Source organism: Pelmatolapia mariae, linkage group LG2, assembly GCF_036321145.2.
Source record: "Pelmatolapia mariae isolate MD_Pm_ZW linkage group LG2, Pm_UMD_F_2, whole genome shotgun sequence".
NCBI classification, from domain to species: Eukaryota; Metazoa; Chordata; class Actinopteri; order Cichliformes; family Cichlidae; genus Pelmatolapia; species Pelmatolapia mariae.
The window spans coordinates 15,553,378-15,841,735 of NC_086228.1; the positions used below are offsets into that span (position 1 = coordinate 15,553,378).

Below are 288,358 nucleotides of genomic sequence, written 5' to 3' on the forward strand. Positions count from 1 at the left end.
GTTTGGGTTTCTAGTCTCAAATATCAGAGCAATGTTTGGACTCTGACCTCCAGCCAGACACAAAAGCTTTCAGTCAAAGTGCCGTGACTGCTGCATGCATTATGAATGTAGCTGTGGAGTGTTCCATTAGGAATGACTCAGCAACAACGTCCACTCATTTTCTAAGAATTACTTTGTGCATAAGTGACAAGAGCAAAACAACTGTGTGAAAAGGCTGTTGAAAGCCTCGAGGAGCGCGGGAAAAAAAGTCTGCAGCCCAAAACACTAAACTAAAAGGCAGATGCATTTTCAGATGATGATCTCAACGGTGTTTGAACAGTAGGCTAGTATTACTTTGTACATAAAGTCATCACCTTGTGGACAAATTTTTAAAGCGTTTGTACATGCATTCAGGTAAAAATGCTTATAAAAACAACATATGTAAATCAATCGATTATTTAATGGACATTCAAATCAAGGAGCTGTGCACATAGTGCAGGAATCAGAGAAAAGAAGAAATATGATTGAGGTCCAGTTGGATTAGATCAAGTCTGAAGGGTTCTTAAAAGACAAAAAAACGTTTATAGTACAATGATTTCTCAGATAATGGAAAGATTTGCAGTAAAAGCACACATTCCACTCCACAAAGCAGCGATTGGCTCAAAAAAGTTGAGCCTTTTTTAGTCATCTTTGTCAGTAATCGCGCTGTACTGAAGCAGAGGTCTCCTTGAAATGAATGCTCGGGCTAAACTTCTTTGATGAACAGCTATTGTGAATCCAAACATGGCCTCTGAAATATGTTGTAAAATGGTGAAAAGTGTCCATCATACTTTCTCAAGGTAAAAAGTGACACCTTTTTTTGACAAACACTTCAGAATTCAGTTCAAAGCAGAGAAAATCAACAAATCCACACAGCTGAGAGGCTGAAGCATGCAAACTGGCTTTCAATTTTTTTTTTGCTTCAGAAGCATTTTCCTTCGAGATCTCCACAGAGAATGATTTCCTTTCAACCACATCGTACAAATCACTCCGTAAAGAAATTTACTTATAAACTGTAGCAACTGCACTCTCTCTTTTCAAGTGTTTGAACTCTCACTTTGACTAAAGCATAGATCTATAAGTATTCTTTGTTTTAGCTTTCAGCACAGCAGCTGCAAAGGTTGAATCCAAAGCCTCGGCTCAGAAAGATGGATCCAAGCTAACGTCCCTCGGTTCGAGCAGAGGCCCAGAGAGTGGCGAGTGGGAGCCATATGCTCAGTCCTAATGCAGCGAGCACAGTGAATGTACATCAAGTTGACGTCGCAATCTGGAGTCGTGCACGACAGCGCGCAGTTTAACAGATAATGGGATGCGAAACTGGTCACATATCACATCTGTGTGCGCGTGCTCTTGCTGACGCTGCCCATACAATGTGTCACAATCTATTACAGTCTCCACCACACGCCTACACACACACACGCACACACACACAGACACACTCTCTGATTATTCTCTCGCATCCATTATTTTCAAAAGAAAAGCCTGCTCACACATGAACAGATACAGAAGTGGAGTTTCTAACACTTCAGTGTGTGTGCGTGTGTGTATGTATACAGGCTCTTTCAAAACCAGGCTTACGCACAACATACCCACAACCTCTCAACACAAAAGCCTGAACACACACAATGAATTTGCAGCTTGAGCACAGCAGCATGCTTTATTGCACCCGTGGAGACAAGTCCTTCCTCGACTTTCTTATTTAACATGCAGGGCATTAATTGTCTGCATGATAAATTACAGCCATCTCAGCTGGGCCCATGTGACATATACACACGGGTAGTTTATAAGCACAGATGTGGCAACATAATCTCTGGATTTGTGTGGAGAATGTCAAGGGAGAGCTCCGTCTTATTTGCCTTAATGAATCATGCTGTAACTTCATTTCACACGAGCAGCAACACTTTTGGCATATGTGCTGAGTGAGCGTCAGCACGTACATCATGTTTGATTATGGTGATGTGACTGTTTACACATGTGACGTGAAGCCTGTGACTTGTTTTCGGGATTTACATGAAGGCAAACATTTCAGCGGTTTAATGCTGGCGTGTTTTGGGCATCGGTGGACAAATAAATCCATAATAACCTTTCAGCATGCTTTAATTCAAGTGGTCTGAGAGGGAACTTGACTCCTACACCTTGTGTGGGCTGTTTTATTTTTTTTGTGAAGTATAAGGAGCAAAAAAAAAAAAGTGTGCACATGAATTAAGCAGTGGTAGAGCATTGAGTTAGCCTTTTACCTGATGAGTGGGGAATAAATTTGTGTGAGACCAATTATTCTATACCTATGCCTCATCTGATGGCAGGGGCCAAGATGCCAGAGGAGGGCTGGCTATTTTCACATTTTGGCAGTTTTTAATGGGCTTTTTTTAGTCTCTTAGATTTAGACTTTCGGTTTCAGGCAAAATGTGTCTCTTTCATGTGGAATCTACCAATTAAAACAGCCTCATGAAATTACTGCCAGTATAAATGTACCTTAAATTTGCTACCAGTGAGAGTCAGCAGGTGCTGGCTCCAGAAAACTCTCTGGCTTGTGTGAAAAATTCCAAGAACTCTTTTCACACATTCTTATGATGTCAGGCGCTTATTTATTTTTTGTGATGGTAAGTGCATAAAGAAAATTCAAAACTGAATAATCACTTTGATTAACCTTTTTTTCTGTGCTTTAGGAGCGTCCACACACAAAGTGAGCATTATGCATCATTTTGTGATGGTTGGTCATTAGCAGACGTTCCAGGCTTCACTTCTTGGTAACCCTCTTTTTACCCATACTGCTGTATTTACCAGCCTGTCTTATGTCAATTCCCAATATCCTTCACTGGCAGCCACTTGAATCCCTTGCCCTGAAGCTGAGAAAAGTTTAATCCAGGCCCTGCCAACTTCACATCACTAATGCTTCATCTAAGCAACCTGGTGACCAGAGACCGTAGAAAGTGGATTAAATTCTGTCACTTAAGCAACTACGCCATAACTGCTGCTGACGTGAAGTGGATAAACTTCAAAAGTGAAGGTAATTTATGGGTAAATTCAAATAGTTAATTTCTGTTAAATTTCATAGTAAAGTCATTATCTTACATATACTCTACTACTTTATCTTTTGTATGTGGTTTAGGGAATTTATTTTATATAGCTATTTTTAGTGTTTATCAGATTGTATAATAAAGCAGCAACCTTTGAGACTTCACAAACAACTGTGCTAAATCCATCTTTTATATACAGTCTATGGTTTAACTCAATATTCAGATCACTGCAGTTATAATTTGTTCATCAGTTAATTAGAATAACTTACTTTACGTTGACCAGATTTTTTCAAAAAGTGAGCATTTGTTGATTTTTAAAAGGTTTTCATTTTAATACATGTTATGTGCAGATTTAGTGTTTAATATGCTTCAGTTTACAGCGATGATTCATCACTGGCAATGTCCATCTTTGTTTCACGTGAAGTATTTTATGTGTGCAGAGGAAGCTATCAGGTTGGTTAACTGAGGAAACAGATAAACACGAAGCTAAGAATATTGAGGCTTAGTCTATGTGATCGTCACTCACAAGAACTCTGCCTTCATGACAAAATGTCACCATTGTTTTTTGTTCAAATGCTTCAAATGACCTGTGTTTACATTTTCCTAACAAGTGACCTTTTGTGTCTTGAGTGACTCACCTCTGCCACAAGCAACAGTGGAAGGATGGGAGGTTTGATAATGTCACAACACTTAGGAGGGAGGTAGTTCTGAATACAAAGTGGCAGACTTTGACTTTGCATTGTTTACTCCAAACAGTCAGCATGCTTTTGTTGGGTTTTTTGTTTCTTGCGAGTTTTTTAGCCAGCAAACATACTCATTCCCTAACATTAACACTATTTAATTCCTATACCTTAAACCAGATGGCAGATCTGAAAACACTCGTATCATGCATACAGTCACAAAAAACAGTCACAGCTCTTTCTTATTTTAGGTTTTTTTTTTTTAAATCTAGGTTTCCACAAAATGTGTTCGCTGAAGCTTTCAGTCACATCATTCTCTTTGTTCAGATATCATAGAAACATCTCAGTTGTAATCACAGGACGTTTGGAGCTTTTGTCAGGTAAAATAAACTCTACAAGTGAACTTCTGGGCAAAAGCTGGTAAGTAAATGTTGATTTTGACTGTTTTTGTCAAAGTACCATTTTCAAAGTAAAACTTTTTTTTTCTTTACACATCAGCATGGGTGACCCCCTGCGCAAAGATGTATAAGACCCTCTTTCTGCAGCGATGCAAGACCTACAGACCAAAAATGAGACAAAGACCACAAACTATGCACCTATCATGGTCTGTCTCCAGAATTACACCCCTGAGCTATTTTGAGTTATATTATGTGTGTTTGTGGGGATTTTATTTTGATTTAGTTTTTTGTAGCTGTTTTGCACCTCTGTCTACAATCCATCCATCCTTTTTCTCCCACTTACAAAATTCTGGGTCACGGGGTGAAAGACGTCTTACACCATGGACAGGACGGCAATTTATCATCTATTTCTTATTACTTTCTTATTACTTTGCTTTACTCTGTTGCCTGTGTTTCTTGCAGTTTTTGCTTCTTCTTCTGGTCCTTATGCAACTCATTTCACTTCCTTTGTGTGTCTTTGCTATCGTTTTGTTGTCATTTTTCATTTCATTTTGATTGATTTCTGTCTCCTGCTGCTTTGTAATACAGTACACTTTCTCAGATAAGCCCATTAAACATTTCATTTTAATACACGATAGCTGGTCCTGAGTCACAACCTAGAAGTATCTTTACAAAATAAATTGCTGCTGATTTTTTGTTTTGTTTTATAGCATCAGACTTATTCATTGAAATCTATTATTATTCCTTTCCCTCCTCCCAGAAACAGACCATGTGTCACTTATGTGTGAGGATAGTTTACCGGAGAGACACTGGCCATGTATTTTTTTAGCACCCAAGCAGGAAGTGTGAAAGTTTTTGTGTGCATGCTGGGTGAGCAGATGTCACTAAAATCAATAAACCAGCAAGTGCCGACTTCTTTTCTGTGTTTTACAGTACATCCGTAATTTCAAATCATTCTTCAGTTCAATAGGGAATCACTAGCTTATTATAAGCTTACTTATTCACTGAAGACTGAAGAATTGGTGACTCAAAGGCTCGTGCAGTTCTCATAATAGCATGGATACGTCAGAAATATGTGCTTGCCAAACAGAATAAATAAATACAGTACAGTCAGGTGGCTAGATGGTAAATCAATAGAACTTTACACCCATGATGTTCACTTTGCAAGTTTACTGACAATTTAATAATGGAAATGTTCCAACAAAAAGAACATGCTGGAACAGTAATTTGCTGATTAAGTCCAGCTGTCCTTTCCTACTACAAGAAAAGACAAGCTCAAGTGAAATAGAAGTGTTGCAATTCCAGGCACTGATGACAGAGAGCAATCAGTCCATTTCCTGAGATCATTTTTTCTCCACAGAACTGAACTTTTCTCGCACTGAAACAACCCAGAAAATATCTTATTCCCTGGACAGTTTGTAATGTGCTGAACTGGAGACTGGTCTGAGACACAGCCAAGGTTTCTATTGGTGCTGTTTCTTTCTTTGTCTGTTCAGTCATGAAGACTAATGTTACAGCGCTGCACAGTTCCTTCGCTGACTGTTCCCACTGCTGTATGAAGGAAATGTGCACCAGTCCTTTTGTGTGCGAAGCACCAAACATGCACCAGATGTTTACATTACTAAATGCGGAAACATTTGTTTATTGGTTGCATTTCTGTTGTGCTACTCTGATATGTGAGTATGTAGAAGTGGCATAGATTGCTACTTGCAACATTATTTTGCAGAGATGCTGTCCATTGAAAATCTTTCACAATGAGCTACAGTGCATTTTAAAAGTAGCCACTGATGCACAAAAAGGATAAAAAAAACGGTGGTGTGGTATGCTAGGATCATAATATACCAGCAGCAGCCTGCAGTGTGGCACACACATAAAGTAAGAATGGAATGTCGTCTCACTTTAAGCGTGCATCAAAAAGGGGGAATTTAAAACATCTAGAAAGTAAGCTAAACAAGACTAAACAGAAAAAATATAAGAATAACAAATCAAGGAAAAGCTCAAATCACTGCATTTGTATATCTACTGATGTCCTATAAACATAGCACACATACAGGTATCATAGTTGCAGTACAAGATCGAGTTATTTAAAGCCAGAAAAGCTTTATGGCAGAAGACCCCGAAGGCAAACCCCCTTGACATTGTTGTGTCTTCACTTATAAGCTGATGCAGGACATGACACCACAGACTACTGCTCTAATAATAATAACTGAATGTGGACAGTTGTGAAGGATGTACACTAGTTCTTTAAGTAGGAGGGCAAGATATAAAATTCAAAAATGTACTAAAATATTATGAACATCATTATTATTATTAGTGTTCGTAGTAGTAATAATATATGCTTTTCTTTACTGTACCACCAATTTAAAGCATTGTAGGATAGTTTAGACTTTTACACATATACATACTTGAATGCGTGTTCTTTACATTTTCACTTTAGTTTAAAACCTAAGTATCTAAAAGAAAAAATAATAATAATATTTTTTCTGTCTCCCCGCTTTACATGGTCTGTAGCAAAAAAGGAAAAAAAGAAATAAGAAATAACCAAATCTGCTCATTTGCGGTTTGTCACATTTAATTCAGTGTAAAACAGAATTTTATGGAGCAGCAATAAGGTGATAATGAATGGAGTTTAATTAATGGAATATGTAGCACCGTTAATGCATTACTTTATGGTTGATATATGAGTCTGCGTGTGTATAAATATAAATACACATACGTGTGTGTCTCTGTGTGAGTAAGTGAGAGAGTGGGGCAGCCATAAGACCCGTCTCTCTCTCTCTCTTTCTCTCGCACTCTCTCTGCCCCTCTCTCTCTCTCTCTTTCGCGCGCTTCCCTTTCCCTCCCGTTTTAGTCAAGGACAGTTTCGCTTGGCACGGAGGCACTAAACCGCTCCACATCCACTCTGTCGGTGTGCGCTCGTTCTCTTGCCTATACTGCCTACTACGGGATATTTGTGATTGGTTCATCCCCTCCTCTCCTCCCTCCCTCCCCTGTGATTGTATGTAAATCCGGTCGGGACTGAGCCAGTAGGTGAGGTTGGGGCTGGTGGCTCCTACCTCAGTGGCGCACACGAGACCCGAAAGCGGCCGAGGTGAGATCGCTGCGCCGTCGGAGCTGTCCACTCTGTCGTGGTGCTGAACTCTACACCCTCCTCTCGCCTTCTCCTTCCTCCGTCGGCTCTACTGTACTTGGTGTTATTTTGGGAAAGGATTAACAATCTGCCCTTTGGCTGCTTAGAGGTGCAAACTTCTACGGAGCACAGCTCTCTGCCCACATCGGAAATTACCCCCAGACCGTCCGTGGATTTGACCCGACCTCGAGATTATCATTAATTGGTCCTTACTTTGTTGAGAAGTGTTGCTTCAATCCGTTCACCGCAACTGTTGTTCGGATTATCCTCCTGGATGGTTAACGTCTGGATTCACAGGTAAGAAAATGTGTGTTTGTGTGTTTTATATGCTGTTGTGGACTAATTGTTAAAGCCCATCCGATCTGAGCGCCTTCCCGAGGAAGTCCTCATCTCTGTGTGACTCGCTATCAGACACACAGCTTAACCCCCATCATCGGTGAGGCGCCACAACTCTTTTCTAATAATCCACCGGGTCAGTCTCCCCGACTCAGAAAATATCTCTCAATCTACTGCCTTAGGCTTTTACCATTTTCAATTTACTTTGAGCCAGGTCCCGGAGACTCAAATCAGCTGATATCCGGATATCTGAAGTTGAGATTATAGTTGCTGTTATGCTGTCAGGGTGAGCGCACTGAAGCACAAACATTCCCCATTGTAACACAATCAATGTTTCTGAAACGATTGCAGGCACGCCGCGTTGCCCAGAGCTTTTAATTTATCCGCGTAGTACTTAGCGTGTTATTTTTTCCCCCCTTGGCACGCTAATCCTTGAGTGACACCGTTAGCAGCGAAGGGATTATACTTTTGTTTTTCATCCTCTGCTTTGCGCCTGACTCATTTGGCAGTACTATATTACGGGCTCTTGTGCCGGGGATGGCCGTTAACTGTGTTGTCTGGCGATTTGCGAAAGAAAATATTTGGGGGTCATTGTTTTAATCTCTGCTGTGGTGCATCAGACGGACTTAAAAGTAACCCACCAGAAAACCAGATTAAGTTCTTCAATCGATACGACTTAGATTTTACATGTTAAATCCACTACACGACGTTACTGTTGCAGGACGTGGGAGTGTCATCATTTTTTTTTTTGTTTTTTGTGTGGAAAAGTAGGACTCGTGCACATTAATATAAAACAGAATTTGTCGTGTTTCAAATTAATTTAATAATATATTCTGTGGATAAAAGCACATTCTTTTGAAGTTCATGTTTCAGATGACAATATAATTGGAAATCTTACAGGTTTACTTATGTTTTAAACACATTTATGCATCATCATTCGACACTTTAATAAGAGTTACATGCTTTTATTTACCTGGGCATCTTCAGTGTCACTTTTCTTTTTAGTGTTTTTTTCTTAGTGTTTTCTTGCCTTTAAATGATCCAAATACCTCTATCTGCACAGATTATACAAAAACTAGGCTAACTCTTCAAATTTTACCTTTATTATTCTTTTCTTTTTTGATTTGTGGACAAGACTGAATCCTGATTCACCTAGTGACAACTTTACTTGGTTACAGTAAGTGCAGTAAGCACATCAAAGGGACAAGACAGAGGATGTCTTCATAAATACTTTAAATTCTTGGTGTTTGGTCCTTCCCACACAATGTTGACATACTTTGTAATTCATAAGGTGCACAGATGATGCCAATCCTGGCACATTCCTTGACTAATTGCACCAGCAAGTAAAAATCTTGTGTAGAAAGTACAAATGCTACAGAAGCCATGCAGTTTGAACGTTCAGCCATCTGTAGGCCTCTACGATCAAACTTCAAACACTCCATTCCCGCAATGCATCCACTTTATCTTTCGAAGCTCTTTGAAACCGCAAGATAGAATCTATTTCCAATGGTGCATTAGAAGGATCTGTGAATCTGGTTTTCAAGGCTGCACTCACTAATTGATTCTCCACTTGAATACAAGCCAGGGACCAAGTAATGTATCATTTATGTAAGTTATATATTATATATACTGTGCAGAATGAAGTGAGGATATTTGATAAACCAGTCTTAATAAATAAGAGTCAGCTGTAGAGGGAAGCGGAAAGTGAGATAAGACAATGCTCATTTTTAGAATGACTCTGTAGACTTTGTGCACTGAATGATGCCAATAATATCAGTGCACATTAATGTTCAAGATGACAAAGCTAAATAGCCGTATTCACAACACTCCCAGTGGGAAAACATTCTTTTTCTCCACCACACTAAGACCAGAAAAGTCTTTCTATTTCTTTTTTGGACTCCAATTAAGCCATTTAACAAAAAATATACTGTAGGTGCCAGCTGAGCAGGTATAGTGTTAATGGAGCTGCTCTGCTTTCCATTAAAATGACTTTCTTTTGGGCACAGTAGGGAGGAAAAGACCTTTGAGTCAATATTGCTTTTCACTAGAAGGAAGAATAAAATGCTAGGAAACTGATCAAGGCATTTCAGCTTTGAGAGGAAAAGCACACAATCTGAAGGTGTGAGCACCCACTGATGGTGGCTAGTTGCAGGGGGCAGATTTGGGGTGATATGACAATAAAGCTGTATGTTGGGAAGGAAAATTGCGCTGCCACTGAAAATGGCACCATTTTAGGGTTTTCACCGTGATCTCAGGTGTCCAGGCATCGCAGCAGGTTCAAAAATCTTTAGCAATTATCCTCTGAGATGTCTTTATGGGCTATTTTAGAGAGGTAACTGGTCTTTGAAAGCAGATTTTATTCTGAGAGAAGTACTCTTGTGTCTTTCTGTACACATGTCAGATACAACTGTGCACGCTGCAGCCAGGTCAGTTCCAGTAGGTTTTCCCATTAAACCAATAATGGTCTGCTCTGGCCTCTTTTGAAAACTGTACAAGACACTCATCAAATGTGGGGGATAAAAACTGTAACACTACCAGTTTCCTGTGTTGAGGTTTCTAACATGTGACCTGAGCATGTGTCACAAGACAACATACCTGCTGTGCCGGTAAAGCTGCTTTAATGGGTTTATACAGTGAACGATGTGTTCGAGTCCCTTGCAGATGCAGACACACAACCTTTCAACTCTCAGAATTTATCACCATGCTTGATAAACACTTTTTCAAAGCTCCGTTTGATATCTAAAAGGTCTGTTCACCGAAAAGACATCAAAAGAAATGTTCTTGGTATCCAGTCATGCAGATTGTTTTCTTCCTTTGCTTTTGAAAAGGTTTAAGAGATAAATGTCTCTTAAACTTCTGCCTCTGCCCAAATACAATGAACATAAATAAATATGAATGTATCTGTGCTAGTTTGAACCCATTCTATAACTCTTATATGGACTGTTTCTGGTTTTTGGCAGAAACTGGTTCATCTAAATGCAGAACATTATTCTTAGAAGTACATGTTTATGTTGATTTAAAGGGGAGCTTTTACGCTTTACCAAGTGAAGCCAAAAGCTGCTCTAAACGCTGCCTCTCAGACAGTTTCTTCTGCTCTTGGTCTTGTATGGTGTCAATTAGAGGGGATATATCTAAACGGTCAGCTCTTTCTGTAAGCACAGAAGCCCCGCCCACCTGCTGTTCACATCTCATGTTTACGAGGGGCAGCCAATAAAAATAAAAATGAGCTAGTCTGAGATAAAGAGTGAACTGACAGGGATCTTGAACCGTGAATCTTGCAACACTACCTAAACAGAGTTGAAGAATAAAATTAAGGAGCTTAAAATGAGAATAAAAGATCCCCTTTAAACATTTCAGTTCCATAAGCTTTGCAAAATAAATCTAATTCACCTTGGGCAAATAGAAATGAATCAGTGGAGCTAAAGTAAATGAGAAAATATCTTTCAGAATTAGCTGAACCAGATAAAGAAAGTTCAGCGCTCAAGATATACTCTCGTACGTTTTTGTTTTTACAACCATTTGAAGAAATGTTTTGACTGTGGAACCAAATCAGATTAATTTAGTCAACCATAAAGTCGGGAGGTGAGGGAAAGCATGAAGCAGATGTTTTTCAAAGCTTAAAAATGTACCTGCTAACACAAATCAGCAGATTTCTTACCTAATTTGTTCATCTGATCCTTGGCTTTCCATCTAATATACGAAGCAACATTTTGCCTGTCACCATCAGTGCATCTTCACTCTTGAAATGGCAGCCACATTGTGACAACAAGACTAGGAAGTCACTGCAAACAGCTGTTGTTGGCCAAGAAGTGTCTCTAGCACATCCTGTGCAACACCAAAAATTCATTTAGTTTTTTAGTATTTGCAGAGTTATTTTAGTATAGCCAGATAGTTAGCGAGGTTTAGAGATACTAGCAGATGCAATTTTGAACTTTGAAAAGAACTAGCAGCTTCTTCCTGCCTGCCAAGCTCAATGTTTACAGTGCAGACATAATAGTGGCATCAGTCTTCAAATTTCACTCTTGGCAAGAAAATAAGCAGAATCCCCAAAATATCTCTCTATTCCTTCAGTTTGAATTCTGTTATTTGTTGAAAGATGCCACCTGCACTGACTGAATTTATCAGCAACAGACTGTTCCTAAGTAATGCCTGGTTTCACAGTCATAATGACACTGTGTATATTCTCACCGGAGAGTTACCCTTTACGGGCATGGTGACTCCACTGGAGCAGTTTGGAGAGTAAAAGCACTTTTAAATTGGTTCCAGTCCAATTTATAGGGTGTTTACTTCCAAAATTCACCTTAAGTAGTTTTTCCCTTGTTAGTCTGGGTTTGACCAGCAGTATGGGCGTTGTCTGCCTACCTGTTTTCAACAATCATCATATGGGCTATTTTACATACAAGGGGCGGCAGTTGAGAAAAAACTGAATAAAGACGGTGAAAAAAACTGAGATTAAATCTACATTTCAAGTGTTTTCAGTGTATATTTTCATATAAAAATTGTTTGTTTTTATGTTTCATGACTTAATAGCCCAACCCATCTCAACAATGACACTTGTAACACTGCTCCCCCCTTTTTCCATCTCTTTTCTTCCCACTCTGAGCTAAGCTTTAACCGCTGCCAACTCCCATCTGTGTCTCTGTGTCTGTCTTTGTTGTTCCCCTCTTTAATACGTGGAATCTTTATTGTGCAGAAGACCCACACAGACTGACGTATGTTATTCTGCTAACATGTTTAGGAGACGCAACCTCCTCCTGACATTCTTTTCTCTTGGCAAGCAGCGGTTTGTTTGATGATGTGAAAAATATTTTTTCCCCTCTGTTGTGCACGTTGCCTCTCTCTTTTATAGGACTTCACCATTGCATGAAAAGATACAAACAAACAGAAAACCTATTATTATCGCATGTAGCTTTTACAGATGAAAACGGCTATAATGTAATTTAGATTACTATTTGCATTTAGCTTGCTGTAATGATGTGAGAGGATCCCTGCTCTGTGTGCAGTGAAATCAAGCTGGTAACATTTCCACTGGATCATTTTTCTTTTTCCTTGCTTCGAGGATCAATATAAGCTAACAGTATGAGGCCGTGTCTCCTGACTTTTCAAACAGCTCTAGATTTCTGAAGCATGACCTCCTACATTCCATGTCTTGATTGAACTCCAAGTGGATTGTTAAATTGTTATTGTCATAACCTATTTCATGCAGTATGGCAGAACAAGGGTTTCGTGACTACTTTTAAGGCCAAGGCTTGGGGATATATTGAGAAGGCTCTTTGCAGATGGTCAGACCATAACAGAAGTAGAACAAACCTTCAAGGCAAAGGCCAACAGGCTGTAGGTTTCGGCTCTAATCCCGTCGAGCACAGTGATGACAAGTGTGGTTTGAGGCATTGTAAAATACTGTATGTTTCAGTGGGTCTGTTAGGAACCTGGCGGCTTTGGTCAAAGCCAGAGACATAACAGTCTGTCTCTGAAATAATAATGCTGTTGTTTGCTGGTTGTTGGAAGCATCTGATGCTCTGGGAGTAAGGGTGGTCTGGCCATGCGTTGCATTTTAATGATATCACAAGTCACAGTTCGCTGTTCGCTGCTTCTGTGGCCAAGTGTGACAACATTGTTCAGGGCACAGTACAGTAGATCAGATCGGTCTGATTATGTAATGATTATTAACAATGGGAGAACCATGTGCCTTTGCCAGGCGGTTTTCCTGCAGTCTTGTAGTGGCAGCCTGTACTTCCTGACATTTGAAATGGTCTATAAATTAAAGAGCTATAAAAGAAAAGTCAAGGTCTTTGTTGCCTCTGCCTCATATGGAAAGACTCCCAAGACCATAAATGATCGTGATGTCAGCCATATAAGGTTGAAATCTCTGTCAAATCTTTCTCAGGAGTTGCTGCGTTGGGAGTATTTTTGTTGTGCTTCCTGGTTCTCTTGATTGTTAATAACTGTGATTTTTGGATTAATTGGAAGGTACAACTAAAGCTGATAGTACACACTACACTGTTTGTAATTCTCAGATGTTGTGCCAAACTCAACAGAAAGCCTGCGCATGACAAAACATATATTAGAATCCCCTTCATTTTAGCTTTGGGTGGTTTTTTTCAGTGCTGTGATGAATAATGCACACACACTCTGTGGATGAATTAGTTCAAATTTTCATACAGTATAAACTGGCAGCCTGGGACTGGTCACAGTGTGCTATCTGGCATTTCTTAGAGGACTGGCTGTGTGGATCAAAGACACACGATATACTCTGAGAAATTCTCAAGATTCTTTAGCAGGAACCAAGAATAGAGTCTTTCGATTCCCCTTCAAGTGTCACCAAGTCCTGTTTTTTTACATAAAATTATTTTTGTAGGGTTTTATTATCTTTTTTAATTACTATAATTTCTTAATTCATACATCTTGAGAGAGCCAAACTCCAAAAACTTCAAGTGCATTTCTTATCACTTGGAGTTTATGTTTGAGCTTCAGTTTTTTTTTTAAATTTGATGATAGAAATTGAAATTTAAAAAGTTTTGTTTTTTAGTTTCTTCCCTACAAAGTATAAAGTAGAGGGGGCGTTGATTCATCTTCTTCATCAACAGATAAAGTTTGCCTACTTCAGATGAAGTCATAAACATTAAAATATTTACTATTACAAGAAATATAAATGAGGATTATTTGATATTTAGGGAATTACATTTATTTACTTTTTGCCAAACTCCCAGGTCTGTATCATAAATGCCTACCTAGTATCTGGTTAGATCAGGTTAGACAGCTATAAACTGCCTGCATAGGCAGACAGCAATGTAAATGCAAATTGCACTGAGGTTGTTCTTCTTGCCTTTAATTCTGTTTAATTTAATATGTTTCATTAATCATAAATTAATCATAAACTATATATAAATGATGGACGTAGTCTTTGATGTCCACCACCGATTTGTGAAGCTATGTATTCAGTTATATATATATATATATATATATATATATATATATATATATATATATATATATATATATATATATATATGTATATATATATACGTATATATATATATATATACATATATGTATATGTGTGTGTGTGTGTTCCTGTCTAGCTATCTTTGTGAGGACCAAAATCTGCATTCTACTATACTTGTGAGAACCAACAGTCACTTGTGAGGACACACAACCCGGTCCTCACAAATTTGAAGGCATTTAAAGGCATTTTTGAGGCTCAAAATGTGGTTTTAGTGTCAGGGTTATGGTTAGGTATAAGAGAAAGTTTGATTTAGTTGACTTTCATTAAAGTTTTTATTGCACGGTCCTAGGGGCCGCTGGATCATCCAGATTTCTCCCCTGAGACTCCTGTTCAACTTCTCTGCTCCTCTTCTCATTTTCCTCGATGGTCCTCTTCGCATATTATGTAGTCGATCCCTTATGACTGACTAGTTCTTGTATTAATGATTGTGAAATATTCAGCTTCTGAGCTTTGCGGGAAGAGTGGTAGATATAATATAATAATATAAGAAGATAAAAATCCAAATAAATTAACTAAAAGATTAACTAAGAACATTATATTAAAACCAGAATGGTAGACAGATTCCTGCATTAAATTGTGGAGGGGATTTAGCCTCCACAAGACACTGAGTGTTTTTGTGCTTTATTTTGTGCTCTTAAGAATAAATTGTGAGGTCATTCATTGTTAGGGTTACGCATTCATTTTTAATGGTTAGGGTTAGGGTAAGGGGCTAGGGAAAGCATTATGCCAATGAAGGTCCTCACTAAGATAGCTGAACGGGGTTGTGTGTGTGTGTGTAAAGTTTGACATTTTTGAGAGACTGCCTCAAGTGGCCATTAGAAGAACTGCAGTATTTAACACTCTCTCAATTACTTCACTTTTTATCCCTGAGTGCCTGTTGGCAATATGAACGTGGAGAGAGCAAGGACTCATGGGATTGTTAATATTTAAGTTGAAGAAATTATATAAGTTACTCTGCAATTACTCAACTACTTTTTATACTGAGTATGTTAGTGGAACTACTTGCACACTCACACCAACTTTTCTGATTACACTGTTTTATAATAATACATCTTTCTGAGGAAATTAGTTGCATTTTTTGTTTGCTTGTTTTTGTTTTTTGTTTTAATGTGAAGACACCCAACAATACATTTTAGAAAATATTGAGTGAGCTTAGTTCATTCGTGTCCAGTGTTTTCTGCTTTTGGAATAAGCGAGAGGAAAATTGAAGTGTTTCCCATGCAAAATTTGTACTGTATTTTATATCTATGAAAAATCTTTGTGTCTCTATCTGGACAGCAAAATTGCACACCTTGTTTGAGGAAAGAAAAAAAACCCAGTTTGAGCGCCTGCAGGATCACTCAGTCAGTCTCAGCGATCACTGGAAGCCCACAGCCCACACAAAACATTTACAGTCCTGCAGAGAACAAAGCAGGCAGCCAAGTAAGAAGCACATCAGAGGCTCATTAGCGTTCCAGTGATTGACCAGCTGAACTCTACTTACCCTCACAACTTCCTTAATGTTTTAACTGCTGTAAATCTGTTCTCCTATGTACCAATATCACACATTTGGCTTCTCTGTGATTCCAACAGGACTCTTTTCATACGCCAAATGCAAAGTAAGACTCATAAGCAGAGTCAAATGAGATGCCAGTGTTCTCAAGGAGGGAATCTACCTGCTATGTTTCTCTTGAATTTTCTCTTGAAGTACCTACTTTCTGAGTGTGAGGATCATTGAAATTCCACATTTGATTTCAAAAGTTTCTCTGCCCAGATTTGGACTGCCTGCCAGGATTTATAGCAGATTAACTTTGAAAGTGATTTAGCTCTCAGGCTCTGCAGTCACTACCAGGGCAGAAAAATAACTTTTTCTCATCCTCTATTTCCATCCTCTCTGGCTCACATGTTCTCACATTCGCTAAATACTCCAAACATGCAAAATATGAATTGCTTGTATGCCAGTGACAGTGAAATGATGACTATAAGTTTAATATTAATAAGAGATTTGGGCGTGGAAATACATTCACACGCAGGTCTGCAGAGGAATCAACTCATCTCATCGCTTGCACACAGCTCAATGTAAGCATAGCCCGCAAGCATTTCTGACGTTCCTCCATCCGTGGTAAACGTGTGGTGCTTGGAGGATTTAGCGAGAAGACACAATATGCCAGCATAAGTTCAAAGCACAGTGTTATCACAGTTTATGTGTTTGGATAATATCTGAATGAAACGGATAACAGCCTCATAAAATGGATGGCGGGTGATGAATTATGTCATCACAACATGCAGCCAACAAATTTACACAAGGATCCATCTCCGTCTTTATCTGTCATCCGGTGGCACAGAAACACACTCCTGTTATCCGCTTGGCATTTGGAGCCATTGCCCTGTCTAATGAGTCGGGGATATCGGACCAGTGGCTTCCTACGGAGTTGAGAAGGAAGGCTGTAGACGGGAAGTTGCTTCTTTGAAGCTGCTTTGAACTTAGTTTGGCAGCGAACTCAGAGGCTTGTAAATGTAGCGACTGAGATTTGATTGATGGAGGGGTTTTGAATGATGATACAAGTCTCTTTGAAGTCTTTTTGTGCTGCAGTTTAATGCATTTAATCTTGCATTTATTCATTTTTGTTCACCCAAGGGCACTGTAACAAATTGAAATGTTATTATCATATACTTGAGCTGCTATACCTAATGTGTTAGTGAATAATTCATATGTATACAAGAAGCAACAAGGGGTAGTTATTCTCACACATGTGCTTTTCTAAACCTGACAGACGCACATGTGAAAATGCAAATAGTCAGATTGAAATGGCCTTTAACCGGCCGGCTCCCTTGTGTGATTTTTTGATTGCGCGTATGTAAGAACAGAACAAGTGTAAAATAAATTCACAGTTAGTGGGCGGATGTCACGGCCTCCTGCATGCTTCATACAGGCAGAGCCATCACCTAAACCAAAGTATTTTCAGTAGAGAAAACATGTGAAGAGCATTCTCCCCTGCTGCGTGCTACTGTACATGTGAAAAAAGGGCAACTTTAGATGTCATGATCTGATTCACTCAATATTACCGTGTGAAAACAGAAACCATGTTCACCGCCTAAATTTGTCAGCCTCTTGTTTGGCCCTAAGCAGTGAGTGCAGCTGCTGCTTGAAATTACCAAATCATATAACAGAAAAGTTGTTTTTAGATGAAATTGCTAAAATTCTCTGTAGCAACTAAGAGTAGCATCTTTTTTCTGGATTGTTAGTCAGTTAATTTTGGGGGAAAACTGCTGATTAGCAAAAGCTACAAGAGTATAGCGCAGAGCTTTTGATCATGTGACCAAATCTTCATCAGGTGTCATGACAGATGTTTAATTTCCTTTTTTTTTTTAAATTCTGTAGGGAATTCTTTTCCACATTGACTCAAGAGTTTAGATTCAAAATCACTTGTTGACCTTGAAAGCAGCACTTGACAAAACAATCTCAGCTGCACTCAGCTAGCTGTTCGGGAGATTTCAACTGTCAGTTTTAATTGTAGGTTGGGAGTTTAATTTCTATTTGGCACCATTGTGACTGCCGTAGTGGTGGCTGAGTGCTTTTTCAACCCAGCGTTCCATTCACAAGTCATGCTATCTGGAATTATTAGCAGTTAAGTGCTCAAAACGTAAACATTGTTTGCCAGTTTGATAATTAGTCTATCAAGTATATATAGTCAGAGGCTGGTAGTAGACTTCTTGAAGCTAGGTTGAGCTGAGCATGAAATCAGCAGCATGCTTCATAACACACAGTCACACCTGAGAGGTGCCCTGAGCAAGCACAGTTTTTATCTACTACTCACCATCAGCCCAGCGAGCACAAAATGGGAGTTAAGTTCACTTTAGTGGTGGGTAATGAGGTAAGAATATGTCACTCAGTCAGTCATACTCTATAGTGTTTTTGCTTTATCTCGTTTTTTTCTGTTTTTCTTTCCTTTTTCGTGGTTGAACATATTTAACTGGAAGATTTTTATTAGTAAAAAAAGATAGACAGCCTTTACAATAACAGAAAAAAGGAGGAATGAGAGTGGAATATAAAACAGACAAACAATATGATATCTACAAAACAAACAAAAAACCCCCAAACAAGATTTAATAAAGTTCCACGGTCCAATAAACTCTTCCTACTCCTCTTCATCTTGCAGAATTGCAATTGCCTGTTCCTTTGATAACAAGTCCATAAAGTCATTTTGCCAGTTATTCATACTGAAAGAATGTGTTTATGTTATTTGCAGTTCATTAAAATTATCCTTTTAGTTGATTAAAAAAAAATCTCAGTGATAAATCCATGTTTGGATCAGTGACATTTTCATACCTACTATATGTCTCTGGACAAGGTTTGATATCTCTATTGAGAAAACATGACAGTTTTCAGTAATATCCATTTAAAGGTGCTTAACTCAAGGATAGTACCACAGCAAATGCCTAAAGGTGTAATCACCTTTGCAACCATTGCACGCAGTGTTGATGATGTATGATCAATTTTCTACAGTGTACAGGATATGTTGTGGTTCCTATCTATTAAAAACAATAATGCTACACCACATTCAGTGGCTTACACGCTACAACTTGCCTTAAAATTATTGATTTGTTTTCCCTATTATCCATCCATTTACTTAACAAGTTATCCAGTTCAGGGTTGGTGGGGAGTCGGAGCCTTTCCCAGCTGTCACAGGGTAAGATGCAGGATACACCCTGGACAGGTTGCCAGTCCTGTGAGGGTGCACAGAAAGATAAGCAGCAATTCACATTTATATTCATGTCAGTTAAGAATCACTAATTAACCTAATATCCATGTCCTTGGACTGTGGAGGGAAGCCAAAGTAGGCTACCTAAAGAACACCCATGCATGCACTGGAAGACCACTCCACCTCTCTACAGCAATATTCGAACCCAGGACCATCTTGCTGTGAGGTGACAATGCTAACTACATTTAAAGTGCATTCAACATATTGTTTTAAGCACATCTTGTTGGTTGTTTGCACCATGCTGTTTGGTAGTGGTTGTATTAGACCGCTCCCAGGTGGGAGGCTGCGTGACAATGCAGTAGAGGCCACTGGATGTCTTAAGCATGAGAGCATTTTTGGACAGTCAAAATGGAAGACTTCTTTTACTTTAGTTGTGGGTAAGAGCTGAGTGTTTTGCAAATCAAGAGAGAAGGCTGTGCTAATGATATTCTATCCATGACACTTAACTCCAAAATCAAGAAAAAGATTTGTATCGTATATTGTATATGGAAATTTAGCGAATAAATATCTGTCTTCTGCTTCATATTTTAATGTTACAGTTGTTTGAAATGAGCTTGGATGTCCTGTTATAAAAGATTTTCCTGTCTTGCAAAAAAAGGTTATAACAGACTGATGCACACAACCGAGCCAAATGTGTGAAGATGAAAGCTTTTTGTAAAGATCCTCTAGGTGTTGTTAATTAATTGTTGAGTAAGCTGACCCATCTCACTTCAAGGAGTTCCTCTACTCCATCCTGCACTTCTTCACTGTCAGGGTATTTTGACCTCCTGCCAACACATGGTGCGTAATCATGCACATGGTTTCTGTTTGTCATACCTTATACTCAAACTGCAGATCAGTGAGTGATGTGATTAATTTTTTGAGTGCATAACTGCATACATTTGCATATTAATATAGAAAACTGCATTTTTGTCAGATTTGTTCAATTCTTCACTGCCTACAGAGCTGATATTAACACCTACAAATTATAAAATGACAATAACACTAACATGAAACGTACACAAATTAGTGCATTAATTAGCTTAATGAATTAGTCCATTAGCATAACTGGTCATATTTAATATATCATGGTGATTACGGCAGCTAAATTGCCTCCTATTTGGACATGATCCAGAATATCTGGGGAGGGATGATTATTAAGGCTGTGCCAGGTTTGGGCCTCAGCCTTTTTTAGATTTGGCTCAACTAGTAGGACTCAATTTAAGCTCCACAAAGAAATCCCCCCTTTCTGAAAATTGCTCCTTAGATGAAATGAAAGAAATAAAGCAGAGACATGCTTTTCTTTTTTTTCCTTTTTCTTTTTTTTTTAAAAAAAGAGCCCTTTTCAACTATTTTCTCACATTGTGGCTAGTATGTCTTCTCATTATCATGCTGTGAATAGCAAAAACCACCATACAGTTAATGAAGTCCAATGGCATTTTACCCGTTTAAACAGTAGGCTGCTGTCAAAGAGGTGGCTTAAAGGTGAGCTTGGGTTAGTTAATCTGTCATAAAAATGCTCTTTCTTCCTGAATTTAAACGCAAAGAGAGTCCAGAGGACCTTATTACAACTCCTCAGGTGCCACCGACACATTTTTTCCACTCTTTAAGTCGCAGTCAGTCAAAAAAGTGTTAGTGACATCAGCATAACGAAAGGTCACGCATGACCGGCTCTGTGTAGAAACATGAGCTAAATATATTGAATACAAAATTGTCTTCCAAACATGGAGATCACAGGGAAATTAGAGGCTGCACACAAAGCAGAATCCATGTTAGCTGTCAGCAGATACAGCTGCCAGCACAGCTGGGAATCTGCAGAGGAAGTGCTCTCATAGCAAAAAGACGCTGTATATCCTCTCACCAACACATCTGTCACCATGTCATTTGAGATGAATGGCCGGTGATTACACAATGATGGTTTTGTCAGGAGGTGGCATCTAACCACCTATTTCTGGATGGATGACAAGAGGGTTCTTGTTGCCACATCCTTCTGAGACAAGACAGCATGGATGGGTTGTCAAATCAATAATATATATATTTAAGGAATCTTTTCCAGATATTATTATTCAGATATTTTATATTATTTTTTATATATATACACACTTGTAAATAGTCCCCGTAGAGCATGAGACAGCACAATGGAATAATAATTTGCCTCACCTGTGCTCAGTGGTTTTTGAGCATTGAGTATGATACACAGCTTGTAGCAAACCCTAGACTTGCATGTGGCCAGTTCTACCTTCTAAGTACTACCTTAGAGGCATCAACATTTCTGCAGGAAGGACCAACTGCAAGAAACTTTCCTTACTCTTGGACAGGATCCTCCTTAACACAGTGCTGCTTATTAATATCACAGAAGGCTGATTCGAAAAGATATTCCATTCATATTCATATTTGATTTTCTAAACATCTGTTTGTTTTAGTACTTTTCTTCAAGTATAAAAAAATGCTCACAGGAAGTATGCTTTATGTTTCCAGGTGCTATAACAGCTTGCAGTAAAAAGAGAAGCGGGGCAGTTATCATGAACAGCAAATCTCACCATGACTTTATAGATAAAAGAGCACAAAAGTACAAAAACTAAAACTTCATCAAGAGAAAGTCAAAGATAAAAACAAAAAAGGCAACAGCATGGGCCAGAAATTTTAAAAGACAAGTGATCTCCGGCATTGCAGTGCCAAATTTCTACAACTGTGATTATGTAGCTCTCCAGGTTCCTGCCAAAAGACTGTGCAGGCAGATCAGCACTGCAGTTATGTTTAACTGCACAGCGATAAAAGACTGTGAGCAACTACAAGGACTAAAGATGTAAAATAACCAAAAAAAGTGGAATTTTAGGTCTTTAATGCTGGAAAAAGTAGTTTGGAAAAACGATTCCAGCTTAATATAGATCCAATAAAGAGCATGGGCTTTCATGCTGCATTATGCTGTGGGTTCTGGGGGGGTCCTCCCCAAGGAAATTTTGACCTTCAGACACATAATTTCCCACACTATAGTGGATTTTTTTCTACCCTTTCAACCTTAGTTTGTAGTGAAAATGTCTTCAAAGGAAAAAACAACGAATAGCTTACTAACAATTCAACATATACCAGAATACGTTACAATAAGGTTCTCTAGCATTCTGTATTGCTCTCAAACAATTATGCTCAATTATGCTCGTTTTTTCTGATATTATTATCCTCTCTATGTCAACACACGTACAGACATAATTTGTTCTTCTGTCCTCCTTTGTGTTTGTCTGATTTCAAACATCAGTGTTCTGTTTGATTTCAGGCTTCTATTTGCTTTAATGTGCATGTGTCACCTGTAGTCCAGCAACATTTACACTGATGTTCGAAACTCCAATTATGTCACACATGTCTGTGTTTTGGGATGATTATTGAGGAATCACGTACATGTCAGCTATGCTATTAAGGCTGATTTGCAACAACAAGAACCATCAATTTTGGCAAACTACACTACAAACTTACACAGTGCTCTCAGCTTCCTCCTTTAACTTTTTCCTCACTGATAAATGTCATTATGTTTTTTATTTCCTAATGTTGCTGCTTTTTGCCATATGTGCTGTAGCCATTGAGGAAGATATTCCCCCTGTGTACCCAGTGAAATCTACACCTGTAGGCTCAGTTGCCTTCTTTAGTTTTCCATAGCACTTTTCCAAAAAAGAATAGTAAATATTAATGATAATAATGAAAAAAATAATAATAAAAGAAGCTCTGCTTCTAAATCAAAACTGACAAGATGTCCTAAAACTAGCGTTGAGGAAATCTTAACATCTGTTGATGTTAAAATTGAGTGAAAATGAATCAAACTCGATGTACATGGTGATGTTCACGGTGATGACCATGCATGAATTGGCTTTATTCTGTCAACATTTAATTAGCAATATTTGACAACAAATGAAAAAAAAACAAAAAAAACACTAAGCACTGTCTTACTGTCTTTTTATGCATGATGACAGCACCCTTGAAGACTGAATCCTGTGCATGAAATGATAATAAATAGAAGTTAGCGCGTGACTGTGGACTTCTAATTCATAGGGGGCTGATAACACTTATGTTTTGTAAAGAAAGTTGAGATTTTTCTAGTGTGGACTCGGTGGAAATTTTGGGAAATACACTGAAAAGGTTGGCAACTGTTCTGGAAATTAATTATAAACAATCCCACATTTATCCGCTCCATAAATGAAACTCCAGCGCAAGCCTCTTATCAGTGTGGTAATTAAAGGCTTTGATTTGCATTGAGTGGAAGTGAACAGAGTTCTGGGATCACTGCTGGAAGTGACCTGAGGATTGCTTAAAGCTTTCGACAATGTTATCATTTTTGAAAGATTCATATAAAATCAAATCCCGACGCTTTGCCACTGACACATATCTTAGTTTCAATTTATGTTTTGGAGCCAGTATACTATACATGCTCAGGTTATAGCATGCAAGCCTATGCTGGGAAATATGAGACTTGTGAAATAAAAACCTTAATATGAAGGCACAAATCTCAACCTTTCCCAATAAAATATAGGTCAAATATAATATTTTCATCTTTTTACAGAGGGAAATTACTCTCTTGTTGATTCTGCTGACCAGTTTGTAGTTTCACAGTAGATACCTGGCTGGGACTGAGTACATTGCCCGGGGTGGATCTCAACAATATTTTCTGAAGGAGGGGAGATTTTTGTCCTGTTTCTTCAAAATCCCATTTCTTTTAGTTCGTCTCAGGATATAAACTTATATTCACCAGCCAGCTCCTCTAACCTCTAGGCAAGTGCTGCCCCTTTTTATGAACCCACTTTGCCATTTATTAACTGACTCACTGACTGCAAGTCCTGCAGAAGGAAATATAGTCTGTTTGAGTTGTTAGAATTCGTACTCCCGTAGAACCATTAGAAAACCTAAGTGAAAAGCTTTTTTTGCCCTATGCAAAACATTTTCAGCATGTCCCTTTCAAACCCCAACTGTTTCATTTTCATGCACATCATAAATGCACGGACTACAGAGGCGGCTAACATTTTCTTGATGCACCAAAACAATAACAAAGCAGTCAAAAGATGTAAGAAATTTTAAAAAAAAAGATTCATACAGACACCATGCAGGGGCATAGCATGAATACCATATGAGATACCCATTTAGGCATGTATGACATTCAGAATGAGTCCTCTGTTCCTTTGTTGTAGGAAGTGCTCTATCTGAGAGATTGGCAGAGCATTTTCAGTATTTGTAAGGGAAGAACAAGGAATAAACAGAAGCACTACCCTTGGGCAAAGAGTGTCGCCTGTGGTTTTGGACGTGCTTTGAACTTGAAGGAGTCCTTTATCAGTATACAGTGGTGTTGGGAATGTATGAGTATGAGCATAGAGTATATGAGAAGTGGCACGATAATTCTGCCACATAAGAGATGCTTCGGCAATGTGCTTGGGCAGCAAACACACAACAGATGCTCCAGCGTTCTCCAGATATCTCAGAGACAAACTGTAGTACTCCACTTAAACTGAACTGTACATAGCAATACTGCTGAGCGTGCTTAAAGAGATCTGCTCACAGGGGGTCAAGGATGTGTCAGCTGAAGCATATGGTGGAAGAGGGGAGCTGGTGGTCTAGTAGGGTGGGGGATAGAAAAGCCGTTTATCTGCTGACTAAAGTTCCCCTCCAGTGACCTCACTGACAATCTGAATAATTTCAAACAAGTCTCTCAAGGAAATCATTGGTTTGCCAAGCAAACTGGGAGCATCCAAGTCCCAGTATACAGTATGCAATCAGCTGCAAGCTGAATCGGGCGCAAGTACCTCTGCTGCCATCCAATTTCTCCTCTGTATAGGTGGGTTTTATTTTGACTAGAAATTGCCCTGCTGAAGATAATGATTTTCCTGTGAACATGCACCTCAGGAGCTTAAAATATCAATAAGTTTTGGCAAGTCTACTCACCTAGTCTAAAACGTTTTTTGGTGTTTTTTGTCTATAATATGCAGCATTTTATGTCCTGAAAGCCAAAATATGAAACCCCAATGAGAAAATTCTATTACATCAACAATAATTCTTAGCCAAATTAAAATAAGCCAATATAAGCAGTGGTGATGTATGTGCTTATTCCAATGCAAGCATATTGAGAACATTTGTTTGCATTTGTTTGTCACAACATTTACAGAATCATTTAGGGAGTGTAATATATGAGCAGGACCCTGCAGACAATACACACATAAAATTAAAAAAAAAGATCTGCTTTGGATTTTTACACAGAGAAAAGTTAAAGATATTGAATACTATGTACAGTTTGTAATGAAACTCAATGACATGAGACCTTAATTTGACCTGAAATTACTAAATAAGCCAAACTTCTCCTCTTGAGGTGTTTTTACTGTGAATTGTTCTTGTTATATAACATGTTATCTGTGTGGAGAAGAAAGGAGACGCTACAAAATAACTATAAAAAAAGAATGGGGGCTGAGAAATGTCCAGTTTTCCGCTCAATATGCTGCCCCGGTTAAAAAGATGTTTGTTGACCTTGGCAAATAACTTTGGGCTATCCTGTCAATTTAAAATAACAGAGTCTTAGAAGTCTATAGAAAGGGGATCCAGTAACTGTGCTTTGCTGTGGGGGGCATTTTGCTGCCATTTGGTCAGCTTGTTCACTTAGAGCCAGTCCTCTGAAAGTGTGGCCCGCCAGCCAATGCAGCCTTCACATGTAACAAGAAAAGAATCGAGTGTTGTGAATTTCAGTCATCCATATTTCACGTTTCACTACATACTGTAGCAGTACTTAACAAGGAAGGAAGCATTTCTCATCAATCTCTTCTTTTCTAGCCAGTACAGCAGATTTGAATGCTGTACAATTGAAAACAGCCTCAAAACAAAACAAAAAAAGACAAAATAAATTAGCATAACATAAACTATCAACCTGTGGACACATTATAAACTCTAAAAGTGTTTGGTGTGAATCCAACCCCGAAAGGGAAACACTATTTCAGGAAATCTTTAAGGCAAATGTTTGAGATCTGCTTAAATATGGGGAAAAAAAACTTGTTCCATTATTAACTACAGCATGTTACAGCATTTGGCTGATGGCTAAACATCTGTCCTTTGTTCTGAATATTTTAACATCAGATGACTGAAATCATGCAGAGAGGTGACCGTCTCAGTAGTCATGTATAATGATGGTTTTTACAACTTATTTACAAATACTAAATATTATTTTAATCCTAATCCGTCTCTTAGTCAGTCTTAATTCAGTAACGCAGGTCTGTACTGCAGTGGTATTAAAATTTCAGATAACTACACAGATAAAAATAGAACAAAAAATAATTAGAGTTAATCCATATTCATGAATAAGACCATACATTTATTTGTAATTGGTGTCTGTGAATATTTATATTTCCCTAATTTTTCTTCAGGCATATTCTAGTAGTATAGTCTACATATATATGGGGCCACATACACATATTGTAAAACAGTACCTGCCTTCTAATTTCTAATTAAAACAGTTTAAATTAATTCAGCTCTATGTGTGTCATATTTGAATATAAATGTGGAATGTTTGCCCCTTCGGCTCAGTCAGTATGGGGCTCTGAGAAGAAGCGATGCCCACCACGCCCGCCGTTAATCTGCTTCCCACCAGCAGAGGCAGCATTGAGCTGTGACAGCACAATAACATTAAAACCATGTCGGTGTAACTGCGTCAACGTGACGGTGAATTGTCTTCACGTGTCCCCAGAAGTTCACCTACTTGTCCTTACTGTCTGTAAGTGCAAGACTAATGCTCTCGGAGTTCTTATCATTGACAATAAACAGCCCGAGGACACTTAAGTTGACCTGAGCTTATATACTTCGCATTACTTGGCAAGGCATTAAGTTTTACATTACATTTCCCATGTACAAGGTGTTTGTAGATTTGGCGAGCTGGCCTCGAAATGCTGAATGGTGAGAGCGGTGCAGCAAACACAGCTGACTTGTGGTCTGCCTGTAGAGGTCCACATGTGTGGAAATTGTGCAATGCCTTAACACGTAACTAACTCAAACGTATTAAACTTAAATGCATTTGGTGTTTCTTAAAAGATGTTACTGTTGATTGTAATTTAACGAAAAAAAATTACTTAATGTTTAGGATAGTTCTGTGCGAGCATATAGTACAGTTTTGATTTTTGAACCACACCTCAATTTCGTATATTTTACTTCCAAGGAGCGTGCCTGTCTTGTAATTTCAGAGATATTAGCCAAAAAACAGGCATATCTTGGCATGATGTGGAGTCTGTGCTTAGAAAATTTGGAATAACTGGAGGATGAAAGTTATTTTAGGCTTTCCAGTCGTTCTGTGTACAGCAGATGAACAGTATCTGAACGTCATGTTCTTAAGAAATAGGAAAACATCCAGCAAAGACCTGAAACAGGAGCTGAGAGATGTATCTGGCACTTAAGTTGATCAATTTACTGTTCACCAAAGCCTCATCAGAAATGGCCTCAATGACCCACTATCCAGTACCTTCTGGAAAGCATCTGATTGGCAGGATTTTAATTTTTCAGCATGACAATGTTACTAAACACACTGCCAATACAGCAAAAACGTACCTGGATAAAAAAACTCACAGGGGAGCACTGTCAGTCATGGATTGATTGAAAGAAATTACACGAAAGTTTGCCTAAGAAAGTTCAGGCTGTGTTGAAGAATAAAGGTAGTCATACCAAATATTGGCTTTCCAGTTAGTTACAAGAAACCATGTTTTTGCTTTATACTCTATTTGCCTGAATGTTTGCACATGTTTCAATAAATTGCTACACCTGTTTTCCATTTTCCTAGCAAATTATAAAGAAATGAGGGGTGGCTCAAGACTTCTGCTTGCTATTGGATACATGTGGAGCAGGATCAAATGTTTCACTTTTTAGTGTGCTTCCTGTTTCTAGCATCTTTGAGCCTTTAGATATTCAGTACAGGCAATAGCTGGAATTTTCAGAGTTGAAAAATAAGTTGATATGAACCTTGAATAGTTCACCCAAAATTCACTTTCTGAAATTTTCTAGTGAATGATGAGAAAAGAGATAAAACATCCAGGGTACCGATGTTTTTTTCTCCTTTTTTTAATGTTGAAGGCAGTTACAGTAAAAGTTGTGCTGAACAAAAATGTTGTTTTGGCTTGAAATTATGACACTTGGAGTATAAAATTCATTTGGTTGCAGTTTTTAACTGATGTGGTTTTCACGTGTTCTGTTTACTTGAAGTTACAAGGCCTCAAAATTACCTGAATTAAAAACTGGCAAATATCAACTCAATGCTTTGTACTTCAAAGGCCTGGTAAATATTCATAGTATTAAAGAAATGTTGCATGGCTACATCAAATATGCTCATTACTATACAAAAACAAAAAGTTGATTCTGAGTGGATTCAGGTGGCAACTGTTTCAGATTTGATTGATTTTATGATATGGCCCATTAGTGTCTTTCTGTCTGCTGGCACACTTGTAGTCTGTGTTTTAACATATTAGTGTGGATTTTGTGGTGGAGTGTTTTTTCCTGTTATCAGTGGATGTGACACATTTCATTCAAGTCATTTAAATAAATCAAAATGTGATCATGAAAATTCAAAAGCACTTTTGACTTTTTTAAGCAGTTGAGCTTTAGCTTGGATTTTATTGAATCCTGTGGTTAAAATTTTCATGATTTAATGACTTTGATATAAAGCAAAAAAAAACAAAAAAAACCAAAAAAAAACCACGCATGCCCAGCGAAGTAGAAAAATAAAGAGTCCAAAAAAGTGTTTTGTTTCCTTCTTGGATAGAAGAAAAGACATAGCTGTCAAAATGTATCTGCCACAGAAAAAAAGATGAAAAACTTCAATCATCATTTTAAAACTTGGCAGGTTTCAAACACGTTTTGCAAAAATGGCATTTAAATATTGATATAACAGCAACAGATTTAGATTTTTTTTTATTATCTGCCAGGCATGCTCACACCCTTTTCTGTTGTTTCTTCCACTTGTGTCTGTCATCATTTTGTTCTGTGGCAGCAAAATGGTAAAAATAAACCAAGAGTGCGACTTAAGCTGTATTTTGTAAATTGGATATCTAGCACTTCAAAGATGTTGCCGCCATGAAGCTTAACAACTTCTTAAACATTTTCTTTCTTTAACGTCTTCCTGATTGATTAGCGCCCATGAAAAAATGTTGAATTGTCAAGTCTCCTTCTGTTAAAAATATCTTTATATTTAGTGTTGAAATGTCAGGAAGACTTGCCCCCCTGTCTTTATATGCAATGTGAGAAAAGCAGCCATCACATTGACCTTGAAGCAGTCTCATGGAGTGTTTCAGTGGTTGTTTGGCCATGGTCCATTGACTTAGCATGCATGTTTCTTTCAGCATCACCCTGTTCCTTATTCATAGATGTTTGCTCCACTCACAATTGGGAGCTGTGCAGTGCAACAGGGGGTTACTGTTTCCCACTTGGAGAGCTCACGGGTAACTGAGGGGAGTTGAAAGGTTCAGAACATGGAAACCTTGCATGCTGTAAGTTTCAAATGGCAAAGGGAAACCAAAGAATTGAAAATTCACAGCCTTAAAGCATGTCATGTCAAAAATGCTCACGGCATGTGCACATTCTTAACAGAAACCAAAAGTTATTAAACATCCTGGAGTTCAGGTTTGTGTGCTATTCACTGAATCCAGCTGCTGTTTTAAGACTGTGGTTCCCTCCGTGAAGGTCAGGTTTCCAACAAGGAGCGAGCAGATAAATCTGCAGGCTTGGAAACTAAGCCGGAGGAGAAGAGAGCAGAATAGGATTTTTCAACAAAACAAATGTGTATTTATTACCGACATTTCTGTAATCTTTGTTTTTTTGTTGCTTTATTGCTTATTACTTTGAATTGCATCTGTGACTATTATTCAAATAAAATGCAACCCACACCCCCCGATTTCACTTAAACTAATGTTTATGATGCTATTACCTTGTCACACCCACCCCTAAACAAAGCATTAACCAAAAAAAAGAAAAGAATTACTGTCAGTAGTAAACAGGAGCTATGGGGGAATAATAAACAGCTGTACAATAGTATTTAAAAATTAAAATTGGTGAGTCCTCCTTATCAACCAAGTTCAGTTTGTTTTCTGAACATGGAGGGCTTTCTAGCATCTGACATCTGGTGAAGCGGCCCTTTGCATTGACTTTTATTTGTGGGCGTTAATAGAAAAGGCTTGCGTGCTTTAATGATAAAAACAAGCATTTTTTAAATGTGTATCGCTACATGATATCCTTTCTTTCTCTGTGTGCAACAGTCTGTTTTAACTTCGGTCTCCTCTGCCTAGAAAGTTGGCAGTTTGAATACAAAGTTAAAGTTACCATCAGTATGTCTGCTAACAAGGAGCTTTAGTCTCATGTTACTTGCAACTTTCTCTCTGAGTGGTCTTTTTACATGTGAATAAAGGTAACGTCATAGAACAGCCAAGACTTTAAGCCGAGTAAACGGGGTTTTTATCAGAGTTATTTTTTATAAAATCAGGACTTTGGCCTTGAGGAGAATAAGACTGGAAAATGTCTTTAAAGTAAAGGCTGGTTAAAGTCTTGGTTATTCTCCCTGTTGTTGCCCTAGTGAACAGTTGTGTGAGCCAAAAGTGACTTCAGAACTGGCATGCACCACACTTCGGTGTAGTTTCAACTTGTCATCCACCTCTTGAATTTTGTAACCAGGCAGTTGGGTTAAAGATGTATCGGGTCAATCTTTATAGCCATTTCACTGATATATCAATACAAGAGCTCAGCAAATCCCAGCTCATACAGAGGGAGATGCTACAACAGCTTGAAAAGATAAAGTGGAGATCTACATTGAGGGATGAAAGATGAAATTGTCCTTGGTTGTTGGTTCAGAGATTTGAACCTAAAACTTCTCCAAGTGTACAGTATTTCATTATGTTGTTATTCTGGTCCAGACCTTATTTTATGTGGGTTTAGAGAAATCTTAGCAGCTTTGAGAAACATTGAAAAAGAAATTGTAATTAGCAGGGCAAAACAGATGTTAGAAGGAAGCGTTGGCTGTGACTTTTGGTGCTAAAGTATTTTAAACAATCTGCTACAGGGTTTGGTGCCCTTTTGCAAAATACTGAAAGACTCTTAACTTTTGCATTATGTTGTTCTTTGTGTTCTTTGTTTTTTTTGTAACATGAGCTATACTGCAGCTTATATTTTGCTGTCTGACTAAAAACAGTGAGAGAAGAAAGTCGGGGATGGTAACAGTAGATGTTCAGCTATATTGAGAGTTTTGCATTTCTCAAGGGCTTTGTTTAATTATACTGGAGACAAGCTGACAGTAATTAGAAAGCTGTAAATTGAAGACTTATCAGCAATAAGTCAGAATTGGTCCAAGATTACTCATAATAATGGGGAGAGTTTTTGAGTAAAGGTCTTTTGGGGGAAACCATGCATAATGTCAGGAAAATGTATGGCACGCTTTAATAATATATTCCTATTTTCCAGAGTTACGGGTTACCACACGTGCATGACAGTTGACAGTAAATTACAAAATTTGCATTATTCAAATCTAGCCAGTGCCCAGTGTGGTGCAGTCAGTGTGATGCATACATAGAGCCAAGTATCTGTAAGGTGAGCTGTATGGGCATTTATGGTAACTTGCCCAGTGCATGAATGGCAGAAATCTGCTGAATGAGATGGAAAGTGTCTGTGAGCTTGGCAGGGCATGATTCATTGTGTACATAGTGGGAGATAGGTAGTCTTCATTTCAAAGTCAATGCCAAAGCTTAGGTGTGCTCTAGGGGATTTAAAACCACATGCCGAAGTTATGATGGCAGCCTCTCGGGCATCCTGGGAAAAAGAATTGAGACTGTTTTTGTCTCTTGTGCTTTCAAGAGAAATAAATAAGACATGCAGCATTTACTCAAGATTGCATGTTTTCCCTCACATACTAAGACTTACAGTTGTAGATCACCCCTGCTGTGCCTGGGATATTTGGGGGATTTTGCTAAAAATATTTTGAGATTTGTTTATTTTTTTATTTTTGAAAATGAGCTAAAATTCTTAATTTATTCTTAATTGGGTATTTTTTTTTCTCACATAAAACATATTGGTATGTACCGAAGATGTTTTAGCCCTCCATCAAAAGAAAATAATTATGCCTACCATTTAGAAAAATTTGGATTTAATTTACTCTAACTTAAATCAGATTTTTGTTTTGTTTTTAAGAGGAAAATGCAGAAACTGTTAGGTGAGGTAATAAAGATGCTTTACCTCGAGCTACATCCAGACAATCATTTTTACATGCAGCGTTACACCCAGAGGCCCATTTTGAACCAAGACCAACCCACATTAATGTATTGTTCAATAAGCTGAAAATTTTTGGCACATATAAATTACACAGGGAAAATTAATGAAATTGATCAGTTTATTACAAAGAATACAATAGGTTTTTAGTCATTTCTGCTTTAAATTTATACTTCAGAATAGTGCTGGGCGATATGACGATATATATCGTGTGGACGATAGAAAAGTGTCTATCGTGCCATTTGTCTTCTATCGTTTCTATCGTTTTTAACCCAAATTTTACAAATTATTACATAAAATATATCATTAACCCTTTACTAGCGGTCGGAGCAGGCACACTCCGTTTTCCCTAACTATTTTTAAATCCCTGTAGAACTGTAACCACGTAAGATAGCGCAATAATGTTTTTTTTTTTTTTTGCATATGAAACCGGAGGAGTTGTACTTACATCTTATTCCATTAGCTTGCCGTAGGTCACAGTTTTCTTCCACATATAGCTTTGCAAAAATTGCATGAAAAGCACTTGCAGCAACAAAAACATAATATTCCAGACTTGCAGCAACAAAAACATAATATTCCAGAATATTCCATTTGCCGATCTGATCAGCTGTTCATAACACTTCCTAGTTGGAATATAAGTCAGCTCAACTATCGCATGTCCGCCATTACCTGTCCGAAACCGGAAGTGACGTCATTTTCGCGGAAAATGTAGTTTTTTAAGCTTCAAAGCCTATGTTGGTGTTTTTAAAAGTCATGTTTGACTTTATGCTCTTCTGTATCGTTTCTGGGATGCTTAGAAGTCAAATTACACTGTTGTAAATAGTTTATTTTGATGCACATGCTGTGTTTTTGCAAAGTTGCATTTATTTATTTTCATTTTTCCTGTAGTATATAAAAATTTGTGTATCTCAAAAATAAAACTATGAAGACACTCAAAATAAATAAATGTTAAGATGAGCTCTGGCGGACTTGGTTCTATGGTAGGTCTTAAAGGGTTAAATAGCCTGTGCAAATATATTAGTGCTGTCTTCTCACTATACATACTCTTAACTTTATGCAAGAGAAAATAAAGTATAAAAAAAAATGATATTTTTCGCAACATGGTTTGCAACATGGTGCTGCTTTACGTGCACCCGGATTTGCGACATGCTTTACAGTAACTCAAAACAAAGACTGCACCCTCTCCACTCGCTGTTTAAAGACTGCATACTTTCCAGATGACCACAGGTCAGGTGGTATATCGTGATATATATCGTTATCGTGATATAAAATAATTCATATCGTGATAAATATTTTTTCCATATCGCCCAGCACTACTTCAGAATTGCTTTGAACTTTCCTTTCTTCAAGGCTCATTTGTTGAGCACTGTTGCTTATAGGCATTTAGGCAGGGAGTAGCCATCCTTTTTTCATTTCTCTTAGGGGTTAGTTTGTTCAACCTTATGGCTGTTTTGGAAGTTCTGCTTTTGAATTTTAGCACACTGAACGTCTTTGAGTTATATTATTTTCTGCTCTGGTTCCTCATGTCCATTCGTGGGCAAGATACTGAATACTTAGTTACTCTTTCCCTTAGGCCAGGTATATTAAAGGCTGCATAATTTATTTTCTTTTTCCCCAAAGAATCACACAGTCTGCGATCTATTTGTATGTGGACAATCCCCTTTTTCTCTCAAGCTCAAGGTTTTCTTACCACCTGGCTCATTGGCCAGGTCGGTCAGTATTATTCAGATGCCTCCTTTGAGCAAGCTCCAACTACTGTTTGGACTGGAACTGATGGTGGTAGTCCTTATTCTGTTCTGGAGAGCTGCTGCAATTTGAAGGGCCAATCTAAGCAGAACCCGCAGCAGGTGGAGAACCACTTCGTGTGCCACTATGTCGAGCTCACCAAAGCTGAACGGATTAGAAGGACATTACCAACTGCAGGTTGGATGGATGAATGCATGGATGTGTACCCCATTCGTCTGGTACTCACTGGAGGCTGAACTGAACTGGAAGCTGAATATATTGTTCTTATAATTGCATTATTTTGAAATTAATTTAAAAAAGGGCACATGTGCTCCCCCACTTGTGTAATAGCTCAGCTGCTGTTGTTGTTTGTGTGTGAATGGTTAAATAGGCGATAAATATTGTAAAGTGCTTTGCCCATTAAGGTGGGATAGAGCAATACAAGTCTTATTTATTTGCGTTTAGTGCCATTGCTACAAATGGGATGGGGAAAATATTATAGAGACCTCTTGGCACAGCAGGACTGCAACCTTTTTCCAACTTTTTCCTTCAAATCCATGCACTCATTGTAGTGATAGCGGCTTTAAAAGAAAATCAGGTTATTTTAATGAATTATAGGACAACGCAGTTTTAAAACTGTCTGGAGCTCCAAGAAAGATTACTGATTATTCACTAGAAGGAGTACTGGAAAAGTGCTTGCTTATGCCGCAGTTGTGACTGATCATAATGAGTTTAATGTCTCTGAGGAACTGTGCTGTATGGTGCAGTTAAACTTCTTAAAACTGTGCATATGTTTTTGTCTCTGACACAGCACTGTGCAAAAGTTGGTCCATTAATAACCCATTTAACACTGGGATACCGGAAAGAAGTTGATTGATTGTGCTAGCAAATATGGTAATCCACCTAGTGTGGCATAAAGACTGTGTTAGCGGAGAAGTGGAGCAGCAGCTGCTGCAGGCAGGGTTCCTACCTGGATCTGGAGAGTTACGACGCACAGAGAATGAATATGAATATGATCGCATTAAAAAAGTGAGTGCGACTATTAATGCCCTATAGCATAAAGGGACCATAATATGTCCGCAGGGGGTTAGTAAGGCTGTTGATCATTAGCAACATTTTAATAATTATTTTTCAGGTTCATAGATCTTTTGAATTTCTAGACTCATTGTTCAGAACAAAACCTCCCACTGGATTATCGAGGCACTTTGAATGTCCCTCACTACTGCGCTGACACAGACTGGGGTAGAGGACCTGGCACGACATTTCATTTACAGAGGCTTAAAGCTTTGTTTACAAGGTAGCCACACTAAAGACCAAGGCTTTAACATACGGGATTATACGAGTATGTTGTCTAGAAGTTTTTTGTTTGTAGTTAGACAAGTCTCTGTTTTGGGTGGGAGTGGGGTGGGGGGTGGGTGTATATCAAACCTTGAAAAGAACTGGATTGGTTAGTAGGGGCGCTGGCGATGGGTGTAATTTGTGTAGGAGGTGATTCAAGGCTGTTTCAGAGTTTGATAAAGAACATTGATTTTTTTTTCTTCTAAAGGCCAATGAAACAAAAAGTCTGAAAAATCTGCCAGAGAATTACAGTATACAACACAGCTGTTGATGATATTTTTAATTAAATGTGTTTTCCACCAAAAGACCAAGTTCTTTATATCTCCTCCACATGACAAAAAAAAGTAGGTTTGAAATAAAAGGAAGTAATTTCAAAGCAGAAATCCTGCAGGCATCGGGCAACAGAGGAAGGCTCTAGAAGACATGTAAAGTCACAAAAATAAAGTTTCAGTATCTCCTCTCTGTCCGGCACATCACAGTGACACACTGCTCTGCTGGTGCAACCTGCTGACCTCCAGTGAAAAGCGCGTGGACCCACAGAGCTGCCACAACAGCACCATTGTTGTCTGACTCAGTGTCAGCCCCAAAGAACAAGGAAGCGGGGTCACCATCCTGCTGTCAGTCATCTGCCTTCACTGGAGAATGGTTTTGGATGTCTTAGAAAGTGCAGCTCAGTGTTTGACTGTGAAAATAAACAAGTCAAGTCTTGTCAGATTTATTTATAAAGTGCTTCTGATGGAGGAGATCTTTGCAGTGAGGTGCATAAAAAAACTTGAGGGTGTTAATGCAGATAAAGATGAGGGATAAAAATATGAAGGAACAAATGCACTGCAGGTTTCAACATAACAGTTGTTTAGCTTGTAAGGCGTGTAAGGCGGTATAAGAGGAGTGGTTAACGTATCTTCTTCTCTGGGTATGTCCTGTGCCTTGCTACTTGCTCGAACCTATCCGTTTCACTGACACAGACATTTCCACAGGGCTTGTTTTTTCTTTTTTTCCCCTCCTTTCCTCCACAAGTGTGATTTTGTTTAATTCATGTCATGCAAAGGTCAAACTTGTTTTTACACAGTCCAATGAATAATTGAAAATGCAGTCGAATTGGAAGTGAAAAGTGAATATTCTCACTTTAAAAAAAAAAAAAAAATTTCCAGGCTGCATCTGTGCAAAGCTGTGAGGAATCTGTTTTAAGATGTAATCTCTCCACTTCATCACAGTTGCTTGACTTAGACACTCAGCCTAATTAATCCAAAGCCCTCACTTTAATTGCCTTAATATATTGGCTCTTTGTCTTCTTTATCTTGATTTTCTCATGACGTCTATTTCCCCGTAATTGATTTGAAAGGAGATCTAATCTCCCTGCCGAGTGTGGGCCACGTATTGATAGCTTTAGTTTAAATCAGCGACAGTTTTGTGGTTCTCATTGTCTTCACTAATTATTGTGGGCTTGATGTATTGTCTTGGCCAACCAGTATTGAACCTGCAGAGTGTTGGAGGAGAGTACGCATTCACCATTCTTGTTTGGTTTTTGACAGGAAAAGACCAATGAAGACGACCAGATGGTGGTCTGCTGCGATTTTGCTGTTGGGGCTCGCTGCGCTTGGCACCAACGGGAGACCCAGCAAGGAGGGATTCGGGTCACCGCCCTATCGACCAGTCGTGAGATTTCGACACAAGGTATTGATTGCCTTTCTGTTTTCGCATGCTGTCCGTAACAGGTCTGTGTGCTTTCACCAAGTATGAAGCTCATTACACCGGCACCGTCTTCCTGCATCATATGACTCTCCTGCGGTTGTTGTTTTTCTGCCCACTTGATGAATCATTATCCCTCCCTCTGAGCCAGAAGAGTGTCATTTCAAAAACAACATCAGATTAATGCGAGGCACAGATGAGCAAAGATGAAGACGAGCTTTGAAAGAAGATGTTGGCGTGGCATTTTAGCTGAGTGTTTTAAGTAAAAGATGTAATTGAATGCTTATTGACTTAGTAATAGAGGGCAGGCCTCAAAAGCAAATTCCGCCACTTTTATTAATTTCTCGCTACATCTTAAGGAACAAGATAATTTTTAAAAAAAATTTCTAAAATAAGTAGCATGCTCATTTTTTCTCGTCTGATCCAGTTCCAAAACACCAGCACAGCAGGCATGGATCAATTAGAACCAGACTAGGAAAGAAATTGACTGTTTTGGCAGACAGAGAGTTGAGGAAAACAAACTGTTTTGTCAAGAGGCATTAGTCAGATTGTGGTCCTTCAGTACTCATTTCCCCTAAGCCCCCTTTTTGCAATTATGTTTGCTAGTAAACACTTCTTTCAATCCAGTCCATGATAAGAATTAGCAGTGACAACAATAGGAGAAAAAAATTGTTTTCCTTTGTGGTTTTTTTTTTGTTTTACTTTAAGAAAATCTCTTGTCTCCCGGCTACATATTACGTTTCATGTTTGTTTATGTCGGTCTGTTACAATCACGTCTGTGTGGAATGAAAGGCAAAGACAGTGGTACTAAAGGGCGGGTAGGGTGAGAGGTAGTTAGAAAGAGAGGGAGTCGGAGGGAACAGATGGTAGGAACGTCATTGCGCTGTATCATAGTTGAGTGGGGAGCTGGAAGCGATGCAAAGCTGTTGAATCGACACAATGGTCAAATTCACTTTGACCTTTGAACAACATTTATTCACAGCGATGCTTTCTAAACATGTAGACTACACATATCAGCTATTTGGGACTTGTGATTCTTTCTAGCAACATCTAATCTGAAAATTGAGTATTTTAAGAAAGTGAAGCGATTTAAACTTCAGTATCCAAACATCTTGTAATATGGTGCCAATAAACTGCAGAGATAGCACTTCTGCCAGACTGCAGTGCTTTATACCAAAGGGAGGTGCAGCAAATGATCCATCATCCACCTCTGCATGGACAGGGATGGATTCCATCTAAAACGACCAGGCAACTTTAAAAAAAATAAATAAAATAAAAAAATGTACCTCTCTAGCGAGGTATATGATTTGTATCTTTCAATAGCCTACATATCCGAGGATGAGGCGGCGCAAGAAGAACTAGTTTCCAGGAGAGCAGTGTTTCACAGTTTCATGTTGTAAAGAGGAAGTCGGAAGATGTCTTTTTCTTTAGTTTGTATTTACACTTGAATTTCAGGGATAGGTGGTGATTTTTGAACTGAATTTCCAGACTCATTGTTAAGAACACAAATATCAACAAGTAGGCAGAGTGGCTTCCAGGCACCTAAATCTATAAGATTTACTTTTGAGGGCTTGATAAGATGCTTATTTTATGCACTAGTTAGATTTGGAATAAAATGAAAAAATAAAAATATTGTCTAATTCATTCCTCTTTTTCCAGCGAATCCCCCCATTAAATCAAATGTAAAATCCAAAAGCGGCGCTTAATTCTTTCTGGGCCTGTGAATAATCCCGAGTTACCTCATCTTACCTTTGGAATGGCTTGATGCTGTTTCATTTTAAAAACATCATTTTTCAGTTTGAGTGAAGGAAACAAAAATACACTCTGTTAAGGTGCACTTAATCTGCTGGAGTTCAATCCAACAGTGCTACTGGGCAGTTTGGGTTTTTTTGACAACACTGGATAATAAAGGAGGGAGACAGGAAGGAAAGGGGAGAAGGAATGATGCCAGCAAAGGGCTCAGGGTGGAGAGCGACCCAGAGCACTGCAGTAAGAATTAATCTTTGTACATAGTGATCTAGCTCTACCTCAGCACTGCCATTAATTCTGATAAAACAATATGCAAACAACAAATTTCTTTGCCTTGTTGGAGATTTTCTTTCCTAGTTTTGGCTAAAAAAAAAAAAGAAAAAAAGAGAGAGTTACACATGTCATAAGCAGATAATAAATCAGTGGTAAACACTTCCTTTAAATATTAAGAAATGTTAATGTAAGTAATAAAATGCAAGTGTTTTAGTGATATCTAGTTGTAATGAATATGACCCTTTTTACTTGTAGTGTCTCTTTAATCTCTCCACTGCAACACAGTCCAGTATTTCTACTGTCCCATTACTCTCTCTTGTACTGAAGAGAGTGTACTTTCCAATGTAATGCAGCACCATGTGAATAAGGCAGACATATTTTCTTTAAGTACTTTTAATCTAACCAGCAGTACATTTTGAAGCTGAATGGTGCTCTTTTCTTTATTATATCCAGCAGTACATTATCTCTTATTGAAACTAACTGGTTTAGACTTTGTCTCTTTTCGCTGGTGTGGTTTGGAACTGCAGTGACTTTAATAATTAAGGTAATGTATACCCACATGCAGCGGAAATCTGACGAGAAGCCACAAAAATGATATATGTGCTTTTAAACTCCAGTGAAATTAATGTGCCAGGCGCTGTGATTACATCGCAGAGGAATGTCATTACAGCATCTGCATACCATTACAATTCGTCTTGCGAGAGGACAGAGGTAAACTGCGCTCATCTATCTGCCTGTCAAATGAGACTGTGGAAATTTACAGCCCTTTGGTGGGAAAAAAAAAGCCAAAAGTAAGCCCTTTTTCAAATTATGTCATTGGCCTTTTTGTTGCTTAGAGAATTTCTCAGCTCTTGTCTGGACTGCAGAGAGACTCGGGTCATGCTCTTGTCAATAAAGCTGAGCGAGCTGTGTTAACAGTTGTTTCAAAGTGAATTATTGTGGAGAAGTAATATCAAGTTCAAGAACATATTAGTCGGCTCAAAATAAAAATTAGTACAGTTTAAAAGTAGATGATAAAGTCAATGAGATAAAATAACAATTTCATATTCTCTAATGTGCCTCATTTTTTAAAAAAACTAAAGCTCTAGCAGTGAAATATAGGGATGGAAAATAGTGAACTCTGCTTTGCTTCAAGCTGGGAAGGTTAATGCGATGTCTTTTCCTGTGCTTCGAAGGACAGCATTTGGTTAGGGTAACGTGATTGGACACAACCTTATAAGCTTTCCTCACAAAGAGTTCAGTTCAGTCACCACGTGGTCATAAACAGCTGGTCACGTGTTCTACTCCCATGTGTAATTCCCATGGCATTGTTTCAGAAATTCACTGTGAAATCCTTTAAATGGGGTCAGGTATAGGACACGGATCCCTGCCTGTAGTTATTATGGGTTTTATTGCATATGCCATTTAAAGTGGTGGTTGTTGCTACTCTTAAGCTCCTGATACTTTGAGATCTTTCAGCCAAGGTCTTACATGAAGAGTTTAATTGTAAGAATGATGGAGGGCTCAGTGTGCAATTTGTGAAAATCACGTAGAAGTGCCAGGCTTGCTCAGCATGAGGGACTACAGCAATTTCTGTGAGTTTTTGTCGCTTTGACATCAAGCTGTTATGTCAGGACAAACAAAATGGAAGCAAGGACAACTGTGTGTGCAAAGCCCCATCCATCCGGCACTGGCTTGGCCACATGGCAAATCTAGATTAACAGGGGATAAGCAGAGCGAGAGAGAGAGAGAGGGAGTGGGGGTGGTGGGCAAATTAGATTGAGATAAAGAGACGGGGAATGGGAGGAACAACAAGATTGAACAGCAAAATTCACAAGAAACAGCTTGTTGTACAGTAGCGTCAGTTAAAGCTGCAACAGGCAACATTTGGCCTAAACGTGACTTCTGTCAGTATTATTTCCCCCTTCCTCTTCCTCCTCCTCCCTCTCCTCCTCAGCTGGTCAGTTTGAGCCCCAACCCTTGTCACTCATCTTGATGAGCTGTCTGCTTTCAAATGGCAGCCAGCCCGAAACTGAGGTAACCAGCTTTTGTATCGTCTCCGCAGGGGCCGAAAAGGCAGAGATGCTGTACGGAGCCAGTCTACTAGAACAATAACAAGGTGTTGACCTGTGGTTTTCAAAGTCTTTCTGCTACATGGTTATTTTCCCTGTTCTTTTGGTTTATTTATTATAGTTGTTACTTGTCAACATGATGAGTCTTAGCAATACAACTACTGGCCTCGCCATCCTTTGTCAGAAACGGTTTGAACACAGCTACCCACAGACAATTATAAACGGATAAACCATGAAAAGACAGCAACGGTGTTATGATGCAAAAAGGCTAAATTACACATTTGTTTTCTTGAACTTCTTGACCGTATGAAGCATTTGTTAGAAATTCAAGTATTTATTTGTCTGGGCATGCTGTTGCAGATACAGATACTGTGCATAATTCTAGCAAGGTACAGGTGCTGGATCGGTGCATTACATTACATTACAGCATATTAAGGAAAAAGAATGACTCTCAATTCATGGAATTTAAAATAATCTACTGGAATATGCACATGTCTGTTTTTGTTTACCTGTGTACATTGTTGTTGGATGACCTTACATCAGCCCTGGCAAAAATTGGATTCAGCTCTGTTGTTTTGTCACTCTTCTCTATTGGTCAAACAAATAAACCAGTCTTGCTCATAAGGAATAGTACTGCGTACCGTATTCTGGTCACTTGTCATACTGGTATGTTGCAATTTGTTGTCATATGTTTCCAGATGGAGTGTACTTGGAAGTTGGTGGTCTGGAGAAGTGAGGTTTGTGAGATCTGAAGCGGGAGAAAGAAAAGACAAGGGGGAGGTGTTGCTGGTGGAGTGAGGAGGGTTGAGAGACAGTGAGAAACACAAAAAGGGGAGAAAGAGAGATAGATGTAGGCGGTCAGCCAGCTAGCTGTGACAGGAGCAGATGAAGCACGAGTTGTACAGCTGGGTGCTTCACTGTCCCCGGAGTCTCGGGGCAGAAGAGACAGGCCTGCCAGTGGCTCAGGAGAAATCACTCTCTTCAAACAAATGAAGTGTGAACATTGTCTGCTATATGCAAATAAGCCCTATTTGATATCTTCCCTACCTGTAGTGCAAATCTAAATGTCAGCTCCTCTAGTGTGTGTGTATGTGTGTGTGTCTGTTTGGTGGGAGGGGTATACAAAGAATGTCAGAGAGCCACAGGTGTTTTCTCTGATTTGTATCTAATGGTCAGCAGTGTTTCCTGAAACATCCGGAAAGATGATGAGCAGAGAGCTGTTACCACATCGCAATGTTTAACTTGAGCTTTAGTGATTGCTGGGTGATGTGCCTGCGCATCGAAGAAACCACGTGATGAATTTTCCATAAAATGTCATAGCCACATTGGGGACTGTCAGAGTTATGTATTCATCCTCAACTTTCACAAAGAGAAGGCTGACATTTGTGGTATATCTTGAAAACCATTGTCATTAGGAATGCATGGATTGCAAATTCTGGAAACATACCAGGGTGTAAAATCAAACTTGGACCCACTGCTAGCGCTTTGTAAGAAACATGGTAAATAAACTGCGCAGTTAATAGTAACCACTAAACACTAAGTTAATAATTTTTGGTAATTACTGGTACAGTTACATGTGTTATGTGTTCCTATTGATATTTATACATGAATATTTTGTCATTATAATTAAGAACTAAGAAAATGTAATTGTTTTTCACACTTTTTTGTATTATGTGTTTATTTTTTTTTATAAAAATCTGTTAACCTTTTTAGATATTGTTTACAATAAATCACTATATCAATATTTATTAGATTATCAATCATGTGGATGTTCTTTTCTGTGGGGTAGGGATTTCATTAACAGCAGGGCTCAGTATGTACAGACCCAGTATAGTCTAAATAAAAATATGACAATGTCAAATGTATACACATGGTACACAGGAAGCAAGATAAGCTGTGCTATTCCTTCAGTCAGAATTGATATTTAAAGTCACATCTCTTGGATATGCTTACCCATATATCTTTAAAACACATTAAGTGCATAATATCCTTTTTTTTAAATGACAGGTAATTAATAGCGCATTAGGAAGAAAACAGTAGGTCGATTTCTGTGCAAACTGAGAAAATGGGTAAACTGCTGTTTTCTTCAAGCATTCAGGGACCACAGTTCATTATTGACTGTAGACCCGTTGCATAATGCATCTTCCTCATAACGCCACCCAGCTCGAGCTGCTAGAAAGAGAATCTGATTTTTCTGTACAAGAACGAGAAGGATGAGCTATGCAGATTTCACTGTAGAGAAATCAAATATTTATGCCTCTTTCTTTCGCATTCATGGTTTCTGGAGAGCAGTTACTTAGAATAGTAGTCCTGATAGCAGCATTTTCTACAACTATGCTCAATAAGCATGCAAATCTGTTAAAGCGCGGCTACTCAGAAGGTCCTAGTTGTTTGCTCTTTGGTGTATCTGTAATATGTTTTTTCTTTTTCTTTTTCTTTTTTTACTGCATATTTTTTTCTGTTACACTACATTTATACATTTATTTGTCAATGTGAAGAAGCATCTGGACTACTAATTTGGTTAACGTGTTCAAAACACAACAGGCATATGTACTTTATCCTTGGAAAAAAAATTAAATAGAAGAGAAAGTTAAAACACTTGGATACGATGATCTAAATAGATGTAAATAGATATCAGAATCTAAAGAAACATATCTAACGACTAAAAGCAAGAAGAAGTCAATAATATGTATTAAATAATATGTAAGTAAATAAAATCTCAGAGTTTAAGGTTTGTCCGTTGTCCGTGTAAGTGAGTCAAATTGCTGTGTAAAGGTACACTGTTGTTTGGGTTGTTCATGCAATATTATTTGACATTCAGACATTCAGAGTTCTTGCATTCAGAATGAAGTCCTTAGGCTTTGTGTGATGATTGCATTGAGATGTGAAACACCATTTTTCAGAAGAATGTTAATATGCTGAATAGACTACAGAATGTCATTCATCTAATACAAGGACATGTAACTGCACTCATTTACCTTAATGTTGGTAGGTTTTGATCTCATAGATCTTATCTCTGTTTTCTTTTTTGCTGTTCCAACAGGATGGCGTTCCAGACAACCTGAGAATAAAAGGTGAGTTTCTGCCTTTGATTCCTCCTTCTTCCTCCTTCCTTCCTGTATGTCAACATGTTGTGTACAAGGGGAGGGGTTGTTGAAGCTACAGCGTAAGTGAAGCACTTTTGCTTTTTTCTTTCTGACTAACTGTAGTATAAAATATTTATGTAGCCTTTTTTTTTTTTTTTTAACTAAAAGACAAAAAAAGAGCACATTTGATCAAAAACACCACAATAAGAAACCTACTGGGAGCATAACACTCTCTCATCTCCTCTTTCTAAAATTTTATCTCCTCCACCAAAAAGATTTCATGCAATGGTCACATTCTTGTACAAAGCTTGACTTTTCACTTATCAAGATATATTTAAACCCTAAACGAATATTTTATGTTACTAAACTTGTTTTAAAATATACAGTAGCCAGCAACCATTAAATAACAAAACTATCCATCAGACACCAAACTGATAAAACCCGTCGTTCTGTACGCAAACAGGAAAGACAAAAATCCAAAGACAAAAGCAATTAAAAAGTTCTGTTTGGATTCCTTCAAAAACTAAAGTTATCAGGTCCGTGTGCAAGAAATCTGGTTGGTATTTTTTTGCTTGAAATGCCTGTGTCTAATTGTAATACTGTGAATTGTGACTAAGCTTGTACAAATGTTGAAAAAAAAAACAGTAATCACCCTAAACTTCGTCAGCTGCATGAAAACATGTTTTCACGTTTTTGTTTGGAGCTTTAAAGGACATTTTGCAGACCCTCCGCCAACATGTTTTGTATCTGCTCATATTGTCTGTAGTTTTACAAAAAGAAAGTGTTTTTTTCACTAGTATATAGAGGGTTTTTTCACATTATACTATAGATATTTTTCACTCATTTAACCTACTGCAATGCCAGGAGAATTAGGTCTGAGGTTACCTTTTCACACATGTAGCACATGAAAGGGATAGTCCACAAATGTATATAGTCAGGGAAGGGTTTAGGGAAGCGGTGGTGCGGTGTGGTGAGTAGTAAGTACAAGGAAGGGAATGCAGATAAATGGGTAGCTAAGATGACTGTTTGAATGAGACATGTTACATACAGCTCAGCTGAGTAATATCTATAAAAGTTCAGTGCTGCATTGCATGCTTGAAAGCAGCTTAAGTGAGCACTAAATGGTTATACCCTTCAGCGTCTATAATGGGAGGTAGTTATTGTCCTAATGTTTTCTCATACTAAACTTTCAGCTGGGTGTTTTTGTGCAATGAGATATGTTACCCTTGATATGCTCAGTCCATGAAAGTGATTGAATTATATTTCCATAACAACAAGGAGCCGTGTGAACAAGTTAAAAATGCAGCGCAGTTTTCAATAAGCCATTTATCTTTAACACCAAATGCAGTCGTTCTCAGCTTTAACAAAAAACTTTGTGCTGTGAAGGTCCAGCAACCTAAAAAAAGTTGGATAACCTCAACTTTAAATGTAATTTTTTTAAATGTACTCAGGACAAACACACAGTATATTAACCATTGCATCGATAATGTTCATTTGAGTTTAATGTGTGGCTCTGTTCATTTCCTCCTCCAAAAACCCCCCCAAAACACTTACTATTGTGCAGTCTTTACATAGTCTACACTATAATATCTTTATTTATACTAGTGCTCAAGATCAATTAAAATAGCCATTCTTTATAAATTCAAAAGTATAACATGTTGTGTGTGCAAAATTAAGCACATCTATGTTTTCAATTTTATTATTATTGACTAAACATTAATTAATAGTTAAATAAAATCTTGAACTTTAATAAAATCTATGATTCAGAAACAACCACTGTCATATTTGGGCCAAAGCTTGTTTATGGTGGACTGTGACAAAGTTGAAAACTTTTCTCTTGGTCAGACAAATCGAAATTTGAAATTCTCCTTGGGAAAACATGCATGTTGCATTCTCAAGACCAATGAGGAGAGGAACCATCCAGGTTGTTATCAGCGCTAACTTAAAAAGCCTGCATCTCTGATGGGATGGAGGTGCAACCTGTACATATTACATTCTGTTTTTACTTACATTTTCCACCGTGTCCCAACCTTTTTGGAACTGGGTTTCTATAAAATGGTAAGAAAGAACTGTTAGTTGCAGCTGTAGTTGGCACCATTATCTCCAACCAGCTTCAACTACCTCTGTGGATCTGGACAGTGGTGATGCATTAATGCACCATGCTCTTCTTGCTGGTTGACAGATACATCTCATCTGTCAACCCGTCACCTTTCTAATGTCTTCTCTTTCTCCTCTAAACAAGAGTCAATGTCAGGCAAAAGGTGGTCCTGCTGCCCAACATGCCTGCCACTAAGTGTTTGAAAGGGGCGCTAAATGGACGTCTCCCCATTTTTCCTTGCCGGGGAAGGTCGAAGCAGTAATTGTAGAGGGTGCATTACCATAAAGGGCGGCCCCAGCTGTCTGCTGTGATTCACTTTAATGCACCATGTTCTGTAAGCCGAAAGGGGAGCTCTCACTTTGGCCAGTTTTCAGCAAACTCATTTCCAGCCGCGATAACGAGAAGGCAAGCAAACTGTAGGGAAAATCATAAATTATTCAAGTATCACCATGTACATTGGAGCCTTCTCGTTATTGTGAAACTGAGGTCGATTTAGCATTAAAAGGCGCAGTTTTAGAAGCTACGTCACAATTAACGGATTGAATAGACATCTAGCAAGTCAAAATGAGAATAAAAGTCCCCCCCAGAAATTTAGTTTATAAAGCTGTTGTGGTTTCATGCCACTTGGTCAACTTTGAGGTAACCAGCAATCACATACATTTATTAGTTTTAAATGTAGTTACAGGGAAGACATCTGGAGCGGGGCACTTACCTAATTAATGTTTCCTTCACAAATATAAAAATGGTTGTTATAGTACGTGTCCTAACTTGATATTTCTTACTTTAATTAACAGAAGCCACACCGACTCTTCCTGTATAATAAAACAGATGAAAAAGTGTGTTTATTATTCAGCTTTACCCTCACACAAAAGAAATATGCTAGAGTAGAGTATTTTAAAGATGCCAATGTTTATCTCTGGGTTTTCTACAGATCCACTAAAATACAACAACAACAAAGTCTAATATTATCCACAAACGTGGTTATAACAGGAAAAACCCAATGCTTTTTAATTGTGACTCTTTAATGTGTTGTACTGATTGATGCTGTAATACATATAGTCATGGTAATGCACAGTAAATCTGACAAATTGTAATGTATAGAAAATATGTTGAATATAATCATAAGAATGAGAAAAAAATACAGTTCCAAAAGTTGAATTTGACTTTTTTTTTGCAGTTGTAGCTTTTATCTTAAAAACAGAACAGGGTGGTGTAGGTATACCAGTAGAAGCTCTAAATAGTGCAAATAGTTAAAGCACAGATCAAAGTGGTAAAAGTGTCTTCAAAATCCTTGTTTTGTCTGAGCAACAGTCCAAAATACAAGACTTTACTGTCATGTGCGATAAAGAAATTGTCAAATACTATCTGCTGTAGATATTATTGCACTGATGAATAGCTTTTCTCCCAAGTAGTATTTTATAAAATGTCCAAAATGTATTATACAATCTCATCATTGTTCAATATGAATTCTATTTTTTTGATTTTAAGAAGTATTATAAAGGTGCAAGAATCCTATTTTAAAATGCTTTCCCCCTCAGTTTCACAACTAGTTTTGTTGTGTGGTTTATTGAGAAATCCTCTCTCTGTCTTTTTCCATGTTCATACATACTTGAATGTGTTCTCTTGTCTGAGACTGTTATATTTTTTCACCCTGTGATATATGGGCGACCTGTCCAGCCCTGAACAAGATGAGCAGTTTGTGAAATGGATGGGTGAAAATTACATTCCTGCATTTACTGTGGATGCCAAAACAAAAAAAAAAAAGTCATAGATGGAATGAATGAAGCGCCTTATAAACTCGAACTGAATGTCAGCAAGGAAGAGACAAATGCCAAACGTATTCCAGGATGCTCGGTAATTGGAGTCCCAGAACGAGCACATACCACACTAAGCGAGCTTGTTATGCATACTACAGGAAGACCTTGGGCTGGGGGGAAATGCAATTTTACAAAATAAATGGGCTGATTTAGTCATATGAAAAATCTGATTGAGCTTTTTAAGATTGTCTTCCCATTCTCATTACATGTAAAAAATGTCATTGGTAGCAGCACTATTAAGATTAATGACTTTTGCTGGTGTAGTGTATAAACAAGACACAGTAAAACAAACTTGCTGGTGTTCCTAGAACCTTGTTTTATTTAGCCAACCATTGATTTGTTTTCATATTAAGATGTATGTTTGTGATATTAAAAAGCTTGGTCAGAGTGAGGGGAATAATGTTTTGCATTGGGGTATTTTTTTTCTTGAGATTTGCCACCTAACACATCCCAAAGTGTCCTTGGGATGTGTTACTTAACCCTTTAAAACCGGTCAGAGCGGCACGCTCTGTTTTGCGCAACTACTTTTAAATCCCGGTAGCACTGCAACCACGTAAGCTAGCGCAATAATTTTTTTTGCATATGAAACTGGAGGAGTTGTACTTACATCTTATGCCATCAGCTTGTCCTAGGTCACAGTTTCCTTCCACATATAGCTTTGCAAAAACTGCATAAAAAGCGCTTGCAGCAACAAAAACATAATATTCCAGAAACACGCTTTGCCGATCCGATCAGCTGTTCATAACACTTCCTAGGTTGGAATAGACGTCACCGCGAACTATCGCATGTCCGCCATTACCTGCCCGAAACCGGAAGTGACGTCATTTTCGCGGAAATGTAGTACCATCAGGGCCTCATGAGCCTATACTGGTGTTTTTAAAAGTTATCTTTGACTTTATGACTTTCTGTGTCGTTTCTGGGATCCTTAGGACTCATATTGCACTGCTGGAAATAGTTTATTTTGATGCATATGCTGCTTTTTTGCAAATTTGCACTATAATATTTATTTTTGTTTTTCCTGCAGTATATAAAAATTGGTGTATTTCAAAAATAAAACTATGAAGACACTCAAAATAAATTTCCTGTGGTGGGAAACTAGTTTATGCAACTTTTTTACAATTTTGAGGGATAAGCCTGTTAAATTTCTCTAACTAGAAATATATGTTAAAAAAACTAAAACGATTTTCAATTTTTTTGTAGTTTATTGCACTTTTTTTGCAATTTATGTAATTACTATGCACTTAATGCATACATATTATTAAAATTTGGGCTATAACGGTTGTATTGATGTATAGCAACTTGAAATGCTCCCAAAAATGGCACTACAGCATGTAAATATATAATATAAGCTCCGGCGGACTTGGTTCTATGGTAGGTCTTAAAGGGTTAAACTCAAGTTGCCCCACATTGTGAACAGAGTGCTTGTCAGAATGGGAATGAGAACCTCTAAGATTAAAAGTACAGCATGACTAATAAAGGAGTTTTAAAACTAATACCAATATTTGGTGATATAAAAACCTAATATTCTGATATGTTAGCCAATTTTTTTCTTCCCTCCCTTCTGGCACAAAAACATAAATGGATTTTCCTGAAATTGGTTCTGTGCTGTTATTTATTAATTTACTTGTTTATGCTCTCCCCCGACTGTAATTCTCACTTAGTGTTTCCTAATAAGTTTAGGGTTACAATTTGTAGTTTCAAACTATGTTTACTGTAGTATAGGCTGGCGAAATGGTCACAACATCAAATATTTATTATATTTTTTAGTCCTGTACAGATTCTCGATCCACGTCCTTACCCTTACCTGTGGTCATGAGCTTTGGGTAGTGATTGAAGAAAGATTGTGGATACAAGCAGGAGAAATTAACTTTGATTAGAGGCTTGTCACTTCCTTCGATTCAGTCATTCGGGAGAGCGTCAGTGTAGAGTGGAGTTGCTTCTCCATTTTGAAAGGACCCAGCTGAGATGGTTAGGGCAACTGACAAGGATGCCTCCTGGGCACCTCCTGCGGGAGGTGTTCTGGTCATGTCATACAGGGATTAGGCCCTGGGGTAGACACAGGACACATATCACTCGACTGGCTCGGGAACATCTCTGTGTTCCCACAGGTGAGCTCGGGGAGGTGGCTGGGGAGAGGGAGGTCTAGGTTTCTCTGCTTAGGTTGTTGCCCATGCAACCTGGCCCATCAGATAAGTAGAAGAAAATGGATAGATGGATGACTGACAGACGGACACAATCAACACCCCTTAGGTATTCAGCTGTGATGAACACTCTGTTACATGTGCTCAAACACATAAAACAAAATACGGGTCAGTATTGATCTAGTTATAGTGAGCACATCCTAGGTTTAGAACCTGTATTCTCACTTGGCACCATAGCCTTGTTCTGTGAGGAAAGCTTTGGAGTTCAGTTGAATCAAACCCAGGCCCACCGGTTAATTATAAATGCATTTTAAAGCAACTATGAATATCTATGAATGTATATCATGAATATCTCTCCGGTGCTTTTCTGTTATTCGCATTAATTTTACACGAGTAGTCACCAGAGTCCAATATAAACAACCACACTTTCGTGCTTTACTTTGTATAGTTATTGCTATTTACTTGATGTACATAAACAAAAAAAATCAAATAATAAAAAAACCAATCATGTAATACCATTGAAATTTAGCAGATGAGTCAAATCTTGTACCTGCAGAAAATGCGTTGATGTATGTATTTTTGTTGAGTGAACAGGTGAAGTGCTGATGTGCGAATTTGGCTGCTGATGAAAGATTTCCTTACAGACGTGGACTATTCCTATTAGTATGTTACAGCCTTTCAGGTTTGAACTCTGCACAAGAGCAAACATCTTGTTTTGTTTCCTGGCACAAATGTTTATGTTCTTCTAATCTATGTCGTCTCGCGTAATTTATTCATTTGTATGCATGGCAACTGCCTACTGCTTACTCCTACCAAACCCGAGCCCATAGCAGTACATTTGAATAATTCAAAAGCTGCAAACACCAAGCTCTAAATTGTATATTAATTCTAAAATTACACACCACCCCCTGGGACTGGGTTACACTTTTAATAACTCGTCACAGCTGTACTGAGGAGAGGTGAATGCTGCGTTCCTCTGCACCTTTCTCAGACAGAATTATTGGAAGACTCCCTGTTGTTCCATCCAGCGTCACTGTTTTGCCACAATTTAATTTGTAATGGCTTTCATACAGTAAGTCTTAATCAAGTTATTGTAGATTCATGAAGTGCTGTCTTTTCCTGGGCAGGGAAGGACGCAGTTTTAAAGAGATGCTATGGTACTGCACTGCACCATCTGCTTATGAGCACCCCAGTCAGTCTTAGATGAGTGGCTGGGTTTAAAAAAACTGAAAAAAGGCCCTATAGGATTTGCCTTTTGAATCCCTGCAGGACCTTGTGGCTAGCTTTACAGGCCACTTATGCTCCTTGACCCACTAAGCCATTAGAGGACACTTGTGTCTGCCCTAAATACTGTATGGTACAACACTTTCACCTTCTCAGGGGAAAAAGCCAGCTGTACCTTGCTTGGTCACGTTGCACTTCAGAAAGCGTTAGACTGTGTTTGCACTGGAGGTCTTCATGCTCTGTTTTAAATTGATGCCCATGCTTTTTTGTTTCTTTTACTGGATGACTGTCCAGATACTTCAATATAGCCCATAGACTGTCTGATAGCAATATGACCTTAACGGCAGAGGCGAAACACTCATTAAAAAAATTGCATGATATTACATGTGGAGATCTTTTATTCAGTTCTTTTTTTAGGCTCATCATCCTACTATAAAAAAACAACAACTTGTACTTTAACTTCTACTTCAAGGGTGTCTGAAATGGAAAACCATAAGCCATGTACAATATCCTGTTATAGAACCAGTGACGTAGCTAATGAGCCTGTGTTTATAGTCTTAACAAGCTGAGGCCTGATATCCTCACATTTATCTATACATTTGCACTGAATTTATATGAATTACAGTCCTATAGCAACCAAGGGATAAAAACATGAAACATGAATAAGGAATCCTTTTTAAAATTTGTATAACACAAAGCCAAACACTGCGGTTCATCTAATGGCCGCCTAAGTCAGTTCCTGTAGAGTCCCAGCTGTTTCTGATCGTTACAACAAATTTTCCCTGTCATGACAACGACTGCATTAAAAATAAATAAAATAATAAATGGCTGCCTTCAGTGCCAGGTGGATGCCAACAATTGCACTCCTAGTTGTCTGTACAACTTTACCTCTGCCAATTTAAGTCACTAATTTGGACCTCTTGGCCTTTTTGAAGATTTTAATGCAGTTAACTGACAAATATAATGGATTGCTGTTTGGCTAATTGTACTAACAGCCTGGCCCTGAAGTCTGTGCTTAAGATTTGGCGACTGAAACTTTTGTTTTATTAATATAACTTTGTGTCTTTGTGATGCTACCTTACTTAGCTTTCTAGTGTTGTTAGCTGATAATTTTATCCTCACTCTGGTTTCAGAAAACCGTGACGGAAATGGCAAAAATACTAAAATCAAGGCTTCAAATACAAGTTTCCAAACAATGGGTAATGTCATAATGGGTATGTTGTTCTGTTGTATACAGTCTGTATTAAATACTCCGAGGAATAGTGTTTATAGCAGCTGAGTAACAATTATCCCTGTCCTTCTAATCTTTAGTAACACCACCTCTGGCATTACGTGTAATACAAAATAACTGTAATATGGTCATTTGAAGGCTTATCACTGTACAGTTGTTTCTATTAAGCAGGACTTTGTAAAGACTATGTAAAGTTATGATGGCATTTGACTTGATTATCCTATTATAAACCAGTCAAAGTATTTTGTATGCCGCAGAGTGCTTAACATCAGATGGGGTCATTGTTTTGTTTGATTGGCCAGGGCTGCTGAAGTTATATTGAATGATTTTTCTGGGCATGTCTGGCCTCCTGTGCCTCCTTGAGGTCAGGACTCCTGCTATCCCAGTGTAGACATGTCAGTGAAATGAATGGGGAAGCTGCATTTTTTTGTCACAGTAATTTTGCTGTCCTGACCCTTGACAACGAAGATGGCAGAAAAAGCTAAAAAGCATCAAACAAGCTATAGCACAAGCATTTTGAGGGTGGGCTTACCAACACTGTGAAACCAACACACACACAATCCAAGATTTAAAAAAAAACACACTAAAGCAAATTTAATAATTTAACAATATCGTTTTGTTTCATTTGATAAGTTGTATTTTTGTGGGCAAAAGCAACAACACTAAAATTGACCATTTATTTTAGACCTACATGTAAAAAAACAAAAGACAAAATAAAAAACTAACCAAAAAAAACCCCAAACAACAAACTGGTGAAAAAAACAAAAACAAACCACAGCATTCAAAATGTTTCATGATTGTCCATCTTTCAAGAAGTTTAATGTACTCTTAATTTAAAACTGCTTATTTGAAAATAATATAATGGGATGCAATCGGTACAGACATCCACATTAGTAAGAAGTCATAAACTCAGTTTGCTTGCTGGTACTTGTATACTTTTTGCGTTAACGTACTACTATTCTAATATCTTCAGAGAGCAGTCTCACTTTGTTTCCTGCCAGGGACAAATGAGCAAACTAGAAACTACAGTGTGTTTACTAAGCTTACACTACTGCAACCTGTAGACCGTTAAACAGTCTTGCCAACAGAGTTCAAATTAGTATCAGTTTTTCCCCTCTTCTTTCAGTCCAGCCCTTTGGTAAATTGCATTTAACTTTAAATTAGTGCTATTTTATGTTGGTATCTTGTTTAATTCATATGATTTATCTTTGAATGCTGCACACTCAGAATAAACAATCTGGTAAAAGTTGAGGTTTCTTAAAGTTTCTTAATTGTTTTTTTTTTTCTGTGTTTTCTGTGTTTTTTTATGTGTTGTGCTGCACATATCAAATTGTTTAGCATACTGGAACATCTTAAATGGAACAAATCCATTACTAGTGTGATATGAGAAAGGTCGATTTTGTCATGGGGAGAAAAAACATATGCGAAATTAGCTTGATTTTAAAATAGCTTTCTATAGCACCCTGGTATTTCATCCTACATGCTTGTTAATTGCGCTCACCTGGCGTTGCAGGTGTAAGTTAGTTCCTAATTAGATGACTAAGATGTAAACCAGCAGGACTCAGCATAGTGTGAACCACTCAAATGTTTCCTGCTGAGGTACAGACGTCTAATGAGCTACTACCCAGGAAAACACATTGACTGTTCTAGGCCATAAGAATAGCATTTATGAGCCATATCCTAGTATACTGTTATGGCATGTAGTTTATTTTCTGGTCTTTGAATTGCTTAATGAACTTTCAAAGAACGTTAAACTGCTTATTTGAAAATAATAACAGACACAGGGAAAAAAAAAAGAGTGATGGGTGTCATGGCGATCATCAGTGCTGCTGCCAAAGGAAGCATAACGTGCTGCACACTTAGCAAGATCAACAATATTACCATCAAAAGTCATCTTGAGTGTATAAATGACTCCCTGGATGTTGATACCCATAATTTTTGGCAAACCATATCCTGAATATGTAGAATTAAATGGAGTGAGACGAATCTAATTGAGATTCATCAATAATTCTTAGTGATCTGCATGAACCCATGCTACTTACAGTGGATAATGATGAAGGCTTGGCAATAGCGGTGCTTCTTTTTCCATCTGAAGGTCAACACAGTAATCATAGGAAGAGATATTATCCTGAAGGTCGGTTCCAGCTTTCAGCCTAGATTAACTTTAATGTCCCTTTTATATGAATGGCATAACTGCAACAGTGTCCAAACATGTAAAAAAAAAATCTAATTGACCATTTAGGTATAACTTTTTTTTTTATTGTGTTCTTTTGTACATATATACAAGTTCTCACCCAGCTTTGTTCCATTGTACTCAACATAATCTCAGAGCAGTGACAGGCAGTCTTTATATGCAACAGTGTGCTTGTGTTAAACAGCTAAGGTCTTCTAACACACTCTGTTCCCCAATTAGCTTTCAGGTGTTATTTTCTCTTTCTCTGCTAATTTCATCGCATGTAGATTGAGATAAGAAGTTGATGTGAGTGAGAGTAGACTGGACTTGTTGTATGATTTTAGTTCAATTTAGCTGCAGTTTATTTGACAAAAACACCCGCATTTGTTTTTCTTCTGATTCTAGAAATTTCACAAACTGACTTGTTGCACCTTATTACAGTGCATGCAAATTCACTCAAATCCAGTGAGTTTTGTTTTTATAGCATACCAGAAGATGGTAAAGATGGTAAATAGGAGAGGTACCTACTAGAAAGCTGTAGTGTTTGTTACAGTGACCAACTGTCTGCTAGAAATGGCCATAATCTTGGGGCTTTTTAAGAGTTGATGTAAATTCAAAGTCTTTGCTGTTTCTCTACAGCTTATATTACTACTGTGTCATACATGGATTTTAACATAAGCAGAAGAGAATAGTTAAGGATAGAAGCAAGCTACTGGACATGTATAACAAAGAGGAGCTGAAATGAAAGGCCTTCTTTTTCTGTTTTAACTTCTAAGGGAGTTGTCATCAGAGTTTGTGTTGGACAACAACTCATCAGATGGTTAGTAAAAAAGCAGATGAATTTTTAAAAATACATGAAGTCATCAGTCTGTATAGTGATTTGCAGTGAGCATGCCTGCTGCTTCGTTGTATTAAAAAAAACTAACTAAAGAAAACAAGTTTTTGTCTTTATCAGGTGCTCTTTCCATATTTTCCTTACAGTGGTTCCTAAATGAAGTCTATTTGTTACTGAAGTGCAATAGTTGGCAATTGGTGTGCTCATGCAGTAATGTTTTAACTCTTGATTTTTTTGTATGCTTTTATTATTATTTCAGAGTCTGTGAAATTGCATTTTCCTTTCCTTTGATCGTGAGTTGTTGCCGCAAATCCAAAATAAATTAGCAAGGCAGAGCTAAACAGGGGTAGAAAACAGCCATAGTCGTATGCATTAACATTACAAAGCCTGTTTTAGTTTAGACTAGGATTACTTCTGGTTGGTGCATCAACTAAATTCTATTCTGAAGACTCAGCTTAACAGTTAAACCAGGTCTAATAAATACACCTCAGTCCTCCTGGTCGCTGGTCTTCGGTGAATGGTAGTACATACAGTAAGCTAGAAATATCCAGCTTTGGGGAAAAAAGAACTCTTACTCCTGTTTTATTGTTCAGCATAGAAAGCTGTTTTTTGATTTTGAAGAGTTCGCCTTTTCGGTTTGATAGTTTCTTCACAAAATATGTCAAAATTATTTGGTGCAAGTAGTAAGAGTCAGGTTTGTATTATAGTCAATATAAACAGAAACATTTCTTTTTGTATCTCTTTTTGTATGAGAGAGACGTGTTAATCTCCTCTCTCCACAGAGTCTAAAATATTACCTTAAATGTCAGGAGAGCGTGTGATGCTTTGAGCAAGAACATTTTACATTGGACTGAATTTACTTAAACAGTTTTTATCTTTGTATGTCAATATTTCACCCAGAGATACAGTAATGCAGAATCAGCCATACAAAGTTCATGAGAGAGAGAGAGAAAGAGGGAGAGAGAAATGAGAAAGCTGCTTGCCTTTTTGTTTGCCTACCATCCAGCCCACTGTAATGTGAAGTAGTAATGGGAGTAGCGCAGGGTGCTTACAATTAGGCGGCAATCTCTGATAAATGGGGTTGTTGGTGGAAACGCTCTCAGTGCTGCATCCTGATGTGGACAGACTGAGAGAGGAGCCGGGCCCACGTTCAGTCATTAGGCCAGGGAATGAAATGGGACGGAAAGTTGCCAAGTGGTTACCAGGTGCTCTCATCCACTCTTACACGTGCACTCAGCCAGGAACCAGCACACATACAGATACTATAAGTGGCTAAAAGTAATACACTTCTCTTAGTGTTGTCCCTGAAATTGAATGCTTTTTCTTTTGGTCTTTTTCACATTTCACATTCACAGCACAAGTTACATAACATTGATGAAGGTATTTCCAAAAGATTACCCCCCCACCTCCCCAAAAAATAAAAAAATAAAAAAATTATACATCCTAAAAGGAAAATGTAAGGAGTATGGTCACTGAATAAAAACAGGTGCACATTAGAGTGATGGCTATCTAGTATAGATTTCTTTCTTTTCTTTCTTTTTTTATTCTTTTAAGTGTGCATCATCATCAAAAGTGGAACTGGGGTTGCTCCATTTGTGTCTCTCTGAGTTTGTGTAGCTATTTGGCCGTAGAGAGTGTAGGATTTTGGGTATGCAGCCTATGCAAACGTGCTTGCCTCTGGTCCACCGAAAAGCCAGCAGCACTTACTTCGGTGTTGACAGGAAGGGAGTGAAAACAGAGGTTACCATGAAAAAGGAGAAACATGAGAAAAAAATCAGTGGTCACATAAGCAGCATTAAAAGCATTGTTTTTCACACCCAGTACACGTCAATCCAAAGATTTTTTTTTTTGTGTATAGCGAATTAGGACTTTTCTGCATGCTAAATTAAATAACCAACAACAGCACAAGAACAAGGAAGAGTAACAAACAGACCATTTTTTTCCAGATATTTTTGAAATTTCCCGCTGGTAAGAGTACCCACCTATCACACGTAGACAAAGGTCTTGGTTCTCGACAAAGGCTGTGTAATCGCAGCTAGTCAATTAGCATGGAGGTCTGTTGGTTCTCTCTGTTGCTGCATTCAGTAACTATAAAGGTGGATAAAAATTGTGGAAAAAGAGACCAGAGATCCACAAGGAAACCTTGCAAGTCAGCAAGGAGGTTTTGTAGAAGATTTGCTGATCTAAAATATATGATTCTGAAACAGTTAATGCGATACTTTTGCTAAACTGATTGCATTCAAGCTGAAAGTCTGCTGCTGTTAGTTTTTTAAAATCCACAGTGGTGGTTTGCAGAGACAGAGTAATTTGTCCAAATACTTGCAGATAATACTGGATTTGGTATACACAAAATATGTGCACATCTTGCACAGTAGCATAATTTTCATAAAACAATGTTTGTCCCTATATTTGAGCAACATTTGCAATTATTATAAGTGTTGAATCTCAAAATTAATTGGTGTAATTTCTACATAAACAGTGCAAGTTTTTTCTGTATTAATTAAAAACCATGCGGGGGGAAAAAAAATGTTTTCATTCATAAAGAGTCTGTTTTCCTTTTGACAGTGTAGTTTGATTAATTTACAGTCCTTCAAAGCAGTGAAAGTCTTTTTAAAAAATCTATTGTAGGGGTGGGGATTCTTTGATTAGCCTCTGCTGAGCAGCTGTGATGTATACCTTTGTACACTGTTGACAAGCTGGGGAATATTTCATGTGAAGTTTAGTCATATAGTTTTAATTTGTATTTACACTATGTCCTTTGTACTCTGCAAAGTGGTTTGTGATGAATATGTCAGACAGCATTTTATGAATAAGTTGAACGTGAGTTGACTTCGGTGTTCTTTTAGATTTCACAAACACGAAGCACAGTCTATTCATGTGCTGTCAGTTGTGTTTGTAGAGAGCGACAAGATAGATGTTGAGTAGTAAACACCCCCGTCTGTATCTCCGTCCTTTTACCTGAACTGAAAATGTCCCTGTCTTGTTTAAACGTAATGCTTTTTTTCCCTTGCAGAATTTCTGTATCTAACAAGTTTTCATAGTATGTGATAATTCAAGGTACACCAGAGCGTATTTTGCAGCTATTCTTGTCAGCACGTAGTGGCTTTGACCCTTGCACTTTCTACTCTGGCTGCTTTTACTGTTAAAGAGGAAATTGGATTTCACTGTTCGGTTGTCTCGTATAAGAGTTAAATGTCGAAAATGTGAATGCAAACGCTTTCTCTTGACCATAACTGTTATATATATATTTTTTATACGGCACTTAGAGATGCAGAGGTTGGCAGGGTTTCAGATCAGCAGGTTGCAGAGCTCAGCTTTTATTAAAATGGAATAGGCTTTCCTCTTTATAAATGATATCAAGGATTTGTCCTCCGTTCCTTGTTGAGTCAGACTAGATTGAATTTATCAAACAAAACAAGACAAAACATGGGAAATTAAATTTGAGAATATATAGTCCAACCATGTAACAGTATGAAACAGAGTTATATGTTGACCTGCAGTCACACAGTGAGTAAAAATGATAAAAATGGAAACATAAGAAGTGACAATGTTTTTTTTTCTTTTTTCCCCAAGACTTTTTCTTTGCATTTTAGTGAAAGGGCTGTCGAATGAAGTCATTGAGGTGGAAGGGAAGTCATCAATGTTTTAAACATAGTGTGTTGCTCTGCTTAAAAGGCTTGAAAAAGCTCTTATGCCTCAAATAGATACTCATAAATTGTTCAAGAGTTGTTTATGCCACCAGGAGTAAAAGTGTTGTCACAATGTTGCAATTAGCATTTGGTAGGGGAAGGAAGTGCATTTCAGCAGGTGATAACACAACACCTTAACGACGCTGATGGATACAGGTCTTTGAGCAGGTCTTTACCTTTGGGGCTGACAGAAACAAGTCTTTGACGTGCCATGTGTAAAACCGAAGATAACAATGCTGTAACAGCCTGCCTTTCTGACACCTTTTATCACTAGAAAACAATTTGTTATCGAATGAGAAACCATGCCAAATGTACTTCCAGTGTAGTTAATGCATCTGTCTCTGTACACCTAGACAAATTCGTAGTTTGTGGAAGAAGGAAGAAAAAAAACAAGAGAACAACTTGGTAATAAATTTAAATCTGATTCTGATATTTCAAAACCCAGGAGCTTTCTAAATTGACAGTGTTCTGGTGAAAAAGTGATAATTATGCACATTTACATTCATATCAATTTTGAGCTGTATAAGCTGTTCATTATCTGCAAGAGCTGATTTTAAACATATTGATATAGTGTGGATTTTAAGTAAACCATTAAGTAGCCTCTCACGCTAAATATAGAAGGGAGAAAATATACTTCAAGCTTCATTTTCTTATGGAGTGCATCTTTTTGCGCTGCGAGTGTTTTATAGTACTGGGAATTTTTATTTACCCAGCCTTCCTTAGCTTCCTCACGAAGCTAACTCCTGCCCACTGAGAGCACAGATGTGTCTATTGCAGGACAGGTCCTTTGACAGTTGGACACTGAGGAAGTTTAAACTGGAGACCCTCTTGATATATAGTGAGTTATGGTCTGTTCTCTTGGACCTTCTGGAGTCCATTGTTATTGTTGTTCTGGAACAAACTGTTGTCAGAAGCCCAGACTGCCAGTGTCACCAGCCTGTTCTTTTTACCTTTTAAACTGATGTTTGTTGACTTATTTGAAATTTGGAGATAATCCATCGATCCATTCTCATCTACTCATCCTTGTCAGGGTCACGGGGGCACTGGAGTCTATTCCAGCTACCAAGGGGAAGGTTACACCCTGGACAGGTCACCAATCTGCGGGGCTAACACAGATTGAAAGACTACCATTCACACTCACATTTACACCTATGGGCAGTTTAGAGTCACCAGTTAACCAAATCCCACTACCTACATGTCACTGGACTGAGAGAGAAGCTGGAGTACCTAGAGCCCACACAAACACAAGGAGAACATGCAGAATCCACAGATGATGAAGTCGAACTCAGGACCTTCTTGCTGTGAGGCAACAGTGTTAACCACTGCACCACCATGCTGCTTTAGTAGATCATTTAGCACTGAATGTGAAGGGGGTCGCAGTGACCAGGCTTAACACCTTTTCCTGGCAGAAGATTCATTTTTGAATAAAGAGACAAGTTTGCCAGCTTAACAAACACATCAGACATGAAATGAATTTATCTGAAGTCAATCCATTATAAGATTCAAAATTCTTTCTATTGGTTAAAGGTTCCTGTCTTTAGGTGAAAATTATTCACCAGTTGTTTTAAAATGAAATCTCCAAGACTATGCATGCCTCCGGCTCAGGATGGCTGAAAATAAATCATGCTTAGTGCCATTAAATGTCCTTCTCCATAAATATGTCACAAATAATTCATTGTCAACAAATTGGTGACATTCAGGAGATTGCTGTTCCTGAGACGCTGCTAATGGTCAGACTTACATGCAGCCATTGTTTGAGAAAAACGCCCGGTGATGGCAGACTGGATGATGTCAGATGTTTAACCGTGAATATGTTACACCTTTTCTTTGCATGACAACAGGTTGGCTAAAAATACACTTTGCTGCTGCCGCTGCTAATGTAGACGCTTGTGCCTTCCAGTATTCGCAGCGCTCCACTTAAGAACTTGCTCACCATCTGAGATTTCAGATAACTTATTTGCACGAAGTGTCAGTTGGTGTAAGGGAGTGTGACATTGTTTATGCGCAAGTAAAGTTTTAAGATTGTTGTAGTTGTTGTTTATTCCAATTTGCATCTCCTTTTTCTTATTCATCGGCCTTGTGGGCCAGCTAAACTCTGCACTGTGTGAGCTTAGCGCCTGACTGTTGTTTACCACGCTTCGCTCTCTCCCTCAGGACTCGGAGCTGTTGTAATGGAAAACATCAGATACAGGTACTACAGCAACAGTTTGAGTTTACAAAGAGAATAGAAAGCATTCGCAAAAAAAAAAGAGGTACAGAGATGCCTGTCCAAGGAAAAAATATGCTTCAAAACAATATTGCTTAAATGGATGTCTGTGTGTGTGTGTGTGTGTGTGTGTGTGTGTGTGTGTGTGTGTGTGTGTGTGTGTGTGTGTGTGTGTGTGTGTGTGTTTTTTGGGTTTTTTTGTTTTGTTTTTTTGTTTTTTTGGGGTTTTTTTTTGTTTGTTTGAGTCAGCATCAGGACCAAAGTTATCAGAAGCTTGAATGGCTTTACAAAGAGTGCAGGTTGTTACACTTTGGGGAAGACAATTTCCATAACACTATTGGGTTTTTTGTGGTTTTAAAGCTTGTCTTTTGGTGCCATAGCAATGCTTTGATCCATCTGCAAAGACAATCTGATTATGTTGGCCATGTCCAAGTACGTCTGTTATCCCTTTACACAGTGTTCACCTCATTATGCATGCATGGAGGGATGATGCCCTTCAAATACTGCACACTGGAGTCACATCTGTCAGGACCTTGGTGTTGCTTACACGCTCTAACTAAAGGTTAATGTTTTACCTGCACAGGGCATATTTTCATTTGGTTTTTAATGAGATAATTCTGACTAATTGTCTTTGCATCTTAAGCCATTCGCCACACTGAGATTTCAAAACACAGAACTCTATCAAACAAGGTTAAGAACAACAGTTTATTTAACTCCCGGAAAGATTTTAAAGGTAAATGTTGAATCAGGGATTTTTTAATTTAATTTTTATTTTTTATTTTTTTTTATTACTTCAATATTCAGCTGCAGTTTTAAATAAACAGCTGTTGTCAGTGCCATTCTTTCAGCATATAGCAAGCATACAGCTGGTGAACTGTTAAGTAATTTCCAAGGTGACATTAAAGCTTGTCATTTTAAACAGTCAGACTCCTTTCAGGGTCCTTTCTGTCAGAGTCAGGGTCCTTTCAGTCTGTGATGCAAACAGTAGTTCAGTCAATTACAATGTCCAGCTGTCCACAATAGCACTAACGTAACTTTAATTTAATAACTGTCGCTCATCAAACAATTTCAGACAACTTCTCTGCAGTTTAAAGTTACTGTAATACCTGTCACTAATTGACAATTATGCAGCTGTTATCAGTGCTAAATGCTTCATTTGCATACCATGAATATATTTGAATGTAACTTAAAAGGCTAAAACATAACAGTATCCTAATATTTTAATGAATGAATAAATGACTTGCATAAAATTAACCCAAATTTTTCTTTAATCTAATGATATTATATTTTTCCTTTATTCTTTTCTTATGTATGTTTCAATGGTGCATACTACCAATTGTGGTCAGAAGTTTATATGCAATTTTAATAATTTCTTTATACTGTTCTTTGTCCACCGTGAAATGATTTTACATTCGAATTTTTAATAAGTGACGCTGAAGGTTCTGTAGTGTCTTTTAACTTGATCATGCCAAGGCCTATTAACTTCTTGTTAGGAGTCATGATTTACTGCTACTGGTAGTTTCTCTGTGTCAGCATAAAAAGGATTTGTTTGACAGCACTGAATATTCAGAACAATGCAAAAGGAACTCAGTGAAGATCTGAGAATGAGAATTTTAGATTTACATAAGTTATGTAGGAAGGTCTCTTGGAGTCATTTCTAATCAACTGCAGATTTGAAAATCATCAGCACAAACAATTGTACTTAACCTGTTAAGCCCCCAGTGGTTTTCTGATCTCCGCCATCTCCTCCCTTTTGCGCCCATCTTTGGGTGCGTGGGTGCTTAAGAGGTTAAATATATGTTATTTGGTTGTGAATGATTCACCACTTTGCCAAGGTCCCAAGGTGTCACTCTGAAATGAGAGGGAATTGGTTTGGATGTTCAGGAATAACCCAAAAAGAGACAAAGATGTTTGGAGGAGGTGAGGCTTTTAAACCACTGTCAGTCATGATGATGTAACATGATCCAGGGCTGTTTTACTACCAATGGTCCTGGTAGTAAAGAGCTAAATTGTTTGTTTCAAACAGAAGATAAACTTGAGGGCTGCATTAAAGCCTCAATGTAAGATAAATAGGAATTATGTTGAGCTCTGACTCATGAAAAGCCGCTTAAGTAGAATGCAACAATGAAAAAGATGGGACTGAAAGTGAGGATAATGGGTCTCCTTTAGTGGAGAACAAAGATGGATTAATTATAAGGCTTAGTTGAGTCAGATGTTTTAGATCAAGAACGTGGGTTGAAAAAAACTTTGGCAATCACAAATTTTGCAAAAAAACCCCCAGTGTTTTAGTTTTACATTTTTCCTGAAATTCTTTGTACCTTGCTTTCTTTAAGATGAAGACAGCTAACAAATATTATAAATCTCACAAAGGCATTGTTTCCCAGCGTGTTTGACATGATCATCAAAGGAAGCGACTTGATATAGGGCGTCTAAGATCCCTTTGCTTTTTCTTATAAACCTCATGTTGCTGCAACTGTTTGTTGCAGTCTGCATAAATAAACTTTCAATTCTCGAAGCACTGCAAAAATGATCTCTGTTGGGGAGTATATTAATGACAATTTCTGGGTTCTGACCTGCTGACTTTGGCCTTTTTGTTCTACTTTCTGCTAAAGAATTTGTGCTCACTGGTTTTGCTTAGTCAGCCTTGGCTGTGTTGACTTCACAAATGTTATATAATTTCTCCGCTATCCAGCCTTATTCTAACTGCAGTTTAAAAAAAAAAAGGAAATTCAGGTCAGCCAGCTGACAGGAATGACTCTTTCAAACTCAAAAATTGTCGCTAAAAATTTTTATTAGCATGTGACTTTTATATAATTTCCAGTCTGATATCACCACTCACACATCATCACTATTCAGTCCACCCATATGTCAGTATCCACAGTGTCTCAAAGTGTTATTGAGTTCTCTAGCAAAACTTGCATGGTGTGGGTGTCTGTTGTCATTAGGTCAGATTTTTTCAGTTTCTTTTGTTTTCTTCTTGTTTTTAGTCTAGTAGATGCATGGAAAGAAAAGAACACCACCTAAGCTGAGATATTGTAGCAGAAGTTGTGGTGTGTTTACAAATGACAGTTCATATCATAGCACGTTACAATAAAAATATTGTACTACTCCGTGATAAAACAATAAGCAGAGGAGAAACAAATTGACTGGCTGCTCTGGAAAGAAGTATGAGCTGCAATGAAGTTTCACAGAGCGAGACTCATGCATTATATTTCAAGTAAACAGATTGTATTCAGCCACTGGTAGAACATGATCTATAATCTCAGTGGGTGTATACAAGACAAGTTACATTTCTACCCTGAGGGTCACATTGAACATTCGGCATCATGGATTTCTGTCCACGTTTTGAAAAACAATAGGTCATCAATAAAGGAATTGCTGTGTACGATCCCTCATTTGTCTCTGTTGTCAGCTGATGGCCAGACAGTTGGATGTGCATACTGATAACAGATGACGGTGCCCTTCGCTGACCCTGCTGGTGACGGAGGATGCCTCGCTGTGCGACACAAATTCACTGAATAATCATTACGCCAGTGCACCGCGGGGAATTAATAAACTAGCAAATTGACTGGCTCCAATCAGGTCACAGTGTACACACTTGTATCCCGTCTAAATCCTCTGTGACGGATAGAGCATAATGCGGGGCTATGTGTGGGGGGATTGTTTGGGATATAAATGAGGCGCACCACTTTAAGTCATTTTGTTTACCCTGACGTGTGACTGCTAAAATCGAGCGCAGATATTCATGAAGGCTTCTGATTGAAAGCCATAGTCCTCAAAAGTGAAACTGTAGAAGTCTTTCAGCTGATTCTTCTGATGTTCTAGGAAGCTTTGAAATTATGCAGTATGTTTTTTTTAAACATCTCTAGACTCATTGTCTTTAAATACATATAATTATACAAACTATTATCATAAAAACAAAAGCCTGAAACTATTGTGATTTCCGCTCATATCCATCTCTGTAGAAAGAGACTTTGCAAAAGTAAAAGTTGTTTTTAATAAATGGAAGAATAAAGTGATGCTAACGACAAAGAATGTAATGGATCTGGTCTCAGAAGCAAAGCTATTTCTTTAATGCATTTCTATAACCATCTGCTGCGGTTGTCTGTGAATAGATGGTGTTGATCTTGCTTTCTCTGTGAATGAATCGAGCACTATACTGTCCCGCTCAAAGCTAAATGTATCATAGATTGTAATTAATGCAGTGAAGCACCTCTCTGTAGTCAATATTTATTGGTTGGTAGTGAACAGCTTGTGTGCAGTGTGAGTAAAATTTGTGCATGCTGGTCTGCTTACACCTTATTTTGTTATTTTTCTATTTTACATGACAGTTTTCCAGTTAAGTTGGGCATCCTTATGTAGAGGAAATTAAGTGAAACTTTGTGATCTACGAGTTGTGATCGCGTGCAGCTAATTTGCATTGGGTAATATGGTTCTGAGTAAATTAAATGCCTAATGCAATATGTTCACTGGCAACTTGCCGAAATAGCTATGTAAGAAATAATCTTGCTTTAGGAGTGGATAATGGGAAGGAAAACAAAAATGCATAGACATTATATATTTTTTAGATATTCGGTGCTCTGCAGTGACAGTGATCGGAGAGGAAATTACATTATGTGAACATTACCAGTAGAAGACTAGTTGTTACGATAATTCTCAGGCAAAGTAGACAAAATGTAGCTCTTATTTTAATATTTAATCTACTTTTTTAATAATGCTTTGGAAGATTAATAGAGTTGATAGCTAAATATGGGTTAGAAGTCAGTTCGAGTATAGTTATGTACTAAAATCTACTCTTAAACATGAACTGGAACTAAAGTGGTAAAGACTGTAGTATTGCTAAACACCAACATTTTTGTTTTCTTTGCATTGTTCTTGATAGCTATCATGCATTCTCATTATTCCCAATACAGAAGCGAGTGTATGTAAGGGGGGGTGAGTGTCTTTCTCAGCAGCAAAGAAATGCTTTGGATGCTGTTATTGACTTTTATCTTTTCTGAAACACCAATCTGCTTCACAGCTAAGTCATTTCAGCTGGTTGTAAGCCAGTTAAACCTTATTAAATGCTATAGTCTTACTAGGGAAAACAGTAACCGGAGACCATTGCATGGCCAATATTATTATGACTCTGTGCAATGAACTTACGATCTTGTCCTTTTAGAAATGGTTGCTATGAAGATGGGCATCAGAGTCTGTGACAACTTGCCATGAGTTGCTGTATTAAAAGTTACTTTGATGATAGATGGTGATATAATGACAATAAGGTGTAATCAGTCATCTGTGTGTGATTGGGGTCCTGTTGTACTGTCTGCATCCAGAAATTCTCATTAACGACATAGATTCAGAGTCTACACTGAAAAAAAGGGATTGGCCAGCTCTTGGATTTATGTAAGCATCTTGCGTGTATTTAACACAATTGCCTCATGGTTTAAAGTTAAGTGTAACTATATCGTGTAGAAACTACATAATATGCAGAGCGGGTAAATTAAATTGTTCATATCATGTTCGAGTGAAGTAAGTCAATGATATAGCAATGTTAAATCTCGCGACACTGCACGGGATTTCAGTCTTGCACGCTTTGGATCGTGGTTTGAGTAAGGCATCCATCTCAGTCAAGTCGAACAGCCGCCTCTACTGTTTTTTGGTATACCGAAAGAAGTAAATTGGGTGGTTGTTACATTAAAAAAGTCTACCTTGTAATTTGAACACAAAATTTTCATGTTTCTATCTTGAACGTAATTAAATCATGTAGGATCTGTATGAAATTCAACAACTTAATTTGTTCTTGTTGAGATGACATGATACAATCTAGTAAGAGTGGTTAGTTGCTGGACTCATGAAATTAACAAGATCACATGAGATTTCAAACTGCGGGAAAATCACTATAAGAGATTATAAGAGGCAGTCGACTACACACACACAACGTGTACGCTATTGTTTTTTTTATTGTGGTTTAACCTGTCAAGGACAAAAACGTACAGAAAATTCTGCATCAAGCCTTGAAATCATAGCTTTCCTACTTTTGTCAACCCTGGATTGGTGACATGGTGGTTAGCACTGTTGCCTCACAGTAAGAAGGTCCTGGGTTCAAATCCACAATATAGCTAGTTTGCACTGGTTTCTTTCTGGGTATTCTGGTGTCCTCCCACAGTTAAAAGTCATGCAGTTATTAGAGTTAGCTTAGGTTAATTGGTGATTCTAAATTCACTGTGAATGCAAATGGTTGTTTGTCTCTATGTGATAGACTGGTGAGCTGTCCAGTGTGTACCCTGCCTCGTAACCTAGCCCCCCTGCAACCAGGATAAAGATAGGAGGATGTTAGTTGTTGTAGATCCATTCAACTTTTATGTTAACCAGACTCTGGACTTTGTTGAACATTATGTAATATGAAGACAACATGTAGTATTTAAGTAATCAAGTAGTACTGTGGTAAAGGTTATTGAATAGTGTTGAAATAAAATGACAAAATTGTGAAGGATTAAAATATTCCAAGAGCTCAACTTACTTCATCTAAACATGTTCCAATCACATTTTATGAACACAAAATGCACAGGTTTATTGACTATGAATAAGTTGTGTTGATTTAACTCAGTTGTTTAAGTTTCTGCCAAAGCAAAACGTTTGTGTGCAACCAATGTCCACTATTGAATCAAATAAATCCAACATGGCCTTTTTTTCAGTGTAGCCAAAACCTCATAGATCTGAAACAGAAAAAAAATCTCCATAAATAGCAATGTAGTTGTTAGGGAATTTAATAAAAGTATCACATTGATGATCAACAACCTTGCTTTTATATAGCAATTAAACCAGAGTACAACCAGTGGACAACTAGTGAAGTCAAGTTGCACTCATTGGTGCAGAATGACATAAACTGATTGCAGCATGTTGGCATTCTGCCATCTGTCCGCATTTATCAATTAGATGCAATTGTTTGCAGACCTTCATCAGACTTTTAAGTGATCACAATCAGTTCTAGCTCAACTGCAATTTTTAGGTTGCCTACTGCTTTTGACCTGTGCAATCACCTTGCAATTGAAATTGGTTGCTCAGAGGATGAGGATGTTGCAGTCTCAATATCTGGGGGAAGAGTCGGTCGCTGCAACTACTTGAAATTTTTTTTGCATCCGCAAATTTTTTTTGTGGGGTTTCCTATGAGTTGCAGTGAGGTTACTGTCTTATTTTTATTTGAGTAGGACTGAGCCAAAAAACAAAATTGCCTCAAATGAAAATTAGATGTAGTTTTAAAAACTATGATTAAAAACCCACAACAAGACCAGATTCTCAGAATTAAAAAATGTTTCTATCGATCACATAAAACATTTTTAAAATATGTCATCTGTTATGAGAGTGATTTCCATTTAATTTCATGGTGAATATTTGAGGAATTTCTCCAGCTCTCTGATAAAGCTGGAGAAAATAGAAAATAAATTAACTACGGAAAAGGAAGATACAGCTTGTTGTGACACATAGTCTCTTATAGTGTAAGGGCCTTGATAGGGAAGTACATCAATCAAACAACTGTATCGCTATTGTCTCTTCTGTATTGTGTGTGTGTGTTTTCATAGTCATAAAGCCAGTTCCACCTCTTTAATATGCACAAGGCATGTTGCGATTGTGTTCATTAAAACAGACTTCATGACACTCCTCCATAAGGCTGTTTGCCATGGTGGGCTTTCATTCATTAACACCAGTTGGTGGTCTGTATGAAGGTGTGTGTGTGTGTGTTTAAATATGTATGTGTTCTTTTTATTTATTTATCTTTGTTTATTTATTTTATCTTTTATTACAGCCTTTATGATGTCCTTTTTGTCATGTGAAAGAAAAAGATTGAACTATATTTGCAGGGTAGTGTTATTACTTTGGTAGTTTTTAAATAAGGGTACACTAAGGCCTATAAATACAGTGACCTTTTCTCTAATGGAGTAGGTAGTGGACAAAGCTATAATCATTTTCCATGTAGTCACTGCCTGACTTCCCTTACGTTCATCAGGGTGCAGCCTTGAGAGGCATGATTGAGGTTATTTTTTTCTTCTTTTTTTTTCCTTCTGCGCTCAACATACCCCTCCGCCCCTTGTGGACTATTCCAAAGGGCAATCTAAGAGCGGGCAGGCTGCTATTAGAAAGCCAATATATTTGATATGGTTCATGGGTTACTGTACGGACTGATCTGTGGCCTGTCAAGACGTGTTAGTGTTCATACAGGTTGAAAAGGCAGACCACAGAGAAAATCACACTAATCTTGCTCTCATAAAACCCCTTGTAAATGAAGTCATCCTCACAGCTTTATGATTTTATTTATGTTTGCTGCTGAATCACCATATAAGCTGTGATGTTTGGCTCTCTTATTACGTCTTTTCCTCCTTTTTTTCCCTCCTCCACACAGTGGTCAGAGATCAGGGTTTGTTGCAGAACTGCAACCTTATAGTCTTCCAGAAATAAATCTGTTACTCAAGGACACCTTTCACACATATGGTTTTTGGTTATTTTTTCATTTTAAATCCTCAATTCCTTAACCCTAGAATTCAATGAATACTGAATGACATTGTAGCCCTTGCTATTTTAAGGGTCACTTTATTTGAAAATACATTGGTTACTGCAAAATACAAGCTGCTCCATCTCTTCTGGTCATTCAGTTCCCACTTGCAGCAAGGTGGAGGTACTGCACATGTACACTGAGGGGCACATTGACCTTGTAAACAAACCCTCTCCTTGTGGTTTCCAATCAAAGTTATTATAGTTTTGTATTTTTCATGAGTTTTTATTCATATTTAATTTCAATTTTTTCCTTTCAATCCATTTTTAATTTGTTAGTTTCAAGAGTGGGTCCATTTAATATTTATTGTTTGAAATATTTAGTTTTAGTTAGTTTAGTTTAAGCTTTCAATTTATTATGATATGGTTAGTGTTTGGCATGGCAAAATGTTTTACGTTCAGACAAACACTGATGCCTTTACGTACTGGACTTATAAAAGTCATGCTTGTATTTTGTGCATAAAAATAATTTTCAGACTCACCTCTTCTTAATGCAGCCATTGACATGCTCATCTGTAATGGATTTTACAGTACAAAAACTTAGTCCTGTAAACATGTCAAGTGCCAGTAAACATCTGGACCAAAGACTCCTCATCCTTATTCTGTTGACACATTTGATCAAACTGCCAAAACGTAAAGCTAACAAGAGTTTGTCTGCATTTTAGTTCATTTTAGGAACACAACAATGTATCAGTGCTTTTTTGTTAAAATCTAGTTTTCTTTGTTTTTTTACCATTTAAGTTTAGTTTAGTGTTAAGTATACTGACCTTGTTTCTAACCTTGGTTGTCAACTTAATTGGTAGTGAGCTGTTAATTCATTTAGGGACTTTTTCTTAAACAATTCATAATTTATTTTAAAAGATCCAAATGGTTAGAAAAATATAATAAATACCAACAAAAATAATACTGGAAAAGTTTATATATTGATTAATTATGACATTATCACTAGTCTATATCTTGTAGGAAATAATCACTACGATTGAGATGAAACACCAGGTTTTTAAAAGATGTTCTCATGGTTACCATGGTTTTGTTCTACAGAACAAAATGATATTTAGAAATGAAATAATAATACTGTGTCACATATTATACTATTGTGAATGACTCTCATTGTTCCTGTTCCTGTTCTTTTGCACAGTTATAGTTACATTCTCTCTTGAACCTCAGTGCACATGTATGTTGAGTTTTGCCTAAGAAGGGAGCACACAGTGAAAATTTCCCATTATGATAACCTTAAATCAAAAATTTGAAACGAGTTTGTGTAAAGGATATTGATCTTTGTCAGGTAGCTCTTGCACTTTTGCCAATGTTAGATGTTAGCTTAGATAGGCCACATTGAGAAAGGCTTAGCCTAGGTAGTAGACCAAGATCATAGAAACCATCAAAAGACCATAGAAATTCTGTAGCTTGTATTGACGACAATGAAAATATTCATTAGTGAAGCAAAGATGGTGAATCCCAAATCCCCCCCCCCCCCCCAATCCTGAGTCAAGCAACTGAAATAACATCAAATGGGAGTGCATGATATTGCTGATTGACTTGTGACTTGGTAGTAAATTATCTATGCATCGGAGCCTGGACTGTCTAATAACTACAAAGTTATGGGTGTTGAGCAGATCACCTCATGATGGCTTGGGTTGAAATTTAAGAGAATTGCTCTCATGTGCTACCATTTAATTGTACATAAATAAAAGTTATAGAAGTGCGCTCTTTTCTTGTCACATTCCTAGGCTTATAAAATATTTGAAACCTCAAAGCAGACAAGTGGAATAAAAGAGCTGCTGGATCCATTCACCATAAGGGTGGAGTCTTTGAACTACTAAAGTTAACTGATTGATTGATTGATTGTTATTGTAAATATGCTTGTCTAGTTAATCATTTTCTTTCATCAGTCCACTCAGTGGGAGGTTTTCAGGACACACAGGTGTAAATATGAAATAAAAAAAAGAAATGTATTTCTTTGCTTTTTCCTACTGTGAATGGTTTGCAGTGAACTTGACTTGCATAATTTATGGATCTCACTGACGCTTTGAGTTGAGAAAAACACCTTCCTGTATTGATGGGAATTCCCCAAGGGGCTAGGGGACAGGGAAAAAGCCTGAATTAGATCCAGCCCTTGACAGGAGCCTAAATCTAGGCTTTCGATTTGTTTCTGGCAGGAACCTGTTTAGATTACGAGTTAAAGTCAGACAGAAGTGTAATGCTCTACGCCCCATTGTGTGTTTTCTAGGCTTTATGGGGCATAACAGCTATCCGGGTCCATGTGAACACAAGTACTGTGGCTTGGGACGCCATTGTGTGGTCAATCATGAGACCGAACAAGGGGAGTGCAAGTGCTTGGATCACTGCAAACCACACTACAAGCCGGTGTGCGGTTCAGATGGGAAACTCTACCAGAACCATTGTGAGCTCCACCGAACCTCGTGCATCAGAGGACACAGGATTACCATCATGCACAGTGAAGAGTGCTTCTACAAAGGTAAGAAGCTTTGTGACATATTTCTCATGACAGATGTGTTATCTAGTCCACCTTGTACCTTTAGTAATGTACAGTATATGAAGTCAAAATGGCCCCGTCACTTGCAGGATTTAACATATTTAAGTTGCCATCAGAAATAACTTTGGATACACCCACTGCTTATTGTAACAATGTTTTACATCAGTAAAAAGTCCTGATTTGAGCAAATCTTCTTTAAGCAAATCTGTTCACTTGACAGTCATCTTGGTAATACTTCTGAGAGGTTATTTGGGCAATGTTTTTTTAAAGGCAGTGCTTAAATATGGTGGTTACCTGGCGATAAAAACTGCATGTGTAGGAAACATCTAGCAAAACGTTACAATTTATGTCTCTATCTTTGCTGTTGTGAAATTCCATCCATCCATTTTCTTCCGCTTATCCGGGGCCGGGTCGCGGGGGCAGCAGCCCAAGCCCAGACCTCCCTCTCCCCAGCCACCTCATCCAGCTTATCCGGCGGAACACCAAGGTGTTCCCAGGCCAACCGAGAGATATAATCTCTCCAGCGTGTCCTGGGTCTGCCCCGGGGCTTCCTCCCGGTGGGACATGCCCGGAAAACCTCGCCCAGGAGGCGCCCCGGGGGGCATCCTTGTCAGATGCCCGAACCACCTCAACTGGCTCCTTTCGATGTGGAGGAACAGCGGCTCTACTCTGAGCCCCTCCTGGATGGCTGAACCTCTCACCCTATCTCTAAGGGAGAGGCCAGCCACCCTTTGGAGGAAACACATTTCCGCCGCTTGTATTCACGATCTCGTTCTTTCGGTCACGACCCACAGCTCGTGACCATAGGTGAGGGTAGGCGTAGACCGACCGGTAAATTGAGAGCTTCGCTTTTACACTCAGCTCTCTCTTCACCACAACAGACCGGTACAGCGTCCGCATCACTGCAGCCGCTGCACCAATCCATCTGTCGATCTCCCGCTCCCTTCTCCCATCACTGAACAAGACCCCGAGATACTTAAACTCCTCCACTTGGGGCGGAGTCTCGGCCCTGACCCGGAGTGGAAATTTCCACATAGATTTCAACTGATGATTTTATGGGGTATTACAACATATAGAAATTTGTTGTTGTCATTAATATGTTCTTTCTCACAAAAATTGACTGTGAGTCAGAGCCTGTTTAACGATCCATGGTTGGTTTAGGTAAAAATGTACACAGTAAAGCAGTTATCCAGTATGGCATCTGCATTTTCATCTTGTCATAGAGAAAATAATGATGTTGTTGAATTCATGTGGGAGTTTTATACAAGCAAACATCAAAAGCAGCATAGTAATTAGCAAGATATCAGCAGAACAGTTATGGTTGTGAAAAAGATGCATGCTTTGCTTCACATTTAGATATGTCGCGTCAAAATTCAAGCAGATGATCTTAAAAAAAATCGGCCTGAATAACCAAATCAAAATTAACACATTACTGAACATGCAGACATCCATGACATTTTATTTACATTTACACTACCGTATTAATACCGCATAGTGAAAGCAGCTTAACAAAGAGGACGCTACCTGAAACCAGTCATATAGCTCTCTCTGGTTTGCAAGGCACACTTTAGAGGTAGGAGCAGGTGGTAGTGCTGTTGTGTTCATATTTCCCCAGAGAAGGCTGACTGCATTCTACCATTGATTGTATAAACATACCAATTATTCTTAGTCCCCGGAAACAGGCTCTTCTCCCTTCGCAATGCTAGACATCACTGAAGTAAAAGCTCCTGACGCTCTGCACCTTTGTTCCTTTCAGGTCAAAGGGGATTGATGAAAAATCCTCACATACAGCATATGCATAATATTCATGAGAGACTGCATCTGCATTGATTTGACAGGGTTTCTCCACATACTTGTTAACTTTGAAAAGTAACTTCATAAGAGACTAGGAATGGTGCTTGGATCTATATAGTGTCGCACATGAAACTCTCTGCGGTCCTCCTTACAGAGAGTTTTGAGGACAACATTCTCGGGATGTAAAACCAAAATAAACCAAAACAAAAACAAACAGCACATGCTCCTTACCCAAGTATGCGTTCTTCCACTACTGAAATGTTCAATTTAAAGATGAACAAAGCCTCACTGCAGGTAGGAAAACAAGCATTTACATCAATTCCCTTTACAATACAAGAGCCGGCATACAAACCATCTTAAAACTGCAGCCTCATGACTTGGAATACGTTAAGGGAGCAAAAAAGCGATGCAGGTAAGGCAGTGTTAACACTTGAGCATGCGTTTCATCCTAAAAACACAAAACGGCATCTAGATCAATGATCCTCCTGTGAGTGACTGTCCTAACTAGCTTGCCACATGTGCCCTGTCCTGTCAGGCTATCCCCTCCCCACCCATCAGCATCTGTTTGAAATGCAGAGTGGGATATTTGACCAGTGTCAGGTGATCAATATCAGATCAACAAGCGCCAAAAGAAGGGGGAAAAACACAGGCTCTTTTTTTTTTCTTCTTCTTCTTTTTTTAACATTGCATCCTTTGTTCAGTCCGGATAGTTTTTCTTTCTGCTGTGACTGATATGTAATCAATTTCTCATTGGATGAAAGCTCCAGGGAGAGGACACAGGAGCCTGTTGGAGCGATTAGTAATCACAGCATTTTTTTTTCTCCTCAGCACTTTAAAATATTTAGAAATTAAACCATAAATTATATTTTAAAAAAATTGTTTGTGATTTTAAACTTTACATTGGAAAACAGAGCGATTGCTTAAATGTTACACAGCTTCAGGGAATTTGTTCTTTGTTGCAAGTACAAAAGGCAGCATAGCAGCGAGAGGAAAGGAATAATTGAGCAAATGTAATAGGGCTTACAGCCAGATCTAGATGTAATTATGATTCAGGGATTATTAGTGGGTAAAACAGAATGTGCCCTCAATGGCATGTTAAATATGTTACTTGATTATTTGTCCTCCAGGTAATGGGTCCAATTTATGTAGCAATAGGGAGATATATACTCATTATCACAGCATAATAATGACTTTTCCTCCCGTCTTTCAGCATTAGTTGCCTCTAAAGCACTTGCTTGGGTCCAGACCTTTGAGACTGTGGACTGATTCTTTTAGTGCTGTGACATAAAACAGCAGTTTCTAAATTTAAAAAAGAACAGTCATCAACTAAGTTGATGTGGGTTGACTAACAATTAACCAATCAGAACCATGAGTGAGATTTAGGCTGTATTTAAGCTTTCATTAGTAGAGGGTCAAGTTGTGCTCTGTCACAGGGATGATTTAAATGGCCAGTTCTAACTAAAAAAAAACCAAACAAAAAAACATCCCCAGATATTATTACTGAACAGTTAATTGGTGAATGGAATGGACAGGTGTATATGGCATTTTATCTACCACAGCATTGCAAATTTAGAATTGGTAATTAACTATTTTAAGCATCACTTGCACCACAGTGCTGCCAATTGTAGCAAGGTGCACATTGTACTTCTTTTTTTGAAATTGCATAAATTCAGGCTGATATTTATTGCTTGGCTAGGGAAAATCAAATCCCTTACCCCATGAAATTATTGAGTGGGCACAATGTAAGACTGAAAGTCTGACAAATCTAATGTTAGACTAAAGAGTTAAAGTTACCTTATTATATACAATAAAGCTTTCATTTAGATTTGGAAGATAGCTAAGCCATTTGTGAAAAGCATTTCTTTTCTCTAATGAAAGCAGCTGGCACTAGTAGTGACTGTCAGTCTTTTTACTCTGTCAGTTGAGCTCTTATCACATCAGCTGTTTAAACCAAAGGATTCTTACAAAATTGGAGGGACTAATGCAAATAAACCTGCCGTGTTTGGAAATAATAAATATATATATATATATATATATATATGTGTATGTATGTATGTATGTATGTATGTATGTATGTATGCATGTGTGTGTGTGTGTGTGTGTGTGTGTGTGTGTGTGTGTGTGTGTGTGTGTGTGTAGTGATCGATGTAGCGGTTCCGAATGACAGCAACATCAGAAAGAAGGAACACGAGAAGCTGGAGAAATACCAAGGGCTCAGAGAAGAGCTCGAGAGGGTGAAGGTAACGGTGGTCCCCGTGGTAATCGGAGCACTAGGTGCGGTGACTCCCAAGCTAGGCAAGTGGATCCAGCAGATCCCGCGAACAACATCGGAGATCTCTGTCCAGAAGAGCGCAGTCCTGGGAACAGCTAAGATACTGCGCAGGACCCTCAAGCTCCCAGGCCTCTGCTAGAGGACCAGAGCTTGAAGGATAAACCGCCTGCAGGGGTGTTTTTTTTTTTTTAATGTATGTGTATATATATATATATATTTAAAAAAAAACACCCAGCACGCCCCTACAGGCGGTTTATCCTTCAAGCTCGGGTCCTCTACCAGAGGCCTGGGAGCTTGAGGGTCCTGCGCAGTATCTTAGCTGTTCCCAGGACTGCGCTCTTCTGGACAGAGATCTCCGATGTTGTTTCCGGGATCTGCTGGAGCCACTCGCCTAGCTTGGGAGTCACCGCACCTAGTGCTCCGATTACCACGGGGACCACCATTACCTTCACCCTCCACATCCTCTCGAGCTCTTCTCTGAGCCCTTGGTATTTCTCCAGCTTCTCGTGTTCCTTCTTCCTGATATTGCTGTCATTCGGAACTGCTACATCAATCACTATGGCTGTCTTCTCCTGTTTGTCTACCACCACTATGTCCGGTTGGTTAGCCACCACCATTTTGTCCGTCTGTATCTGGAAGTCCCACAGGATCTTAGCTCGGTCATTCTCCATCACCCTTGGGGGGATCTCCCATTTTGACCTTGGGACTTCCAGGTTATACTCGGCACAGATGTTCCTGTACACTATGCCGGCCACTTGGTTATGGCGTTCCATGTATGCCTTGCCTGCTAGCATCTTGCACCCTGCTGTTATGTGCTGGATTGTCTCAGGGGCATCTTTACACAGCCTGCACCTGGGGTCTTGCCTGGTGTGATAGACCCCAGCCTCTATGGATCTTGTACTCAGAGCTTGTTCTTGTGCTGCCATGATTAGTGCCTCTGTGCTGTCTTTCAGTCCAGCTTTGTCCAGCCACTGGTAGGATTTCTGGATATCAGCCACCTCCTCTATCTGCCGGTGGTACATACTGTGCAGGGGCCTGTCCTTCCATGATGGTTCCTCGTCTCCCTCCTCTTTCTTGGGTTTCTGCTGCCTGAGGTATTCACTGAGCACTCGGTCAGCTGGGGCTATCTTCCCAATGTATTCTTGGATGTTCGTTGTCTCATCCTGGACTGTGGTGCTGACACTCACCAGTCCTCGGCCCCCTTCCTTCCGCTTAGCGTACAGCCTCAGGGTGCTGGACCTGGGGTGAAACCCTCCATGTATGGTAAGGAGCTTTCTTGTCTTTATGTCAGTGGCTTCTATCTCCTCCTTTGGCCAGCCTATTACCCCAGCAGGGTACCTGATCACGGGCAGGGCGTAGGTGTTGATAGCCCGGATCTTGTTCTTACCGTTCAGCTGACTCCTCAGGACTTGCCTGACCCTCTGCAGGTACTTGGTGGTTGCAGCTTTTCTAGCGGCCTCTTCATGGTTCCCATTCGCCTGCGGGATCCCCAGGTACTTGTAACTGTCCTCTATGTCTGCAATGTTGCCTTCTGGTAGTTCGATCCCCTCAGTTCTGACTACCTTCCCTCTCTTTGTTACCATCCGACTACACTTCTCCAGCCCGAATGACATCCCGATGTCATTGCTGTATAGCCTGGTAGTGTGGATCAGTGAATCGATGTCTCGTTCACTCTTGGCATACAGCTTGATGTCATCCATGTACAGGAGGTGGCTGGCAACCGCTCCATTTCGTAGTCGGTATCCGTAGCCAGTCTTGTTAATGATCTCACTGAGGGGGTTCAGGCCTATGCAGAACAGCAGCGGGGACAGAGCATCTCCTTGGTAGATCCCGCACTTGATGGTGACTTGTGCTATGGGCTTGGAGTTGGCCTCTAGTGTTGTACGCCACATCCCCATTGAGTTCCTGATGAAGGCTCTTAGGGTCCTGTTGATCTTGTACAATTCTAGGCATTCCAGTATCCAGCTGTGGGGCATTGAGTCATAGGCCTTCTTGTAATCAATCCAGGCTGTGCACAGGTTGGTCAGTCTGGTCTTGCAGTCTCGGCTGACTGTTCTGTCTACCAGTAGCTGGTGTTTTGCGCCTCTGGTATTCTTGCCAATCCCTTTCTGTGCCCCGCTCATGTATTGACCCATGTGCCTGTTCATCTTAGCCAATATGATGCCTGACAGGAGCTTCCATGTAGTACTGAGGCAGGTTATTGGTCGGTAGTTCGATGGGACTGGTCCCTTCTTGGGGTCCTTGGGGATCAGGACCGTCCGACCTTCGGTTAGCCATTCCGGGTGTCTCTCGTTAACTAGCAGCTGGTTCATTTGTGCTGCCAGACGCTCGTGGAGTGCAGTCAGCTTTTTCAGCCAGTAGGCGTGAACCATGTCGGGCCCTGGTGCTGTCCAACTCTTCATACTGGAGACCCTTTCTTGGATATCTGCCACTGTGATGGTTACTGGACCCTGTTCAGGGAGGTCGCTATGGTCTGCCCTCAGATCCACTAGCCACTGAGCATTGCCGTTATGGGTTGCGTCCTTCTCCCATATGCTCTTCCAGTATTGCTCCGTCTCCAGCCTTGGTGGTGCTGTTCTCTTATTGTTCCCTTGCCACTGAGAGTACACCTTTGCTGGTTCTGTGGAGAACAGCTGGTTTATTCTCCTGCCTTCTATCTCTCTGGTGTACCTCCTCAAGCGGCTTGCCAAGGCTGTGAGTCTTTGCTTGGCAGTTTCCAAGGCCTCAGGTATGGACAGCTTGCTGTATTTCTTATGCACCTTCTTTGTCACGCCTTTCTGCAACTCCGTTAGTTGGCTAACCTCCCTCCGTGCTACTTTGATCTTGCCCTCTAGCCTCCTTCTCCATGGAGGGTACTGCCCCTTGTGGCTGTTCAACTTGTAGCCAAGCATCTCACTGATCACTATATATATATATATATATGTGTGTGTGTGTGTGTGTGTGTGTATATATATGTATATTCTTTGTTTTGTTTGTTTTTATCATGTAAGCAGTATATAGAAAGTCATTCAGAAAAAAATAATAATATAAATAAATATATATATTGATGGCAAAATCTGAGTAGACAAGGAATAATGACTAACTAGTCATAGATATTGGCAAAGATATGCACTCCCTTCATGCTTCTTGGTTAACATTTTTAAGCATAATCTGTCATTCTAAAGTGAAAAGGAAAAAAAAATCCAGGTAAGTAGTTAACAGTTCCATTATTCGATCTATAAACAATGCATTGAAACTAAGTTTACTGGGTTCATGGTGCTAGGATCTTAGTGTTGAATTTGAGGAGCTAGTTTATGATAAACATGTTTGGCGCATATTTTTCTAAAGGCTTTTTTTAAACTGATGCTGCCCTTGTCCTTCTTTGGATGTGAATCATAGGTATTATTCAGATATGTTCCATTGAATTACTGTTGCTGGCCTCCTTTAATACACAGAAGGTTTATCTTTACAACATAAGGTGCAGTATACTATTCAATATATTAAACTTGTTGTATTCGGCTGTTTACTTCAAAACACAATTCTATAACTGTCGTGACATGCGAGAGCCACTAATGCTCTGCTGACTGGGACAATTGGTTCATATTTTTGTTGCTGTTGGCTATACAGATGCTGACAAAATGATGACTGTCAAACAGTCATCTGCCAATCGCATGCCAACACACATTTGTTAGTATAACTATTTATATTACGTATATGTTCAGTTTTACCTTGAGTACTGTATATGGTACATGATAGCTGAGAAATAAAAAAAAATCTAAATGCTGATCTGAATATGTTCATCAGCGTTACCCTAGAAGAATATGCCATGGTGCCTTGATTTATTAATAGATGCTGTTAAATTGTACAGTTATTCAAATGTCATTGTGATGTCTTAATGAGACCACATATCATCAGCAGACAAGCCCAGGCTATCTCTTGATCACTGAAGAGATTTTGCTTCATTTTAATTTGACAGACAGACAATTAGCCCTCTAGGCCAGCTTTAACATAGAGCCACTGAAAATGATTGCTTTTGAACTGACATCCATATGCAAGAAAAGTTGAGTCACTCTTGGTTCTGGTCCCAGCTGGATGGATCTATGTTGGAAATGGACAGGGCTTGTCAGCCAAACCTTTGCTGGGCCTTTTATCTATTATGAAAGACAGGATAAAAAATGACAGCCATGTGTTGACTGAAGCTTCTCATTAGCACTGGGGAGAACATATGACCCCCATTTTCCTCTCACACTGCATGGCAACTTAACCAGGATCGAATCTGATTGAAAATTAAGTGGTGCACAAAAGCCTGTCCAATCTGTGGAGGGCAATGTGGGCATGAAGACGAGCAATCTCTGCAGCAAGCAATTGCCACAAGTGGAGACAATTAGGGCTACGGTTGCGCCACATCAAGCAAGTGGTTACAGTGCATTTAGTGCATCCAATTATGTGGGAGATCATACATTGAGGAAAAACTTCAGACATTCAGCTTCCAGTAAAATTCCTGCACCAGTCCTTCTTAATTTTTTATTTACTACTAACTGTATTGTTGCATTGCATCACTTACTTTGCTGTTGCATGCTGCAAGATGGATCAAAGTTTTACTCTTTGATCCTGTCTGTGTTTCAGCTTTGGGGATGAACTGATGTTATTACTTGACATCATACCTGTATGAAGTGAAATGGTCTGCTGGAGACTTCTGGCAGTTGCATAACATATTGGTTTGAGCATTTTGGAAGAAGACACATTTTTTTCTCTGTGATTTGATAGGGTTAGAATTATTGCCATAGGCTCAGAATATAAATGAATTCTCCATTCCTGTGAACATGTGCAAGATCATGTGGTTCAGTCCAGCAGTTTTTTTTCAAGGTTATTGGATTAAAAAACAAAACAAAAATAAACCAAACAAATACAAGACCATGTATCAGAGTACAATTTTCCAGTATTTGTTAATGAACAAGATATACATTATAATTTCACACCTCCTTCTCATGCTAGAATTTGTGTCAAAATATTTTAATTGAAATATATATTCTAGATGTTTAAAATTGTTTTATTAGGTCGCCTTACCATGGTATTGTGATTGGTGATTATTTTTTCTATTCTGCTGATAATCTTGAATTTTGAAGCAACTTGCTGTAATCTAGTAATTCTAACAGATTTTATGTGTAACATTAATTTTACCAAAGCATTAATATAACATAGGCTCTCTATATAGGATTTACGATGTGGTTTTAGAGACCTCTGATACTGGCAGGAGTGAAACTGTCTATAAATGACTAAAATGTCAGCTTCAAGTTTTTATATACTAATTTCACACAGGTTTCAATATTTGGTATATCAGCAAGTAATAGGCTGTGTTATATTTTCTGAATGAAGACCCAAGAGGTGGCATACATAATAAAAACAGAATTAGAAGAATTAGGCCTGAATTTACCATGTCAGAGAGGCTGTTTTAAAACGGAAGTAACCAGTGGCCGAAAAGCATGATCATTAGTCAGATAAGACTTGCATGAAAGTTGAACCAATTTAGGTCATGGCCATGGACAATGATACCCAGTCTCATAGTCCACAGATTCAAAATGTAGCAGTGAGATCAAGCAATACAAGAATGGAGTAAAAAGTATCAGCAATGCATAAAACATCATTAAAAAGTCATGAAATAGCAGAATTCATGCTGCGGTATAATTTGAGACCACTTTGAAACACCATGACTTCAGACTTCAGACAATACAGTGCAGAGATTGGTTTAAAATTTGACGGATCTCTAGCACCTACATTGTTATACATACACACATGGACATAGTGCTGCATGTCTAAAATATCGTTGCGCTAAATCTGTTAAAAGATGGGAAATTCTGATTGTAAAAATCCATGACCCAGTTAAACAAAATAGCTTCTTGAAACACCCAGAGGGACTGATTTGTGATATGCACATATTTGTCAACAGTTAGTAAAACTTGAAAGGTAGACGGGCTCAGATTAATTAAACCAATTAAATCTGAGTAATCTTAACTCTATAATATCTAAGTGGCACACTGTATGTGTCAGAGCAGAAGGCATACATGATAGTAAGAAGATTTGGGGTAAGGGGATTGATGATAGAATTTTCATCTCTGAAGCAAATTCTTGGCTTATGAGAATGATTTGTAATTCAGTCTGAAAAATATTTGTTTCTTGTAGCCTTAAAAGCATTTTGATATTAATCATTTGTAAAATTTGATACGACACTCAAAGACTGTCTTTTTCCCATGTCCACTCTGTTCTCCTGCCCTGCTGAGTGCCAAAGTAGACTCATTCTATCAGATTTTATTATTATTACTATTTTATTTAATGTAGGACTGTAATAGTTACATTTAGGCTCTGTTTGTAAGTTTACGTTAGCATCATTTGTGCTTCAATATATGAAAAAATGGGAATGAGGCTGTCCAAAAAAAGTGATGTCAAAATCACATGACTTGGCACCTGCAGTGATTGACAGTCTTAAAGAAACAGACTAGGATAGGGGAATGTTGCATGGATGAGAAATGTATGATGTTACTGATACGTGGCACTGATATGAAGATGTTACTTACTTGCTTGGAACGTGCAAGCAGAGAAAACTAGCTGCCACTGGGTCTAATTTATCTACTGCTTCGTTGAAAGGAAAAAACAAGAGTGATTTAGGAGCAGCACACCATTTGGATCATCAAAAAGATTTTAGGTGTCCCTTGTATTTTTGCATCCATGCATAGCTTGGCTTATAACAAAAGGTGAGAAAGAGTTTTTGCTTTTAAACTCCAGTGAATAATAAATGTATTTTTTCCCCAAAACCTAAATTGTTAAGAATCTTAAATCAACTCTTAATGCTGAAGAGCAATGGTACACATTGTCCTTTGCAGCAATATCATGTAAGGCAGCACAACTATGGTGAACATCTGTAATTAGGTTATGTCTATAAAAGTAGGGCTTGTAGAAGTAAAGTGCTTCTGTTATTAGCTGCTTCCCTGGCATTCTTAGTACAACAAACTCTTTGTGGACAACTCCCGTGGGCTCCACCAAGAAAAACATGCTCATGAAGCATCATAGCTTCCGGCCTCTAGAGACACCCTACCTTAATGATGTGTCTGCGCCTTTCCCACTGGAGAGTCACTCCAGTGAGATCAGCTTGTGTACAGGGTTTCAGAACCTCCTGTGTGTTCTTGCTTTCTTTTAATGACTCTGTGGCGCCATTAATGCTGCGACCTCTGTACAGGACCTGGCACTGTCATCGGCAGCAGTGCCAAAGAACAAGCTCCTCATTAAAATCTAGACCTGTGAATCATTAAGTTTGCAAGGACGTCCAAACCATTGTCAGCTGCAGGGTCTTGGTGCCAGTCAACTCTGAAGTTAGTCTGGGCACATCTCGATATGCTTTGTAGATTAAAGGTTGTTCTCGGAATAAGACAAAAAAACAAAAGAAGAATATTCCCTTTAATAAAACACCTGAATACTTAATTATCATAGGGATGTAGTTTTGAGATGTTTAAAAATACTCTTTAAACGTTTTCTGGCATATTATTCTATATTTGACATATAGATGACTCAGGTTTGAGACAATATGTTGTATTCTGCAATACTCAGGGCAGAGGAGATTAATGTTCAAGTTCAGTCTATCCAGATTATGTGCTTATCTGATGTGTATTAAATCAGTCAATGCAGGATCACATTTGTCTTTTTTGTCACTAAGAAGAGGAAGACAGACACACACAGATATACACATACACATCCACAAGGCCTCAGTGTGTATAAATTTAAACAATAAATGACAAGTCTATGTGCCGTCACACAGTTTCTCGGCAGTTCTTACACTGAAAATGGATATTTATGACAAAAACCTTATCACAGTCAAGGAAATATAGATTAAGGGCAAACAAGTCATTATCTGAAAGATAAAGAAGCTAAGAGAGCAACATATCCTGAGACATAACAATCCACACCTTGCATGAGACCAGTGCCAGCCGGCTTTGTTCCTTTTTAAATGGTCAGTAAGAGAATTAATGTTTAACATTATGCAGAGAATGGAGAAATACAAGGCCAGGTTGAAGGCATTATGCTTGAAAGAATGCACTGAAATTACTTTCTAGAACAGGAATAAATGGTGCCTCTATGACTTTGCCACCTTTTAAAAGGAGACACTGAGAAAGTCTGCTGTCTGGAGCCGTGATAATGCCCATTCATACTTCCCTCTCTCGTGGCTAAATTGACACTGCACAAAATTTTGTTATTGGACAACTTGGAGAGCAGAACATAGTCATCCTAAATCAGAGTTCGGGCATTACAGCAAAACAGAGATGTAGCTTTTTTATTGATTTTTTTCCCAGCCTTTTTCTCTGACACAGTGATCTGCTAATGATAGTCATATCACTGAATACATGGCAGCGTTGACCTTCCTTATTATAGCTGAATGAAAACAGATTCAGTAGAAAAAAAGCGTGGCTGTATGATATAGCTGTAGGGATTAGCACTAGCCCATTTGCTGAAAACTGATTGGGCAAATTTAGAGTACAATAGTTTCATCACTCTGTTGTGGTTAGCAGGAACAGCTTTTCTCCTGCACTTGTTGGGAAGGATGTACTGAAGATGGAGTGTAGAAAAAATGTTAAATAATTGGGTGCAGAGAATTAAAAAACAGTGGGCTGAGGGAGAAATGTTAACTCAAGGTAAATCAAACGTCCTCAACAAGAATACATTGGAATCTGCAAACGCATTGTTTTATGAGTGAAGACGCCGGTTGTATATTGAACACTTACCTTGTACGGTATGGCAAAATGCATCCACTTGTATTTGTTTTACTGGCACTGTCAATCACTGAAATCTGCAGTCTTGGACTGAGTGGCATAATATCTGTGGTGTTATTTTGTACAGTGAAGGCTGAAAAATGGGAAGACAAGGGCATGGAGTGACTGGAGATGGCGAAGGCAGTCAATATTTACCGAAGGCTACAGGACCTAAAGCTGTTCTTCCATGTCAAGAGAAGTGATCTAGTCTTATAGGCTGCAAGTTTAGTTTGTTTATACACAGCCCTGACTCCTGTCAAAGTGATAAAACACTGAACCCTAAGACTTAGCAGCTAATTTAGCTGGGAGGTCTATATGGCAGCTCCTGCCATAAGTAGGTTTCACTACAAGCTGTATCAACAGTCCAACAGCAGCTTCCTGAGCTGATCAAATTACTCATGTTGAAGGCCTGTGTCCCAAGGGCAACTGAAAGTCATGAGCCCTTCATCTAAATGCAAAAAAATGTTCCACTTTAGCCCCTAATTAAAGGATCTGTTAATCTGATACTTAAAGGAGATACCAGTCCAATACAGATAAATATCCTGGTGTCAGTGAGAATCGGCCAATCGTGGGGCCCAGAAAGTCGTATCAATTCAATTTAATACTGCTATGTTATCCTACTTTAGTGCAATGGTAGACTCACATATTTTGCTAGAAGGAAAGCTAAACAGCATGGAGGAACTTAACAACAAATGCTCCACAGTCTGGAGTCATTTCATGCTCACTTCACCCAGAAATGTTGTTGGTTTGTGATTTTTTTCTTTTTCAGTAGTCTGTGAATTAATTGTGATTTAATGGGAAACAGCAACTTGTGACTATGCTTTCACTGTTGGGCTCTTTTGTTATGCTAGGCTGAAAGCTCATTATTTATTTTAGGTAAAATTATGAGTTATCGTCAGCTTGATTAATGTCACCTGTCTCTTGTCTGTTCTGGACTGTCCATGTATGGAAGGGTGTACGTGGTGAAAGAGAGAAGAGAAACTGCATCTGCAGAACACAGTGCTCTGTCTGTGTACTGATGTTATTTAAATAATAATAAGTACATTTTTAAATAAGAATGATTCATTAACACATTCATTTTTACACTGTTATTAAGTCAGTACTTTAAGCAAAGTCACATGCCTTACATTGCTGTGTCCTTACATTTGATATCAGGAGTACTTTCGTTCAAACCCAGCCCAGTAAGGCAGGAGCCTGTAGAGTTTGTACTATGTACAGTAAACTTCTCATGTTAACATAAGAATACATTTTCTTCCTGCAGTTTTACAGTTTGGTGCATGTGGTTCATGATAGTAAAATTGCATTTTTGTAGAATAAAAGGGATGATTTGTAAGTTCCCAAACACAAAAGTAGATGAACATGAATGAAACTTGGGGAGCTTTAATGAAATTCTTTAATAATTTTGTTGATCTGTTTTCCTCTGGGTTGTTTCTGCACAGCAATCTGTCACTTTACTCTTCCTCCCCTTGGTTATGTAAAGGCCCCATCAACCGTAAAGCAATGATCTGCAGCGTAGCCATGATGATGATGATTATAACACAGCACTGTGATGGAGAGCTGTGTAGTACACTGGACATTAGTGATGTCATCTCATATTTTAATTTGATCCATAGCTGACAGCGTGCCCTTGAATCCAGTAAACATGATAGGCTTTACTGGCAGTAGTTTCTGTGATGTGATTTTGATTTTATAGGGCAAACACACTCCCTGTCTTTATCTGTGGTTTTCAGTGTCCTTGTATTGTGTTTATCTATTTTTTTCCCTTTTATTTTGTATGTGGGCACTTTCTTTTCCTCTTTATGAGAACATTTCCACTTGCAGAGTGTGTTGATTTGATGACAGAGCAATAACACCTGCATGGACTTTCAGAGTTTTTAGTCTGGGAACTTAACAGCCAATCTAGCTCAAACAATAAACACAGTAATTGAATCACACCGAGCTTACTTTGTTATAAGCTACTTACTTTACTTAGACTATTAAATTATATATTATGTAACAATGGCTGGAAGCTCTGATGCACACTGTACTTTTTCTATGCATCACTATATTTCATGTGTTTATATAACATTGATGAAATAAATTCCTAGGCTTATATGTATAATATGTATTCAGTCCTGGCTATATATAGTCATAGTTTTTCTCAGCATAAAATCCAAAAAAACAGCACTGTTCTAAAATTATATTTTAAACAGTTTTCTTAAGATGTTTTCCATTCATTTAAACATAATTGTCTTTCTTGCGATTGAGTATTCCAATAATAATACAAACTCGATTTATGTCAGCTACAAAAGCACATACTGGGTGCCTTTACTGCATGTGTAGTTACTTGCATGGTCGGACTCCTCCAAAGGCTCACTCGGAGCCAGGAAAAACTCTGATAGTGTGCCATGTGTTGGTGAATAACATAACAAACTTACAGTAGGTGTTTGCATTTTGTTGGCATGAATGTCATGTTATTAAATGAATTCTAATTTGGATTAATGCTTGATCTATAAATAATGATTTATACGGGTACTATTTTAGTGACACAGGAAGGAAAAGCCTTTGAGAATTTACCCCACAAAGAGACTTCTAATTTATGCAGTGTTCATTTATGAGTGGTATTTCTTCCTATTTATTTATTTTTTCTCCTCTGTGTGTGTGTTCTCCTGCGGCACACAGTCTAGACACCTGAGGCTTGATTTACCCTATTTATACAAACAATTAGCACCATCTGCTATGGACTGTATAAAAAAGCAATGCTATAGACAATTCTGATTTGCTGCAGTGTGTTTGTTTATAGTGCTTCTTTGCAGACAGGTCTGGGAGAAAAATGCTAAAACATATTTAAGAAAAGTAGAACATGTAGTCTATTATAATTTTAACAGAAAATAAAATCATACTCTATAAGTAAAAAGTCAAAAGGCCACTCCAAAAGGTCTTAGCCTGAGAGCAATATCTGTGTAGGCTGGAATTTTAAATTGAACAGTAACAAGGATCTTGGGAAGAAACTGAGCATAGAAGACAAAGAACATGGTGTTGGTGGAAATATGTTTGTTTTTTTCATTAATCATTAACTATTAGAGTGAAAATAGAATGTATATAATGTATTTTCTGATGAAACATCACCACAGTCAAAAGAACCACAAGCATTTTATAAATATTAGATGGAAACATTGTGCAGCATTGATTTGAAGGACAAGTTTGTCTTTGATATCAAACCATGAGCCTTTGGAAAAAAAATGTTTTAATTATAGTACCCCCTGCTAACGGAGAAGAATATGAAACTATGTCTCTCTTTTCACGGTACTTTTCAGCCGTATAGAAACCTACAGAAGCGGCACATCTATTTAGATGATGCACTAATTAGCACTGTTTAGTGCCATTTGTGGTACAGTTGGCTCCCCTGTACACAGCGCACACACCAGTGCAGGTTTGTGAACCTCAAGACAAGAAACTGGTGTCTTTGATCGATGGCTTTATTTTTAGCTTGGCCAGCTTCAAAGGAACTTATAGTCATTTGCATGTCATTATGTGCCCAAAATGGCCAATTATTCCATCAAAGGCGTGTGCTGAGGACTAGGCCACAGATCCCAAACAATCATATGACAAATTAGCCAATTAAACATGTTTGATGTTACTCTCCCCTGTAGTGCAGAATAAGAGGTTGTCAGTGCAGAATAATTTCATTAATGTTTACAGGAGGACTTTCAGAGATAAGTGTAGCTACCTATAAATAGTAGAATTGAGTTAACCAGGGAAAACACAAGGGCTATACATTTGTAATTTAGTGAGGTTATGACTTTTTCAGTAACAGTTAACTAGATTGTGCATTTTCAAGAGATACAGTTTGGACTATAGGTTTTATGAACTATTTTGTCTATTAATATCCTTTTATAATATAAACTTTTAAGCTTTTTTGTTGGTTTCCATTTGTTTTTAATTTAAATTTCATTCTAGCCTTCCCCCCCTTGTCCTCTAAAATATTCCAATGACAACACAAGCTTAAATAACCCCTTAAAAGCTCTGCAGACTGTTGATGATTCAGTCGGGATTCAATTGGCCGATTGAATCCCGTTGCAGGTTTGTTTACTTGAAGTGAATGGGTTCCAAAACCATTTTTGCAGTCTGCGCAAGATGGCTTTCCATTAAAGTATTGGTTAAAAGCCATTTTCCTGCATGAGCCATTATCCTGAAAAGTTTTCATTTTATTGCTTTCTGCATTTTATTCCTCTTTTGTTTCCACCTACTTTGTCCTTCCTGGATATCAGACCTTTGTAAAATTTGCTGAAATGAAAGTGAACAATAGCTGCCAACATTGCTTGAAGCAGCGTTTGTGAGTAAGTCATAGATACAGAGATGTACAGAAGAAGAGGAGTGTGGGGGGGAGGTTGACTGGGTTACAGCATTGTGGGTGTTTTCTAATATCAAAGCATTGACCTCATTCTATATTTAGTGCAAAACATGTGACCCAGTGACATGACAAATGTGTTGGATTTTCAGCTGCTGGACAGTATAAAGTGAACAAGCTACTTTTTTATAAAGGAAGAGAGGAAATAGAGAATTGCTAAGTGATGTGAATGTAAGGACTTGTTTTTTCACTAGCATAACCAAAACAGAGTGATCCAAACAGTTATTATAGGATAGTGTATACTGTAATTGCAATAGGATAGTGTAATAAACAAATCCTTTTTAAAATTTGAAATTCTGGTGTTTTCCACACGTAGACTTTATTTAGACTGAATGCTCAGGTATATTAAGAGTTGCCTAAGTAATATTTGGAGACCGGTTTTAGTCTTACTTCACAGTCTGATGAATTTACGTTACAGGAGAACAGTATCCTGGGTAGTATTTTGAAAGTTGCTGCTAACAAGTTACCACCAGTCCTTCCTGTGCTGTGTTCGCCTTCGAGCTAGCCAGTTTAGCTGCCTCTTTTTAGAGTTTTTCATCTTGCAGTCAGACAGATAATCCTTGATCCAATGTGAGATAGATGGCCACTCTATCCAGAAACTGCGATAGGCGGAGAGCTGGGTATTGTACTACAAAACAAGTTATCTTTTTGTTATGTAGCTTTATGCACCCTAATATCAGTATGTGGAAAAGTTAACCCAGGGTTTGTCAATCTAGCTTTAAGCACATTTACATAAAGGGGTGGTGTTGGCAGCATTCGCTCAGTCACAAAGATGATATAAGTCTACAGCAGAGCAGCTGATTTTACACAGGAAGATAAAACTATAATGTTATCTTTTCAGAAAAACATGAAAGGGTTAAACACATAATCAGACTGAAAGAGACACAGCTGCTGGAGAAAAATGAGTGGAATGAGTGTATTTAACTGGAAAAGCACTGTACAGTAGTTTAGTATTAAAAGTGATGTATGAATGAGCCTATGCTTTAAGCACTTTGGTCAGTAAGGCAAGACAAGACACATGGACACATTGTGACTGTGTAACTTAACAGATTTATCAAAATTAAAGCTCCACTAAGCTTCAGGAGTATCTTCTGGGTTATTATTATTACATTAAAGGAATATTTAGATCTGCATAAGTCAGTTAGCATTTAATGGTCTGAGAGTGGAAAATGAATATGAAAACATACTTTCGTTGTAGGCGTTACAATCGAGTACAGTAATGCTATTTATTGTACAATTGATTGTCTGTAGGTGGTAATTTCATACCAGTACATTAATCTGGAACATAACTTGTTCCAGAGCAGGTTAGGTCTGCAGGTTAAGTTGCAATGGCAATATACCCGGGTAAGAAATGAAGCGCCTTTGTAATACCAAGGGTTAATCACAAAGTTTCACTTTTAAAGCTTTAAAATTGTTCCAGTGCTTCCAAAATTCCTTTGAGCAGTATACTCTGTGACTGCATTATTTGTGGAGAAGCGTCCTATGTAAGTAATATTTTATGATTATTGTAGGAAAGCATGGGTGGACTTCATATACATGTGCCCCATGCCACAAATAAAATCGAATACATTAGAAATGCAAAATTGTATTATGCTTTTTGGGTACAAAAAATTATTTGCAGGTTGGAAAGTGTTATTGGGAAAATAATTAAGATGGATATTTCACTCTCTGTTAAATGTGATTTGGAAGATGATTTATCCACTGCTTTCCCAAAGAGTTTTTGGACCTTGGGAACAGCAGCTGACAAAATTAGTCAAAATGATCTGGAGTGTTCTTGTAACAAAGTATTAATGCTCAAACTTTCTGTTATCCTCAGTAAACTGCAGCTGCTTTTACAGTGAAAACTTTTGTCATATCAGATAAACAACTCCTGAATAAATTACTTTACTTCTGAGAAATGTTATCCTAAAAATGAATGGTTCAACAAACTAATCACCAAAAAAATCCAACATGACATAAAATGCTTAACAAACTCATCTGTTGCATCTGATCTTGTGTGCAATATTTTGTTCTGATCTGGTGAAATGCATTCTGGCCACTTCATTAATTGCACCCTGCTATTGATGGTTCCATGTTAGTGTCATGGTGTTCAAAAATTCAAAAATCAGGACTCATCAAACCAAGCAACATTTTTCTTCTTCTTTTGTCCAATTTTGCAGCCTTAGTTTCCAGTCCTTAGGTGACAGGAGTTAACATAATAAGAAGTATAATGTTCTTTTAAATGTAAGAACATTAGTAAGTAATTAATGTTTGGTTAAATGTTCTGCTCATGTAGAGCAATGTACATCATGACATTTGACTACAGTTTAAGAAGTCGATTCTTCATGGCTCTGTCAGTATGAGTGTGAGTCTACTACGCTAAGCAATGACTGAGCTCACACCAATATGGCAGTTTACACAAACCTTTAGCAAGAAGAATACTTGTAAATCAAGCTGATCTGTTTCCATTTACTCCACCCTACCAATGTTAAAGTGGATCACAGCAACACAGAATGAAATACTGATTATTATTAAATGCTACTTAGTATTTAGCTGGTGTGTAATGGAAAATAATCAGACAACATTTGATGATGTCATAACTCACTCAGAAATGATCTGTGTTGGTGCTGGAATAGTTGTGACAAAATCGTCTTGTTTCCATCCATACTGAATGTTTTATGAGCCGATCAATAAAGGCTACAGAAAGCGCTGTTTCTCAGCGCAGCAGATCTATAGGAATTCAACTCTTTATGGTTCCCAGCTATGAGCTGAGTGGCTAGATAGATGATAATAGAGTCCTTTAACCTAATGCTGACCCCACAGTGCGATGAAAAGCAGGAATCTATAGGCATTGTGATCAGAGTGTTGGCCGCTGGTCAGTATAAGAAGCTGCTTTACAATCTGTGTAGGAGTAAGAGATTGTGTGTCTGTTTTTGTGTGTGTGTGTGTGTGTGTGTGTGTGTGTGTGTGTGTGTGTGTGTGTGTGTGTGTGTGTGTGTGTGTGTGTGTGTTTGTTTGTTTGTTTGTGTCTGTTAATGTCGGCAGTATAATACAAGCCAGTACATAAAGCTGAATAGAGTACTGTATGTCTTCAGACCACAAAGCACACTTCTGGCAGACTAGAGTTTATTCATGCAACACAAACATTTCTCAGAGGCTGAGCTGCACTGGAGAGTAAAATAAACTCATTGGTTGAGGTAAACACTGATATGCTGAGTTAAAGAACCAAACATTTTCTTTGTGCAAAGTCTCTTGCTGGGTGGAATGTAAATGCCATTAGTCTCTAGATGTCAGAAATTGAGTTTCTAGGTATGTGCTTTACGTACAATGAAAACAACAAAAAAGTATCTGAAATTGAGGTCAGCTTCCGGACTTTTTCAAGAGTTTTAGACTATAGTTAATTACATTTGAGTGATGCTAACCAAAGACAGATTCCTGCTTGGGTATAATAGATACAAGGTCATAACTGACCTTAAGATATTTTTAATTAAATTAAATGAAGTGATTATAATATAATGACTTAGACTCTTAGTCAAAGTACTGCAATGTACTCCTGCCTAGCCTGTAGTGTTTTATCCTGCTAGTCCAAGTTCAGAGTAAGACGGAACTTGGCAGTAGAGTAGCAGTGTTACCACCAATACGCTGGGAACAGAGTTGGCTGCACCCTGTGACATATCCTGTGGAGGCCAAAAGGTGTTTGATGATGGATTGGATTCATCACTGTCCTAACATATGCATTTAAAATGACAGTCATGCGAAAAAGAAAGCTTTTAAAGAGATCCTATACAGTCCTGTAAAAACACAACAGAACACAAAAAGAAGAAAACCAACCAACCAGATAATCAACCAAATAAATAAGAAAAACAAGTACAACCTTACTGCTTCCATAGGAATTAATAGGGTAAATACCAACCAGGTGCTGTTAATGAAATGCATTTATTAATTGATCATCAGCAAGTGTCACCATCTCTATGTAAGCAGGTGTTTTGGTAGTTTTCTTGGCTGGATCAGTTAGGTCTACGTTAACACAATGCTGCAGTCATCCCAGGGGTGCGAATCCCAGCAGATTCACCCCAAGGTCAGAGAAAAAGCAGAAACTCTGAGAGCTACATCTCATACTCTGCAGTCCTCAGTTAGCATGTTAAGTGTAAAAATTCATGACAGTACAATTAGGAAAAATACTGAAAACAGTGTTGGAGGATTGATGAGTTATGAGCCATGCAAATAATGGGAGAGGCACAACTTGAACCACAATTTATTAATCAAATAAAGCAAAAAAAACCATAATTAACTTTGTGAGGTGTGTTAGTCATTGTCGGTGTGTCAGTATTTAGATGAGTGAATGTTAAGTCTGTGATGTTGTGTAGTGTAAAACCTAAAATAACCTGGCTGTAGTCAACCAAATCAAAAACATGGTCCTGGGTCGATGGAGAAAGAGCTGATACAGACACCTGTTAAGTCCTCCAGGGACACTGGCCAGGTCCTCCCAGTTGTACTAATTAACCCCACCTACTAGGATACTACACGACAACACAGAGGGTGTACTCTAAAGTACATCAAAACTCTCTTGTGTTCACCATGGAAGCACCATGTTTTCACTGTTTTTTTTATTTTGGTTTTTTTTCTTGCAGCATGTTTTAAGTGCAATATAGATGATTTGCTGGGATAATATATTTGATATGTGCAAGTTGTTAAGACGTATCTTAAACAACTGAATGAAGCACAAACTGTGCATCACATTGTAACAGGAATGTGCATGTAATCATTTGGTGAAGCGGATAAATTATAAATGTTTTTATGACTTGGTCCTAATGTGCTGCTAGGTTCCCTTTAAACTGCTGGAATCGCAGCTACAGTACCACAACACAGACCAAAAATACCTGCCCAGTCAACAAAATGATCTCACTTGATCTTACTACAAATTAATGGAATGTCCGCATCTTCTTTATTATGCTGTGGGACAGTAACATTTAGTGTTTAGAGCTCTATAACTTTAGACTAAATCATTTAATGTGGTGCAGTCACCTTATTTGCAACAGTGTTGCATTTTAATGTCATAGTTTGTGTTATGTAAGGATTTATCATCTTCATCTGATAATATGATAACTCTGATTGGAGTAGGTGACACTCATAGGGATCACTTTTTTCTGAAGCAGAAAGCCACTGAAGTAAGGTCAGCATGCCTAAAAGGTAAATAGAAGCAAATAGAAGGCTTTTCACACCAGCACACATCTACCCATCTATTCCAAATCCATCTTGACTTGGGGCTACATAGTTAACCTCGCAACTCCAAAAGCCTTTCTGACTATTTTAAACTGTAAATGTTACTCAGGTTACTCCTTATTTCTTTGCTTCTACCACTGGGTTTCAGTCTAACATTATTAACTCAGCTATTGACATCATTTATGCATCAGCTATACATCTGAGAAATATTTCTATTCTTGTTCAAGCTTGCTTATCAAACTGTGGCCCAACTGTGAAAAAATGATATTCCTCAGTCTGTCTTCAGTAGACCAAATATAGACCTGCAGCAGTGTTGATTTGATGTCTTGGCCAAGGTGTATTCAGCCCCTGGGTCACTGTCTTCTATCATGTCATCAACAAGACCTGCCACTGAAGGAGTAAGCTCTGTGTAATCAAGCCTTCTGGGATCATATTTGAGAGGAAAACAAAGCCTTCCTGTTCTCACAATCTCCTTCTCTTCTCGTCCTTTTCTTTGTCTTGTATTTCAGTCTAGCTTCATCTCAGTCTGGAAGATTAGTCTAAGCCAACCTAAATTTCTTTTGGGAAAAGAAAGGCCTGTTTTTTGTTTTGTTTTTTTGTTTGCCCCCCACCCCCCTAAACAACCAAAAAAAGACCTACAATAACCAACAATTTCACAATATTTAAATGTATACTTATTCTTTATTCTTTTTTGACCAGTTTCCATTTACAGTCTCTCTCACTTATACATGTATTGGATTAATTAAATTGGAGCTCCAGCCTGTAATGCTTTACACAATGCAGGAGTCAAGATGAGTCATATGTTTCACATTCACTGAAATTAATAATTAAGATAATCCATCAGAACATGCCACAAAGCCATCGTGGCCAGGATCCAGCAGTGCTAGAACAAAAGGCCAGTAAAGTCAGAGTGTTCAGGTGTGGGTGTACTGGAGTATATAGTAGCAGATGGCACAGAAGCTGGGTTTTTTTTAATAGGGGAATTGAAGCTCTGAACACCTCCTGGGGATTCTGTCAGTTGAGTGAAAAAAAGGAAAGCAGTAAGGGTAAGTTGGGTGGATGGAGTAATGTTTGAGTAAAGTCTCCTAGATGATAATGATTCCATTCAAGGTAAGAGAGGAGGGGTGGGGTGGTAATACATCAAAGATTAAGACGTGAGGAAGAGCGGCAGTCTTGATGAAAGATTGGAAGGAGAGGATTACACCTGCATCTGGGGAGGAAACAGTAGTGACAGAGACTGAATGAAAGGGGGGAATCTGTCTTGTGCTGTTACTAAAGGCTCAGAAAGTTACTAAGTGGTAAAGAAACAAAGTGAGGTTTCCAAAGAAACTTTTGTATAGTAGCTGTCCTCTATATGAAAAATACACAATTGTTATTTGGTAAAGACAGAGTTGGAATTACTTATTTATTATTTTTATTATTATTTTATTATTTTTATTTTTTGCAAAACATCTCATGGAGGAGGCTAGTGTGGGTTTTTGGTATATAAGACATCAGAGTTCACCTTTGGTGACTGTTTTAATATACCGATATATTAGCTATAAACACAATTACTTGGTTGTTTCATTTATGTCTTTAAGCATGTAGACAGTACAAAAATGGGATGGCACCCATGGGTTATGAAGTCATATCAGCAAAAATGCTCATCCTCAGGGTGAGTGTTTTTGCTATCAAAAATCTCGGTGCTTTGAATCTCAGCTTTCAAAGGGTGTGTGTGTGGCCCAGAAACTGCAGAACACTTCATGCTCATTAGCAAATGACTGTGATAATCGTCCTTTATGACTGTAATTGTAGCCATAATTTACAAAATTCTACTTACCCCATGAAGTCATAAGAGAAGCCTTTACTGAGGTCACAGAGCAAAGCAGCCAAGGGCTATTTTTCTATAGTCTTCTGTACAACTAGCAGTTTGTTTTACAAACTGAGCACTCTGCCCCTGGCCATTAGCAAGAAAACAGGTTTATGGTACTTGTGGACTGACTTTACATTTCATACCCAGAACCTACTGCCATATTTTATATGTAGTCTATTAATCCCAACCAAAAGGTGTGTGTGTGTGTGTGTAGCTGGCAAATATATCAGTAATCACTAGTTTTCAGATGACTGTGAATGGTTTGAAAATTTTAACATGTTCTCCAAAACAAATACATATCCTGTCTTTTACCAAGACTTTTTCCGGTTTTCCTTTTGGCTTAACTAATACATTTCTGTAACTGACACCAAGTTATTTTAATTGCCTGAACTTAATAAAACACTAACAGAGGTGACTGATAAGAAAATGCTCCTATGATTGACTTCAACAGAAAGCTTGTGGGTTTTTTCTCACTAGTTTCTGGTTTTAATAATTAAACAACAAACCAATCATTATCTCCAAAGGATAATTCAATAGATCAATCCTGTTCTTTGTACAGGTGTTATTAGATACTGTAAAACATTTAGCCATCGGGCCAAACACAAGAAATCTGTTCATCAACTCTAGCAGCCACTTTGACATAAGTCTAACAATTTAGAGACCCCTTCCCTGTAGAAATTGGACTGGCTTGTTTCCAGATTTGTTCTTTACTTTCATTGCCATGCGACCACAGATGGAATTGGTTTTTAGTACAGCATGAAAACAAAATTTCAGTACACAATGTGAGCAGCAAATCATATAGGCACATGTAACAAAAGAAAAGCAGCTCCATGACAGCTGGGTAAACTCAATCTGCTGATAAAGATCATGGAGTGTGATTAAAAGATCAAGAATATCTAACAAAAGGACCTTAGGGTGTGATTGTGTTTCAACTTGCTGTTTCCAAGGGCAGGAATGAACTTCAGTTTTGTATTTCTTTACTTTTCAGTATGGATGCAAAAAGCCTCAGTGTGACTGAAATCTTTTATTTTGAACTCTGAGATATTAGCAGGAGTCTCTTCTCTGTGCCTGAGGTCTGCTGTGAGTGTTTTGCATTCATATCACCCTGGCCAGAGCAGCTTTGAGGGGTTGCAGCTCTACTGCCCAGATATCCATTTCAGACTCAGTCAGGTGTTGCGGCACTGACACCTCCAGTTGCTCTTAAAGATTGCAATCAGTGACCTCTGATTTGGTTAGCCCAGTTGTCATGCTGTGCTGTCTTGATGTATTGTGAGCGGCGGCAGTACCCAGGGCCCTGGAGACGGAGATGGAAAAGCTGCAAGAGATGGTTGGTGGGGGGCAGGCTTAGTCGGGCAAAGATGGGACAGTTTCAGCGGAGTTGACTCTAGCTATTCCGCTGAGCCGCCTTTTTCTTTTTATAAATAAAACAGTAGGGCTTTTAAAGGGGCAGGTTGAGGTAGCGAGGGGGGTTCAGTCACTTTTACGGTCTCTGTGGAGAGCATGTAGAATTTCTTTTTTCTTTCTCTGAGTCTATGCATGTTCGGCAAAGGATTAGTGTGTATTTTCAGCTCGAAAAGTAACTTTTCATTAGTGCCAGCTGGACTTATATTGGTTGCTAATGCAGCAGCTGCTTCTCCATGCTGTTTGGCACAATGCACGTTTGAGACTCTAAATTTCTTGTGCACAGCAGTGTGCCTCTCAGGTGCTTAGAAAGCAGGCGTTTTTCATCTGTATAATATTTACGTTTTCTACACTGACGTCATCTGTATGTGGAAAAGTTCTTTAAAACAGAAACTACTTTTTTTGCTTTTAGCCTTCATGCTTCATTACATTTGCTCACCACAGAGTGTACCACCATTTCCCTGTGCTTGTATGCTGTTATACCCATGAGAATGCCACTTTTGTATGGTTTGAATGTAGGGTTTTGTTGTTGTTCTTTGGATACACTAATCTCCGGGTCATTGAGTCAACAGCAAACAGTAAAAGGGCGGCTTCCTTCACGTGATATTGCCAAATTATCAAAAATTAACACTGGCTTCCATGAATACCTGGATGGCCTACATTTTGACTAAAAGCCACTTATTAACCAGTTGCCCACAGATGAATAGTCACTGTGAAAAGATACATTTTTTTTGTCACTCTCACTAAATTGTTGAATGTCAGAGCTAACAGTAGATGAGAGTGTTCACAGCCTTACTTCTCATGACCCGTTTCAGATGCATCTGTTGCTTTCTCTGCAACTCTGTCTATGAAAAATGTCATGTATTCCATCCATGGATAATATTTAGTTTTGCATGTATTACAACACTTTTCCATGTCCCTGAATATATTATTTACTAATCATATGTTGTTTTCAGGATGTGTTCTTAATAAGGAGACTGTGAATGAAAGGTACAGTTAAGCTTGGACTGGGGATAAGGGAAGATGAAATTATAAAGCACTAAAAAAATCAAAACAAACATGTGGAGAACCCAGTGTGAAACATTAGTTTAAATTTTAGATGTTCTTTCTAAGGCTGTAACTGCCTGTTCAGTCTGTTTGTGAATGTCACTAAATGTAGAAAAAGCTGTCGGCTGCATAAAGCAGTTAGCCATAAAGATTTTGTTGTTTGATCACTATTCATCACCATCCATCACTTTTGCTGCACAAATGCAAAATGCCCATCGATACCACTTACATAAAACAGATAAGAAGAACAGATGAAACTACATTCCAGCTCATCTTTAACACTTAGCATTTAAGATGCCATTGCTATTCAGTAGGTAAGGCTCAATCGTTTAAAGGCCTTGGTGCGAGTCGCCTAGTAAACAAACGTAACTTCGGTTAATGTGATACTATTGCAAGAATTGCTCTCTCTGTGTCCTCGAGGTCTTCATCTTGAAGCTATTGTATACAATACTCTGTTGTTTACCTCTTTTATATTTGCTGTTTCTTTGCTCTTTTTGTTGGCACAGGTCACTTGACTATTACCAGCACCAGCTGGAATAACTCTGAACTGGCAGGAAGCTTGCACACCACATTAAGCTTTTGCTTGAACATTGTCCTTTTGTTTGTATCATCTTATCCATGCACACGAGTAGCTATACTTGTGTAACAGGTAGATGGACCTTTTAGTGGGATTTGCATGTTCTCCCTGTACCTGCGTGGGCTCTGGCTGCCTCCCACAGTCCAGAGATATGCATGTTAGGTTAACTGGTGATTCTAAATAGGCGAAGGTGTGAATCTGAGAGTATATGGCTGTCTTTCTCTGTGTGTTGTGATTGACTACGTATTTGTCCAGAATGTACTCTGCCTTTTTGCCCATTGCTTTGCCTGCTGACAGTGTTGTGTTATAAATCAAGCACACCCATTTGCCCTGCTCTAAATGCTCAGACTCACTGTTTACAGCCCCAGACAAGATGACCAAAAGAGAGTCTTCGGTCAGTAAGATCAATCTAGAGGAAGCTCTCGGGGTTTCATAGTTGAACCTGTTGAAGGATTATTAGTTGCCTGCAGCTGTCCTTGTCCCTGGATTTCTCTGAGTCTTGCAGCCTCTCCACTTTCACAGTAATCGGTGACAGTTGACTGTTGGCTCTCTGTCAGTTACCCTGTGGCTACTGTGTTGGTCTCCCAAGGCATGGAAGTCAATGGAGGCATGCTTGCTGTTATAGTCAGGGTCTTAAACTTCCTACTGAAGCAGCCTGCTCTCCTACCACCAAATTATTTTAAAATAAAAGGAAAAGGTTAAAGGATTATTTAACATCATTATCATTATTGTAAATAAGATTATAATATTGACGGAACAGTAGAACTCCATTTTAAGCCTTTTACTGATATCTAACATGATCCTCCATCAAAAACAAAACAAAAAAAACAAAAAAACAAAACAAAGCAAGCACCTCTGTTCTTCGCTTGTTCTTCCATTACAAGTAATTTTGAGTCCAGACGAGGTTTGCACAGTTTTATAACCCATCCTGATTTCCTGTGTCTTTGTCTACAGTAAGACTGAAAAAAGGCAGATGATTCAATTAACAAGACAATGTTGGAACTGAGAGCTCATCAGTTAGTGATGATCAATTTAATGATCAAAGTTTTAATGGGAAATGGTTTTTTCTATTTTTTTTTTTCTTTTTTTCTTTTTTTTAGCATAACCCCGGCAATTGCACAGGAAAAGCAGACCCCATCGATGCATCCCTTTCAGCTCAAAAGCCACTTCTGTGCCTGAGACATTTCCTTATTTACAGGAAACTTTGGATTTCACGAAACGGAGAGTTATTCTTTCAGCAATCAGTAGATCTTAGTTTGACAAAGTGGATTGGACTGAATAACACAACAGCTTTCTGCTGAGTTTTTACTTGTTCCCTGAAGTACTGTTTTGACTAAGGCATGTTGGCATAGTTAATTTGACAGATTATAGTCGCCATTGCCAAATTATTGCTTAAACTCCCCTGTGTAGACAAGTACTGTTTGGATATGTTGGAGTGTTTAAATGCATGTTTGTGGGTAGCAGTTTGTGTATAAGTAGTTTCATTTACATCCACGTGTGGACCTGCATGCGTGTGCTAGTTCATGCTTCTTTTATGTAGCTGACCTTAGCTGAGGGTATGCCAGCAGCCATTTATCTTTTATTCATTTTACCAGCCATCTGTGACCAGGGCAGCTTCTCTGCCACTGATGCTTGTTAAAGCAGAACCCGCTCCATGATGTTCAGCATGCTGCAGTTGGTACACTTTGGAGGGCAAGTTACTTTTTTGATTCCCTAGAATTCACCAGCCATTATCACTATTTTGACAGCCAAAGCAAATTTTGTCATTTAAAAGAGCTTCCTGTTGTTTTGTTACCTGCTGCGGCTGCTAGAAAGTCCTTAGCAGCCACCACTGTTTTTGTTCACACCCTGCTAGTTACAGAGCGCTTCTGACTGAGTGTGCAGCTCAAACATCTGTCAACACCTCAGTTTGATAGTTTTAGAAGCCAGACCATCACTGAGAGACAAAGTCATTGTTCCAGAGCTTCTTTCTCTTACCTAATTTTCTCCACCTGGCTAGGTCATGATTTCCTAATTTTGGTACACCAGGTCATCAGAAAATAAAGCATTGTAGGAGTAGAATTACACTGCTGACAATATGTCTTTGGATAAACAAAACAAAAGAGACCCTCTTAAAACACAACATATAGATTACAGGGAAAAAAATCTTTAAAGTGAAATATGTCCACAAGCATCTAGATGTGTTTTTTTATGCGTCTTGGGACCAAACTGTTAGAGCAACATTCCTACAAAATATAAACCTTGTTTTTCAGTTTTTTTTAATATTCATAACTACAGCAGAGAGCATGATCTTCAATATGTTGATCCAATATCTCCCACAGTAAACATTCGTGGTTGGAGTTGGTAACTGTAAAGGTCATCGCATGCAATTCGCATCAATTTTACACTCATCAAACATTCACTTGAACCCTTCTGCCCTGCATGGAATAGCAATGATCAGACACTAATGGTGTTAACTTTTCCTTTTCATTGCAGCGCAGTGAATGTGGCAGTTTTTAAATTTGAAAAGGAGAGCGCTAGTATCCAAATGGCACCTGTTGTCCATGATATTGACATCTGTATTAAAGAGAAAATCTTATCTAACAAGCTTGTATGGAAGAATCTATATTTGTCGTGTTTCTTTTTATTTGTCAAGGCTTTTCTCTTTTGATTCATAGCTAAAAGTATTTCTTCACTTTTTCCACCAAGAGAATAACAGCTATCACAGAAAACTGCAAATCTCAGTAAATCATTTCTAATAAGTTAAGTGTCGGTTGTACATTGTTGTTTACACTAAATCTTTACGCTACCATATTTTTATACTTAATTTTTATACTTTCTTCATGATAATAATAAACATTATATGAATGCGAAGAATAGAGTTTTTACGCCTTGGGGACTTTACAAGGTCACAGAGAACTGAAATGAAAATAAAACCGACTTGATAGTTTCGGTGAAAGCCCGTTTATTTCCTTGGCAGAGTTTTAGGAGAACTTCTTCAAGCCTCTCATATCCAAATGATGGCGAGCACCGGAATTACATCAAGCATCTCATTTAAATGCTCACTGATTGCTCAAGTTGTTTCTCTGAAGGAATGCTTGAAGAAATTTACAATACAAAAATGAGATCCCAGGTATCTCATAATGACATGTCATTGGTTTCTGGGGTCACTCTGATTCTACTTAGCTAGTCATCAGCTCTCGGTGAGAACCCAGTTCTACTGTGTGAAATTCTCATTACCAGACTCACTAAATCATTCCTGCTTGATCATCCCCAACAAAGATCATTTGTCTCACATGAGACTCTGCAACGAAGCTATTATTCCATACTTGTCCCATGTTGATCACGCAGTAAGATGTGGTATAGATGTCAGCGTCCTCTCTAGAGACTTAAAAGACTTCCCAGTGAACAGCAACGTTTTTCCCATGTGCTTGTTGACATCAGCTAATATAACTGTTATTAGTAGAGAGAGACTTCCAGATTTAACAAGGAGAAGCTGATTTGACATGTGTCAACCTCTAGTTTTAGTCCTTATTTTTCTCTTTGGCTCCACTCTACTCTGCTGAATCTTTCATGTAGTTTACGTCTTTGATCTGGAGCCTTTGATGGTGGATTGTAAATACAAAACCAACGTGTTTTCTGTTGCTGTCAGGGTTAGTGTTTGACACCTGTGTGATGGATTTGTTCATCAGTTTCTTTGTGTTGAAGAGGCTCCCGCTTTCTTAGTTTGAGGCAGTGAAGGCAGCACGTCTGTCACACTTTGTGCTCCCCTCGGGAAAATAATCCTTAGCGTTTGTTATTATGAGGAAGACAGTCAGAGACCTGTACAGATTTGGGTTTTGCTGAATATAAACAAGAGCTAATGTTTAATAATGTGAATCTTCAAGGGGATTCTACTTTGCTTGGGTACTAATTGGCTAAAAATGTGAAAACACTACATCCATTGTTACAAATAATAAGTTCAATGTTTTTAATTGTGCTTTGTTCTGCACTTGGGAATAATTTAGATATTTATGAAACATGTTATCGGACAAAATAAACATATAGTTTCCCCTTAGCTCTTATTGCATTTTTTACTACAAATAAATAAATAAACTCTCCATCATCCAACCAGTTTGCCTTTTCTTTTTTTCCCCCAGATGATAACTGTAGACTGAACGACTACCGGCGGCTGAAAAACAAGATTCTGGATTTGCATGACAAACGATACATGGGGACTGCCAGCCATGGGAAACACAAGGACAGCATGGTTGCCAAGAAGCAACTGGTTGATGTCATGTTCAAACGCTTTGATACAGACAATAATGGTCAAATAGATGCCAGCGAGCTCTCACAGGTAAGAATATGGGAGTAAAAATGAGCTTGACTATGCCACTACATATTCCCCCTTTCAAAAATGAATGTGGTATTAGTGTGTGTTTGGCATGAAGGTAACATACTGCTTAACCTTGACTCACAAGCTAACACTGGTCTTAAGGTATTTTTTAAAGCATCATTTAAGTACAGAATAAAAAGGTTTGCTTCCCATTTCAAGAGACTTCACAGTATCTGCCATGTCTGTCAAAACTTGAGAGCCATTTCATTTAAATATCTCATCAAAGGGGGATAAAAAGTGAACAAACCATCTGGGCACTCAGGTGTTTAAACTGTCCTCTTTCATGTGTGCCAGAATTGTGTCCGTTTTAGTCCTTTTACCCTTCCCTCTGGTAGCTGTTGTGCATCGCTCAAGGTAAATCTTTTGAAAAGCAATGTGGGTCAAAGGAGCCATGAAGCTTAAGGGAGGCTACAGCCTTTGACCAGCACTACCAAGAGGGATGTTGTAAAAAAGACCTTTTTGTGGCTGCCGTAAGGAAGGAAGATATTCTGTGCATATCAAATAAAGTCTCCCAGTACCCTGGGATTGAGTTAATATAGAGCTTATTTGAATAATTGAAGGGGTAAGCAACCCGCAGTGGTTTTCAAAACCATCATATCAGTTCCTTTTCTTCTGTTATCTTCCTGCTGATCCAGTAGGAAATCCTGTCTGTACAGGGGTCATCTTGGTAAGCTTTGTCAGTGCCCTTTCCTCTGACTCATTAGATCAATTTCAGTATATTTTAGCATAGGAGGTTTACGGCATATGGCCACAAAATAGTGATATTTTTTGTCATTTTCATATTATTTACATATTTTTACATGTTTTAACATTAAATGGTACTCCTTGCCAGCTTGAGAGAAATCAATGCTCGGTGAATAAAATACATAGTCAACAAACCATGTTGGACTGGTATGTCTGTGAAGGTTCTCAGTCATCCCCCCAGGGGGTTCATGACCCTCTTGTGGGACACTCCCCTAGGACTTAAATCTGGGACTCTCTACCATTTGACCTTAGAACTGAAGAAGCTTCTCGGTGATAGGTGAAACATCTTCAAGCAACTTAAAGAGACGCTTTTCCTTCCAAGCTCCTTAGACCATGTTGGACTGGGTTTCATGGAAAAATATTGCCAATATACCCCAAGTGTTAATTTGAATATGCCCTTTCAACCTATTGAATATTACTTTGGCCTGGTTTTTAAACCTGTTTGTAAATGAGATGTATTCTTTTCCTCTGCAGAGTTGATACCCCCACCCCCACCAGGTGTTTTGAATCATGCAGGCTAATAATATACGTCTAAATGGAGGAGCTGTTTTCAGGGATTCCTCCAGGGCTGTTTTTAGCCCTCCTCCCATTTTTGTTGTTTACATATATGGGAAATTTGACATATTTCATGCAGAGCCAGCCACATAAACCTCATTCACAGGAAAATGGGGAGAAGGGAGCACTTTTGGGAAGGGCAGAAATTGAAATATCAGTGAATTGCAGGTGGCCCTTATGGGGGTTTCAACTGAATTTATTATTTTTTTGTTCATACAGATATGCTTTTTTTCATGACCCTACCTGACTTTGGGGTATGCATGCAGTAGTTAACCAAGAAACTTTTTTTCATTTGTTTTGTTATTTACCTTGGAGAAAATATTGTCCAAAAAAAATCCATCAATGCAACAGTCCAAACTGTATTTTTGTTTGCCTGTAGTAAGTGAAGACTATTTACATGTTTACTTTACAGGCATAAAAATGTTTCTGCTTAATTTAATTCACATCAGAATAACTACATAATGACGGAAGGACAAATATCACTTAGAAATAGGTTTCTCAATCTAATCAGTCAGTTAACAAACAAAGACTCTCGTGGGTTAATAGCGCTTCACCATCATGGCTCCTATACCAAATTAATAATTTGTTTTCAAATGGATTCTCTGCTTTATTGAGTAGTTCTTCAGAATTTTTTTTTTCAGAGTAATTCATAGCTCAACTTAAATGATGTAAGTTACACAGTAAGGTTATGACGCTCTTAACTTGTACTGGCAGGGCCGTGTATGTTTTCTTAACCTCATCTGCTTGAGCTGGGACTGGGCAGAGTTCTATCTTATTAAGAAATGATAATTTTGAAAGAAGAGATTAATGCAAATCAAATTTGGTCTGAACAAGCCCTCAAAAAGAACTACATAAGCAATTCACACATTTTTCATCAGTTTAAAATTACAAAATTATGGCTGCCACCCGCATGGCCTCAAGCACCCTTTATAATTGGAGCATTCTCTGATCTCATTTGAAATTCTAGGACAGAAATCTCTCACTTGGACTTACTCGATGTGCTAGAGTGTGCACATGAAGTGACACAGGGAGCAATTGTTCCTGCCCTTTTAGTCTAGAGTGCCCTTTTAAAATGGCAAATCAAAACATATTTTTTCTCCACGCATTCATCGTATCTATCATTGGACCAAAGATAGTATTTGAAGATTTATCTTTTACTAGAAAAAAAAATAAAACACTGCTTCTTGTCCAGGGTTGATCCTGATATACCGTTTATTGTCTACAAAAAGCATGATAAAAGATGCTGTAGAATTTGCTGTAAGAAGAAACATTACGTAAGTTTTTTTTCAACTTGCATCTATAAACTTTTAAATATAGTACAAATCTCAAGGTTATAACTAATGGAAAATTGCTCTTTTAAATCTCTGCAGAAGTCTAGTCTGAGTTGTTATCAAGTCTGCAAATATTTCTAAAAGAGCTGAATTCAAATTAAGAGGAGTGCGAACAGGTGACTTCTGATCCCTCTTTTGGGATTTTGGGGGGCTAAAATAGATATAAAAAATAGATATAATGAATTTGCAAATCTTTTGAAACGTTCACAGCACAGACACTGAAGTTCTTGCTTTATAAGTCACACATCCTAGTATGAGTCCTGCAGTATTGTTTTGTACTGCAGTACCTAATTCATCCTCTTGACAATGCAAACGTTTGTTTTTTGCAGATTCATGCATGCAGGGTTTACGACTACCCTCTGCTCGCATGAATAACACAGAATCTTATTTTGTTTGTGTGAAAAAAAATAGTAAAGGTGGATAAGGAGGAGACAGATGCAACTTTAAAACTTTTGAAATTGTAAGGGAGATGATGTGTAAATTGTTATGGTTATGAGGGAAGAGCAGATTCGAGAGTGAAGGAGATGAAAGCACGTCTGGGATGCTGGAAAATGTTCACATACAGCAAGGTTTCCACCAGTGTATTGCAAGCCTGGAGGCGCAACAGGGGGTCAACTTAAGCTTCCCAGCTGAACAACCTTTCTGGCAGAAACCGTATAGTTATGGTACATAATGTCTGTAATGCAAGAATAGATTCAGTGTAAGTAAAAAAAAAAAAAAACTCAGTGTAACTGCTAATTGTAAGACATATGTTCTGTCCGGGTAACCAGCCAATGTTCCATTGGCTTTGTAAATTAAGGTTCGATTTAAAACAGGCAGAAGCTGCAATCTCAATACACATATATCTGGTTAACCCATCGATGATTTGCCTCAGATCATTTAGCTCACATGGTCCACTGAACATGTGCAGGATATGTTACTGCTTTGTTGTTCTCTTTTTCTCCAGAGGAGTCACTGGAAAAACACTGTAGAAACAGAAATGGAGTTTATGCATCAAAGCCTGCAATTCCAACACATAAAAGTCTCTTAAATGCCACATCACTCCAGGTCAAAGTAAGAAAAAAGACCAAAAAGCAAGCAAAGAAAGGAGCAATGAGTAAAGACTGTTTTTGAGTTAAAATCATCTTCTTTTTTAAAATTGTTTCTAAGTCCAAGAATGAAAACAATGAAAATAGAAAAGAATGTACATTGAATTCTTTTTTTCAGTGATTCAAGATTCAAATTAAAGTTAGGTGTAGCTCACATAGCATCACAGGTAACTCTTAAATTTTGGGCAAGTCATCTGGGAAAGGGAAGTGCACTGATCCGATGGACAATGCATGATGTATAAAGCCGTCCCTTGTGATCAGCATTTTGACAGCTGATCTAGTATGATGGATGTTTTACTGCCAGGGCCATGCAGAAGGTGTTGAATAGGATCATGTTTTTATCAGGATGATGACAAAAACTGCAGTGTTTTGGACCTGTTCATCCACTGTTGTGACAGAACTTCATTGACTTTCAGTTTGGCTACAATGCAAATGGTACTGAACATGACCACAGCCTTCATAGACTGACACTTTACCTGAAGGAACTATAGTACTTTTAAATATTAATCTGAAAAGCCAATGATTAACAAAACTGTCTACTATTTTGTAGTTTTATGAATGTACGGTTCTACAGATACTAAAACCATTGTATTTGTTTTTCAAATTTAAACTTTCAACTGTTAACTGCCTTTGTCTGAGTAAACAAGATGGGGGAAGTGGCCTGACATTGCGTAGTTTTTCCACCAGAGGGCACTTTGCAACTTCGCTTTTGGCAACACACGTTTGAAACACAGCAAGCATAAAAACTACATGATCTAAGCAGATTTGGCCAGTGTAAATCACTAAATAAATAACTACGTATAAGAAATGCTAGCAAAATTTTAAAATGCGCAAAATGTTCAAATCACCAAAACATCAATATTGGCCTTAAAAATCTTATGTTTGGGCTTCGGTATAGCGAGTGGAGAATTGGAGAATATAGTTGATATCTGGGCCATTACTTCCTTTTTTGCGCATAATTACACGCTGGTCACGTCACCATTCCAGCACAGAGGTGGATTCAAACCCATCATTTTGTTACTGTGAGGTGACAATGCTAGCCACACAACTTGTCAAAGAGTAAATGCAAATAAGGTTAACGTAAAAAATTTAATTGACCTGAGTTAGTACCCGATGGTTTCGACTTTGCATTTCAGCCAGTGCATTCCAGTTTTAGTGAAACCGTTTTCTTGGCGATTAGATATATGGTACTCAATTTTTCATTTTGTAATGACAAGTATAATCCAAGCAACACCTATTGTTTCTTGGGTTTAAACCTGGGGTAAACACATTTTTGCATCAGTGGACAAAAAATCTATAATGATCTTACCACCTACTCACATCTTGCGTCACTTGATCTCAGTAGGTCACATGATAGGGTGAGGCAAGGTCTCGCAATGTTTCACCCGGACCTCTGCTGATGTCCTTGGCTCATGTGATGAGGCACATGATCAATAGCGGGTCAACAACCATCTTAAGGGACAGCTCCCACTAGGGTTTAAATACCTGGGACTCTCCACCATTTGGTCTTAGAACTGAAGAAGATTCTTAGATGAAACGTCTTTAAGACACTTAAAGATGTCCAGTCGCTTTTCTTCCCAAGCTCCTTAAATTACCATGACCTGGATGAATGAGAACCTACACAGACAATCCATATTAGCCTTTGTTTGCCTCATCCCACTTAAAATGGACTTAAAGGCAACTTCTGTCCCTCTACTGTGTTCAGCTTATTAGGATATACTTGTCTGGTGGGCTTAGAGCAGAAAGCAAGTTTAAACCTACACAGAGATGTGTTAAACCTACACTTCTCTGTGTAGGTTTAACACATCTCTGTGCTGATTACTCACTGTAGATTGAATAAGTGGTGCCATCACTGCTGTGGTTTACTTTAAGAGACATCAAATCCTTTGGTGGAAAACAAAAATGTTATTAGTCAACATCTGGCTGATTTATTTAGTGACAAAATTAATTGCATAGAGGTTTTGTTTTATTATAATTTCTGGAACAGTACTGAAAAAAAAAACAAAAAACCCAGACACACACAAACAGAATTTTTAAAAAATGCTCTTAACCTTCTTTAACCAAAGATTGATGTGTTCTCGTTGAAGGTCATCAAGCAAGAAGGTCTATCCAAGGACATCTCTGAATGCACATTGTTTGACTTGCTGAAGTACAACGACGTGAACGATGATGAGCACCTTACAAAAGAGGAGTTTTACACAGCCTTTGGTGAGGATACAGTTTTGTTACTCCCATTGTCTGTTTACATTGTTCAGTAAAATATATATCAGATGTGACAGAAATGCATTTTTTAATTTGCAGTTTTAGTCAATACTCAATAATAGCTCTTGTCTTTAAAAAAAAAACTATATTTTAAAGTTGATGGTTCATATTGTCCTAGTGCAGACCTTCCCAAAGTGTGGGGCCCGCCCCCTAGGGGGGGTGCAGAGCCATTGCGGGGGGGGGGGGGGGGGGGCACTGCTAGCATGGGGCGCCCACACAAACGCAAAGCAGGAGATGAAGCATAGCTGAATATGTTTCCAAACCAACTTCATTCTAAGCCAAAGACTAGAAAATATGGTGAAGCATATCTTCCCTTTGGTTTCACCTGCACAAGTGCCAAGGTAGGTCTCCCGCACGCTGGGCTGTTCAAATCACGGACAAACAGGATCCCACATTCTTGACTTTTAGTTCACAAACACTTCTCATAATGACTAACTACTCCTGACATTTTGGAGATGTTAGCTCTTTATACAATAAAGTTACAGTGGGATCCAAATAATATCAGGCTGATCCTGCCACAGCTGTTTATGTTTTTGAACCCATTTTGCACAGAGAGGCATTTTTTGAAAAATGTATTGATAGCAATGTTGAATATTATTACACAGGAAAAAAACAACTACACATAAAATAATTGTACCATGACGCCTCTGCATTTCTAAATGGAGGGACAGTAACTGCTTGTGTGTATGTAAGCGTTTAAAAACTGAAGATAGTCAGATTAACAGTGACAGTATTTTGTCTCTATCTGCCATTCTGCAATTCATCTCATGTAAAGAATAACGTGGCGCACAGCGTGACGTGAAAAAAGGCACATACCTTTGACGTTGCGTGATGAACTCTGTATTCCTCGTCCACACGTAAACGCAAAAAAGGAGTTTAAAAAAATCTCAGTTTTCGATGATTCGAAACGCCGTTTACGTGTGGACGAAACAGCTGCGTTTTCAAAAATACCCGTGTAGGTGTGGACAGGAGGCAGCACGGTGGCACGGTGGTTAGCACTGTTGCCGCACAGCAAGAAGGTCCTGAGTTCAATTCCAACATCAGGCCGGGGTCTTTCTGTGTGGAGTTTGCATGTTCTCCCCGTGTTTGCGTGGGTTCTCTCCGGGTACTCCGGCTTCCTCCCACTGTCCAAAGACATGCAGCTTGTGGGGATAGGTTAATTGGATAACCCAAAATTGCCACTAGGTGTGAATGTGAGTGCGAATGGTTGTCTGTCCCTGTATGTTGGCCCTGCGACAGACTGGCGACCTGTCCAGGGCGTACCCTGCCTCTCGCCCTATGACAGCTGGGATAGGCTCCAGCGCCCCCCCGCGACCCTGAAAAAGGATAAGCGGAAGCGAATGGATGGATGGATGGTGTGGACAGAGCGTAAAAGAGTTAGTAGTTTATTTTCTTACTACCTGTAATTTATTGCAGTTTACTTGTATTTGTTTAATTGTTTACTAAATGTTTGAGGTGTGAAATAAACCGCAATGGAGCAAAATATGGGCGTGTGCGGTTGGAGGATGTGTTTGTGCACGTGCGCACGTGCGGGGGGGGAACATTTTTCTTGTAAAACAAAGGGGGGGGGCTAGCAAAAAAAGCTTGGGAACCACTGTCCTAGTGTGTAAACATTACGACAATGTTTACAATAGCGTTCTTTTTACCCAGTTGTTAGTTAATTGATTTGGAAAGTAGTGCAGTAATTATGAGTATTATGAGAACACAGAGAGTAAATTGAAACCCTGGGAAAAAAAAAATCTCTCAGATGCCACGACATAATTAATGTGTATACTCATATTTCATTGATACTGATGCTTGTTTCTTCTTTATTCTCCTTTTAATAGCATAAAAGTATAGAATAGCCCTTTATTTGTCCTTGTACACTTACAACAAGTACACATACAACTGTGCTGGAATAAAAAATAAATAGTAGACAGCAGGAATAAATGGCAAACAGGAGAAATATATACAATCAAGAGGGATGTACACAAAACAAAAGAAATATATACAAAAATAGGAGAAAGGCACACATTAGAGAACAATAAGTGCAAAGCAAAAACGCAGTCTGAATAGAGTCCGTGTGTAAGGGGCCTGAGTGATGAGGGTTCTCAGACCATGGCTCAGATTAGTGAGGTGGGTGGGCAGGGGTGGGTTGTCGGGGATAGTGTTTATTGAAAGTCTGCATGGCCAAGGGGAAGAACCTGTTTGTGAGTCTGGAGGTGTGGGACCTGATTGACCAGAGGGCAACGGGTCAAAAAGGTGGTGAACAGGGCGCACGGGGTCACCTGTGATGGCCCTGGTTTTCCCGAGACATAAGCAATTTTTTTTAACGTGTGTAAAACCTTTGGCCTTCATAAAAGAAATATGTGTTTAATTAGGCTTTGATTGAGTTTTTCTTTGAAATCTGAGAAGAACCTAACTTGTTATTAACATTTGAACTGACAGCCTGTTTCTGTTCTTTTGGCCATTAGAAAGTTACGATTGTGGTAAACCTCGAGAAATATTTGATGTCTTGCCAAAGTTTACTCACTGAGACCTGCAGATTGTTGCCAACTGCGTTGTACCATTGAAGGAGTTCAAAGTGGAAATGATTCAAAAGAAAGCAGGTCACAACATCTTAGAAACAGTAGTTCAATCCAAATCTCCATCATTAGGCAGCATAAAGACGGCAGGTGCTGTGTGATATCTGAGTCACACTAACACATGTGCACCAGTTTCTGTCTTTTGTTTCCTTCCTATTCACGGTTCCTCCCTGTCTGACATTTTCAGTCAGCTCAATATCCTCTGACAGAATATCCTCTGACATTTGGCTGGCTTGACACATTTAGCAGAGGGAGAGAATTCATAATCAACCTTCATCTTATCAGCCCTTTGTATTTGAAGCATTTCCTAGAGGAGACCAAGAAAAAAAAGTCACGGGAGCAAATGGCAAAGTGCAAGAGTCTCATCTAGTCTGCTGGATTCCACATCATACATGAATGTGTGGGAGAGAAACCCCTTTTGGCAAGTCACAGAAACACAGAACCCCATTCAATCTGGGGCGGGATTTCTTTGAAGAGTTGAGTTGCTCTGTCTCTTCCTTTTTTAGGTTTCATAGGATTTTTTTTCTCAAGCTTCCAACTTAACTGCTCACAAGGAAATAGGATATTTAATGTGAGTAAATCTCCCCCTCTGTGATGGAGTTTCTTTCAACCTGCCTTACTCCTATTTTAGACTTTTTTATTTTTTTTATCCTTGCGTGCCACTTTATGTTCCTATTTACCGACAGCGGATAATTATCCAAGTGTAGAATTAATCTTTGGATAAGCTATTTTTTAAGACGCTTTACTGGAAATTGCTTCTATATTGATGTTAATAGTTACAGAGGCAATCAATAAACAATATGCTTAGCACAGCTGAAGTAATGTGTCTTTGTCAACAACTCAGGATTTCTGAGTATATTATTATAGAAAACAAACAGAAATAAATCCACAATACTTTCAGTGGTAAAAGTTCTCATGTAACATATTCATTTTCCTGTGTATATCTCAGTGTGAGATAGAAATACATATAAAGCAAAAAAAGATTTTTGTTTTTTTATTCCATCCCATGTGGGCAGTATCAGATTGCTCAAAGAAATTCAACTCTCTTCACCGAACACTCAATATTGAATACTTGGTTTACTGACGTGCGTTACATACCTGGAGGTCATGGTAGTACTCAGCTTGTGCTTCTTCACTTTATTCATGTCCAAACCTGTTTCTCTCTCCTAAATACTTGCATCCTTTCAAGATAGGCCCACAGCTCAGAAAGAAATGGTGATAAAAAGACCACCATCTCTAGAGACTTAACAGCTTGACTGAAGAATTTAGTTCTGCTAATTTCTATGTAAATGTACTTATCTATCATATAGTCAGTAGAGAGAGGTGATAGTAACTCTAGTGTAGTATAAAGTGTCTTTCTTCTAGATACTGACCAGAAAGCCAACACCCCAACCTACTGCCATTCCTTCAAGTTGAGAAGCAGTGAAGTAGTTAATTTTATAGAAATACATCTAACTATGGAGGAATCAATAAGGGGAGCTAGTATTAAAATATTTAATCACAAACATCTGATGCAAACCCAGTTGTTTTGTTCTGTAAGCAGGCCTGAAACATGACAAAAACCGCTCAATTCAGAAAAGAGCTTCAAGTGCTACTCCTAGTTGGTGTTTAGTGAGTAAAGGTTTAAAACCATAGGCAGTATAAAAGATAGATGTAGCAACCGTGACATCAGACATTGGTATTTTGATCTTTTGGAGCTGGATCTGACAAGTGAAGGATGGACCTGGCTATGGAACCTTACGCTTATTGGGTAATGACTTGTGAATGACAAGTGGTTGGTAAATGAGGACATCCTCCTTTCTGATTCTTTACAGAGGTCACAGAGCAAGCGAGCCAAGGGTCATTTTCACGTTGATCTTTATACAACTGGTCTTTTTGCGAGTCTTTTAAGTCATTTCCATTTGCGCTTTACTTTTCAAACCTGAAACCTACATCCATCTTTTTTGCAATGTAAAACCAAGTAACATGTGATCTACTACAGCAGATTTTTTTCTTTAAGCTTAAATGTGACTTTGTTAGTTTGCTAACTAATTTCAAGGTGATGTTGCGTGGCCTTCTAGTTTTCAGTCAGCGTCAGTAAAACTGGGGAGATCAACATATAAGTATAAATAAGTGTATATTTAAATAAAATTCATCTCAAACTGAACAAGTAAGATATTTAAACAAGCTCACAGAAAAACAGAATCACTCTTTTCACACCAGAGAGAAAAATGTGTAAAACCAGACTGGTTGGCAAGTGATTGCTGGAGTTAGGTTTGATTGCTAACTCTCCAGTTACACTGGTGTAACTGGAGAGTTAGCTCTGAAAAGCTCCTTGCAATTGCTTTGATGGGTAGAAAATTGTCATGGTGACAGTAGTCACCCTTTTTCACCATTTAATAAAATACAGATTTGAGGTTAAAAAAAAAAAAAAAAAGTCTTGTTGACTTTTGAAAAACAAAACGTGGGACATGACCATTATACCGTGTCTTGAGACGAGGGGGATAGCTGTTCATTCTACTGGGAAGATAACCCAGACTCTCCAAAATATATATTTCAGGTAGATCACCACGCTGCATACTGTATTTTGCCCTGATGCTCACAATCATGCAACATAAACGCTAATTGGAAAAGCATTATTTTTTATAGTATATTGAACTTACTAAAAACACAAGTCAATCGGTTTTACTGAGCGTGGCTAATCTATTTTATTTCTGCTGATAGTGTTCTGTCTGTGCACAGGTAGAAAGCAGCTATATAATGAAACACACTTAATTCTTTTCTTCTTCTTCTTTTTTTTTTTTTTTATCTGAGTGGGTTGGTGCGCAGCTGCTGATAATACTGCAATAACAGGCATCTCCAGTATAAATCTGAGTCAGAGCACTGAACATTTATTTCAGTGACTTGTAGGTTGTAGCCTGTGGCCTGATAGAGCCTGGTCACAGAGCTTGGGGTAAAACTACACTGTAAAGTTATAGTTTCTCACTTCATTGCCAACATAATATCTGAGTGGCAGCTATAAAAATCTATGCAAATACCTTAAGCGCCATCATAAACTGAGCACGATCATAAAGTAAATCCGTTGATTCAGTGTATCCAGAACTATGGTGTGGCTTGGAAATGAACAGCAGTAAAGGCAGAATTACTCTCCATGAAAACGACACCTGTCTGACTGCTGCGCTAATAAGGACCCTTTGCACACCTTTATGGAATATTCAAAGTATTGCAACATTGTTTGTCAGGACAGAAGATAAGATTCTAATGTCCATGCATTATTCATTCCTGCTTTGCATAGACTGGAAGGGGGTTGAGAATCAATTTGCTTCAGCTAGCAGTAAGGAAACTGTCTGGCAGAAGTGATGTCTTTTAATTAGATGATGTTACAGATATGAATGATGTCTGCCACGCTGCTGATAGTGAGTACCATGTCATCGTTGAATAATTTGGTGAATGATGGCTCAGTGCATCATGGGTAAACAGATAAGGTGTCATCTATCACAAAGTGTCATTAACTTTTGGCGCAGGAGTGACAGAATACACTGCACAGACACTGAAGCACCCGCATCATGCTCATTACCAGGCACCTTGATTTTATTTTGGGGGCTCATAGAAAAGTTTTACATGCTTAAAATATGTTATTTATCTTTTACATACTGTACCACCTCTTGCCATCCTTTATCTGCAGCACTCAGTTTTAGAGTCTGTTTCTTTAACATCTGTCTTCCAAAAAGCCCCTGCTCTGATTGATTTTGGCATTACAAAACAAGATTTCTAAACATTTTGATTGTATTAAAATGCTGCAACTGCAGCAAATAGTTTCATTCACATAGTGATGGAGACAAGTGACAGAAAAAAGACCTGGACTACAAATGAGCTGTTTTAGTCCAGCAGCAATGTTTCCTTTGAGAGAAGAAGACTGTTTGGCATTGGCAGTGCTCTTTTACATGCGCAAAATGATATATACAGTAACATCTGTCATATTAGAGTAGAGCAAAGTATATGAGGAATCTTATAACAATACAACATGAAAATAAACTCAACTATGGTAAATATACATACCTCACTAAATACGAATGTCAAGTCAAAGTCAACTTTATTGTCAAAAACTGTATGTACAAATCATACACAGGAATGTGTTGTAACAAAATCTATAATACAGTACATACAGTAGTTATACCTGCACTATGGCATTTGTTGTAAAGTACAAATTTTATGCCATGTTTAGTCAGTATACAGTAGCAGCACTTGAATTATTTTATTTTTAAAAGAAGATGTTGCTGCCTGCACATGTGGCAAATGTATCATGCTTGCTATTATATATGTAGTTTATAGGATCCTTTCTGCTTTAATGCTAAGTCTGATACTTTCCTCTGTGGAATAGCAGAATATAAATATTCCCCGTATTATGGAAATCTATCTCTTTCTTTGCTTTACTCAAATTAAACAACTACCAGATAGAACAAACCTCAGTAAGCAACTGTCGTCTTTAGGACTGAGCAGAAGGTGCTACGCCAAAGGCACATAGAAAAAAAGTGCTACTTTAGACTTTTTACACTCTTTTGCACACTTGCAAATAAACTTTTGTTGTATTTAAATTCAGGAACCAAATCCACAAGCTGAAAGAATGGACAGTGTCTAAAGGGTGGTTTAAGATTAGCCAAGTCGGGTGCTTTTAGATTGAGGGCTTTTGAAAGCTGATGCGTGCAATTCACACAGAGACTGAATCCTTGTGTTAGTGAGCTTTTTAAGCTCTTTGAAGTTGGCTGTAAAATCACAATGTGCTTTGCCTGTGCACCGCACACTTTAAATGTTATTAGTTTGGGAACACCTACTGAATGCAATCTTGAGGCATACTGCTTGGCAGACAACAGTGAAAATGAATTTGAAAGTATTTGGAAAGATCTCTCTGGATGAATGCAGCCTGAGGTGAACTTTTTAGTTTGAAAATTTATCTCTAACAACCCCCTCCTCTCAGGGCCATAGACATTATACAGATTTGAGCCCTTGTCTCTTACATTTCAACTGTAAACTGTATTTGCCCTACTTTAGGTTATATCCTGTTAGCATGATAGAAATAGGTGGTTTATTTAAAGAATGTGGGATACAGTATGCAGTTAATAGAATATACAATATTTGACTGATTCATAGTAATGACATACTCCACTCTCCTTGGTTATCAACATATTGATCTGAACCATGACACCTGCTGACAGAACACACATCCAATATATACACCTCTTTGATTTCTGCTGAGACTAAAAAGCCTTGGAGTGCCCGCTGGCTTCCTGAGGAATTGGTGGGAAGCTAAGATGGACTGTAACGTGAGCTATCATATATTACTCTTGTGATCCTCACACAGAAAGAATTTTCTACTGTCTGCATCAAAACACATGATGTGTATTAATGTAGCGGTTATCCACCATATCCATCTACCTACAGCATGATTTTTCCTGGTTCAAAATGAGCCTTGGGCAGCTGACTGCATTTCAGCACGATTGATCAGTATGTAGTTAAGGCAATAAATCTGTGTTACTTTAACAAAAGCCTATTTCTGTCCACTTGTTAAACAAAAGCGTTTTATATTAAAAACATTAAAAAAATAATTCAAGCCTGGTTATTGTGCTTTGGGGGATGGTCAAAATGAACAATACATTTTTCGAGTGCAAGAATAATCCAGACACATGTGAACACACCTGAAGTAAGTTATGAGTGCATTTTGTTATATTAGTGCAATATCCAGTTGTGTTCTAAGATAATGCTGTGGTACTATATGGCGGGGCGTGGCCTGCGGTGCCGTGCAGGTAAGGCGGGCACACCTGCACAGCATCTGCAATCATGCCTCGCCGACTTAAGTATTGCACCGGGTCCTGTGATAGTGGTTGTTGTTATGTTGAGCTGGCAGCGAGAGAGCTGCAGCTCAGTGTGTGGATGTACAGCAACCGTGTTTGAAATAAAGTGTGCTGCAAAGCATAAATATGTCACCAGGTCTGCCGCGGTCATTCACATACTGTAATAGTTGGCCAGCCATAGACATTATAAAAGATGTAATTACATAATGTTATATTTTTTTTTCTGAAATTTAATTTTCAATTCAGTTAAATTTTATCGACATAGCATCACATTACAACAAATCAAAAGGTACTTTATATTGTAAGGTAGAGACCCTACAATAATAAAGAGAAAACCACAGCCCCTTTGAACAAGCACTTCGTGACAGTGCGAAGACAAATGTTGCTGCAATCTGCAGCAACAGGTTACAGGTGAAGGGAGGAAGACAGGACAAAAGGCACACTCTGGGTTTCCTTTACACATTTTAGAGAACAGCCAGAGATTAATGATAACTAATGGTCAAATGCAGAGTGCTTTGTAAGCACATAGTGAGTGAAGAAGGTGAGTGAACAAGAAACACAGTGCATCATGGGAAGCACCTGGCTGCCTAGGTCTATTGCAGCATAACTAAGGCAGGATTTAGGGTCACCTGATCCAGCCCTAGCTATATGCTTTATCAAAGAGTTAAGTTTTAAACCTAAAAGTACTATACATCCTGAAAGTATAGAGAGTGTATATCTCCTGAATCCAAACTGAAAGCTGTTTCCACAGAAGAGGGACCTGAAAGCTAAAAGCTCTGCCTCCCTTTCTACTTTAAAAGGAACCACAAGTAAGCCAGCAGGTGAAAGGGACATTCACTATATCGGTCATATAGTATCAATAGGTCTAGAAAAGATGGGGCCTGATTATTCAAAGCCTTGTGCGGGAGGAGAAGGATTTTATTTATCTGTTTGAAGCATCAAGATGAGTGTTTCTTTCATTAGTAGAGTCCAACCCATATCAGATTTTAAAGGCAGAAAATTAGTGACTTAAAAATATATCAGCTCATATTTTTGTTATTTTAGACACATAAAACATAAATAGCCTTCCCTAACATCTGTTATGTGTAGTTATTTTTGAATCCTTGATAAGATGAGTGTCATTTACAAATTTTCTTGTTTTATTGAATTGAGTCATGTATTACTCATTCACCCAACTCTTTACCCAACTAAGCTGGTTGTTGTGTTGGTGGCATTCCAAAAGCTTGTTACCTAAAGGGAAATTGCAGAGTGCACTCTGGTGGACTTCTTGGTTAAAGAAAGATAGATGTGACAAGGACGAGTATTTCAGTGAAACCACTCACTTAATTGTTATAATCAAACATTGCTTGTATACTACCTTTATTTTTTTGACCCAATGCCATGTTCCTTTTTTTTGCTGTATGTTGCCAACCAAATTATTGTCAGTGAATTTAAAAAATATATATCAATTAAAGTTAACCTAAGTTTGAGCAAATACTAGATCCACTTGAGAAGCCATTTCCAATTAGCTGCTAGAGTGAATGCTCAAACTTATTAGCCTTTATAAAATTGATTTGGAGGAGCATAACAATTCTGGCTGTACAGTTGTGATTTCCTTTTGGTTTTTATTAATTATCTTTTCTTGTTTCTTTTTTATTATAATTGTTTTTATTCACATTTTATTCTCTTTCTTTTTAACCCAGTCCACCTCTAATCATGTGTTATCCCACGTTACAGACTTTGCCAGGCTTGAAAATTAGTTGACTTACACCCTTTACTTCTCTGAAGATTATAATTAGACATCCAAACCATCAGCCAGGCCTCTTCTAGGAAAAGCTGCTTCCATTAAGTCAAGTTTGCTGTTATTCAGCACCCATGGTAGAGCGAGAGTTAATGGATCGTCTGACTGTTGCTTGTCAAAACCCCTGCTGAGTATTTCATTCAAGTGCTAAAATGGTTTCATAACTTGTGGCTCATTTTCAAACATGTTTCTGCTATATCTCCAGAATTTATTAAAAGAAGAAGTTGATGTACTTTTTAAATTTGAAGTAATCCTTGAGTGAAGTACTTTTTAGTTTAGTGTGGAAAGGATTAATCCATTAGTGTGGTATAATTCATCTATGTATGCGCTCCCATTGACATGACTCATCACCCTGCAAACCAACACTGTGGGGGGACAAGCGGGACCAGCCCCCCCCTGCCACCCCAATACATTACCAATTTCAGTATGAGCTTTGCAGTTTCACTATGCTGATTCAGTGGGCATAAGGTACTCAGTAAGTTTACTTGTGGAACATGTTTCTCCATGGCAGCTAGTCCTGTGCACAATGAGGTTGGAAACAGTGGGGTTTCAATTTATTAACTCTTCACTACTGTTCATGTGCCACTGATGGGTCAGGTTTAAATTCCCAGTGAGGAGAAACTTCTTACAATATGTTCTACAGCCCTCTGAGTGAGAAAGGTTCAACTTGCTTTTCTGGCTGTCAGGAATGTTTCAGCATAAACGGGTTGCTGCATTCATTTGCTTCTCTCAGCATTTAACATCTCCTGTCATCTATTTGAAGGTGTAGGCCTGGCTGTAATGTTGCCGAAAAACTAGCAGAAAGCCAAGACAGTTGGGTGGAAGTGTATACTGCCCCTTTAACACACAAACTGGTGCCTGATGTTTGTCAGAAAAGTGCATCAACATACACTGGAGTCAGCAGCATTAGTGGCCTAGTGGCTTTTATATTTAAGAAATAAGAAGTCATTGAAATATAGCCTCTCTTATGCTGTAGCTTAAGTGCCGTGTGATTTACTTATAGCAGGAAGATGGAGGATTTTTTTCATTACTTGTTTTCCACAAGGTAGCTGTGATAAAATTAGTCCAATTAGACATCCTCTTAAGCTCTGTAGCATACTAATGCAGGCCGTCCCTCAGGATCTCTACCAGCAGCTTGGAAACAGACTAGAGGCTGATCAGCCAGAGGTAGTGCACTCACAAAGGCCATTTGTGACTGTTTTAAAGCCACCCTGATGTTTAGAATGTTCGTGGGAGGAGGGTGGAAGGAGATAATAACAATCTTCTCACCTTTTACCTAATACCTGTAATTTTTTTTTGCATATTTAAGATTGTTTTAGCAAGCTGCAAAAGCACAGTTATTTTTCCTCCTTCACAAGATGGTGAAAGGTGACACGAGATGCTGAGACGCCGCCCCTATAGCTGTGCATTATATAATCATCTCTTACAAGCACAGATTCATCATAAAAGGCAGCTCGTTGTTCTTTGACCTGAAGTTGAGCTGCAGTGTTTTCCATGTAAACAAACCCAAATTTATTATTTATTTTGCAGAATTCACTTGTGCAAACGTTAAGTACAGCTGCCTCGGACAATATCGATTACAGTTATTAACGTCAAAGCTCAAAAGATCTGCTCAGAAGATCTTAATTACAAGTACGTGATGATGAGTTAACAAGTCCCATGTCTGCATCTGTTTATATTTTCCTGTCTGCTTATTTATTCTTTGAAAAATTATTAAATAATTTGCTCATTTTGCATAAAGAATTAAGGACAAAACACAATGAAAAGCACTGGCAATTTTGGAAAAAGCAAGGCATCGCATAAGACAGTAATGAAAAGCAGCTCTGGTGGAATAAGAAGACACTGCTACTGTGTACATATACTTATTAATATGAAGAATATACTGAAATAAGAGAGCCATTATTACTTCACATCCATCCATCCATCCATCCATTCTCTTCCACTTATCCAATTCAGGGTCGCAGTCTCTATCCCAGCTGTTTTAATGTACTTCCTGGACAGGTCGCCAATCTGTCTATGTCGGTTTGGTGAGAGAACTGTAAAAAAAATGTTTCATAGTGTCATAATATAAATATTCTGTGTAAATTCAGCCTCTTTTGAGCTTACATAAGATTGTTTTGGAATAATTGGTGTTTATAACATGCAATCAACTTCTTGTAGGTAATGTTGTAAGCTGTAATTTTCTTCCGACTACATCTTTTTCTCCTCTGAACAACAATTATGGTTATGTTAAACCTTTCATTTGTACTCTCTCACCAAGTTTTCCCACTCATGTCAAAAACTGCTTTTTGGTCTTCACAGCTAGGTTGTTTCTGCATTACCAAGTAAGAGGGGGAAAAATAAAACCTGGAATGAAGGAAAGGCGCAATGTTTCCCTGTCAGCAATGTGGGTTTCTCTTAATAAACGCATAAAAAGTCACCTGATTAGTGTTTTGTTTCTTATTATACAGGGAACGATTTTTTTTCTTGAAGTAGCGCAACAAGCCACAGCAGTTCAACATGAAAAGCAAAACTATGAATCTTCTTTGGGAAAACAAAGGAAATGGGAATGTTTCACCAGTCAAACTATTTTCTGTTTCTGCCAAACATCCAAGTCCACCGAGTCATTCATGCGCTATATCAAAAACACAGAAGCAGAGACTCCATTCTTCTTGCTTTGGGAGAAAGTTTGCGCAAATCAAGTCAACCATCCGAGATCAGAGAGTATTCAGATGAATGTGTATTCTGTTTTTTGGGGGGGTGTTTTTTACCTTTGAGTCTATGCATATGATCTATGAATACTGAGCATCAGGGAAAAATACTTTTATCTCCTCTTCAAAATGTCAAACTCAAAAGCAATTGGGGCTACACAGGCGTTCAGCTTTGGTAATATTGAATGTCATTAGGATTGAGCGAGGGAGTAAGTTAGAAAGGAATGAAAGACTTGGTGAAGAAAGACAGCTCGAGTGAGCATGTATTTGAGAAAGAGGGCGACAGAGCATGATAGAGGATGGAGTAAGAGGGTTGGCTAAGCAACCTTGGTGCAATTTGTCTTCATGCAGCTGGTCCTTTGCAGCGTCCTCTAGGCAGAGCCTATTTTCCCTGACAAGCTTGTTGCCTCCAGTGCAATAGGTGATTTACCTCGTGCCGTGCCACTGACCAACATCCCCTTGTGAGAGCAGAGGAAAGTAAATCAAAAGTCTGGACCTTACCGTTAATCACTAATTACAGGTCGAACGGTGAAGGTTGATCCTTCTCTGGGGGCTGAGTCCCTCAGGCCTCAAATCAGACCAAAAAGAGGAGCCGGTGCCACTTCCTCCACTGATAAATCTTTAACACAGGAGCTGCTGCACGCTGAAGGCTTTCAGCTGGCTCTGGCCGCCCAGACTCCCCTTTCTCTGAGGATTTTCTCATTCGGGTCGGATCCCTTCCCTTCCATCCCATCCTTGCTCCACCCAATAGCTAAAGCTTGCCTGCCTGTCTGCCTGCCCACCTTCTTCTTAAAATTCTCCCTATACCTTCACAGATTTCTATCCCCCTGGGGATCAGCAGCAAATCGAGTTTGTTGCTTGCAGCGTATTCCAAAATCATTAAGATACAAGGGTGCTGTAATTGAATGGTTAGGGAGGACATTATTGAAGGAGATTTTTGTCAGTGTATCCACCCACCACCACCTCAGCACCATGTAGAGCACCAAGTAGCTCCTTGGATTGTTGATCTGCTGGCTATATTGTTATCAGTGTCGGGAGAGGAGGAGGTATGTGGCTTAGCCACGAGTGACTGAGGATCCACTTTCCTTAAATCTTTGCTTTCTGCATGAGGGTTATGTTATTTTGTTTTGTTTCCCTTGCTTTGTTTTTCTACTTACTTTCCCAATTATGTTTTCTTCTGGATATTGTTAATTTTGTCTGACACCTTGATTGCTTCATTTTGGGTTGCTATGACTATAGTTAATGTAACATGAATTTGGTAAAAGTACACTCAGACTCAGCCCATTATTTTCTCATGAACTTTGATTTAAACAGAGTTGAAGTAAAATAAATACCCATTTATTACAGGAAGGATAAACATAAACCAAACTTACCAAATTGTCAATAAAAATAGAATGCAATGATCTCTCAAATGATTAATGATAGTAGTATAAAGAGTACAAATCAAATGTTTGAACTGATAAATGTCAGTTTTAAACATATATAGTCATTTTAAATTTGCCTGCCAAGCATTTGAAAGAAATTTATGACGGAAGGTAAAAAAGCAGTGGACAAATTGTGTGATTCTTAAACAAAAACAGTGACACCCCCCCCCCCCCCCCCCCCCCCCAAAAAAAAAAAAAAAAAAAAAACTCTTGTGGAACATCTGAAAAGTAATAATTGGTGAACCTGGCGAAATGTCACCTTGTCTCTTAGATACTTGTCTCTTAGATTAAAAACAGAAGCAATTCTTCCATTTTGACAATCTAAATATTTAAGGCGAGTGACACGAGCTGGAGCTGCTGCTTCAGTTTTCGTTGATATAGCCTGCAGTGTTCTTAAGAAAACACAATGAAGGTGCAATAGGTCAGGAGTTGCATCAGTAGCACTTATTTACAGGGTTGTGCACTATGAGTTCTGCTGTAATGTCCTCAGGCACTGGTCTTGGCAAACAAGACCAGTGCCACTGGGTCGCTGTGTGCCTGAAAACATCACAATGGAAACAGATTTTTTGGCCTTCCAACACAATCTTTACTGTCTACCTTCCCTGCGCCATACTTAGGGTCCTTACAACTTTGTCTTATATCCTAAAATAAAGGGGTCAACACAACTGTATCAAGTATTGTTATGTTAGCAGAAGTTATATGCTACCTGTGGCAGTGGATCCACTGAAACATGAAGAAATACTGAAGAGGTAAGCTAAAGACAGCAGTGCATCTGTAAGCCCTGAGACAGCGTTTCCCTTGTTGACCTGAAGTTGTCCATGTACATCAATACTGCATAAAAAACATGTTTAATGAGGTGCTATAAAACTAGTTTTTGCTCCTAAATGTTTTTCCATTTCCCTTCAGTCATTATTATTTATTTCCATCCATGACAGCTCTCATATCACCCCCGCTGACAACTGTTGTCATGTCTTTATTACATAGAAACAGTTCTTAATTAATCAAATGTGTTCCATCAAATGACTGTCATATTACGGTGTCCACAGGGGAGATGTTCCAATCGTTTATGAAGCTGGTTATTGCTTTTCATGTATCATTTTCACCATGCTTTTTCTAAATCAAAACAAGTGGCAGGTTTATTATTTATTTCTGACTAAAAAAATACTGTCTGTGCTGGGCATCACATGACATTTTATCATTAACCAACAAAAGAGACTGACTAATGAGCAAATATGTTTGCTTTTCAGGTTTCTTTATGTTAGTTTGAATGGTTTTTTTTTCTTTTCAACTTCAGTATTTGTGTTCAAGATCGTTTGTTATTAAGAAGGAAACGCTTTAATTTTCATCTCCTAGGGGATTGTCGTGCTGACACACATAGTAATATAACAAAATAAAAAATTATTAAGAAATCTAAAGTTTATCCTTCAAGTTTATCCTTCAAGCTTGGGTCCTCTACCAGAGGCCTGGAGCTTGAGGGTCCTGCACAGTCTCTTTTCCGATTCTTAGACTGTGCGGTTCTGGACAAAGATCTCAGATGTTGTTCCTGGGATCTGATGGAGCAGCTCGTCCAGTTTGGGCATCACTGCCCCGAGTGCTCCCGTTACCACAGAAACTACTGTTGCCTTTATCTTCTACATCTTTTCTATCTCCTCTCTCAGCCCTTGGTATACCTGCTAGGTTTTCGAGTTCCATCTTCCTGAAGTTGTTATAACAGATTTAGCTGACCATGTCGTTATCACGTTATAGCTACATCTATCACTATGGCCTTCTGTTTGTCCACCACTACTGGTTGGTTAGCCATCACCAGTTTATCTACCTTTATCTGGAAAGCCCACCAGCTCTTAGCTTGGTCATTCTCAACCACCGTATGGAGTATATCCCATTTTGTGTTAGGGATTTCCAGGCCATGCTCCGCACAGATGTTCCTGTATACTATGCCAGCCACTTGTTTATGGTGTTCTGGTTATATATAGACTTCGAGCATCTTGCTGTTATGTGCTGAATTGTGTCAGGGGCATCTTTGCACAGCCTTCACTTTGGGTCTTGGCTTCTGTGGTAGACCCCAGCCTCTATTGATCTTGTGTTGAGAGCTCATTCCTGTACTGGCATCATTAGGGCCTCTGTGCTGTCTTTCAGCCCAGTTTTGTCCAGCCATTGATAGGATTTTACAATATCAGCCACTTCTTCCATCTGCTGGTGGTACATGCCGGGCAGAAATCTGTCCTTCTATAATGGTTCCTCTTCTTGCTCCTCTTATTTCTTGGGTTTTTGCTATCTGAGTTATTCTCTAAGCACATAGGTCATCTTCCTGATGTACCTAAGGAATCTTTGTTCTTTCATCTATTCAATGCATCTATTCAAGCACAGACTTATGCAATAGCCTAATGGTATACGGGTCACTGACTCACTCCAATGAGCTATAGTGGTAGTCAGTGTTTTTTTAATCACTTTTTCATCAGTTGAATAAGAAAAAAATTTCTAGAAGAAACTGCAGCCTTATAAATTACAGCAGAGTTTGTTCAACACTTCACTAACAGTATAATCATTTAAACTTAGTTATTCTTCACTCAGAAGAAAGGGCTCTCATTAATCCTCTAATTTTGATGTAATCCTAGCAGTGATTTGCCTGGGCTTAAACAGGGTTTCATTGGGCCAAATGTGAGATTAGAAGTCTTAACTCAAAGCTTCCCACTGAAAAGAAGTATGAGTTTTCTCGCGGTCTCAGTGTGATTAGCTTGGATCTAACACGCTAGCCAAGTTCACAGTTCAAAGACACAACAAGTGGACCAAACACAGCAAATGAGTGAGAAGGTTAAAAAAAAGCAATCAGCAGCCATTGGTACAAGGGCCACAGGAGTCATGCTGTAATTGAAGGTGTTCTCATCCTCATTCTCTGGGCTGTGGCAAGTGAACACTGTTGGACCTGCTCTTTCATTAGGTTTTGTATTTCATGCCCTTAGGAGCAGAACAAATTGAGTCTCTGTTTCCTTTTGCTCCATTGCTCATTACCCAAGAGAAAGATTAAAAGGCATTCTTTCACAGGCCGCATTACATAATATCAGCAAAGAATGGTGGACTGTAAATTGTACTTGTTGTCTCTTCAAAATACTGGACGCACCAAGGCATTAAACAACTTCAGCCATGGTGACCTCTCGCCAAGCCACCCGATCGGACTTACTTGCAGTACTCTCTCTGTGTTGGTCTCATCATCATCAGAGTGAGGCTTTAAACACTTTGGCGTACTGCAGAAATACTGAAGCGAGCAAAAAACTAACTCTGGTTGAGGTGAGGGGTTGTGTGGAACCTCTGTGCACATAGAGAATTTTTTTCTTTTCCTTTTTCTTTTTTGATTTCAATGTTACTTTCATCAGAAAGTGTGTACTCCTGGGCTTTTACAACAGCATGGAGATGTTTTAAACTCTCAGAACACTGAGCGTGTTAAAAATATTCCAGCTTTAAGTTACAAAGCACCACGCTTCAGTTGAGATTTTAGTAGTCAGCCGAAGAGTAGTACTGGTGCCTCCCAAAAGTGTCAGGTTTGTTCTTGTAGCTAAAAAAGAAATACGTAGTGGTGGACACAGACTCTGCAGAGAGGCTGATAAAGCAGAACTTCCATTAAAGTATCTTCACATAAATTATGCAAAGTATTTACAGAACGTTAAACTTAATTCCCTCTCATTACTGTGCAAAATGCAATAATTGTGCTGCCTCAGTGCATATTTAAAAAAAGAAGTGTCTCCCGCTATAGCACGGTAGCAACTAATTGAGACACGCTTGTATTGTGTGTCTTATTTTTATGCTTCGTTTTTATTCTTCAAGAAAGATGTGAGAAAACCATGAATTTTGAAACATCTCAGTGGGTAAATTGTGAGCCATTAGAAGAATGAAAAGCCCGTGAGTACTCAATGTAGAAAAAATATAGGATGACTGAGTTGAATCACATTTTTTACTGTTAGCCTTCATGTTCAAAGTTTAGAGAAGCCACTTTTACTCAGCAGGTTAATTGTTTCAAAAATCATAAATTGAGCCAAAGACAGTCACTCTAACTTTTCTGTTTATGTCATCAACAGATGCGTACCTGCTCACCCTTCCAGAGGACCAGAAAATCAGCGTGACAACAGTAACAGTGGGCCAGAGTGCTGTGTTGACTTGCGCCATCACAGGTGAACGGAGACCTCCTATATTGTGGAAGAGAAACCATCAGTATCTGAACTCCTTGAACCTGGAAGACATCAATGTAAGAGCTACCTGTCAAAACTGCCTTTAATTTATTGTTTCTAAATAAATGCAATCTAGTTAGATGTGCATAGAACTTTGAATAGTTCTAATTATTGCATTTTCACAGCAGCAATTCTCACTAATTTGCAGTTTTTGCAGGGCTGTCACTTTTTTTTTTTTCCTTTTGGAAAAAAAATTACACAAAAAAAATCCCTCCTATATTTTCTTCTCATCATATTTCAGCTTTATTCTTTTGGCAGTGGCTCAGATTGTCAGCGCATTTTATTTGACTGTTGGCACTGGCTTTGTATTGTAGGCCTGACAGTAATCCGGAATGTCAGTTTGTGTTCCTGGTGTCTGTGTTTAGAGACTGCTGGGAGGGGCTGGGATTTCAGACAAAACAAAAGATGAAGGGGGATACCGAAGGGGTTCAGCCCTAGAGGAAGGACCTACTTTTACAACTTGGTGAAAGACTGCATGTGCGTATGTGTCGGCGTTTTAATCTGTATGCACGGCCCCAGACAGCCCTCTGTGTCACTTTCATCCACATCAAAAGGAGCACGGATACTTAACGTAGCGAGATACACAGAGAGGTACAGAGGCAGAGCTCCTTTGCTTTACCCTTTTCCTCTCCATGTGTCTGGGCTGACCAAGATGAGTGTGATACTGCTGTGCATAATTAAGTCAACACTGTCGAAGAAGATAAAGGGAAACCCAGCGAAGCCACTAATGTAACATTAAATCTTGATGACCCTTAAAATGAGTAAGAGGCGCCCAGCTGTCGCCAGTCATCCTTGGCACCATCAACTGGCTTTAAACTAGTGTGCTGATGCTGGATGGAGGTGATGTGTGACTATTATAGAAACCTTTGCCAACCCCATACGTAAGTCAGATTTTTTTCTCAAGAACGCTTGAGAGGATTTATGGAAGTGAAAAAAAAGTGAAATGCAAGATTTTGTAAGGTCAACCTGGACTTTGATCTTTTTCTTAAGTTTTTTTCAAGAATTGTTTTACTGCTTTGTTTTTGTTTTGTTTTTTTTGCAAGATTCAATAGAACCATTTTTTGTTTCATCTTCTTATTTTGCCTGAAGACACGGCAGAGTTCAGCATCTCAACGAGGGGTGGTCTTTGTCTGCTTTTCATGCACTGTCATCCGTTTCCACAGTGACCAGTATCAGATCTTGCTCAGGTGTAGTTTCAATTCAAATGTCAGCTCAGGGATGAAAGCTTCTGCTACTGAATGAGGTTCATTATGAAGAAATGCTTTCTCTGGAGTTCATCAATAGCTGGGAAAAATGACAGCATATAGACGAAGGAATAAAAATGACCTATTTTAAAACTGTTAGACATTGCTATGATTTTACATCAGAACTTAGATAAAAAAAAATCTCTCCACCTTTTCTACTCATACATTTTTTCCCATTATTGTGAGAGCGGGGAGGAGAACAGGCTGTGCTGGTAATCAATCAGAGTTCTGCCTTTTGTGGTTTGCAAACGTCTTACTCCTAGAGAAAGCATCAAAATTTGATGTCCGTCCACAGAACTCAAGGTTTGAGTTGCACATCATGGAGAAAGCAGAGTTGAAAGAAGGCTTCAGCTAACAGTTTGCATTTTAATTAACCCTAACCCACTTTGGTACCCCCAGGGCTTCATAGTACTTGTGGTAAATGTTGACACATAAATTATACTCGCTATGCCTCTCGCTCTATGGTACACACAGCCTGTTGGGTTGATGCCAGTGCAGCTTCATGAAGTGAAACTGAGTTGGACAACTACAGGGACTAATCTGGCACTTCATACTGAGAGAACTTGATCTAGTCTGATCCTCGGGGTATGCGATTGTCAGATTAGATTTTTTTTTGTCGGTACCTAAAAAACGCCCAAGTTTACAACCTCTGCTGTTGCTCAGATTACCTCTTCACTTACACTAAACACTGTCAGCAAGGCAATCAGCATGAATGCTAACAGCCTCTTGCTTTTTAACAGAATACTGTGTGAAAGCCACGCAGCATCAAGAGGAACTACCAGTGGAACAAGCGCAGCTCATTCCAGATTTATTTTTGGCCCTCAGACATCCAGTCAATCACTGTTGTTCTTTCCAGAGAGGAGAATGGATTTTGCCTGCATTTGGCATCCACAAGCCCTTTCCCAAATTGCCTTGCAGACAATTTCTGTATAATTGCTGTCTGTTAATATTTGTGAGCATCTGATGCCAGCCTTAATTGGAGTTATATTCCTGTGAGTACACATGGGAGATTTATGCTGTGTAATCTCGCAGCCCCCCCCCCCCCCCCCCCCCCCCCCCCCCCAATTTTAGAACGTTGTTATTTTAGATTTTTTTTTTTCCTCAGACTTAGTGAATTGCACATTAATCCCAGCGGGGCGCTTGTATCCTGGAGTTCAATAGAGCCTCTCTGAATTTTGACAAAGCAGCTTACTGTAATTCCGTGAAGTTGACAGTTGCTGGCTATTGCATCATCATCCAAGGCTGTCAGTATTTCAATCCTCCCTGAGTGGCCAAGCCAAAGACACAGTTGTGTACTGTGCATGTCTCTGTGCAAGAGTTTGTGTGTGTACCTTCGTATTTGCTTTTGGGGATGATGACTCTTGGGTTTTGGCAAAAGTTCAGATGATGACATTTTTGTAATTTTTCAAAAGTTGGAAAATCCATCTATTTAAAGGAGTATTTAGAGGGGATTTGTATACAGTATTTGTCAGCAGCTTTCAGAGTAGTACGTCCTACTTAAACTAGTGCTTTCACAATAGAAACATATCTCATTAGGACCAAAATCTTTGATCTGAATCATAAAAAACATGCACATGTTTAAAAATAGACATGTTTTGAAGACAGACACTAAAGCTTCAATAGGAGAAGATGAAAAACAGGAAACAGAGGAAATAATGTTTCTTTTTCTCCTTTCTGATCACATGCATTGAAGTAGGTATTTATCTGATATAATTCTTAAGCAGCTGTGTTTTTTTTAATTGAATGCAACTCCTGTGCTGTTTCTAACAGATGATTCAATCAAGTTTTGTGATAACACATTTCAGATAATACATGAAATAACTGAAACTCAGTGTCCTGTTTTAAAATAGCTACAAAAATATGTAATTTAACAAAGCAATCATATGGTCTGGAAGCTTAGCTCATATTCTGTACTGTCTGTACTGGGTGACTTGCTGCCGTGTCAGTGTGCATTCAACAGACAGTTTGCCTCAGAGATTCTGAGAGAGTAGCTGAAAGGCCAACTTATATCTCCTAAAGTGATGCCACAATTAAACACAATAAAACAAGAAACAAATTGCAAAAACTGCAAATGTTCATATTTGAGACAAGTGCATTTTTATCATTTTTTTACTAAGCCTTGATGATGCAAGAGTTAGCACTAGGGCAGGTTAACAACTCCCGATTTCCAGAAAGTTGATCGAGTTCATTTGGATGCAACATTTTCAGTGGTACAAATGTTTCATCACTCATCCAAGTGACTTCTTCAGTCTCAGCTGATTGCAGGTTTCCCCAGGCTTATCAACAGTACAGTTGCATAACGATCAAAACTACCACCACTGCATAACAATGAGCCACGAGATCCAAGAGAAAAGGAGGACACTCGCTGCCCAAGTGAAAAGCATTGTTGATCTCATATATGTCACGAGTGTTGGAAGAGTTGCGATGCGTATTTTTCAAACTCTGTGTCTCTGTGGCTTTCAAACCCCAAATGCAATGCACAAGAAATGGTCCACCTCAAGCAAGCGTCAGGTTCACAGCAGGATTACTACTAGCTAGTGCCAAAAGCACTGAGGAAACCAAGTAACCACTGCTAAGTGGTTGCAATCAATCATCACTCTTTACACCTACATGCCAGTGGCCACTCTTTGGATGAAAGGATGAGGAAGGAATTCTGGTTTGAGCGGATATTTATGTAAAAAGGAATGACCATCTCAGAACAAAGTTCAAACAGTCCAGTACTGTGATTTCAGCCATTCTCCAGTTCTCTGTGAGTAGTACTCATGGCCACTGATTAATGCTCATGACAATTTGCATATCAATGATCAGGAAACCGAGCTTGTGGCTCATTGATACATAATGATGATAATTTTGATCATAATGCAGTTGTACTGTTTATAAGACTGGGGAAAACTGCAGTCAGCTGAGACTGAAAAACTCTCATGGATAAGAGATGAAATGTACCTAAATTACCGAGCACGTGCCAAGACAAATCTCCTGGTTGTGTGTATATATTCTCCCTGTCAATGTGTGGGGTTCTTCGATTTGCACCGGTTTTCTCACACAGTGCAAAGGCATGCTTGTTAGGTTAATTGGTGATTTTAAATTAGCCATTTTTCTCTGTCTGTTGCTCTGTGACTGGTGACCTAACTTCTGCCCCTTGACAGCTGGTAGTAGGCTATAGACCCCATTTGGATAAGTGGCTAAGAAAACGTTGGTACTTTATCATTTGCTTCCCTTTTTTGGTTTGTAATCCATCTCTTTCATAAATGCTTTGATTAGAAATGAACCTCTAAATTTTTGACTTCTGTTTTTCCTCCAGCAGATCTCGTCTCAGGTAGGGTGTTTTTGGTTTTTGGTTTCACCAAACTGACATCAATTCACGTTTTCTGTTATTTCATCCAAAAAAAAGCCCACAAAGCTGTAAAGTGCTGACAACAAATCATGTCTGTCAGCTCAGGGATGGGACAAAAAAGTCTGAAAATATTACACATGAACTGTCATGCAAACTTTTATGGGACAGTTAAATCTAAAGAGGTAATCTGGCCAAAATAAAGGTGTTATGCTAGTAGAAGATACTAGGATTATTAGCATAAGTAAGGGTGGAAAGCAAATTTTACATGCCTATTATACTTTCACCTTATTGCTATTTTAAAGGGTAATATATTCCAATAAATACCTGGTAGTGGTCAGCCATGCAGATAGGTCTTTTATGTCACATTTAAAAATATGTCTCTCTGACATTTACAGCTTTTCCCACTATGACAGAGGTGACTTGAATTTTGTTTGCAATGCGTGCAACATCAAAACAAATTAACTTCAGCAGCTGTATTTCTCTCCAGGAACTGTCTTCTTAAGTTAGAGAGTGAGCTCTGTAGATTAAGTCAATCCATTTTCAACATTTTCTTTTCCTCTCAAAAGGCAATTCGAAGCAGGGAATCTGCAATGAAGCATTCACAGATAAGTCACCTACAAACATAAAAATAATCAAAATACAAAACTTTATATAAGGAGGAGTTGAAACAAAAAAGTGTTTCTAGGAAAACATGCACCTTTTTTAAATGTCAGTTTTGTTAGCTCAACAGATTAAGTACCATTCACCTCCATTGTGCTGGGGCGCAGGAGTAATTACAACAGCTGAAATCTCATAAACATAGGCACATAAAACTGAAAATATTTGCATGGATAGAAATACACAGAGGTAAGTAATAAAATGGTTCTTTGTATTAAATTGAACTGACATTTTAATGGCGAACAGCCTATTTTTAGCTGGATTGCAAAACAAATCCGTCTTTGTTTACACTGGAGGGTATTTTTACTCAAAATGTTGTGTTCTTCTAACAAAGTTTCACGAGGCTGAGCTAGAAACGTCTTCAAAGGCCATTGTCTGAAATGCCTCATCATACCACAGGTTAGCTATTCAATGAGGTGGCTCTTCAGTGTCCTTTCAGAGGTGACTGGGCAGTGACAGCTTTATTAATTATAGTTTCTTGAGGACTATGGCCTATTTGTAAATCCACCTCTGCCTGCCCTTGTCTCCTTTCCCTACGAGTAGTCCTACCCTTGCCTGTTTCGTGTGCACAGAGCTGGGTGCTGGGTGCTGCTGATAGCTGAGGTTAGGGTGGTGAGGTGAGGTGGAGGAATCTTGTCGACAGCCTCCGCCGTGGCTCGTTCCACCCCTGTGAGTTTCATTTCTCCCCCCATTCATTTTTCATTTAAGAAGGTGACACAATATGCTCTCAGCCCAAGGGGCCAAAACGCACCATCGATTTCCCCTCATATTGTGGAGCTCTGATGCTTCACTCAGCCCGACCCGTTACCAAGCTTGTACGTTAGATCGGAGCACACCGGGACGAACCGATAAACACGCAGTTTGCCTGTAAACACGATGGCTGCCTGTCCTCGCTCATCTGCAGACATTTGAGGGTAAGCTGAATGTCAAGATGTAAAGCCAGCAGAGATGTGATCAAAATGTTAAAAGCTATTTAATGAGAAAAGGTACTTTTCTTCTTATGAACTCTTCTGATAGAGGGTTGTAATTAAGGCTGAGTCTTGACAATGCTGTGTTCAGTTATAATAAACCAGAAGCACTGAAGCAGAATCACGGCTATTCTTAAGAGCAAACGTTCACACTGCTAAAAGATATCTGAATGATTTTTTTTTAAGCGTAGCAGCAATCAGAAGTGAACAGTTTTGGCATTTGGCCCTCATCAAGTTAGATGGCAATGGTGAAAACTCTAATGAAGGCAGAGTGTCGCAGCACGCTCATTTCTGAAAAGCCACTGTGCATCACAGTGTTATTGTAAGAACAAGCACATATTTAAGTAGTCCCAGAAGATTTATAATGTATTCGCTTGATTTAGATGATACGCTTAAAGGAGTGTTGTTATATAATTCAATGTACGTTTATTTTTTCCACTCAAATATAGAAGCAGATTCAAAATATTAATGTCTTCTTTTTAAAAGTTACTACCAGGTCCACCTTAAAAAACTGTGTCAACTGTGAAATTGCCAACCACAATAAATAGTTACACTAATACTAATGAATTAGTCAATAAATAAATAATAGTCAACCACAATATTCCAGGTAACTTCCTGTGCATTAGCATTATTAGCATGTTTAGGTCAAAAGTAAACTAATAAATTTCTTTCTCCTTTAGGGTTGTTAAAACGAGAAAAACACTTTTACTTTTCTTTCAAGCAGAAGAAGTCTTTTTATTACTTTATATGAATCCAATGCAGAAAAAGAGCACCGCTTTAATTAATTTTTAGGAGTAGATTATTATATTACTCCAGGGCTCAACGTAGTACCAAAATGTATTATAGTAACTTGTGAAGATGACTTTTTATTGCAGTGTGATCTTACCAAGAGGGCAGACATTCACTCTTTGCCAGCACACCATCAATGGGCTCATTAGCTTTGGGGGCTTCTTTCTGCGCTGCAGCTTGAACAATTTATTCCTCTGCCCGCTTTGCTTCCATGTCCGGCACCATTTTTTTTTTTCTGTTCTCTGGCTTAATAACCACAACACAGCATGAATTAATCATGTTTCAGTTGGCTTTCATAGATTGGTTTTGGTTTTGTTTCGCTTGAAATAAGCCACATGAGCATTGCTTTGTGTATTTGTGGAACATGCATGGACACACAGTGTCAATGTTTTGCCTTTTTCAAGGTCAGTTACAGTTCAAATGAGTAGCTTTTATTATTTTTAATATTTCATTGTTTTTGTTTGTGAAACACTATAATTTTTGTCGGTGACCCCCGTTAGCACTAATGCCTCACAGCAAGAAGGTCCTGGGTTTGAATCCACTCTGTGTGGAAATTGCATTTATCAGTGGGAGGTACTCTAGCTCCCACAGTCCACAGATATGCACGAGGTTAGGTAATTTGTGATTCTAAATTGACTGTAGATGTGAACGTGAATAACCTGTCCAGGGTGTACTTCTTACCCTATGACATCTGGTATAGCCCCACCACCGATGGATGGATGTGTAATTTCTACAGTAATCATCTGTCACCTCAGCTCGTTTCCATCAGATCTCTTGCCACTGATTGGAAAAACTGAGAACAATTCTTCTTAACTGTGTTCTGTGGCACAAAATGGCTTCAACTTTTGACTAAGATTGATGGCCATTAGCTCAGCAATGTGCCTTTTTGGTTGTCATGTGGTAGTTTTAATTTCCTGTTCTATAAACGATTCTCATCTGCACGCCACAGGCTTGTTGCATTTCAACTGAAACGATTCATTTCAAGCTCTCAATGCCTAAAGCCAAAATTGCTGCTTCTGGTAGCTTTCTGTAAGTGATAAAAGCTGTTATTTATTTATTTTCCCTCTATGTGTGGTAGGATTTTGGGGATGACGGTTCACTGTACTTCACCAAGGTCACCACTACCCACATGGGCAACTACACCTGTTATGCTGATGGATATGAAAAACTGTTTCAGACCCACACTCTTCAAGTGAACGGTAAGAGGCTTACACATACATTTGTCACACTATTTGTAAAACAATAGCCCCTGTTTAATGCTAAGATTTCATCTGAAAATCTATATTTGGTAAATAATAGTGACAAAGTGGAAAAAACATATTCTTGCCAGGTTTAAGGCAAATTTACATTTACTGTTAACATTTAGAGTTTTGTTATGATCTCACAATGGTCATTATAATCTCTTTGCATTTGTCCCCACAGTCCCTTGTCACATTTGTGGTTGTATCCAGTCTTTGTTTATATTGCTCTCAAAAAGTCATAACCAGAAGTATTTGAACAGTCATACATTTATGTGGGTTTTTTTTTTTTTTGTCTTGTTTTTTTTTTCTCTGTACGTGACCACCGTGGATTTTAAATCAAAGAACACAGATGTGATTCAAGTGCAGACTCTCAGCTTTAACTCAAGGGGAATTTGCCTTGAAAAACTCCTGGGTTCCTTTTCCAGTATGCTTTGGGTCGTTATTCATTTGCACAGTCAAGTGCCGTCTAATCAGTTTTGCAGCTTTCGGCTGAATCTAAGCAAAGAGCACACTTGAGCATTAATCATCCTTTTTCTGTCACCAGTCGCATCATCAATAAACACTAGTGACCCAGTTCCAGTTGCAGCCATGCCATATGGCATTAAGCTATGCCATAATAGTACCTCTATTATGCTGGGCAAGGTTAGGGTTAGGGTTTGGGCTTAGGGGTAGGTTAGATCATGAGCTGTTCTAATCTGGCCTTTTTGTTGAGTGTAACCAGTGGTTTGCACCTCTTTGTAAACCCTCTGCAATTGCATTCATGAAGGCCTTGACAATGATACACCTCCCTGAGTGTGTTCTTGACTTGATTAGATTTTGTGAAGGCGTTTTTCTTGCATCAGCATTTCTTTATGTCGAGAGATTAATTTGTAATGAAATAACAAGGGAACAGGTCGTACCTGGCTAGGAATCTGATTGTCAGTCAGTTGTCTAACTATTTTTGAGCCTCTGAAAATGGGAGGCTATGTGTAAAAATAAGCATAATTCCTAGAGGAATTCTTTTTTTAATAACTTGAATTAAAACTGAAAGTCTCTTCTTCAATCACATATTCATTGTTTGAGTTAAAATCCACTGCAGTGTTGTACAAATCAAAATTACAAAAATTGTTGTCCAAAAATGGACTTGTGGACTTGACTGTAGCGGTGCATTTAGAGCCAATAATGGGCTTTTAAAACAGCCTCTAAAGAGTAGAAAAGTAGAAATTCATTTCTGAGAAAATTGTTTTTTTTCTAAGTATTTCTTCCTGGAACAGTCGTCCTTTAGAAAAATGTCCCTCTCCAAAATCACTTCAAAACAATCATTGTGTAGGGCACTCTTTATTAATGGAGACTGTAAGTAAATGGGTAAGTGGTAAAATATCAGGCTGCTCTCAGGAATAGTTGTCACCATACCTACTGCTTAAAACTGCATGCCAGGTTCTGTTGTGGTGGGGCTTTTTTTCTTAGCTGGTTCTATAAATTCATAATATCTCAAAACTTTTTGCTCCGTAATTAATGGCAGGATAACATAAGGCAGATGTTTTTCATACCGCATGAGTGCATTATCCCAAAAGTAAAACATAGTCTTAAGATGTAGTCACACTAATACCAATTGATAGGAAAAAACTGTGGCAGACTGAAAGAGCTAGCTTTTTGTCTTATTGTTTAGCAGCCTGAGCAATTTCTCTAAAAGTTGGTTTGCACTATATGCTCAGGACTAAAATGCAAACAGTGACTACCTGGTGGCGGCATTTAACAGCTAAAGATTCAGACACTTCCCAGAGGAGAAGTCAGTCCAGCAAACAGTGCTGGAATTAATATTTGACTATTGATCAGAATTGCAACTCTAAGACATTCTTACTTCTTACTTGTTGGTGTAATGCCTAACATGAGTAAATAAGCAACTGTTTGCAAACAAGTCTGCCTTATCCAGTAATGAGTTCATTAGATGTCTGTTGCATTTATAGCTTCTTCCTGCAGCCTCCGAGTGGCCATACAAATCAGTTATTGCGTATTTGTTATTTCTTTTGTCATTTTACTCGAATAAAAGGCCAAAAGACTGAATGCTAAAATCCAGTTTATACTCTAGTGAGATCTCTGTCTGCCTCTGCTAGACTTATAAGTCTATTCTCAAAAATAAATCTTTGAAACAGGTGTGTTCCTCATACAAGGCTTTTCTTGGCTCACAATGGGCCTTTGGGGATGACTGTACACCTAAGCACAACTGGTTCAAGTATAGTTAAGGCAAAGAGTCTGTGTTTCCTGTCTTTAGAGGTTTATGTGTTTTTTTGCAACTTATGGTCATTTCATACAGAAAAAAAGTGTTTGGGCTTGAGTAAATTAACCCCCACTTAAAGCGAAATAAAAGCCATATTTCATATTCAGGGAAAACCCTGTAGTGATGGTAGTATTGGCTTTTTGATGGTGCTAAGCAAAAGTCACGTTGTTCAAACATTGTGTAAACAGGAAAAGTAGTACATAAAATTTAAGGAAAAGTTGACACATTTTTATTCCTTCAAGGAATTCTCATCATTTCGATAAGCATGCTAATGTTTCAAGTAAGTGGCCTTCATCATAAATTAAAGAAAATGAAGGTCATGTCATTTATCATTGAAAATCATTGAAAATTAGTAATTGATTGTGTGAAGAAAAATCCGCTGATCAACTGATTAGTCTCTTGAGTGGCAGAGAATGCAAAACCAGACTTCCAGTAATTAAAATTGTTAGATCTAGCACTACTTTTATGTTAACTGAGAACAATCCACCCAGGATGGTGCATATTGTATGCAAAGTCAGAGCAGCTGCATATTGCTGCAGGTGCAAATAAAAGAAAGTGCTGATTGGTTCACAGAAGGCAGGCAAAAAAACAAAAAAAACAAAAACAATTGGACCAGAGTGATGACAGAATTAATTTTGGCAGTGTGGGAAAGTGGAAGTTGAGTAAAGAACAGACTAGAAGCCCCAGTACCCAAGATTCCACACAAATGAGTAAAGACAGACCAGCCTTCATGAATCGTGACAATGATAAAATGAAGCGAGGTGGTGTGATTCTAATGACAGTTACTGATGGTCAAGGTTCTGTTATGTACGCTCTGTTGCTATGTTTTTAAACTTGTTCAGAGAAAGCATTTTAAAATAAAATCATCATTCAGTCCAGCAGGTGTCATTGTGTAGAGTGCTGAGCTCCACTACATATCTCTCTGCGGCGTCACTCTTGATAGATTGCCCCACCTCGGTGGAGGATTTACATGTTCAGGTCCAGTGAAATACTGAATGGCTGTAGGGCCATGCTTGGCTAACTGATCGTTTCATTCTCACAGATTTATTTTTTATTATTTTGTGCACTGCACCCCTTTTTAGAGTATTCTCCTTTTATTTGTGCACTAGTCATTGTGACCTCACTTTCATTTAGAACTAATACCAGTTCAGTATATTATCTAATTTTTACTAATTGGTTTGGGATAGTCAGTACAGGGAATAACGGTGCAAAGACTGACACAGGAGCAGTAAAGAGAGGACAAAGGTGAAGAGAGCAAGTTTGTGTGAATGAGACACTTTTCTTCCATACTGCTCCTAATGAGCTGAATGTATTAAAAAAAAAAATCACAATGTGTCAGTGCGGAAAGCTCAAGATCTTCATTACTTTTGACAGACACTCGGCTCATTATCATTCTTCTAAAAGATTACTCTGAGGTTAATTGCAAAGAAACACAGGCCCTAATAAACCCAGTATTGTGTATATGGAAAATGGGGACCCTCGTGAGGCCGGTGACTTTTGGTTGTAATTAATACTCTAACTTCCACATGACCTTTTTACTGAAGACTATGAGTTTCACATGCTTAGTCTGGGTGAAGCCTCAGAGGACCTGCTATCATCCTGCCATGGCTACTGAGCTTTTCTAAAACTCAATTAAAAAACAGCTGAAATAGGGTAATCCTGGAGAAGTGGATTCAGAATGCTGTCCATCACTCTTGGGGCCGCAAGAGAATGGCAAGATATACATTTAGAGTTTTATTCTGAGCAACTAATGAAATTTAGACTGGACGTACATTTAGGGGAACTTTTTGATTTCCCAGTGAAGACGTCTGAGAGCAGAGAGGTTTCTATGTTGTAAGCTGAGTGCAAAGTGTGGAAGATCATTAAGAAGTTTTGGTTTTGATCCCTTTTTACCCACACAAACTGACTCATCAAAATGTCCCTCATGGATTTTATACAAGCATCTCATCTATTGTCCGCATGCTTTTATTGACAACTAGCTGCCTCCTATTGTTCACCACATCTTAATGAAGACACTGCAATGCTATCTTCAGTGTACACTATTATCCTCGAGGTGTTTATTTTGTCATGATTATTTGTTGTTGTAACTCTGTTGTGCCGGCTCTTTTTTTTTTTGTCTTCCTTTCTTTCTGTTTTGCGGTGACCCCACTTTACCCACATGAATCAATAGAGCTGAATCTCATTTATACTGTGGCTGCAAAGTTTGCCCACTCTCCCAGGCACTTAAGCAGAAAACAAATTGTTGTTTGGGGTAAATTAATGAAAGTCTTGGTTGAATCGTCAGATACACCAACCAATTTTTCTCCTGGAAAAATACATTTTGTTTCCCTCTCTACAAAGCTGCTTTCATTCTGGAAAAAAAATAATTTCAAAACATATGTATTTTTGAAGTGTTACATGTGAAAGGTAGTATCTTTTGTCAAAAGTTGGCATGTGCATTTTGTGTATGAATGCAGTTTGGTTTTTACTTTTATCCAAGAATGAATTGATGATACCATGTAACATTGTTGTTTATGTGCCCTGTGACCCCTGGAAGTCATGTTGTTGGGGGTTAAGAGCTCGTGGTAGGGTGTATGGTGCGAAAGGGAGGGCACACTAATGGGGATTCAGAGACCTGCTGAACCTAACATATACCCATGGGGTCTTGTTATGAACCCTGAGGTTAGCTATAGGTGGTAGGTGTGGTGTGAATCTTGGTGCGCTAATCCCTTGCTCCAAAATAGCCCCTCGGGGCCTGAAAGAAGTCATATTTCTGAGAAATAGAGCTAGAGGTGGAGCTTAACCCATGAGAGCTTACCTATGTAGAAGCTCAGGAAGCATAAACCTTGACTGAAACTGGACTGTCTGTTTTTCCGCTGTTGCTCTTTGGATGTGTGAATACTTACAAGCCCCTAGCTGAATGCTGCTGTGTTGGAGTTTTTCCTAGAGAACCAGTGGGTTGCCCACACACTGCTGGATTTTGACGAGAGAAAAGGGTCTGAGTGTTGCTGTGCGTAGGTGCTGAAGAGCAGTTCAGACAGAGTGTACAGACGTGTAGATTTGGAGTGTCTGGTTGGGGGTTTAGGGGGGGTTTTACCTGTGGAAGTTATGGTTCTGTCAAACGGACACGAGTAACCAGATGCACAAAATATCAGAGAGAGAGTGTAGTTTAGGAAAAATTAGCTATTTCATGTATACCAGAGTGTTGTGTGAGTCTTTTGTCTTTTCTGCAATAATTTGGCCAAGAACTATACATGTTGGACATTTAGTCGTAGTTCTTAAATCTATATAATTGCATGGATGTTTTTATTGTGGGTACATTAAACACATAAACCATAGACCTTTAATCATAAAGGAAATAGCTACTGTAATATAACACATTGATATGTGGACATCTTTTTAAAGGCTTAAGACTGTTATGGTGCATTCAATAACTTTGAGCCATATACAGTTTAAATATGTTTAAATATGCTTGTTTCTTAGCTGACACTGGATGTATGGATGTTGCCATACCTCAAACTTTTGGTGAATGTAACGAGACAGCATATGAGAGCTGTACAGAAAAAATGCACATGCTGAACAAGTTAGGTTATTAACTTACACATTTAGTTATCTGTGACATTTCTGAACACTAATTCTATGATAATGATGGCTGGAACAAGCTGGTCCAAGGCTGTTTAAAATGTCCCACGAGCCTAATTTTAAGTATCTTGGGCTGAGACATGACTGTTCAGTGCTTCCTTTAAGTAATTTTTGTTTCAAAATAAAAGATTCTGGTACAAATTACAGTAAATAAAATAGCAAAATAGGTCTCATTCATATCAGCTATTTGCATTTTACTGGAACTGAATTTATAATCAACAAACTATTATAACTCTAGTTGTATCTTTCCACAGAAAAAAAGAACAACCAAACATCTGTTCTTTTTTAGTTTCTTTGTTTTTGCTTTCTATTGTTATGTTCAGCAGGTGCCCCGTGGACCAAATTTCCCTAATTTTAATGGTATTATTTAAATTCCTTGTTGTAAATAATGAATCAGATAGAAAATACACATTGAATGAGGAAAAAGTAGCCCAGCCCCTGTGCACACGTACAGACATTACTGGTTTTGAGACAGAAAAGAAAAAGCATATAAACACAGCATTGCGGTATTCCTTAGAGATCCATTATACTTAATTTCCATTCCAGATCTTTTTTAATAACACTCCTAGCAGTCTTACTTTTGTTTTACCCTTGGAAAGTACTTTTTCAATCGCTTTGTGATTTTTCACATAGTGCACTGGATTCAGGCTCTGGACCAAACTGTTTTCTGAGCTTGATTACTTCCACATATCCATGGGAGGCATGCAGGTGAAAGAGTAATCACAACCGAGAGAGAAAGCTTTCATCGTGGTGTGCATATTTGTCCTGGTGTGTGGCTGTGGATGTGTGTGGACAGTATTTCAAGGTGGTGTATGAGTCGGTGTCATAGGGAGATGTACAGAGGCTCATGTGTGCTATTAAGAGTGTGTGCGTCTGTGTGTGTTTAATAGCATGAGCCACAAGTTCAATTTGACTGAAGTTCTGTACCAAGACTGCCAGGCTTAGTTGGAAATCTCCCAGTCGTGTGATGGTGAAGTGGTCTCCTGCCATGGTGTTTGTGTGCTCCACGCTTGTTTGTGTATGTGTGTCTCTGCACGCCTGCTCATCTTCTGGAGCACCATGGCCGACGGGAGCCTTGCTGAGTGATTGACGACTGGCTGGGGAGCTTTATGATGGAGCTGTCAGCCCTGCTGTGTCGCATTCTCCTGGCAGTGGCTCTCCTGACACTCTCAGAAACACATCAGAATGCAACTTTTCTCACATCTTGTCTGAATTGAGTTTTGAGTGGAAAAATCCCCCTGCTTGCCTCGCTCTTTTCGTTTTCACGAATGTCTGGGCAAAGAAAATGGTGATTTGCACGCAGGAATCGAGTATGTGCATATGCATTTATGGACTGTGTGAGAGAGGGATTTTCGAAAGGATGAGTGTACACTTTCTGTTGTTTTTGGGACTCTGGTGAAAGAGCTGGATTTACTGTGGGAGAAGGCAGGCTTTGTCAAAAGTCTTTAAGTTACATTTTGTGTCATTAAATATCACTCTATCAGAGTAGCTATACTGTCACAGCATATTGTCAGGCTTTCAGCTGACATAATCATTGGCAACAAACAAAGGTGTCAGAAAGTAACAACTAACAAACAGCAGTTGTGTCTTCAGAAACACCCAGTGCTCTCAACATCAAATAAACCATGTTAATTTCATTTAAAACTACATTTAAAACAAAATACAACTCTGATATTCTCTTTCTTTTTTTAAAGAAAGAGAGAAAATCGCTCTACATGCATAATTTAAACAAAAAAAGAGACATTTTAACCATTAACAGTATATAGCAAATGTATAGTGAGATTTTCTTAAGCAGAAATTTCGTTTACGCTCCACAAGAATGATTCTGAGTCCTGCTGCAAAAATTTCTTCATCTTGTCCTCCAGACTGAAATGATGGCGGTCAACAAATATTAATAAGCCATGACCACTCTTAATAGCTACATCAATAAGTAAACCCTAAAATAACGAATCTTAAATTCTGATTAATTCTGAATTAGTTGCACTAGAGAAGATATTGATACTGTAACACTGTTCTAACTATTCATTTAAATAATAAGTAAAATAGTCGTAACATTGTCACCATAACGATCTTTTGCATCAGCAGCATTTATTTTTCTGTTCCATACAAATCCTTGGAAGCTCAGCATTTCCAGTGCACAGCTCACTGCACTCTTGGCACTCTGAGTTGAAAAGTGTGATTTTAGGAACATGACCATACTCAAGACGTGAATGTTTTGTAGCCAGACAAAAATAAACACTTGAGAAGTGCTCTAAAAAATGGGTCATGGGCACGTCCGGTGCAAAATCCACTGTGTGTGGACACAGAGCCTAATTGATGGAATTGAGCAATCAGATGGCACACCTGGTATCATTATCTGTTGCTTTGTAAGCACATCCAATTATTCCTGATGACAATTTTAAAGCCAAAATCTCGAAGCTACATATGCTCTCATGCCTCTACTCTTTTTATCAGGGGAACTCCTCTTTTCAGGTGTCTTTGGTGTTTTGCTGGAATGGTAACACTGGGAGAAAACTGGGTACAACATGCAAAAATAGTCCCCTGGGCACTTATTAAACTGTAAACGAATGTGCTGTAATACTTTACTTTAAATGATTATATTAGTTTAAAAGTTTCACCCATTAAACTCATAATAACCCACACACACATACACACATGCACAAACACACTTAGTTAATTGCTATTCTTACCAAACAGTGCTTCTCCTAAACTAACAATTATCCCAATTCTCCCGATAATATTAGCTAAATTTGTTTTGAACTTAATTACATACATTAAGTATGACTTTCAGTTATTGCAGTGCCACAATTCAACATTTCAGTTTGCTCTCATCCAACACCACACAAAACTTTCCCTCTTTTTTTCTAATTTAATAGATGTGCACGGTTGGCTCACCACATTTTAATTAATTCATTCTACCTCAGGTGGGAATTAAATAACTTGGTGGACTTATCGAACGCTACCAGTGACCGTTCGGAACCCCGGTAGCATTAATAGATATCTACAGCAGGGCAGGATGGGCTTTCTCCCCGACATTCGCACAGTCACATGGGGAATTCACTGACATGAGCTTTTTCTCAAATAATAGGCCTTTAACTAAGCAGTGACCTTTATTGGGCTCTGTGGGCAGCCACTGGGAATTATGGCAACATTGATAGAACTTGGCACCTCCTACGCAGGTTTCAGCCCTCCACACCTGCTTTTTAGCTCAGAGTAACAACTGTAGGCTGTAACTGATAGACAGCAGTCAGATTTTTGCAGTCATGATGCACAAGCTGTATATTTGACAGTGTAATTTGCAAGAGGAAATGCACCGCTCTGCTATTTGAATAGCTTTTCTGGTCTAAAGAAGAGGTGAGAGCTGATATCCCCCATTGCTAAATATGACTTATGACAGGTAGAAATCCCATTTTTATTAATACTTATTCATACTGATATATCCTCAGAAACTTTAGTATTAGAAATTTGACACAACGCTGCAAAGCCACTGCACTACACTGCACTACAGCACATGTGCTGCACTACAGCACATGTAATTTTATTGCAAACATCCTTTAGAAGTTGTTTGGAATTTGAAACAATCGCAACAAAGTCAAGGTTTCCAAGACCAAGAATACACACTAAATCTCTTTTTAAACAATAACTTTTTGAAAAGACAAAACCTAAACATCTGCAGCCCAGATGCAGTTGATCCAGCTCAGGATCTGGGAATTTTTAGATATAGCACAATGAAACATTTTGCATCATATGTTCACAAATGCATATTGGAATAATATAAGGAAAACTGGAAGACAGTGTATCAACGTTCTCAAGTAAAATATCCCAAAATAATTTGGATACAAATCTTAACAATTCATGCATGGGGGGAATTTTCAGCCTTACGTAACCTCACCCTGCTCTTACATAGTTAATTATATATTTATGTTGTGCTGAACACCTTCATGAATAAAAAAGTTGGAAAAACTAGGCTAGGTTACAAAAATTTTGGCAGGCAGTGATTCCTTCCCATCACAGATGTTTAGTTGAACTAGGTCCATGAAACCAACAGAGGACCCACTCACATGGAACTGCTGGTCTGCCTGCACAAGCCGCTGTATACCCATTCACAGCACTGATTAGTCCCACTCTTACTTACTGTGTAATTGCACCTGTACATGCTGAAAATATACTTTGACTGTAACCTATTGGACTCCTGTAGTGTTGTTACCAGCTATGATTAGATCTTAGTTCAGAGACCTCCAGCTGAAAGCGCCAACCAGTTCCACCTTCTGAAATCACACAAGCAATTTACTCAAAAATTGGATGAGATGTGAGCGCAATCTCATCCTATCCACTTTCCATCAGTCTCAATAGTATCAGAAGATATTTCTATATACTGTATCGGCCTTAGCAAAAGACCACCCTGATCACAACCTGGCTGCCACTTTTCAACACCTGTTTCAGACTGAGAGTGAAGACTAAAAAAATGTGATCATATCATATTTGGTATCTTTGAAATCACATTAAAATAGCAAAAATGAATAGATACTAGTATTTTTAATACAAATTTATTTATAGTCCTGTTTTAATCCCTAAAGATGATGATAATGATAAAGAAATAATAGTTGTAAAGTTGAAAAAAGTGGAGTTAAAACATTATTGTATCAAAAAAGAGATTAAACATATAACACACTTTGACTACTCAAAACTTAAAACCTAAAATAAGACAAAGAGCTACTGTGTCTGATCTCCTCAGACAGCTCGTTCCTGAGTTGGAGCGCCTGGCCGCTAAAGGCTTAAAGCCTCTGTTGCCTCCACCTTTGAATTTCAAAAAATATCTCTGCTGGACATCTCAGGCTCTATTAAGGCTTATAAAGGTATTGTTATGCTGTAAATCTAATAAATGTCTGTCTATCAGAGACTGTAAAATAAAACTATCTGGAGATTGTAAATTACATCTTTTATTGGTTTGAGTAGTCGTATAGCAGCCTTATTGACCTGTTTAAGCGTATTTAGTTTATACCGGCTAAGACAGAAATAATGATGGTATTGGTTAATCTTCCAAAAGCATAAATTACAGTATTAACATGTGGATTTGTTTATTAAACCATCACTAAACCTTTGCAAAGAAGCTGATGGAGCTACATTAATGTATTTTTTTCCTTTTCCCTTCACACTCTTTAGCACTACTTCCTGCTATCAGTAAAATACCACTGAATGCCTAATGACATTTTCTTCAAGTCCCCAATTTTTGCAAATGTAATTAACAAGAAAAATCCTGTTGGGTCTGGGCCAGTAGAGAGCATCATCAAGCAAGCAGCATTTAGAATACATTTACATTTGTACTTCTATGATGTACTTTAAAGAGCTTATGCTCTTTAAATAAGTGATATTATTGCACTATGAGTAAAAAAAAAAAAGAGTGTTAATGCCTTCAAATTAGAGGTGTGGGATCCACTTCCCCAACCCTGGCCTGAGTGGGAGTCTGTGAGAACTCAGTCATTTTCAAATTTATGCTGGTAGACCTTGTGATTCGCAGGCATTTACACATTTTATTCTTCACCCTCTCTTACTTTTCATTTTTGTTGCCAGGGTTTGGACTTGTGCCTTTCATGGCTCCAGAGGTCTCACCAGACTTTATCCTTTCATTTTAGACCCTTGCATTTCTCTGCAGATGGGAGGATGAGAATGGTATCTATCTATCATTGCTTTTTCCTCGAGAACTTACCAATGCTGGAGGCAAAGGCTTTAGCTGACATGGCTCCAGACCACCATGGCCTGGTCTTAATGTCTACTTGGGATTCTGTAGGTGACAAGTCCTCCACTTATAAAAAGCACTCTGTGTCATAGTAAGCTGCTTTTCTATGTAGTCGTCCATCTTTCTGTGACCTCGGGATGTCACAGGGCAACTCCTGCCTCAGACATCCATACCTTCCCCCTTCCACAGCCCTGTTAGCTGCTATTTTCTTAGATTTTTAAAAGCCTTGAGGATCTTTTTTTTTCTTCTTTTAATTCCAACACACTAATTAACACAGCTTTGTCAGACTGCCTGAGAGGTTTTTAATGATGGGATACTCAGGGGAACCTGGCTGATCCATGCTTGCGCTATACAGCTGTTGATTAATGGGTTGTTGTTGTGGGCCAGGAACATGCCATTTTTGTCACGACCCTCTTTCTTTAACACCTCCACACAAAAAATACATCCCGCCACTCAGTCTAATATGCACTAGTAGAAAAATCTATAAAGAAATTTAACATCTTATAATTTAACTACAATGAATTCAGGTTAACAGTCAGAAACACAGTAAGAGCACTGTGAGGAAATACTGCCCATACAGTGGCTTCATTTACATTTTCCAAAACTAAAACCCATTCTATTTATTCAAATCATCATTTCTCACTTCACAGTGATTAAATTTACACTCGCAATGACAATGACATTAGCACTGTACATAAAGAAACCTGGTTAATTAGATCCTTCTCTTGTGCTTGATGTATTAGCTATGCAATGCATTCTCCCTTTTTTAGTATCATATGATTTGTAGTTATTTTAAAATTATTTATTAATTTATCAAAAGAATTTTAATAAATGCCACCTGAAGTATTATAACTCAGTAAGATAAAGGTTGCAAGCTTCTGAAACCTAATATGATAGCAAACATGACGTGGTATTTCAAAATGTCAATTATAATCTCACTGCAGGTGTGTTTGTACACACTTTACAAAGTATTACAAAGCTGGACTCTTAAATTCTACATTGATGCTAGATGGGAAATAATACCTTACACATAAAATATTACACACATTATATGCATATCTATCTATATCTATCTATATATATCTATCTATATATATATATATATATATATATATATATATATATATTAACTTTAGTCTAGACATAACTCTCATAGACTCTCTGCTGATAGGATTGCTTGTTGGATATCTCGTTCTTGCTCCTTGCAGGTGCATCACATGCACACGTTGCAGGTGCAGCTCCACATTGAGATGATGGTTTGTGTCACAGTTCAGCTTGTTTTCCCTGCACTTCTGGACATTACCCTAGAGCTTGCCATTGGCTGTTTGATTGTGGGGTACATAGTTACGTTGAACAGCCCTGTGAACATTGAAAACACGCTTTCTGCCCTGACTCATCTCCACGGACGATTTTAAAAATGGGGTCAGTTTCATACAAAATCTGATGTTTGTGCTTTGTTCAAGTTTTGAGGTTCATGGTAAAACTGCACATGGTCAGAACAGGACTTCCAGGGTGCAACTGGAATGTAGCAGGAGTTATAGGAACAGTTTATGACTGCAAAAGGAGATAAACCAGAGCACTGACCAAATATGAATCACATATGATTGTTATGCTTTTTAGAGGTGCAGTAGTGAGACTTTCCAATCGTAACGTGCTAATTGACATAAAAGTCACATAAAATGTGATTTTTAAAAATGATTTTTATGGTTTGTATATTCAGGCTGATTGATATAAGGACGCAGGTGTAGATTCGAGCTTCCTTTTTGAACAGCTTGTATTTACCGAGTAAACAAGTTGTTTCACCAAACAAGGCAGTCACAGAGTGATTTACAGTAAGCATATGGCACAAAAACAGATAAGCAAGGAGGATTGTAAAACTTATGCTCTTCACCCCACCCCAGCTCTTTCTCTCTCACACACACACAAACACACACACACAACAGAAAGAAACAGATCTTTTGGGGGCTTGTGTGCGCATCTGTGAGGATATTAAGCATGAGTAATAAACTTTTTTCAAATGATTGTACAAAATAATTGTCTCCCAGAGTTCTGTGCAATCAGCATTGTAACTGCTAAGAGGCACTGGCATAAGTGGTGTGTCTGTGTGGCTGTGATTGGTAAGGTAACCTGAGTGCCATAAGAACCCTTGTGGCCCACTGTGGACAGTGTGTTGGCAGTTGGGTTGACGGGAGCTCCAAAGCCCGGGAGTGCTGTGGTTACCAGATGGCCATGGCAGTAATCTTCAGTCCTTTCACTCACCTGGCTGAGTAAAGACTTCCTCTAACCCAGTGCCCACAGGAAATGGTCTCTACAGCACGTCTGCCTTCTCTGCTTCTGCCAAGACTCTTGCTTCCATCCTCCGCTCACGTCTCTGAAGTCTGTTTCAGAAAAGAGAGGGAAAAAAGGAGGTGCTGATTTGGGCCACAGAGGCTCAAAAAGGATCGCTCAAAACAAGATGGCAAGATAGAGAGATTTGATGTCTCTACTTTAACTGCTGCCAGGTTGTCATCCTTATATGTGACAGGCTGTTGTGGAATGAATCATGCTGCATTTTTATGGATGCTCTGTAAACAGTTCATTGTCACTGTCCAAGTTTGAGTCACCATTCCAGTGAAAGAGTCTCCTCAGACATACTGCTATGCCTCTGAAAAGTTTTATCATTGTTATGCTATTCAGAGAAGTCTTCCGTCTATAAAGGATTATTCAAATTCATTCTTCTGATATTTTCCATGTTTTGTGGAGCAGGGCTCTAACAAGTTGGCCCCCGGGTGTAGAGCAAAATTTGTGGCATAATTCTCAGCCAGTGCATAAATGCATATTATTAATGTATTTGTGTGTTTTATTGATTTATGTTAATTTATGGTTCTTGGAAGTACAGTATGTCGGAGAGATATTTTTGTTTGTCTTTGCTTCAGGGTAGGGTAAACAAGTGAAACGGCAGCATGACAGTAGCACCGTGTGCAGAAATGTGCCAAGTCAGCTTTTGGAACAGTTTGCAGAAGAGAGCGACATTTAGCTTTTACCTTTTTTTTTTTTTTTATTTCTGTACACATTTTGTTTTCTCTTCTTCTATCCCCTCATCTCCTTCCTGACAGGAGGTTACAGAAAATCAATAGCTACCAAGTGAACAGAGGTTCCCTCCCTTATTTATCTATCTGATTTGTTTGGCTTTGTGGAGCACATTAACCTTATCTAAAGGCATTCGGTAATGCTGCAAATGCACTCAATCCTATTGATAGTTTATGCTAATTCTGAGCCATAAGTTCAGAACTTGTTGTCTTCTTGAAAACTTCTTGTTCAATAAGGTTATCCAGCTCCTCAACTGATTCTAATGTAAACAGCAGTGAGGGATGCAGCAGCATTCATTCATTTCTGTATGCTGTCTGTCTCTTTTCTCTTACACCATCTTTCAGTTCCTCCTGTCATCCGAGTTTATCCAGAGAGCCAAGCCAGGGAGCCGGGTGTCACTGCCAGCCTCCGCTGCCATGCAGAGGGCATCCCCAGCCCCCAGCTGTCCTGGCTCAAGAATGGCATGGACATCACAACCAAGCTGTCCAAACAGCTCACTCTGCAAGGTAAACAGGAGTAATGAGTTTACTGCAAGTGCACCTGTATATTTACTTTTTCTGTAATTGTTTTTACCACCACTCTCACACTTTTTATGTTAATATCTGACCATGGTTGCCATCACTTCATGTATCAAAGAGGACTGGGTGACATAGATGATTGCATGTATTCCTAATATTCTCACACATTTGTCCTGTTAGTTCAGTGGCTGCTTGAAGACTGGTTCTTGTGACTAATTTTACTGTAAAGCTGTTTGTTTGAACTGGAGGCATTGTTAGATTGATGTCACCAAAAGATGCACAACGTCAAAGTCTTTTGTCCAAATTCTATATCGAACGCTCAGAAGTAAAGTTATCAAGTGTCACTTGATTCTCAGAATAAATAGTGAAGATTGCTTTTCCCCTCAGGTTGCTTTCAAAAGCTACAGAGCGGAAAACTGTCCCAGATCTCACAGAAACACAGCATGTGCCACATTCTTACTTTGAACTCCCACCTTTTTGAAATCTCCCCGAAACAAACCTTTCACCCTTCTCCCAAACACATAACTGTTATATAATGGTAGCAGAGGATGGTAACATTGAAGTCACCTTTTATCTCTTTCCTGAAGGAAAATTGTCTTTTTATTTTTGTCTTTCCCTCCTGTTCTGTTGTCCCTCGCAGCTAATGGAAGCGAGGTTCACATCAGCAACGTACACTTTGAGGACACCGGCGCCTATACCTGTATCGCTAAAAATGAGGCCGGCGTGGACGAGGACATCTCTTCGCTCTTTGTTGAGGACTCTGCGCGCAAAACTTGTATGTATAAGTCATGATGTCAGTGTCTGCTTTTTTTCTTTTTTTTTTATTCAGGGGAAAATGGAGCCATGCAAATGGAGCCCTTAATAATTTATCCTGTCAGCTCTTAATAGTTTATATCCTGTGATGCTGCGATGAAGGAAGAGGAGTAATGGTGATACTATCTTTACTCTCTGTCTCTTGGCTTGAAAGCAGGGAGAGTTGTTCTTTTACCCTTTCATCCACTATCATGCCATTTTTGCTCCTCATATTGCATCTGCGTCTGCCTTGATACACTAGGGTTCAAACCAATCATAATTTCTATTAGTGCTGACAAGAATAATTTAATTAACTGATTAATTATTAGTTCCAGAAGTGACAAACATGTTCTGTTTCTTGCCTTTTCTACTTGCACTTTTTTAAAAAGTGATCATTAATTGAGCATCTCTTGGTGACGGTTTTCTGAAGAGATAAAATTCACCTCGGGTGTAGTAATTTTTCATCATTTTGAGACATTTGCATAATAAATAGTTGATTAATCTTAGAAGAAATGGTAGATTAATCGGTTATGAAAGTAATAAGTGCAGCTGTAATGTATTTATGAATAAATCAGTTGCTGTTTATTCTATAATCACAAGCATAAGGGAAAATCTTAAAATAATTCTTTGTTCTATAAAACACTACGTAAACCAAATACATTAAATTTGCAATTATGTAAATGTAAAACATAATTTTTGATCCTGAAATTTGATGAGGGGAAAACATCTCTATCTAAAACCATGATCCACATCAACACGTTTTTTTTTAATACCTTTATTAATTGATAAGGTAACTGTCAACTGTCTGCATGTAACTTGAGGACACTGATAATCGTCTTATTCGTATTTGGAAGCTTTTACAGTCTAAACAAACTCTTCTGATTCCTCTTCGTGAGTGGAATCACACACTCTAATTAACGTTGACCTTCTCAGAAATGTCAAAATCTGTCTTTGGGGTCTATGACCAGTTGTTAGTGTGTTGTATTTTTCTGTGGGTAATTAGAGTTCCCAAACAACACACGCTTCAACTTTGCAATCCGGTCACACATCACGCACAACCTGTCCCACACCGTCACCTGCCAGACCCGGTGCGTTTAGATGCGATCCCTACAGTACGACACTTCCTCCGCCCCGCCTGTCACGCATCAGAGGATCATACTTGGTGAGGTCAGAAGTCACTCCTATGCTTTGAAGCCTTTGAAGCTCTACCGCGGGCAAAATGGTGCTATGAGTTAGATATAGCAGACCCTTTTGGAGTGAGTTCAAAGGGATGTCAGCTGACAGGCAGACAAGGTTGAACTACTACATTACGAAAGAGAAAGACAGGAAAAGACAGACTTTACTACACATGCTGTTGTCTGTCTTGGATATCTGAAGACTGCATTCTTGACCCGTTCTGCTTTTCCCATGAGATTGTCCCCTTTATTCAGATACCAGTTAAGTGAGCAAATAGAAGCTGACTGTCTATTTTTCCTGAACTGGCTGCCTCTATGAGCCTGAGGCTAATGTGGGGTGTCAGCTCACAAAGCCTTCATTCCACAAACACAAACCTCTATTTCTAAAACAAATACACATCCATTTCACACACAAGGGAACACCCAATTAAAATTCACAAGGGAACTTTAAATCAAGTTTCATTGGCACTTAAGGTGTGGTAAATACACAAATGTCATTCTATTGATATCAGTGACTTCAGCATATTAATGATCTATTTATTTAGTCAAAGACCACAAAGAACCTGCATCTTGGCTAAGTGTCACTTCTATATAACCAAACCTGTTTTTCCAACTAGAGAAGTTTTTTTTTTTTTTTAAATATATTAAAAAGAAAATGCTCTTTCTGGTTGTAAAACTTGTCTGGTTTAGACTGGTGGCTTTTACCTGTAAAGTTTTGCTGGAACTCGGCTATTTTTTACCTTTTCTATTCTGATGTCAGGAAACACTTTCCTAATAGGTTTATGGGCTCAGTGGCTATTTACAAGTGTTATTAAATCTAACATGATGCTTATTTTGTCAGTCATGGTCCTATTATGCCATTCTAAGCGCTGCACATCTCTCGAATTCTCAGGCAGGTCTACTCCCTGCTTGTCATGTCTGGTTTGAAAACAAAATGATGGCAATGGGGAAAACGCCAAGCTTGAGGCTTCAGAGTAACCTCTTGTTTTATGTCCGCTTATTATGTAGGGTCTATGCAGCCATTACAATGGAGGGAGTCATTCATTTGTTTTAATAGGTTTTTATTCCTTTGCACTGGCATCCAGTATGGCAGCAGGTAGCATTTTCCCTCATTGGCAATTATCCATCCACCCCATTGTCCTGCAAATATTATTTTATTGACACCACAGACTGCGAGAAAAAAATGGAACTTGAACCTATAGATCTACTTGTTCCTTGTGCTTTTTGTCTTGGTCTTGTTACAAGTTACAAAGTGTTGTCACAGGCCTGCAGATCGGATATTGAGAAACTTGCAACTGAAGGATGAACTAAGTTGATTTTCAAGTTTAAAGACTGAGCTTACTGTAAGTCCTTTCTGTTCTTCTGAATGTGATCTCTCAGGAACACTGGAAGAAATTTCATTACATCTGGCACAAAAAGTTCACTTGGAGTGAAGGATGAACTCTAGAATTTCAAAGGTCAAGTTCCGTGGGACCTTACAAAACATGTTTTTTAACATAATTCAAGAATTGCTCCTCCAATTATGAAGACATTTCACACAGGGCCAACTTCATGTGACATCCCGGTCTTCTGAAAAAATACTTTTCTCGCTATTATTCAACACCAAAACACAGGAATGGAAGGATGTTAACTTTGCCTTCACTTGACAGAGGCATACAATCCTGGGGTGGCAATTCTACAAATGTACACTGTAAGACAGAATTACTTTGAATGTATAGAAAACACTTAGTTAGTTAGTTGGTATTCACCCTTAGAGATGTAATTAGAACAGTTGAAACATGTCAAGTCAGAAATATCCCTGATGCATGCAAACTATAGGATCATTAAAATAAAGTAACTATCTTACAAAAACTTCAAAGATGAACGATCACCTGTTAAACTGGATTTTTTTCAACCCTTTTGTCTTTAACAGCTTATCATAATCCTGTTAGTTAAATTCATCTTGATAGCTTCTCTTCCCTTTGTCACCATGGTGTGCTTTATGAAGCACATGCAGCCATGATTTTCCAGACTGATTGCCATACTATATTAAATTATTATCTTTGTGCTTCTTTTTTTTCCTCTTTTTGGACAGTTGTAGCTCCAGTTTTGATCACAGGTGATTTAGTTTCTGCAGAGATGTGAAAGTTGTCTAAGGTTGCTTTGAAATCTTGGATATCAAAGAGTTGATATTTCGGAAGCTGAAAAATGTGTCTAATTGGCGCCAACTCTAATATAACTCCCCTTTAATATCATTTGTACCTTTTGTTTAAGTTATTTTACATGTATGGCCAAGTTAGTTTTATGGGATAGACTTTATTGGTTGTACTTGCATTGTAGTCAGCACACCATAAATTGTTAAGCAACAATGCTTATGAAACAAAGGTTGAATATCATCATTATAAAAGCTGCAATGAGCTGTAAAAACCTAAAAATCCATCAGTTCTTATTTAAAAGTGTGTGTGTGTAGTAGCTTTACCTTAATATCTGTGAGAACACTACTGTGGGGACAAATGATGTCAAATATAAAAATGCCAGCAAGCTCTCTGAGTGGCCCTAATGTGATGAACACTGGCACATTCATTCAAGTTGTTACTAATGGTCATTTGGCAGAGTTTAACAGTTTATTCCAGCCTGTTTTTTGTTAGTCGTGTTGAGGTTGTCAAGCCAACAAATCTTTGCAAAAAAATTTAATCAACTCAATTAATATAAAAACATTAAATAAAAATAATTAAATACTGACTTTTTGACACTAAACCATCACCTCAGCTTTCTTAGCAACAACAGCTTTTGATGGTTCTTTTTGCATATGGACAAACATCTCGATAGGACACATCTATTTTTTTTTCCTTACCTGACCAGTGGGCATGCAACTGTCTTATGCAGCTGGATCAGATATTAATCAATTTTAAATCTGACAGATCTCTAATATATAGTCTGTGTAAGAATAGTGCAGTTAATAGTCCGGTGGATTTACTGGTAGTAAGGAGATGTTCTTTGTTGCTCATATGGAAACTATAAAGAGAGCTCTCTCGCCTAAATTGCATACTAGTGGAAATACATTTGAAGCTGATTATTTCCTTCTGTGTGAAAAGGGACAATTATGGAAACTAACATTCATGTATTATTCAGGGATAGACCCAAGAGGTTAACGATACAGGCATGTGCAAACTGGACAATATATACGCGCTGATCATGAGGATTATGCATGAAACAATAATAAACTATGATCTTGGTAATTCCTCCATTCATAACTCAATACAGCAGACCAATCAAAACCAGACATCATTCATCAATTTACATTGTAGATACAACGCTGTCTTCTTCACATAGAAAACACAAGTGGTCTGGTATAAGGGAAAGACAAAGAGGTATTGGATTCTTTAGCTTTACAAGTGTAATTAGTTTAATGGTCACACGAGGTCATGTCAAGTCAGATTTATTCCTAAAGTGCTTTTAACGCAGATCCATCACACGGTGCTTTACAGCTGACAACTGTGTGTTTGTGTGTGTGTGTGTGTGTGGCAAACAAAGTAAACTATTAAGCTGTTTCCACTCCATCTAAAGGTTTTCCTGGCTTAAGGGAAAAGGCATTGTATAAGGTGTTGACTAATTAAACAGATTTAAAATGTGTTTTTAAAACAGCTGCATACTGAAATTATCTAAGTCAAGAAAAGAGAATACACTGATACAACAAATGTAAGATATATGCATGTAAAACACAAAAATACTATTATATTTAATGTTTCACGTGCAGCCTGTTAAGAAATAATAAATGAATTCGTCCCTATGTTCAGATAATTTAATATCTGAGCATAGAGGAGAAAGGCTGACTAATATAAGTTCAGACTTGTTTGTGTCTGTGCAGCTGCTCGTGTAAGAAGGTGAGACAAACACAAAACTCATTAAATCTGTGAGAGGGTTGCAGGTTTGAGTTTTGACCCCCTGTTGTCATTTGCATTATCTTGGTATTTGATTAGCCTCTGCAGATGGACAGATATTCCTATTGGGCTCTCCAATAAGAGGCTGCCACGGGTGATATTTCAGAGGAAAGCTACCAGCTGCTGTCAATACATCAGTGTTTAAGGCCAGAACACAGGCACCGAGGAGTCTAAGCTGCTCATGTGTATTGTAATCTGCAATGTACTTGTACTTTAACACAACAAATTTAATCAGTTTTAGCTAGTGTCGTTGTACACTGCACCTGGTTTTACCTGAGAAATTGTCTGAGTAAATATTAAAATGTTTGTCAAGCAGCTGTTATTTAAAAAATAAAATCATTGATTTACCGCGGCTTTATAATGATTAGTGCAAACAGATAATCCCAGGATTCATGCTTGGAGCATGCAGGGTTGTCTATTTTACTTCTAATGTGTGTGTAAACTGCAGTACGTGTGCAGTTCTCAGTCCCACTTCATGCTTACGTGCTCAGTTGACAGGCTTCATGTTGAAGTTATTTAGCATGTATTTGTTTATTAACCCATACAGGTTGATACTATTTTACATTTGTGTAGCTATTAGATTAGACAGTAAGCATATAGTACTTTGATACACTATTAATTCTCTATTATTAATAGATGTAGCTAAGGGACTGCTTGACAGTTGTCAGAAATAGTTCCCAGAAAATAGTTCCCGTTTTGTCAGACAGACGGGTATCACTTTTGAAGAACAGAATACTTTGGTATGCAGACTAGTTCATGTCTGCAGGGTCCTTTGGCTTAAATCAGACCTTCCCAAAGTGTGGGGCCCGCCCCCTAGGGGGGGCGCAGAGCCATTGCAGGGGGGGCGCGGTATGAAAAGGGGAAAAAAAACAACAACGCTTGGACACTGCTAGCACGGGGCGCCCACACAAACGCAAAGCAGGAGATGAAGCATAGCTGAATATGTTTCCAAACCAACTTAAATCTAAGCCAAAGAAAATATGGTGAAGCATATCTTCCCTTTGGCTTCACCTGCACAAGTGCCAAGGTAGGTCTCCCCTGCAGAATTGGTTTTCCCTTCCTCGGGAGCAGCGCTGGGCTGTTCAAATCATGGACAAACAGTATCCCACATTCTTGATTTTTAGTTCACAAACACTTGTTGTAATGACTAACTACTCCTGACATTTTGGAGATGTTAGCTCTTTATACAGTAAAGTTACAGTGGGATACAAATAATATCAGGCTGATCCTGCCACGATTTGTTCCCCCTGTCTAAATCACGGACAAACAGTATCCCACAGTTGTTTATATTTTTAAGCCCATTTTGCACAGAGAGGCATTTTTTGAAAAATGTATTGATAGCAATGTTGAATATTATTACACAGGGAAAAAAAAACAACTACATGTAAAATAATTACACCATGACGCCTCTGCCTTTGTAAATGGAGGGACAGTAACTGCGTGTATATGTAAGCGTTTAAAACCTGAAGATAGAGACAAAATACTGTTAATCTGACTATCTGCCATTCTGCAATTCATCTCATGTAAACAATAACGTGGCGCACAGCGTGACGTGAAAAAAGGCACATACCTTTGACGTTGCGTGACAAACTCTGTATTCCTCGTCCACACGTAAAAGGAGTTTTAAAAAAATCTCCGTTTTCGGTGATTCGAAACGCCGTTTAAGTGTGGACGAAACAGCTGCGTTTTCAAAAATACCCGTGTAGGTGTGGACGTAGCGTAAAAGAGTTAGTAGTTTATTTCCTTACTACCTGTAATTTATTGCAGATTACTTGTTTTTGCTTAATTGTTTACTAAATGTTTGAGGTGTGAAATAAACCGCATTGGAGCAAAATATGGGTGTGTGTGGTTAAAGGATGTGTTTGTGTTTCTCATGCTTCCACCACCACCATGTTGACAGTTGAGATGAAGTTTTGCTATGGTGTTGGTATGTCTGTGCATTATGGCCGGACATTTCTACTTTGGTCTTGTCGTCTGAAGGACATTATTTCAGAAATTATTTCTTTTTACAGAGAAGAATCTTTTTCTAATTGTTTTGTCATTAACTTTAAATTTAACATGCCTATTTTTTTTTAAGGATTGCTCCCTCTGACCGTTAAAACACAACTGAATACTCCAGTCCAACAAAGTACCAAAACTTGTAGTTTTATAAAGGTGGTCACAGTTACTGATGATCAGTAAATCAGTAGCAGCACCAGTCTCTTAATTCCTATAGAAGCAGTAAGGGTCTGCTTAGTTTTTCCATGTAGAGTTTGGTGGAAACTTTAAATTTTTCATATGACGGTGTCCTTCTCAGCCATCCAGTATTTAATCTCTGTCTCCGTTTTACAAGAGCATAGTCACCCTTTTCTTCTTAAGCATGGAACTTTCCACCTTAGGCAACACAGTTTGATTCTCTCCCCTTCATTTCCAGCCGGCAGAAACATTGGCAATTAGAGAAGTTGGTTAGACTTTACCTGTTCACCCCTTTTATCTTTTTGTCTCAAAGATCTTTTGGTCTGTCACATTGTCTTCTGAGTCTGAGCTTATTCTCCACCTTGATCTTCATCAGCAGCCTGCCAGTCTCTCTATTAGCAAAAAAACCTGCTACAAACTTTTCACTACTTTTCAATTGCAGCAGCTGTTTGTAATAATAAGTAATTTTAGACTGTTTAGATAAAGTTATGATTAATTACCATCTGTGCCACCCACTTATGCCACATAAATCACAGTCTTTTCAGTCTTTTCCTCATTTAAACCCACACGCTGTAGTACATTTGGAGTGTGAATCTAGATTAGCTCCATGTGATATCATGTTGGGCCAGAGAGGCTCTCTAAAGTCATTGGCAGTTATTACCATCCAAAAAACAGCATCTGGTTTCATAAGCTAGTTTCAGGGAGACACTATGGGGACAAATATAAAGGGAAATTTTATAACTACTGAAGAAGTATTCTGTACAAAACCAATCCTAATTCTTACTGTGATTTAAATTTGCATACAGGTTTAGTCATTCTCAATTCCCTAAAGCCATTTAAAATAATGCCTAACCATAAAGATAAAAAGTAAACTTGCAACTCAACTTTTTTACAGACCGAGGGTGAGGATTTCTTAAAGGCCACAAATTATTCTCATTTTAAGTAGACTTTATTATATGTTTTCAGAGGTGACATACATGTCAGTAAGCACAAGTAGTCTGAATACAGTAAAAGCAAGTAGATTGTGTTTCACTGTTTGATGTATTTATCAAATGAATTACAACTATAACTTTTGAAGTATGATCATTTCTAATAAAATGTACCCATTGTTGGCTCTTTTAACTACTCTGTTATCAGAGTTCACTGTACAAAGAGAATGACTTTGGCAGGTAAGAGATAGATTCACTGACTGCTTCATTGTGAAGACATTCCAGACCCGAAGGCAGTGTTATGAACTTCGAGTGCCTTTTTGATATGGGGAGGAAAACTTCACCGGTGATTCTACACAAGCATGAAACAGTATACTGGAAGCCAAAGCCAAGATAGAAAATTCCCTCCACACCGTGTAGAAATGGTGTCTCTGGATCCAGATCAGTTTGTGCTGTCTTGAGCAGGACATTCAGTCATATTTGTTTGGTAATGGAAGATAGCATTGCAGAAACAAGTTAATTATCCAGTTCATAGTAACTTAGTGTTTCTGCAGTGATACAGTTAACTGCTCTGAGTAAGGACACTGATCCTACTAATGGAGATTTACTTCTGCCCTGATGATTTTGGAGAGGATGTCCTTAAGAATGCAAGTCAGACTTCAGAAACTACTCGCTCATGTTTCATCGTTACTAAAAAGAGCTCATCCATTAGCTTGTACTGCTAGCTTGGAAGGATGATTTCACTTGAAAAGTGCTAAACAAATGGAGATCCTGCAACGCCAACTGTCACATTGTGTAGTGGGGCTATTTATTCACGTGTGGACTTTGGGAATATCCAAATTTCCTACTGTGTTGTTAGTTTAAAGTCTCTGTTTTGACTTATAGAATTATGTGAATGCAGATTTTTTTTTTTTTTTGGAAATGAAACAATAAAGTAAGACGAGCCTTTCACCCTCTTAAAGCATATCTTTAGGCTCTGGCGCCGACTCTGAATTTAATAACAGCTGGGCTCTGTTAGCTGAAGATGTGCATTAAAGGTTTTGGAACACCTGCTATATGTGTGTAATAATTCGTGTTTTTTTATGTACATATTTTTCACTAATCAAAAATTGGACAACCAACTGCAAACACTGTGAATCATTTACATACAATACTTAAACACTATAAAATAAAAATACTTTTTCATATATAATTGTAGTACTTCTGGTTTTCTAACTTTTTGATGCTCATAAGTACTGACTTAATTGTGTTTATGCTCAGGGACAAGATATGCACATTATTAAAACAGACGACATTTGCCTTAAGTGCCAGAATCAAGGACGCTTTCAAGCAAAAGCTCAATACTCTGATCCTACACAGGATGAGATGCTTGTGGGCATGTTGTGGCAGCAGACTACCCTTGATCTACCAGCATTGATCTGAAACAGACAGAGATTTAAATGACACGTTGAGATTACACTTGGAAATGTTTTAGAAACCTTCCACATTACTTTTGTGGAAAGTAATGATCTCTTTCTGTGGAATCATTGTTTATGACCCGCCTTGGGCTTCTCATTCAAACACTTCAATAAGAGAGAGAGGAGAGCTGAATAACTAACTAAGGCAGTTGTCAAAGGGCTGAATAAGGTATTAAGCAGGAGATGAATTGAAAAACATGATTTGATGAGCAAGGCATGAGTGATCTTTTTTAGATGAATCCACCAGAGGAGCTTGGAGGTCAAAACCTTCTCTTCACAGGCGCAGCACTGAATTGTTTTTCTCTCAGATTTATCCAAGCACTTTGTTGTTTGGGAAAACCTGAGCAGTCACTATTCTGAGATCTCTTTAACAGAAGCTGTCACCAGCAGGCAGAGCACCATCCATCTCTGACAGTCTGCTGCTAAACTGGCATAAATATCTGCCCTTCACAATGTGCCAATTATTTCTGCAGTGTCAGAGGATCTGCGAGACTCAAAGCGAGTGTTTGTTGCTTTGGTCTCTCCACTTTGTTATGTCTCCACATTATGCTGCACTTCATACCCCATATCAGGGATTTACAATACTCTACAGTGAATCTAGTGGCCCGAGTTACTGCTTCTTTACCTTCATTGAAGTGCACTCGTGGACCAAATAAAGAACTTTTAATTATGCAGTTATTAGTAGAAATAATCTTGTGAGAAAATCTGCCTTGCACCGTTTCAAGGGCCGATCATATCGTTATCGTCTAAAGCAAGCCACATATTAAGTTTATTTTTATGCCCACCAAGGGGTTTATGTGATTAATTCAGTGTCTCTGTGTATTTGTTAGCGAAATTAGTACTTAAAAGGTTACAGGTGGATTTTGGAGTGATTCACGATCTGGATCCAGGAATTTTTGGGAGCAAAACTGGACGATTCATGTCATGTCTTCATAAATATGAAATTGAAAAGTAAAAAAAAAAAGGGGAAACATGATCTTGGCTTTCTCAAGAAAATATCACAAAGTAATCCAAATCTGGATATCCACTTGGCTCCAGAGACTGAACTAATGGATAGTGTGGTGGGAATGTTGAACAGAGGTTTGGTCTTGGTGTGCTGTTTTCTGTGCATGAATAGCTTTTGTATACGTTGTTAATCAAGGTAGCTGCTCTGCTCAGCAGCTATGGTTTGATGCAGCTAAAGTTCTACTATTTTTGACGAGTTTTAATTAGAAAGATAATTAACATATAGAACACAGCGTGGTGGTAGTAGTTGTCTTCTGTAGCCTTGACCCCTTGAAAGTGGCAACTTTCAGCCGTTTTACCGTTAATAAATGAGTCACATTACATTGCCTTGCCAAGTGAAAATATTTGCTTACTATAACAGGACAATTGTTTCCTTTTGTGCCGATTTTCCTTTTTTCTTTCTTACTTTGTGGTGGCTGTGCTTAGTGTATAGCCTCCCTCTAAAATATGTGACTATTTAAGAAAAACAAGAAACTGAAGGAAGCATTCAAGTTTGTTTTTTTTTAATGCAAAGAAAGAAGCAGCTGTTTAACAGGTGGATGGAATTTTTAAAATCTCCATTAAATATTTTTGTATCTGAATCTTTCATTTCATATAATTTATTAAAGTTACAAGTAAGTTTGTTACTGTTACAATATTTTTAAGCTCACTTACAGGATAACGTATTTTGTCAGATATGTTTAGTGTTTAATTGCAACATGCATTTTTCACTTGTCTCTCTGTTAGCACAACAATTACATTTACATTTTTGATACTTTATATATATATCTCACCCTGGTAACCCATTAAAGCCACATGTTTTAATACTATGGCTGTTTGTGGCATGGTTATGGCCTGTTGTGAAGAGCAGATGAGGTGAATAACATTGATGATTTCATAACAGTGCAGTTTTCTGCTGGGAAAACATCGGCTCCTGGCATTCATGTAACTTTGACTCGTACTACTCACAGATATTAGCCTCCCCAGCAGCACCTCACCAAACTGTAAAAACATCTAAGCATCTGACATTAGCCAGTCCCATTTCCCACATTCACAGGACCCAAAAGATCTGGTGCAAGTACCATGGTACCAGATAGTGCAGGACACGCACAGAGGTCCTGAAAGGGTCATAGCTGTTTTGGCAGCTCAAGAGAAAGATGGCTTTTAATGTTCTGGCAGGTCAGGGTACATCCCCATTTTTCTCTTTACTCTGGTTTTGACTCACAATTCCAGTATCTATTTATTATTACTATATTTTCTCTGCTTTATATTCTTTCCTCTGTACTCATTGCTTCGTGACTCACTGTAAAGGTTCATTAATTAATGTATGACCTTTAAATACTCCAGCAGGAACAGAGAGTCTTGAAATTCGAGTGGGCTGAAAAGTGAGTTAAGCATTTCTGCTGCGAAACATCTCCACTCAGATATGATTCACCTATTGAGTCCTAAAATCATAATTTTGTGGCAATGCTGCAGACAAGGTACAGTTATTTCACCTGTAGGGTACAGACAAATTGTTTTGGAGAAATTCAGACTGTCTTCATTCTGAATCAGTCTGGATATTCTCCAGTCTTGAGATTTTTAGGGCTCTGTTTTCATGTTTATTTCGCACTGGTGGCATTTTGTGCTTATTTCTTCAATTGGCAGTTGGGTATCTTGAGCCATTTCCACACAAGCACTGCAGTCATGAATTTTTCTAGGGCTCAACCAGCGGAGGTGCAGGTAACACAGTGAGACTGAACACTGAGCCGGTGTTTAACCTGCCAGCTCCCTGCTACAAAGTCACTGTAATATCAGGCTGTCTCGATGTTTTAACAGAGCATCTAATTGTTCTGCACATTCACCACTAGTGAGTGGGCGTCACATGTTTTGCTTCCTTTAAACTCTATTGTAACAGTGTCCTCATCTAAACCACACAGAGCCTTTTTCGTAGTTTGTCCCACATGTGGAAATTATCACAACCTAATTTTCCTAATTTTGTCCAGAGTACATGTGTGAAAATGAAGATAGTGACTCACTGTGTGCAACTGTAGGAGGTGTGATGTGATTCTGAGGTTGATGCTATGCTGAGGTTTATTGCTTAGAGCACTTGTATTCCAGAATGAGAAATTTTAATGCATTTTGGTAATTTTTTGCAAAGTGACACCCACAGCTCCCTTTATTCTTGTGTTCTTCATCCCACTTGTGTGTTTTTCAACCAGCTAAGTATCTAGATTGAATCATTAATGTCAGACATAATAGAGCAATTTGTGATGCTTATCAGCTTTTTAATACACAGAAATAATCAGGCAACCTTTCCTGTTCCACCTCAATAGTAATGCTGTGTTGGTGCAAACCACAGTTGGCATAGAGGCTATTTAAATTTTGTGCAAGTAAACAGACTAATAACTACAGATACCTGCTGATCTGCAAGATAAGCAGAGAGGTGTGTGACCAATAATAGACCATTAAAACTTCTCGCACAGTCAGTTACTGCTGGTCCTCATCTGATGTCTGTATCTAAGCCATCGAGTGACATGAGGTCTTAGGATCGTCCATGTTAGATTTCAGTGTGGTGCTCCAACAAATTCTTGTTTAAAGTAACTTAAACTTTCAGATATACACCATGAAAAGAACACTAGACATTTTCACAGCCCCACAGCTGATATCTACCTGTAGGTAAACATTTATCACTGCAAAACTTCATGAAAAAAAAATGATGACATGTCTAAAGTAAATTCAAAACTGAGATCATTGGTCATGTGCATTTCTTAATAACCCCATAACTTTTTTTTTAATGTTATTAAACCGATAATTATGTTAGACTGTTGTCTTTGCTCCATGTTCTGTCCTCTTCTATGCCACTTTTTTCCTCCCTCAACATTTCTCTGCACACCTTGCTGTTTTTATTCTGTCACGTTTTCTTGGCCATTTTATCATATCTTGCAGTTTGTAAGCTTTTGTTCCAATCAAACACACCACTGCTTGATTTTACAGTTTCAGACGAAGGGGAAGATCTAATCAGTGAAATCTGCTGCTCAAGTGATTGGTTGGAACAAAGCCCTGCAATCTCCTGGGCCTCGGCGCTACACAGATGAGAACCACCGCTGCACACCGAAGTCTTCACAAAGCTGTTTTATGCTATGCTGTTCGCCGTGCTGTCTGCTTCATATCCTCTGAACACAGAAGATCAGCTCGAGCCAAACTAGCGTCCATGTTTCCATCAGTAGCGTCCCTCCCCATCACAGCAGGCTTTCACACAGCGTTGGACACGCTGTCAGCAACAAGGAACTCTAACCAGGCAGTGACGCTATCCGCAGTGTCAGCAGCCTGCTGCCTGTCGACTGAGTTTCACGCTGAAGGCTTTCCGAAATGAATAACGTAAATCCAGTGGAAAGTTTTAACGCCTTTAAGCCCCAGCTACAACATGACAGCTTATGAATATTTGTGATGATTCTTTTGAATACTAATGTAATAATACTAATCATGAAGATAATGATCATAATCAGTACAAATCATGAACAGCAGAGGACACAACACGAACGCCACTTAAAATCTATTTACACTTGAATGATTATAGTGATTACATTAAACCTGGCTTGTAGAACTAGACTGGCTGAAAGGTTGAATGGATTTAGTTGCCATGACTTTGCAAAGTATTATAAATGTGACAGAGCATGATTCATTTAGTGATGTAATAAAAATAAGAAACCACAAGGGTTACAGATGGATCACATTGGCTGCACTGCTACAGCGGATAGTCATCTGTGTATGTCTCCCATAGCAGTCCGTGTTTGTGATGAAGCACAATCAGTTAAAACAAGTTTTATTTTTCAAGTTTGGATGTTTGAAGTGCTCTCCAGTAACTCGTTTTTTTTTTTTTTCTCCTTTCTGAAAACTCTCAGGGATTAAGTCTTTTGAATACTTTTCATCCTAAAGAGATGATACAGCCTTCGGTCGTCCACGGGCTCCCAGCTCTAATTCAAGTGCCGTCAGACCTGTTATTTTGAAAGCTTCCTCGCTCTACCTGACTTTAAATAGTACTGCTGGGAACTTGCTGTTGAAGCACAGAGCTGCTAAAAGCAACGGGGGAAGAAGGAAAAAAAAAACTGTTAGGAAATCTGAAGAATTTCATGACTGAAGAATGGATGGGTTAAATATAAAAGCTAAAAGACTTTCTCTGTATGAAGTTGGACTTGATCACTAGGTGACTCATAAGTGTTTGTAGTGCAGAGAGAAGAAGCCAAGTGAGAAGCACAAGGCTCTGAAAATGATATTGTTTCATCAGTATTCACTTTAACGCCAGAGAGCCCGAGCCACCATCAGTTGATAGCCACTTTAAATAAGACATGAAATATCTTGGCGCTTAAAATGACCCTTCATGACTTTTCTTCAGCCGTATCAACCATCATTTCTACATTTTGCAAAACACGCAGGAAAAAGATACTCTGCTTACCATCTGAGAGCTACAGCTTCATGACATTTTCTCTGACCTTTGACTCACAAAGGTGCATTGCTTTATAATTCTCATTTCCTAGAACTGGATAAAGATTTCTGCTGTGGCTTTTCTTTGTAAAGCATACGTGTCATGATATGAAAATTGCCCCCTAAAAATTATACTCTGTACTTCTCATTGTGTTAAAGGGCCTGCACAATGGTAATGATGTCAGACCTCTCAGTAGAAAGACCAACGTGTATATAAAATGGGAGGGATCGGCATAAGTATAAAATTTTAAATTATTTGTCTGAGCACAATTTAAAACCAGAGTATGGAAAAAAAAAAAGGCCTCAGTGTGACTCACGTGTCAAAGCTCCACTTCCATCAGTTTGACATGTTCATCTGTCAGAAAAATGTGCCAGTGATGATAGAAGCAGTTGGGGGCATACAGTCGAGATAGATTGGACAGTTTGGAAGCGGTTCTCAACTCGAACTGTTTTTTGATTCCCACCCTGCGCCCAGAGCGTTGTCTGATAAACTGAGGTTAAAGGGACAGTTCACTCGAAAGTCAGATAGCTTTGGTGTGAGCTGCCAGTTGCAGAGGTATCTGCCTTCTCTTTTTATATAATGGAACTAAATGGCACTTACTCTTTGGTGCTTTGAAAGTAAAGGAAAAAAATCTGGGATTACATCCCATCCAATTTAATATTGTATATTATGTGTATATTTACATACTTTTGGGCTGTCACTACCATGAGCACCTTGTTGTGGATGAACACTTTCTTCTTTATTGTTACATATTTGGCATGCGTTGTTGCATTCGTTTTGGAAATTACTCAGTTCTCAGTAATGGTGTGCAGTTTTGTGAGTTTTTCTTTTCTTTTCTTTTTTTTTCTCACTGAAACTGCAGCAGTATGAGACAATAACAGTCCTCTCATTCTCTCTCTGTGTGATGGGAATTTTATCTGTGCTTTCTATCTGACATTCATAATCCAATAGATGCATCGGAGGGAAACTTGGTTTTAGTATTTTACCCAAGGACATTTGGCATGCATACTGGCACAGCGAAGGATCAAACCACCAATCTTCTGATTAGTGAATGACTTGCTCTACCTCCTGAACTCCCTCCCTAGATTTATAATTGACTTCTAAATGAAGTTTCAGGTAAATTCCTGAGCTTTTTTCACTTTAAATCAGAGACATTTAGGCAAAAATCCAGATATCTCGTGTGGCAAAACCGATGTTTTTTATTCATGCTGAAAGTCTAAGGAGCTTGGAAAGAAAAGCGTCTGGACTTCTTCAAGTTGCTTGAAGACGTTTCACATCTCATACGAGAAGAAGCTTCAGTTCTGAACTGAAGAAGCTTCTTGGATGAGAGGTGAAACGTCTTCAACGTCTACGTCTACGATGACCTGGATGACTGAGAAGCTTCACAGACATTCATGCTGAAAGTACTGTAGTGTTCATTTGTAAGCAGCGTCACTCATAGTGTAGAGCAAATTAAGAAAATAGTCTTTCTTGAAAACACCTACAAGAAAATTGATCAACTACCTAATTCTGAAAATCAGCACAGAGAAAATTCTAAGAAGAGAACATTTTGGGGTTGTAGGTAAAAGGAACATGCATTTACCTATTCATTTTTTTTTTTAAAGGAGCATTTGAAAAGTAGTATTAGACACTGTTGATTAAAGACAAATTTCTGCTGATATTCAGGTTTACAGGGCTTGGCTAAGAGCCAAAGGAGAGAGTCCTAAGGCATCTTGATCCAGGCCTCAATGTACTGCAAGTGGGAGTTGGCAGGCACATGCAAAAATCTTTTTGGCTTCACACAGATTTGTGGGGTACCTGCTCTGCATGCTATCAGTGTTCTCAAAAGACTTTTGTATCAGTGTAGATGATGAAAGAAAGAAGAGGAAGAATGATATTTCTCCCTGTTTTCTCGAGCATTATTTTTTCACTTTCTGAATATATAATGCTAGAGCAGCGAGCAGGCTTTGTACTTCCAAACTGTCGAGAAGGTGTGTGTGTGTAGAGCTTATAATTAAAGCATAAGTCTTGGGTCAGTTTTTCCAAGAAACTTCGTAAAGAATACCTGGAAAGAGCAATAAAAAGCTGAACACCTAAGGCAGTCATCCTGAATTACATTATATATTTGCATCTACTGTGACCCAATTACTTTAGCTGTATTATACTGTCTTCTGCCATGCCACTGTGGTGAACACCACAGGCTGTTTGGCCCACTGTCGCAGCAGCGTGCTCTTGTAAACAAATTGAATTTATGTAACCTTGCTGACGGGTAGGAACTGCGGAGGCCAGACTGGCTGGTGAGCGTGGCGTCCCCGATGTTTGGAGCCCAGTGGAAACATAGTTATTACGGCCAGAAAGAGTGAACTCACTGCCTACAGTGGCAGCCAGCTTGTTTTGTTATATGGATGATGAAGTTGATGTATGGGCTCCTTGTATGCGCAGAACAGCCACAGTGTTTCTGCCAAGTGATGAATAGCATCAATACTGTGGACTATTGGAAAAGACCGGGGCACACAAGATCTCATCTCAGCTCCTCTTTTCCATTTTCCATTTTTGGCAGATCTCAAATAAATTGTATTGTTTTCCTTTTTGTTTTGTCCTTGCCTTCCTTCCTTCCTCGATCCTCCAGACCCCACTATACACCCCGCTCCTTTTGTGGAACTTTTAATGAGCTAAAAGGTATGCAAGAGTGCACAGGAAAGACTTGACAAAGCACTTTTGAAAGATTAAGGCTGACTAACGGCACAGTGGTGTCTGGTTGGCTTTGTCTCAGCTCCCTTTTCTTTCTCTGCATCCGTCCACCCGAGCAAGAGGCTGCGGGAATGAGCACTGCAATAGAGGCGAGATTAGAATCGGATGTGAATTGGCCTGGAGATTGGTTTGTAGACTGAAAATGCATGAAAATGGAAGATGGAATGGAAGCAGAGAGAAGACTGGGGGACACATGAACAATGAGAGAAGGTCACAGTTAAAAGCCAGTGTGAGATGATAGTGGTGGTGGCGGGTTGAGGGATGAGAATGATTGAGTAGAAGAATTTGCTCTTATCTTTACATGGAAAGTATATAATAGCATTAGATTTTCTTCTCACTATTTAGTCTTATAATGTCATCTTTTCTCTCAGAGTATCCAGTGGCTGCTTTGAAAGCCCACTGTCAGTCTGTGTCTTAGGTCGCCAGTGAACATTCAGGGTGTTATGTGGCTTTCATCCCACATTTCATGTCATTAGTCACTTCTAAGTGAATTTAATGAGAAATTACCTGTTATAGCAGCCAAAACAGGTTTCATGCCACTGAAGAAGCAGCACATTAATCCTTCCTAATGACTTATGATAATCATCTGAGCCTGAAACCTGTGGACTACTCATGGGTGTCTAAGGCAGCTTACCCATAACGCTCATATTGATGGATGATGATCTGAGGTCTAAGATTTTTTTTTTCCTCTCTCTTTGTAAGATTGCAGCATCCAAAAATCATAAGCTGTTTTACAGTACTTGTTGTTGCCTGCACTCCATTTTCCAGTGTTTGGAATCAAATTATTTCCAAGCAGAGGGCTCCATCGATTGTTTGTTGCACTTGGTGTCAGACAGACAGCTTCCATAAAACTTTCATGTGGTCTGCTTTCCTCTTTGCCTCAACAGGAGTCAGTATTTGGGTGTTAGTTCTCACAAAGGGACACTATTGATTCTTGCATTTATTTTCATCTGTGCTTTCCTCTTTTTCCTTCCTTGCAGTGGCAAACATTTTGTGGCGGGAAGAAGGTACGTCTAGACTGCTTCTGCTCCACTATAGCATTCATTAAACTGAGTTAATTGAATTTCTGTAATAGGGTTACTGAACTGTGATGAGAAGGATTAAGTGATTTGATGCTTCGAGAGTAGATAACAATGTTGTATGCTTATTTCCGTTCCAAATGTTCGTACTGTGCAGTCTCATAAGCTTTTTCACGTATATAACAGCGCTGTTGTTACTCTCTCACAGGTCTCGGCATTGGCAACATGTTCTATGTGTTCTATGAAGACGGGATCAAAGTCATTCAGCCGGTTGCATGTGAGATCCAACGGCACATTAAACCCAGTGAGAAGCTGCTGGCTCTGCAGGTGAGTCATCAGAAAACATTTAAGATTCAGTGACTTTTTTTATATTCCATCATTAAAAATGTACGTAAAGCCCAAGTCCAGTCAGAAGGTGGCAGTAATGCTGCCAGAGGTGTTTTGTAAGCCACCAATAAAACAGCAAGATGTGTAAAGACGTCTAACTCAACCAGGCAAAGCTAGCATATCAGAAGTCAACCATAGCTATATGTAGCCATAAGGTGGGGGACTGGAAAAGGTTGCAGTCTTCAAAGAGCAGTGAAATAGTTCTCAATGAATATCTAGTGTCAGTTTTGGGCCTTGCTGTTAAAACAGATCATAGTTTATAATGCATTTCTAAAGCAGTGATGTAGAATACTGTATATGTAAAGGATTTACAGTAATTATTTTAAATACATTTTTACAGAAGTCCTGAACCAACAGTGGGTTTCTGGTTAGAAACACTGTTAATGTATCCAAAAGTATAAAGTGTATAAAAAAGAAAAACACTTGTGTGAGCCCTATTGTGGTTTCTTTGCCGACATGCAGCATAAAAGGAGACCTAACAGGGTATTTTGCTCTTCCTTTGTATAAGTGTCAGAACTCCAATGTTGAAAATTAATAGCACCTAACCTAGTATACTTCAAGTTTAATTGCAATAATTTTAATGACATTATTTAATATGAATTCATGCCTCTCCGCAAAACCCATTTCTTTTCCTAAAGTCCAAAGACTGTTATGATTTGTGCCTGCCAGGAACTCGCAACACTGTGAAATGTTCCTTGTAAAATTTTTATTTTAACTTTGGAAAACCTTGTCAGTGACCAGTTAATTTAATGAAGTGGAAGCAGAGAAGAGGTGCTTGAATAGTCTTGTAAGCCCTTGGCTTGCATAGATCAAAAATGTCAGTGTTTGGATCTTAGTGTTTTACAGTGGACTCCTGTGAACAAACAGGAGTTTTTGTTAATCTTTCTGAAAAAGATGTAATGTGTTATTCACTATTTATATCCTACACATCAAGTGCCCTGTTATCCGACGGAGTGACGGCTTCTGTGAGCAGTTGGATTTATCTGAGGTTCAGAGTCAGCTAAGCTGCCGAACGTTCAGTGTCCTGCTCAACAGTTGATGGTCACTAAACTGTCCAATATTGATATGAGTGATTGCAAATATGATTTAAATGTAGATCTGCATTTTCTCACACACTTGATAAATGATGGTGTAATTATCTTATGTCAGCAATGTCCTTCTTTTTCTCCTGATTTTCAAATGAATGGACCTAAAGCTTTCCATTGCAGTATAGATTAATTTGAACGTTTTTCAGAGAAACCCCAAAGAGAATCAAGATCAGACTAGACCAGAAGAGTCGTCCATGGTGGAAAAATCCATCCCAACAGCTAGGGTGATGGGGGCACGGCTAACAGGTAGAGACATGCAGCCATTCACGTGGCCAATTTACCCATGAGATGATGCTCTCCATCATCTCCTCCCCATTTACCAGATAATTTCATTAGAGACGTTTTCACTGAAGGAAGAAAAACAAACGTGTTCTGTAAACCTGAAAAAACAACAGGCTCAAACAGTCATTTTCCTAACATTGTTCAAATAAATATGTCATTATTTTCCTTCTGTCAGATAACTAATGGGGGAAGAGTAAAGCAAGAGATTGACAGGCAGGCCTGGTGCAGTGTACTGATGTGGATGCAGTACTGATCTGTCGAAGTGGAAAGAGCTGAGTTTGAAGATGAGGCTGTCGATTTATTGGTCAGTCTGGGTTCCTAGCTTCACTTGTGTCTACAACCTTCAGTGACAGAAAAAAGTAAATCAATGTTGCAGATTCAAGAAATTGGCTTCTTTTAAAGGGTGTCTGGGCATAACAGAGGGTGAGGAGTTGAGTCATTCTTGAGTAAAGCCTCCGTTTCTCCGAAAAGGGCATCTAATTAAGATGCCTTCAAGGTAAGGTGTTTCGGGCATATCACCAAAGTGGGGATCAAGGGGAATACCCAAGAAAGCTGGAGAGATGCATCTCTTGTTTGGCCTGGGACTGTCTCAGTTACTCCCCAGAAGAGCTAGAAGCAGTGGCTGGTCTAAGCATCTGTGTTTGGACTGCTGCCCTACGACCTGGATCCCGATAAGTGGTAAGAAATGGACAAATGGATGGACAGTTGAAGAAAACAATGTCCACTAGACACATAGGGTACCCACTGGGTCATGGTGTTAATTCACTAACATAACTCATGCAGTCAGAGTGAGTTTCAGATGGCAGTGGACTGTTTACACCGAGCCTCCCCTACTGAGACACCGTTTATCACTGAAGCTTTCAAGCAGCAAAACATTCAAAGCACTCAGCTGATAGATACCTGTTAGATTTACACGTGTTCTCGAATAGCAGCTTTCCTCTGAGCTGCCTTTCATCCAGGAGCCCTGCACTGATTGGACGGCTGTTATACATAAAGCGATGCCATGAACGCGCAACAATCAGCCAAGCGTTCCTCTGAGAGGTGTTTGTATTAGGATATCAATCACTGCAGCACTCCACTCTTGTCTTGGTGGATTGCGGTGTGAACACATGAGGCCGTTTCCCAGCACAGTGCTCACGTTTTCTCCATCACAGAGGATTGATTGCTTATGCACAGCCAATCCATTATCCAAATCCACCATATAGACTGCTCAACTGCGATACATGTTGTATTGAAGAAAACACAATGATGTCCAATTCTGCTTCAGGAAGCATCTTTATTTGGTTTCCTGTGGAACAAAGGACAATCAGATGTGTTATGAGGTTGTTTTTTTTTTATTATCTATGCTACAGGGTTATGTTAAGTGCGGTGGTTGTCTTAATGTTTACTGTAAACAATAACAATAGCTTATTTTTTATAGCACCTTTTAAAACATACAAAGTGCTTCACAGTTTGGAGAAAACCACAAATTAAAGATAGTTGTACATGTCTAAATATACAAATGTGAGTTAAAGATACAGTCTTAGATTTTCTCCTGCACATTAGAAGAAGAATAGTTATGAAAAAGGACAAAAGGTTAAAAACTAATGACTGCAGAAAACGTTTTCTGCAGTTGTTTAAAACAAACGACAGATTTAGCCTGTTCCAATATGTAGGAGCTACAACCTCAAAATGATCCCCTCTGGTTTTAAAATAAGAGCATGGAACAGTTAAAAGAGTGTGTACAGATTATCGGAGAGGCCAACTGCCACAGTAATGTCTCAGCACATGTCCCTGTATAAGATGGAACTAGGGCCATGTAGGGCTTTATGTTGTTAATAAAATTTTAAAATGAATTCTGAATTTCACTGGAACTGAAAGCTTGTAAAGGCAAAACTATAGCTAGCTTTTGTTAGCAGCCTAGCTGCTGCATTCTAGAGCAGTTAAAGATGGCCTATTGCAGAGTGTGGGATGCACACCATAAGTGAGTTACAGTAATTAAGACAGAAAAAGGCAGGAAAAATTCAAATGCGTACTAAACGTTCCACATTTTTGGGTGTTAGTAAAGGTTAAATCAAAGAAACACGGATGGATGCGCTCAGATGGACGCAGTTTGCACTTTACCATCGTGCTCTTGGTCTTTTGTACAATAAAAATAATTTCCATATCCACGCCGTAGACTGCGCCACTATTTTCCTCCTCCACCTGGCGCTCCACTTGGTATTCTACCTGCACCAGAGCGCGATACATCCACATTTTCCAGTAGATAAAATTTGTTGATCGGCTAAATACCCTGTCGGTGTGGATTGAAGCAGGTCTTAGTGTTCTTTTTTAGGACTCACAGCTTGGTGTTTCAGGGGGTAGAGCAGACTTGGGACTATACTTTAGCCCCAAGGATAAGCCACATGACGTCGGCCAGATCCAGGCATTGCCTGAGATGGCTGGTCCTCCTCCAGTAGTAACAGAACTGGACCAGGAGGGTGTGGTGTGACCATGAGGAACTGAACAAAGAGTGGAAGAGTAGCTGTTGGTGTTTCCAGAGTAGGAGGAGCATAGAGAACCCAAATGCTTAACTTATGTAAATGCATTTTGTATGTATATAAACCTCACATTTTTAATGATAATTTTAATCATAAAACAGTCAAAGGGTAAATAAAAAATAATAATTGGAATTTTAGAAATGCCACATTTATTTTAGAAAACTGAACAGCTTGAACACTCTCTCTATATTTCTTTAATTTTAACAGAAGTGTTTTCTAAGTCTCATGTATTCCAAGAGGACCTTGTTTACTCTCAAGGGTGATAATTAGCATGCTGGTTCAACAAGAAAAAAACCTTTAGGGTAATACTAGCTGGAACTCACCTATAGCTTTTTGAAAAATGTGCTTGGAGAATTCTCTAAAAGCTTTAGGTCCAACTAAGTTATGAGTACATGTTAAAAAAAAATATTGTGAAAGTTGCATCACGTCATACTATAAGAGTACAGAAGTTTGGATTGAGAGCTTGGAGGAACACCTCAAGAGATTAGACATGATTGTGCCGTGACTTTACCACAAAGTTTCTCTTTTTGACACTTTTGGATGTTGCTGCTTCACTGTTTTCGGCACTTTCCCTCCCCACAGACGACTTATGTGTCACAAATGTACTAGCTCTACAAATCATCCGGCGGCTTAGCTGGAGAATATCAGAAGCCTCATATTTCTCACAGCAGCTCTTTAAATGTCATCATCCACATTCACAAGTGTAGAGAGTAAAAATCCTCTAAATATAACTTCACACTAGTATTTTTTTTTAAATATCTTTTAAAGAAATACAACACCGCAGTGTGAATTCACTGCAGCATAATGTCCTACTGCAGTATTTGATGAAAAGATATATATTGTTTGTTTCACACTGTAGTCATTTCCATCATAAAAGAGTACAGCAAATGTTTGCAGTCTTTAAAACCTGTCAGTTACAACATAAATTGCATACATCGATTGCACCCACATATATACTGACATATGCAACACACATATACAGAGAGGATTACAGCCGCCTCCATTCACACCCTCGGCTGGGCATCAGATGTTCGACTTCTCACTTCTTAAAGGTGCAATAAGTTGGATATTGACAGCCCCCCTAGCAACAAAATGACCACAGCGTAGGTCTGCAGGGGTGTCGCAGGGTTCAATAACAATGACTCAACGATTACTTCACAAAGTGGAAGGATTTCTGGCTTTTAAAACTGACTCCTCCAACCTGTTTTGGAATAAACAGCAACAGATGGCGCTGCACCTGGACAATGTAGTCACAGAGAATTGAAATCCTTGTCTTTCTGTCTCTTTCAAGCCAGAAGATTCAAAGCAGTGTCAATGATTTAGTGATTAGCTTCTTGAAATGACCTCTTAGCTGGATGCTTTTGTTTGCAAATTAACCTACAGAGAAGACATGGGCGACATCACTGGGGAGGTCGGCAGTAGAGTTTAGATCCCTCCTCTCTGTTTTTCCCCATCATTCTTAATATAAAGTTGAGTCAAGTTCATACATTAAATAATGCCCCTCGAACCAAGAAAATTTGGCCAGTGAAAAGGGACCTGTCATGGGCTGCCTCTGTGGTTGTAAATATGAGAGAAAGAGTTCATCCCGCCATGCCGGAGTCCTTCATTCATCCTTGCAGCTCCCAAAATTGTCCCACAGAGTCTGAAATGGACGACTGGTCACTGCCTGGAGGATTGGATGACTAGGGAAGGGGGTGAGAGGTGGAAATCTCCTGAGCCAGAAGGCTGGTTGAGTTGCCCGTTAGCCAGGATGGCGAGAGCTGCCAGGAGTGGAAGCTGAACAGCCGTAGACTGTCCGCGGGCTTTGTGTTGAAGAATATGTGCGGACAAGTGGGAGCGATTACAGAGATTTCACTGGACCACGTAAAGCTCATTTATCCAAGTTGCCAAGATAGCACGACTCACATCAGCATAGGTGATAAGACTGCAGGTAGTAAACAACACAGAAAAACGACGAGGTGAAGGTAATTGTTTTTTAATGAGACGTATTTCCCTGTAATATGAAAAACAATTTGCTCACTGTCGGTGTGTGTGTGTGTGTGTGTGTGTGTGTGTGTGTGTGTGTGTGTGTGTGTGTGTGTGTGTGTGTGCGCGCCTTTGTTTTTGCAGGAGGAAGTGTGCCCCACCTCACCAGGAGAGGCGGTTCAGAGGTGTGTGTGGTCATCAGCGGTCAACATCAAGGACAAGTTTATTTATGTGACACAGCCAACCTTGGATCGAGTGCTCATAGTTGACATCCAGTCTCAGAAGGCCGTCCAGGTAATTATCGGGCTAAACTGGAAAAAACAAGTTCTCGTCAGTTTTGCCGGAGACACAGAGAGAGGGTCTGACGATAATACAGGGCAAAAAAAGATTGAATAATCTTTCCTGTTTGTGTCTTTGTAAAAGTGAAAAGTTCTTGTTTACAGTAATTGACTCCATCTGTGCCAAAAAACCTCAAGGTTGCTCGGTGTCCCCATGTTGATTGAACGCAACATATTTCATAAAAACCTTCAATACATCATTGCTCCATATGGGTATTTTCTGTGATTGATTTTGCTGAATGAAGGACACACATGTTTTGTTTTTTTTTTCCCAGTTCCTTACATCATCCTCCTTCATGAAGTTCAAATATATGAATGCTTTAGGCCTAAACTAAAAATGACCTGTATCCAGTTATTTGGGAAACACTTGTATCAGAGGTGTTGGGATATTCTAATTAAGTAACTATTTAGTAGAGCATTAATACAAATAAGTGAGCGCTGTGGTGTGATGATGTATGAGGAGTGTAGTCCAATGTAAATTCAATATAGCCAGGCTTTCTTTATGTCATCTGGCTCAACAAACCAGATCATTAGTGAAAGGTATCAGAATGGTGGTTATCAGCTTTCTTTGTTAACCCACACTACCTTCAACCTAGTATTCTGGGTAATAAACACCAGTAGACTAAATAATTTTCCAGTTTATGGTCTATTAGTCTGAGTAAAACACCACCAAGCATAAAAATACATTTTCTGATTCATTAACTAAATGCACATAAATTACTGTAGTAATGGACATTATATTAGGTACATTGTGTCTGATACTGTGTTGTATTGGGTTTGACGACCTTTGGTTTTCAGCCTGCATAAAACGTAGCCTCAGGTTCATGTTTATAGCTGCCAGCATTAGTGACACCTGCCAATGTAGCCCATCAGCTTCAAGGTTCAACATGTTTCACATTCAGAGATGCTGTTCTGTATACAGAACAGCTAGTTATTTGAGTTAACGTTGCCTTCCTATTAGCTTGAAGCTGTCTGAAGCAGTCTTTTTCCCCAATGTCTGACACCAACAAAACATTTTTGGCTATAAACTGCCTCTCCCTGGTATTTTTCTCTTTTTCTGATCATCCTCTGTAAAATCTAGAGATGATCGTGCCCATCTGGCACAAAAAAAAAGAAAACGTTAAAGAAGAAGACACGTTTCTTTAATATTTCAGGCAGGATGATTTTTGTTATCTTGCTTGAAAACAGCCTGAAACATCATCACTGCTTGTACATATTTTTGAAGCCAGCTAAGAGTACTTGTTCTATTCTGTTTACTAAATACTCAGAGATTTTTTGCATGCATTACTGTTAGAGATTTATCCACAAGCTTTCATTGATGGACTGTCCCCAGTCCCCAATCTGAAAGCCATGATAAAACATTTAGCTTGCATTTCTTGAGGTTGCACATTGTGGAATTTGAGGTACATTTAAGGTCATTTTCCTGCTGTAAAGCCATCCATTTTTCCTAGTTGGTATTTAATTGAATCCAGTGAAATGTGTCTCATACCACTGGGTGCAACAAGAACCCAAAGCATGGTCAATCTAAAATGGTGCTACAGTTTGAGAGGAGTTCTTTTCATGAAAATCTGCACTTTTTTGCTCCAAATATATCGTTGTTCAGTGTAGCAGTCTGCCATTCATCTGGTTTGTTTGGATGTTGTTTGAATGGCAAAATTCTGATTCCATGAAGGTTATTTTTATGAAATCGTGGAGACCTACTCCAAATGTCTATTTAAGAAAAAACAATTTTTATTTGGTTTTCTAGCAATTATTCAAGCAGCTCTTTCAACCTGACCTCTACTTTCTGTTAACTTGCGTGTCTTAATTCCATTACAAAGTAAAAAAGCTTCTACTTGAAAAAAGCTATTTTCTTGTAGTCGAGCTTTGTGGGCATCAATTATTCTCCGTTCTTGAGAATAGTAGGCAGCTGCTAGTTGTTGGGATAAGGTTTTAGGAGTCTGGGTATGTATTAAACTCTGAAATGTGCATCCCCAGGCCTTTCCATAATTCTGACCTAATAAGAAAATAGGCCTAACAAGCTACCGTAATCAAGGTTGGAAACCTTGGCAAAACTTATGTGAGAGGTCAAATCTTTTGGGGTGCCCAAACTTTTATTTTGCACCAAAATTATATAAAACAGAGAGTGTGCTCTAATCTTGTTTAAAATATTCAAAATAATGTTTCATATTTGTCTTTTTAGACATCAGTTTATCATCTACTCACTTAACTATTCACAGTAGCAGAAATTTTGACCAGGGGTTCCCAGCCACTGCTGTCACCACTACAGAGAGATTATAAAATCATTCTGATAAGCAACCTCAGTATCAACAGCAGAGTGAAGGGCTTTGTCTGCATGTGTTGAATTTTTCTACTTGATGAAGTCTGTTGTGTTTCTTACTTGCTTGAAAGCTTGCCAGTGCATCAGCCCGGCTCTGTTCCACTTGAACCACTGCTCTAAAGTGCTGCTTTTTCAGCTTTAAGATCAGCTTTTGTTTGACTGCTAATCCCTGACCTGACCCATTTCATACAAACTGCAACTGTCAAGACCCACAGTTAACCTTAGCGTCAACGTGATGACCGAGTGACCCTGAGACCCACCTCTTAATGGATACTGTCGTCTGGCAACCCTTCAGAAATGCTTTAAAATGGCAAATCCTGCCATCTTCCTCACAGATGGTGTGAGGAAGCCGCCCCTTTAACACTGCCACCTTGCTGCACCCATCTCTTTTCCTGGTGGATTTTTTTTTAATGCAAGGCTTCCTCAGGAAATAGCAGTGAGTAGTGTGGAGTTGAATCATCAGTGTCAGTGGGTTTTTTGGGTGTGTCAGACTAATTCCGGGCTGTTCAGATCCCTGCAGATGTTCCTGACACCGTGATAGCTGTTTACGGCTTGCCAGCCTCTCAGGGACCTGCCAGTAAGCAGGTTGGTGTCCCAGAGTCTGTCACAAGCTCATTATTCAGTCGCCTGGAGGTTTAGCTTCATTGCATTATATTACCAGTTGTTAATTAACCACCTGAACCCGTCACTCATCTTGAATGGTAAAAGACACACAAGTTCTGGTTTCCCAGATTTTCGTGTTCTCATTGGATTATTAATATGATTGACATGCCGAAAGCAACAATAACAAGTGATTTGCGTTTTGAAATTTGCAACCAATTACATTGTTAGTTAACAGTTTTTAATGAGCAAGCTGTATTTCGTGCATTATAACTAATTAATTGCAGAGTGCATGCGGATACTTGTGTGGAAGTAGCTGCAATGTTCTCCGCACTTCATCTCTGACAGATCTGTAGAAGTTACTAGAGCATATTGGCTGAGGATCTTTATAATCTTCCTCAGCCAGAAAGAAGTTGTCAGTCGAGAGGAAAAGAACAACGTGAACACCTGTTTTCTCTGATGACTACATGCTCGGAGATTAGTTAGGATTCAACAGATATTCTCATCTTATTTGCAATAACTCTCTTAGGAGAGGTTTACTCTCTCAGTAATACAGTATATATTTTGCCAAGGTAAACAATACCATTAGGACTTTGTGGCAAAACAAATATTATAGAAGAAAAGCTGCAGTCAAAGGGGATTGTGGGAATACAGGGTTGCAATAATTCTTTTTAAAAAGATGATTGCTTTTTTCTTGCTGTTGTGAAGAGTAAAGCTACTGCATGCTCTCGCTTCCCCTGAGATTTCCGTATTCCCTTTGAGCCGGCTGTCTCTCTGCACTCAGGTGGACATAATGCATGAGGAGCGCTTCTCTGTCACATACGACTCATCTATTGTTCTGGTTGGGAATATTGCCGCTGTGTGTCAAAGAACGGATAAAGACTGAAAGCAATTACTTCAGTGTGGTAAAGCAATTGTGTCTGTCACCACTTGATTTGAAATGCAGCTCAACACCAAACACACCTTATACATAAAAAGCACACCTCCAATCTACCTTGTTAAAAGAAGACTTGGTCCTGTCAACCCGCGGTGCATTAGTCTGCAGGAAAACTTTTCAAAAGCATTACCATTGCACATCAAAGAGGGATCTCTTCAAACACAAAGTCTAGTTTGCCTTGCGTTATTATACCATGGCCCTGCTGTCTTTGGGCTCAGTTTGGTTTTCGATCGGTTGTGCGTTCTCTTTCAGACGGTCAGCACTGACCCGTATCCGGTGAAGCTCCACTATGACAAATCTCATGACCAGGTGTGGCTGCTCAGCTGGGGAGACATGGAGAAGAACTTTCCTACCCTGCAGGTGTGTCCGTGGTTCACTAGTTAATTATATTTCAATGTTTTTCTCTCCTCTGCAGTCCTTGTCTGTTTTCGTCCTTGTGAAACTGTTGAAAGCAGTGAGTTATACAAACAAGCATAGAGATGCAGACTATCAAGGCAAAGTTCGGATGGTTCACATGCTTTAAAATGTATTTTGTTCACCAACTGTCAGAAAATTGTGAAAAATACCAATCATGGTGTCCCAGAGTCCAAGGCTGCTCATTTTTCCTTTACCAACAGTGCCAAATTAACTGGTCATTAATTTTCTATTACTTAACGAACCCTTTCAGGATTCTATAAATAAAGGGAGCTGATAGAGGAACTTAATATCTTCCTGCTGATTATATTAAATACCCTGTGTGGAGACAGGCTTGTGTAAGCTGTAAAATCAGCAATAAGAAATAAATATTAGCATAACATTACCAACAAAGCCAATCCAGAAAGCTACAGGTGATAAAAAACCAAGCAGATCTTTTCTCCCTGCAACAAATTCAGTGACTTCAGCTGTGCATTATTTGACAGTTGAAAACAGATTTTATTTTCATTGCTTCTCCCTTAGAGTATATTTTAAGTTATTAAATGTAGAATACTCCAAAAAATCCCATTCCCCATTTTTTCCAAAATGACATAAATGCATTAATCATTCAGTCTTTTCGGGATTTTAAGTTGTTGGCCTATTTGTCTTACCTGCCTAATTAAAAGGCACTTCGAGTCCAGCAAGCATGAAGGCTGTAGCAGTAGTTTTTGGTTCTGAACCACTACACATAAATCAAGGCACATAAACTTCTGACCACAAATGTAGAGTGTTGTATCATTAAAAAGTTAAATTAATATATATATATATATGTATACATCAAAAGATGGTGCATTTTTTGCACATCAGGATTGGTCCATCTCATTCACACTGCTCTTTAGATATCCTGTCCTGACCACTTGTGTCTCTGTGAACAGCAAACATTAACTTGTTGGGTCAACATCAAAATGACCCAAATTTCATGTAATAATTTTTAACATGATATTCAAGATGAAGTTTTGCTGGAGGAGAGCCAGTGCAGCACACATTGCATACTTCAGCTGGTAAAAGCAGGACCTCTGGGGAACACACTGAAAATAGCACTCGTACTAACTAAATCTACTATTTCTTTCTTTATTTATTTAAATTCTGGAATTCACTACACTTATTGATTGCACCTTGTAAATACTCTTTGTATATGTTCAGTTTTGAGGACTTTGCTATAAATGGAACAAATACTTAATGAGTGTGTTTTTTAATTGTTTCCTTTGAGTCAAATTGAGTGGTTTCATTGGAAATTCTAGTTTGTCATCAGCAGCACAGAGATTTGTAATGCAGGGATTTGGTCTGTGGCAATTTGCCTTCAGCATTGTGGTACAATCAAAGCAAACCCTGCCTACACACAACCACATGTCTACATGCTTCCATGCATGCATGATGATTATTTAGACACCAAGGAATATAGCACACATCACCTCCTACTGAGAAGCTCCAGCAACTCAACAGCACGAGGAGAGGCTGAAGAGTTTTATCTGTTAAAAAATGCTGGAAACCTTTGCAGCTTTCTGATATTAGTCCCTTTTGGTTCATTGTTAGCTCCAAGTAAGCATGATTTAAAGACTTTAATGAGGAGAAACCAGCAGCACTGAGTGTATTCATCAAGCTCATTTTAAACACCCACCTGCTTCTCTGTTGGTCTTCACCAGGTGATCAATCAGGCCAGCGGAAGAGTCTCCCACCACACCGTTCACACACAACCGGTCGGCAGGCGCTTCGACAGAGTGGACGATTTCTTCATTCCCGCCTCCAGCCTCATCATTAACCACATCAGGTACATCCAGCATGATCCAGCAACATTCCTAATGTAAATTGATTTGCAAATTAGGTTCACCCCTTTGGCATTTTATTCACTTTACTTAAAATCTCTTCAAGACTCAATACAATAATTTGAATGGGCATTGTTTTGCGCTACTTGAGTGGGTTTTTGGATCAAGGCCACATAGTTATCTGATGAAACTGGGCACCCTGAAACAGATTATATAATTCCTTATTTTTAAAATAAATTCAAAAGACTAACAAGAACCAGCACAAAAATCACAAAAGAGTTGTGCAACTAAGCAGAAAATAAATAATATAAGCATATTATAAGTATTAGAAATTTTAAATATGTCAGTGTACACTTTGCTTTACATTTCTTGGCAGTATCTCAAAGGACACTTGCAGAAAGTCGCAGGATCCTTACAACTGTTAAATATCCTTTGACTATTTAAAGTCTGGTTTGGCCATGAAGAAAAAGGCCAAAGTTACTGATTTTTATTTTTTTTTAATCGAATCACTCGGTCATAAAAACTTCCAAAAACAAAGAAAAACTAAATAATCTCAATCTTAATTTTTCCAACTAACAGATTACCAAAAATATTCAGTTTTCAGTAATAAACAGCAAGTGGCAGAAAATGATCTGCATTCTTCTTGAAAACTTTTTGAACAGTTACCAGATTTCATTACAGTTGCAAATACTGGATTAATTAATTAATTTCATCAATTATTATTTTATCTTAGATGTTGCTAGGTTGCTTAAAATCAAGTCTTTGTTGGCTGTGTTCCTGTGCAAAGACTGTAAATATTACACAGTAGCTCTGGTAGATCTTGTACGCAGTGCTTTTCAAATGCTCAAAAAATAAGAGGACTGACAAATGCAACTGACTAGAGAGATAGGCATGTCACACTGGTAAATTTATAATTCGATTCATTTTTTATAATTCTGTAGATTTAATAATACATCATAATAGATTCTGAATCTACCCTTCAGTGCATGTTAAGCTGTAAGGCATCTTCATGCCTACATTAAAGTGTCTGGGAGGCAGAAGCTCAGCCCATCCAACTGGTTCACATTCCAAGCCATCAAATACTGCTCTTGGTCAGAAGTCGCTGGGATGACAGACTTACACATGTCCAAGGTGTTTAGGCATCGGTGTCCTGATGCAGGGGCTCCTGCAGTATTAGACTCTAAGAGGTACTGTGTATCAAATTCAAATAAAGGAGACACAAGGGGGAGGTGGAGGTCTAGGATACAAGATGCTAAGGCAGGTTGCAGTTCATCTCCCATTTAGAGCGTTGCTTTTTTACTCAGTGGTTAGTTAAGTTTAGGAGTTTATTGTGATTTTGGTCACTTGGTCACAACATTAAGGTGTATATTAAAAATGTCATGTAAGCAAATAATCGTGCAGCAAAAATAAGGAGCTGAAAAGGAACATCAACGAGGATGTGTTTCTTTAATGGCCACTTTGGCTCCAAAAGTGAGTCAGTCTCTGAAGAAAGCATTTTTGTAACCAGATACAAAAAAAAAAAAGATTGTGGCCTTTATAGTAAACACCCACACCCTGTTAGGGGTATAGAGGTTTTGACTGACAGATGGGACAAAGGAAAGTGGCTACAGCTGACGGCTGCCTGCTAGGCCCTACCTTTACTAATTTGATTGAAATAGACCTTTCAACCTTTCGGACTCTTTTCTTTTTCTTTTAAGGAAATAATGTAACAAATTTCCGAGCTTGGTGCTAGACATTACCAGTAAATGGTGATTACCTGATAAATCAGCAGCAATACCTGAGGCTTAGGTTTATTTCCAGTTCTGTACAGGATGTCCACATAATGTGCATTAACTTTAAAAACAATTAAATAAGCTATGCCGTTTATAGCTGTTGAAATTTTCCTTTCAGAAACATCAGGACCAAAACAGAATAACAACAATTAAATGGAGCTGCCTCTTACACAGATAAAGATATCCCCAAACTCTTTGTGTCAAACGGTCAAAGAGTGGTTTTAAGAATGAATCAGCAATTAGTATTATCATCAAATGCCACTACTTACAGGAGTCATTAGTGTTTTCTTTGTTCTCACCGAGATAAAAAAAAAACAACAAAAAAAAAACAAAGTCAGAGAGGGGGGGCAGTTTGGCACCTCACCTGCTCTTTATCGCTTTAGTTCATCAACAACAAAGCATAGACCTGCTGAGTGCAGAGTGCATCGAAACGCTGCTTCGGTTTTCACATGTCATGAGCAGCTGTCACACCCAGGCTTAACACGGATAGAGAAAAGCTTTTCCCAAACGCTTGGCTAATGTCACGGAGAGGCCGGGAACAAGCAGGAGGTCTGGAGGATTTCAGGAAGTTAACGGTCTCCTGCCGAGGAGGAGCACGCAGTCCGGCGTGTGTGTGTGTGTGTGTGGTGGGACTGTGGGTGGGGTTGCTGGCACAGCTGTAATTAGATCCACTGAGACCTGCAGGGAAGATTGCAGGAAAGTGTGACCATGTTTTCTTTCTTTTTTTCCCCACAATGTTGTGTGAAAAGTGCTCTCTTTAACAGCTACTCATAGTTAAAAATAAGCTTTCTCTTTGGAGGTGCAACTATTATGAATGTTTTTCATATGGCTAAAATCTGACACAGTACCTGAGGCTGAAGCCGAGTACTCTTCTGGAGAATGTGTGACAACATGTGAAGCAGGACAAAGCTTTGGATCTGTACACAATTTTTATTTGGACAGCTGTTTTATTGCAGATAATAGAGAAGTTGGAATTAACTGCTACCCTGTGGCTCTGATTTTTCTTTATATATCTGGTACTCACACAGGCATTTATCTGCTGGCAGGAACGCTGCATCGATTAGTCGATTAAGCAACATGAGAAGTGTGTGAACGGCCAACATATATTCAGCAACTTCCAGGGATTGTTTAATGACTGGGGATTCCCTCGGCAGCTACTATAAAGCAAACAGGAACTTCCAGGGGCTGTCATTCATTACAGCCATCGACTTGTAGCCAAGCAAATTTACATGTCAGCAAAAGGAAAGAAAAAAAAGTGGTTGTTTCTTATTTATGCCCACATCTATAACACCCTGCAGCTCAAGCTACCCACACTTCTTTTTTTTTTTTCCACAAATTTCTAATCATTGCACAGACTCCCTTTTGGCAAAACAAGTCGAGCGAGATGTTGATTTGATGTTTCTTTTTGTGCTGGAGGATGGGTGAACAAGAATTGCTGTGCTTTAGATATATTTTACTGTTCAGCATCCATTGTCGCTGCTCACGAGCTTTACCCTGAGGATCTTTTACTGAACTGCATAGCAAACATTACTCTGGGGTTAAGTGTTTAGACTCAGCCATTTCTAAAGTGAAAACACTTACACAGAGATGAGTTAGCATGCAAAGCAGCCTTAGTTGAACATAGCCATGTCGTGCAGAATTGGGGGAAATCTTTTATGCATTAGTCATTGGTACAAACGACAAACAGCAGCTGTCAGTTTGGCACAGAGCAATCCGAGTCTGCCAGTGAAGCACCCCAGCTGTGTTCACATCACAGCAAGGCCAAACAATGTCTGATTATCAATTTTTCATACATGAAAAAAAAAAGTCAAACCATTGAGAAAAGTATTTGTTTCATCGCATCGACCTTTTGCTTCCAAGCATGTTACCAATATTTCACAGCATTTGTGCACTAGTCATTGATCAGCCACAATACTGATAATAATCCATGGCAAAACAATTTCAGTGTTGTTTGATAGGCAGAGTTGTAATATTGGTCTGTAAATCACCAGCTATGCCTGCCAGTGGATGAAAATGGTTTTTCAGATTTAAACTGCACGATACATTTTTCTGATGATTTTCTTCTAGATTCTCCCCATCTTTCTTCAGAGCTTATTTTTAATATAGGTGGGGGACACTATAGTAGAATTAAGAACCAACATGTTTAGTGATGGAGGGCTTTTTAATTGACATAAAACCACTTTGGTGGTTTCACAGAAATGATCGAATGATCATAAATCTTTGTAAGACTCCAGTGAATCGAATACCACCTATGAAAGTTAACATTAACCAGTGTATACTGTCAACAAATTTTACAGTCTAAATTACTCATAAGTCCTGATTGTATAATGAAAACTTTGTCTAATTAATTCATTTGAATGGGCATTTTAAGTCTTGGCTGTTCTGAGACTTTGGCTGTATTCACAAGCACTTATTGAGAGAGATGCTAGAGCTTCTTGTTAGGATACAGTGCAGTATTCACAACGCTTCACTCATTCCACAATTTGTCGTATTACAGTGGTTGTTTCTTATTGAATCTTAGGATTCAATTCATTTTTCACCCTTAAAATTCTACAAATACCCCATAATGACAAAGTGAAAAAGGTTTGCGCACACAGCCACCAGTATAGACCAGTTCGGAGCCAGGAAAAAAACAGCAAAGTGTAGTTCATTTAAGTTTGATGTCAACTCTAAGTAAATGTTTATTGGATATAATCATTAGTTAGGCTAGCGTTGACTCTGCTAGCCTAACTAATAAATAAGAGAGAAATTCTGAAAGGCTGCTGATATCACTGCTTGCTTCTTATGGAAGTAACACAACAACATATTTGAGCAATAACAACTTGGTAGGATGAGTGCACTAGTCCAGTGTTAGACTCTAACCTTAAATAAAAGTCCAGTCCAGGTAATTAATTTGGATTAGATTGTCCAAGTCTCTTACCGTTTTCCTGCAGCAACCTGCCTACTCTGACCTGTTTCCTTTGTCTTTGCTTTACTTATTCTGAAATCCTTGGTTCCCCTTACAGGGATTAAACTAGTTGTTTTTCAGTGGTGGTCCTCAGTTTCCTTTCAGTCTTGGCTAAATCCATGCCTGAGAAAAATATGCTTTTTGTATTTTTATTAAATGACAATGAGTAGAGAGTAGCTCTTTAACGGTATGAAGGGGGTGGAGTGCAGAACAGAAAATGGTCAAATAATTCATATTGCAAGTTCTTAGAGTAACACTGAGTTAGAAAAGGAATAATTAAATCTGCTGTTTTCCTGATTAAACTGGAAAAAATATATATTTTTAGTTGTGCAAATGAATGAAAAGAAATTGTCTGCTCCACAATTTTTGTGCTAAATGCAGACAACTCTTTTGTAGCACAGTCTAGACGTGGCCACAAAATATGAAAAACTGCTCCATTAATAATAAGACAGGCTAATTAAAGACTATTTAATATGCCAAAAGCCATTGATCGTTAGCAGCTCCAAACCAACAGCAGGAAATTTAAAAAAAAAGAAAAAGAAAAACAACCCAAAACTAAATAGTGATCACATAATAAGTGAACTATAATTAATTAAGGAGTAAAGCCAGCCTCGCACACGTGAGAAATAGTTCTTATCAATTTATGCTCACATGTTACAAACCAAAAACTCTGATTTAGTTGTTTCTGTGACCCTGTGCAATCTCCTGCCTGGCCCCAGTGGACACAATGATCTCTGGATCAATGATTCCCTTCACAGTGATGATAATGTGCTGTGTGGCTTTCAAACAGCCATTTTCTGTTCACAGGTACAGACAGTGTAGTGTTCAAACGGCATAAAAGATGATGAATGACGGCAAGATTGAAGTGCCTGTCAGCATCAATCACCTGGTATTCGCATTTAATTGAGGCCTGTCCGCTCCTTGCATATTCCAACTGTTCAGCTGTTAAAGTGTAATGTGCCATTAGGAGGTTCTTTGGGTTTTTCTAATGAGTAGCATTTTCACTGATTGTTGCCCACATATAACACTGCTATAATTCTGTTAAATGGGAAAGTGTAGATGATTTTAGACAGCCAATATGAAGATTGCCAGAGGGCAGAATATGGCCGTTTTAGTGTTTTAAATGGACCTCTCAGATATGTTAATTTTTGCTCCTGAAAATTTCTTTAAAATTATGACAGTCCAACAATCGTCATAATTACCTAGTAAAAAAAATCTATTTCTTATTTCAGGTTGACCTTGTCTTGTTATGTGCATTGTGCTGGTCTATTTAAGATTTTTTTTCCACCTGCAGGTTAAGCTTCTAGGGGGCATTTTACTGTCAGATTTCTTTAAAAAAGTCAAAAATTACAGAACATTTTCAAATACAGTGCGTGACTGTTCAAAGCAAATGACTTGAGCTCTGAACTAACAAGATGTCCTTCTGCATTAATCATCCAAAAAGGCCGGGAAGCTGAAGAAGACAGCCCAAAAATGTATGATTTTGCCTCTCAAATTCAGCTTACAAGCACTAATTGCTAGTCAGTCTGTATTAGATCACAAATTATAAAGAGTGTAGAACTAAACACAGCTGCAGCTGATAGGATGATGTAGTTGGTCATAAAACAAATAATTAAAAATGCAATTTGATGATGGTGTAGGATGGGAAAACTAAGAATCATCAAGATTATTATAATTAACTTGGGGGAGAGATGAGTATATACTTCAAATTTCATCAGCAGTTGTTGAGATATTTTATCTAATAGTATGAGTGCTAGAGTTAAAGGTAAAACTCTGGATTAGCAAAGTCAGACGCTCTTCAAGTCTGTGAAACAAAATTATAAAGTCGTGCAGCAATCCAAGGAAAAGCAATCCAAATTCGTCAGCACAACAAGACTGAGGAGACTGTATGTTTATTTATATGGGGATGAGTTTCCATTATAATACCTTTTACAACTGGTTTTCATTTGAAAACCAAGTTAAACCCCAAATTTATTTACTTTTTTCCCCCTAAATCTTCCTATATCTGTAAACTTATAGATTAAAATCAGTTTCTTGCATGTTTAATTGGTCCACTAACCAATAATAGTCATGTGCCACCAACCACAAAGTCAAGAAAGAGCTATCAGGCTCTCAATCCTTTCAATGTCCGGGCAGAGTGAGGTTTCCTATATTAAGTCAAATTAATCTGCAGCCTCAACTCCTGGTGGTGCCTTTCGATTGGTTCCAAGCAGGTCATGGGAGAAATGCCACCGGCGGTCAGAACTACAACGGTACCTGATGGTCTTCTAATCTTGGCAGAGCAACACAGTGCTGTAGTGGCTAGCACTCATGCCTTACAGTAAAAAGGTCCTAGATTTGGATTGACTGACAGCTGAGCTTTTTTTTTGTGGAGTTTGCATATTCTGCCTGTGCTTGAATGAGTTTTCTCCAGGTACTCACTCCACTTGGTTTAAAGGAAAGCATTGACCAATTACAATCCACAAAGGCTAAAAATGCAAAAGTTGCAGCATCACTAAGGAGGCAAATTTCGCTGGCTGACTCGCTAAATCTCATTCTCAGCAATGTGTGCATGTGCTGAGTTGGGGCATTTTGTCAGATAGCCGAGATGTTTGCTGGATGGGGATTATAGGAAATACATTGTGCATTATTTGCAGTTTATGCATCAGAAACTGTATATAGAAATAATATACAACATTTAAACTTGCTTCTACATTTGTGTTTTGTTTTAACACGGGGGTCTATGGGGATTGATTTGATCTCGAAGGAAGCCTCAAGAGTTTATTAAACAAACTGCAGATTTGGGCAGTTGTGCATTACTGCTTGGACGGTCTTAAATGAGAGAAAAGTATCGCTAAAGTCATGCTCAGGTAAACCGAAATGTTTTGGATATATTCTGACACTATTTTTGTACAAAGTGTTCAACCAGTCAACTGGGTTGGCAGTTTCTTGATTCTTAATTTGGATTTCAGAAGAAAAATGTGATATTGATTAAATCTTTTCTTTGTTTTTCTCTTTAAATTCCCTGCAGATTTGGCCTCATCCTTCATCGAAATGAGCCTGTCCTACACAAGATTGACCTGGAGACGACTTCATACGTGAAAAACATCAGTTTATGGGAGTACAACTGCATCCCCAAGTCTGTAGCCTACACCCATCTGGGTGGCTATTACTTTGTTAACTGCAGGCCAGACTCTACCGGTGCCACGCAGCCTCAACTCATCTTAGACAGCGTGACAGACAGCGTAATTGGACAAAACCGTGACATCACTGGCACTCCCTACGTGTCTCCAGACGGCCACTACTTGGTCACTGTGGATGACAGTGATGGCTTGATGAGAATCCAGACGATCTCAGAGCGAGGGCAAATCCAGGAACCCTTCGATATCCACACCAACTTGCACCTATCTGATCTGGCCTTCCAGCGCTCCTTCACCGAGATCCACCAGTATAATGTTTTCGGCAGCTCCGGCCGTCAAACTGACACTCTGTTTGTGGAGCTGAGCACCGGCAAAGTCAAGATGATCAAGAGCTTGAAGGAGCCCACCAAGTCCTTTGAGTGGCCGTGGAGCAGCAAGAACAGGATCATGGCGGGCAGCGGACTGTTCGGACAGTACCTCATGACACCGTCCAGAGAGTCCCTCTTCATCCTGGATGGACGGCTCAACAAGCTCAACTGTGAGATCACCGATGTCCTCAAAGGCAACGTGGTGGTGTGGGTGGGAGAGTCTTAGGGTCATGACGATGAGACCCAGTGAGCTTTTTCCTTTCAAAGGTACTAATGCACTGAATTCTGTTGCAGATTCTTTAGTTTTGTGGGAGTCCGATAATGAAAACCACAGATTCAGAAACCAAATTGACTTGTAAGTCAGATGGATGAGGGACTGTCATCCGAAAATGAAAAAAAATAAATTAATAAATAAAAAATGCTAAAAAAAGAACAAATATGTGAGGGCATAATTGATTGATATTGTCTTGAAGCCAAGTTTGTTTGTTTTGTTTTCACCTGGTGGTTTGCCTCTACATCAAAGTTGCTTGCTAGTAACATTTTTTTTTCAGAAAAATTGGTATGAAATCATAAATATGTGCAACTTTGCATTATTATTCGGTTGTATTCAGTGTGTGGGAATGCTGTAGATAATCTCTTAACAAAAACAAACTAAAGTGAATCAGCAGAAACGCATATATACATATGTATTGTATACACCCAGATTAAATTTTATAATTTCAGTTTTCCCATTCCCAACTTTTTTCCTGTGCCTTCAAGGAAAATTCCCCTCCATCAGAGGAATTAGCATAATTATTCCCAGTGTGACTGCAGACTAACACCTCTTTCTTTGACCCCTTCATTCATGGTGAGCGTGAGTGGTTCCTCACAAATCTACAGCTCTCGTCCATCGAATGCAGCCAAGTCTGTCTAATTAAAACGAGCCCTTGCTGTGATCCCATCCTGTTTGAAGTGGAGACTGAGTGGTTCATTATGGTTGTGTGCTCTGTAACCTTTGATCCGAAATTATAACCAGCTTTGGAAGGTTTTGAATGATATAGTTTTTTTTTTTTCCTCTTCTTTTCATTTATAGTCCAAAGCAGAAAAATGAAAGTCAGTGGTGATGTTAGGTAAATATTGCCAGCTTTACACATTGTGAAATTTAACATATTTCAAAAATGTTCCTTAGCTAAGAGTCAATAGAGCACTCGTGTGTGAAGAAAATTCTGTCATAATTTTAATATCCCTGGACCAAATAAAAGAAAAGCATCTTAGAGTGTAGCTGAATGTGGAGCACATGCGTAGTCTGCTCTGTTTGACAGCGTGTTTCAAGTGGATGTTTTAATGTGAAGTAATGATGAACTAGGACACGGGGGACTGGGGTAGATGTGGTTGTGCTGTGTAGAGGGTCTTTGAGCATGAGAAGCAGCTCTTTCTAAATGCTCCTGCAGTAGTCAATGGAACCGTTTCCTAGCTGGACACATTTCTATGCATTTTCACCCTAGCACTCTATGACTCTGAATCACAATGGGCAACTGTATCTCAAATTTAGTATGAACTTTTGATGTGTACAGATTATATATAGTCATTCTGTCTTTCCAGTTAAAGCGTATATACTTTGATTTAAATTTTCCTGTTTTAAACCCCGACTCTGCTGATGACGACCTCTGACCTTTCTCTATGTTAATGTCCTGTACATAGCGGCTGGCTGTGAGTCCATTCGTTTCTCATCAGTGTACAGATTCTGCCAGGTTCTGTTCATTTCAGAAAATCAGCACACTCCTTTTTAAGAATGAAAAACAAAACACACAGCTATCATTATGGACATCCTGTACCCAAGCAGCACATTGTGATCACAAACACTGCTTCCACCTCCATATAGCCATGTCTCGTATGTTCTTTCATGTGATTGTTATTTATATAGAGAAAACACGCTTGTCATTTTACCCAACAATAAAAAATATATCATGAACCAAGTGTATCGTTGTGTCTTTTTGTTGTTAAAGTGACCTTCTATAGAGGCCGCTTTACAGCTATGGAATAAAGGCTCCTTTAGGAGCCAAGCTGACCGTTATTTATTCTGCAACAAGAACAAGGTCACAAGTCTGTTTTCCCTTTGGGTGCATTTATCTTGCAGCAAAGAATGCTTAAGATAACTGTAAGAAGCAGAGGGGGAAAAAAATACATAAATTAAGACTTACTAGTTTCATGCAAAAGTGTGTGTGTATTTTTGTTATTGCAGGCCTCAGCCACACAGAGACCAATCAGCTTCCCTAAGCTTGCTGGGGAACAATGTGTATTCCCTGATGGTTCAGGAATGATTGCTGGAGGTTACTGGCTGTGTCAGCTGAAATCAGTCACCAAGAGCGTCCTGCACCAAAAACCTCCTTGTGATTGCTTTGGTTGCTAACAGATTACCGCAGTTGCCCATAGTGTGCATGGAAGACACCGATTTATCTGCAAACACTCGCCTGCTGCTTACTGAGAAGTAGTGAAACTTGAAAAAGTGTGACCCAAACCAGAATCGGAGGGGGAAAAAAACCCCAACACAATTGAAAATGCATGACTTTTACTTTGAAAGCGAAGAGTCTTTGCAGACAAGTTAACATCTTCCATGAATACTGTGAGTGAATGTGACACTTACAGCTAGAAAGAATTGCAATTGCGACCCCTGTCTTCTAGTGAGCAGTGGTTGACAACAGGTCTCTGTGTGACTGGATCTTAGCTTGCAGGTAAAATGTGGCATGTATTTGACTAACTGAAGGTAAAGAAAGTATATTCTTTGTGTATTTTAGTGATATAGCACCAATATTTGCTTTTCAAGTACTCGTTTACTTAAAAAAAAATTATTTGTACAAGAAAGTTAGTGCCTCCAAGTGCCTGAGGCCATGGTTCTCTGCTGGAAAGAGGCTGCTTCAAGCAGGGGACTTCAATTATCTTATTAACGAGTGATGAGCAGGTGGGGTGTGAGTTGGACTATACGTCAACAGCAATGTGGCCATCGTACCAGACTGTCGTGGTAAGAAGAGAGCTGAGCTCAAAGGAAAGTTTTCATTTTGCGAGTCAATCTGCACCCCAACCCTCATCTATGTTCATTGAGGTACTTCTGCATCTGCTTAGGATGCCTTCTGGACACTTTCCTTTGGAGGTTTTCCATGCACACTGAACTGGAAGGAGACCCTGGGGTAGACCTAGAACCCACTGGAGAGATTATATATCTCGTCTGGTCTTTAAACGCCCCGGGATCCCCCAGGAGGAACTGGAGAGTATGACTGGGGAGAAGGACATTTGGAAAAACCTGCTTAGCCTATTAGCCCTTATCTGACTTTGGATAAGCAAATAAAAATGGATTAATAGAGGGTAAGTATGTTCACAATTGTTCAAAATGGCATTAAAATCTATTTTAGTATTTTTTACAAAATCACATATTATTGAAAATTTTGTATTTGTGTTTACTACATACTGTATGAACATTAGTGGATTATTATTCTACATGCATTAATAGGCTTAAGTTGATCCAGTTAGAACTCATTTTGTATCAGGTGATTTTATAACTTAATCTATAAAATCATAAAGTCACGTTTTGCCAGCTTTTCATTTGGGAATCACCTACCTGTGAAGGTAAAAATACTGCCATTTAAAATGTGCTGCAGGCAAAAGACATTTAATGAAAATGAAACTGAGAAGTCCCCGAGAACAGAGTGAATCTCCATCAACACTGATGAGGCAAACTATTCTTATGCAAGTTATGGTGTTCTGATGTATAAGATGAAAGGCATGGGTTTTCCTGATTTTTTTTTTTTTTAAAACACCACCACATCGGCAAAACTGCCTGGGTAATCTGCAGGGTTTTCTTGCAAAGAGAAACTTGGGTTAAATGAGGCTCATCATGAAGGTCATAATTTTTGAAAACACTAAGAAGTCTATCAAACAAAGATTAAATTAATTTTTTGATGTTTGGACTGTTGGATGGACAAAATGGCTCATTTGAAGAAGTCATCTTGGCCTTTAGGAGATTGCGATGGACATATCTGGAGGGATATAACTATTTGATTAATGAAGGGGGGAAAAACTGACATTTTTGGATGCAAATCTAAACTCGAATTTGGAACCTGTCATTATCTTCAAAGGAAGATGAAGAAAACGTTAAGAGTTTTGTTTTTTCTGACTTTTTTTCTATATTAAAGTCATATCCTTGACTTTTCAGTGGTTCATCATTGAAATTTTCTTCCCACTGATATGTGTTATGGAAGAAAAAAAAAATATTATAGCCAGTATATTCATGTTTCAGCACAGGTAATGTTTTCTGGCACTGTCATATTATTCTCTCAGGGCTTATTCATCTTTAAAATGTATACGGCTGCAGGTTCAGTCGGATGTTTTGGATAAAAGGATCCTCCAAATTGCACAAGGTTGAATACTTATCTGTGAAATCCATGTGGAGAGGTACTTCCATCTCAACAACCCCTACAGCAGATAAGCCTTTTTTGTCCACAGATATGAAAAACTTACCACATTCAGCCACAACTACGACACAGAAAAGTCTCACCTTTTCACTGCCTGAAATATTACTCATTACTCTGTGATGAATTGATTATATTGATTCTTAACGAATCAAATGCTTTTCTGCCTAATGTTCTATAGTACTATGTAGCTTGAAAAATAAATTTACTCACCTGGGGATTTAAACTTTTTTCCTTTCTTTTTTTTGAATCATTAAAAGTGATGAAGCTTGAATGAACAGGAGACTAATGTGCAAAAAACTGCAGCTGTGTGACTTTTTTCTGCAGCAGCGATTTAAATATGTGAACATGCAAACCGCTCAAAAGCACCTTTGTTGCTGATGACATGCATTTGTTAATTCACCGGAGCTCGACACAGCTTCATTGGCAAAGTGAGGAGCCCATTCTCATGATCGCCGTGCTCCCCTGTGCTCCTGATAAACACTCCCTAATGCATTCCTCCACACACCGGCCCCAATTTATATTCATCTGAGTCACACGGGCTGTAGTTTATATTAATATTCTTCCTGACTGAATCCCCTTTAATAATACAGCCATGTGAATAGAAAAGAGGTCCTGGCAGTTCCTTAATTATCTATTGTCAGTCTTTTATCTTCTCTCGGTCACATGGGAGGGCCTCGGACTCCTCCCCACCGCATACTCATGTCTCACCTCCATCAGGAGAATTTAGCACCAGACTATGCCTCCCTCTATTACTCCATTCATAAGGCGAGCAGCGTAATCACACCGCTGGCTCCTTAATCATGCTGCCGGGGGCTGCCAGCACAACAACCTCTCTGCTCCATTCGTGCTGAGGCACCTCATGACTGATTGAGGCCACTGGTGGTGCTTGCACCTTGTGCCAGTTGTAGGTCCTCATCCTGCATTCTCCTGCCCGCGCTCCCACTCTGTGCCTCCGGAATAATCAGCGTACTTGTGTGTGGCGGTGAATAGTAGGAGCTAGAAAATGGATTTTCTCTCAGACAAAGAAGCCTTCCCAAAATGCTAAATGAACTAGTCACAGTGGTGAAATAAGCGAAATGTAAACATAAGAAGGAATTTAATTACTATAGCAAACATGGACTTTGAATAAATTACACATTTCTCTTCTGTGGGGCTGCAGAAAATGAGCAGAAAAAAAATTCTTAAGGCTGGTATGATAGCTTTGAATAGTGACAGAGGTACAATAAGAGTCTATCGTGTTCACCAAGTTTGAACACAAAGTTTAGGCTGATAAGATTTCCACTTAGTGCCTCAAACTAATGCTACAGTTTAGTGATCACATAATGTACACACTGAACAACTGGATGAATGTAGCACTTTGACCAAACACAAAATACATGCAGTCCAACAAATCCACACAAACAGCGCAAACACTGTACAACAACAGATCTGGATGGGCTGTTATCAAAGCCAGATTTACAGTTTATAACAGGTTACATGTGTATTTGGGCTAAGTTTATAAAAAGCTGGTCTTTCACTCATCACATGTCCTGTGTGTCTATTTACTAACTTAGTAAACACTGGCTCCCTGCTGTCTTCCCAGCAGAAAAATAAACCTGGAGTACTGCGACATGGATTTAAGGTGCAAGTGATGATTGTGAGGATCTATTGGGTTTTATCATTTTTAATGGTCTATGTTAGAAATAAGAAATGTGCCTGCATATTTTCTTATATGATGTGATGATCACAGTGTGGTCAGAGATGTTGCAGAACCCAATGAACTAACATCCACTATTTCCACTATAAAACACTTCCACCCCAGTCACACAGGCTGGGCCTACAGAATGGTTGGCCATCATGGTCAATGCTTATTTTGGAATTTGTTGACTGCTTAAAGTAAGGCAAACAATTTATTATAATTTTTTTTATTGCTAAAAAAATGGTTGTTCAGTCTAAAAAATGCAAATTTCTAGAATCCACAATGGAGAAGCAGCAACAATCAAATCTCTGGAGTGGTTCGAAATCAGCACTTTTTCAGGTCAACATGTTTATGTTATGCCAGTTTGCAAAATTTAGCGAAACTGCTTTGTTAATATTCCATTTTAATAGTCCATAATATTCCTTAGGAAATTAACCAAATATTGTCTCCTCGTACATAATTTCCTTATGAATTATTAAAGTATTCTGATTCTTGTAATTCATCAGGACATCTCGTCTCTTTTTAACAGATGGGAGTTTTAGGGTTTTTGCTCCTTAAGCCAATGTTCAGCAGTCCTTCGGGGAGTTCGAGGATCTGCACACCAGTCTGCAAATAGCAAAACTTTTTAAAGGTCATTTCCTAAATCTTTGCCAAATGTCTAATTTTGACAGGAGATGTTGAATATTTGTAAAATCATTTCAGCATTGTTTAAATAAATTTATATCAGCGTCGAGGTGAAGTTTTAATAGTTCAGACTTTGGACATATGTTGATGGCAGGAGCCCAGGATTTGGTTTTAACTGCTGACAGCAGACGGCTTGTCCCCTTTAGTTGTCCTATTGTCATGCTGAGCTGGCTGTCATGACACCGAGGCCGAAAGACGCCTGTGGACACTCTGCAGTGATGGGGACGCAGGCAGTTCTGTCATCCAGACACAGACGACTGATCCCGTCCTGATAGCACCCAGGTCGACTATGACAGGAGCCACCACCTTCACTTAACATGCACCTTGTCTGTCCTTTTGCTGTTCAGTGTGCTGTGAAAAGGCAGCAGAGGGAGGGCTCCTCAAGGTCGACCCGAAAAGAAAAAACTAGCAGCAAAAGGCTCCAAAGTCAAACTCAGGATTCCTCAACAGTTTCTGCATCTTTTCTGACACATATTTGTCATATTGCTGAGTAAAACACCAGCACTGCTAGCTCTCAAATGGACAAGCATGGTAGGTTTCTCCTAGCTTCTTCTAACTGCATCACCTCAACCATAAAATAAAACTGAAACCTTCTGATATAAATTAGTAAAAAAAAAAAAAAGAGAGAGATTTTCCCATTGGTGTTGTATGGTGTATGCTTAATCAGATTCTTTGTCTTTGATACTTGTCATGATCATCAAACATCTCCACCATAGTAAAGAAAGCCTAGGGGCCACTGACACGTCAAATTGCAGTTCCACTAATGACCACTTGAGGCTGGCTCCAAAGGATTCAATCCCTATACAATCTGATGTTAAAACACAAAACATCAGCCATTAAAATAATGTTTTAGAGCCTATTTCTTGCACTAATTAGCAGATAGCATGTGTCTGTGTGCTGCAGCCATATATACTGGGAGTAATTGGCTGGTCCTTTTGTGCATTTACATTATCAGTAAATGATCAGAACCCACAAAATTGACCAGAGGTGCCATAACTGAGCTTAGACTTAGCTTGACTTTAGCGGTTGTTGCTGCTATGTAGCAGGTACCTGTATTTGTCAGTTTATAGATGTCGGTTTACTAATCATTTCTCAAACAAAGTAAATAAACAAATAAATAAAATAAAAGGAGGCCAAAACATTAATGCAACAGGCTTCAAACTTCAGTTCTTGTTAACTTCTACCCAACTGTATTCAGACTGAAAATATCAACTGATATTGGACATATACACCCCAAGAGAAGGCTCTGCAGCTGGTGATGAGAATCTCCCAGAATATCACCAGCACCAATCTTGTACCAAGCTTCTGAGAGACCAGTGAGGTGGCAGGGCCTAAAGCACATGAAAAAAAACAAAAACAAACAAGCAACACCCCTGTTCACCCTGCTGCTGTCTGACAAGCAGACGTATCTGCTGTCATCCCACAAGACTTCACAGCAGGTTCTTTCCTCAGGCTGTAAGACAATGAAACCTCTGCACTTAACATGAAAAACTGATTTTTTTTTTAAATGACTAAATAATTTCTTCATTTTTTGTTGTTTTTGAGTTGCATAAAAGGACTGCTTCTACAATTTTGTTGTGCAGTCATGTGTTACATAATGATAATAAATCATCTAGAATCGTTTACTCTGATCCAATATTTCCCCAACTGAAAGTCTTCAACCATCAAAAAAGGTTATTATCTAGTCACTAAAATGGATCCATGTTGAAAACAAGGTATTAAACCAGCACCAAGGCTGACAGAGGGGTGGAGACAGCTGTTACTGTTTAGGTTTTTGTTTCTTTGTTTTTGTTTGTTAGCTTGCTACAATATAATCAGGGATAGGCAGGATTTTTGAACACTCAGTCATTAAACTATTCAAAAAAAGGCTAATTTATGCAACATTTTGTTTTTATTTTGTATTTATTTATTTATTTATTTATTTGCCCAAAAGCAACTATTTTGCGCTTTTTCCATTTGGTAGTATGTAATGCACCACTACAGCCTGAAGGTGGTGGTAATGCACCTACTAGCTGTGTGATGAACATCAATAAACAACCGAAATAGTGGAACAAGTTACTAACTGACATTAGATTGATAAAATGTGTCAGATGCCGTGAGGTTAGCTGGTAATGTACAAAAAAGGATAAACAGGCAAAGACAAAAACGGGATCATCAAGTGAATTGCACTAGCTAAAGCTAGCATGCCACATGTTTTCCACAACTGTGCAGTCATTTGAGCCGACCGGGGTGGAGGATGAATAATAGAGGAACAGGTTCCAGTAAAATAGCAGAGATAACAGTCAGTATTGGGAGGAAGTGGCTAAAACAAACATGGAGGGATTGGAGAACAAAAAGCACTGTCTTTGTATAAATCATTTATATGGACTTATTTGGGATTTATTTATTTTACGATGGATAAGACAAAGGAAATGAATATGACACATGGGATTTGCAAGAAATGTTGTATAAAAGGAAAATATTCTGAGAATACAACAGATATGAAAGCTCATCTCATGGGTCATCATTCCAATTAACATCAGCTGAGGACGATTAAGCTAACATTAAGTCTGCTCAAATGAAAAGCTCACCAACACTGGAAACGCTGAACATGGAAAAACTACATCACACTTCAGCAAATCGATCACCTTTAAAGATTTCTCTCTGCGTACTGTAGAAGGGAAGAATAATTGAGGAAAGTTTGAGTACAGCACAGAGGGTTGCATCAACTTTTCGACATTTTCACTATCACGTTATTATTAGACCAAAAGAGCTCATTATATCACAGAAAACTGGCGACTGCTGTCCCACATTCAAAATACTTTATTAGTAAAGTAATCTACTGTGGTATCGCAAGAACTTAGTTGTTTATATAAATATATGGGTATGCATAATAGTTATTATTCATAGATACATAGATCCTAAGTTCCTGCTATTCATCTGAAAGAAACAGATAGAATGAGTGTGTTGTTACAATGGTAATGCCAGGAGAGGTTCTGTGTCACATTAATGTTTGTAAGAAAGTGGAAGAAGAGAGTGTCCTGTAGGAGGCAGTGAAACGGACACTGATGTTCTGAACATGTACTGAAAAGAAGGTTCAGTAAACAAGTCGCAATGATACTCCTGTGTAAGGCTCAGTTATATTATTTTTATTTTTTGAAGATGCAACATCTACACTTTTACTGTAATACGAGCATTTCATTTTATCATGTGGATGCAATATTGCTGACAGGTTTTGTTCACAGGGTTGGTCAGTCGTTCCGTTTGTAGCAAAAAAATAGCAAAAAAAAAAAAAAAGATCTTAGATCTAAGATCTTTGAATATTAAGATCTTAGATCTTAATATTCAGTTTTGACAAGTTTACCACTTGGAAGATTGCAAAATGTTTAAAGCTGCAATGATATCACTTTGTGAGCTGAGTATAATGATAATATTGTATTGGGTCTCTCTCTCACTATGTTTTTTAAAAGTAAAACTCTGTTTCAGTGCTCATGACGAAGCAACTTTGATTACCAAAATCTATTCTGAGTCGGAGGTTCGTCTCCATACTGTTTCTGTACATCAGACAGGCTCACAGACATTTAAGGAAAATAACTATCTCAGATTAAAAGCCTGTTATTTCCTGTTTCCAAAGATCAGTCCCAACTTCTTTTAACAAGGAATCTTTGAACGGAACTGTCATACAGAGCAAGTCAGCCCCTGCACTTCTCCAAACAAATTTCTTCAAACTATCCACAGTGATAAAGGAGTGTGTATCTGTGAGCCCCAAAAAGGCATGAAATGACCATCACATTACTGCAAGCAAACTCTGGAGTATATTCAAAGCGCTCATTGTGCTTCTGTATCTCATGACAGCAGACTTCTGACTACAGCAGTTTTATAACATTCTCAGTGATATCCAGCTGAGATGTTTGTAGGAAATGAGGTTGATATGCGTTAGCTGTCTATATGTTGGTACACTGCTAACAATCTCTTTGGGTGTATTTGTTTGGATGTTTTTAGGCAAAGTCTTTGATGTTTGAACTTCCTCAACAGAAAATCTAAGTTTCCCAGATGGCAACTCTTTGTTCATTCAGCAGCAGAGGATATTGCTGGTAAGGCTAATCATCATTTTTTATTATCTAATCTTTCTTCTTTTTTTTTTAAATTATTGTTATTGCAAACAAGATAATGTGAGAGGAAAAAAAGGAAAAGCAGATATTTATTACAAATGATAAACACATTAAGTTAATTTTTGGTTTCTTATCAGTTTTTGGAAAATACACACTTATTGTCATTGCTGCTGTCTTTAATTATTCCCTAATTTAAGGAAAATAAAACATTTTTTGAGGACATTAATTGAAATGGCACTTAAGATTTAGGGCTGAGGAATACTAAAAGAAAAATAATCTTATCAGAATTGTCTATATTTTAATATCGGTGATGTTAATATATACTTAAAAATATAAATCAAATTTGATTTTCTGTCCAGCTTAGAGGTTTCTTTTTACTCCTAAGTGAGATGTGATAATATACGGATACGGATTTTGGTTTAAATATTTAGGATAGATGCCTATACAGTAGATATAATATAGGTACCTGTGCTAAAAATTCTCTGGTAAAAGTTGAAGTATTGATTAAATTTCTTTACTCAAGTAAAAGTGAAAATGTACAGGCTCTGAAATGTACTCAAAGTAAGAAAGTAAACTCTTTTGAAGACAAAAGATGGCTGCTGCTCCCTAAGCCTGGTTCTGCTGGAGGTTTCTTCCTGTTAAAACTTAGTTTTTCCTTCCCACTGTTGTCAACCACTTTTTTCATAAGGGGTCATATGATTGTTGGGGTTTTCTCTGTTTTATTACTGAAGAGTCTGCCTTCAAGTAATCAGTTCTGTTGTGAGCGCCAGTGGATTTTCTTTGTGTACAAGCTACGATCAGCTGACCTGCAGCTGCTGCTCTGAGGTTTACTGCTTTTTATGGAGTACACACAACTGAATTCAACAAGATGTAAGCAGATGTTTCATGAGTTTTCTTGGCTGATGTTCATCCTCTACAATGACAGTATACTGTTTATGCAGTATACCGTCATGTTTTAAGACGGTATAAAGCTGGTATGAAGGTGGAATTAAATGACTGAATCTCAGAATCATCAGCTTAAATTCATTTTCATTCCTGTTACCCCTTCTGTAACCCAACTCTGGCCATGAGCACCACTGTGCACCAGTCCAACATATTCTTCTTTACATTAAATCCAACACAGTCTGCCAAACTAACCCGTTCACAAAAATAAGCATTTTCAAGCAGCCATTAAATAACACAAAGTAAGTATACCTCAGTTTGTTTTGCAGGACATTTTATGATATGAAGAAAACAAAAACATAACTTTGCAGTGTATACAGATCCAATATCTTATTTAACAAATGATGACTTATGCGTAAGTTTTAAATTTCCAGTTTATCAAATGCACTACTTACCTTTAAATCTAACCTCTCTTCTTCTCTCCTGCCCTGTCTTTCTTATCTTTTGCCATCTCCAAGTGAAGTTAGTTCTCATTCTTTTCTCTCTCTGAGAAATACAGCAGCTGAACCTTTAGCCACATACACAGTTTGTGTGTTTGCTGATATTTGATGAGCTGATAGAAACAGTGCATTTGAAATTTCCTGATACTAAAAAAAGTTACTCCCTTTATGCTCTCTTCTCTTCTGTAAGGCTGAAATGCCGCTACCACAACTTAGCACAAATTAACAAAACAAACCAATGAAAAAATGGCCCACTTTAACCCCTATGACACTATAAATAATGCATAAATTATATGGTGTTACCTCTTTCATGTCTTTGGATATGATAATCTTTGGTGATTGATACACCATTAGGATTGCCTTTTATGTGTGACTTTTCAGGCTCAAACCAGTTTGATGTAATCAGTAGAAAGCACAGATATGTGTTAAAAATAAATACTCAGGTAAAATACAGATACCTGAAAATTCTACTTAAGTACAGTAACAAAGTATTTGTACTTCATTATATTCTATCTCTGTATTTCTGCCTTTATCACTTCTGTCACTGAAGAAGTAGTAACAACAACAGAGCTTGAACCAGAGATGAGACTTAGGAGGTTTATGAGCTATTATTATTATTGTGATTTCAGTGTTCACAGAAAATTAACCAATGAAATTACCAGTTTCCAACATTGTCAGACACAGATTTACACCCTGTGGAGAACGCTAATGTAGCAGGCATGATTATTTACTACAACTTTGACCAAAGAGAAACTAGAACATCCAGCAACAACAGAATCATTGATTTCTAAGTTTTATTCCACTTAAAAACCTTGCAGATACTTGTAGTGTATGAACCAGCCCTGAGTTAAATCCCTGCTGTCTTGTATCAATCAATATGAACATTTAGTATCCATCATGTAGCTGACCTACCGTCCATCTGGACACAACAGCTTTCAGACCACAGAGTGTGACCTTGGAGAAAACAACTAGCAGAGCTAAACATGCAGCAGCAAGTTCAGTCTCAAACCTTTCTCATTTCCATTCAGGCACCGAGTGAACCCCCCCAAATGTGTTCAGTGTTTCACAAATCATATAGGTCCCCATATTTGGATTTCTCTCTCTACTAGAGCAGGATGCCAGCTTTACACCCAGGCCCTGGTGGATCAGGCCGTTGGCCAGCCAGCCGTCATTAGGAGAATTTACCTCTCACTGCCTGTCGCTGTTGAGTGCAGGACCAGATGTGATGCCCGTCTCCTGGGTTGCTAAACACAGCGAGACGCATCCTGCATGGGGGGAAATAATTCTAGAGAGCAGCTCTATCACTGCCAGGAGGAAACATCATCCAGCTCTTGCCAGCTCGACAGCTCTTAGCCAAAAAGCCAGCTGTTCAGAGAGAAAATCTGAGTGCACAGAAAGAAGAAGTCGTCCTGTGGTTTTTAGGCCAAGAGGGACTCCTCCATAATGCAAACCTCTCAACTGAAGAGCTAGACTACAGAACTGAAGGAGGACCTTTACTGCAATCTGGCTCATGAATTTAAAGTTACTTCAGTAAAACTACAAGGAAAAAAACAGATTTTCTGCCTTTCTTTTGTTATCTATAAACTCACACTTCACACATTTTTACAGCAAATTGTTGGAGAACAAATGTCAGAAATCTCACTTTGCAATTGAGTTTTTCTTCTGTTTCCACTTAATTAACAGTGACACCCATGAACTGATAGGAGTATTTTTAGCATAGAAGCGGTGACAAGTGCGTTGTATTGCTCGTTATCATGTTTATACATATTTTTAGGATGTGCAACTCCAAGTAAGTTTTTGAAAGAAAATTAAACAGGTTTATTTCTCTGGCCTAGGATTAGCCACATTGCTATATTCCTTATAACACCACACCCACTACTGTCTGTCCACTTCTATCATTTATATAGAGCCTGTACAGAAATTAAGATGCGTCCCTTCACTTTGGGACAAGTTAGTCCTTCTTAACCTGTTGAGGATGATAAGCCAAAATAATAGTAGTCATTACAAGCATAAAAAGTCTCAGTCGGCGTGGCTTTGTTTTGAAATGGCATAATTGGGTGTAAACATCTTCATATTCTGGGCAGCTGGCCAACAGGAATATATCACCATTACTGGGGAAAAGACAGTGCTGCATGAGGGGAGATATTTTTCAGGAATGTAGCGATGTACAAGTGTCACATGAATCTGTTTTTTTTCTTCTTGTTTTTAGTTATACAACAAGTTTCAACAAATACAGGTTTCATAAATCATAAAAGTAAACACTGTAAATAACTTTTAATTTGCTGAAATGATGCTAGCAACTTTGGCGAATGGAGGTTTTCTGGATCAGATGTTTACTAAGAGTTGTTAATGAGACACTTTGTATACTGAAGGCAGACGTGTTAGCTGAAACCTTTGCGGGTTCACTTGTTATGGTCTAATTTTACCTGGATGTTACTCACAGAGCACTAATCCTGGCTTTTACATGATTTTACGTGATGCAGTTGTTGACAGCAGAGCAGCAGGTAATTTGTGCCTCTAGAAGAATCAGTTTCTGTCTTTGTTAATTAGAATCAAACTCATAAGAAGATTAAGAGTAAGAGATGCTTCTTTTGACCTCACAAAGGCAGTTTATATTTTAATTACATTAAAAAAAAACCAAATACAGCCATATGCTTCTGGGTCAACACGCTAACATATTAATATCCACTGTAGCCATTTGGGGTTTCGCAGCTCATGCAGGTTCTCATCAGTGCTTTGTGTTTTGATATTTAAACTCTAGTGATCCAGGTAACTTTAATGTGAGTAAAAGTATCTTCACAACATAAATGGCCACTCTACCTATTAATGTTTCTGCTTTTTTTTTTTTACTTGATTTTGTTTGTGGGTGTCTTTGTGGTGCATTTTGCGCCCTTTAAAAGGTAATGGGTATCAATGCAAAATGAAAGTTTACTTCGTTACTGAAAAGAGAGGATTGAGGAATGGCACACACACGTGAAGTTATCTCACACTCACCCTATTCCAGGATTCATTGCCAATCCTAAGCTTGAAGAAGTTTTTTGGAAAAAATGGTGGATGGTTGAAGTGAAGCAGTCCAGAGATAAACTTTTAAAAGTAAGCACTGAGTTTTATCTCACTCAAATATCCAGTGGAACAAATGTTAGCATAAGGAAGAATATTGAAGTTAAATTTACCTAACTTTCAGCCAAGTTACGTGACATTAATGATATCGCCACTTAACATACTTTGGCTGGTTGGCTATTTAGTTTAGTTTTCTGTCAAAGTTGGGCCTGTTTGTCTTAAACGTTTTAGCAAAAAACAACAACAAACAAACAAAAAAACAAGCAGACAGTTCACTTTTTAAACTAAGTATGTTTACCTGGACCAAACATTTGATCCGTGAACTGTAATAAGGAAACAGACTGACTTAACCATCATGTGCTAAAGTCATAATTACATGAGCTCTCATCCTGTATAGCAGTGTTTCCCGACCTTTAGGAGCCACGGCACATATTTCAGGTTGGAAAAATCACAGGCACATCACCAAACATGACTGTCATGTAATTTCATCTTGACTTCTTCTGTTTTACTGGCAGTTGGCAACCCATTTAATTAGAGCAGGTAGTTGTACTGCTCCCTAGTGGAAGAGAATGTAAATGTTCGGCAACTTACCCACGCCGGTCATCAGGTGGAACCAGATAATCTTCCACGGCACACCTGATCATTTCTCACGACACATCTATGTGCCGTGGCACAGTGGTTGGGAGACACTGCTGTATAGAGCAACTAATAATAAGACATGCAGTAAATGCACAATTTTTGGCATGCTTATATCATACAATCTGAGCCTGTCGCCTTTGTTGTAAAGCCCAACATTTCTGCAGGATTATATGTTCCGTTTCCCCTTTTTAATTTTATTTTTGTCGCTGATTTGTCTCTGATTGAGGAGCGACCATGGTTCCGGGGGTTGGGAAGCTTATCTTGTAACCGGAAGGTTGCCGGTTCGATCCCCAGCTCTGTCTGTCCTGGTCCTTGTGTCCTTGGGCAAGACACTTTACCTACCCCCTACTGGTGATGGCCAGAGGGGCTGATGGTGTGATATGGCAGCCTCGCTTCTGTCAGTCTGCCCCAGGGCAGCTGTGGCTACAACTGTAGCTTGCCTCCACCAGTGTGTGAATGTGAGAATGAATGAATAGTGGAATTGTAAAGCGCTTTGAGGGTCTCAAAAAGCGCTATATAAATGCAATCCATTATTATGATTAAAATTTTAAAAAATATATACAGGTGATTCTAACAGCAAATTGTGTTTTCATCTGATTGTTAACAGAGACTTGATAAAGTTTTCGGCTTTTGTTGTTAATCGCCATGGTTGTTTTCCTTCTGCAAGTGTCCAAAGTCAGGAGAGACTGAGAAACCCACCACGGCAGTGTTAGGAAGAGGAGCCAGCAGTAGCTTAGAGATGAAGAGGAGAACAGGGGGAGAACAGATATCTGTTCTCTGTATTTGAGGGACTGGTGGAATCATTTAAAACAATTTCTAGTTATTTGTTTCTTGTATTTGCAGATGTATCTCCAACACAAAACAAAAGAGCTGCATATAGAGAATCACAAAAAGAAATTTGTGGTGAATCACTGATGTTTATCCTGCAGGACAGGACAGGGGGAAGGACAAATAAAGGAAACAACAGACAACTTGATAATGCTTTGATTTATCCAGAATATATTTAGTTAAAATATTGTTCTCATCAAAGTGGGATGGTGTTCTTCACGGCCGAGTCCTTGGAACGATGCAGCCCTTGACCTGACAACAGTGTCACCTACAGGAAGCTTTTATCTGAGGCACTTTTATCTGACACAGCAGACGCAAAGATGGACGTAGCTTCCGGGTTTATAAATTGAAGCCAGCACATAAGTGGCTTAAATCTGCATTCTTTTTTGTGGTCAGCAGGAGGGGACTTCACTTGTTGGAATATACAGCCTATGATTGGAACCATTTTCAGTGGCCGTATCCTCTCACCCACCCCACATTCCTTTTTCATTTATTTTTGTCTTTATTAGAAATAACTGTTGATGATTGGACAGGAAGGCAGGAAAAGAGAAGGGGGCGGGTAAAGTCTCTGCCCTTGTACAGTTCATTGGTTTCATGCTCTACTAACTAAGCTATGGCGGCAGACCGCAAAGGAACAGTTTGCTTTATGATGGATATGCAAGCCTCTGAAAGAAGGTAGGATCATTTCTTATTTTTCTGTTATGGAAATATGGAAAAAGAACAATACTGAACATAAGAATGCAAAAACAAGGTTGTAACATGCTGAGCTAATTACAGGTGTCCTTTGATTACACTGGTAAGTACAGCTAAGACTGATTTGGATAAAAAGTTAAATGGTGAACATTAATAGTGCTTTTCTGGTTTTAACAAGTACTAAAAGGACCTTTATATTACAGACTACGGTCACTTATTCAAACACACTCACATTCATTCTGCACACACACACCACACACAGTTGGATGCACTGGGTGTTCCCACCGCTGACCCTGCGCTCCACCTCCTGAGTGCCAGCGACCACATCCCACTGAGCTAAAACATTGCCCACTGTTCTTAAACAAAGCTACTCTGGCTGTCTGTTAATTCACCAGTTTCACCACAGGACAGATCGGAATGGGTTTGTAATGTCTGTAAAATTTCCAGAGTGTGAAGTCTAGTCACTTAGATGATACCTTAACTTTTCATCCAGCACCATTATCAGTTGGGCAGCACTGTTGCCTCACAACAAGAAGGTCCTGCGTTTGATTCCACCACCTTCCTTGTGTTTTTCTGTATGGGGTGCTATTTGCAGGTTCTTTCCATGCACACCGGCTTTCACCCACAGAATTCCACCCATAGGTATGAATGTGAGTGCGAATGGTTGTCTGTTTCTCTGTGTTAACCCTGCATCTGGCGATCTGTCCAGGGTGTACCCCACTTCTTGCCCTATACCCTGATAAGGATAAGCAGAAGATGATGGACCATCATCTGTTTACGAAAAAAAACCCTGCAAAACTGACAACATTTAGCACTGTCATCACTTTAGCATGCTGATGTTGAGGCTCCTTGGCTATAGATTCTTGTTACTGACAGCCAACAACACAGCCCTTCTCTGGAGATCTTTTTTGCTCTATTTAATTGGTCTACAAGGTTCAAGCACAGACATCATGGCCATAATAAATACAATTTTCATATTTCAAACATATCATGAAGGGAATGTGCATACACAAACTAAATGACTGAAGTCTTACTCTCAACCTTCAGAATTACTGAGATCTGGAATGGAGCCCCCGTTGCCACCATTCACATCTTTCCTACTAGTGACAGCTGATGAAATAATACCCATATTATGGATGACACACCAATATTAACAAAATAGGAAAATTCTAGCCTGACACTATAATGGTGTAACTAAAGCAGGAAGTCATAAACTGGCAAAAGGCCTGCCACATTCTGCCCTCTGCAGCTGCATGTGCTGCCATTTGTCACAGAAATTCAAACTGAATTCATTTTGTCACCTCACACACAATCAAACACACACATGTGTATGGCGCTGACCTTTTAATGCATGTCACTTGCTGGAGAAATGATAAATAACTTTGTCTATCACACTGACACATTAAGCTAAAAAAAACAAAACAAAAAAAAAAAACATTTTTTTTGTGCGACACTCAACTTGTGTCTGCTCTGAGATGCATTTCATTTCATTTAATTGCATTTAGCAAATCAAAATACTGAAATAAAGTACTGTGCAAAAGTCTTGAGCCACTCCTCATTACTTTACACTTTCCAAAGAAAAGGGGAAATAGGTTCAGCAATTTCTTGAAACATCTGCAGACATAAATGGAAATACAGTTTTTAAGGCATAAACAATTTCTACAATTCAAAAAGCTTGAAAATCTATATTTGGTATGACCACCAGTAGTCTTCAATATAGCCTGAATTTTCTGAGGCAAACTTTCTTGGTATTTCTTTAAGTAGGGTTGAGGAATATTTTCTCCAGGCTTCTTTAAGGACATTCCAAAGCTCTTCTTTGGATGTTGGCTACCTTTTGTTCCATTCTCTGTCAAGATGATCCCACACTGCTTCAATAATGCAGAGGTCTGGCCTCTGAGGAGGCCAATTCATGACTGATAGTATTGTATTGTGCGCTTTTTTTCCAGGTATGCTTTTAACATGCCATGCTGAAAAACTGAGGCCTTTGTATATCAGACACTTTCCAGGTGATATTGTATTTTTCTTCTTTGGCTGCTTCCTTTAGTGGTCACCAGAGCGAATCATGTGCCTCCATCTCAATGTATCTTTAGCATCCTCTTCTTTCACATCAACGGTCTGCATGTCATAAAGATGGTATTTCATGGTGAAACCAAATCTGACTGCAGTTTTTTGTGTTTATAATTCCATCAATTTTGACACCCTTGACCCAAGACCACTGGCTGAAATGCAGCTCCAAACCATAACAGAGCCTCCATCATGTTATACAAATGACTGCTGTTGTACCTCTCCTGACTTGCTCCAAACATATGTACAAAGATTTTACCAGAACTTTAGATTCACCACTTATTATCAGCACAGTTCTCATGTAATCTGACCTACTTCAGCCTTTTCTCCATGTTTCTCCTTTCCACTAAGACCATTTCTGATGAGGCAAATAGTAGATGGCACAACTTAAGGTGTCAGATGGATCTCTTAGGTTCTGTGTCAGGTCTGCTGGATTTTTTTCTTGTACTTAAGAACATGAATTTCAGATACTAATAAGTATCTGATTTTGTCAATTTGTCCATTTTCCTCAAATTTTTTAAGGGCATGCTGCACACCATGCCAAGATATGCCAAGCTTTTGGCTAACTGATTTTTAGAAATCATCTATGCCCATGAAACTGTGCCACCTTTGGCATTTTTGTTGATTCACCTGAAGAAACAGGAAGAAATTATGTGGTTTTGCAACAGGTTGCTACTACCTTAAGATACAATTTAAAATTGATTATTTGCTGATTATTAGTTGTCTGTTATGGGTAGGGATGGGTATCGTTTAGGTTTTATCCGATACTGGTGCCAAACCGGTACTTTTGAAACGGTGCCGGTGCTTAAACGGTGCTCAAACCGGTGCTTAAAGAATGGAGAACACAAAATTGGTCCAAAAACCTCTCATGTTCAGCTGTTTTTTGTAAAAAGATAACAATGTTAGCCTTTTCTGCAGCTATAGGGCATATATGGTATCACTCTTGGCTGGAAGCGGTGCTTAAACAATGGAAAAAAGACAAACTTTGTCCAAAAATCTCTCATGTTTAGCTGTTTCCCACTTTTTCTTTGGTCATTTTAGTCTTTTTGGCCAGGGTGAAGGGAGTATCTGCCATCAAACAAGAAGACAGCCGCATGTAACTATGACGGTGTTTGCTAGTTCACCTTACATGCATTAAGATAAGATAAGATAAGATAACCTTTATTAGTCCCACATGTGGGAAATTTGTTTTGTCACAGCAGGAAGTGGACAGTGCAAAAGTTATGAAGCCAAAAATTAGAATAAAATAAAATAAGAATAAATACAGTATACAACTGTACAGAATAGAATAAAATAAAATACTATATACAGTAGAATAAAATAGAATAAAATATGCAATAAGATAAAAATAGAATACAAGTGCTATATACAACTCAGTAAAAATACAACGATACCAGAAAAGATTATTGCACATGTGTGAATGTGTGTGTTGATCAGTTGGAGTCTTTGTTGTGCAGTCTGACAGCAGTGGGGAGGAAAGACCTGCGAAATCTCTCCGTCCCACACCGTGGGTGCCGCAGTCTCCCACTGAAGGAGCTGCTCAGTGCTGTCACAGTCTCATGCATGGGGTGGGAGATGTTGTCCAACAGGGATGACAGCTTAGCCACCATTCTCCTGTCACTCACAACCTCCACTGGGTCCAGAGGGCATCCTAGAACAGAGCTGGCCCTGCAGATCAGCCTGTTCAGTCTCTTCCTGTCCCCAGAAGAGATGCTGCCGCCCCAGCAGACCACACCATAAAAGATGGCTGAGGCCACCACAGAATCATAGAAGGTCTTCAGGAGTCGGCCCTCCACTCCAAAAGACCTGAGTCTCCGCAGCAGGTACAGTCTGCTCTGCCCTTTCCTGTAGAGGGCGTCTGAGTTATGAGTCCAGTCCAGTTTGCTGTTCAGATGAACACCAAGGTACCTGTAGCTGTCCACAGCCTCAATGTCCATACCTTGGATGTTCAGTGGTTGCAGTGGAGGATGTTTGTGCCTGCGGAGGATGTAATAATTAATGTAATAATGTGGTTAGCCTACTCAACGTGAATTACACATGAACAACATTAAGCTACTCACGCAGAGAAGAACGGCTGCTGCTGCCATCATCATCCTCATCATTTCTGCTACACTTGCAGGGCTAGGGGCCAGGACTCTCCTCTTCGAGTTTTTGGGGGATGTTGCTAACTCCAGGTCCGATAACAGGCACCACACCCGCAGTAGATGTACACGGCGTGAGGTCTCGCAGCAAGCTATCAAACACGGCGCATTTCTCGGCTTAAAAAAAAAATGCTATGCGTCGCCAGGTGTTTCATCAGATTTGAGGAGTTACCTCCTTTGACAGTATTACAGTATCAGCTTAAAGCACTTGTTGCAGGCAGCCGAGTTTGCATCTTTTGCTGCGAAGTACAGCCAGACTTTTGACCGCTTCGCCTTGGGCATTTTTAATCTGCAGCTCTGCTCTAAAAGAACGTACGCACCTGGGCCCGCCTACTATCCTCGGAAACGTAAAATGATTGGCTAGAATTGGCTCAGGAAAAAAAAGCACTGAAATAAAGCACCGAAATGTGCGCTGCTTTTCGGTCTGGTTACTACCGTTTATGTCAGAACCGGTACCCATCCCTAGTTATGGGTAGACAACATCGTTCATTTCTAGAGTTTTGTGCTTGAGTGATTCATAGGTTAGAGTTACATGTTTAGGTGGCTTAACAAATAAAGAAATAAAAAATTCATTTGAAAATGGTCAGGTACAAGGACAGAAAATAAGTGAAAAAGCAGCCAGTGTCACAAACTTTATAAGATTTGGCCTGGAGAATTATTGTACAAGACTACTTTCAAAGATTACCACAAAATCTGGCTTGATGGAAGCAAAATATAAAGAAGTGAGGGGTAGCTCAATACTTTTGCACAGTTCTGTACCTCTGGGATACAAGTAGAATCTCAAACATGAACTATGAGTATTTTTAATTGTTCTACCTTGGTTTACTTATCATCAAGGCTGAGACAAAGACAGTACAATTAGAACTCACCCATGCGAATTGTAGTCTTTGATTACATTTTCCCTCTGTCATTAATCCTGTTTGAATGATAACATTTGTGCTTTCCCAAGACTTCCTTCCAAGGCTCTCCGTTTCACTTAGCTGAACAGGACAAACACACTGATGGTGAACTTTGCATCAGCCTTCAGCTACTGATAAAAAAGACCTTAGGTTTGTTATCTTTATCAGAACATCACCCTACTGTCTTGTTTAAGTAAACAAAGACTGTCAACACGTAACATGGCAGCTTTCCCATTAGGGATGACCTGGTGGCACAGAATTGGAAATTTACTGTAGACATCATTCAAAGCTGTTAGTCTTCTTTGCAGTGATTGTGTACTGCAGAAAAAAGGGGCTGTGGTTCAAGGTTTATTCTCACTCTTTAAAATGCCCATAACAAATACAGTAGATGTCAAATCTGTCAATGCTGTGAAGGTTTCAGGCACACAGCATAATCAGCCATTGGACTCTGTGCAGTTGTGCAAAAGTAAACTTTCAATTTTTCAGCACCTCAAGGACTTCTTGTTCATTCTTGACAGCTGTGAAGAAGGGACAGAAGAAGCAGAAGAATGAAGGAAGCCAGTTAAAGAAGAAGTGAAAAAAGTACAGAAAAGAGCCAGGCAGATAGAAAAATAGACCTTGGAGTGAAATTATTTTATCAACTTCTGCTAAGCCCATAGAGCATTCAAAATAGTGCTTATTTGTCTTTTATTTGGCCTTGGTGCAACGCTTCCATTCATCCTCTTTCTAAAGCAAATTATTTTAGCTCCCTTGCCCCTTCGTTTATGGAAACTTTATCTATCTAAAACAGAGCTTCCAAAGTCTGAGCTTTTGGCGTATAGGAATGCATTGTACTAATGTTGACCTTTTATTCGAATGATTCTTTGAACATGTTTATAGATTGTAACAATAATGACAGAAATCATGAAATGAAGAATGTTTGAATTATGATTTCTGTCATTAAGTCATTCAGATAAGTGTGCCTGTGGGGCTTTAAACAGTATCTACATTACTAAGTAGATGTTAGGTCTCCAAGAGAGGTATGTTTGCCCAGTCAGGTTCCAAGTGTCTCTCAACAAAACAGGCTAATTTTCAAATATGGACACTTCTGACTCCAAAAAAGCAAAGGCAGTGATGGCTAAAATGACACATTTGAGGCTTCAAAATAGTAGTTAACAAACCAGTAGGTGAAGTCACAGCAGATAAGTCCACTTTTATAAAAGTTTATAATGGAAAAAAAGACATTTTATGAAAAATTCCCAAGTGCACTTGAGAAGAAAAAAAGAAAACAAAACATCAATCTTACCATCTGCAATTTAACATGCTGCAAAACACGATGAGCAAAGGAAGAATGATGTGAAGTGATGAAAAGCTCCTGAACAGCCAGTAAATTAGCTTTTGATTTTATGTGATTTGTTTGGCATATCTGCTCATTTGTGTGTTGTTCTTTTTGTTGCCAGGATTACTCAGAAAGTAGAAGCAACTGGGAATGACGGCAACTCAGTCATGAAGTGATAGGTCACGTAAAATCACAGAGCAGGGTCAGAGGATGCTGATGTAGATCTAAAAACTTCATGTGGCCTTTGGACTAATTCAAGAACAGTGTGTAGACAGCTTCATGGAATAGGTTGCCATGGCCAGACCTTATATCAAGAAGCACAATGAAAAGGATGAAGTGGTGTAAAGCATGACGCCACTGGAAAATACATGAATTCAAAGATTAAAAGGTGTGGTCTAATACATTGTTCATAGTATATACTTTGAGTGAAGTCACTCATTTGATTTTAAAATCCACAGAAGTATTTCATATAGACACAATGAATACGTCTCTTGGCAGTTTTATATGACCAGCAGACTATTTGTGGCAGAGACAGTGGTGGGTTAGCTCTAATTAGCCTAGACCTGAGCTTGCACCCTACTGTGATTTTCAGTTATTTCTTTAAAAGTCTCCCCACTTTTCAAAAACAGATGACTTCAATCCATTAGTTAAAGAAAAGAATCCCCTCCTCCCCTCAGTCTTCCCTTGACTTGTTTATTATATCTCATGGTTACAGCAGCAGCTGTTGCTACGCAATGGCTGACACTACACTACAAATATTAATATAGTGTGTAAACAATGTTAAAGGAATAAGCAATTAAGTTAATAGCATTTAACACCATATGATATAATTAAATACAAAAAGAGTGTGAGACATCAAGTGTCAGCTGTCAGAGAAAACTATATTTGAAACCAGAAAGGACCACATACTGACAGAAGAGCAGGAATGATACCATCAGCTCTCTGTGAATACCACTGAGTGAGGAGGAATCAAACGATGGATTACTGGCTTGAAAAGATTTTACCTGGTTCATTTGATTGAAAGCTGCCCAGTTGTGGAAGCTACACACAGCTTCTGAAATTTCTTGCATAGATGAATTATCCTCTACCAGCTTGACTATAAATTAGTCAAGCTGTTGAAGGATGTGTAATAAAAACTAAATGGCCAAAAAGTTATTCACTCTGTGCGCATTACTTTAGTGCTGATTGTTGGTCTACATAAAGGACAGATAACCAATTAATTGACCCATTTAACATCCTCTCATATGTCAATTAGTATTATCCGTCACTTCCATTGACAGCTGCTTCAATCATCCATCTCAAAGTTGGTAAAATTTTAACCTTGAATCCACCCACTTGGAATCGCTATCTGAAAAGAGCCAACTGAGGTTGTTTGGGCATTTTGTAAGGCTGCCTCCTGGGCGAAGTGTTTTGGGCATGTCCCACCAGGAAGAGCGCCTGGGGCAGACCCAGCATAGGCTGGAGAGATCACAGTATATCTTTTGGATAGTCTGTGAACACTTTGGTGTTCCTCTGTATAAGCTAGAAGAGGTGACTGGGGAGAGGGAGTACTGGGCACCCTTGCTTAGTTTCCTTCCCCCACGAACTGCAGCACACACCTGTCAAATCTCCATCTGATTCATGCCACAAATATTTTAATCACCTCTCAAAAGCAGATAAATAATAACATCATAACCAAACTGCAAGTGTAATCCGCCACTTGTGAATTATACATTGCAGCTGCAACCGTGTTCAGACCACTTAAAAGCCCTTGTTGTTGTTTTACAAAGAAATTATGGAGAAACCTTCCACCTCTATTTTACTGCTGCCTGGCTGAAACATACAAAAGCTGCAGACAGCTATATCTGAATGGATCAATAGTGCTGCAGTTTGGCTGGTGAAAGGTAAGAAATTCTTCATTGTCAAAGCAAAGGTGAACACTAATTAGCCAAAGGGTTAGCTATCTAACATTGACCCGTGGATCATTAGATTTAGGGTTACTGTAAGTGCTTCGGGGCAGTAGTAACAAGACTAATATTTTGGTTAGATTGAGCCAGTGGGTGATGTTTCCCATTTGGCTCATGTGCTTGTGCGGTCCTATGCAGTAGTATACAAGCTACTTTTGTAGCAGCTAGTCATCAGCGCATTTGAACAGCTGTAAAATATTTCAGCTTAACAAACCTGGTTTTAAAAAAACTAAACAAAAAACAAAAAAAAACTCAGGTAGGAGGGCACCATTTTCCCCTCTGGACTGCTAAAACAATGAACTCGACCAAACAGATCAGACTCAAACTAAAGAAGAGTCCAATTATGTGAATTTTTGATGCTCAGAAAAATAGTACACTCACCTTGAGTTTGGCCCCCTTTTTTATTACAGTCAATGTTGGAATTATTCATAAAGAGACCAGACTTTACAGCTAAGAACCAAATATACTGTAGGTATTTTATTAATGATTTCAGAAAATTCAGCTTCATTCAAGTCAGTCTTTGCCCCACAGCAATCTCCTGACCTTATGTTACCATGCATAACGTTTTATCAAGAGCAGAATAAATTGTTTAGATAACTTAAAAAAGGAAACACAGACTTAAACTTTGAAAACAAATTACACACTGTTAATATTTGTATTTTTAGAACACCAACCATATTTATTTAGAGCTATTAAGAGTGAGTTACTACTGTTGTAGTACTTTCACCTTATAAAAGGCATATGCTGTTTGCTGCAGAGCCACTGCTGTTCTATTCTTATGGTTATGTGTCTCCACCATATACTCTCTAATATGCAACAAAGTGATACAAGTATAATTAATTATTAAGGAAAACAGTTGTTCTTTTAGAAGAGCAGAAACTGAGAGCAACAGATCATTGGCAATATATGTGACTAATTGTCTTCTGCTGTCATAAAGTGCTAAATGTAAATTTCTTATTGTCCTCTCTAAAATAAAAAACTGCTTCTCTCTGCAAATGAATGTATTATTTAGCCATAATAAATGGCTGTAACAATGGTTCCCACCTATGCAAAATGTTGAAACAGTGTTTAAAATTCTATGTGTGTTGAGCTTTATTTGGCTCACACATCTCAGCTTTAGATATTGTGATCTTGATGATTTGATTTTCTTTTTTTAACACTTCTAAGCTGAAGTAAAGTCCTGGGAGTGCAAACAGAGTAACAATCCACTGCGTGATAAAGTGGTGAAACTAAGTGTCTTTGGCATTCGAATCTGTGGGGACATCTGATTTACATTACCTGCCCCAAAGCTGTCAGATCTATCACTGGTGTTTGACACTGTAACAAGGTTTTAATCTTCTTTCTCTCACATCCCCTGACCAATGTTATAGTCCCTATACTAGAAAAAGAACAGCATGACTTTTTTAGTGCTCGATATATATTTGTTTTTGTTAGGACTTGAGGAAAAAAAGCACACACATATGGCACAAGTATAAACAGTTATTCCCACCAGGAGAATGCTATGTGCAGGTGAGTTGGAGGCAATTCAAATGCAATGGAGCAAGCAGGCATATATTTCCCAAAATAATATAGAGCCAACCAACACTAGCAGCATTTCTCAGCAGCCTGCCTGCCCCCCACTGCAGTCACCTCAATTGGGAATTTAAAGTTTTTCTTGGGAATATATTGAACACAGAAGTACTTTTCGAAAGGCTGCACGTTCATCATTTATTACTGCAAAGTCCTTCAGTTCTGACCAGACTTGAGGAAATTATTTTAAAGGTCTTGGCGATTTTATAGAGCTATACTAAAAAGCTGCAATGTTTTATGTGAGTGGTTTTACAGATCAATACAAAGAAAGGTGAGTACATGACTACATGTATTTCTCTTCACAATATGTAAAGATATGCATGAGACAGTAAAAAAAAGTGGATTTTTATTGTTTGAATTCCATTAATACACATGCAATACACACACACACACACACACACACACACACACACACACACACACACATATAAAAAGAGTCATGTACTACAGTTTTAAAAGCTTTCAGCTCATTGTTTTGATTTTCCAGTCCATTAATTTACAGTTTGGTTCAGCACCAGTCATACATAAGTTTCCAATTGCAGCCATAAGACAGGCCAATAGACATCTCTAATGGAATGTAATTAATGCTTTTGTTTTACAGGGAAGTGAAAAAGCAATGACTGCACTAAAGGAATGAAATCACCATATAAAGGTTTTAGTCGACTGTTTTAGAAGGCACACGTTTCTCTACTTCTGTCAGATTATAGCGGCAATTTCTTTTTTTGTTGTTCAAAGCTCCAGTACGTTCAGCAGCTATATGCTAACTTTGCCTGTCTTCTGTTTGGCAGAGTATATAGTTTATCTGATCTTTTTTCACTGAAACCAGCCCCCTGCTGCAGAGGAGATGCTGTTGGCAGTGCAGTGAATCTAAACCAAAGAAGCAAAGTTGCCACATGTAAAAATTAAGATCATGCATCAAAAAGAAAAAAGGAAAGTGTTCTCAGTCTTGCTGTAGGGGTGTGTTTGGTGGCCTTCTGATGTATGATGAGCTCACAGACACAGAGAGTGGGACTGGGTAGGCAATAGGGGTGGGGGAAAAAAATCGATACTGCGTAGTATCGCGATTTTGTTTGCTAATAATGTATCGATACAGGGACAGCAGACATCGATATTTTGTTACAAAAACTTCCAGTCCACCAGATGGTGCGGTTGAGCTTTTTCTCTAGTGAGGTCAGCAGAGGTTAGGTCAGCACATGGGAAAGTTGATCATACAAAGATGGAGGAAGAGGAAGAAATTAGGAAAGCGCCATCTGCGTTTAAATCAAACGTCTGGACGTATTTTGGATTTTTTTTAACAAGGATGGAACAAATGAGATGGATATGACACACGGGATTTGCAAGGTGTGTCGTATGAAAATAAAGTCCTCTGGGAATACTACAAACACGAGGGGCCATCTTACACGGCACCATCCAAAAATAGCATTAACCGAGGATGGCAAAGCTAGCTCTAAATCAGCTCAACTGAAAAATCAACCAACGCTGGACACTCTTAGCTTAACAAAGCTATCTCCCAATTCAGAGCGAGCTAAGAAAATAACACAATCTATCACGTACTTCATCTGCAAAGACCTGCGTCCTTACAACATTGTGGAAAACGAGGGCTTTTCTTACATGCTCAAGATGCTGGAACCCAGGTATGTGATACCATCACGATGTTTTTTCGCGGACACAGCCGTACCCAATCTCTACATAGACGTGAAGCGTAAAGTTGAGGAAAGTTTGAGCACAGCAGAAAGGGTTGCATTAACTTGCAACGCATGGACCTCACGGGCTGTGGATTCATATGTGACTATAACAGCTCATTATCTCACAGCGGACTGGCGACTGCTGTCTTACGTTCTCCAAACTCGAACATTACATGAAAGTCACACCGGAGCGAACATTGCCGATTTCCTGCAAAATGCAGCACAGGAATGGGGGATTGCTGACAAAAATCTGGTGGTTGTCACCGACAATGCTTCTGTTATGACAATTGCCACAATTAAATACATTAATTATAATTTGCTAAAGGAAAAACAACATATTACTGCATTTCTATTACTGATAATACCTTAACAAAAATAATTACGCTCTCTGTATGTGTGTGGGTTTTCTACAGGAAGAAAAGAGGCAGCAGCCCATCTCTGAGCCAGAAGCCCATGAACATCATGAGGAACCTGACGAGACTGAACAAAATCCCAGACCTCCTCTCATACCAGCCAAGATGAGGAAGTCCTGTGGGTTAACAGACTTGCTTGGTCAGACTTATGGTGATGTTGGAGCCCCACCAAAATCATTGTCTGCCACAGCTGAGGAGGAGGTGAAAAGATACCAGGAGGTCATGCCACTGGCACTCACAGAAGACCCACTAAACTGGTGGAAATCCCATGAGCAGGTCTATTCTTTCCTGGCCATGCTGGCAAAAAGATACCTTTGTATCCCAGGTACTAGTGTCTCGGCTGAAAGACTCTTCTCAACCGCTGGAGACATCGTCACAGCAAAACGGAGCACTCTGACTTCAGAGCATGTTGATCAGCTCCTTTTTCTGAGCAAGAATGCTGACATTCCTTCACTGTCCAAATGTGTTTAACTTTTTTTAGGGCAGCAACAAACATGACAGTTTACTTATTTTAATTTAAGACATGTTTTATTTTATTTAAATTTAAAACTTTTTTTATTTAATGTAAAATTATATTTTGTTTTAATTTACTTTCAAATTCTTCAGTTGCTGAAGGGGCCGCATAGTTTTTACAAATTGCATAGTTCAGAATAGCTATAATTGTACCAGATGGTTGCATTCAGTTAAGTTGGACTAGACTGTAATACAGTAATTCAGTTTGTCAGCAATAAAACTGACTGAAAAGAGCGAAAGACTGAGTGTGAGACTTTGTTATAAGATACAATGAATATTGATAAAGTTTACCTTTATGGACAGAATCAGCAGTAGAAAAAAATGTGATAAATTGCAAAATATCGTATTGCAATACTCAGAATTGCAATAATATCGCATCTTGAGTTAAGTATTGTGATAATATCGTATCGTGGGGTGTATGGTGATTCCCACCTCTAGTAGGCAAGCCTTCACAGAACAATAGACATTAATACAGATAAGAGTGGTAATATTTGCATGTACAGGTGCATGGTCTATAATCGTGGACATGCCAACTTACACTTGCTATTCTAAATGCATTCACACCATCGTGTATGACATGATAAAGTCCTCTATGAGTACCTGGATGGCATAAGAAAAGTCACTGATCACTATAGTTACTATATTTCAGAAATTAGAATATTTAAGCAGAAATATAACACTTGTGTCTTTTAGTTTTTTCTAAAGGGAAGCATTCCCTTTATTCTTGCTGATTGATCAGTTAACATTACCCACAGGACACTACCTTAATGGCACTCATTTCAAAATGAGGCCTGAGAATGTGAGATCTCTGTTATAAATCAGAATCTTTCTTAGGATAACTCATTATTACAGATTATAGCTAACAGCTAAATTTCGTCATCTATCAACAGATAGTTAAAGCTAGTTAACAGTGGTTGCCAAGTAACTGCATTGAATTTTTTTGCTGTCTGAGACTGATTGAAGCAATAGATTATCATGTGATTGAGGGTGCAAACACAGACACTGTGACACTCGTTTCTTGTGATCAGTGATGGTCAAGTTACTTGAAAAAGTAATCGGTAACTAATTACTTCCCCAAAAAGGTAATCCTGTTACATTACTGATTACTTATTTTCAAAAGTAATTAGTTACTTAGTTACTTTTTAAAAACATGATTTACAACCTAAATAGGTAATAAAGCAATAGATCTTTCAGCCCAATTCTACTTTTTCTGCATAATCCATCATATAAAATGTAATCAAATGAAAGTCTCTTTTTAAAATTTGTTTTATTAGTTTCAATCTTTTAACTTTATGCATCAAGCAAAAATTAAATTATATGCAACATTCTCTGACTGGAAGAAATTTGTTGAACATTTAAACCTATTTTCTGCACATTCCAGCATATAAAATAAAATAGTTTTTTGTGTTTACACTCACTCTTTCAAATAGATGCAAGTAAAACACAGCAGAAAATAAATAAAATCAAAGACTCAGTGGTCCTGGTGCTCTATTTTCACCTGTTTAGCAGGAGTGGGGCAGTTGGAGATTTGCCCTGGTGCAGGTGTGCAGCAGCGGTCATATCAGCGGAAGGATCTGGCAGTTTCTCTGTGAATTTCCCGTGGCAGCGTACTCTGTGCTTGCTCAGAAGTTAAGGGGGTTTTTTTCGCTGTGAAAAGAAGTTTTCTTCTCACGCAGTGAACAGCGGACGCTAATGTTTTTGTCACTTTTTACGGAACTCAAAGTAAGGTCAGTACTTCCACGCTTTAAATGCTGCACAGTCATATGCTCTCCCGCACTCGATAGTTGGTCTGCACACAGCTGTTGCCATGAACGTCGCACTCGCTTACGTCATTGTCAAAAAAAAAATCATGGTTTTAGTAACGCAGTAACGCAGCGTGCTTACGGGAAAGTAACAGTAATCTAATTACCTTTTTTGCAATAGTAATCCCTTACTTTACTCGTTACTTGAAAAAAGTAATCAAATTACAGTAATGCGTTACTTGTAACGCAATTTCAGATAATCCATAATTTGTCTGGTGGCCTTTAGATATAAAGTAGATGTAAAGGTTTGCATTACATTGGCTTAATTTTACAAACCCTGAAGTGACTGGTGCAGCACACCAAGTTCTGGCCAACCACTGTCAGTCACAAGGCAACTGTACAGCCTGTCACTACAGTCACAGTCTGACTTTGACTGACTGCTGTCACTGTCAGACAGATTGGTGAAGGCTTGCAAATAAGTGCCAGGTAGTTTAGAAACACATACAGATTGATTGCACTGGTTGATCAGGCAATCAGTATAAGTCTGTGCCGATGAGTGCAACACATCTACGATGCATTTCTTTGCAAGAAAGAACTTAAGTGGTTGCCAACTGGTTGCATGCTTGTTATATTTATATATAAAAGTTAGCTTGTTGAGATCCTGTGTTAATTTGTAGTTGAATCACTGTTCTGCAGCAACTCCATCACTGGTTGGGGAGGAATTTCTGTAATTTTGTTCCACATTGATAATGTTCTGCGTGGACTGAATTATTGTGCATGTAGAAAGCACATATTTGAGGTTTTCTCCAATTTATCAGAGTTAACAGAATCATAGACCAACTCTATCTTATTGCCATTTTATTGCTGTCTTCAAGCACTATCGTTGCTCTGAAAAGTGGTCGCTGACCCGGTCACCTGATCAAAGACACCAAAATCACTGCACATAGAATAATTTTGGTTTTTCCAATGATTTCCAGCCAGTGTGATTGTAGCATACTCAAACTGAAAGGAGCTGCTGACACCAGAGGACCCCATGTTTTTTCTTGATCAAAGAAGGTAGTAGCCTACTGGTTAAACGTTCTTCATCACCATGGATTTTTTTATGACTAGAAAAGCACCAAAAAGAATCATACAAAGCATGATTATTTTTGTTAAGGTATTATCAGTAATAGAAATGGCATGATGAATTTCTTCAACAGATGAGTAGGATGTCACCCCGTCTCACCCTTACAAAGCAAAGTAGACAGTTGACCTTTGATGAAGATGAGCTGTGTCATTTCTAACTTACTTTAACCGACATGTCTGCTTGATGGGAGTCATCTGTCAAAATCTGTCCATCTCATACTCCACATGCTGAGCTGTCTAAATGAATTTTTTGGGAAAATGCAAACACCAGGGAGGCCCAGCTAAAGCTAAAAATATTTACTGTGATGGATTGCTATTATTTGCATGCACACTGATGTGTCTGTATTTATGTTTTATTACTTTGACTTTGCTCGTTAGGGAAATATGAAAAAATAATACCTACTGCGCAAAGTGTGCAATGGATACTAAAAATCAGTCAGATTAAAAACCAACACAGATTTACACTTGAGAAACTAAAATGTACGCCATTTTTTAAATCATGTAGTCACATTCACAGATGTGTTCTGTCAGCAGAACAGCATGGTCTGTTTTGTTTTTAACAAGAGCATGAATGTCAAAGGCTCGCACTGTATAAAACAAAGTGAACCAATTCATTATGTTCCACTGACTAAAAAAATTAAATGCTCTTCTGCTATCACAATGAGGGCTGTTTCCTTTGTTGCCTCTGAATCACTTCTTGGCTTGGTTTGTCCACTGGGAGCTACCAAGACTTGTAGCTCTGTTTGTCCCATTCATTTGCATTTTTCTACTGCAGAACTGCATTTAATTATCACACAGAGTGCCCATTTACAGAGATAATGAGAGGAAGACCAAAAGCAAGGAAAGCTTCCCATTCCAGAGTTAAAGACTATATACAATAAAAACAAATCCTGCAGTATGCTCATTCAGTTTTCCTCCATATGTTCTCCAGAAAGAAAGATAAAGCCTCAACAGTCACATATTACTCTTTGCTTGAGCACTAGAAGCCTTTATTGGACATTGCAGAGCACAGACATGGATTAATGAGGGGATATAAAGAGATCTGCCTAAATTAAAGTTATATTTCAGGCTCCATTCCTTGAAAGATCTTCTGAAGTATATCTACAACAGCAGATATCATTTTCCCGTAGAAAGAAACAGTGACAACAGAAGAAATTACAGTCTGAAAGCTGTATCAAGTCAGATGTATTCAGCGTGGGTCTGCACTGTAAAAACTTGCTTCAATCACCTTTCCTCGGTCCTCACAGTAGATATTTTATTTCACAAACCTGTGAGACACTTAACTGTGTCATAGTAAACTAGTTACTTTTGAATAGAGAGCTTGATTCATGCAAACAATTAGTTTGAGGGAGCCAAAATATAGTAAATAATAAGATGGATGAGTTTTAATAATGGGTACATCATTCTGTGATTTTACTACAGCTGCTACACCACAAGTGTAAACACTTTTATTGCTGTGGCTGTTTGACAGTAACAATAAATAGAAAGGGATAATATGTGAGTAACTATCTTGGTTGGTTTTTGTTTTTTTTGTTTTTTTTTCTGTTTGTCTATTTATCTTATGGGATCATAAAAACAACACATTTCAGCGGTTTAGGTCATTCTGTGAAAACTCAATCAGTGCCTCCTAATTCAACCCACCCACCCAAGACTTTTTGTTTTCCTAATTTCCAATATTTTTTTTCTCATTGCTTCACAAACAGAGGACACTGACATGCTGCAACTGAATCAATTTTACACCCACTCCAATTGTCACAATCTATATGAGTTATTAAGGAATATAATGAATGTAAAAGTTTTTCTAGACTACATAAAGACACTGAATTCTCTGTGAAGCATCTAAATCCAAAGTGCAAATCCTGAAATTTCATTTCAAAACAACCAATCAGCAAAATATCTTAAAAAGGAAGGATTTTTATAAAGTAAGGAAATCACTTAGCTAGAGATACAAGAAAAAATGTCTTAGTATTGATAATTTGTCATAATCATTCAAATAATCTAACTGAAGTGAAGTCGTCCCTTCCCTCCAGCATATGAAGACACAGATGAATCGATACCAGACGGCAGCAAAACTCCTGCCAGTATGTAATGAAAAAAACAAACAAAAAAAAAAACCATGTCTTGGCACCAATTTTTTCTTGGCATTCATCTAGACTTGTTCACTTCATTCAACTAATATGAAGTGTATAACCTTTGGTTGGAATGGCCCTCCTCAGCCTTGAATGTAAAGCAGGGCTTTGCCAACTCTCTTGACACCTTACAGTGTACTGAGGCATGAGATTTTGCTGCTATGTTGGCTCTTTCTATTTCCTCAGCCAATTTCAGCCATTCGCTGTGTCAGGGAATTTGCATGTAAACACTGCATATCTTTACTTGTCACACAGTGTAACGGACATGAATTGTATGACATTTGTACCTGAGTTAAGCCTGGAGACAGATAAAGCAGCTGGAAAAAAGTTAAAGATTGGTATTTTCCCCCCTGTTTTTTCAGACAAAGGTAGATAACTCAGACTCCTTGTTTCTAGCTGTTCTCAATACAAATTATAACCATCCTTCTTGCGATCAAACTAACCAAGCTAACGTTACTTATTTGAAAAAAATGCTTAATGATTGGTTTCTTAAGTTCTAATTCATTAGTTACTGACATAAAGGTATAGAAGACTGATGCTAAAGGTTCATATAAACAGGTATAATGTCAGCCTCTCGAAGACTGCAAAAAGTACTGTAGTATTTCTGGTGTTTGGAGCTTCGGTGATTTGGTGTTTTCTCTGATTTGGGTGACAGGATAAAGTCACAATGAGTCAGTGAGTGAAGACTGTGTGGATGTTTTTTTGTTTTTTTTCTTTAAAATGTGCTATGAGGGTGAGCCACAGTTCAAATCAATTGCACCATGTTTCTTCCATAGACATTCCAAGTTACTACAGTAAAACTGAACTTTGCCTGAAGGAAACAAAAACAGTTCAGCCAGCTCCAGGTTACACATCTGGATTTAATCATTGTTGTTGGGGATAATATAAGCCATTCCTAGGGTTCTGGGTCAGAACCCCAGTTGATATCACCAGTAAAGATCCTCAACATGAAAGGTGGGTCAGCTTGACCGTGTTTGTTCTCAGTGGAAATATGAGATCCATGATGAAAGAACAGAGACACACATGCTCAGAACAGCAGTCCCCCTTCTGGGAGACGTGATCAAGAACTGGGAATTGGCCAGAAAGATTGTATTTCTATTTTTACAAGAACCGTTACTTCTCGTAGAGTATTGAGAAGTTTTTAGTGAAACTTGGACACAATGACCTAATGGATCTTCACTGAAAGCATGCTCAAAGTAAAGGTAATGTTTGTTTTTTACAGCAACGTAAACCTCTGAATTATTATGGATCATGAATTGTGATGGATGATGTATTACATTGCTGACATTCTGATTTTACATAGTACTAGTTAACAACAACAGCCATCTCAAAACACTTAAGAAGGTAAGATTTTGTAAGGTAATGACCCTACAATATCAAAGGAACAACCTCGGAAATCTAACTTGGAAAAGGTGGAGAGGAGGAAATCCCTTTTTAACTGGAGCAGAGCTCCAGTAGAACCAGACTCGTGGAGAAGCAGTCATTTGTAAGGATCAGTTAGGAGGAGAATGAAAAGAAAAGACTTAAAAAGTGATGCTCACTGCTTGCTCACTGCAAAGCATGGTAGACTCTCAAGCTAAATAGGGTTATATCTATGTAAATTGGATGGTATACATGTTGAATATATAATCAAATGAATATCTGAGTTTTCAAATATATAAGTCCAGCAGATGTTGATTAGAAACCATGGAGGTAAAGAAGAAGTCTCCTATTTTAGGTGAGAAGATGAAAAATGTATGGCAAGTTGAATACTGTTCTAGTATATCTTGGCTAAAGCAAGGGCATCTTTTCAGCTAGTTAACTGGAATATAAGATTATTTCATCTATCTCATTGTAGACCAAGATGCATGCATCCATCCATCCACTTCAGGGTTGTGAAGTAGGTAGAGTAGGTAGGTAGAGCCTATCCTAACTGTCATAGGGTAAGAATGGGGATGAACACCTGGACAGGCTGCAAGTCTGTCACTCTAGCTTAAGATTTGTAAGAACAAGTTATATTACAGCATCTGAGGAAGTCAAATGGCTTTTTATATGTCTCATTGTTTCATAAGACAGAACAGAGTCATGTAGCTGAAATGTTTTGTTAAAGACAAAAAAGATATTGTGCTTGTCCTGATTGGGGTTTTATTGTTTTGTAAGATGTGCCAATCAAATGGAGTAATGCTGAGTCACCCGTCGAGTTCTCTGGAAGATTACTCATGCAAAGTAAACACAAAAGCTTTGGCAGACAGTGCCAACTATATTACCACAGAAAACAGGAAGGTTAGACATTTATCAATTTCTTCTCAACCCAGAAAACCATACCATAGAAAGAGAAATAATACCAATAATAAAAGGTATTACTTCTCTTTGTGTTTAGCCTTTGAAAACATCAGAAGGTCTTCTGTTGTTGGTTACAATGAATTTGTATAGCACCTTTCTCACAATTCAATCTGCTGGCCTGAAAAAAAGGAAAGAGAAAAGTGAATCCTTTGCTCAGTGGGACACTAATAGCTGTACTTCATACGGTACCTTTTCATATATGAGAATCGCCAGTAAGAATGCCAGAGAGATGAATAAATCATGACAATGTACAACCTGAGAATACCAAACGACTCGGAAAAAGGGTGCAACTATAATCTGTCCGCCTCAAGCTGGTGTTTCCTTTTTTACAAAATTCTTGTCACAGAAGAAAAGTGAATTGGTAATCACGCCTGTATCACATTAAAAAAAATCATGCCAATTCTGTAACCACATAAGAACATTTGCAGCCTCATCAATAAGTTAGGAAGAAAATTACACTACATTAACTGAATGGTATTTGCTGAATTAATTGAATTTGAGGTTTATGAATTAAAGAGGAGCCATGTACATTATAATCCTAAATTCACTTGACAACTTGGGCGTGAAATCCATTTTCTTCTTTTTCTGTAGCTCTGAGTGCAGCGCCTGATCATGTCTCTGTGCGTTAGTGCAACTGGATCTGACTGCAGATAAAATGAACCTCAGAGGAAGCAAAAAGGCAGCAGAGGATGGTCGACCTCATTCATTAACAGATAACTGCAGAAACAGATATACTGGACTGTATGCAAATGAGAAGAGAGGGCTGTATTACACACACACACACACACACACACACACACAAATTCTTCAAACCTTTCTTGCATACATTGCAACTGAGTATTAATTATACAGTGACTTCCTGTTATGTTTATAATATCATTCACTTTTTGGTATTGTGACCTCACCAGGCTCAGTAGGTAGTTGCTTTGTACTCTTTAATGAGACATGAGCAAATACCCTCTATAAACGTTACTGTATGAACACACTCTTTGTACGCTGTTTGAGAAACGGTAGCAATTCTCTTAAATCAGATGAGAAATAGGCCATAGATTCATGCGTATTTATATCTGCATTGCAAATAATTTTAAAAAGTGTTCAGGATGAATTTGGAGAGCCTAAGTTGCACTATTGTTGAAGGCTTTTGTTCTGTGGCACATTACCTGGAGATTGCTTGTAAAAGAAAAAAAAATGTCAGCATTAGTCATTTTGCCAAATGCTTAGACCTACTTTAACCTACTGTATGTTCACACATTGATGCCAGTAATTAGAGGGCTCTCTAAATAGCGCAGGTGGTTGGAAAGCGCTACATGTGCCTTCATCCACCTGTTTTGCAACCTGCTATTTTGCTCAAGTAGGTGATGCCACAAGGTATAAAGTTCAGTATAAATCCAGAGCTGCAGTGATTAATGACGTTTAAAAAAAACCCCAAAACAACAACTCACATCACTGAGGTTAAAAACAGCAGTACTAATCACAGTGATGTATGACAACAACACCTCAAAGACTTTCATGAAATCAAAGGTTTGTCTGAATGATGCAGATGTGCAGACAGAAGCAGATTAGCGAGTTACGAAACAGCTGAACGAACAAACAGAAAAAACAGAGTCTGATGAAGCAGTGTACTGGACAGCATTTTACATCGTGGTTTATTAACATCTTAAAATTTAACATATTGTTGATTAATATTACATTTCCAGAATAATGATAATGATTTTAAGTTGCAAAGGAGGATGTGATTTACAGTAGTTATCACATAGTAGTAATAATAACCGAACCATCTGAAAGTATAGAGGTGCATGCGGCTATTTTGTAACAGCTCTGGATTGTTTAAATTTGATTTAATGAAACTAAATGCAATAGATGGCTGAATGTAATGTGCTTTGTGCTTTGACGCAATCATTTTCAGATTAGTTTCTGCAATCAGATGCCTGCAGGGATCTAATGAACTGAAGTAGTCACTTTTCTCTGAGTAGAAAGAAGCTGAAGATTGCATTCACTATAAGGATCACCCAAAATTGAGAAATGCAGACTAATATACCATAATCGCATTAATGTTTTATTTTTATATGCATGCCTAGGTTGGGGACTGTTTAATGGTGGACTTCTTTTTCCAGTTGGACGCAGTTAGACTGAACCACATTACAATCAACAGAAAAACTGCATTAGCAGAACATTAGATACAACCGATAGATATAGATGGATGTAATGTCCTGTTCTGCCTCTTCTCAATGAAAATGAAATATTATAAACAAAAGAAATATTTTAGAGAACAACAAATCACAGAACACTTTCTAGAGAAAACATTTTTTGGTTGATTATCTTATGACCTTTGTAATTGGTCTAATATGTCACATGGTTATGTCGTTGTTTTGCTGTTGGATTCCTTCTAAAATGTATTTATACCATTGAACTGTCACAGAATCCAGATGAAAATGAACAGATATTGATAAATCCAGCATCTTTACATGACAGACTACTAGTATTGTTTTGGGCCTGATTTTGCATTCTGAAATTCCTTCATTCTTTATGCAACAGATTCAAAAAGATGCTGAAAACATTCCTCGGAGACTTTGTACCACTTGGCATTACTGCAGATTTGTCAGCTGCGCATTCTTGATGTAAATTTCCCATTCCACCACACCCCAAAGGTGGTCTAATAGACTGAGATCTTGTGACTGTGAAGGTGATTCGAACACAGTGAATTCACATTCAGGTTAAAGAAACCAGTTTGAACTCGTTTGAGCTTTGTGAAATGGTATGCTTCCATCAGAAAGTGGGTACACTGTGGTCATAAACAGATGGATGTGGTCAGCATTAATACTGAGATAGGCTGTGGCATTTCAACAATAATACAGTAAATTGTAGGGGTGCAACGATACTCGTATCGATATTGAACCGTTCGATACAGTGCTTTCGGTTCGGTACGCATGTGTATCGATCAATACAAGATTTTTTATTTATTTTATCAACTTTTCTTCTGACGATGCTGTCTGTGTTGAGAGCTCAGTGGATCTGCGTTCGACTACTCCGCCTAGGCCTCACTGTCGAGCGCAGATCCACTGAGCACAGCGCAAGCTAGCAAGACAGAAGCTTAGCTCGTTGCAACATAGCAAATTGAACCTCCCCCAACCTCATTCAGATCTGGCCTTTGGAACTATTTTGGTCTTCATGTGAAGTATGACCCTGAAGGTAAGCGCGTCATGGACAAAAGTAAAACAGTATGTCGGATGTGCCACGCAGTGTTCAATTACATGGGTGGGAACTACTGCGTTAGTGCAGTTTGCTCGTTAACGTGTTGACGCTGTCCAGCCCCACGCACGGGGCGATCCGTGGTAGCTCGTTAATGGAGATTTGCCGTGTTGTGGCGTTAACGTCATTTCAGATTAACGCTGACAGCACTAGTGGGAACACAATGAATATGACTGCACATTTACTCCGACATCATCCTAGTGCAAAGACAAGTGGAAGCAGACAAAAACAACAAGCACGCATGCTACAAACTTTACCCGAGTCATTTAGACAGCCGTTAGCACATGATTCTCCTTATGGGGACCTGATATGTTTAATATGCTGCTGAGAATATAGCCCAGAAGAAGCGTATAGTATAGCTTTTATTTTGGAAAGAGCCATTTCTCTGTAATAAACTCTCTTTTCCAAAGATGAGGGATTTCTCCATCAGATATTTTTTTATTACTTTGTCGTTTCAGCAACATTAAATTTAAAAACTGTACTTTTGAGTTAAAATATATATTTATAATTTTAATAAATGACAAATTAAAAAAGCATGAACATTCTTTTGTATCGAAAAAATATCGAACTGTGACACCAAAGTATCGAACCGAACCGTGAATTTTGTGTATCGTTGCACCCCTAGTAAATTGGTACAAAGGGGCCCAAAGTGTGCCACCAAAGTATCCTTTACATAACTGGAACACTGCTAGATCCATGCTTTCATGTAGCTTTCATCACTCATCAGACCAGGTAACATTTTTCCAATGTTCTCTTGTCCAATTTTTAGTGAGCTCGTGAATTTTTAGTCTCTGTTTCCTGTTCTCAGTTAACAGGAGTGGCACCTAGCATGATCTTTCACTGCTGTAGCCCATGTACTTTAAGCTGCGTGTTCAGAGAGGCTCTTCTGCATACCTTGGTTGTAAGAAGCTATCATTTGAGTTACTGCTGCCTTTCTATCGACTTGAAGCAGGCTGGCCATTGTCCTCTGGCATGGACAAGGCATTTTTGCTCGCTTGCTCGATAGTTTCTCTTTTCTGACCATTCTCTGAAAATCCTAGAGATAGTTGCATGAGAAAATCCCAGTAGATCAGAAGTTTCTAACAGACTCAGACCAGCCCATCTGCCACCAAAAACCATGCTATGTCATAATTATGCAGATTTTTCCTTAATCTGAAACAAGAAATTAAAAATATAATGCATTTAGCATGTTACTGAATAAAACTTGATCTCACAAGTTTCAGTCTTTGAACCAAAACTCTGCCAGAAAGATTTATGCAAATATATGATATAATTAAAAATAACAGGCCATCTGTGTGTAAGTTGTATATAACATAACAAAACTTTTACTTTAGATCAATTTTCAGTTCAAAGTTTTACTGGGCTTCCAATCAAAACAAATTACTCCAAGCGTATGCATCGTCTAATTGCATATACTGTTCATAGCCATAATCAACTGTCACTTCCACAGCTTCTGAGAAAAAAACCTGAAAATTAGCTGTAAGGCAAGCTTTTTGCTGAATAAATTACGATTTAAACCTGGAAATGAGTTGTTATAATTTTCATTTGTTGTTGTGCTTGTAATGTAAGTGCTAAAAAGCCGTGTGATTGATTTTTGATGTCATGTTGCTTTAGTTTCCAGGGACTACAAATTGCAATATTTTTTTATTTTATTTTACACAACAACACCTTTTCCTCATTAATGCTTTGTTTTCACAGGAAAGTACATAATTTTGGGGGGCTCAGCATGCATTCAAATCACCTTTACCTAAATGATAACTTCACTCTTTGTTATAATTTAAAGCCCACAGTGAATAAAGTGAGCCCAGAAGAATTCATTTAATTACGCTTTATTGTAAACAAATAAGATGTAACAAGCCAGATTTACATATTTTCAAGTGTATATGTTTCACTAACAAGCAGAGGCATTTTGTTAAAGTAACTGGAGGACAGGTGGTCTCTGTGTTTCATTATAATCATCTACCCAAAATAAATCAGCAGAAATTGGAGTCATATCGCTGTAAAGTACTTTACCTCATCATAAAACGGAACAAAACACAAAGTGAACTTCGCTTCATTTTTCCCAAGACTATCTCCAAACTCGAGTTGTACAAACTTTTATATTTCTGAAGCTAATGAGAATATCTAAAGAGTCGTGTGAGACGTTTAGTGATAAAATCTAATCGCCAATACCTTTTTGTGTTTGTCTGAAGGTATATTACAGGCATGTGAGACATCTGATCACATTTTCTGCGCAGATGGAATAGCTGAAGTCAGTAAATCTGATGGCTGCACATCTGTTTTTCAATTGGCCGATCTGGAATCCACTCTATCACCCAAACTCATTATACAGAGAGGAGGAAATGGTGACTGATAAACCTCCGCCGAGTCCATCCATTCTGCAAGCATATTCAATTAAAAAATTCATTTGTCTGAAGGACTTACCATAAATGTATAATGATACTGTGATATACAGGAAACATCACTGTCTATGACCTTGTCCTTTATATAAGGAAACTTTCTCAGGGTCTTTAATCTCTGTATGAGAATAATTTAGGTGTGAATACATGTTTGCCTAAAATTTCAATAAAGCAGTCAAGTGTGTGATTGTCACGGCACACAGCAGTCAAAAAGGAAACAGTTTGCCTGTATTTTGCAGCTGTGGTTTCCACACAAGTGAATTAATAAATAAATAAATAAAATACAATCTGATAAAAATGAGCCATGTGCTTTGTAAAACGCATCACTTCTAAAATAATCGAATACCATCCAGATGAAAATAATAACCTGCCTCTTCATCACTGTTACAGATGCTTCTCTGCCTTTAGTTGAGATGGATCTCAGCATCCCAGAACCTCCCACAGTTGTCTCAGCTGCGTGTGCAGCTCCCGGGTCCAAGAGAGGATTTGGCAGCATTACAACCACAGGGCAGACATCCAAATTCTCTAAGCCTTCACTTTAGCTCCTCCTCTCCCCACCCAAATCTGACTGTCCTTTACTCCCAACTCCACTTTACTTTCTCTGCTTTTATTACATCTCCTCCTGTCTCCTCTAATCAAGACTTGAGTTGACCAGTCTGTCATGACAACTGAATAGAAATATCTTGAAACATGAATTATATTATGATGATTACCAAGAAAAAAAACAGTAAGTGCACACATATGTGTTTATTTCACTGTTTGCATCAGTAAATGATTAAAAGACTAGTTAAGGTCAGGTTTGAGTTAATGCAATTAATTGGAATCATCAGAAAAGTGAACTGTTTTTCTTTTTTCCCCTCTTTTTTTCTCATCTCCAATCCAATTTCTTCTATACGTGTCTCATATTGTCCCATTTTCTACCTTTTCTCCCCTCTAAACTCATGCCTTTTGACTTGGCAAAGTGCTGGGCACTGGAACCCTAAATTCACTTTTCAGCAGATGAGATCCAGCCTTGTTGATCACATGATGACTCACAAATGATGCTCTAGACCTACAGTTTTCAAATGAACCATTTTTAACAGGTTTTATGTTGTTTTTCTATTTCATTTTCAGTGAAAGCTATTTGAAAGTAAAGCCAACTGATTATTAATGTTGTCCTTATGCCACTCCACAGAATGCTCTGTTGACACTACAGCTTTCAGCTAAATTAATATACATGGTTTTCTAACTAAATAATTGAAACCCTGCTTTGCTTAAAAGGCTGCACATGTGGTAATCAGAGCTTAATTAAAAAAAAGAAAACAAAAGCACCACCCACAAAGTCTAACACCTCCTTTTAGTAAAAGATGGGTGCCTGGTCGCCATTTGCTTAAAAAATTTGATTTATTTTAGCTGTTGTCCACCGAGCTTGGGGATCAACAAAACACAGCAAGTTCACTTTCCCCAGTTCTGAAGCGGCCCATCTGCCATGTAGGTGAGAAGGAGAGCAAAGAAAGATGAGGGGAATAGAAAGGAGGAATGATTCAGCTGCTGTGAACCCTCTGGCTCGTTCTTTTGTCTCTTCTTGGTGGCAAGTGAGCATCTGGCAGCCCTAAGCTCTCCAGGTCTCCCCTTCCATATTTCTTTCATTCTCTCTATTGGTTTCTTTCGGGTCCTGACAAAAGCAAGCTGGCAGACAAACCCAGTCAAGCAGAACATGGTGCTCAGATGTAAGACCATTCGTTTTAACAGGAGCAAGTCAAGGGAAATAGTCTCTCCTTTTCTGCTACTCTGGTCAGTTTTGTACAGGGTTTCAAAATGAGGCGAGTATCAGGGTGATGAAAAAGATGTTATCGCAGCAGAAAAGTGATTTGTGCTGTTTTTAGAAGCACAAATATATATCTCAGAAATCTTTGTCAACAATTAGAAATTCAAAGCCGTTTAAACAAAATAGAAATGACACTGGCTTTTTTCCAGGTGCCCTTACCCTTGAATCAGCTCAGAGTAAGATGGAAATGCTGCAGATGATTAGTGACACACATGACTCATCTGGATTTCAAGGAGGCACATCATCATCAACCAAGGTCCTTCTGGCAGCTGCGAGAACAATTGCGGCTGGATATTGGTTCACATTCAGGTTGGGCACCTAATCACAAACTTGATAGGACTCTGTCAGGTAACTGGAGCTGTAATTTTTCGCTCCGGTGATTTCAGAAAAGCCATTTGATATATATGTTTCAAAGCTAAAACAGACAGCTTATCTGATCAGCAGGCACATTTTTTGATAAATTACATACAAGCTAAGGTCAAAAAAATGGGACCACCCAAATGTCAACATTAAGGCTACACAGAGTGACGGATGAGTTTTCTGTTCTAGAGTGGCTCCATTTCCTGCCAAGTTCTCAGCCCCGAGGGAGCTGAATTAATTGCAGTAATTTCTAATACAACACTTTGTGCTGAATACTCTCATTCTGGGATGCAGCTCCTTCACATGACAACTCCACTGTGATAATCAAGCAGTCAGAAGAGAACAAAAGAAAGACAGAAAATGGGCCTTAATTTGTTGATTGCATTTGTGCATGCTGTTATCCAAAAGTTAAAAAAAAAATAGAAATATTTAAGCAAAGATATCTGCCGTAAAGAAAAACTGATTTAAGAAACTGTCATTTTCAACATTTTAATGTAAAACAACAACTGTTTACAACAACATTTTGCTTATGAATCGCTACATTACTGCCCGTCATTATTTACCTGATTTTTTAGCCGCGTTGTTTAATACGACTATTGTTGTTGCCACTTGGGCTGATAAAAACATTTTCATCATCACTGAAATGCTTTGTGTTAAACTATATACAAAAGATAGACAGGCCAAGGTAATGCCAAGGCCATGTAGCTTCTGTAATTCAATATATCATTCAACATTTTTCACTGTACTTTGTAAGAGTATAAAAGTATCTAACAGAAAGTAGACATTGTTATAGGAGATAATGTGAGGCTGGTGCAGAACATAGGAAGAGAAACTGCAAGTGTGCAAACATTGGCATTTACTTTTCATCATTTTAACTTGAGTTATCTACAGAGAGACTTTGATTAAAGCTGATGAGCCGCACCATGAAGCTGTGGGAAAGAGTTGTTGAAGCAAGGTTAAGGAGAGAGGTAATGATCAGTGAGCAGCAGCGTGGCTTCATGCCGAGAAAGAGCACTATAGATGCAATGCTTGGTTTGAGAGTGTTGCACTGTGTCTTTGTAAATTTAGAAAAAGCATATGATAGGGTGCCAAAAGAGGAACTGTGGTAAGGAAGTCAAGAGTGGCAGAGAAGTATGTGAGGCTGGTACATGTATGATGGCAGAAAGACCGTGGTGATGTCAGCTGGAGTGACAGATGGGTTTAAGGTGGGAGTGAGGGCCCATACTTGTTTGCTGTGATGATAGAAAATTTGACAAATGAGGTCAGGCAGGAATCTCCATGGACTGAAAACAGAGTGCAGTTCAATTAATTGAATTCAGATCAGTTTATTTTTTTATATAGTTCCAATTCAAAACAACAGTCACCTTAAGGTACTTTATATACACCTTGAGAGCACAAGAGCAGCAAAGAAGACATTTAACAGGAGGATAGCAGCAAGAATGAAAGAGAAGGTTCACAAGACATTAGTGAGCCCAGCTACGATGTATGATATGTATGGTACTAACACAAGGACAGGAGGCTAAGCTGGAGATGGCAGAGCTAAAAGATGCTCAGATATTTGTTGGGACTGACCAAGACAGGCAAGATTAGAAATGAGTGCATTAGAGGGACAGTTTGGACACAAAGTTTGAGAGAAGGTTGAGATGGTTTAGACATGTACAGAGGAGAGATAGTGGATATATTGGACAAACAATATTAAGTGTGAAGCTGCCAGGGAGAAGGAAAAGGGGAAGAGCACAGAAAAAGATTAATGGATGTAGTCCAGGAGGATAAACAAATGGCTGGTGTGACAGAGGAGGACGCTAGAGATAGGTTGAGATGTAGGCAGATAATCTGCTGTGGTGACCCCTAAAGGGAGTAGCAGGACGATGATGATGACTGCAACAATGGAGGGAAAAAAGAAGGAGCTTATCGTCTTTTCTTTTCTGCTAGTATACAGACATTTCTAAAGTAGGAATGCTCCTTGGGCTGTTTTCCTTGTGGATTAAATTGGTGGGAAAAATGACTAGTCTAAAGGTAAGAAAACAAACCGTTAAAACTGAGGAACATTTACTGGAAAAGGGTTAAACACTCCCTGTGCAAATGCTGCATGTGCATTTAAGGGTCATATAATAGCTGTTTATGTTTAATTATCACATCGTAATTTAATTTCACGTGAATTGTGTGACACTTTGCACCCTGCATAACACTGTACACACTCAAGGTCAGATTAGTTTGCAGAGTGTAGCTTCTTTTCTTGTCGGTTAACCCTTCACTTATACAAGGACTTTTTAAATGACCCTAACTCTGCAGTTTCTTTCTAGATATAAAATTGAAACAGTTTTGGATAAAAAAAGAGAGGATGAGCTTTGTGGGGATATTTGGTGTATCATGGTAGCACAAGGCATTCACAAGTTACTGCTGTTTAAACACAGATTGAAAAAATTAGCTTTGTGTAGATGTTACCATGTCCACTTCACATTACCATAGTCTTCAATCATTTTGGGCTAGAGAGAAAATTTCCGGGGAGTTTTAAAAGTTAGTTCCTGAAAGATTTGTTTTTCATTTTACAGCCAAAATTTAAAAATAAGTGCATTAGGCTTGTATAAATCTTAGTCAAAGGATCCTCATGCTTGTGCAGAATGTGGTGACGCTTGAGGTTGTGGTTGAGTGGGTTTACCTCGCTGACATGCAACCATTCAATTTCAATTACAAAGTGCTGCAGAACTGTGCTGGCTAGCACAGCTGTCATCTGTCTTACTTTACACCTTTGTCTTTTTTTGAGTCTAGTCAACTAACTGCACACATACATAATCCGAATCAGCTGACGGCATTGTGATGTAGTAGTTAATCACTACACAATGAGAAGTTTCCAGATTTCAGCCTTCTGGTCAGCTGGTGTCCTTCTGTTTAGAGTATGTCCACGTGTTATTTAGCTGGTTAGAATTGTTTAATGAAAGTACTGACTTACTATGACCTTCCCAGCAATCATGGCTGTAGGTATTATCACCTCATATAATTGCATTCGCTCAATCATGCTTAACAGTAATGGAGAGTGTGTTTCCACCTTAAAACAGTTTACATAAATAGTAGGGGTGCAACGATACTCGTATCGATATTGAACCGTTCGATACAGTGCTTTCGGTTCGGTACGCATGTGTATCGAACAATACAAAATTTTTAATTTATTTTATCAACTTTTCTTCTGACGATGCTGTCTGTATTGAGAGCTCAGTGGATCTGCGTTCGACTACTCCGCCTAGGCTGCACTGTCAAGCGCAGATCCACTGAGCGCAGTGCAAGCTAGCAAGACAAGCTAAGCTCGTTGGAACATGGCAAATTGAACCTCCCCCACCCTCATTCAGATCTGGCCTTTGGAACTATTTTGGTCTTCATGTGAAGTATGACCCTGAAGGTAAGCGCGTCATGGACAAAAGTAAAACAGTATGTCAGATGTGCCACGCAATGCTCAATTACATGGGTGGGAACTACTGCGTTAGCGCAGTTAGCTTGTTAACCTGTTGACGCTGTCCAGCCCCACACACGGGGCGATCCGCGGTAGCTCGTTAACGAAGATTTGCCGTGTTGTGGCGTTAACGTCATTTCAGATTAACGCTGACAGCACTAGTGGGAACACAATGAATATGACTGCACATTTACTCCGACATCATCCTAGTGCAAAGACAAGTGGAAGTAGACAAAAACAACAAGCACGCATGCTACAGACTTTACCCGAGCCATTTAGACAGCCGTTAGCACATGATTCTCCTTATGGGGACCTGATATGTTTAATATGCTGCTGAGAATATACCCCAGAAAAAGCGTATAGTATAGCTTTTATTTTGGAAAGAGCCATTTCTCTGTAATAAACTCTCTTTTCCAAAGATGAGGGATTTCTCGATCAGATATTTATTTTTTTATTACTTTGTCGTTTCAGCAACATTAAATTTAAAAACTGTACTTTTGAGTTAAAATATATATTTATAATTTTAATAAATGACAAATTAAAAAGGCATGAACATTTTTTTGTATCGAAAAAATATCGAACCGTGACACCAAAGTATAGAACCGAACCGAACCGTGAATTTTGTGTATCGTTGCACCCCTAATAAATAGGTACTATTGTAGATGGTGAATTTTCCACCAAACTTTCTTACCTTACCTGTTTCACAGATAGAAGACTGCTTGTGTGGGTTCTCTCTGGGCACTGTACTTTCCTCCTACAGTCTAAAGACATGCTTGTTAGGCAAATTGGTCAGTCTAAATTGAGTGTAGGTGTGAATGCAAGTGTGAATGATTGTCTGTCTCTCTGCATTAGCCCTGTGATGGACTGGTGGCCTGTCCATAGTGTGCCCTCTCTCTCCCCCTATGACAGCAGGGTAGGCTCCACACCTCACACAACACTGTATTTTTACTTAGTATTAGGGATACATTACATCTCATGATACATGTCTAACTGATTCTAACAACACAGGCATCTTCATACCTTAACATGGAAGAAATCCAATAAAAATTACTACAGTACTGTTTCCAGTATGTATTATTACATGAAAATCTGTTGACATAAATATCATTTTGAACAACTGAAAAAAAAATCTTACATGAACAAAATCTAACAGAAAAGGCTGTATATGAGACATGATGGCATTATTTCTGGGTCTTTGTTTTTTGGGGGTGGTTTTTTTTTTTCGACAATTGTAGTGTTTGAATGGAAGAATATCTGCAGAATGGCACACAGATTTGACCTTAAACAATTCTATGAGCCCGAGGCACTAAAAAGATCAAGATGCATATTTTATGAATAAAAGCTAACTACCAACATGAATGAGTCCAAACCAAGCAGCAACCTCCATGAAGCCAATACAGAAGTGCAGAAAATTGCAGTTCCCCCTATGGCCACTTAAGGTTGGCTCAAAACGTGAGTCAATTCCCATAGATGGGGGATTACAGGCTGGTTCCAAATCTGGTTATGGCCTTTATGGAGAGCTTCACCCATTTATGAAAACTCTGCTAGGGAGGATTTTTTTTATAACTCATCCTGGAGTACTACCTGGTCTCATGGGAGTTCCTGAAATAGTCTTGACCTATAATCTATTGATTTCTACTGTAGAACATGAATTTTCTTTCCTGTGTGTGTGTGTGTGTGTGTGTGTGCGTGCATGCATGCATACGTGTGTGTTCCACAACATGAGTTTCCCAACTTTATTCAATGCCTCTGAACACAACTTTTAATCGGTCTGCTATCATATGCAATAATTAAAAGACAAAAAAAACGTCAATATTTAGTGGTTGGATGAGTGGTGGGGGCGTAACTAATATCAATATTCATGCCAAATGCCCAAGTTTATACACATCACAGATTTTCACACACCATTTGTCTGACTTTAAATATGCTATTTATTACAAATACATTGTTAGGAGTAGACATTTTTAAAAAATTCCTGCTCTACTATGTACCGAACCCCTATTGCCCCTCCTGTGGGTGGTGGGCCAACAGGAGGTCCACCTCGAAAAGGAGCCAGTTGACATGGTTCAGGCATCTGACTAGGATGCCTCCTGGGTGCCTCATCTTTGAAGTATTCCAGGCATACCTCCTACCAGGAGGAGGCCCACAGGGCAGACCCAGCACTCATTGGAGAGATTTTATCTGTCGGCTGGCTTGGGAACATCTCGGTGTCCCTCTGGATAAGCTGGAGGAGGTGGTTGGGGTGAGGGAAGTTGGGGCTTCTCTCCTCAGACTGCTTTGCCCACTACCCTAACTACCCTAACACTAACCCTAACAAGTGGCAGAAAATGGATGTATGGATGATTATAGCCATGTTTTTGAAAACCTGCTTGCCATGGTGGCAAGATGGGGCTTTTAGAAATGTTAATGAGTGTGTGCACATACAGATACTGTATAATAAATTGCATTTGAATTATTTAAAAGAGGCCTTGGGCATACATGTCCAACATATTACATTTCTACATCCTCTGTTGTCTCCAAATACTGCTGTGGAACAGGTTACACAAATAAAGGTGTCTGAAGATGCATCTTTAACATAACAGAGCCGACAAAAAAAAAAACGAGCAGTTCTAAAATCTATACAGTGTTTAAAGGAGTAGTATTAGTATTTGCTCTGTTACTCATATTGGCAAAATTTCTGTCCACTTAAATATTGAGTTCCAGTTTTTGCCCACCAACCGCCATATTCATACTGCATGATTCAAAGCACATACTTGAAAATATATCGGAGTGCAATTTTAACAAATCATTGTAATTTGATCTAATGATAGTGTTTTTCATTCAATCAACAACAGTGTAATCAAGCAATTGGAAAGAAGCTGAGCACCGCAGCTTGGCAGGTCTTCTGATCCTCAAAATTCTTCCGCAAAGTGAGGAAAAAAAACAACACAAAACAGCATGCAATTTCCTACTTTCATGCAAGATGTTACTGAATGTTTTTACAATAGGAAAACAATTATCTTTCTGTTCTGTCACCTTTCCTAATGCTTTTTAACTTTTTAAAATTTACACTACATATTAACACCACAACTTGCTTCTAAAAGGTATGTTAGAGGCTGCATGATTGACTTAAAGGTCAAACAACAGCCCATTGCAGCATTAACCAATTGACACTACTTTTTTTGATTTCATCAGTGATTTAATTTCTGTCAGATAAAATGTTATGTTGAGTCAGTTTATTCATATGCAAATGCATATTCAGAGTGCCACATTAATAGAGGCCTGACCTGGCACAGGCTTCACAGCAGCATCACAGCAGGAAAGCAAATACTAACTGCACAGAGGAGGCAGGCTTTCTCCAAAATAACTGTCTGGTTGGTGTGTTTGCAGGACAATTCTGCCTCTTTATCTCGCCTGAGCCTCAGCGGATACTCAGACTGACACATTCCAGCTGCTTCTCTGCACTCGCCGCAGACAATATAAACTGCCAACTACTGGGGATGTGTAACGGGATGCACACTGTGCCCTTAAGGATTTATGCCCCAGTCTCTTTGAAGTCTTGCTGCAATCTCCGTAATTGTCTGGCCTTTTGTGGACTAATTGCTTGTCTGCTGCACTGTGGCATAGTACAATTGCTGAAAGGAGGACTTAAGGCTTGTGTCTTGAAATAGAGATATCATGGGCTGTGCTATGGATTGGCTTGCTTAACATACCTGAGAAATACCACTCATATGTTTTGCAAGAGAACCCTAACACAGCATGAAAAATGAATACTAAAATCATAGAAAATGCACACACAAAGCACATCAATAACCTTCCCAGCCCTGCTGACTGCATTAGTACTCATAGCTTGTTAGGGCCAGCTCAGCAAAATGGCAACAGCTTGATTGGACCATATATGAACTGACAGGCCACATAATTTCCAACACCCTTCTATCTGTCAGATGCTGACTGTCTACACTACAGCATGTGACTTTTGTGATAAGGTTGCCATGACATTTTCCAGATGGCGGCTGAAAAATGTCGGAAACAAAAGGCTGGTTAAATGGATTCTATCAATTGCAGCGGGTTTGACGCTTTCTTATCAACAGGCTAATTCCCCGAAGGAATAGGATGTGCCAGGGGAGGAGACTAATGACAAAAATGGAGGCCTGTATTCCCCAGACATCCTATCTGGGTCTAAGCTAGGATGCTTATGTGCCGCAGCACTAGCCAGCTCCAACAGCCTCTCTTTATCTTTTGCTATGCATCACTTGCCACCTTGATACCGGGTTGAAAGGTCAAACCTATATCAGATTTATCTTTATATTTAAAAAAAAATGCAGTATTTTTCATACTTGCAACCCTGTGTGAAAGTGGGGGGTGGGAGGATTTCTACTGCTGAGAAATGTGCCAATGCACAGCATGTAAAGCCAGGCTGACAATGACACATGACAATGACAACTCTTTTGGTGCTCAGACTCCTGGTGAGATTGGATCCACGGTGACAATACAGCAGTATAAATAACTCCAGCAGTGGATTAGATGAGGGAGCTCATAACAGACTGTTCATACCATTTATACTGAAGCAAATAAACATAGGCAGCAGGTGACATGTCCAACGGCTATTGTACCCGTGAAGTACAGGACTCCTGAGGCAATATTTTGAACTTTCTGGATAAGAGTGACTCCAAAAAATGGACCTGCTACTGGATTGAAATGTTGAACACTACATATTATATCATATAAAAATAGCATATTGTGCCATATTCTTATCTTTAAGATACTTTTCAGATACAATATGTGTTTTTGACTTAATTTCACAATAATCCAGAGGAGATTTACAGAGCAGCTGGTGCCGTTTTACACAGTGGGACCTTTTGGCAGCGGGAGTAGTAGTAGCGCGTCATCTGTAAGACAACGGGGTGTGGCGTCTGCTGAGCTGTTCATTTGCGAAATGAGCAGTGCTGCAGTTGTAATCAAGGCTCACCAACAAAACTCAATCTAGGCCCAGGCATAAAACAACTGGGGATGACACCAGCACCATCAGCACCAAGGCAGCTGAGAAGATTTTCAGCCATGATCATACTTACTGTTGATTTACTGAAAGACATTCACCAATAAATTTAAATGTAATGTTCACCTTCAACAAAATATGTATTGATATTTTACAGTAATTTACTCACTGGTCACTGGTTTGTATGAAATTCATATATTCATTTTTTATTAATTTACTCTTTAACAGAATAAATTGTCTAGACGCATTAACCATATTAATTTTGATAACTTAAACCAAAATTTCCTAAATTAAAAATGTTTTGTTTCTTGATTAATATCTTTTTAAACTGGCTGATACCATGAACAATTTCTTCGGGGTATTCTGTTTTTATCTAATATTATGAATACAGTTCCCTAAAACTGATGGTGCAGGTTTTATGATGAATAGTAGCAGAAAGCATAAGCTGCCTCTCAGCATCACAGGTCCCACATGTTGCTTAACTCAGGAACCGATTTGTCTGTGTGATAGGATAAAAAGTGAAACCTGCTGGAAGATAATCTCACAACACAATGGAGCTGATGAGGACATCTTTGTGCAGAGGAAACAAAGAAGTCCTGCAGGACACCGCAGTGTGCAGAAATATCAAAGCACTGTTGACTGGGTAATCGCAATCAATACATTTCCTGAGTCAGAAATGTGTCTGGGGAAAAAGGCACAAATATGTACAGTGCGCAAAAAAGACTGATGCGGAAACATGAAAAGCATTAATATTTTGTGGTCTACACTAAAATGACACACTAACAGGGAAAACACTTTAAAACTACTTTCTCTATGAAAACAGTTTGAAGTAAATGTTTAAGCTTATCAGTGTTTCAACAAACCTACCTATGGAAAAACTAGGAACCTAGCCTATTTTAATGCATGAATCCCTCCCTTTGATACAGTTCACCTTATAGAGTTATAAAACACCTCCTTTATGTCCCCATCTTTTATTTTAGTTCAGTCTGAATGTTTCTACTCTCATAGTATTAACGATGTTTTGTGCACAGTTTTGCCCTTGTGTACTAATTCAGGGTGTGACTGTAGTGCAGACTTTCAGCTTTAATTAAAGGGATTTAAAAAAAGGTTTCTTGAAGACCTTTCACCTCTTCGACATTTGTTTTCAGAACTGAAGAAGCTTCTTGGATGAGAGGTGAAATGCCTTCAAGAAAATTAGAGAAGTCCAGTCACTTTCTTTCCAAGCTCCTTAGAAAGTATACAATAGATACGTCATTTATATATACTTATGGTACATCAATTACTATCAAGGAGAACGGATGAACACACCTGTTAATGCAGGTATGTTCATCCAGTTCTGAAGGCCTAATCACACACAGAGTTTGATGTACACAGTCTTACATTAGCTCTTCAGATAAGGAAAGACAGTATGTCCCTGCGCTTTCAACAAGCGACTGGGCTGTCCGAGAGGCCTATCATAGATCCAACACAGCCAGCACCTTCTGCGAAAGGCTCTACTGAGACTAACTTTATTTTGGGACTCACCAAATAGTGACACCTCACCAAATACAGGGATTAACCCCGAAAAAAATCTATTACATTTCCTGCTGTTTTTGGTGTCACTGTGCGTGTGTGTGTATTTGTGTAGGTGTGTGTGCGTTTGTGTGTGGAGCAGGAAAAGGAAAGACTAGTAATTGCCTAATGACTCACACTGAGCTGAAATGACACTAATGAAAATAAATTAGATGCCACACAGTTTTGAATTTTCACTGCGTCTATCTTGGGGCAGTTATTTATTATACCAATTATTATTTTACCAATAAATATGAATTCGATAAAAATATATTATTATTTATTATTAAATGTGTTTATTTGTCACATTTAATTTGATCAAGTTAGGAAGCTATTTATCATTTAGACAGGAAGTTCATTTAAATATAAAGAAGCCGAGGTACTGGTATTGTTGTCAGTCAGAACTTGAGATAACTGAACTGATGAATCTCTATTTTAAAATGGATTAAAAATACACAATATGAGTTTCTGGTAAAGATAAATTGTATTTTATTAGTGAATCACATAGCACTAACACTAATAACACTAGCAGGTGTGTCTGGTTTAGATGTCTGTATGTTGCATTCCATAGAGTTTATAGATGTAGCTTGCTAACCAAGCTACCTAGCATTAGCTTATAAGTTAGTACTTCACCCTGTTGTTCAAATACGTAAAATAAACAAACAAACAAAAAAAATTCAAAGTCCAAAACACTAACTTTCAGGCTTCAAAATGCTGTATGCAAAAGTATCGTTTAGCTGTGATGTTGACAGATACATGTTTCCTATGCAGTTGATCATTCTAAATCACTAGCAAACTAGCCAACAGACAAAAACAAACAATGACAAAAAAGGCAAAATAAAAAAAAACTGACGTAATTCACTGAATACTTCATTAGGCAGCAGCTTAATATAGTCATACATATAGACATGGCCTGCTGACACTCAAAATATTCATCAGAATGCTAGTATTTGAGAAACTGCTGATTCTACTAGGATTTTCCTACACAACCATCTCTGGGGTTTACAGAAAATTGTTTGAAAATGCCTTATTGATGCCGGAGATCAGAGAAAAACGGGCAGAGTATTTTTGCTGATCATATCCATTTTAACATATTTTGATGGTTGTTTTAAGCATATAATGTAATAATTACCCCAGTGAGGTTTAGGTCACTGTACTTATATGGCCTCAATAGTCACCAGATGTCAATCCAATAAAATACCTTATGGATGTGGTGGAACAGGATATTCACATCATGGACATGCAGCAGACAAACTACGTGATATGAATTTGGATCTCTGAGAAATGTTTTCAGCCTTTTTCTGAATGAAGAATGAAGGTAGTTCTGAAGGTAAAACGGAGTTCCAACCAAGTACTAACACAGTAGTGGTAAGTGTATTCTGTAATATGTAATACATTGTAATGCTACATTTCATTTATCCCAACATTGTTGAAATTATGTATTATTTATTCACTTGCTCAGGGCATTTATCTACACATTTAAAAAAAAAAGTTTGTGCCCAAATAAAAACTTAGAAATAGACTTTGTTGTTCTATTTTGCCAAATGCTTTATGAAGATGTGTCAGGCTTTATTTGATGTTCTTGACACAGATTGCATCGTCTGTCTGTGTTTGATACCAACACAGACAGACGATGAAATGACTTAACAGATGTGGTGAGAAATGATCAGGTGTGCCGTGGACCTGATTAGTACTGGTGTTAGTAACGGGCAGAACAACTGCACTCTCTTCCACTAGAGGGCAGTACAACTACCTGCTCTAATTAAATGGGTTGCCAACTGCCAGTAAAACAGAAGAAGACGAAGAAGAAATTACATAATAGTGATGCAGTGAATGGTATGGGCTCAAAATGTGGTCATAAATATTTCATACTTGTAAATCAGTTTTGTACTTGTAAATCAGGATTTGTATGTGTAAAAAGAATTTGTGTGTGCGTAAAAAAGATTTGTATGTGTAAAAAGAATTTGTGTGTGCGTAAAAAAGATTTGTGTGTGGACTTAGCCAAAAAAAAACACCTGCAAGTTACAAGTACGAATTTTGACCCTATTTTTCTTCCTTTCATCTGATTGGTCAATGTCATGTCAATCACAAATGTAACAATCCAATCAGAGAACAGATGGGTTTGGCTGTCGGAGGGGCGCTTTTTTGAACTGCAGGTCCTTGAAGGGAATACATGGCCTTTTACATGCCAACCCAGCGTTTTCCTTCATCACCACGAAGGAAAACAATCTGTGGTTGTCCGAGTTTGGTGATTTTTGTGTCACAGGTTTACGTGCTTAATACAGGGACTTCCACAGCCTTTTCAACAGCGCTGCGGACCGCGGGGGGGGGGGGGGGGGGGGGGGGGGGTGGCAGTGTTTTGGAAATGACAGTCTTCACTACAAAGCTTTCTTCGTTATGAATTAGCATACATGTTTTTATTGAACATCTGAAGAACTAGCAAAAAAACAAACTCTTGTAGAGGACATAAAGTCAGAGATAGAAACGACAAGGAGCAGGTGCATCCTTGGCTTTTAGTTAGCAGTTAGCATTAGCAGCACATGCTGTGTCCGATGTGAAAGGACCTTTATGCTGCGCACTGTGACTCACAGCCATGGTCCCGGGTCAGCCCTGACTTTGTGTTAAACTAATCCTAAAGTAATAATGGTATTTCTAAACACTGATATACCACAACTTTATCCTTTCAACAGCTGCTGAAAGTTAGGGGACCTAGCTTCTATCGGATATTTATATAGAGATCCTCCAGCTTCAAACTATATTACCTTTCAAGGACCTGCAGTTCAAAAAAGCGCCCCTCCGACAGCCAAACCCATCTGTTCTCTGATTGGACTGTTACATTTGTGATTGACATGACATTGACCAATCAGATGAAAGGAAGAAAAATAGGGTCAAAATTCGTACTTGTAACTTGCAGGTGTTTTTTTGGCTAAGTCCACACACAAATCTTTTTTACGCACACACAAATTCTTTTTACACATACAAATCTTTTTTACGCACACACAAATTCTTTTTACACACACACAAATTCTTTTTACACACACACAAATTCTTTTTTACACATACAAATCCTGATTTACAAGTACAAACTATTTATGACCACATTTTGAGCCCATATTGAATGAGACAACACAGTGTGTAATAGCAATAGATAAATACAGACGTGGACAAAATTGTTGGTACCCTTCGGTCAAGGAAAGAAAAACTCACAATGGTCACAGAAATAACTTTAATCTGACAAAAGTAATAATAAATTAAAAAAAAAATCTATGAATGTTAACCAATAAAAGTCAGACATTGCCTCAAAAGGTTGTGCAACAAAATATTAAGTTTTGGGTACCATCATTTTTGTCCAGGCCTGTTCCATGCATTTAGTTTTTAAATAATTCTGTTGAAGCATTGTTGAAAAGCAATGTCTGAATTTTATTGGTTAACATTCATAAAATTTTTATTTATTATTACTTTTGTGAGATTAAAGTTATTTCTGTGACCATTGTGAGTTTTTCTTTCATTGACCGAAGGGTACCAACAATTTTGTCCACCTCTGTATTTGAAAGAAAAAGTAGTCAATCTGTGTCCTGGAGAACATTCTGACCAGATGAAGGCCCTAGCATGAGTAGTGGTCAGAAGAAAGCAATAAAGGTATACTGGGGACAAACTGAACCAATTCCACTATACCTGGTGCATGGGGAAAAATAATCAATATGCTTTTTGTGACATTTTTGTTTGGTGGTGTACCGTGTGATTTTTCTAATGTGAAATATGTGCCTTGGCTCCAAAAGGTTGGGAAACACTGCTCTAGACCACATGTAGGTCCAAAATGTAGGTCTGTGAAGGTTCTCAGTCATCCAGGTCATCATAGTCTAAGGAGCTTGGAAAGAAAAGCATCTGGACTTCTTTAAGTTTTCTTGAAGACGTTTCACCTCTCATCAGAGAAGCTTCTTCAGTTCTAAGGGCAATTGGTGGAGAGTCCCAGATTTTAAGCCCTATGGGAACGTCCCCAAGAGGGTCACCCCAAAGACCAAGCTCCTTAGATCCACAATGTAGATGAAAACATATCCTGAAGGTTCATTATTGTCTTGGAGAAGTTGTTTTCCTTTGAAAACTACCAGTAATAAGCACATCATTTTTTTTCTTTTACAATTATCCATCCATCTGTTTAGATTTCTTGAAACATGCCGAGTAGTGGACCCAGGGGGATTCAGTTCTTGTCTTTTGACAAGTCATTCTAATTTTCCTCCCCATGAATGCCTCAAAACTGTTTTGATAGCAGCAACTGCAACAGACAGATGGCTTTGAACTGGGGTCATAATAAAATTTTCCACGTTGAAAAATTACTTTATCCTCAAAGCACTGCACTGAGAAGGATCAAATTCCTGGTTCCATTTAGTTAACTTTCTGTTTGTATAATGATAATGTTGGATAAAAGGATTGCTTACTGCACACCTTGGTTACAAACCAATGGTCTGTATTCAGTTATGGAGGATACAGTCATGGTTTAAAAAGTATGACACTCATTGCTTTTTCAACGATAAAACAAAATGTGATGCAGCACATTCTGTCAGGAAGTGCCGCACATGGGTTTATTTCTTCACTGTGTATTAACGTAAAAGAGTCAAAATAAATATTGAAAGTTAATAAACATAAAAAATAACAGTGTGACAAAAAGGCTCCAAGCTATTTCCCCCCATGCATTTAACTTTAATGATATCATAATGCACAATTGTTCCTTGGAGAACAAGAACATGTTTCTAGACTGTTCCATGAAACACAAAGCCATGTGCCTTCCTGAATAAACAAACTTAGACCAACAAATAAAACAAAAATTAAAGCCAACCTTCAAACTTCAGCACTAAATTCTAAATCCTAATAATGTACAGTTTCCTACTTGGTGCATTGTTTTGACTTATTACCATTTATTCAGTTTGTGTAAAACACTGGCACAATAACATTTCTCAGTTAATCTTTAAATCAACTGACAGAAAACAGAAAATGCTCTCAATGAATGGAGTCCAAAGCAGCAAACCTCACATCCAAGACTCTGAAGCCCTGTGACAAATTAAGTACACTTTGCTGCTATCACAGGAGGTAAGAGAGTAATTAGCATCTAGGTCTTGCAGATCATTGGCAAGTGTGGCTACCTCCAGAAAAGCATGTGAAACAATGTCACAGTCTTCCCCAGGAGTGGATGTCCTAGTAAACTCCCAGCAGATTCAAACAGTGCAGTGCTCAAAGAAAGGGCTTCCATTAAATGTTAAAGTTCATGAGTTGGCAGGGAAAACCAGTCATCTCTAAAAAGATCAGCACAGCTTAAGTTTGCAAAGTTTCACAAACAAAGTAGCACATTCTCCTTTAGACTGATGAAACAGCCTGTTTTTTTAATGTCAGTTCAAATAACTTGTTGATAAGATAACAATATATTAATATTACATATAATTCAGTTATAAGAAAAAAAGGAAAGCTAGAGAAGATATTGATTTTTAGAATGATTCTTTGTTTTGGTAGAACATTTATTTAAAAATGATTTATTTTTGATCACTGTAAAACATTAAGTAACAGTGATTTAGTTCAAATTTATCTTAGGCTTTGTTGAATGTTCAATACAAATTTCAACCAAATCCATTGTAAAATATGCAATTAGTGAAGCTTAAAAAGATTTAATGAAATTTTGCTCTGGAGGCCCCAACTTAAAAAATGAATGACTAAAAAAAGTATTTGGTTTAGATCTTTGGGATTTTGCAAGGTCCAGTGAACTTAATAGAAGTTTTTTTTTTCTTTCTTTTTTTTTTTTTTTAACATGACATTCAACAAAATCCTTGACATGAACTGGAGTAAGGTGAATTGGTACTGAATAGCCCATATGTTATAAAGAGGAAAAATGCAATAAAACTCACAAGACAAGCAAGTTGGAACTCCAGCCCAGTGGGTCTGTTTGATAAATATATCTCATATGTTTGGGCCAGAATGCATAACAGGTGCAAAACTAAATGCAATCCTGTTCATGTAGGCAAACAGTGAGTTTGTCAACAGAAACGTAATCTAAGACTGTGTAAAACTAATTTTATACAGTGATATATAGATATATATGTATGTATATATGAAGAATGACAAACTCAAACTTGACAAACTTCTGCAGGAGAAAATTCTGCCTGTCACATTAAAAAGATATACCCATGATCAGCAACAGTTAACTTCTCCCTTTCCCCAGAAGTGACTTCAGACGTTTTATACTTCCTATCTGCCCTATAAGCAGGTTAGTAACCTTGAGCATTACAGCATCATTATGACCAAACTGCACTCTCATCTCATCAGAATGCAAAAATCTCATTTACGTGGCACATCTCTGGGAGAAGACATCAACATTGCAATATTGTATCGCAGGACTAAATGAATTTCCAAGTGCCTTCACACATATTACCACATCTTTATGTTTTTTTACATAGGAATATTACTGCAGTGGATAGGGCTGTGTAACACTGAGTTATCTATAGATACTTCATCAGTTTACCTGGTAATGAAGTTGCCAGTGGTTGAGTAATTTATTGGCATGTTTTTCACTATACTAATGACGTTTTGCCTCATTAAGCCACATAGTGTGGGCAGATATTTTGTCTTAGAGGTTAGGTGTACAGGTTTGACTCTGACTGCAGGTAATAATTTGCTCCTCTGTTTTGTTCATCTGACATATCAACTTTTGTTAAATATAGTTGTGGAGTTCATAATTTGTTTTATAATTCATACTTATTTTATGTGAACACCAGCCATAACTTATCACAACAATCTGCAAGCTCATTCTGCCTTGTATCATTATCACTGCTGCAGAATTCATATATCAGAATTATATAGGACTTCAAACACAAAAAGTAGGGGAGTTGTTCATGTAGAAATTCATTACCCTGACAGTCTTTTCCTTCATCTGCAAACAATACCTTTAACCAAGTTGTCTGCAAGGAGTGCTTGTCATTAAATCAAGAAGCAGCTCTACAGAGGTCTTTACTTTTAATAGTTACAATGATAAATTGTGGCGTTAGGACAGGTTGTTCAGGTCAGGCAAGGCTCTCAGTCTGAAAGCACCTCTGAAGTCTTCACAAGAAACCTTCCCCAGCAAATTTTCAGTTGGTTTTTTTTTTTGCCATGAAAAGTTAAGTTGCTGTCATCATATGCACTAATAGCCACTGTACGCTTTCTGCAGAAACACATCTTGGCAAGCTTGCATGAAATAAAGGTTATTGCTGGGGAAACAAAGTGCAGCAGTGGCTTTAGGCTCTGCATTGATTTCATGCTTGCTGGCCAAATTAATGTAATACTTTAAAAACCAACCTCCAGTGTGCAAGCATCTGCAATTAGTTTGAAAAATTACACTCTTTGTTTTGTTGCTTTGGAGATCTTGAATTGTAGAACAGATCACATGACTTTTAAATGTGCACATTCCCACATCATTTCTCATTCCCCACAGCCATTGTAGCTATTGCTTTTCTAAACTTTTATCGCCAATATCTGTGCTGTTCCTAGGTTACAGTTTATACTTTAATCTACATTAAACCCCACTGTGTTAAAAAAAGACATTCAATATAAAGGCTCACAACACAATGGCTGTGAGTCATCCAGGAGGCATATGTTCACTTACAACTCACTCATCAGTATTTTTATTTGAATCTGCACTTCAGCAACCAAGAATCACTCAAAGGAATCATTCAAAACAGACGTAGCATTATGCCACACCTAGACTTACTCAAGGAAAGTTGATTGCTCATTTCTACCATGTTTTATATTAAATTATTTCTCTATATTATTATTTTCACTATATTAGAGGGCTGTTAGACCCAATGGCTCCTGCTGCTGCATGATTCAGTATCTGATGTTGCACTTGATTCATGTAGTACTACTCACCTGCTCTAATGCTAAGTGTATGTAAGCACAGTTATGTGCAAAAGATTTCACAGGACAGTATAGAGTCTCACGATTCAATAGGATATAGAACCATCTTCAGAAGCAATAATTTCTTTTTCAGCTATTCTCCTGTAGATTTCCTGCTCTGCTGGGGATTAGAGTTCTGTTACACAACTGAGTTTAGACCAAGCTGTCAGGCAGATGGCCTCATATTTGACTCTAAAATACTTTGGTATACAGAGAAGTTCATGGTGGACTCAATGTGTCTAGGTCCTATGGCTGGAAAGTAAGCCCAAATAATCACCCCTCCACCACCATACTTGACAGTTGGTATGAGATGTTTGTATTGAAATGCATCTGCCAAATGTAGTGCTGTGCTTTGGTCTTGTTTGTCTAAAGAACATTGTTCTAGAGGTACGGTCATTTATTCAGGTGTAGATTTGCAATCTTGAGTTGTGCAAGCCATGCTCTTTTTAGCAGAGGGCTTCTGCTGACAACCCTTCCCAATAAGCCATACTTGTTCAGTCTTTTTCTAATTCTGCTGTCATAAACTCTAACATGCTAACTAACTGTTGCAGAGTCTTATATTTTTTGCAGTCTGTCTGAGCATTGCAAATCTTGACCTTGGGGTGAATTTTCTAGGACATCCACTCCTGGGAAGATTGTAGCATTATGTTAAGAGACAATTGATTTTTTCTTCTTTCTTTTTTTTCCTTTTTCTTTTTTTTTTTTAAGAAGAGGACCAGACCAGCAAACTGACAAAGCTTCTGCTTTTAGAGGTGGTCACACTTGCTTGGTTAATCAAGTGCATCTGATTAGCAGCAACCTGGCTGTTCCTTATCATTTTAATTCATATGGAAGCAGTAAGGGTGTACTTTTTTACAGGACTACATAGAGCCTAATGAACATGCATACGAACATGCAAAAAATAAAATGATCATAGGGCTCTATGTGGTCCTGTGAAAAAGTATATTTTATACACACACACACACGCACACACACACTATATACATATATATAGTGATGTCTCAATAATAACATTAGTCTGGTTCTTTGTTCCCTTTTAAAGTCATTTTAAGCTGTTTTTAGACGTTTCAACGTGATTAATAAGAACAAAAGGCTGGCTAACTTTACGTCTGTAGCTATTTTCCGATAAAGTTTAAAGAAAAAAATCTTGGTAGTCATTTCCTTTAGAGAGCAACTTAAGCCTGCCAGGCTGCTGTGCTTGCAGTATACTGGTAGTAACCCTGTGTATTATTTCATTTTTTGATATTGTGATATCAGTCTTTGAATTTCTTTTCAGTTAAACAGGTTTTCAATTTTCCCCAAACAATGGCACACTTATTTATTACAAATAGTTCAGTTGGTCAGCGTGAGATTGGTGGATACCAGCATGTACAAAAAGGCTATTTTAAGTTAAAAAACTAATACAGATGAGATGATAGCTGGTTGTATCAGCTGCCTTGATTTCTGTCTGTGACTAGAATAGCTATAGCCAGATATGCTACTGTCTTGACTTAAAATGGTTAAGTGGGGTTTTTTGGGGGGGGTTTTTTTGTTTTTTTGGTGACTTATCTAGAGATTTGATTTAAGAGAAGGGGAAAAAATGAAAATAAAAACATCTGCACATTGATCTGATCTCTTGCAATGTGTTTGTTGATGAGATTTTATCTCCAACTATGAGATATAAAGCTGTGGAAGTCAAGTGGACAGTGTGATTCGAATGTTGTAGAGGAAATAGAGGGGTATTTTGTTTAAATAGCTTTCTGAGTTAAAAATATAAAACACTAAACAAAAGCATTGAGGTCAGATTGCTCAGTTTGTCTTTGGTTTTTATACAGTGTTTATTTACTTTAAGTCATTTTGCATATAATAACAACTAATAATATTCCATGAGATCAAGAAATGTGACACTTAGTCATCAATTCCTGAAGGGAGGTAATGACCTCCTGAGACTTTGTTTACAGTATAAATAAAAGTAATAAGATTACAGAACAAGATGCAGATGCCCTTTTTACAAATTGCATTGAGAGTGTCATTCAAATTAATCGTAATGATCAAACAAGTGTAAATAATTTAAAAACAAACATCAAACTGCAAAGCGAAAGAAAAAAAGTGTCTTTCATGTTGTCTATATGATGTGCACTGTTTGGTGAACATAGTTGCTGTTTCCTGATAAGTTCAGGATTAAATACTATGAAGTTGGACAATATTAAATAAATGAATACTACAAAAGGGTGCGAATCTGGAGACGAGTGACGATGCTGTAAGAGGTATATAGTGTTGTATTTAATAATGATTTAATTCACTCAGTCAGTTGTTAAGTACAGATGATAAAAATCCACTCTCTTCCTTTACACACATACAAGAATCTACTGTTTTATACACTCTTCATTAAGTACACCTCGGTAATACCAACACGGAGGAAAATGAGCTGGAGGTAATGGGGGACACCAGGTCATCTGGTTGGAAGGTGAGCCTATACCAGAGGATGCTTCTGACCTTGAAGCCTGTCTTGGACTCCAATGATGGAAGGCCCTCAGGCAATACAGGGAGAGCAAAGGCGAGCTGAGCCTCTAAAGGTTCACATACAGAAACCTAGAACTTCAAATTCTTCTAGATAAATCTTTTTGAACAAAAATTCTCTTTCTGCCATCCTGGCTGAAGCTGAACATAAACACAAAAAACAAAGGTGTGGTGAATTTATAAGACAAGACAAAATTAGAGTACTGTGAAACTGTCCATTCCTACATGTCACCAACTATGAAGCTTTAGGGAGATAAGAACTCTTACTCCATTAAGAGTTGAGTTATGTGTGTCCCACCTAAACTTCTTGAAGCTTTAATATTAAAATCGGACTGAACTCATTTTTACAGTCTCCATCAGGTCATAAAATAAATGTGATTACATGACTACCAACATTTTCTGATTAAAAAATTTAACTGTCAACCTTTTAACTGTCAGCCTAAAAAAGTAAGCCAATAACAGCTAAAATATGATTTTCATAAAAATGTAAAACATTTGGCACTATTGCTCTATGCAGAGTGAGCTAATTTATTAGACTGAACATTAGGTTCTGCATTCATTTAATTGCCTCATAGATGATCCACAATATTCAGAAGCAACCTCCAATGCTTAGCATTAAAATGTTATTGTCCCTGAATAATCAAGCAGAGTAGGTGACCCTTATTGAGAAGCCCTGAGATTTCAGAATTTGCATTAACAAGCCTATTTGTCAAGTTATTTACAGGCGCTTGCGCAAATTATCTCTGGGATATTGATATCTGTCGGTACTGAAAGCCATCTACTTTGTCCAATATAGAGGGTAGAGGTGGCAATATTACACCAGCCTTTTCACTGGGATACTCAATTAGATGGTGATAGCTTCTTTTTGAATAATTTAATCCAAATTAAACCTTAACCGGAGTATGGTCAATAACCACACTGCTTCATGCATGCAAAGTGTAACAGAAAATGAGCAGTAAAGACATTTTAACAGGAACAATGGCTGTCAATGAATGCGTTTTCCGCTGATGGGATTTAAGCTGTGACTTTTTAATTATAGCACAGTATCTTTAAACCACAAGGGCACCTCTTCCCTCCTCCACCAGAGAAATCAAACAGAGATTTTTCTTCTGGTGGACAGGGATCTTACACATCATATTTTATGTTTTTGTCCTTGTCCTTTACTTTCTGCTACATCTCACTCTGCTTATTGAGATGTTTCAATACTTCCATCTTTAGATATCCCGTGTCCTCTGGAGCTCTGCAGGCAGAGGGTTGCACTAACACTGCCAGGATTAGGGGTTTTATTACCTGTGTGGCTCAATAGATAGAGCATTGGCCTGACACTGTCAAGGTTAGGGGCCCATAGCACAGTGTAACAACCTATCATGCTTTATAGATGTCAGGATTAAAGTTGTAGCACACAAAAAGCAGGATCTTTAGAATCGCGTGCTTTGAAATCTATAGTCAGTATAGTGCAGGTAAGCACATAGTTGAAGATTTGCCATGACAACAGGTTAACCAGTATGTAAAGGCAAAAGCAGCACAAGAAAAAGAATACAAAAAACCAAACCGTGTTCATCTGCATGTAAACCAGAGACGCTCTGACAAACTTGTCAGGCTGTTCCCAGGAGAGAAACATGTTGGCATTCCCTCAAAAAGGTTTTGACCTTCCTCAAACGAAAGTACCAGGACTAAAAATAGATTTGGGGTTTCATCATAAAAAACTTTATTTTATCAGTTTGTCAGAAAAACATTTGTTACGTGTATGTTATGGTTTCACTAGGATGATTTTAGTTTTGTTTTTTCCTTCTTTCCTTTTGTTACCCTATTAATCAATTCTCAGGTGGAGTTACTGAGGTGACTCTATGTGTGGTCTCCACCTAGGGATGGTGTTTCCTGGTGTGAGTCTCTCCCCTCACACCTGTTTGCAAACGTGTCATCAGGCAAGCTAGTATATCAAGGACAGGTGGTGCCATAGTTCTCTGCCAGACTGTCCCCGTCATCATGGTGACAATCAGGCTACCTTTTTCTTGTATCTGTTTTGAAAGTTTTCGCTTGGTAACGTGCAATCTCTGTGCCCCTTGCAGCTATTTACCCTTGAAGCCATGCTAGGAGCTCGTCTGTTTGGAAGATTACTCACCAGCACTCTGTGGACCGTTTCTGTAAATCAGCTACCCTCTGCACCACTGTTGCAGCAACAGCTCCAGCTTGCCTATCCACCTGCCAACTGTCTGGAACCTTCCTGCTGACTCTGTACTCCCTTCACACTCTGCCTGCCTGCCATAACAAGTAAGACAAAAGATTCATCTATAACTCACTGCTACACTACCTACCTGTTGGAAGCTTGGCTAACTTCCACTCTCTTCTCTGGCAGCGCTTCTGTGATTCCCCTTGCATTGAGGCCTTTCTTTATTCCCAGTCCCCTATTTTCCAACTATTCCACATTCTTCAATAAAATGTATTTAACTGAGAATGTAGCTACAAGTCAGCTCTTTGGTTCCGGCCTGAACCAAATCATCACAGAGTAATTATTATTTGTATGTGCACTAACTGACTCTGCTGAGGTCATCTGGTTATTCTCCTTGAGACATAAAGCCACTTATGTTCCCGGCAGGGAAGTTGGAGTCACCACTGGTGAGCAAACTATGCAACTTCAACACTCGTAACATAGTTGAAGGGTATTTCTCCCTTCTCTTCTTCACTTTTAAAATTTCATTTATCAGCCATTAAAAATGCTGACAGATTGAAAAAGAACCCTTACCTCTTAAGTGTTATTTTCACATTTGCGATCAACAGTTTTCTGACAACTTTGTCATGTTTCTCTTTGACCCTATGCATTTGTGTCTCTCTTGTCTGGAGACACAAATGAGATATTACAGCATCAAACTAAGGTCAGACACATATTAAGAGCCCCAGCATATGTTATAATTTATTGCTTGGTCAGAATATACTGTTTTACAGTTAACTTAATTTAACTTAAATATATTGTTACTGCCACTTTACAATTCGTTTGGGGGGGCACCTGATGTTAAATATTTTTTTAAAAGCTGTATTTCTTCATCACATGGATCAACATGAGCTTGTATATTGTCAAAAAAAATAGTTCTTTGAGAAATACCTATTTCTTGCATCGTCAAGCACCACAGAACCACAGAGATCCTGGCAATTGTCTATTTTCTTAAGGCAAGCTAGGTATTTAATGAGCAGTCAGTCATGCATTAAAAGTGACACCCAGGTAGAAGAGATTGCACACAGTTAAAAGTTTTTCCAACTGGGCTGAAATACTTTGTAACACTTTAGACCACTAAAAGCAGGAAAGAATAATGTAATAATGATAGGAAGAAGACAACTCGAAGATGGCGTAAGTGCCCATCAATTTTGCCATTTTAGAAATTTTCACAGTTAAGATGCTAAGCTCCTCAACGTCACATGTGTAACAAAGAGGCATTTTTTGGACAGTTTTTTCCCCCAGCTATTTTGCAATATTGTATCAAAAAAAGTAAATTAACTGTTAAAGTCATTTTGAACTACTTTGAGAAATTTGGCCTCTATTCCCTAATTTCTTTTTAAAGTCGTTTTACGTTCCAACCAACATTCTTGGGACTCACCCCCATAAAAGAATGTAGAAACTCAGAAATTACAGAGGAATTTAGTCATGTGACGTAAGGAAATACACAATTTATACACTAAAGGTACTATACACAAGACCCAGAGAACTGGATGCCCTGGATGCATAAAATACATTTCTAAAAATCCAGCCAAAAAATAGCAGTTAAGATATTCTGCAAAATATTTTCAATCAAGCTTAGCTTTCATGTGCTGCAGTCTGGTGATCTTTTTAGCTGATGCCAGAGACACTTAAAATCCTAATTGTACAGATCCTTTTTTCCATCCCATTCCTATCATACATTCATGGTTTAGATGCCAGTAAATTTGTGTTTGCTTACTTCTGCATCTAGCTAGCACTACAGAAGAAGAGCCAGCATAAAAAGGAGTAACTGTTTGAACTGGCAAGTAATTCCCAATTCAATGTTTCAAACAACTCAACAAATATGACAAACTGTTTCAGAGCATTCTGGCACATAGTAAGTCTGCTAACTAAATGCACACTGGCTAAATAACCAAGGAAGAAAACATGTTGATGTGTGATCATTTTACTTTCCAATGCAGAAGATATAGGAAAGAGAAGGCAGGAACATTAGATGAGAGATTATTCTCAAAGTTAAGGACCGCTTGACAAGTGACCCTATATAATATGGAAATTCAATGCTTACATGTAATGTCCTGATTAATTTTATATTGTTTAATCAGATACATGATGTATTGTTTAGGTTATCTAAATAGTTTATGTTCTGAAATGTTTACCAATTCCATGTTATTAAAAAGTTTATAAGGGCGCCAGTTTAGTTCACTGGGATGAGCATGCGACCACATGCCGTATGGCTGAGAGTGGACGGCCCGGGTTCCTTTGCCTGCATGTCTTCCCCTCTCTCTCTCTCTCCCTCTGCTTTTCTGTCACTCTTCACTGTAACTATTGAATAAAAGCCAGAAAAAGGCCGAAAAAATAATACTGGACACTAAGTGCAGTCTTAAATGAGTAGTTTGCAGTATTGTGGTAAAGTGATGGACTGTGACAGATTATGGTATCCATGGTCACTGCTAGGTTGGATGAATAGCAACAGAGTAAAAGAAAGATGCACTTTTAATTTCAGAATTTCAATTTATGAGAGAATTTTTACAACAGCAAAGATGATGGCAGAAGTGTAACTTTTGGGAAAAGGCTTCAAAAACATTATTTGTGTCCCACTGAGTATTGAAATTAATGCCTGTTGGAGTCAAATTGTTAAATGTTGTCATTGTGTTACTTAAATTTGTAAGTCTTGGTTTAAACTGTATGATCAAAGACATTCTTCTGTTTCTGTTGACCTCCCCAGCCTGTGTTTTATTATAGGCACATCCTATATGAAGGTTCTGTTTTCTTGTTTAGTAAACTTCCTGCTTTTATGACCCTTTTGTGGGCAGGAGGTCACACAAACGCACCCCCAAACAAACACACACACACACACAGTACCTTGATCTTTTAGAACCATAGGGGGGGGGGGGGTTTACAATGGGTGGTGCTTGTGTGTACTGTAACTGTTTTCAATAAAAGGCGGCAAGCGGAAGCTGGTTCTTGGAAGTGGTCTGACCGAGGGCAGAAGGGCCGCTCTGAGATCCTTCCCTTGCGCAAGTAAAATCGCTGTTTGTCTTGCTTCCTTGTCGTTAACGGGAATAAGTTTCTAAACCAGCGGGGCCTGTGGAAGCGCAGACCCAACAATGCCTATTTAGGTAATTCTGCAAAATAAATGCAAATATACAACAAACATAAGTGCTCAAATTTCTTTCAACATGGCTGCCATGTAACAAGAGTAGTTTCTATAAGGTATCATCATTCTGAAATTTAGCTCATAGTGTGTTCCTTAACAACACTCATCAAAATTCACCTTTACAATGACCATGGGTTTGAAAGCAGCCACATTGGCTTATGTAACATGGGTTATATATTGAAGAATGTAGCTGGCTAAATCCATAAAGAGCAGGAAACAAAATCAGAACTAACAACAGCACAGGTCTAACCTCATTCTGTACACAAAGAAAATCTGCTAGAGCTCACATCAGAAACTATTATGTATTATTAAGTAACTAATTTTCCCCTCCTGTCAGGAACTAAAGAGTCCCCCACCTGCTGAATCCCACTTTAACCTCTGTATACCAATTATTGTAACATAGTGCATAGTACATAGTATTCATCAGTCCGAGTATTATTATCTTCACTCCCATTTTCCTGGTGAGCTCTATTCCATGTGTGTACCAAGGAGCAATCTCCAGTGCTGAAAAATGGAAGTACCAAAAACTGCAGTTCCTCTGGGTGCTACTTATGAATAGCCTCCAAAGTGAATCCATCCCATGTTCAGATGTCTAACTTTACAGGGTTAAAAAGTATATTTCAGTCTAGGCACAAACTGTTTTAACATCTGTAAACATTTTCTCCCTCATCAGAACTCAGAGGGCGGAATTTATTTATTATAACTCATCCATCTGGTTAAACAGGGGGAGTTAGGTGTGTGGCAACATTGATTAACAGGTGTCCCCACACAAGCCAGCTGGAGCTGGCATCTGCTAGACCTCATCCACTACTTCCGAGTCATTGAACTGGACCTTTTCACTGTGTGTACCATTGGTGCTTTTTGGATCACTTGCATTTAATATTAGAACAACAGACTACTGTAGTGTCTTTTTTAGTCAGTTACCCAGCTTACTAAGTAAGCTAGCTATTGTTAGCTGATAACTTATTACCAACTCTTTCATCCATATAAAGTATTTTCCTGGTAATTCTGTGGTTAAGTAAAAACCATCTGCAAGCACTGAACTGAGTAGATAGAGCGACAACGAGGCAGCTTTTGAAGCAGGATTGACAGACCAAATAGGTAAATTAACGTAAAAAAAAAAATCGACTTTTTGATTTAAAAAAAAAAAAAAAGTAGTTAAATGTTACTATTTCTAATTAAAAATTCTCTAAAGTTAGTGACTTGAATTAGTAGAGGTGAGACGAGCAGATGGCAGAAGCCTGTGCTGACACATCTGTCAATCAAAATGAGCGATCAGAGGATGATGGAACATAAATATATAAACTTAAACTAAGAGACAATACAGCTTGACATTAAGGTAGTAATATATAAAAACTAACCTTGAACTTTAGTGAAGTCAAACAGCTGTCTGTTAAACACAGTGTTGGTAACCAAATGTTTCTACTTACTGTGACACATCTGGCACGTTCTCTCACTTTGTGTCAGATGTGCAACCTCGCAAGTCACAGGCCACTTTACACAGAGACAGTCTGAGACCCATTCTCAATGTCTGTGACCTTCATAGACCTTAATTATAGTCACCTACATGCTCAGCATTAATGTTTGAGAGCAAAAGAAGGCGAGGGCTCAAAGTGCTGAATCAAAAGACAAACTATCCAGTGTAGGGCTTGATGAGATACAGAATGTTCATGTGGAGTTGGGCGATTTTCTCCATAGTCCAATCATCTTATCGTCACCCTGCAAGATTGCCAATACCCAATACGATCACCTCTGCTCCCCACCGTGTTTTCTGCACACACTCAGAACAGCGTCTTCCACATACACATTGATGAGAGAATCACTACTGTCTCTCCAAACACGCGATTACATTTCGTTTAAATGTAAATTTAACCCAACACACATAAATTCCCTCCGCCTGTTTTCTCTCATTTTGTGATGGATCAATATAGTCACTCTCCAATCGTACAATAATTTTGCAGAAGTTTGACCTTTAACAGTGTGTTTGTGTGACTGTTTTAAGTGATGGTTATATTAAGGGATGCAGACCATGTTGTAGCAAATTAAATTTAACATTAATTAAATTACACTCATTTGCTACATTATATGCAAAACTAGTTAAATACACATTTAATTGACATTTGGTTCTCAGTTCTGCTGACAGGGGTCTTCTTTTGATTCTACATACCCATCTGAAATCTACAAGGGATTGTTCATTCAAATCCTTAGCTCCAAAACAAAGTATTCTTTAAAAAACAACATAAAACTCATCTGTTTAGATAGGCATTAGGTAGTGTTTTGTTTTCTGTATTGTTTTACTGGTTTGTGTTTGTTCATTTTTGTCCTTGCATGAACTGTTTTTATTGATACCTGTGTAAAGCAAATTATGACTGGTTTCTTGTCTTCAAAAGCACTATATAAATACATTTTCCTTACTTTTTTATGTTTTATTTGGCAAGCTGGAAAGCTTGGCAACCACTCTGACCATAGCCAAACCCCTAATTTATCTTCTATTTGCACAAAAGGTACAACAGTACAGCAAGTCCTCAAGGGACCGGGCTGAATCTATTCCTCTTTACCTCAAGCTTTCAGTACAACTCCAGGTCATTCCACTTTCAGAAATACTGTTCAGTGGTTGGGTGTATAAGTGATGGGCAGGAGGAGGAGTAAAGAACACTAGCGAATGATTTTGTGGAGTGGTCAAGCAGAAATAATCTGCTTCTGAATGTAAACAAGAAAAGACAGATCCTGACTAATTTCACAGCTACATGGCCGACCCTGGTCTACCCCGGGAAGCGATGCTTAAGTGAGGTGATGGAGGAGTACAGGCTAAACTAGAAGACCAACAGAAAGGCTGTATATAATATAATATAATATAATATAAGTGGAAGAAGAGGCTACATTTGCTGGTGAAATTGAGATCTTTCAAGATATGCATAAGAGTGAATTAACTGATCAGGAAGAACAACTTTTTGACCATTATGGCCAATCCTAACTACCCTCTGCACCACTTACTGGACAAGCCATGCAGCGCTTTCTGATTAGTAAGGACCAATACAGAAAATCTTTCTTACCTACTTTAAAATGCAATACATCTGTGTAGCAGAAAAACACCTGTTTCTCATACTGACCATTTTGTTTTTATGTTTTTAGCCCTGCCACAGCACTTTGCACTTTGTTATCCTGAGAAACTATTTTTGCCCTTTAAACCATTTTGTTTTGGTTTCTGTTTTCACAAAATGTTTCACTTTTACATTAAAAATTCAGATTTCATCCTTGAAATCATAAAAATAAAAAATTATCATTGAAACAACTTGCAACTATTTCAGGTAAAACACCCAAACGTGCTACACGATGTGACATGACCTTTGCAAATGTTCACAAATTAGAAGCTACCACGAGTATAATGAGCAAAATAAACACACAAAAACAGTTTTGTATGAGAACCTCAGTTTCATTACACTGCACAAACACACACAGTACTCAATGAGTATTAATAAATGCATTCTTATTAACTTTGAAATATAAAGATATAAATATGCAAATATTAAGTCTGAAATTATGCAAATAAGTAAATATGATCATTTATCAGTCTCTATTACTGATGATAGGCAAGCAGAGACCCCCCCCCCCCCCCCCAAAAAAATAAATAAATAAATAAATAAAATAATAATAATAATAATAATACACACAAAAACAAAAACATCTTCCTCCAATAAGATCATTTTGATGAGATTAACACATAGCATTTGTGCAGCCTGTCTGCACTCTTCATGGATATCTTCACCTTTCTGCACTCCTTCCTGAATGAAGAACTATAAAAAAAAATTTACTTTTTGGTTAAATAAATATCTACTATATTACCAAATATTACTTATTATTAGCTGAAAATGACAAGTGGTAGAAGAATTTCTCAAACCATTCCTTTATGAAAAGCAGCAATAAAACACGTCAGTACACATTAAACTGTATCGAAAGCTAAAATTATTCTGCAGTAAAAATATCTTTCATCAGTGTTAAAGTAATTAATATTTCTGCTGCATATGTTTAAAACGGAGCTCATTTTAAGTACTTTATGTTTTGTTTAATATCGTATTCTATAAAGTACAGGCTTGTCCTGTTGCTGTTCTTCTGTTTTTTTTCGACTGGGGAAAATAAAATGGAAATAATCAGAAAACCTGGGGGACTGGAATACCTTGGAACAGGAGGAAGCATGGAGACCCCAGGAAGGATTTTAAGGGATTTGCAGAGGCACCGAAAAGGTATGAGGAAGAAGTGGAAACACATGGGAACACAGCTGGAGCGAGTAGACATAACAAGGGGGAAGCAAAACTGAACAGACACTGATCAAGGGACTGTCAAAATAAAACACCAAGTGCCACAATGACTGAGACCCAGATAAGGACAACAACTCAATTTGAGTCTAACTGTAAAACTGCAACTTAAACCATCTTTATAATACAAAAATTCACAAAAAAACATAAATGCAGATCATCTGAATTTAAAAGCTTGAACGGTGAGTGACATGGTGAACTCTCTATATCTACAGGGGGATTAAAGGCTGGTTACACATTTTACATTCTTATAGATTTTAATCTGAAAGTGTTGCTCAGCCTGCGCCTGCTCAAATTGCCTGATTTGTTAGAGCAAACATGATCAGAGCTGTTGTTGCCACTCCATCATGGTTATAGCTTTCCTTGTTAATGCAAATTTTATTTATTTATTAATTCATTGATTTGTTAAGATATAACTTAAAAGCTGTTCTTTGCTCTTATATATACAGAACACTGGTTCATGGCTTAACATATACAGACAACATTTCTCTGAAAATGGTCAGCCATAAGGAATGGACTGAAAATGAGCCAAAAAAGCAACAAATGTCTAAAGAAAAGGTTTAAAAGAGCTTCAGAAAGCCTGGACAGCTATTGTTTAAGGCCACTTTCAAAAATTAGAATAAAGTTTTTCTCCTTGGAATAAAAAGAAAAAGAAATGAGGAGTGGCTAAAGATTTTGACACAAAACTGTACATATATAGATGCAATAATAATATTGGTACACTAAAGGCATTATACTAAAACAAACTGTCCAGCCATGCAACCCACAGATTGCCGTAGTGTGTGGCGCTCACTTTAAGCAGTTATTCTAAAACTCCTCTCATCCACTCCATAACTCCACAGTTGAGAGAGAGTCCCTACTTAATTTGAACACAGTACAAAGAAGCAGCAGACCAGTGGACCATAAAGCTTTTAGGGAGTGATGTTAGGAAGAAGAAAAATACGAAAGGCTAAATAAATAAATAAAAGAGAGCAGTGGAACATCGGCAAATGAAAGCCCCTATGGTCTTGTCTGGAAGTCCAGCGGTACATTTTGAGGTTCCTGACTGGCAGCAAGGTGCCTAGAGCAGAGCTTCAAAGGCCTGTTACCGGGAAAGTAGTGCGTTGCAGCATTGTGCCCAAATGAGCGACTTCAATATGAGCATCAAGAGACCCAAGAAAAACCCATCAAAACAAAACGAAAGAGGGAGTACATTGTGAAGCACAATTGAGTTAGCAAGTCAAAACCATAGAGGCTCGAACAATCTGTCTGCGGCTTGCGTGTTGTTTTCTGTCAGCAGTTCTTGAAAATCGATCCTATTATATATTGATGTGTGACTATATTCAGTGAATTAGGAGACAAAATGACTCCTGAAACCAGTATGATTTTGTCCCCTTCAGAAGGCAAAGATGAATACATCTAATAATTTCAAAGAATTGATGGAAAGGAATTTGAGAACTAAATGTATTTATCATCTTTGGATCATTTAATTGGGGGATACAGTGGCCCTCTAATCCTATTTAATCATCTCTAGTGAAACTGCTCAATGCCACGGTGTATATTTGTTGAGCTGCACTGGGAATACTGTGATAGACAGAGTGGTGCACTTTCTGTCAGTTTATTTTGCCTTTACTTTTCTTCTGCTCTTTTAATGGAGCATGTAATTCTGTTCCAAGTTGTGCATTGTTCAAGATAAGACATTAATCATTTTCCGACATGCAATGCATTCATTTCATTATTTAATGATTTGAATTGAAAATATCGTTAAAATTAGATTAGCAGGGCAACCAAGTGTGGGCAGCACACGACTGTTATGAATCTTTGTATGTATATAAATTAACCTTTTTAATTACATATATTTCAGTAATTGGTTGGCATTAAAATGTACTACTTGGAGCTATAGATGCCACCTAAAACAAGTGTGGGTACAAGAGAACCTACGTTAACCTATGTTTTTTTTTTTTAAAGATGAAAGAGAAAGTCTGAGACTTTGATCAGTCTCAAAGTTTAAGCTTGTTTCTGCAAAATAGTATCACTGCATACCTTGATAATCATCATATTTTCCCCACAAACGAAAAGGTAAGTGTCTGACACTGACACGCCTGAGCAATACCCGCAAGGCGCCTCAGGCAGTTCACCAGTAATGTAAATATCAGGTTGGAAATATGCACTTCAATTAAAATGCCCCCTGCTGAGATCTGATACGTAAAAAGGTAACCACCCAAAGTTGTATAAAAACTTCTTATAAGTTTAATTTATGATTTCATAAATCTATATTATTTTAAAATGTCCTGTATATTATTTAAAAAGCAGCATAAAAAAATCAATGCAATACATAAATAATTATAAACTTAAAGAAAACAGAAAATAATAATAAGCCTCATGCTGAGTGTTTGTGTTTGTAAACCATGTTGTAAACTTGGTTTTTTGAAATTGGATGAGATGACTGATAGGTGGATCTGACTATGAAACCAAGGACGCTGTACAACAAGTTTTTAGTCAAAGAGCATAACCTGGATGATCCCCCTTTCTGATTTTAACAATGAACATTGTTTACAATGTTTGCATTTTGCCCAGTATGACTAGCAGCGGTCCATAATCTCCTCAGGAAGGTCCCAGTAAGTCCTATTGTAAACAACCAGAAGTTCTTTAAGCAGGCACGAAAACTGTCATCTTCTGGCTATCAAAATTATTTAGGTTTCAGGCATTTCCATAGTTTGACTTTTATGGGTATCGACGTCCATCTGTTTTAATGTCTATGGAAAAAACAAACAAACAAAACAAAAACAAATAAAACCAAAAAAACAAAACCACTTGACCTTGTTCAAGTCATGTGAAATAGAAAATGTTCATAGGATTCGATGCTGTGAAAAACTAAGTACACCCAATGATTCAGTAGCTTGTAGAACCACCTTCAGCAGCAATCTTGTAGTAATTGTTTTCTGTCTCTCACATTGGTTTGGAGGAATTCTATCCCACTCTTTTTTGCAGTGTTTCTCTCTTAAGGTTTCACCACAACATTTCAGTCAGCCTGAGGTCTGGACTTTGACTGGGTCACTGCAACAGTTTTTTTTCCTTAGCCATTCTGTTGTAGGATTGGTGTTGTGCTTGGGATCATTGTCCTGGACTACCTTTAGTCGCTGGCCTTGAATGTGACTCTCAATTACTTTGGTATACAAAGGTGGTTCATAGTACCCAGGTCCTGTGACTGCAAAACAAGCCCCAAATCATCACCTTTCCATGACTATTCTTTGTGGTACTGATATGCTGTGTGTGGTTTTGGTCAAACCACCCTCTGCATTTTGACCAAATGTATCCAAAGGACATTGTTCCAGAGGTCTTGTGGTTTTGTTCACATGCACCTTCAGAAACCCGAGCTAGCCGTCTTCTTTTTAGAGAGGAAATGACTTATTCTGGCAACCCTTCCGAACAAGCAATATTAATACATACTAAAGAAATTCTTTTTTTTTGGCTTTTTCTTCTTTTTTTTTGGCCTTTTCTCTGAGCGTTGCGTAGTCTGACCTGGAGGTGAATTTGCTGGGTTGTCCACTCCAAGGAATACGTTGACCTGAATGCTCCAGACCAGCAAACTACCAAAACTTTTGTTTATGGAGGTCGTCACACTTGATTACCTGATTATTGGTTAATCAAGTGCGTTTGATAAGCAGCACCTGACTGCTACTTCCCCTCTTAATGGCTGTGAAGGATAAAGAGTGCACTTATTTTTATTTTTCTTCCACAGGACTGTATGTTAAATGGCAACCAAAAGGGTAAAAACATGACCAGCCACTCTTGTTAATGTGCCCCTACCCTTTACCTTACACTGCATTTTATTGTACAAAAACATAAGTAAAATACCTGAAAGAATAAATCTGGTAATGATCCTTATTTTTGATAGTTTTGACAAATCCCATGATCAGACCGGCTCTAAAAAAGATTGATAGTACAGAGTCAAGTCATTTTTAGTTATACAACTCAATATCACAAATCTCAATTTCACCTTAGAGGGTTTTACAATCAGTATATTATACAACACCATCCATCTTTAGCCCCCAGTGGCACAGAGGCTATTTTAAAATAAAGCAGTTTTCTGGAAACCCACAAAGTTACTGTTTAGAGGTTAATAAGAACTACACACTCCACATTTGACAGACGTCCATAGCTTATATGACACGTTTCACTAAGAAATGGAGGGTTGTAGCAATAATGTAACGCAAACTTCTACGAATATTAAGAATGACCATAAACTGGTAAAATGATTGCATTTACAGCACTTTTCTAGTTTTATTAACCATTATAAAGCCACATTCGCGTCCATGCAGACTGAAGGAGCCAAAGATCACATGACCAGCATTCAAAGATGACCCTCTCTATCTCCAGACCTACAGCCACAATTTTTGGTATGCTATTTACCACATAGGTTAAGTTAATACTAAACCTTTGATCCTGACCAATGTGACAGTGCAAAATTTCAGTTGTTTTGATCAGCCACAAAGAATCATAAAAAGAGGCTCTTTGTGCCCATTTAATATTCTTTCTGGAAAATTATAAACATAACAATGGGATTCATTTTCCCTCCAAACTCATCAGTATGCTCCTCTTTCAGCTGCCACTCGTTCCCCGAACAGAAACTCATGTGCATGTGAGAAACAGAGCCTGGACCAGAGCTATGAACATGCAGTGACAGTGTGAGCTGTCTTATTTTAAAACTGGCTTTTACTTCCGCAATTTCAAAGAAAAACTACAAACACCCTTCAGAAAATTCACAACTCTGACCAGACTGCTGGAGCTAATAGGTAATTACCAACTCTAAAGCAACAGACAGGTTTCTGTCTTGGAATAATGAACATTTTATCCTCATACTGGAGGCTCTCAGTCAGTTGTTGTTGTTGTTTTCTGCCTCCTGCCTGTCTGTGTATCTTAGTGAGAAACCTATCTATAGACTCGGGCTGAAAGGGTAGCATTGTCAAACAGCACTGACAAATGAACAAATAAGTTTCTTTTGATTTTTTCCAATCAACTAAAGGAAATAATATAGTCAGTCTTATCCTTGAAATTCAATAGCATTATACAGCACACATTTTTAGGGTGAGCCAGCTTTAGCTCTCGTGTATTATCTAATAAAGCAGCTACTGTAGCATCAGTTAGTCAAGGAGCTAGGAATTGAAACTGACAATAAACTACTGCTGTTTGCAGAAACAGAGGTAAGGTGAATTATTATTTTCAGAGAATTATTTTTTTGTCCATTTTTGATGTTGAGGTGGATTTATCAAATATGATCCTTCGACAGGAGTGTGCTGTCTGATATTAAAGTGGGATCAGATCAGCAAAACTCAAGAGGCAAATAATAATCAGAAGTGAGATAGCAAAACTTCAGAATACCCTTTGATCATCAGACTCACACAGGGCTCCACACTTCAGAAATTCATTAGCTATGCTAGCAAGAGAAGATTCCAGATGTGACCCTGGATTATTGCTTTTGAATTTAAAACACCAAATGACTGTCAGACCAGTGACCGCAGGAAACCATACCTTCAAAGTACATCACAACTTACATGCTTAAACAAAACTACCAAGACATGTAGAAAGATAACCTTGTGACTGCCCCCATCTCACTATCAGGAAATATTAGGACAACACTAAAGTTAAAACTCTTTGCTGCACCCTAGAGCAGGGCCTGGCCTTGGTAATTAAAAAGGGGCATGCGCAAGGAGAAAGATAACTTTTTCTTCCTCAGAATTATTAAGGACAAAGGTGAAGTCCTTACCTTCACTCTCCAGCACACTCATCTGCACAGATATTAAAGCATAAAATCCTTTAAGAGAACCAAAAGAAGCAAACTTAATTCATTTTTCCCCGGCTCGCCTTCTCTCTTATTAACTCATTTAACAGTTCATATCTAAACACTGACTAAATAACTTGTCTCATAATCATTTATGCAATAAATCATCTTGATCTATTAATTTAATGCACTTCAAAATAAAATAACATAAATAAACATTTAAATAAAGCACCAACTCAGAATGACCTTTTTTTTTTTTATAACTATTGATATAGGCAGTGTCTCATTTAATGCCTTTCCAACTAATGTGTTTCCATCTTAAAACAGCAATTCAACATATAAGAATGACTGGCTAGGTAACAACTTTCTCAAAACTTTCACCCATCAGTGTTTCACAGCTTGTTAGCTAGGGCCTTTTTGCCTGTGCTTAGGTACTGAACGTATTTGATTTTTGTTAATGCATGAAGCACATGTTAAAACAATGAGTTTTCTAAGTAATCAAAGCCTTGAGTTTGGAAGAATCATATTTTCAAAAAACAAATCAAATAATTGTTTCAAAGAGATTATCTCTCAGCACCTGCTACCTGCCCATGTCCTGTCCATGAAAATTAAAGAAAAAAGCTGAGGCAGGGATCAACTTTCAAATGTTTCCATTCATTCTTACACCCCCCGTGCTTTTCATCATTCAAACCCTCATCATTCAGATACTTTTCATGTTTCTCTGAGTGAAAATTACAGTGTGATAATGTACAGTGTCAGCAAGTTGTCAGACGTCTGTTTCACCAAAGAAGAAGGAAAAGGGAAGTACTGCCTGAGGCCTTTGGGGGTCTTTCCTAACCTTTTCCCTGGAAACTAACAGCTCCTTTGGAGCGAGGGACTTTGATGCTGACTGCAGTCTTTGGAGAATGTCATCTCTAATTACTTCTGAAATCCATCTCCACCTCCCGCCGCCCCAAAACCTGCCACCTGTATGGACTCCCTGTGTTTGTCAGCGAAAGTCCCGTCCTTGACTACTGTACGTGCCGCAGATTAAGCTGCCTGCTGTTTGTGAAAGTGCAGGATGGGTTGTTTTTTATTTAAACTGTAATGCAGTCATTAGTTTGGCTTGTTAGCTGGCAGCATACTGTCATGCACAAAAATTATATAGCATTTTATATGACCTTAATACTCCTATGTTTATTGCTGGTTTATTTCACATTAAATGTTGAATATGCTGGTCATAATTTACTTTTAGGTTAACTTTGAGCAGATAAACTAATGAATTTAACAGGAACTGGTGGGGACCAGAGGCAGAGTAAACACATGAGTGAGTACTGGACTTATATTCAATCAGGCAGGCAGAGAAACGACACCAAATGACATGAATTTCACTCAACGTCTGCTGGACTTTTGAACGACCCCCTATGAGCAAGCACTTGGAGGCAGTGGAAAGGAAAAACTCCCTTCTAACAGGAAGAAACCTCTGGCAGAACCAGATTCATGGACGGGCAGCTATCTGCCATCTCGGTGAAGTGAGGGAGAAAGGACAAACGACACACTGTGGAAAAGAGTCAGAGATTAATAATTAGTAATGACTGTGATAAGAATTGATTAAATGCAATGCTGTTAATGTTTTGTTAAAACATCTTCTGTGTCCATGTATAAATAAATTACTGTCTACGTGAAATAGTTACTAAGTGGGGATGTCCCTGGTAAAGAATTTAGTTGTTGAATGGTTGTGAAAAGAAAACAGACTAATCAACCTGTCTGAAAGTAAGAAAACGTGAAAAAAGAACTACTTCAAACCATTAATTGTATTCCTTAATAACTAGATTAGCATTATAAATTCAGCTAAAAACCTGGAATAAATGTGAACTGCATGTAGCAACAGAGTGATGGGAACATGCAAACTGCACCCAGGACAGAACCAGCCTTACTGCTGCCAACACAGCACAGCTCTTTGCAAGCATCTGCACAAACAGCATTCTAATACAAAGCAAGCAAAGAAGTTAGAGCTAAGTGTATGCTGACCTGAACCAAGCAGCCAAAACCTGATCTTCAGCAGGTAACTAAAGGAGTGATGAGCAGTCAGGATTGTAGCATTGTTGCCTCTTTTTCTGGCAATACCTGTTACAACATTAGTTGCTGTGGAGTTCTTTTTGGGCTGGTATTAAACTTTGCTGGCTTTATGTTCATTCAAAAACAAAAAAAAACAAAAAAAAAAAACAACCACTCATAGAAAAATCTTTTGTGTGTCCTCACTAGGATAAGCATTTGTGCCAGTCTGTGGGACTATAGTCTGGCTTTAGTATTGTTAACTTATAACTTTAAAGTAATGGATTTGTACTTTTATAGCACTTTTCTACCCTATCAGAGCACTGACAGACACAAAAAGTGATGATGCACTGGGGGATAGGGGTCATTTGGGTGTATTCTGTGCCTTGCCCAAAGATACTTCAATATGCAGATTGGAAGAGTCAGGGATCAAACTGATCTGACCTTCCCATTAGAAGACAACCCACTCTACCTCTTGAGTCATAACCATCCCTGTGAAGAGTAATGTAACAAATAACGTTCCTGATGGAATAATTAAGTTATACAATGCATTACTTTGTAGAAAAATAACTGTACTTAATAAATACATTATATTTTTTGGTAATGACTCCATCACTGCAACATATCTGAATATCATTACCACAGTGTTGTTGACAGTTATGCATGTTCCTCACTCATCTCCTGCCTTAATTGGTCGATACATTTTTATCTTACATAGTTTTAACCGTCAGTAATATTCCTATATGAAACCTAATAAATTATGTAGTAAAAGTAGAACTTGCAAACACAAAAAGTAAACAAAGTAAAGCCCAAACAAAAACAACAACAACAACAAAACTTTGAATATGACTTAATTCAAAAAGTGATGAGCTGGGATAAAACAACATGACCTCATCAATGCTGACTGTCATGCTAACATTTTAATGAAAGTAATTTATTCAGTTATTAAAAAATATGCAAAACTGAAGATCACCTGAGGAAATTAAGTTCATTCATACATGGCTCCATTTTCAATCAATCACTGTTGTAATTTTTTTTAACGATAAGCTAGAACAGATGTATGACAACTAATTAACATTTAATAAAAATGATAACCTGCGAAGCCATTCTTTATAATGAAATGCAATTATGACACCCACCTTATCCAGCACAAAAATGCAGCTCATAATCATAACAGCATCAGTATAATGAGTTCATATTATTCTATACACTGTAGTCAGTGCACACAAATTCATAAGGAAGCTACTTCCTTTGTTATACTTCAGTCTTTCTCCTAACTTAATTTACAGAATTTATCAGCGTGTGAAGTGAGTTGGTAGTGACAAACTGTCACTAATACCTTTGTCTGTCAGTTGAATTTAATTCCCCATTAAAGTGACTAAGTGTGAATTGCCCCGCTATAGACCCCAAAGGCTCATTGTTCGCAGCCGGTCTCATTAAATCTGTCAAATGCCCAGTTCCGTGCACGGTTTCCTGCCCTCATATTTTAATGAATAGCGGAAAGATTACAATAGTGTACGGTTATAGATGGTTGTGATGTAGGGTGAAACCAGGGGTCTATACAAATAACTTCATCATTAGGGCAAGGTGGTGACTGCATTGAGAAAATGTGAGACTTGAATGAGATGTTTTGCACGTTTTTTTCTTCAGTGGATCTCCAAAATCAAACTGTACACAGTAAACTGCACGAAAGGACAAGACCCTTTATTTTTATGTCCACATTTAACTATATAATATTTCAAACTTGTGTCTCACAACTGGTTACCAATTCATCATGTGCCATATGCCTACATCCCCATGCATTGCATTTAAATTGTTGACCCTGTGCAAATTATACTTCACCAGAAACATTAATGTCTCACAATATAAACTGTTAATGGTTATTGCACTGCTCACGCAGGTGAGAAGCTTTATGCTTCAAACAAGGTCTAATGACCCCATAAGGACAAGACAAAGTAAAAATTAATAAAATGAGCGCAGAATAATACGGCATATGAGGCTATATCACTGGTTTGGGAAACATTACACATTTATATAGATTATACATGTGAGGCAAGGTTTCCATATGCAAATCCACTGTGGTTACAGTACATCCCATTATACATGATGGACGATCGGATAAAACCAAATATGTATTCATTATATCAGCTCAAACTTATTTCCATCATTTAGTTGAAGTCCTTTAAAAAAAATTAATTCCTATATGTTCAATGTTATTAATACCAATACAAATTAATACATATTTTAAAAGCAATATTAGCAATTTAGGTAGATATTAATGTTTTTCTATAAATACATTAAACAATTTTGATAAATAACCATTAAATGTGTTGACAGACTTGGAGATCAGCTCGCAACCAGTTAGCAACCCCTTGAAAACCTCAGATTGCTAGGAAAATACACGTATTAAACAACCAGTGGGTTAGTGGTTGCGAGATGAAATCAGCCACAAAGACGGTGCTGCACCAAAAACTTCACGATTGCTTTGTTCACTAGCTAATTGCCATGGTAACCAACTTTTCACTTTTGCTATTGTTTAGCCTTGAAGTTGGTGAGTATCTGCAGACAAGTCAGCCATGCAAAAAAAAGACTACCAGAACATCAACCTCACAAGTTAACCCACTGGTAGGGATGGGAAGGACTTGGACTAATTGGTTTGCAGAAACCCAACATTCAAAATAAGAGATATGACTGCAAAGATTACTTGTAAATAGTTTTCTCCAGAATATTAAAAAAAAAAAAAAAAAAAAAAAAAAAAAAAAAAACATTCCACACTGAGTGACCAAATGTACTTAGGTGGAAATAATATTTCTGTGCAACAAACCCATACAGTCTGTGTGCAAAATATTACAGTTAATAAAGTGATAAATTATATGGCATAAGTTAAATAGCAATAACGTAATAAGATTTGTGATAAAATATCATGAGCCAATATGTAGCAGGCTAGCTAATCTAAACAACAACAGAATGCATTTCAATACAACGTAACCTTCAAATTACTCCTGAAAATCAGCCAATGTAGCAGATGGCAGGCATGATCCAAACAGCAAGAGCAAATAGGGCCAGAATCTAGTGTGTATTTGTGTATTCTTTTCTTACTCAGATGTGATGTTAGACTTTTGTCATCCTCCACTACTCTTTATGTGAAGTTAGCTACTGTAGTAGTCCTCTGTGACTGTGAAAGAGTCTCTACTTTCACCTTTTACGCAGCTCCTCTCTCTGTGTACAACTCCACAGGGACTACTCGTGGTGGAGGAGAGTGCTGCCTTTGGCTCCTACTTTATTTAAGCTCACGGTTCAATTGCGAAACTTGAGGGCACAACTTTTCTTTTAAGCCATTAAAAAGGCAAATTCGCTTCCTGTTTTTCTCCTCTCCATGCTCCATTAACTTTATATATACAATGCTCCAAGCCTAAAGAATCCTATCTAATGACCATAGGCACAGTGTTTGGGATGTGCATTCTCACTGTAATCTTCAAACATGGAAAATACTAATAAATATTCTTAAAGCTTCTGTTGAATCCCTGGCTAAAGTTATTCAGTACTGTTGGCCCATAAATATTTTTCTTCTTGACAACACTCTTGGTTGCATGCCACTTTCTAGTACGACCATCAATAAACAACATTGGCCTTGTGCAGGGGGCAGAGTTACAGTTTATTTGTCGACTTCCCACCACAGATGTGAGGCTTCACTCTCCTTTTTGAACGAGACATAAATCTAACAGACACTATAAGGTCGGAAGTGGAGATCATTAACGGCTTGCGCCGAGTGTCAAGTTTACCCGAGAAATCTTCACCTCCAAGGGAGACTTGGCCACAGTGTGCTTTTTTGTTGAGCAGCATTTGTACCCTGTTGCTGCTGGCAGGGGACTAATATCTTGTTCTTGGCACGGCTGCATCCAGATTTTTATGAGGTCTTCAGCCTGCGAAGGCAACATCCCGCTGAACTGAAAATTACCTGCTAATGCACATTGGCTAATTTGGATCTGGGGAGAAGGGAATTATGCAGTAATCAGCTTCAATCTAAACCTCGCTATGTGTGCAAAATGATTGTACAGTATGGGCAGCTAATGGCAATTTACAGCACTACCAATATAATATCATTCTGCCCTCCACCCCATTTTTTTTTTTTTTTAAACCAGCAGGAACAGATGCCATGCACATGTGCAACTGTGTGGATGCCAATTTAACTATACTATCATAAATGACACTAAATATATTTATATATATTTTATATTTGCATCTGATGGGATATAAGTCTTTAAAAGAAGAATACTTCTTTAACATCCACACATTGGGTACTAAATGTTCACCAGATGTTGCTCCATTCTACTCAATACATTTACTGTACCACACAGCAGTGTAACTAAAGGTGAAAATATCAGGCATTTTCAATCAGCTTAATGATAGCATATGGAATAGAAATTAAAATCAAAACACATACAAGGTGAATTGTTGCTTAGAGCTTTATAGACTTTCAGATTGGGGTTGTTTTCACCTCAACTGTGGCCCTTGAAAGAATCAATATGCACGTACCCAAGGACACCCTAACCTGTTATGCACGAGTACAGGGATAAGATGTGAAACAGAGTCTAAGCAGACAAGTCCAGTAACATTAAAAACAAGCCTTTCAGCTTCTTTTAAGTCTACCTTTATTACAATATGCATTAAATTTGATGCTAGTGGCTCTAATATATAAATGTATTTTTTTCCTGAAAACATGCTAACATAGATGGGAGTTTATATTAGTCCAAACTAATTAAAATACTAATAATATTATTATGTTTTTAAATAGGTTTACTATTTAACAAAGGCTCCAACAGAAACTGTACTATTAGCCAATTTGTTAAGTGGGGAAAAAATTGTAATACATTTTGGGTGTTAGCGCAAACAAAAAGTCAAATACACACACATGCACACACACAAAATTCAGTGCACTATTTTTGTTTTCATGGAAATTAAGAGTGGATGTAGCAGCCAGGTGCTGTTAATGAAATGCATTTGACTAATTGATCATTAGCAAGCATGACCATCTCTATAAAAGCAGAGGTTTTGTCAGTTTATTGGTCTGGAGCATTTTGGTGTGTTTTAAAACAAAACTACAATCTTCCCTAGAGGTGGTATCCCAGCAATTTTCTTTCAAGGTCACAAAAACTGCAAAAGACTAGACATGACCCAAATCACTCCACCCTTTACAGGCCACAGTTAGCATTTTAAATGTCCATTACTCTACAATAAAAGAGGGATAAAAGGCAATGCATGGCTTGCACAGCTTAGGTTTCCAAAGTTTCAAGACTCATGGAACAGTATACTTTAGACAGATCCTTTAGAGAACAAAGTGGATTTGGAGAAAACCACCTCATACCAACTACCAAGCATGGTAGTAGAGGGCTCATGATTTGGTGCTTGTTTTGCAAGACCTGGACACCTTGCAGTCATCAAGTCAACCATGAACTCCTCTGTATATCAAAGCATTCTAGAGTCAAATGTAAGACCATGATGAGCCAAGCACCAGCAAATCTGCAGATTTGAACGTATAAACATGTTATCAGTTGACTGTTCAAGAGTTTATAGGGATTCTGTGACCTGCCATCATACACATCAGAACTGACATTAATAAATATCATTGTGTTCAGTTTATGTTGAAAAGCAGTCAGCTATAATACTTTGCATGTTGAAAAACCATCAGGAAATGACGGTCTACAGATGTGGAAAGTCTATTATAGAATTCCTTGTCCTGAGCAGTCGTAAAGCTGCAGGTAAAATTACTGTGATAAAAGTATGCTCTCCCATTATTAGAAAAAAGAAACAGACAAAAAAGAGAGAATTTTTTTTTTTAAATATACACATATATTTCATAACTAACAGGCAAAACCAGGGATACTCCAAATCAATAAAGTATGGTAGACTAAAGCAATTAAATATAATCATGACAAAAACTGATTATGCAAGTACTGAAACATACAAAATGTGCTTAAATCAAAGATAAATAAATTATTTATATATCAAATTAGTGCATTTTCCCTTATGGCCAGAAATGACTAAATTTGCAAATCATTCCATTAAATTTAAATCCTAAAGGTGACAAGGTGCTTTATATTGTAAGGTAAAGCCACTACAATAACCCAGAGCCCCATCTATAAGCTTAATAGTTAGTGCTATAAACCATTAAATGTCTCAGTGATTTGGGTCTCAGTGATGAGCTTCTCAGTGGAGACCCCATAATTGATGATAATATGTATGAAGGACATGATGAGACAGACAATGAAAATGCAGTAATCTTTTGGTTATAACTACTTTTGTATTTTTGCACTAGAAAAGATTAAGATATGATAGAACTCTCTTCCTTCAACAAAGATGATCTTAACGAAACTCTCCAAACCGGATGAATAAAAAGTAACATTTTTATTTTCCCAAATGTTTGGAAAGACAAGCTGTCATATACACTCAGCCCAAAACAGTAGTGTGTTTACTGCAGACCTCATTACTGAGCACCTGTTGACATCCTGATGGGTACTGCAGCCATGTGCTTTAATGGCTTTACAATGTTTCATGGTAAATTGCTTTGAGATTGCTTATGTTGTAAGTTGAAGCTATAAAAATAAAACTGAGGCAAAAAAAACAAACAAAAAAAAAACATATTGTGTGGGAGTATCAGGTTGTAAGTGTGAAAAATACTAATTAATATTATAATACAGCATCAACACCTTTGTGTCTTTGCAGGTCTCTCTACAGAGGCTTTATTAAAGGTTTGAGAGACTGTAGTGTGGAGAAACACAATTAAACAGGCCAGAAAATTAGTTCTGAAACCCAGAAATTTCAGCAACTGGCAAAGCAACTCTAGAGTTATTGGTATTGATCCAAAGTCTGTGTCAGCTCTTGACAGTTATATTATTATGGTTGTTTTCTACATTGTTTTCATAGAGCATTTAAAAAAAAATTGTTATGCCATTTAATAACTGATTAAAGAATAACTGCAAAATCCTTTGACAGTCCATGGAGAGCCTTAAAGAAAAGAAAAAAAACAAAAACTTTAAATTGGGCGTGCCACCCACTTTTTTTAATCCATCAGAGAGAACAGTGGATCCACATTTAATTTACTTCTCTTATTTTGAAAGTTCAGTCAGTGCTAACAACTAACAGTGGCCTTTGCTGACAATTTTCTTCCCAGATGTCTAGCGATTGTAGCAAGCCTTGACCTCATCCAGCTGTTTTATTTAAAAAAAAAAAAAAAAAATCATATAAAAGAACTGCACTATAGTGACCACCAGGCCAACAGTAGTCTCTGTTCTGCTGTGGAGAGCGCCACTCCAACCAGACTCCGCAGCAACTTCAAGCTTCATATGCCGAGCTAGCCTTCAGAGCATGACAGTGACAAACGCTGTCAACTGCATTTGAAGACTTTGAAGTTGGAATCAAACTGAAAGATGTGGGACTCACTGAAGAGGCAGCTGTTCCCATGGGAGTGCTTCCTTTTGAGTACACACACACACACACACACACACACACGCAGAGCACATGTGACTGGACATTGGCCTTGGCAGCGATCCCCACAGAAATCTGATGTTTATGTTGTTCCTTTCCCACATCGCAAAAGTATGACATCATAACAAAATGTGATTGGTCACTTGCAATGTTGAACCTGGACCAACATTAATTATGACAATCCAGGAACAACACCAGCTCGAGGATATCAGACACACGCACATAAATATCATCCATTTCTGGCAGTTTTGCAGCATGAAAGAAAATTATTCAAATCTACACCAACATGTAATGGGTTCTTGCTTTGCTTATGCTCCACCTACCTAAAAATGTTTTCATATTTGCAGAGTTTTTGCATAATCTCGCAGACAAACATAGAGAAGCATGGAAATGATTGCATTCATCACATGAAGCTTTGATCATAACGAGATGGTGACATGATTAAAAAAATATAAATCAATTCACAATAAGGCATTGCATTTAAAAGTTATCTTCATATTTATTCATACCCATCAAAGAGGTCAAGCAATTATTATAAAATCTTCATCTTAATGAATTCTGTCACCATCTCTTGCAATGCAGTCACTCCATACACATATTTTATGCATGAGCGCTGATATTTTGACAGCTATTAGCAGAGGTGATGTATGTACTTTACCTTGTAACTACAGATGACTTCTGGGAGTTCTCTTCATTAAAATGAGCCTGTGAGGGGAAATGCTGCTCGGTGCTCAGGAGATGTTCCATGTGGATGTTAAATAATATTGTTTTATTATTGTATCTTGCCACTTAATTATTTTGACACATTTCTTGTGATGGTACAGTTGTTATTGCTGACATCCATACCAGTAAAAACGTATTTTAGCTGGACTGGATTGTAAATAATTATTTGGTTGTTGAGGATAATTGTTACGTCTCTAGCAGGGCCTCCTGTGAAACTGGCCTTGTTTGGGTGTGTCCTGCCATCTCTCCTACCTTAGGTGCCACCTTTTTTGTACAGCTGACTCCCATCAGCAATTAACAGAACTTAAGGCCAGAGAAAAGTGAGTCTAGTGCCAGAGAGCCTTGTTAGTTTTTGCAGCTAATGAGCTGTGTTTGTATGTGGTGGCTGATTGCTCCTGCTCTGTGGAGTGGAGTGTGTTTTATTGTCCAACCATTTTTTTTGACTTACTTTTCAGTTTATTGACCAACTCCTAGGCTTTGTTATTTTCCTTCTTTAAAAGGTGAGAGCGGTTTTTCTGTCTCTTTTAGTTTGGTTAGTAACAGGGACATTAATAAAACCCTTTAATTTAATCATTTTGCCTCCTTGTCTCCTTTTATTTCAACCCAGACACTTTTTGTTACTTTCCCTCATCCCCTGGACTTTTTAGGGGAACAGAATCAAAAACAGCATTTTTATGTAAAAGGTGTGTTCTTCTATCTGTTGGGGGAGGAGTAGAACATTTCTAAATAACAGGAATTGAGATTCATAGCAATGTCCACATCACATTGGCTAATTAAAAGATCAAAGTGATGTCATCATGAACCATTTGCAGGTTTCTGGATGCTGCTGAAATGGCCAGTGTAATGAATAATTTCATTGCCTTGGTCTTTACTTGCATCATCTGACATTCTTTCCAAAGTGCCTTTAAAGTAAGGGAGGGTATTTTTGGGGAGCAGGGAAACCTCAGGAAGGAGATGATTGTATTTCCTCTTTGAATCTACTGGATATGATCTTCCCCCAAAAAATGTTTGAAGTGCTAAAGCTTCTGTGTGAGATACCCGCTGAATCTCCGGTTAAACAAATCCACCCACTAATCTCCTGCACCAAAATGTCCCAAATTCATCAAAACACTGTAACTGCTTCAACTTTTGCTTAAGTCATTATGATGTCTGACTTCAAGCCTTTGCACCCTGGGAACGGCTGTCCTTGCATGCATGTTCTGACAAAGAAAAATGATTCAATTAAAATCCGTGGTTTGTACTCTATAGAGCTATTAATATCTGCTGACCTGAAATTCTCCAATGGGTTAAGTGAATGTTTGTTAGAGTGGGACACAGTTCAAAGCAGGAGTCATTGCCTTTGAAAAGTGTAATTATGGTGCTTAACATTATTACAGTTTAAAAGTACAGCTTGCCAGCCTGATCCCATGTGGTCATTTTAAGCACTAAAGATATTCTAACAATAACAAATGGGCATTAGTGGGGTCTAAGATATGACATACAGCCTGTGTAATTTGGTGGAAACTTGTGAAACTTCAGCTATTCAACCAGCTAAACGGGTATTATTTTGTCAGATCTAACAGCAGATTTACAGAAATTGCACATCAATGTCAAACTGAACTGTGTTTTAAATCAGCACCTCTTTATATTGGATGTTTTGACACAGGTGTTGACAAATAAACCTTAATGATGGCTGTGGTCCGTTTAGGCAACATGCCAGTGAGCCAGCAAGCATGAGGCCAGGGCTCTAATTTTGGCACATCTAAATGAAATGCAGCCACTAAAAATGTTATCGGTTCCACCTGTGTTTGACAAGCCAGACTGTCCGCTGTGAGAAAAATAAATGGCTGGCGCATCAAACATCTGTTCTGCTAAGGCAGTCAACCAGTTTAAGAAGTCTAAGTCTACCACAGGAGCATAATATGGCTGAAATTAATACAAAATAAAAGTAATTGAAAATGGGAATGTTCTGAAGACAAAAAAGTTTATTTTTATTATTTCTGTGTTAACATCCAACACCAAGTCTTAAAGTCCTGGTTAAGTTAAATAATATCTGTTTTTTTCTTTTTCTTTTTTTAAACTTAGTGTTTAATAATACTTCCTAGATATGAGGTAAAACTAGCAGAGAACAGATTGATGTGCACATCATAAAGCTCCCATATAAAGCTTTTACTAGTTCTGTAACATTTTGAGTCCTTAACAACCTTATATGGAAGCTGTGTGCTGTGCAGATTATCTTTTATCCACTCCTATAATAACTCCACAGATCATTATCACTCGATTCTGCACCTCTACAGTCTTTCAGCTCATAGAATTGGTTTTATTTTAAATTAGCATAAATTAAAATTAAAATCGTGTGTTTTAACACATCCAATTTTAATGTGAGTGAACACTGGAAAAAAAGAAAGTGCCACATGTGGCAAGAACAAAGCAAAAGGTTTCTCATGACTAGCACACCAAATTAGAACTAAAAAGGAAACTGAATATTTCCTCACACTCAAATTCGTACTGGGTCTAACATTTCTCAGTTCTCGCAACAGTTCTCGCAACACAGGAAGCTGGAACCGCAACTTACGTATGAAATGCTGTCTGTACTTTCTATATTTCGAGCAATTACATCCCTGACTAACAAAGCAGATTTACATTTAGAAGAAAAACTATTTGCACTTGTACACTTCATCATTTCTAGGTTGGTTCAGTAATGTTGGAGTTGAGTGGCAACCCTGACACTCCTGCTCTGCTGATGATCAATTTTTATCCAATATAATACCAGGCACAATGAGATTTCATAATGGCTCTATCAGACTAGCATTAAAATAGGATGGCATCCTCCCTGTAAAAGGGAAAAATGGTGATTGCAGTCAATTTTTTTTGCCAGTTGCCTAGTTCAGGCCACCACTTTTCATTGCAAGGTGGTGTATAGGTCACTTGGTTAGACGCAATCTGTTTACAAGCAGTTGACATCTGCTTGACATCTGACTGCAACCACTCTCAATGAGATTGGAAAAGGTTTGCAAATACTACAATTTTTTAATGAAGACAGATTTCCAACATGCTACAATCAATCTGAGTCAGTCTGCAGTGATAAATGTAACTCCTCTGCAATGCATCTCTTTGCAATAAGGGACTCAACTCAGCCAATGGTTTTCTGGTCATTTTGTAGTTAAATTGCCATCATGTACCAACTAAATCATTATTTATGGGGGACATTCTGTTTCAAATCGATGAGGACATCGAAGGCAAACTAGTAATGTGACTTTCTGTTTAACCTGAATTTCTGTACATTTAAATAGCAAGAGATTTGTGACTCTTGAACGCTTATCACAGTTCATCACTCTTTTATCAAGAACATGTTGTATTTACTTGACATCTTGACCCCGAATGGTAATAAGATTCCATTTTACTGCCATTTTATCGCCATCTTGATATCCTAAAAATCACTTTGAAGACAGCAACTGATTGAGTGGTCACAGACCTGGTCCCTCTCTTTAAAGCAAGGATTTCAAATACAATGAAATCACAAATTCATTGCACGCAGTCACAATAACATTTCTCATAGTCAAATTAAATTTGTCTCCAACCACTTGTTTTCCTTAGCGTCACTGTAGTATAACTTATATTAAGCCATATTCTGATTGTTTTAACTCTTTCTCCCTCGGACTTCTATTAAGGTCACCCTTGTTTCTTCTTTCTGAACTGAGTGGTTTGTCATATTTCAGGCCTGCTTCCAGAACAAAATGATTTGGTAAGCATCAGAAGTTGTTGAATGAACAGTTTACTAGGGATACCCTTGGAAAAACTTGCAGTCTCTTCTAATGGTAGTAAAACCACTTCTTTATTGACATACACTGAGGCATCAAAACTCGTCATTAAGGGTACAGGGGAGGCTGTCAAATGTCATCTTTATGGGAAAAGAGTTAATATTAATCATTACAAGAAAGGTCAGAAGAGGAAAAGAGAAGAACAAAGAATAGTTCTTGTGTCTTAGTAGCTTTACTCAGCATACAAGCTCACCTCTAATAAGTTCAGTGTGTCTCAAGCTAGCTGCCCTGACAATGTGCCTGGTAGTTAAGAGTGATCTATAAAAGAGCTTTCATGCACTTTTCATGAACAAAGAGACAGAAAATGAGTAGAAAGAGAATTGACAAAAACAAATGCACCAA

General features: G+C 38.4%; 1 protein-coding gene across 2 annotated transcripts; it reads left to right on the forward strand.

Annotated features, from left to right (window-relative positions):
- Nucleotides 1-6,993: 6,993 nt before the first annotated feature.
- fstl5 (follistatin-like 5) lies at nucleotides 6,994-194,938 on the forward strand. 2 transcript variants are annotated; one of them, XM_063493843.1, is made up of 17 exons: nucleotides 6,994-7,540; nucleotides 37,141-37,282; nucleotides 44,414-44,444; nucleotides 72,633-72,881; nucleotides 104,327-104,523; nucleotides 110,368-110,488; nucleotides 128,899-129,065; nucleotides 133,594-133,608; nucleotides 137,119-137,239; nucleotides 152,310-152,471; nucleotides 153,124-153,258; nucleotides 172,091-172,117; nucleotides 172,338-172,456; nucleotides 178,515-178,664; nucleotides 182,818-182,925; nucleotides 184,662-184,786; nucleotides 192,511-194,938. In XM_063493843.1, the coding sequence occupies exons 1-17, from the start codon at nucleotides 7,518-7,520 to the stop codon at nucleotides 193,211-193,213; spliced, it is 2,595 nt and encodes an 864-aa protein (XP_063349913.1). In that variant the 5' UTR covers nucleotides 6,994-7,517; the 3' UTR covers nucleotides 193,214-194,938. The 2 variants fall into 2 exon arrangements, with proteins under 2 accessions (XP_063349913.1, XP_063349922.1); XM_063493852.1 differs by lacking the exon at nucleotides 133,594-133,608 and having other exon boundaries at nucleotides 6,995-7,540.
- The last annotated feature ends 93,420 nt before the right edge of the window (nucleotides 194,939-288,358 follow it).

Bases quoted from the DNA above. Each gene is read 5' to 3' on its own strand.
- fstl5 (XM_063493843.1), top strand. From the start codon at position 7,518: ATGGTTAACGTCTGGATTCACAG. The intron at 104,524-110,367 runs GTAAGAATATGG...TTCTCGTTGAAG, and splicing joins ATGCCAGCGAGCTCTCACAG to GTCATCAAGCAAGAAGGTCT. The intron at 137,240-152,309 runs GTAAGAGGCTTA...ACCATCTTTCAG, and splicing joins CCACACTCTTCAAGTGAACG to TTCCTCCTGTCATCCGAGTT.